The 246,387-nt window shown below is 41.2% G+C and overlaps 38 protein-coding genes, 2 long non-coding RNA genes and 1 pseudogene across 63 annotated transcripts; 20 read left to right on the top strand and 21 right to left on the bottom strand.

Annotated features, from left to right (window-relative positions):
- Positions 1-8,578: 8,578 nt before the first annotated feature.
- On the bottom strand, positions 8,579-13,193 carry LOC135587937 (uncharacterized). 3 transcript variants are annotated; one of them, XR_010476006.1, is made up of 5 exons: positions 13,091-13,172; positions 12,884-12,992; positions 11,209-12,113; positions 10,983-11,101; positions 8,579-8,841 (listed from the first exon to the last, which is right to left on the bottom strand). It is a non-coding gene; the product is annotated as an uncharacterized LOC135587937 (long non-coding RNA). The 3 variants fall into 3 exon arrangements; XR_010476007.1 differs by having other exon boundaries at positions 10,983-11,537; positions 12,002-12,113; XR_010476005.1 differs by having other exon boundaries at positions 10,983-12,113; positions 13,091-13,193.
- Positions 13,194-15,261: 2,068 nt separating this feature from the next.
- On the top strand, positions 15,262-18,889 carry LOC135587936 (non-specific phospholipase C1-like). The gene is made up of 3 exons (XM_065079802.1): positions 15,262-16,571; positions 17,638-17,814; positions 18,345-18,889. The coding sequence occupies exons 1-3, from the start codon at positions 15,419-15,421 to the stop codon at positions 18,662-18,664; spliced, it is 1,650 nt and encodes a 549-aa protein (XP_064935874.1). The 5' UTR covers positions 15,262-15,418; the 3' UTR covers positions 18,665-18,889.
- A 560-nt stretch (positions 18,890-19,449) lies between these two features.
- Positions 19,450-27,961, top strand: LOC108953519 (probable folate-biopterin transporter 4). 2 transcript variants are annotated; one of them, XM_065079800.1, is made up of 8 exons: positions 19,452-19,767; positions 19,881-20,008; positions 20,880-21,101; positions 21,182-21,634; positions 21,748-21,945; positions 23,822-23,959; positions 25,096-27,499; positions 27,597-27,961. In XM_065079800.1, exons 1-7 carry the CDS (start codon positions 19,684-19,686, stop codon positions 25,355-25,357), a joined length of 1,485 nt encoding a protein of 494 aa, XP_064935872.1. In that variant the 5' UTR covers positions 19,452-19,683; the 3' UTR covers positions 25,358-27,499; positions 27,597-27,961. The 2 variants fall into 2 exon arrangements, with proteins under 2 accessions (XP_064935873.1, XP_064935872.1); XM_065079801.1 differs by lacking the exon at positions 21,748-21,945 and having other exon boundaries at positions 19,450-19,767.
- A 555-nt stretch (positions 27,962-28,516) lies between these two features.
- LOC135587934 (vacuolar cation/proton exchanger 3-like) lies at positions 28,517-34,261 on the bottom strand. 3 transcript variants are annotated; one of them, XM_065079798.1, is made up of 11 exons: positions 33,927-34,260; positions 32,907-32,974; positions 32,784-32,812; positions 31,343-31,539; positions 31,030-31,248; positions 30,534-30,653; positions 30,331-30,447; positions 30,202-30,255; positions 29,988-30,104; positions 28,946-29,036; positions 28,517-28,864 (listed from the first exon to the last, which is right to left on the bottom strand). In XM_065079798.1, the coding sequence occupies exons 1-11, from the start codon at positions 34,119-34,121 to the stop codon at positions 28,821-28,823; spliced, it is 1,251 nt and encodes a 416-aa protein (XP_064935870.1). In that variant the 5' UTR covers positions 34,122-34,260; the 3' UTR covers positions 28,517-28,820. The 3 variants fall into 3 exon arrangements, 2 of the variants coding, with proteins under 2 accessions (XP_064935870.1, XP_064935871.1); XM_065079799.1 differs by lacking the exon at positions 32,907-32,974 and having other exon boundaries at positions 32,784-32,851; positions 33,927-34,225; XR_010476004.1 differs by lacking the exon at positions 28,517-28,864 and having other exon boundaries at positions 30,363-30,447; positions 33,927-34,261.
- A 1,250-nt stretch (positions 34,262-35,511) lies between these two features.
- LOC135584432 (uncharacterized) lies at positions 35,512-39,847 on the top strand. Of its 2 annotated transcripts, none has more exons than XM_065079796.1 (8): positions 35,512-35,731; positions 35,805-35,880; positions 37,243-37,309; positions 37,452-37,482; positions 37,596-37,736; positions 39,286-39,311; positions 39,392-39,447; positions 39,572-39,847. In XM_065079796.1, exons 1-8 carry the CDS (start codon positions 35,518-35,520, stop codon positions 39,609-39,611), a joined length of 651 nt encoding a protein of 216 aa, XP_064935868.1. In that variant the 5' UTR covers positions 35,512-35,517; the 3' UTR covers positions 39,612-39,847. The 2 variants fall into 2 exon arrangements, with proteins under 2 accessions (XP_064935868.1, XP_064935869.1); XM_065079797.1 differs by having other exon boundaries at positions 35,574-35,731; positions 35,805-35,896.
- A 1,445-nt stretch (positions 39,848-41,292) lies between these two features.
- LOC135589135 (ras-related protein RABA1f-like) lies at positions 41,293-43,165 on the top strand. Its single transcript, XM_065081439.1, has 2 exons — positions 41,293-41,756; positions 42,496-43,165. The coding sequence occupies exons 1-2, from the start codon at positions 41,539-41,541 to the stop codon at positions 42,932-42,934; spliced, it is 657 nt and encodes a 218-aa protein (XP_064937511.1). The 5' UTR covers positions 41,293-41,538; the 3' UTR covers positions 42,935-43,165.
- A 445-nt stretch (positions 43,166-43,610) lies between these two features.
- On the bottom strand, positions 43,611-45,754 carry LOC135587933 (dynamin-related protein 4C-like). The gene has a single exon (XM_065079795.1). It carries the CDS (start codon positions 45,715-45,717, stop codon positions 43,798-43,800), a length of 1,920 nt encoding a protein of 639 aa, XP_064935867.1. The 5' UTR covers positions 45,718-45,754; the 3' UTR covers positions 43,611-43,797.
- A 952-nt stretch (positions 45,755-46,706) lies between these two features.
- LOC135589134 (protein DMP4-like) lies at positions 46,707-47,786 on the top strand. Its single transcript, XM_065081438.1, has one exon. It carries the CDS (start codon positions 46,957-46,959, stop codon positions 47,704-47,706), a length of 750 nt encoding a protein of 249 aa, XP_064937510.1. The 5' UTR covers positions 46,707-46,956; the 3' UTR covers positions 47,707-47,786.
- A 596-nt stretch (positions 47,787-48,382) lies between these two features.
- On the top strand, positions 48,383-51,031 carry LOC135587932 (signal recognition particle 19 kDa protein-like). Its single transcript, XM_065079794.1, has 4 exons — positions 48,383-48,579; positions 49,122-49,320; positions 49,425-49,524; positions 50,709-51,031. Exons 2-4 carry the CDS (start codon positions 49,144-49,146, stop codon positions 50,840-50,842), a joined length of 411 nt encoding a protein of 136 aa, XP_064935866.1. The 5' UTR covers positions 48,383-48,579; positions 49,122-49,143; the 3' UTR covers positions 50,843-51,031.
- A 249-nt stretch (positions 51,032-51,280) lies between these two features.
- LOC103995043 (probable protein ABIL3) lies at positions 51,281-53,737 on the bottom strand. Of its 2 annotated transcripts, none has more exons than XM_018829615.2 (10): positions 53,295-53,737; positions 53,010-53,163; positions 52,672-52,754; positions 52,440-52,590; positions 52,253-52,352; positions 52,082-52,147; positions 51,966-52,002; positions 51,761-51,873; positions 51,584-51,678; positions 51,281-51,462 (listed from the first exon to the last, which is right to left on the bottom strand). In XM_018829615.2, exons 2-10 carry the CDS (start codon positions 53,118-53,120, stop codon positions 51,310-51,312), a joined length of 909 nt encoding a protein of 302 aa, XP_018685160.2. In that variant the 5' UTR covers positions 53,121-53,163; positions 53,295-53,737; the 3' UTR covers positions 51,281-51,309. The 2 variants fall into 2 exon arrangements, with proteins under 2 accessions (XP_018685160.2, XP_009413808.2); XM_009415533.3 differs by having other exon boundaries at positions 51,966-51,993.
- A 978-nt stretch (positions 53,738-54,715) lies between these two features.
- LOC135587930 (protein IQ-DOMAIN 21-like) lies at positions 54,716-57,359 on the bottom strand. Its single transcript, XM_065079793.1, has 4 exons — positions 57,199-57,359; positions 56,787-57,101; positions 55,587-56,009; positions 54,716-55,494 (listed from the first exon to the last, which is right to left on the bottom strand). The coding sequence occupies exons 1-4, from the start codon at positions 57,277-57,279 to the stop codon at positions 54,934-54,936; spliced, it is 1,380 nt and encodes a 459-aa protein (XP_064935865.1). The 5' UTR covers positions 57,280-57,359; the 3' UTR covers positions 54,716-54,933.
- A 7,134-nt stretch (positions 57,360-64,493) lies between these two features.
- LOC135587929 (phosphatidylinositol 4-kinase gamma 4-like) lies at positions 64,494-67,060 on the top strand. Its single transcript, XM_065079792.1, has 2 exons — positions 64,494-65,837; positions 66,683-67,060. Exons 1-2 carry the CDS (start codon positions 64,494-64,496, stop codon positions 67,058-67,060), a joined length of 1,722 nt encoding a protein of 573 aa, XP_064935864.1.
- Positions 66,614-78,625, bottom strand: LOC103995046 (casein kinase 1-like protein 4; annotated as a pseudogene).
- Positions 78,626-78,968: 343 nt separating this feature from the next.
- LOC135589133 (xyloglucan endotransglucosylase protein 7-like) lies at positions 78,969-80,305 on the bottom strand. Its single transcript, XM_065081437.1, has 4 exons — positions 80,125-80,305; positions 79,868-79,968; positions 79,581-79,774; positions 78,969-79,495 (listed from the first exon to the last, which is right to left on the bottom strand). The coding sequence occupies exons 1-4, from the start codon at positions 80,303-80,305 to the stop codon at positions 79,090-79,092; spliced, it is 882 nt and encodes a 293-aa protein (XP_064937509.1). The 3' UTR covers positions 78,969-79,089.
- A 1,555-nt stretch (positions 80,306-81,860) lies between these two features.
- On the top strand, positions 81,861-91,079 carry LOC135587928 (probable tocopherol cyclase, chloroplastic). Of its 2 annotated transcripts, XM_065079789.1 has the most exons (10): positions 81,861-82,345; positions 82,870-83,114; positions 84,430-84,509; positions 86,274-86,350; positions 86,843-87,012; positions 87,928-88,025; positions 88,927-89,034; positions 89,684-89,800; positions 90,293-90,445; positions 90,596-91,079. In XM_065079789.1, exons 1-10 carry the CDS (start codon positions 82,068-82,070, stop codon positions 90,767-90,769), a joined length of 1,500 nt encoding a protein of 499 aa, XP_064935861.1. In that variant the 5' UTR covers positions 81,861-82,067; the 3' UTR covers positions 90,770-91,079. The 2 variants fall into 2 exon arrangements, with proteins under 2 accessions (XP_064935861.1, XP_064935862.1); XM_065079790.1 differs by lacking the exon at positions 84,430-84,509 and having other exon boundaries at positions 82,110-82,345.
- Positions 91,080-91,939: 860 nt separating this feature from the next.
- Positions 91,940-106,674, bottom strand: LOC103995050 (peroxisomal fatty acid beta-oxidation multifunctional protein). 2 transcript variants are annotated; one of them, XM_009415540.3, is made up of 18 exons: positions 106,438-106,674; positions 106,172-106,243; positions 105,117-105,179; positions 104,962-105,018; positions 104,732-104,799; positions 104,557-104,638; positions 104,390-104,445; positions 103,566-103,868; positions 102,460-102,546; positions 100,214-100,388; positions 99,884-100,005; positions 97,295-97,458; positions 95,831-96,085; positions 95,117-95,238; positions 94,889-95,010; positions 93,565-93,713; positions 92,984-93,122; positions 91,940-92,286 (listed from the first exon to the last, which is right to left on the bottom strand). In XM_009415540.3, exons 2-18 carry the CDS (start codon positions 106,206-106,208, stop codon positions 92,239-92,241), a joined length of 2,049 nt encoding a protein of 682 aa, XP_009413815.2. In that variant the 5' UTR covers positions 106,209-106,243; positions 106,438-106,674; the 3' UTR covers positions 91,940-92,238. The 2 variants fall into 2 exon arrangements, with proteins under 2 accessions (XP_009413815.2, XP_064935860.1); XM_065079788.1 differs by having other exon boundaries at positions 106,416-106,665.
- Positions 106,675-107,503: 829 nt separating this feature from the next.
- Positions 107,504-113,134, top strand: LOC103995051 (uncharacterized). Its single transcript, XM_009415541.3, has 7 exons — positions 107,504-108,142; positions 108,978-109,312; positions 110,879-111,218; positions 111,609-111,757; positions 111,958-112,051; positions 112,379-112,450; positions 112,576-113,134. Exons 1-7 carry the CDS (start codon positions 107,585-107,587, stop codon positions 112,618-112,620), a joined length of 1,593 nt encoding a protein of 530 aa, XP_009413816.2. The 5' UTR covers positions 107,504-107,584; the 3' UTR covers positions 112,621-113,134.
- Positions 113,135-113,767: 633 nt separating this feature from the next.
- On the top strand, positions 113,768-118,147 carry LOC103995052 (uncharacterized). Its single transcript, XM_009415543.3, has 3 exons — positions 113,768-114,046; positions 115,723-115,814; positions 117,522-118,147. Exons 1-3 carry the CDS (start codon positions 113,894-113,896, stop codon positions 117,925-117,927), a joined length of 651 nt encoding a protein of 216 aa, XP_009413818.2. The 5' UTR covers positions 113,768-113,893; the 3' UTR covers positions 117,928-118,147.
- A 600-nt stretch (positions 118,148-118,747) lies between these two features.
- LOC103995053 (ras-related protein Rab7) lies at positions 118,748-121,245 on the bottom strand. Its single transcript, XM_009415544.3, has 7 exons — positions 121,052-121,245; positions 120,930-120,956; positions 120,687-120,786; positions 119,963-120,109; positions 119,794-119,874; positions 119,385-119,530; positions 118,748-119,044 (listed from the first exon to the last, which is right to left on the bottom strand). The coding sequence occupies exons 1-7, from the start codon at positions 121,102-121,104 to the stop codon at positions 118,975-118,977; spliced, it is 624 nt and encodes a 207-aa protein (XP_009413819.2). The 5' UTR covers positions 121,105-121,245; the 3' UTR covers positions 118,748-118,974.
- A 4,053-nt stretch (positions 121,246-125,298) lies between these two features.
- On the bottom strand, positions 125,299-129,112 carry LOC135587926 (proline-rich receptor-like protein kinase PERK1). Its single transcript, XM_065079787.1, has 8 exons — positions 128,687-129,112; positions 127,737-128,285; positions 127,297-127,383; positions 127,137-127,207; positions 126,633-126,709; positions 126,173-126,320; positions 125,935-126,096; positions 125,299-125,839 (listed from the first exon to the last, which is right to left on the bottom strand). Exons 1-8 carry the CDS (start codon positions 129,078-129,080, stop codon positions 125,543-125,545), a joined length of 1,785 nt encoding a protein of 594 aa, XP_064935859.1. The 5' UTR covers positions 129,081-129,112; the 3' UTR covers positions 125,299-125,542.
- A 3,807-nt stretch (positions 129,113-132,919) lies between these two features.
- Positions 132,920-134,643, top strand: LOC103995054 (WRKY transcription factor 22-like). Its single transcript, XM_009415545.3, has 3 exons — positions 132,920-133,512; positions 133,624-133,737; positions 133,840-134,643. Exons 1-3 carry the CDS (start codon positions 133,133-133,135, stop codon positions 134,345-134,347), a joined length of 1,002 nt encoding a protein of 333 aa, XP_009413820.2. The 5' UTR covers positions 132,920-133,132; the 3' UTR covers positions 134,348-134,643.
- A 2,032-nt stretch (positions 134,644-136,675) lies between these two features.
- Positions 136,676-138,984, bottom strand: LOC135587924 (large ribosomal subunit protein bL21c-like). The gene is made up of 5 exons (XM_065079786.1): positions 138,594-138,984; positions 138,347-138,427; positions 137,238-137,339; positions 137,086-137,160; positions 136,676-136,956 (listed from the first exon to the last, which is right to left on the bottom strand). The coding sequence occupies exons 1-5, from the start codon at positions 138,924-138,926 to the stop codon at positions 136,873-136,875; spliced, it is 675 nt and encodes a 224-aa protein (XP_064935858.1). The 5' UTR covers positions 138,927-138,984; the 3' UTR covers positions 136,676-136,872.
- Positions 138,985-139,319: 335 nt separating this feature from the next.
- LOC135587923 (uncharacterized) lies at positions 139,320-143,226 on the bottom strand. Of its 2 annotated transcripts, none has more exons than XM_065079784.1 (4): positions 143,000-143,226; positions 141,993-142,025; positions 140,117-141,733; positions 139,320-140,043 (listed from the first exon to the last, which is right to left on the bottom strand). In XM_065079784.1, coding segments are annotated over exons 2-4 (2,022 nt in total). In that variant the 5' UTR covers positions 141,994-142,025; positions 143,000-143,226; the 3' UTR covers positions 139,320-139,639. The 2 variants fall into 2 exon arrangements, with proteins under 2 accessions (XP_064935856.1, XP_064935857.1); XM_065079785.1 differs by lacking the exon at positions 143,000-143,226 and adding an exon at positions 142,503-142,988.
- Positions 143,227-145,117: 1,891 nt separating this feature from the next.
- Positions 145,118-147,987, top strand: LOC103995058 (probable inactive receptor kinase At4g23740). 2 transcript variants are annotated; one of them, XM_009415550.3, is made up of 3 exons: positions 145,118-145,196; positions 145,317-146,946; positions 147,071-147,987. In XM_009415550.3, the coding sequence occupies exons 2-3, from the start codon at positions 145,725-145,727 to the stop codon at positions 147,745-147,747; spliced, it is 1,899 nt and encodes a 632-aa protein (XP_009413825.2). In that variant the 5' UTR covers positions 145,118-145,196; positions 145,317-145,724; the 3' UTR covers positions 147,748-147,987. The 2 variants fall into 2 exon arrangements, with proteins under 2 accessions (XP_009413825.2, XP_018685640.2); XM_018830095.2 differs by having other exon boundaries at positions 145,153-146,946.
- Positions 147,988-153,182: 5,195 nt separating this feature from the next.
- LOC135589131 (ethylene-responsive transcription factor CRF2-like) lies at positions 153,183-155,047 on the top strand. Its single transcript, XM_065081435.1, has 2 exons — positions 153,183-153,433; positions 153,759-155,047. The coding sequence occupies exon 2, from the start codon at positions 153,801-153,803 to the stop codon at positions 154,806-154,808; it is 1,008 nt and encodes a 335-aa protein (XP_064937507.1). The 5' UTR covers positions 153,183-153,433; positions 153,759-153,800; the 3' UTR covers positions 154,809-155,047.
- A 2,162-nt stretch (positions 155,048-157,209) lies between these two features.
- Positions 157,210-159,820, bottom strand: LOC135589130 (plastid division protein PDV1-like). Its single transcript, XM_065081434.1, has 2 exons — positions 159,487-159,820; positions 157,210-157,932 (listed from the first exon to the last, which is right to left on the bottom strand). The coding sequence occupies exons 1-2, from the start codon at positions 159,775-159,777 to the stop codon at positions 157,405-157,407; spliced, it is 819 nt and encodes a 272-aa protein (XP_064937506.1). The 5' UTR covers positions 159,778-159,820; the 3' UTR covers positions 157,210-157,404.
- A 631-nt stretch (positions 159,821-160,451) lies between these two features.
- On the top strand, positions 160,452-164,704 carry LOC135587922 (transcription factor SPEECHLESS-like). 2 transcript variants are annotated; one of them, XM_065079783.1, is made up of 3 exons: positions 160,452-163,528; positions 163,641-164,156; positions 164,487-164,704. In XM_065079783.1, the coding sequence occupies exons 1-3, from the start codon at positions 163,097-163,099 to the stop codon at positions 164,550-164,552; spliced, it is 1,014 nt and encodes a 337-aa protein (XP_064935855.1). In that variant the 5' UTR covers positions 160,452-163,096; the 3' UTR covers positions 164,553-164,704. The 2 variants fall into 2 exon arrangements, with proteins under 2 accessions (XP_064935855.1, XP_064935854.1); XM_065079782.1 differs by lacking the exon at positions 164,487-164,704 and having other exon boundaries at positions 163,641-164,414.
- Positions 164,705-166,172: 1,468 nt separating this feature from the next.
- LOC135680351 (probable WRKY transcription factor 41) lies at positions 166,173-166,734 on the bottom strand. Its single transcript, XM_065194231.1, has 2 exons — positions 166,403-166,734; positions 166,173-166,314 (listed from the first exon to the last, which is right to left on the bottom strand). Exons 1-2 carry the CDS (start codon positions 166,732-166,734, stop codon positions 166,173-166,175), a joined length of 474 nt encoding a protein of 157 aa, XP_065050303.1.
- Positions 166,735-172,459: 5,725 nt separating this feature from the next.
- LOC135589129 (transcription factor TRY-like) lies at positions 172,460-173,734 on the top strand. The gene is made up of 3 exons (XM_065081433.1): positions 172,460-172,782; positions 172,870-172,957; positions 173,387-173,734. Exons 1-3 carry the CDS (start codon positions 172,728-172,730, stop codon positions 173,502-173,504), a joined length of 261 nt encoding a protein of 86 aa, XP_064937505.1. The 5' UTR covers positions 172,460-172,727; the 3' UTR covers positions 173,505-173,734.
- A 1,038-nt stretch (positions 173,735-174,772) lies between these two features.
- Positions 174,773-177,634, bottom strand: LOC135587921 (uncharacterized). The gene is made up of 6 exons (XM_065079781.1): positions 177,429-177,634; positions 177,066-177,127; positions 176,702-176,837; positions 176,539-176,611; positions 175,384-175,449; positions 174,773-175,270 (listed from the first exon to the last, which is right to left on the bottom strand). Exons 1-6 carry the CDS (start codon positions 177,575-177,577, stop codon positions 175,052-175,054), a joined length of 705 nt encoding a protein of 234 aa, XP_064935853.1. The 5' UTR covers positions 177,578-177,634; the 3' UTR covers positions 174,773-175,051.
- A 102-nt stretch (positions 177,635-177,736) lies between these two features.
- On the bottom strand, positions 177,737-180,923 carry LOC103995063 (probable polygalacturonase). Its single transcript, XM_009415557.3, has 5 exons — positions 179,986-180,923; positions 179,690-179,810; positions 178,761-178,935; positions 178,603-178,673; positions 177,737-178,521 (listed from the first exon to the last, which is right to left on the bottom strand). The coding sequence occupies exons 1-5, from the start codon at positions 180,316-180,318 to the stop codon at positions 177,884-177,886; spliced, it is 1,338 nt and encodes a 445-aa protein (XP_009413832.2). The 5' UTR covers positions 180,319-180,923; the 3' UTR covers positions 177,737-177,883.
- Positions 180,924-186,889: 5,966 nt separating this feature from the next.
- LOC135587918 (abscisic acid receptor PYL8-like) lies at positions 186,890-189,001 on the bottom strand. The gene is made up of 3 exons (XM_065079780.1): positions 188,664-189,001; positions 188,098-188,313; positions 186,890-187,481 (listed from the first exon to the last, which is right to left on the bottom strand). The coding sequence occupies exons 1-3, from the start codon at positions 188,859-188,861 to the stop codon at positions 187,266-187,268; spliced, it is 630 nt and encodes a 209-aa protein (XP_064935852.1). The 5' UTR covers positions 188,862-189,001; the 3' UTR covers positions 186,890-187,265.
- A 1,044-nt stretch (positions 189,002-190,045) lies between these two features.
- On the top strand, positions 190,046-194,804 carry LOC135587919 (uncharacterized). Its single transcript, XR_010475999.1, has 2 exons — positions 190,046-190,393; positions 193,003-194,804. It is a non-coding gene; the product is annotated as an uncharacterized LOC135587919 (long non-coding RNA).
- A 9,515-nt stretch (positions 194,805-204,319) lies between these two features.
- Positions 204,320-209,009, top strand: LOC135587916 (protein DJ-1 homolog B-like). Its single transcript, XM_065079774.1, has 8 exons — positions 204,320-204,530; positions 204,603-204,803; positions 204,884-205,033; positions 205,315-205,497; positions 207,184-207,264; positions 208,010-208,210; positions 208,291-208,431; positions 208,595-209,009. The coding sequence occupies exons 1-8, from the start codon at positions 204,366-204,368 to the stop codon at positions 208,793-208,795; spliced, it is 1,323 nt and encodes a 440-aa protein (XP_064935846.1). The 5' UTR covers positions 204,320-204,365; the 3' UTR covers positions 208,796-209,009.
- Positions 209,010-209,524: 515 nt separating this feature from the next.
- LOC103995066 (uncharacterized) lies at positions 209,525-213,576 on the top strand. 11 transcript variants are annotated; one of them, XM_065079777.1, is made up of 6 exons: positions 209,525-209,674; positions 210,596-210,691; positions 210,849-211,347; positions 211,429-211,548; positions 212,610-212,782; positions 213,227-213,576. In XM_065079777.1, exons 2-6 carry the CDS (start codon positions 210,614-210,616, stop codon positions 213,401-213,403), a joined length of 1,047 nt encoding a protein of 348 aa, XP_064935849.1. In that variant the 5' UTR covers positions 209,525-209,674; positions 210,596-210,613; the 3' UTR covers positions 213,404-213,576. The 11 variants fall into 11 exon arrangements, with proteins under 11 accessions (XP_064935849.1, XP_009413836.2, XP_064935850.1 ...); XM_009415561.3 differs by having other exon boundaries at positions 210,596-210,697; XM_065079778.1 differs by having other exon boundaries at positions 209,532-209,678.
- Positions 213,577-213,783: 207 nt separating this feature from the next.
- LOC135587915 (protein INCREASED PETAL GROWTH ANISOTROPY 1-like) lies at positions 213,784-217,509 on the bottom strand. Its single transcript, XM_065079773.1, has 6 exons — positions 216,058-217,509; positions 215,681-215,812; positions 215,408-215,589; positions 215,222-215,333; positions 214,175-214,309; positions 213,784-214,105 (listed from the first exon to the last, which is right to left on the bottom strand). The coding sequence occupies exons 1-6, from the start codon at positions 217,261-217,263 to the stop codon at positions 213,950-213,952; spliced, it is 1,923 nt and encodes a 640-aa protein (XP_064935845.1). The 5' UTR covers positions 217,264-217,509; the 3' UTR covers positions 213,784-213,949.
- Positions 217,510-218,799: 1,290 nt separating this feature from the next.
- Positions 218,800-221,187, bottom strand: LOC135587913 (GDSL esterase/lipase At5g45910-like). Of its 2 annotated transcripts, none has more exons than XM_065079771.1 (5): positions 220,747-221,180; positions 220,424-220,639; positions 220,190-220,338; positions 219,827-220,100; positions 218,800-219,193 (listed from the first exon to the last, which is right to left on the bottom strand). In XM_065079771.1, exons 1-5 carry the CDS (start codon positions 220,949-220,951, stop codon positions 218,973-218,975), a joined length of 1,065 nt encoding a protein of 354 aa, XP_064935843.1. In that variant the 5' UTR covers positions 220,952-221,180; the 3' UTR covers positions 218,800-218,972. The 2 variants fall into 2 exon arrangements, with proteins under 2 accessions (XP_064935843.1, XP_064935844.1); XM_065079772.1 differs by having other exon boundaries at positions 219,112-219,242; positions 220,747-221,187.
- Positions 221,188-221,286: 99 nt separating this feature from the next.
- LOC135587912 (GDSL esterase/lipase At5g45910-like) lies at positions 221,287-228,888 on the bottom strand. Its single transcript, XM_065079770.1, has 5 exons — positions 227,975-228,888; positions 227,630-227,845; positions 227,389-227,537; positions 227,036-227,309; positions 221,287-221,626 (listed from the first exon to the last, which is right to left on the bottom strand). Exons 1-5 carry the CDS (start codon positions 228,258-228,260, stop codon positions 221,409-221,411), a joined length of 1,143 nt encoding a protein of 380 aa, XP_064935842.1. The 5' UTR covers positions 228,261-228,888; the 3' UTR covers positions 221,287-221,408.
- A 291-nt stretch (positions 228,889-229,179) lies between these two features.
- Positions 229,180-231,974, bottom strand: LOC135587911 (GDSL esterase/lipase At5g45910-like). The gene is made up of 5 exons (XM_065079769.1): positions 231,627-231,974; positions 231,321-231,536; positions 231,095-231,243; positions 230,734-231,010; positions 229,180-229,611 (listed from the first exon to the last, which is right to left on the bottom strand). Exons 1-5 carry the CDS (start codon positions 231,829-231,831, stop codon positions 229,379-229,381), a joined length of 1,080 nt encoding a protein of 359 aa, XP_064935841.1. The 5' UTR covers positions 231,832-231,974; the 3' UTR covers positions 229,180-229,378.
- An 8,199-nt stretch (positions 231,975-240,173) lies between these two features.
- On the top strand, positions 240,174-242,837 carry LOC135587910 (transcription factor PCF5-like). Its single transcript, XM_065079768.1, has 2 exons — positions 240,174-242,420; positions 242,506-242,837. Exon 1 carries the CDS (start codon positions 241,127-241,129, stop codon positions 242,378-242,380), a length of 1,254 nt encoding a protein of 417 aa, XP_064935840.1. The 5' UTR covers positions 240,174-241,126; the 3' UTR covers positions 242,381-242,420; positions 242,506-242,837.
- Positions 242,838-244,653: 1,816 nt separating this feature from the next.
- LOC135680350 (RING-H2 finger protein ATL39-like) lies at positions 244,654-245,280 on the top strand. The gene has a single exon (XM_065194230.1). It carries the CDS (start codon positions 244,654-244,656, stop codon positions 245,278-245,280), a length of 627 nt encoding a protein of 208 aa, XP_065050302.1.
- Positions 245,281-246,387: the final 1,107 nt, after the last annotated feature.

Genomic DNA, 246,387 nt, shown 5'->3' with positions numbered 1-246,387 from the left:
CTTCCTGCGGCAACAGGAACGATTACAGTTTTTATAGTTTCCATCTGTAGCCGCTTCCCTCTGCCGTAGTAATTTCTCTATCGCAACAAGCTTCAGCAGCTGTAACAGCAGTAGATTTTTCCACTTAATCGCTGTCGATTTTTTTTTCCATCTAATCGCAGCAGATTTTTTTTTTCACCTAATCGCTGCAGATTTATCGCTCATCGCTGTAGCTTCCTCGCCCAACGCTGCAGCCTCCTCCACAACGTATCGATATGCTTTTCTCCTCCTCCCTCCTATATCTTTACATCTTCTGTAAAGATCACTAAAACCGCCACAAAATATCTTGGATGTCTTCAATTTCCTCTTCTGATATTTCTATCCCTGTCTCTGCAGGGACTCTGAGCACTTCTCAAAGTCTTATCACCATCAATGCTGTAACACTCATTCCCTTCAAATTATTCAAAGACAGCAACTATGCATCTTGACTGGCATAACTTTCTAATCTTCTATTTGGCTATGATCTCCTAGGTTACGTTGATGGCTCTCTCCAGTGTCCACATGAAATGGTCAACATTCCAAGCGAACCCAGTCCAGTGCCAAATCCAGCCCACAAACTATGGTTACGTCAAGATCGCCTCATCCTCCAAGCTTTTCAAAGTTTCGTTGCTGGATCCGTTGCCCCATTGATATCCTTATGTACGACTGCTGTAGAAGCATGGTGCAAGTTACAAACAACTTTGGCAAATCGCTTACGTACTCGTATGCTCGGACTTCTCTCTAATTTGATAAAAATGAAACAAGAGGGAAGTACTATTGATGATTATCTATAAAATATCAAAGTTATTATCGATGACTTAGCTTTGATAGGTCATTCTCTCAGTGATGAGAAGTCCTAATCCATACCCTCAATGACCTAGGAGGCGAGTACAAAGAACTGATAGCAGTACTCCGGGCACACGACTCACCAATATCATTCGAAGAACTTTATGATAAGTTGATCGATTATGAGACGTACTTGAACCGTGATGATAGGTTGCCCGGACCACCTATTACAGCTCAAGTCAATCAAAAATCCAAGAGGAAGAGTAACCAGTACAATAAGCACGTCAACAACGGTCTGGCTAAGCTGCCTCCTAGCCCTATGGAGCCCAAACCAAACCCCTTTTATCCATATCAAGGTGGTAACTTTCATAATCCTCAGCCGTCACGTCCTGATTTCACAAGCCACCAACGAGTCGTTTGCTAACTATGTGATAAAGTCGGAAACTCCGTAAAAGTCCGTCGGTCTCGCCCCAAACTCCCTGCTCCATCATAATGTCATAATCCTCAACCATCACGTCCTGATTTCATAAGCCACCAACGAGTCGTTTGCCAACTATGTGATAAAGTCGGAAACTCCACGAAAGTTTGTCGGTCTCGCCCTAGACTCCCTGCTCCATCACAATGGCCTTAGGCGAATTTCATGGATACTCTAACTCCTACCCAACCTAATTGGATTGTGGACTCGGGCGCCTCTCATCACATCACCTATGATCTTCAAAATTTGTCCATCCACAACAACTATGCCGGAAATGAAGATATCATCATCGGTGACGGTAAAAGAATTCCTATTACTCATTCTAGTTCTTCAAGACTTAGTTCACTTATCACAACTTTTACACTCGATGATGTTCTGTGTGCACCTAACATTAAAAGAAACCTTATTTTTGTTTTTCAATTCTGTAAACAAAATAATACCTCTATTGAATTCTTTCCTAACTTTTTTTTTGTCAAGGATTTGAGCATGGGGGCATCTTTAGTTCGTATGGCATCATCGTCTTGGTCATCCCTCCCCTTTTATCTAGCAAAAATTACTTTCTCGTTATTCTCTTCCTACCTTAAAATCAATAGCATTGTCAATCATTGCGATGCTTGTCTTTGTAATAAAAGTCATAAACTACCTTTTGGGACAACCTCTATTTCTTGCTTAAACCATTTTAAATCATTTATATCGATGTGTGGGGCCCTGCCCTAATTCCTTCTTTTGAAAAGTTTCACTTTTATGTCATTTTTGTATACTATTTTACTAAGTACACATGGTTATATCCTCTTCACCAGAAGTCTGATATTTCAGCAGTATTTACCAACTTTCAAAAGTTGGTCGAGAATTTTTTTTCAATCTTCCATTAAAACAGTTTACTATGATGATGGAGGCGAATATCAAGCCCTCACATCCCGTCTCTTCGCTTGTGGTATACAACACCTCAAGTCACCCTCACATACTCCCCAATTGGTTGGCTCTGCCGAACGCAAACATCGGCATATCGTTGAAACCTCGGCAACATTGTCATTGGCTTTACCTTCTCCTAGACCTAGTGACATTGTCGTGCCGACGGTTGGCTCGATCCATGACAGTGACTCGCCCTCGGCTATACCACCAACGAATATGATGCTCTCCTCCATAACTCTATATGGACCTTAGTACCCTTTCATTACATACAAAATATCATCGAGTGTAAATGGGTATTTCGAATTAAGCAGAACCCAGACGGATCCGTTGCCAGATATAAAGCACGATTAGTCGCCAAAGGGTTTCATCAATGATCTGGTGTCGACTTCGCAGAGACATTTAGTCTCGTTGTTAAACCCACAACAATCCATCTTATCCTGAATTTGGCTATCTCAAAGGGCTGACATATACGACAATTGGATGTTAACAATGCCTTTTTACAGGGGTCACTTACTGAAGATGTCTTTATGCAGCAACCTCCTGGTTTCGTTCATCCTTAGTATCCGAGGCATGTCTGCAAACTTCTAGTTACCGCCAGTGGCAATGTTGCTGAGGGTATTATTTCATTAATAGGGGAAACTTGTGAGGAAGGGAGTGGAGAAATAGAGGGAGTGAGAAGCTGTTGAACTGGAGTAATAGTAGTATACAGATCTTGAGGGTAAGGACTGGACGGTGTCATGGGAGGTTCGTGTGATGAGATCGGAGGGATATTCCAATGATGTATGTTTATTGGAGTAGCCTGCATAGTAGGATTGTTTTGAAAAGGAAAGATAGACTCCTCAAAAATAACATAACGTGATATAAAGTTTTTTTAGTTTAGGGTTCATAGCATCGAAAAGCATTATGTTCAAGAGAATATCTTATAAAAGTGCAAGGCTTAGATCATGGTGTTAGCTTATGTGAGGCATAGGGACGAAGCCATGGATAACATAAACAGCCAAAAACTTTGAGTTTATGAAGGTTTGGAAGCTTGTGGAATAATTTTTCAAATGATGATTGATATTGTAAGACTGGAGTGAGCATACGATTAATGAGATAAACTGCAGTTTGAAAAGCTATTGACCAAAAAGGTGGTGGCATGGATGCTTGATGTAAAAGGGAGAGATCAGTTTCAACAATATGCCGATGTTTGCGTTCGGTAGAGTCAACCAATTAGGGAGTATGTGGGGGTGACTTGAGGTATTGTATGCTAGAAGCAGAGAGACAGGATGTGAGGGCTTGATATTCGTCTCCGCCATCAGAGTAAACTGTTTTAATGGAAGATTGAAAAAATTTCTCGATAAACTTTCGAAAGTTGATAAATATTGTCGAAACATCATACTTATGGTGAAGAGGATATAACCATGTGTACTTAGTAAAATTGTCTATAAAAATGACATAAAAGCAAAACTTGTCAAAAGAAGGAATTGGGGCAGGGCCCCACATGTCGGTATAAATGAATTCAAATGATTTAAGCAAGAAATGGAGGTTGTCCCAAAAGATAGTTTATGACTTTTATTGCAAATACAAGCATCGCAATGATTGACATTGCTATTGATTTTCAAGGTAGGAAGAGAATAACGAGAAAGTAATTTTTTCTGGATAAAAGGGGAGGGATGACCAAGATGACGATGCCATACATCAATCGGAGTTGCGACTGAAGAGTGAGCAGTAGGAAGGGTAATTTGCGAAGCGGATGGCCACTCATAAATGGTATCTTTGTTCTGGCCTTGGACTAAAGATGCCCCCATGCTCAAATCCTTGACAAGAAAAAAGTTAGGAAAGAATTCAATGGAGGTATTATTTTGTTTACAGAATTGAGAAACGGAAATGAGGTTTCTTTTAATGTTAGGTGCATACAGAACATCATCGAGTGTAAAAGTTGTGGTAAGTGAACTAAGCATTGAGGAACCAGAATGAGTAATAGGAATTATTTTACCATCACCGATGATGATATCTTCATTTCCGCCATAGTTGTTGTGGATGGACAAGTTTTGAAGATCATAGGTGATATGATGAGAGTCGCTCGAGTCCACAATCCAATTAGGTTGGGTAGGAGTTGGAGTAGCCATGAAATTCGTTTGAAGCCACTATGATGGAGCAGGGAGCCTAGGGCAAGACCGATAGACTTTCCCAGGAGTATCCGACTTTATCACATAGTTGGCAAACGACTCGTTGGTGGCTTGTGAAGTCAGGATGCAATGGTTGAGGATTATGAAAGTTACCACCTTGATATGGATAAGGACCTTGATATGGATAAGGGGGGTTTGGTCTGGGCCCCATAGGGCTAGGAGGTAGCTTAGCCAAATCGTTGTTGACGTGCTTATTGTACTGGTTGCTCTTCCTCTTGGATTTTTGATTGACCTGAGCTGTAATAGGTGGTCCGGGTAACCTATCATCATGCATCAAGCACGTCTCATAGTCGATCAACTTATCATAAAGTTCTTCGAATGATATTGGTGAGTTGCGTGCCCGAAGTGCTGCTATCAGTTCTTTGTACTCGCCTGCTAGGCCATTGAGGGTATGGATTATGACTTCTTCATCACTGAGAGAATGACCTATCAAAGCCAAGTTATCGATGATAACTTTGATATTTTGTAGATAATCAGCAATATTACTTCCCTCTTGTTTCGTTTTCATCAGATTGGAGAGAAGTCCGAGCATGCGAGTACGCGTGCGATTTGTCAAAGTTGTTTGTAACTTGCATCATGCTTCTGCAGCAATCGTACATGAGGATATCAACGGGGCAACGGATCCAGCAACGGAAGCTTGAATAGCTTGGAGGATGAGGCGATCTTGACGTAACCATAGTTTATGGGCTGAATTTGGCACTGGACTGGGTTCGCTTGGGATATTGACCATTTCAGGTGGACACTAGAGAGAGCCATCAACGTAACCTAGGAGATCATAGCCAAATAGAAGATTAGAAAGTTGTGCCCGCCAAGATGCGTAGTTGCCGCCTTTGGATACCGAGCTTGGCTCGTTTTTTACTTCAATTGACTTCATAAAGTCTAAGTCTGATACCTTGTTATTCATTTGCCAGCACAATGGAAGCACAATATATCTTTTAGTATATGTGGAAGATATTATTGTCATAGGAAATGATCCTTTAAAGACTCGGGCATTTCTAAAGCACTTGGCCGATCGATTCTCTCTCGAAGATATAGGAACTTTAAGTTACTTTTTGGGAGTGGAAGCAACATTTACATCTTCAGGTTTCTTCCTATCACAAAGAAAGTATGTTCAAGATTTATTATCAAAGACAAACATGCAGGATGCGAAAGAGGTTACAACTCATCTCTCTACCAGTGAATCACTTAAATTATGTGATGGAAGCCCTGCTACAGATTCGACTCAATATTGACAAGTCCTTGGCTCCTTACAGTAGTACTTGGCTCTCACCTGTCTAGATATCTCATTTGCCATCAATAAATTATCGCAATTCATGCATCGACCATCTACTATGCATTGGTCTGCGGTCAAACGAATTTTGCGGTATCTTAAAGGGACTCTTAATCATGGCATTTTTCTTCGCAAAAATGCTTCACTCCGTCTCCATGCCTTTGCTGATGCTGATTGGGCAGGGAACTTTGATGATAGAATATCTACGTCAGGGTACATTGTCTTCCTTAGAGCTACTCCAATCAGTTAGAGTTATAAAAAAATAAAAGACGGTTGCACGATCTACAATTGAAGCTGAATACCATGCCATCGCCACTACCGTTGCTGAATTCAATTGGGTCACAAATTTGCTCAAGGAACTCAACGTCACCTCCACGGTTATTCCTATAATATATTGTGATAATATTGAAGCTACCTACTTATGTGTCAATCTAGTGTTCCATTCCCGCATGAAACACATTGCCATTGACTTCCACTTCGTGCGAGATCAAGTTGTCAGATATCAACTCCATGTTTCTCACGTACATACGACTGAACAACTAGCAGATTCACTCACAAAACTTTTCGCCGCAAACTATTTTCATCTCATCGGTCTAAGATCGGTATCCTTGATGGAAGCTCAATCTTGCGGGGGCATGATAAGCAGATAAGATTTCCTCAAGGTAGTTGAGGAAATCTCTAAGCAATTGAGGAAATCTCTAAGCAGTTGAGAAAAATCCTCCCTGCTGAATGTGTATAAATAGCTATCAAGAGCTCACTATCTAAATGAACTAAGCAATTACATTTCATACATTTCATAGTTTCTACAATTTCTATTTTTCTATCTTCTTCGTTTATGCCTTTTGTTTTATTGGTTCTCGTTTCTTGATCCTATAACAATGCTCAGAGTTAGATCTAAGAGAGATTGTTTCTAATGATGAACTAATGTGCCCTAAAGCTCGTTCTTGTTCATGCACATCTAAAAGGAATTTTAAAACATAATTCAAGTTTGCAGTATGTTTTGCTGTATGGAATCGGAATCGGAATTGTTGTTCAAGGCTTTTGAATTGGTTTTCAGTTATCATTGCTCCAATTTTATTCGTAACTAACTCTACTAAGTTCTCCAACCGTATTATATACGGAATATTTATTCATTCATTATTTGTGTTTGATGAATCAATTTGTTTGTTTATATATTTATAGAGAAATGGGAATAAAACCAATAGTTAAATAAATGTGTGGGACAGGGGACATGCCCCTTTGTAGTAACAACATGGCCTACTACCCAGGTTGTTGTTGTTGAGTTGGACCAAGTTCGACTAAGAACTAGGAAGTAGGACCAGAAAGCATTGCTTTCTGTCACGTCATGACATTGAGAATTATTGTGATGATAACCGTTTTCAATCTCATCGGATGGCCGTGTGTACTTTGTTTCGTGTCAGATGGGCAACATGCTTTGTTATACCTCGGTGAATTTACAGTTATATAGTCAATATCTTTTCAATCATCAAAAGTGCTAGTGAAATATCAACAAATGGGATCGTGAATCATGTCTTGTCATATAAGTTTATGCCTGTGATTTGATCTTGAAACCACATAGTGCTTAGTTGGTTGTGCCATTTCGTATTCATGGTTCTTGTTTCTTTATCTTGGATCTTGTAATGATGCTTAGAATTAGATCCAAATGATTTGATAATAATGTTTAGAATTCGAATTTTAGCTCCTTCCTGTTCCTGCAGCTGAAAGGAAGTTTAGAATATAACTCAAGTCTGCCATATTTTTTGTTTAAAGGATTTGGAGTTGTTGTGGAAAGGCTTTGAATTAAATCTTTGTCCCAATCTGTTCTCATCTAACAGCACTAAGTTCTCCAACCAGACCATATGCAAAATTCATTCATTACTTTGTTTAATTAATTATTTTTTTAGTTTGTGTATCTATATAGAAATGGAAATAAAACAAAAAGTTAAATGTGGAAAGGGGCCATGGCTCGCTCATTCAGGAACAATATGGTCTACCACACAGGTTATTGACTAAGGATTCTAGGAAATACTCTCTTCAATGTCATGCATTCTGATCATGACCTCTGTGCAAAATAAGACTACTATTCATATTGGGACAAAGATGTTGGATATATCTTTGAAAACAGTAATACGTCACTATCATTCATGATTATACACACACACAAATATATATATATATATATATATATATGCATTTTATAATAGTATTATATATATATGTATGTATATATATATACACACACACATATATATATATATATATATATATATATATATATATATATATATATATATAATACTATTATAAAAGTGCACTCCTTAGTATTATACTCTTTTAAGTATTATACTTGTAGCCAGGTGTTTGTTATTTTCCAACTTTGGGTGATCAAAGATTTACGTTCCTCAAATATGGATTTCCAAGCGACAAATGTTTTCTTAGCAATTTTACGGATGACGGAATGAAGCACCCAAAGCTAATTTTGCAATAACAAAAATTTTTTCTCTGCAAGAAAAGAATAAATATTTACTTTCCTTTACTGAAAATTTGTTTCAGTTGTTTTTTATAATGCACTTTTAATTTTAATCAAATATTTTTTTGAAATCTAAAATTTAATTTGATGGAAAATTCGAGGTTATTTAATTTGATATGCGTTTAATAGCGTGAAAATTGATTCTGTTTCGTAATGTTTTGATGATTATTAAAAAAGATAGTGTTTCGTAATGTTTTGAGTAGTCGTTGCAGATGTCCGCCGTTTGCTTTGCAGCAGAGTCGTTTCCAAAGAACAAAAAAAAAAAAACAAAGACAAAACCCAAAGACAAAAAAGAAACATTAACGTAACGAATACAACAAACTCTATTTAGTAATATCATCGCCGTTATTATTGCAGACAAATGATTTGTTATTTGATGCAAAATATTTTAAACAAATATTTGGATCAAGCAAATATTCGGATCGAGAACAAAGGCCTCCCTTAGTGTTCATGTACTCCAAGTAGAACTCCAAGCAAATATTTCATGACTTATACTTCTATTTATCAAGTTGAACTGAATTGCATTCACACAACCACAGACTTCTACATCTATATATGCATGACCCAACTATGATATTCAAATGGGACATGCATCGAATTCCATTAAATATGCATGACTCGACTACATTCCTAACAGGACGGAGGGAACAGAGAAGTATAGTGTGGCTCCCCAAAACCCCTGTCCAAAAACCAAGCAAGTTAAACAAGTTAAACGAACAGAATTTACAAAAAGGATTTCAGCTATTACATCGAACTTAAACAAGCAAGTTATTACGACAGTAGCGCACATCAATTTTTTTATAATAGGTTCCTAATATAAATGCTAGACTAGGAGCTAATATAATAGGTTCCTAATGTCATTTGCATGTTCATCAACAAGAAATCCAACAGATACATAAAAACCGGAGAAGAACCCAAAGAAGAAAAAAAAGAAATTCAACAGTACTGCAGAAAGTGTCTAAACTAAGCATTTTGGATTGTTTGATAATCACAACTGAATCAACAACATTATCCAACTTTAACAGCAGGACATAATCATTGCATACGTTGCTTTTCATGTGACCTCTCTACCAATTTATCAGTAACTTTCCTATCTCATATGAATGAAACCAAATGGAAGTAGGACATACTGTGATGACATTTATGTCAAAGAACAGCTTAATAACAGTAAAGAAAAAAAGCAATAATTTCATAGGTCACGCGTTCTGGAATGGGCTGTTGTTATATAGTGAAGTAAAAGACCTGAAATTTTTATTAAAAATAAATTTACATCAATAGTTGCATCTGAGTAACAAGGAACAACAGATATAACTGACAGATAAAACAACTGAGTCAGGACACATCAACTTTCTATCACACCCAAATGTTAGATCCAATAACCACTAACAGATGTAGGAGGAGGTAGCATATGTTGGATACTTGTGTCTACCAATAGCAAAGATTACATTTTTAAAATATATCATCCTTTTATTCTTGTGTTATGCTATGATGCAAATCTGGCCTGACTGACAGATCATTATGAATTCCTAAGTCCTAGTCCTACTTGAATTAAGAAAAACGCGTTTTCCACCTCGTTATTTTCATGGACCACTTTATAGTAACTTCAAAAATCCTAACTTCAATTCCAGTCCCTAAACTTGTGTGCTCCATGATTATTAGTCCAATGTTGTCTAAGAACGAAGAGGTTAAGATCTTTAAACAACAAATTTTGTAAATACCATGGAGATTCTCACATCTCTTCTTCTCTACTCTCCATGTGTTCCTTTAAGCTGTCTTGGTATACCTACCTTCTACCCTCAAAGAATAAGATCTTTTGTAGGAGAAGCAAATCTTGTTATATTAATATGCATTTTCTTCACCAATTCTCTCCCTAAAGGCCTACATAAACATGTACCCCGCCCGCCTACACCTTTGGCTATATGCCTCTAATACGTGGCCGTGAATATGCATTAAATCACAAAACAAAAAAGAAACGTGTATATAATGATGAATGATCTTGTTATTATATTAACAAAAAGAAACATCGATCAGGAACTGGATTTCTATGATCTCGTTATATGCTTCCAATCAGAATGCAAAAGAACAGGAAAAAGATCTGAAGAAACATGCATATAATAATGAATAACAATAAAAAACTATAAGCATCGGATCAGAAAAAAAAGAGAAAGAAATCCGAATAAACATGTATATAATAATGAATGACAGAATACAACACATCTGCCATCTAACCTTTTCTTTTGCCTAATTACGTGTTCTGCAGACTTTGAACTCGTGAACTAATAACGTAGGAAAGAACACGAAGAAGCTAGTCAAAGAATGTTCATTAGGAAACAACAGTTCAAGAACACGGAAGAGAAAAACAACCAAAATTAAAAAAAAAAGAAAAAAAAAAAAGAAAAGATGGCCGGAAACAAAAAGGAAGAGAAGAAAACCAGAGAACAAAGAGTGGGGAATTTACCCCAAAAAAGAAATATAAATAACACAAACAATAGTCCTATCACTATAATTTTGTTTTACTTTCCTTCTTGCCTCCCCACATTCCGAAAGATATACAGATACAGAAAAGTCGATTCGATCAGCACAGTTCGTGAAGAAAATGTAAGAACAAATCGAAGATCAAGTGACTGAAAAAGAAACAGAGGATGAGAGCGTTCCATCAAGCGAGTCTCCTCCGGAGATGAAGACAAGAGCAAAGAAAGAAAAGGACGGGGCGAGAAGGACGTGAATTGAGAGAAAATGGAGAGGGTGAAGATGACGAGATCAAAGAAAGAAAAGAGCGAGAAAGGCGTGAATCGAGAGAAAAGGGAAGGAGGAACCCACCTCCGGGAGAAGGCGAAGAAGAGAAGAGACCGGACGCGTCCCTTGTCACCCATCGGAATGCCTTGTCGCCTTCCTATCCCCGTTCTTGGCTGCCGCCTCCACCATTGCCTTCTCCTCGTCTGATCCGTCCTCGCCAATGAGAGCGGCAACAAGTAGTCGTATATGAATGGGAAACGACGGAAAAGGAGAGTTCGTTATACAGTCTAATAAGCTTCTTGATTCATACCATGCACTAGGGCTCATCGCATCATCATCATCGGAGCTACCCTTATGATTCGTTCACTTTCCGATCCGACGGTACTATTCGTGGGCAACGTTTTAGTTAGGATACGCCTCGAGCATAACCACACGACCACTACGGACGGTTTAGATTCACCGATTTGTGGTGTGTACGTGGTAGTCTGTGACTTCGTTTGGGGCAAGCATAGCTACCATGTCTCGACCGATTCAGCAAACAGCTTCATATCTCCTGAGCACCACAACCCGTACGCCAACCCCGCTGGCCCGTTGTGCTGATATCATTACCGCATTCCTGAACATCACGAGGAAGGGACGCTGTTTTGTGGATCGACCGATACAGCGAAATCTGTTAGTCCTCATCAAGAAAGCTTGGAAGGTATCCCCATGCATTAAAGGTTGGCATTCAAATAAATCACGAAGCTGTTTGTGTTCTGTTTTTAGCTTTTAGTCTTTCCACTGGAAGATGGACTTGGCATGAGAATGGGTTCAATAGTGTAAAAAAATAAAAAAAAAGCGGCCGGAGAAAAGATTTGGACCGGAATTAATGAGAGATAAACTGATGGTGAAGAATGAATGGGCAGTGACGTATAAAATGTCACTCATCAAGGGAAGCTTAAATGATTATTTCGAAATGGGGTGCAACTACTGTAACTTTCATGGTTTTAATCTCTCCCAGAGATGGTCCTTCTAACGTTGCTGGCTTCATACATTCTAATCCCAAGAAAAACTATGGCCACCTGTAGCACATGAAAGAAATAATACAGAAGCACAGAATTTACCTGCAACCTCAATCTCAAAATTACAGCATACAAATGTTTTCTTCTGTAGAAACTAGTCCGCACCAGATCTCATCAAGCCATGCACCAGCTCATATATGTTTTTCCATGCAACCTATACGTGATTTACAGAGGTTATATATCACACATTAAAAAAAAAACTTGTGCGAAAACACCACGTCACTACAGCATCGGCTCACAGAAGCAAAAACCCAAACATGTAGCGTGCATCGAAAAACATCCAAGGCATCCACGTCACTCCAACTTTTCTCCCTCGTCCAGATATCTTCTATAATGGCATACTAATTGTTGTTTGTAAATGATTCTTCTCAGTGAAACTAAGATGTTACAGATACTTTCTGAATACTGTAACAGAATATATATATATATATATATATATATATACTGCTGAATCTCTCTATTATGCGCTGGCTGCTTGTCAATAGAGACCAATGTATGAAGTGCATTGCTTGTCTATCTCTTCTAACTGCATTGTGAACTAGCATCGTTAAGGATAATATGCCTTGTGGTATTGCTCAGATTTTTCTTAATCTTTTTGGCATTCTTTAGTGTTTAATCTAAGGTGATTGCAAGTACTTTAGATGAATATTTTATGCTTGTTCAGAAAGAATGAGAATTAGGACCCAATCTTAAAACACAACATTCGTCGTGAAACAATAAACAACCAAGAAAGGGGCATGAATAGAGAGTAAAGGAAATATTAGAGCTCAGGCAATCCCTTACGAAGACGACATTCTATGAAAACCTAACAAGAAACAATCAACGAAAGCGACAAGTAATCAGGAAGAAATGACTAGAACCCAATCGATCGCACTTACGAAACCCCAAGAAAAAACAACAAGAGACAGGAAAAAAGGGGATTACATGCCCGTGAACAGTCCAACGGAGAGCATCAAAAACGCAGTGAAGACTACATACAACGAGATCGGACGAGGAGCTCGTCACAGGCTTGGGGGCCAGCGATGATCTGATCCTGGAAAAGAAGCGAACGAAAAAAGGACAGACCTCTAAACCCTAAAGAACCTTAGAATAAAGAGAAAACAACAGTGATAGAGGGAGAATAACCATTACCGCAGAATCGAGCAAGAAAAAGTAGAGTATTCCCGATCAGTCTCTTGCCTCCTCCGGAGTGACGATCGGAAACGGAACATCGTTTATACAAGCCGCGTTATATAGAGAGCACACCAGAAGCACGTGGTCTTCACGTGAGCATCTCGAAACCGCCATACACCGTCGCACGTGGGCATCGGGTGAGCGTCTTCGTGTCAGCTGGACGTGTATATCTCACGTGAGTATCTTCGTGTCCTCAGTTGTTTAACGTTAAAAGGCACGACTTAAGTAGCGTTCTTTGACCACTGAATTGTTAACTGATGCATCAATCACGAGGCCTTCGTCTCCACGTGGAACCGTCCGATGGGCTTTGACTCGGAAACGTGTTGTCGAAATAAATGTTGGCCGCTTGTGATGGAACATCGATTTCCAGAACGCAATCGCGACAATCGACGTCTCCCAAAACATGTGGTCGACAAAGTGGGCCACGCTGTTGCATTTGCCAACATAAGCTTCTGCTCGGTCCAATCTCCGCCACCAGAGGCCTTTTACTCGTCGGCTCTCTCTGTCTCTTCAGCATTGGATGGGTCCGAAGAAGCTTCGATCAATCCACCCGATTGCGGCAACGTCATTTTCCATGTGGGCCTCTCCACATTTACTCCATGATGTATATGGTTTTGCCTTTTCTGTTTTTCCGGTTATTATGTATCTATTATCCGATAGAAGAATGATTTATAGTATATTATTTAAAAATGTTAATTGTAAAGATATAGACATCGTTTTTTGTCTTTGAGAAAAATTTCTCTTTGGTCAATTGTGACAACTCTCAAATAATATCCCCTTAACATTAATTTATTTTCATCTTTTAGATATGACAATACTAAAAAAAAACGAAGATAAATTGATTATTACAATTGAAGGAATGCATGAACCATTCCTTTTGCTCACGCTACGTTAACCTAAGATAAAAAAAGCATTTAAGATACTTGATGAAATCAAAACATTCATTTTGTGTGACGCATCCGTCCCTAAAAGAAATGTCTCTAAAATGCTAAGCAACAAATGCATCCTTTCAGCATGCAATAAATCTGTTCTTATGATGAAAAAAATTAATGCATTTGATGTAATTTAAAATAGAATTTTTGTGTGCTATACATTTGCCTAAAATATAAAAAATATATATATCTAAAGTATTACAACCCAAAGTGTGAGTATTCAAAGAATTCGATGCAACCAAAATGTATATCATCACTGAAATATTTGTAATATATTTTTCTTAAAATTTAAAATTTTAATTAGAGTCTTACTCTAAATAGGTTAATTAATTTGCTAGTAGGTATAGCCTAATAAGGAAAATTAATTCCTAGTTGAAATATAATTCATAATTTATGTTGGTAATTCAAGAAAAAATAACTAATTAATAATTAATTCCATAAATTAATAATTTATTTTCTTAAAAGAAAACCCTCCATTCTCTCATATTTAAGGATGATCAAACCCTCCTTTATCTACTGACGAGGAGAAGGAGGATCTCCATTTCAAGAGACAAAGAGGTGGGTTTCTCTACTCTCCTTTTTTTTTATTATTTTTAAAATTTTAATTGATTATGTTATATTATCACGATTGATTATAAGCATGTTATTAGTTCATAATTATAATATTAAATTTTAATCATGCATCTTTATTGTTGTTCTTGCACGATTTGCTAAATCGATTTCATGCCACTCATATTTTAGGCACAAATTCTAAGATACTATTAGTTTTGTGATGAGACTAAAATCATTTTTTTTTCAAATATATATTTAAAATATTTAAATAAAATTACTTTGGATTGGTGTGTGTGAAAAAGGTTGTCATATTCGGCATTGTGGAAAAACAAAAAAAAAAGGTAGGTTGTGAAAGGATCAAAATTGACCGCATTAATAATATACTCGAATATTCTCTTGAAGTTTCAACGTGAAGTGATAGCAGTCATTAGCACATATTAATTCAATTTTAGAAATAAAATACAAAAAGAATTTGTATATGTATATGTATATATTTTAATGTTTAAAAGAATTGAAATCGACGAAGCACTCATCAATACCAATCCAAGAGTAGAAGATAAGAGAGGAGGGTAGCTTGTGGCGTACCTTTGGTTCTAATTTATTCGTTGGTGCCTTTTTATATTTGACCCGGCCTTCGTACCAGACGCCCTTCTTTGTTTGACTCGCCAACCGCAGTCGGACAAACCCCTTCGTCTTTCATCCGTGGAAGGGAAGGAGTCCTCCCCATTCGGAGATCACAATATCATCATCAACTGTATCATTACGTTTCTTGCTCCGGGCTCCTCCGTTCGGCGACAGGGAGATGGATTCGGGGGTCCAGTGGCGGGGGCGGGGGCGGAGGAGGCTCCTCGCGGTGGCCGTCTTCGTGCTCTACCTGGTGGCCTCCGCCCACTGCCTGGACGCTGAGAGGGCGGTGGGGAGGAGGAAGAAGAAGGCGAAGCACGAAATCAAAGGGCCGATCAAGACCCTGGTGGTGCTGGTGATGGAGAACCGGTCGTTTGACCACATGCTGGGGTGGCTCCGGAGCAAGGGCGGCCGCCCGGACATCGACGGCCTCACCGGTCGCGAGTCCAACCACGTCAAGGCGTCTGACCCCTCCTCCCCTGAGGTCTTTGTCTCCGACGGCGCCGCCTACGTCGACTACGACCCCGGCCACTCCTTCCAGGCTATCCGCGAGCAGATATTCGGCTCCGACGACACCTCTGCGGTTCCCGCCCCCATGAGCGGCTTTGCCCAGCAGGCCGAGAGCATGGGTGAGGGCGTGGCCGGCACCGTCATGCGGGGTTTCGCCCCCGAGGCTGTCCCCGTCTACTCCGCTCTCGCGGAGGAGTTCGCGGTGTTCGATAGGTGGTTCGCCTCCGTCCCGGCCTCCACCCAGCCCAATCGCTTCTACGTCCACTCCGCCACCTCCCACGGGGCCACCAGCAACGTGCGCAGGGACCTCATCCACGGCTTCCCCCAGAAGACCATATTCGATTCCCTCGATGAGGATGGTCTCAGTTTCGGCGTCTACTACCAGAACATCCCCGCCGTGCTCTTCTTCAAGAGCCTGCGGAAGCTGAAGCACCTCGTCAAGTTCCACAGCTACAAGCTCGCCTTCAAGCTGCACGCCAAGCAGGGCCGGCTGCCTAACTACGTGGTCATCGAACAACACTACTTCGACGTGAAGCTCTCCCCGGCCAACGACGATCACCCATCCCACGACGTCGCCAGGGGTCAGAGGCTCGTGAAGGAGATCTACGAGACGCTCCGGGCGAGCCCGCAGTGGAACGAGACGGCCTTGCTTATCACCTATGACGAGCATGGCGGGTTCTACGACCATGTGCCCACACCTGTCACTGGGGTGCCCAACCCGGACGGCATCATCGGCCCCGACCCTTTCTATTTCAAGTTCGATAGGTTGGGTGTTCGGGTTCCCACCATCCTTATCTCCCCTTGGATTGAGAAGCGCACCGGTGAGTGATTGTTTCACTTTCAAAGTTCTCCATTCTTCTTGACTCTTTAAATCAATTATGATAGACTCTGCTACTGAGGCTTTGAAACGCACGCTGCCCATGTGGATTTGTGTTCCTTTCATCTTAAATACAATTCATGTAGCTAATCGGTAAATGGATTGGTTGATTATCTTTTGATTTCATTTTTCTGTATGACCACTAGTTGTTATACATGCCAACCTAGTTGCAGTTGGGAATCATTTCAGTTTATGTATGCCATCGAGCAAGATCCACTATGGTATGAAGTATGAACTTATATTTCCTGAAGTCTTGTAGTAGCCTAACCAATGTTTGCAGAAAACTTTGTGCAAGTTTGAACTTTCCAATTAAGGATTTCTTGATGTGTCAAACTCTAGTATTTTCTTAATGCATTCATCAACTATCTGCGTGCACTAAAACAAGAAAAAACCATCTCAATTGGGTTTCCATGAACTGCATTTTCTGGCATGATTTTTTATCATTCTAGAAAGTCGATGTGCACATTTTTTTCATTATAATTTCTCTACACTTCATCAATCCAACATGTATATGAAATATCTGTCTTTAGGCTTTGTTTTGCAACAGAGAATCATTAGGAGATCAAAAATAAGAAGGCAAGTTAAACTTTTTGAAAATTTCTGGTTTGGTTTAGATGAAGCGATTTATAGTCGTGCCAATATTTGTGGGCTTGGCCATGCTTACACTGCCATGGAGCCTTGCTGACATTTTGCTGGCTTGGCACACCACATACTGTCACAGATCCACGCTGATCAACATATTGTTTCAGCTAACGTTTGCGCTCATGTCAATAGATTCAAAGATTTTTGTTGATACATTTTTGTTTATTATGTATGGCGCAATGAAGTGATCCATTAGACTTATGGTCCTGACACACAGCTATTCGCCCATTTTATTTGTCATATTGAGTGCAATGTAGTTGTGTTAGACACTTTTTCCTTTTCATCCCGCAAATATATGGCTGTTCTAAAATTATTAATCTGTCATGTCGAGCGTGATTATTTATGCATTACTTCCTTTTACCATGCAGTGATCCATGAGCCTAAAGGGCCAACTCCAAGTTCACAATTTGAGCACTCTTCCGTTCCAGCAACTGTAAAGAGATTGTTCAACCTGAATTCTAATTATCTCACAAAGAGAGATGCTTGGGCTGGGACATTTGAGAGCTACTTTTACCTCAGGAAGACGCCAAGAACTGATTGTCCAGGTAATGCAATTCTATATGTGATACATTTATAAGCACCTATACCCATGTAGCACATGCAGTGGTGTGCTAGCATTTAAGCTGTGAGATCCTTTGATTAGATCTATTGTCTATTTGTCGAGATTATTCGAAAGACTAATAGTTGGAACAATAGATGGAAATCTGAGTTACTAGTTCAAGTATGGAGATATTTTGCCAATGGAAATCTGACCAGCGTATTAGCAGTAAAAGATATCTGCTTCAACATGAAAAAAAAAAAAAACATTTTTCATTCAGGCACTGTGACTGAATTTAGGTGGTCGGACATGCCATGAAGTAGGTTCAGTTTCAGTTTCTGATATCGAAGCTATATATAGGAAAAATGTCACCAACGTTGAGCTCCCAACACCCGAGTCAGGCTGGGCCTTGCTTGAACTGAAACCTTTTCATCTCATCCACGAAAATTGATTCCATATAAAGATGAAATCTCACACTCATATTTCACCGCTTCATTTATTCTGTTTCTGACAGCTAATGTTTGTCTGTATGATCAGAGAAACTCCCAGAAGTGAAGCCGCTGAGGCCATTTGGACCGAGGGAAGATAAAGTGCTCTCCGAGTTTCAGGTGGAACTGATCCAACTTGCTTCTCAGCTCAATGGAGACCATGTGCTGAATACCTACCCGGACATTGGCAAGGGCATGACCGTCGGCCAAGCCAACAAGTATGCTGAGGATGCAGTCGCAAGGCTTCTGGAAGCTGGCAGGGCCGCGCTGAGGGCTGGAGCGAATGAATCAGCCATTATCACGATGAGACCTGCTTTAACTAGCCGGACTAGTGGACGGTCTTCTGGTGCTTCCGTCCAAAGCATTTGATTTTAGATAAATTACTTGACTACAACAAGGCTTTGTATATGGTCATACTTCCTCATCTGATGACTTATTTGGTATTCATATGATACAGTGTATGCTTAAACTGATGGGATGAAACACTCGTGCTCAAATTCTAGTATGCTCCACTCGAAATTGTAGTATGATTACCCATGTAACTATTTGATGGCCATGTAGCTGGTGGCAGATATATATGTATATTTTATACAATGAACCATGGTTGATTGGTGAACACAATCGAACAAACACTTGAATTGCTGCTGTTCAAGTGCCCGGAGGAGGAGCGGCCGTGGGCTTTATCCTTTTGTTTGTGATTGATGGTTTGTTATTAGCTGGTTTGTGTTCAAAAATTACATATTAAGTGATTCTGTGAACTCTTCCATAGTGAGTATGGATGCATTATTGTCGTCTTAGATGTAGAATTCATCAATTAATAATAGCTACTGCACTCTTTAAACATCCCTCTCTCCACAATGTTCTTTTCCGGCGAGTGCTGCTTCGTTTTCAGCATGATGATGACAAATATAGGAATCATCTGTGTGCATAAGACTCTAAAAACATGCCATAAATCAGTTCTTTTAGTAATGTCGGAAAATTAAGGACAGACAGTTCAGCATAAAGACATGAACGACAAATGTCATGCGTTATCCATCTGCTCGTTTGCCCGTCGAGATGGCTGACGAGCTACGAGGGCCTATGCGTAAGATCGAGGTTGCAAGGGACTTATTGACTAAAATTTGTAGGAGTAGATACCGAAAGAAAAGTTTGAGAGGGATGTATCTGCAATGTGGCTTCTGAGGTCATAGGTAACGCGTACAAGAAACGTTCAACGGTTCCGACTCGAAACTCTTGAGGAGGAGAAGAAGGGGAATCAAATCTCCGGAGCGAATCTTCTCGTCCCTCGCGCCCGCGCCCTTTCGTTGCTATTTCATTCGATTCACCGCCGGCGACAGGGCCGCGTTGGTCGAAGTGCGCGCGGACGGTGGTTGAGGTGGGCGGCCGAGATGCGGATCGGTTGGGCGACGCGGATGCGAGCCTCCTTCGGGGCTCCCTTCCTCTGGCTCGTTACGCTGGTCTACTTCACCCAGGTTCCCTTCTCTCTCTCTCTCTCTCCCGTTTTCTTGGTCTTAGGGTTCTGAGGTCTGTGATCTTTAAGTGCTTTCGTCTAACTCTAACGTCTAATTTGATGATCGTATTACAGGGTTTCAGATCGTTCGTATGGACAGCAGTTTCGTACCAGATGAAAGATATACTGAAGCTATCACCATCGGCATCACAGTTCGTGGTCTCTGTTGCACACTCTCCGTGGAGCATCAAACCAATTTACGGGTATTAAATCATTTAGCGATCGTCAATCTTCAAATTGAGAATCTGTTACATAAAAGACGAGCATGGTGCCATGTTAATTTTAAAGGGCAGTAAGACATCAAATTAAAGTATCATTTGATCCAATAACTTGTCCAACACGGGCCTCGTTATGTAAATGTGTTGTATTGGCAACTCTTATGATGTTGATCCATATTTCATCTGGCATGAGGATGCTAGCATTTATTCCTTTTGTTTTTTTTTTTTAATCTCAGATTTAAGTCTATCAGAAACATTGAGATATTTTTAATGTTTCAATAACTTCTCATAGCTGCACATGCAAAAACTTTAAGGTTTCCTGTGGCAGACTACACTTGTTTCAAATGTTGACATTTAAAAAACATGAAACTGTTGATGAAATGCATGGCAGATGTATTAGTTTAACTTTTTACCAATCGTATATTAAATAGATTTGTTGTGAATTTATTTAAATGCATGTCTGTTACCCAAAGAAAAAGTTATAAATGGTAACATTTCTAAGGAGACAATTTGGATGAAATGATAAATATGCCCAGCATGTTTAGTTCTGTGAACTATATGATACAATAAATTGTGTATATTACATGGCGATGAAATGCTACGCAAGTATGATTTTCGAAGAACAAAATGCTGGTTTCTTGGACAGAACTGTATCGCCATCCTATGGAGGCCTCATTGTGGTATGTTCTTAACATTCACAATGGACTCTGTGCGAGAAACGACAGAAAAAAATGTTGATTACTTGGGATCATCTTTCTTTTTATTCGAGATATTCTAAATTTGATGTGAAATTGCTATCGATCACCCTGTTCTATGTTTACCTGTTTTTTACATGGTTGACTTCTTGTTCGTGCAGAATTCTGTCAGATTGCATCCCTATTAGCGGGAGGAGGAGACTCCCATACTTGGTTATATCCACTATTCTTTCTCTTTTTCCGTGGCTCATCCTTGGTCTAGCAAATTCTCTAAGGAGTTCACGTGATTCCCTTACTGCTTTCTTGACTTTACAAAATTTGGGATCTGCCATGGCGGATGTTGTTGTTGATGCAATGATTGCAGAGGCAGTTCGGTCTGAACTGTATGTAGAATTTACATGGCTTTGTTGTTTCTGATCTTAGACTTTCATTAAAAGCTGATACTGGACTCCATTTTTCACAGTGCAGAATTTGCTGGTGATCTCCAATCTTTGTCATGGTCTGCTATGGCCTTGGGAGGAATATTTGGGAGCATGTTAGGAGGGTACACATTGTCCCATCTCACAATAGACACAATATTTTTACTTTTCTCTGTTCTTCCAGCAATTCAGCTTCTGTCGTGTGCTTTAGTCAAGGAGACTCCTTTACAACTCGAAAGCTTGCAACATTATAAGAATGAGGAAAATTTGGAATTCAAAGAAGACGCTAGAGATTATAAAAGAAAAGATACCCCCACCAGGACATCTGATACTTCCAGAAGGAGGAAGAATAATCATAAATATCACAAAAGGAAACTGAATTTGAAATCTGAGATTTCTGAAAAGCAGCCCGGTCCACTAGTTGCAAGATACGACATATCTCTGAGGTCAACTATCGTTAGTTTGGCCAAGGCCTTCAAGCAGCCTATCATCCTAAGGTAACCAAAGAATTTTATGTTCTTTAAAGTTCTTTATTTGTTCCCTTTATATATCAAACTTCCTAAATAGATGCAATTATTGATATTGTATTTTTGACTATTGGGAATGCCAGACCGATGGCATGGTTTTTCCTCTCAAATGTTGCAGTTCCAAACCTCTCAACGGTGATGTTCTATTACCAGACTGAGGTTTTGAACTTGGAAGCATCTTTTCTTGGGACTGCACGTGTGATTGGGTGGTCTGGACTTATGCTTGGTACATATTTATATACTCGATATTTAAAGCGTAAGAAGCTAAGACACGTCCTCATGTAAGTCAAAGAAAAATTACTCATGGCTTCCTACTTTCTAAATCTCGTGTTTATAATTACTATCATGTAGCTTTTTATGTTGGACAATTTTTCAAGATTGTTTGCATGCTTCCATTTTTAAAAAAGATATTCAAAGAAATAATGTAACAGATTAATGTGATGGGAGAACATTCAAATCCATGTTAAATCACTTTTTAGTGCTTAGAAACAACATGTTGATCTTCGAATCAGAGTAAGGATGGCCTATAACTGTCTTCGAGCCTGCTTCTTTTCTAGTTCTGTTGGCATATTAGTCCTCTTGATTATTTTTTGTGGAATATAAAGATCTATGTGTTATACTTTCATTTGTTGGTCAATATATCAATAAAGACAGTGAAAGTTCACTTAGATGGAGAAGATATGCAATTATTATTTAGTACAACATCAACAAAATGTTGTTCTGTTCTAAGTATTTGGGGTCGGGTATTAGTAACTGTCAAAAAAATATATCTTATGGAGAATTGTGACATATAGTATAATTCAAATTTTATACAATTTAATATTGAGTCCCTATGTTGGTGGAAAACTTGTCTATTGGACTATCCCTTATAGTATAATTTTCATTTTTAAAGATTGATTTAAACCAAGGTTTTAACTTTATCTTCCTATTGGCATGGGGTATATTAATATGCACCAATATACCAAGCTATGCCTATGCTTGGCACGGCCTAGCTTGCTCATGGTACTGTATGAGGGAAAGGGAGAAATTGAGAATAGAGAGAAATATAAAGGGAAAAAATAGTAAGAAAATGGCATTACCTCCTTTCTTGTTTTTTGGTGGACCAGCTATGCATCTTAGTGAGGTGAATGTGGTGGACCGTGATATTTGATGAGATCTGGCCATGTTTGTCTAAATCCTTGGCTCTCAAGGATGGTTTTAAATGGCAGCATATGTTAGAATATGATAAGATTGCTGTTGCCATCATTAGTTTTCAGTACTCCTTTCTCTTTGGAAAGCAACTATTTTCTTTTGAAAAAGTAAGTATAAAAGGAGTGTAATGTCTATATATGAGAGTAACATGTTTCTGTTCCAGCAATATAGGGCAAAATGCCTGATCCTCAACTTTTAGATGAAACTGAAATCATTGATATGAAGACTAATATCAAAACGATGCCATGATTTTTCTTATGGCATTGTAGTTATCGCAGACCATTATGATTTTAAGCACCAAGGAATAGAGCTCACCTAGGTCATGTGGCATCGGAGTTGCATGGTTATTTTATACTAACTAATTTCTGAGTTCCGAGCCGTGAACCTAGCAGTGGAATTGACCATTAAGAAGCCTTTTCTTATTTTAGTTCCATATAGTCCCTGCTCTAGCATTTCAAGCAGTTGCAGTAGCTGGTTGAGAATTTTTTTAGTTTTAGTTCAAAAAGACAATCTTTGGTAAGGGCAAATGAATTAATTAAAAATAACTAAGCATATAGGAGACAAGTATATTTGCCATTTTTAATGCAGAATCTTTTAACTTATCATTCATTATTTTTTTTATAAGCGTGAAGACAAACGAAAGTTTTTCATGTGCTTTTAAAAATTACAATTGCTTAATTTGGTACCTTGCAAACATTAACTCATTTATTCCTTCATGTCATTCTCTCTCTCTCCCCTCCAAATGATGTTTTTGAAAAATAACAAATTTAGTCCTGTCCTCTTGTAAAAGGTGTGCTCTTCGAGAAGTCACAGTGTCATACAACATTTGTTTACTACATCTATATAACTTTGCAGTTGTTAACCAATGGCAGTTTCCCAAGTAATACTATGCAGTGATACCTTTTAACTTAATGTTTCTAAGATTCTTATTCCTGCACCTAACTGTACTTGTGAATAACATGACAGGTATGCTCATATTGGCCTTGCAATTGTAAGCCTCTTGGACATCATGTTAGTATCTAAGTTGCATAATCAGTTGGCTATACCAGATAAATATATAGTACTATGGGGATCAGCTTTCGGTGATGCAATTAAGCAATTCAAGTACTTTCTAATCTTTGTTCTACCTTCTCTACCTATATCTATGCTTTCTTTGTCTATGATAATCCCAAGTTTGTGCAAGTGGTTGGCAATTCTTTTCTCCATGTAGTTTGAGATTGTTATCCGCGAGTAATAGTTCTGGATTATAAATTGTTTCTCATAGCATACATGATAAAGAACCCGGATAAGAAAAATGTTCACATTAATCATCCAAATTATAGAGAGATTAAACTTTTGAAGTATTTTCCCTGATGATTTTAGTGTGGAACTCTAATGTAAATTTACATCTATACCATTAAGTACAAATTGACTTATTACATCATATAGATCCTCGTGATATGCTGACATGTTGGAAATTAAATTGAACCAGTGGTGATTTAATGGACTTTCCAATTGTGTACATGTTGGTTTAATCTTTGCATTTATTACAACATTGAAGAAATCTTGAACTTGTAGGTTTTGGGATTCTTGTGCATATATGTAAAGAATCGGAGTTCATTCTCGCTTATTTGATTTCTCAGATATCGTATCAATGATCATGTCTCTGAACTACTGTATGCTGATGTATATTCCTTTCAGCTTCAAAAATTATGATTCTTATGTCTCAAAATGTTGCTGCTCCTTGACACCCCCTTTATCATCATTACTCGCTCGAAGAGTCTATCCATTCACCACTCTTGCAATTTGGCAACTCACATAATAGATACTTATCTTAAGAATTAAAAATTGTAAATCATAATCAAGTTATACTTTGCATGAATTATAAATAAACATGAGAGTTTCAGTGCTTTACATTATTGTACCTAACAGTTCACCAGAAGAAGTCATGTTAAATTTGAACAAGGTAAGAGAGCTTTATTTGCAGGAAGAAATCCCTTTAAGTTGAAATGTTTCAATCCGTTCTTGACCATCAAATACATTTAATTGTACGATATTACTGCTATGTTAAGATAAAACCGAGTTTCAATCCTGCAAGTACACTTAGAAAAGAATCAAATTTAGTGTTTGCAACATTTGGGGAATGAGACAGAGAAGTCCGGATTGTATGCTGCTGAATGAGATATTGGATTGACGTTTTTTTTTTTTGTAATATTTTAGCTGTGACTATAGTTTCTAATGATGTTTTATATCTGATGCAGGTTGATGCCATTCCTGATAATATCTGGGCAGCTATGCCCCCCGGGAATTGAAGGAACACTTTTTGCCCTGTTTATGTCCATAAATAACTTGGGAGCCACTTTGGGCTCATTCTTAGGAGCTGGTTTGGCATCATTGCTGAACATTTCTTCGGAGTCTTTCGATAACCTTATTTTTGGTGTGGCTGTGCAACTATTAGCCACTCTGCTTCCCATAACCTTTCTGTTTCTGATTCCAAAGGAAGCGACCGGATTAACATCATAATCACGTTGATGGAGCAGCAGAGAAATCTCCTTTTTGTTTCACTTTCTGAGTTCAAAAAACTGCAGTAAAAAAAAAGAAATAGAAAGGCCAGTCGTTGATCGTCTGAAAGAGCAAAGATTTAAAACATACTTTTAACTTTGGCAACACAAATGCTGATTTCTGGTAAGACTAGTTGGAGCAATCATGAGAGAAATATTGTACCTTGTTCGATACTGTCGTTCGTGTATCCATCCGAAAGCTTAGCCGCAGTCCAATGGATGGTAGCGGTGTGTTGCTGTTTTTGTTGTCATTCAGGGAGTACAACCAAGTCGAGGAGGAGGGCGAGGAGAACTACTGGGCTTTTGGGCCTTCAACAGGCCTCATCGTTAAGTCGGCCCAATCAGCATGATTGCAAATTCTAAAGTTATGGATGGCTCCTCCTTGTCATCACAACCGTCCATCTGATGCAGTTAAAGCAGGAGACTGTCGAGCTTGCAGCCTTCAGATTGCAATCACGCAACTGATCTCACCTATGAAATTGGAATCAGTTATGGGTTTGTAATCATGCAGGGGGGATGGGTTAGGCATCCATATTTATTATTAATATTATTAATATTATTATTATTTTCCGGATAGGTAGCAGTTCCATCCTACAGATCCATATAAGCAGGAGATCTATAGGCAGGGATTGAAACTGCAATGTCCTTTAGCACTGAAGTAGGAGCTTATTTTGGGCCCATCCATGGTTTTGGCGTTGACAAAAAGGGGAGATTGCTTGAAGGGGTGACTGAGAGCTAGCTTTTTCCTTTTATCGTGTGTATCACATAAAAATGCATCACAACAAGCTCTGCCATCCCCATTAAGAAGGCTCTTTTAATCTCTGCAGGGAACCCTGTATCCCCCTCTGACAGTCCGCCACCGCACCCCCATTCATAGTACCTCTCTTTTGACCCATCCCGCCCACTTCCTTCTTCTCCTCACAGAGAGAGAGAGAGAGAGAGAGGAGCATACTGTCCTTGACAGCGATGCGCATACGGGCACGGGCTTATGAATGGAGGAGGAACATGTGCTGTTTGCCGGAGCAGAATTCTGGCGATGTTTCCATGTTTACTAACGACCGAGATGCCTTCCATTTATAAGCATCACTTACTGGCTCTATTTATTTAGATAAAACAAGTTTTATTTTCTGCCTCTGCACGCTTTGCGGAATAATCTTAATCATGCAGTATTTTTTTTTGGACTCAACGAAGAGTACTCCGCAGCAGCACCCGTTCGCCCATCTTTCTCATCTGTATGTAGTCTTTGGGTTCTATAAATACCACACACAAGGCCCTCTCGGTGACCCACTCCAGCTCACGAGAAACACCCATTTTGTCGCACATGGTTCCTTTGCCCATCTGCACATCGTTTCAGACAAGCCTCCGTCGTCTTCGTTTCTGGTACTTTTGCGTTGCAGGGCTGGCGAGGCTTCCGGTGCCGACGGACAGTACTGAGGTGTGGCACGGCATGACATGGCATTGGTAAGATGGTTTTGCTCAAGACCGCGCAACACTTCCATATGACGGCGCATCGCTGTGCTCGCCTATCCATCATGGCGGAGGGAGGAGGCGATAGGGCTGGACGTCGATGCGCTGCTCTATGGCCAGGCTGCGCGGTTCTTGCGCAACATCTCGCACCACCTGTTCCCTCTCTTCTTCCTCTCGTCTCGCTCGCTCTTTTGAATCTTGGAAGGCACTGACATGGTTTTAGATGATGAGAAGTTTTCGGAGAATGTATTGTCACAGGCTCTTTGATCGTCTCCCTCCTTTGGAGCTTTCGTGCAAGCATCGAGCTTCGTAAGAGAGGTTTGTCTCACATCAAATTCATCTACTCTCCTCTGAGCCAAAAAGAACCCAAGGAAGGAAACGAGCAAGGCTGCAGCGCACTTCTCTCTTCTACAAAGCATCCAGCTTCGCAAGGGGAGTAGTAGGGTTTCTGTCACCACCAGGTTTGGCCGGCTGACTCCAACTTTTGTTCCCCATCTTTTCAGTAGAGACGTAGCAGAACGTGAGCTGGAAGCGGATGTGATTGAGGAGACGGCGAGCAGAACGGCTGTCCTCCCAACACACAGCAGCCAATTCCGCTCTTTCTTTCAAGTTGGGCATGAACCGGCCCTGATCTCAGGTTCGGCGGTCATGATGCATGCAGAATGATACATACATACACACACACACGACTGAGATCTGTGTCCGTGCATGGATTTGGCCGGCTTCATGTGCAGGTTCGGCAAAGATTCGAGCGAATGGCCGTGTGCTGCACGTTGGAATGTCCCATTCTTTTGTCCACTCATCTGCTTCCTGCTTAGTCCATTACATGAAGGTCAATTTCACTGCAGCAATATTGGCTGGTTATATGCGATGTGCTGAGGACATGAACTCACCTCACCCAACCTTATCATCTTCTTTGAAAGGTGTAACTTAAACATTGTAATTAGAATTCCACCCTTTTCTGGAGGTGTGCATATATAAGACTATGTATAGTGAGTGATATAAGGAAGAGTTCAATGTGATTGCTGTGTGAACTTATACTGAATCAAGCTCTTGTATTGAATTAGATCACTTGCAGTGATGCAGTTCTGTTCGCTTAGTGGATGAGTCGTCATTTGCAGCATTATTTTCTTAGCTGATGTGAGGCTGACGACTTACAGAGTCTCAAACCAACAAAACAATATTATCTCATCCCTCAGAAACAAAAAGCAAAAGAATCATGTACACAAAAATATTATGATGAGGCATGCAAGTTTGGGGATCCTTCTCGGTTTCTACCCAAGCGAAGAAAAGAGAAGAGATGTCTATTGGTGGTCGGTGGCCATCAGCATCAAGACAGTGGCCATCTGACACTGATATGATTCCTGCCACTGGGATTAATCTACATGTCGTTAATGCCAAACAAATTCCATGTCATGTCCCTCTGTATTAAACATACCTCTGCTTCATCTCATCTACATAAGGATTCAGATCAGAAAATATTTTTTTGCAGGTGATTTAAGCCGAAATTTAAGACTTTATTGTAATCACACGGAAAGAGAAAGGTTAAGCAGTAAGTAGAGGTTCCAGATTACACACAGCACACCATCAATGAGTCAGTCGATTACTGATCACACAAGAAGAGGAGGATATAAGTTTCAGTGTTGCTGAGGAATGGGAGCAATTAGTCTCAGGTTTCAATATGATTTCATGGTTGACAGTGATAAAGCAACCATAAACTCAAGATGAATGAAGACACTGTTTTTGCAGCAAGAGAATGGTGACATGTCAGCCATTTATACTTTTGTATGCTAAGTTACACTTTGATTGTGGCAGAACCAAACCAATATAAATAGTCATTTTTCAATAAATTTGAATGTGCAACTTATGCCCGCCCTTCATGGAAAACCATATATTTACTGAAGTTGCAGTCGCTAACGGTACAAACTCAGAGAACCGCAGCCAATGATTCACGGATCTCATCGGTATCCATTGACCTCCACGGGAGCAACATAAACATGATCTGATCAAAGCCAATGTTAACTAATTAGGAACATAAAATGATTCTATAAACTTACTGCAGAAGCTTCTAATTGGAACTCACCCAAAGGGGTTTGATAGAAAAAGAATACTGCTGCGATGACTACGTAGCAAAGTAAGAGGACCAGTCCTTTCAGATAGTGCCAACTTCCATCCTGCACCGAGAACACTTTCAGGCAAGTTGCATCTGAACATTACATTTTCCACACACACCAAGCACAGAGATACAGGTGGCGTTATACATAAAGCAATTCTATTCGATAAAAGTCAATCTCATAAACATAAGATGAACCTGATGTTGACAAACATTTCGACAATTGCAGTTTGGTCAAACAAATAAACATGTGCATAGCATCTAACAAGCTAATCATGATTCACAAATAGAGGATTACCAAGTGAAAATATGACCACATCACTGTCCGTTGGTAGTCATAAACATGATTGTACCCGATAGGTTCTCTATAAGAATGGAAGTTCCTCTTCTCTAACTAAATAACTTTTCTTTGAACAAAGCATCAGTAGGCATTGTTGTCATGAATGATCGATCACCTAGGCTCCTGGGCTGCTAGGTCATAAACAAGGTCCAGGATGCACAGGACATGCTTAAATCACCATATGCAGAGATACAATCATAAGAATATAAGTACATATCTTCATGTCTGTGATATCTACTATGTTGCTTTATTGATAATAATGACATGGATCATATTGTTGTGAATCCATTAATATTGACGTACCTCTATTAGCATTAGTAAGAAACCCAGGGATGTACATATTACAGATCATGGGCAATCTTGAAAGTTTACTTCGTCATACTCATATGTCATAGATCATGTACTCATAATTTGTGATTGGATTGAAGATTCTTAGTAAACCCATTATTAAGGATATCATTTCATATGTTACTGGCCAATCACAATCTAATAGAACATATATTCAAAATGACCTCCTAGGATCACTTGATTTATCTGATTTATTCTTTTCCATTGATTTGTAAAGACCACTTAGCGAATATGTAGTTCCTCTTTCATATTACATGTATGATACTGGTATCATCTAATAACTGATCCCAAGTTACAACCACCGGATGATGACCATAGAATCACCTGAAGTGTGAAGGTGGTTATAAGTATTGCCAAAACCAAAGTTCCAGTCTCGAGGAGCTTAAAATTGAGATCCATATGGATGTCCTTTATCCAGGCCACAACAGTAGTCAATGGAACCTATGCATGTAAAGGAAGACAATTAGTCAGTTCCTCCTTGAAATAAGCAAGCTAATACGGGTTATATACAATTTCAATAACAGCTGACTAGTCTTACCAAAAACAAGGAGATTTGAGCTGAAGAGCCCAACGAGATGCCCAAGGTGATATCCTGTTCCACAGACAAATTTGGAACATTGTAATACTTAGTGCTTGTTTTCTTTCATGAAATATGAGCAGAACTTACAATTTTGTTCTTGAAAGCAAAGATGACTGCACCCGCATGTTCAGTCGCATTTCCAACAATAGGTAGCAAGATAACACTAATGAAACTAATTGGCATTCCCCACGACTCTGAAGCTGCCTAAGTGCAGAGAAGGAAGTTATTGCTTTCTTTGTTTATGAAAGAAATAGACCATTAGTAAAGGTGATATGTTTCAATTTTGTTACCTCGATTGTACTAATGACATAATTTGATAGAATAGTGACAAGCATTGTCATTCCTACTAACCAAGCAAATGAGCTAGCAAATCCAATCACCGGTGTATCAGAAACAATATCATCATCCTCCTGTTAATCACCGCAAAATTTAGCATTCCTAGCATTTAATCATAATTCTATCAGAAAATGTGTTGTACTCTATGCTACATAATTCCAGAAGCATTCAAATAGAGCAAAATGGCATAAAACCTGCTCAGACTTTTTTAAACATGCAAAATGCATCGGGCCGCATAATCCCTATATTGATGATCTAGACCTGTGTGTCATTCTTATTAGTTGTTAAGTCTTAGAATATTTTTTAGTCAAGCAAATTTCTATTGTTTTTGTTCTCTCTCTCTCTCTCTCTCTCTCTCTCTCTCTCTCTCTTTCTCTCTCTCTTATATATATATACATATATCCAAATTTGCACCTAAAAGAAAAAAACTAGCTTTGTGTATATCCTAACCTCTTGTGATTCAAAATGTTGGCGGTGGGTCATCAGCTGGAAGAACATGCACCCAATGTAGGCAACTAGCATTGCAATGCTGCATGTCCTCGACAGTTCGAGTGTTGAGATTGCATCCACCATGTAAATATCATTTTTCACAACATAGCAGTAGGTCAAAACCAAAATGTGGCAAAGAGAAGCCAGCAGGAGCAGCATTAAATTTGCATCAGCTTGCTTCTGAAGTAACATGGCAAAGTCAAACTGTTAAGGAACACTTGGATCAAATGAGCTAACTTTGGGAACTGCACTATAAAAGCATATGTTACTTCACCCTGTCAAATTGGCGTTCTTTGTTAAGATTGGCGAGACCACCACAGAAGAGGGAGGATCCAAGGACGAGGAGTAGGTTGGAGATGGTGGAGCCAAGAAGGGACCATTTGAGGACTCCTATCTTGTCTTTGTGCAGGGCTAGCAGTGCAATTATCAGCTCAGGTGCATTGCCGCATGTGGCATTTAGGAGACCACCAACTGCACATGATGCAATTCAACTATACTTTCATATCAAAAGAAATCTTCAGACCAGTAGAAATCCAGACTTTGTTAGGATGCTGTGACAATACATGGATATATAACAGCCTTGATCATTATAAGTCAACCAGTCTACATTCAGAATATGGTTTCAGTTTGACTCAACTGAAAACTCTTCTAACATAGCTAGTTTTCATGGCCCATCATTTTCCAACTCTAATATTATAAAACTTATGCAATTTGGGCTTCATTTGGAAGAAGATCTAATATTGAGATAAAACGATCTGGAAGTCATCCCATCTGGGGTGCTATTAGATCATATTCAACTAGGATCCTAACAAAATCCATATAAGGAGCCATGCATTCCAAAGGCGTATCCAAATACAATAACTACTGGATTTAGTCAAATATCAAAATTGTAAGCTTACTATTAGATGCAGAACAGGAATCAGCACCTAATGGACTAGTTTTAAGGATCCAAACCATTTAACCAGGCTCAATCGAATGGCTGTCTATTTCCATCAATATAAACAAGGACGAATTTAGTGCATAAGGCTCCCGCCAATGCGGGGCCTGGGAGAGTCTGGCAATTTCCATCCTGATCTCTTATCTTTGAACCAAGACCCATTGTGTACATCAATATATAGCTCTTGTATGCAAATGGGTGATCAAAGCAAATTTCTGTTTTCGAAACAGTGAAACAAAATCCAATAATTTGGTTCACCAACCAAAATACGTCATTAATTGAGCTAAATTTCTCTACCTGAATCTTTAACAAACATATTTCAGTATGAATATTGTTCAAAAATAGAATGTAGACCAATGTTTAAAATGCTTTTTAGAGACCACTTGCTGATAACATTTGAAGTAAAATTAACCATTCCATTAGATGAGTTTACCTATGCGCCATATATATTTTACAAAGCTAAATGGTCTACAAGTTGGATATAGAACATCCTACAAGAACTATCAAGTTCAAGATGAAAGTGATAATAAATCAAACAAATGACCATTAATTTTAAAACCTAGTATATCAAATGTTTAACACTTTGCAAGAACACAATGCATTATTTAATTATCTTTACCTGTAGTTCAGGATCATATGTTAGTAACTTTGCTTTTCGTTGATATTTCATGATTAACTTATGACCAAAATATATTAAGAAGATAATAATGGATCCTATCAAGAGCTCAAGAACATGAATGTAGTTACAAATGAATAATTAACCAAAGGATGCATTTACCTGTTGGACCAGCATAAGATGCAATTTGCCTGTTGGGAATTGCATTAAAGGCAAACATGTCAGTTGACCTGAAATTTGAACCAAAAGAGAATATGAAGGATCTTAAGATTAAACAAATCTTACTCGCTGAGGAAGCTCATGCGTTCAGCAAGAGGGATGAGGCCTATTAAACTCAAGCTAAACACCCAAGCCTGTTTTGACCAATGAACCAAAAAGATAACAATCAGGTACTAAAAATAAATGATATTGGAATGGCAGAGCCACAGAGGAAGATTCTTGAAAGCAAGCAACAACCTTGATCCAGGTGATAGGGAAAAGAAAGTTCAAATTAAAGTGTTACACTTTTGCCAATGGTGGTATTGTTTGTTCTCTTTAGTAGCAAAGTGATTTGTGATGTTTGTAATTATTTCCTGGTTCAGAGAAGAACATGGCATCAGATTAAGGGAGGCGATAAAACCCAACCAAAAAAAATTCATGAAGTGATATGAGAGAGAACCAGCAAAAGGTAAGATGAAGGATGACAGAGTAAGACAGAAGAAAATTATCCCCTTCCCCGATCATTGCGAACACCAACCAGATATTAGGATTCTCACCCATTATTTGGTCATTTAAAATTTTAGATCAACGAGGACTACTTTGTCGGTACAAGGTAGACTAGTTTCAGTAACTACAAGAGAACCAGTGCTGGACTCGGTGTTCCATGCTGCTAGAACAGCTGCAAGGAGAATTTTGGTAAGGCAGCGACTTAACTCTGCGATGAAGTAAAAGAAACTGATTTGCTGCATGAACTTTTGCCAAATGATTATATTGACTGAAAAGTCCAGAGTTTACCATGTCTCTCGTACTCGGGTGAAAGCTGCGGTAGATGTATAGTAAAACTGAGTGCAGGAGGATGCCAAAGACACATGAAAGTAACAAAAGACCAAAAAGAAAACTTTCGGCGGGTGGTGTTCCTTCAGATCGAACCAAACACCGAGGAAAAGCGACCAAATCAAAACTATCCTCTTCACTCCTATTATGTTCATAACATAAACTTATCGCATTACGTTTGCCGTCGTCATAACCTAAAAAGGAAATCTTTAACAATGCATAATCCACTTCAACGAGACATCGGACCGGGGATTGGGGAGACAGGGGGATTACCTGGCCGAAGCGGAAGCAGCGAGCGGCGATGGCGAGGGGCACGACGGGGAAGAGGGGGAAGAGCTTGGTGCCGAGCAAGACCTCGTGGAGGTTGGCGAGAAAGTTACGGAGGGTATCCGACCGCGCATTGACCAACATCTCTAGGTCGGACCGCTTCCGCGGCGGCAAAGGGGACCTGCTGCGAGCGCCGGCCATCCGCCACCAGGGAAGCCCGGCCGCTGAAGATCCCGGCCTACCACTCCGACGCCATCGTCACGTCCCTTCCTCAGCTGCAGAGATCGCGAGGAGAGGAGAGTCATACAAGAGGGAGAGATCGGACAAGAGGGAGCGAGGCTTGTGATGTGGATGGGTTTCGCTGACGTGGCAACGTGCGCACGCGAAGGTGAAGACACCGCGCTACTCTTACCGATGAACAAAAATATTCTTTTCCCATATTGATCCTTTCCAATTCCCAAAATAACGTATTTGCCATTTTCTTTTCTTTTTTTTTAAATATTTATATACCTAAAATAATCTCTCTTTTTCTATAACATCATAATTATTCAAAGAATAGTAATATATCATTTAAGAGTTTCAACTCACAGCCAGTTTTTCATTTTTGCATGGATAAATAAATTCCTTTAAAAATTTCTTTTAGAATGTCTTCGCTTGTCAGATAAATCTAATGGTCAAAGTCTCATGTAATATTTAGATGGAAAGAGTTTTATATTCCTGAAATCATATAAATTAGAATTCCACCCATTCGCACATGAGATGCTGAACAGATAATAATAATAATAATAATAATAATAATAATAATAATAATAATAAACGAAGAGATATAATAATTATATAACATGGTGAGACCAACATAAGGAGACGTGAGAATGTGATGGACGAACATGTGCTAAAAAAATATTTTTAATGAGTGTGTGTGATGAAGAGAAACACTTAAATGATTGAAATAGTTAAATTCGATCTAAATATTAGGTTTGACTCATAGTTTCGAATTTTAAGTTTTCAAATTGAATTAGTGTATGATCTGATATAAATATTAATCTTGATTAATTTGACTCGGATTCGTTATTATAATATTTTCAATATGATATAAAAATTAGGCGAACAAAATTTTGATTCAGATAAATAAAAAAATTTAAGATTTTGAGTCAAAAAATTTTATTTTTGGTATCATTTTAATATTTCTTCGACCATAAACAGCTGTTAATTTTTGCTGCGTTAGATTGTTGTGAATAATTGTTTGATTCCGAAGGGAATCAACTATTCGATTCATGTGCCTACTGACCCAAACCAAGTGAGGACAAATTAGGTACGGGTTGGCGTGGCCTGCCGTCTTGATAATTAACGTTGTTAGATCCCAAGCAATCCATCTTTAGATCTGCCTTCTCGTCCTTGCATCTTTAGGCCACCACTTTGTGTTTTGTCTGCTGGTCTATCGTCATAAAGATTCCATCAATCTAATCATGTCATTTTTAGTATGTGATCTGCGTTGCATGTTCTTGCTTGAATTGTACTTAAATGACATGTTCATGATAATGAAAGAAGAAGAAGAAGATTGACTTTTCGTTTTCCGATGCACTATCAGATTTCGAACATGCGCAAGATGTTTGGATCGACGAAGCCAATCGGCGCTCGTTTGCGACACGAGGCAGGCCACGGGGGCCCGTTTGCTTCACCAAAACCGGGCAGCCCACGGCTTGCACCGTCGCATAGCCCAGGGCTACACCATAGAGCAGGCAGCCACGGGTGGCGGCGGAGGCCGAGCGATGAGGGCCGTCGTGCAGCGAGTCCTCTCTGCCAGCGTCGAGGTTCGCATGGGCAATGGATCCCTTGAGACCTTTTCAGCGCTGTCTCACTCCCCCAGTCTCATCTGTAACGCAGGTGGAGGGCCGCGTGGTGTCGGAGATCGGCCCCGGTCTGCTCGTCCTCGTCGGCGTCCACGAATCCGACACCGACGGTGATGCCGATTACATGTGTGTCCGTTTCTGTCGTCGTTTCTTTCATTCTTTTGATTGTTGCCGCAGATTGTGTCTGCCTCTTCGCGACTATCGTCGTAGATTAACCATCGTCGTTCTTCCGATAATTTGCTTACCTAATAGATTGACATAGAATTAGGACGGCGTACCGCTGCTGAAGAATTCCTAATTAGAGGAGAAATTGGCCTTTCCAGCCATGTCTTGGTTGACGGAGAAGAAGTTTGCTCATGCACCTTCAATTAGACATGGTGTATCACATGGAAAAAGAGTTCATAGGGTTTGATTGAAGTTATTGGCATTGTGGAAGCCATTTTCTGGAGGATCAACGATGGTGTCAGTAGAGAAGTCTTTTATGACCAAATAAGAGAGGAATGTTGTGGTCATCCTAGAGTACAAGTAGGATATCAGATAAATTCAAACCAACTTAAGTTCACAAGCACACGAAGGGGAATCATCCACTGAAAGAGCGCGGAAATGTCAGCCTACACGATTGTCCATTTGAGAGACATCACTACTGATTGTGAGAGAAGATTTCCATGTGATTCACTTGGCACTTGAGACTTCACTTTTTTCCTTTATCTGTCATTAATAATTGCGCTGGTTAAATTGTCCGTCGAGGAACTCATGTATTGGTTATCTGCATTATTGTTGACAAGAATAAAAAGTTGAAGGCTAATTGAAAATCTTGTTTAGGAGAAAGCTAGGAATTGCAATTTAGCGGAACAGTGGTGCATGGTTAAACTCAAATTGCTCATGAGGTTACTTGGGATTTATAAACTTATCGATATATCATGCTGGTTAGATTATTCACAATAATGAGACACTTAAGGTAAGGTCCTCTAGCAGGAAAACAAGGGAAAAGCGATATTTTTTTTGTATCAGTGTCATCTTTAGTTATAAAAAAATTATCAATACATAGTGGAACACTTAATAAGATACAAAAGATCCCAAAATAGTGTGTTATAGTTTAAAATGTTGCCAATCCTCTTTCCCTTGGTTTCCATTTTTTCTTACTTGCACTTGAATTTTGCGGGAGCTGCCACAAATATGCAGATCAACGAAAACAAAGACCAGGCGAAGTTGAAGTGTCAAACACTTTTCTGGTTTTGCCTTGGGTTTTGGCAATTTTTGTTCAAACAAATTAAAACAAACAAATGAAAACCTCAAAAGATTGGAATAATACTGAAAACGTATGCAATATAGCTCATAGAAAATATTAATTGATGTGTCTCTGTGATGTTGTTTATGATTTGTTGTATTTCTACAAATGTAGTACGGTGAAAATGAGTTGTTCAACATGAAAGGTGTACATTACATGTAAGTGTTATCTTGTGCAATTGCAGATGTAGGAAGGTCTTGAATATGAGGTTATTTTCAAATTCAAAGACTGGAAAAGCATGGGATCTGAGTGTAAGCATTTAAACAAAATGCATATATCCTACATGGATTTTGATTTCAATAAACTGTGATCTACCAAACTTTAGTTCTGCAAAGTAGAAATTCTCTAGAGTTAAATCTAAATATTATTTAATGAATTCTTCTTCTCTGGCAGGTTAAACAGAGCAATTTTGGAGTATTACTGGGTATGTATTAGCACTCCACAGTTCCTTAAGCTAATTGATAGCTACTTTCCATAGACATCTATTTGATGCTTGATAAATGATCCTCTCCTTTGTTGCCTTTCTGCTTTTTTCAGTGAGCCAGTTTACCCTATATGGTATTTTAAAGGGTAACAAACCAGATTTTCATGTTGCTATGCCACCTCAAAAAGCAAAGACTTTTTACGAGTCGCTTGTTGAAAAATTTCGCAAGTCGTACACTTCAGACGCAGTTAAAGGTAGTAATTATATTTGAGTTAGTAAAATGCTTATTATTTTATCTTGCACACCTGATAATGACCAAACTAATTATCACTGACTGTAGAATTTTGGTTTCCTACAATTAAACACTTAATTATCATGATGCATCAACAGTGCGATCTGCAATTGTATCCATATTAATATTGTAGTGGTTAGACAATAGAGCTTCACATTTTCATGTTCCAATATATATTTGTTATTCAAGAAATGTAACTATAAGTTAGAAAATTATATTCTGCTTCCTATTCTTTTTGTCAATTTTTCATTGACCAATTAAGACAAATCATGTATATGATGCATCCATAAGTTCCTGATCACAAAGAAGCTGAGTCCTAATGCCTATATTTTAAACCTCCCTTGAATGCTCAGTTGTTGGCCTATGCTTCTTCCAATAGGATTTCCTGAACATGGGAACCTTCCCAGCATTCTTAGACATCATTAGTAGGTAAAGGATGAGACTAAGGATCTGATGGGCATACTAGAGGTACATCTCTTGTTAGTTACCACCTTATCAAATGGAGAGATTGCCACATGAGTTTTACATGGATGAACAAGGTCAAGATTTGGCAATGTAGAGAGAACTCACTGTGATTATCTAGAGCTTTCTTGGAGGTGCTAATTACTTCCTGCCGAGGGGTTTTTCTGATACAGCTTAGATTTTTTCCCCTCTTTTCTTCTAAAAATAATATATTTAGTAGAACATTTTCTCATGATCATGCTGCTTTTTGTCACCCATTTATGGCTATGTTTGTTACTATTAATTGGCCAATCAATTGCTAATATTACAAAACCTAAAGTTGGACAAAATTGAAATTTAATAAGTTGACTAGAGGCTTATCCTTGTGATTAGTTGCAACTTAAATAACTAGAAGTCAAGTCACATGCATGTCATTGGTAAATTAATGATACAGTAGTATGCCATTCATTGTGACTAAGTAGAATGGCACCACCTAGTAGGCGTACCTATTTAGAAGAGGGGTGGAAGAAAAGTTGGTTAAATTATGTGAGGGGACACTCATAAAAGATTGTCCTCTTTGTTTTTCTTATTAGTCATCTGTCTTCTTTCTTCCCCTGATTTCTATTCCTATTTGGGTACGATGTTATTACTCGAAAATAATGGGCACTATTTACCTGTTTGTGGCACAAAAATTCCAATTTATTGGATTAAAGACATGACACATTAACAACCAAATCCATGTAAGGTTAAGTTCAACTCTTATTGGGTTATTCTGAGAATTGCAACTCTTCAGCATGATGCAATCACATCCAACTTTGTTGCCACAATACTTTGGAAGCAAGCAAACAAACTGTATTTAAATGCTTGGGTTCCAGGTCTTTCTCGAGGAGTACGGCTGACATTGTCTTGATATTTTTTTATTAAAATTTCAAGTAGATATGTCTGTTATATCCATTTTCTGTTGAAAAGAGTTACTAATAATGCAAACTGTTTGACTGCATTTATACTCTTTAAGTACCTTAATGTACTTTACCTGATGCAATTCTGATCATATCCCCTCAATCCATCAGATGGTGTTTTTGGAGCGATGATGAAGGTTGGTTGACACAAAAGATCTCTTATGCTTCTTTTATGCTAATCTTCTGTTTGCTGTTGCTCATAATTGAAGTTGTGCAGGTTAATTTGGTGAATGATGGTCCTGTCACGATGCAACTTGATTCATCAGTGTTATGGTGAGCTCACTCTGCCATTGAACTACAAAAAATATGGAATATATCCAAATTTTGTATTGACATGCCTGAGTTGACTTTTTTTGTTCTATTATTTGAACGGGACATTGTGATGGATCTCTCTCAGCTCTGGTTCCTCTGAGGTGGTGGAAGATGGTGAACAATGAGTTCAACCGGTATGAAATCCGCTAGGTGTTACCATTAACTAAGTGTGCTCTTTATTAATGTGACTGCATGAGGATAAAAGTGTACTGAGAAACTTTCATCATAATCCAGTTGTGAATTTTCTTTATGATTTGGTAGTGACAGAAAAAAAAAGGATCTGATTTTCTATCAGTTACATAATTGGAACAATTGTATTCTCAGATTTCAATGATTTGCACTCATCTAATTGTTCTTTTTATATATTTGCTGACATATTTGAAGTTTTATGAGCACATTAGGATTAAATTGCTATATTTTGATAAAGTTAAGGATCTAATACAAGTGAATAGCTCGCGTGTGATTCCATTCCTCAAGTTGACCTTATATATAAGATCGAAGTACTCTGGAATTTTGTAAGTAGGATGAGCAGAAACCAAACAGGTATTTGGGTCTTGAAAAACCATAGCAATTAGTACAACTTAAACTCAAAAAAGTTTATAGTGAAGGCTGCAGACCTTCTGTAGCAGTTCATCAGCCAAAAATTATCCTACCTTCTGGTCATGCTTGTTTGCAACTTCGGATACTTTATGTTGGTCAGGATGAGCATCTAATGGGATCTGGTAGACTAGTCATGCCAAATCTATTTAGGTGAACCAAGATGATGGAAATGAAGATGACAGAGACTGTAGAGATATCTGCCAATTGGGTTGGAAGATTTCAACCAGAAAAGCTTGCAGATTTACATGGTTGGTGTTTCCTTTTACTTCTTGTTTTCCATGATCATGTGAAGGGATATCAGTCTCTGCTACAACAATTGCTTCTTGACTTGGAACCAAATTGTTGTACATAGTAAATTGTAGTAAATTTCAATGCAAAGATGCAATAGTTTCTTGATATTTATGATGTGTGGACAAATTGTTTGAAAGTTTGAACACCAAGCGGCATGACTTGTATGAAGGTTTCTTTGGCTTTGTCACTGTCATCAACCTGTTTAATTGTCTGTATCATTATAATGCTTTGAACAGGCCAGCGTGACTTGTGATGAGGCTTCTTAGCCTGTCTTGTCATTGTGGTTTACCTGTTTGATCATCTCTACCAAGTCTGATATCGTCCAGTAGGTTGACCAAATTAATCAATACGATAAATGGGATTTTGTTTATAAAGTAGATAAGTATCATTTATTTTAATTTTTAATGCCTTTTTATAATTAAATGGTTTTCATTTTTAATTTGTAACTCTAAATTTTATTTTGCTTGTATATCTGACAGTTAATTATTATTTTTATTAATTTGAAATCTAAATAATGTTTATTATGACTATAAGAACATTTCAGAAGTCCTTTGTAGGTTTTGCATGGTATTATAAAGTTGATAACGTTCATTATCAAGTGGATGAATGGGTCATCAAAGGTGTCATGTGGACATGAAAGGAGGCGTTGGGTCAACGATGAGGAACAGTTTCGGAGTTGACTGACCCATTCAACAGAAAAGAAACCTCACGTACCCAAATTTCCTACCTTTCACATCAACCCACCCAGCGGTTCGAGAGACCGTTCCTTATGGTAGGTAGCCATTTGGGTGAGCGGCGTTGGGTAGCGTTCGGTATCGCTCCTCAGAAATAATTAATAGAACTAGCCTTTCGTGTCCATATGGAATACATGCGGGTCCCACAGGAGCTCCCAAATCATATAGTAGGTACTTGGAGATGGTTGAGCCAGGAACGGATTCCCACGTGAGCTGCCAATCGTGAAGAGACTTCGTCCGCCTCGTTCCATATTCCACCGAGACATCGCCTCCGTCGTCGAGCTTGGCAATTCGTCGGTCCATCTTCCTCCTCATTCTTCCTCTCTTTCCTTCTCTCCTTTGGATATAAACACAACTCCCAAAAAGAGCCCGAAAGAGAGAGAAGAGAGGAGAGGAGAGGAGAGGAGAGGCGCGTTGGAGGAGAAGAATGGCGTACATGGCGGACGAGGACTACGACTACTTGTTCAAGGTGGTGTTGATAGGGGATTCCGGGGTGGGGAAGACCAACCTGCTATCCCGCTTCGCCCGCAACGAGTTCAGCTTGGAGTCCAAGTCCACCGTCGGCGTCGAGTTCGCCACCCGCACCATCCATGTCGACAACAAGCTCATCAAGGCCCAGATCTGGGACACCGCCGGCCAAGAAAGGTCAGAACAAGGCCACCTCCCTTGCCTTCCCGTTTGCCTCCATTGGCCTGGTCATTCACCTCGCCCTGCATGATATCCACCTCGTTCGCTCCTGATTGCACATGTTCCAAGTCTATGTAGGTTGAACATCACAAGTTGAGTACTGGTTAGCCTCGACAGGAATTATAAGTTACGGATGCCCGATTCTACTTGTGAGGTCAAACCAACAAAACAATACTTGAGATTTTTTATTCCCCTTGTTGGTTTCTCTTGGATCGAATGTTATCATGTCTGTCCAAGTTCCATAGCCAGATAAATTTCCTTGTAGGCATGCATTGGATTTGGAACATGCATCGGCGATAAGCTTCTTTCTCTTCCTTTCAGTAGTAGGTCAAAGATCAAGTCTCAGTAGGTGAATCCTCGAAAGATATCATATTAGGCATTATGGTAGCAAACCAATCACGAGGCTATGATCTTTTCGCATCAGAAGAACGAAGAGCGTGTGAGATGTGCTTGTGGAAATGCAGGAAATACTTACTGCTACTAATAGTTGCTAGTATATCTTGCACTAGAACAAACATACACCTTTACATGTCCTCTGTTCCACTGTCCACCACTTCATGTCATTGTTTTCGGATCTTCTCTTTAGGTATCATCTTGCAGCTTTCTTTTAATTTGCGTACGTACTGCTGCTACCGTAGCTTGACTAGAATGCGAGTATGAATGTTTCTCTCTGTCCTGTTGATGCTTGTTTCTACAGATATCGAGCAATCACTAATGCATATTATAGAGGATCTGCTGCTGCGCTCGTCGTCTACGATGTGACTCGCCATGTCACCTTCGAGAACGCGGAGAGGTGGCTGCGGGAACTGCGGAATCACACGGATGCAAACCTCGTCGTCATGCTTGTGGGCAACAAGGCAGACTTGGGTCACATCAGGGCGGTCTCAGTGGAGGAGGCACAGGCCTTCGTTCAAAGGGAGAGGCTCTTCTTCATGGAGACATCTGCCCTCGACTCGACCAACGTGGAGAATGCCTTCACCCGAGTGTTGACGCAGATCCACCACGTAGTCAGCAACAAGAAGGTGCTTGGTGTGGGTGCTGATCCTGCAGCTTTGCCTGGAGGACAGACCATAAAACTCAACACCGAGGATGATGATGATGATGTGAGAGCTGTCAAGAAAACCAGTTGTTGCTAAGATTAGCCACCCGTTCATCTATATGATCTTTAATTTTCGTGTGGCATTTCTTCTGTAAAGCTTGAGGAAGGCCCTTCATGGAGATAAGACTCAAGAACACTGGTTACCATGGAGGTTTTGTAGGTTGTAGGAAAGCACGGTCTTTTTTTCTTATTCTTTATTGAAAGCATAGTTCTCTTGCATCTGTTTGTTTCCATGGATTGTGTATCATCAGCTGATATAACTGTTTCATATGCCAAGCGAACATGTTTTCTCTTCGATTATCGATCTACATATGCTTATTTGTTCTGCGACTGCTGTAATATAATTCTAGGGAAATCTGAACTTGAGAGTCTTGCATAAGATAAGTAGACACCGCTCCAGCTGGAAGTCATACATCAACTGGAATAGGCATCATCTTCTGTTTAAGGCTTCAATTTATTTTCGATGAATCTGTTTAAATCGGCTTATAATTTCCACTAATCAGGTTTAATTAGACGAGGATTATATATATATATATATCTGAGTTTGATTCAAGTATTATGATAGGTTTAAGTTGGGGAAGGAGGTGTTATGATAGATCTTGCATTAACTAAGAACCTGAATCGTTTGATTGGCTACCAAACCAACACATGATTTAGTGAGACTGGATATACGGAAGAGCCTATGATATATTACGACTGAATACATAACCTTGCTGCAGAAGTGCAGCGCTAAATGCAAAGTGAAGATTGTGCGCTGAGACAGAGCACAAGGATGGCCAAGCCATGGAAGACAAACGAAGCTATAAGATTATATGATACTTATGCCCCCTAAACATATTGGAGACTAACGAGGACGACGATACACCATCATAACAAAATACGGAGCACCACCAACAGCAGCTACCCGCTGTATATGCGATCATTTATCTGTGCCAGTACATCCTTGGACTCCTTTAGCAGAGTGATGCTCTTGCGGAGCCTCTCCCGCTTAGCTGCAATGGTGGCGGTCTCCTCCATCATTCGCTGCAGGCCGGTCATGCCTTCCCCAACCAGGTTGTTCATGATCTCCACCTCTATCTCGTTCTCCACCAAGCACTTGATGGTGTAGAGTATGTGCAGGGCCATTCCATCCACCAGCCTCAGCAGGACACTCTTCCAGTATGCCATCAACCTGGTTCTCAAGTCGAAGGCCTGGACTGCCATCCCCCCGTAAGGCCTCAGATGGCAGACGTCCACTGTCCCGAAACCACTGAGCTCCAACATGGTCGATCGACTGTGATCATCGATGACCACCTTGAAATCTCGCTGGCCATCCATCAATTCCGTCCATGTCTTGATGTATTCGGTATTCCAAGTGTAGTTGGCGGTCATCTCCATTTCTATGATCTCCTGGACAAACGCCAGAGATTTCCGCCTCATCTTGTTGACGACGTCTTGTGCTGTTACCCTGATTGAAGATTGAAGCTGCGGGAAGTTTTGGGATTGCAGCAGCAGCACCCGAACCACCACATCCTCGACGTAACCCCATACCTCGAGGACGAATTGGTGAGGGGCGTCCGCGACCATCTTGATCTTCCTCTTCAGAATGGTGTGGAAGGCGGTGGGAGGTAGAAAGTTGGGAAGCCCGATGCCCATCACCTCCTCCAAGACGTCGATCTCCTCCATCAGGAACTTGTCATCGGTAGTAGGACACTGAGAAGGAAGTTGGTTGGCGTAGTGGATGTGCATGTCGGCAACGCGTGCTGTGGCGTGCATGTCCACGTCGTCAGAGAACTCTTCGAAGTCTCCTCGTATGAGTAGCTTCCTCAGCGACTCCTTCGAGGCACCCAGGATGCGCATGAAAACCCGCACAGCGTCGGCGATGGTGGAGAGGTGTTGTGGCATTTGTTCGAGCTCCGCGATGTTACGGTTAAGCTTGTCGTTGATCTTCTTGGCGATGTCGGGCAGGCACTTGGCGATGCTCGCCGTCTGGATCTGCGTCAGCTTTTGAGCGAGCATCTGGACTCCGACGATGGACTTGTCAATGCAGGAAAGCAGATGATGTTCCTTGAAGAGCTTCATCTCCTCATCTCGAGCTTCTTCGTACGTCTCGTTGCCGACGCGGTTGCGGACGCAGACATAGCCGAGGCCGATGTTCACGTCGTCGGACGTCACCTTCTCGAGCAGTCCCTCTGGCGCCTTGTCAGCTTTGGTGACGACGGCGAGGGTGCGCTCCCCGGACTTGTCCACCCGCTGGGACATCCTGATGGACTCGCAGGTGGGGAAGTCGACGGTGGCGGAGAGGACATTGAGGATGATGCTCTCCTTGGGTGTGATGTACTTCATTATGATCTGCGATATCTGCTCGTAGATGTTCTCCGGCTGGCCGTGGACGGGGACGCGGGTGATGCCGGGCAGGTCCACCATGGTGAGGTCAGGGACGCCCTTCCTCTTCACGATGAGGGTGATGGGAACGTCGGAGATGCCCTTGCTGGTGCCGGCGATCTCGTTGGTGGCCTCGTTGATGGCGTCTGGAACAGCGGATTCGGAGGTGGTGACGACCTTGCCCTGGTACTCGAGCTGCAGATGGGGCTCCTGGGCGGAGGGGTCGTTCTGGAGGCGCATGATGAGGGGAACGCGGGTGCAGATGCCCTGCCCACGCGGCAGGCTGATGCCGGCGATGGACTCGAGGACGCTCGACTTGCCGCTGGACTGATCGCCCACGACCACGATGGTGGGCAGCTCGATGCCCTCCTGCATCACGTTGAGGTGGCGCAGGCGGTCGACGGCATCGAGGAGGGGGCGGATGCGTTGGTTGTAGGAAGAAGCAAGCGCGGCCATATTGGAGCACCTTACTCTGCACTCTCTCCTCCTGTTGTTGCAGGTGCCGGGCTTCTCGCGTAGCACATATATATAGACAGTCTTCAACTTACTTAACACGCAAGTCTTCATCTTTCCTTGGATGTTGGAAACAGATGTTTCTATTCATAAGTAATGTCTCCCACATAAATTTTTTTGGACCAGAAAATGATGTGTTTTATTATAATCGATATGTTTCATCTCTGAATCTTCATGTCATATATGAATTCTTTCCATCACTTTTGTCACTGTTATTTTCTTACTTCATCAGCAAAGCACCTGCTGTCCCATTCGAGCACTTTATTTTCTTTTCTGCTCTCTTTCACCTTTCTCTTTCTTTCGGCTTTGAACTGTTTCTTTTCGTTTCCGTACAAAAAAAGAAGAAAGAGAGAGAGAGAGAGAAGACAAAACAAGATACTGAACTGATGAGCAATTGCAATTGCCTCTCGCCATGGCTGGAATCCGATTCCTATACGAAGGGACGACTCGGGTGGTCCATCGACTTTGGCGGTCGGCGGTTTTCGCCAGTCGCCCACCAACGTAAAGCGGTCGGAATCGGAGGCCAGCCTTCGTCGGCAAGCAAGCGAGCGAGCGCGCGAGCACAAAGGAAGTGGCCATCTGCTTGTCCTCTGCAAAATGGGGGAGGAATTTAATCTCACTTATCAACATTGTGCTACGTCAAGTTTTTGTCTCGTTGTTACTCGAGAATGAAACATGTAATGCCAATATTTAGTTTGGGGAAGAATTGAATGCTCCTATTTAGTCACACAATTATGTTAGATTTTATGATCTTTTATAATTTGATAAGATATATATAATATAATTAATTAATTTTTAATAAAATATATTTTAGTTAATAAAAAAAAAGATAATAAAAAAAATATCCTAATAACTTATTCTAGATAGTCTACTCTTGCTTATATATAAACAGGATTTTTAGGAAGAGGAATAGAGAGTTATCTCAGTTATGAAAATTTTTGTTAGATATATTTTCAGATGACATTAAAAGTACGTATGACAGATCTAATTATTTGATTTGAATCATATAAAAGATTATTTTTATATTTAATATAATATATTACAGATTTTATGCTTTTACTTGTCTTGCGTCCAAACAGCAGTATTTCATAAAAAGGAAAAAAAATACTTTACTTGCGACGCGTTCTAAGTTCAACACAAAAAAAAAAAAAATTCTAGTGCAAAACACAAGCCGAATCAATCATGGTGATAAATCCTGCCTGCAAGCGATTCCTCCTATCCCTGCTTTATGTACGACTGGCTGGAGTGACATGCTGCATATGTCGTTGTTGGAATCGAGTTCCAGGGGAGGAGGAGGCCGAAAGGAAAGAGAAGAAAATGGCAACTCATGCGGCAGAAGATGACCAGGAGAAGCAGCCTCTCATAAAATACGAGGAATCATCGGTCGACGATCCACCGAACTTGATTCAGAAGGCCTACCGCAGCACCGCCGACCTCGCCAACCACCTCCCGACGGGGACGGCGCTCGCCTTCCAAGTCCTCTCCCCCGTCTTGACCAACCAGGGCCGCTGCACCGACGCGAACCGGGTCATGGCGAGTTGCCTCCTGGCTCTCTGCGCCCTCTCGTGCTGCCTCCTCAGCTTCACCGACAGCTTCCGCGACGAAGCCACAGGGCGGGTCCGCTACGGCCTCGCCACGCTCAAGGGCTTATGGGTCATCGACGGCCTGAAACCGCTGCCACCGGAGCTGGCCGCGGGCTACCGACTCCGCTTGGTGGACTTGCTGCATGCCTTCACCTCGCTGCTGGTGTTCGCAGCGGTGGCGTTGCTCGACAAGAACGTGGCGTCGTGCTTCTACCCGACGCCGTCCGAGGACACGCGGCAGGTCCTGTCGGCTCTACCCGTCGGGATCGGAGTTATCGGAAGCACATTGCTTGTTGCTTTCCCCACCAGCCGCCATGGAATTGGATTTCCGCTCTCTCCCGATACATGATATCTTGCTCGACTGCGTCTTTCGCTTGTTTGTCGGAGAATACCTGAGCATGCGTTCCATGTCTGTAACGATTGCATACTCGAGGAAAAGAATAATCTCAATTACAATGTTGCTTTCAAATAAGACGTCGAACTTAAGCTTACACATCCTTCGATTGCGGACAGGCAGATTCAGATTGCTGCAAACACGCACTCTGTTTGACTGCTGCAAACACATGAATGGAGGATCACTGATTACTCTTTGCTTCGATGCAGCCATGCCAATTAAGCATCTACATCTTGTTTACAAGATACACTAAGGTTTAATAAATATAGGGTATTTGGTCATGAACAATACATTGTTCACAGAAATTTAATGTTATCGAAGATAGGATAAAAAAAACTTATATATGAACAAATACTAACAATGCATTGTTCAAAGAACTTATATTTGATCATGAGCTGTGGGTTATTAATGTCGATCATAAATAAATAGGCCTAAGTGCTTGCGAAACCACGAGAGATTTTGAATCTACCTCAAATTAAATAGCGTCCCAACTAATCAACACAAGCAGTAATCTCATTCCACGAAACACCGTTAATTATTCCATCTCCTTCGTATCTAACGCCGTCAATTCTAACGTGCCGTTAAGTATTGGTCTGACGTTATCAAACCCACCGCTAGGTTGTCCTCCTCTCCGTCTCTCTTCGATTCCTTTCTTCCCGCAGTCCTTTTTTTTTTTGTCTCCTGTTTTCTTCTGTCTAGAAAGAAGAGGAGTAGAAATCGGAGCGAGGAAGGGAACTCGAAGGAAAAATCGTGGCATCTGGATCGAAGAAAGGAGACCGATCCAAGTCCCAGTTTTTGCATCGACGGAAACCCTCGCCAATTGATTACGTATGGGTTCTTGTTCTTATAGGGACCAATATTCTTGCATTTTTCTTCTCTTTTTTGATTGAATCTGTGATGTGCTCTCCAAACCCTAACATGGACGTTTCTCTCTGAAAGACCGCGTTCTTTCGATACAAAAGGGCCTCGATTTGATCTGTCCTGCGCCTTCTCTGAAAATTATTGCTTCTTGTGTGACAAGACTGAATTTTGAAGCGATCTACCGTTGTATTAGTTCTACTTCTTTTTTCCGTTTGGAATTAGGATGTTTCGGTCAGATGAATTAGTTGTTCCCTGTCCATGTGCATTGATGATACAAAATTGTTCTTTATTAACATGGCATAGCAATTAAGAGATCCATCTCATCTACTTTTGGTTTACTTTGTCCTAATTTCTACAGTTCGATGTGAGATGCGTGATATGCTCATGACAATTCATTTGCCTTTCTTTATTGACTAAATTTGTTATATTTAGGGGACTTTTTGCATGGTCATAGAGATAACACAGATTGGGTTAAGCACAATTTGAATTTGTTCTCTATGTGCTCTCAGATCGCTCCTTGTTGAGTGAAAAATGCAGATTGACCCAGCCAATATAAAGAAATGGAATGTCATTTACCCGGTCTACATTAACTCAAAGAAGACAGTTGCTGAAGGCCGCAGGATTAGTGCCACAAAAGCATGCGAGAATCCCACTTGCATTGAGATTGGTGATTGCTGCAGCTATCTCAAGATTCCATTTGCTATCGAGGTGTGCCAACTTACAATTCCCGCTTCTGCCTTGGTCGCACTGAGGTTGCAAACTATTGTTACATCTTGCTTTGTTGATCTGTAGATGCCTTCAAATGTTTGCAGTTAGACAAGGCGTATCCTCGGGACTTCATGCAAAGGGGGAGGGTCAGAGTCCAGCTTAAAAGAGAAGATGGATCTCTCTGGAATTCTGAAATCGATTCAAGTAAGGATCTTTATTTCCAGAGTCTTCTGCATAGTGTATTATCCTATTCCCTATTCATGTAGTATAAAAATGTCATTGTCCTAGCCAGGTATGCCAACTGTGTTATAGATGTTACTTAAGAATGTTGAATTAAATGTTTTAGACATTGGATGATCTTCAGATTAGTCTTTTTTATGTCGTTGGAAAGGACAATTTAACTCTTCTAAGATAGAAGAAAAGGTTTTATCTGGAAGACCATATACCTAAGGTATCCCTAAATCAATGTGAAACATATAACAATAGAATGAAAGCTCAGTATGTACCGTGTTAGGAATATGGGTTGTAGTAAAAATAGAAGCTAGTGATGGGAAGAGAAAATTTTCAACATTCATTTTATAGACGACAAAGAAAACTGAAAATTTACATGCTAATGTGCTAGAGTATTTGACTATTGAGGAAGATTTTAATTTTTAGAAAAAAAATAGACTGTTAAGTCAGTGATTCAGATGATGTTTACAACACTGGCGTTCTTCTTTCTTTGAGATAGACAGGAAAATTTAAAGAATATTTCATTATGAGATATGAAACAAGTATTCACAGCAGGAGGTGTGATTGCCATGTTGGGCAGGAATGAAGAAGATTTGAGAGAGAAAAAGGCTAATGTGATTGTTGATTTTTCTGTATGCTGTGGTCTTTTAATTGCCAATAGTAGGTTCAAGGATCTTATAGGAGTGAACTCATCTATCTAAGAATTGTCTGTGATAGCAATCACCATCTTGGCCACAATGGTGTTTTGGGCTTACAACTACTGCATTGCGACAAGTGTTTCTGTGGTTTCAAAGTTTGTGGCGGTTGGCATGGTTGCCACTATAACAAGATCCGCTTGTACTTACAACAAGAAGTGAGAATATCCCAACTATATATAATTATTTATATATAGTACTGAGTAGAAAAGATAAAAGATTTAATAATAAGCACACACAACATGCCTTTGATAATGAGATGCAATCTTGAGGCCAGTACATGAACAGAATGAGATGATTCAATCCTTACCCTTGTTGGCGATCGACAAAGTCTATTTCATGCTAGAGAACTTCCGTCTGGATGTTGTTAATTTTTGGATTATCATCGCCAAATGTTCAACCTATTGGTTTTCTTCTCATTTTGTCTTGTCAATGGACTTATTGGGTGTCAACATACTACAGAAAAGCAACTGATGCTGAGGATCGCAGAGTTGATCCCGAAGCACCATGGAAGGACCAAGAAGCAGGAGCCCGTCAACACTTCAACTGCTGCAGGACCTTCAAAATCCGGAAAGGGAGGAAGAAAGAAAAAGTGATGATGCAAGCCACCCGGAGATGCATCGTCTCTCAAAGACTGTCATGACCTGTGAGGGTGTTGCGTTTTCACTACATTCGAACCTTACTTTGTCATGACAAACAAATCCCTCTAGCTCTGGCTTCTCTACATTTTTATCTTGTCGCACTGTTACTTTCATATTGGAGTATTTAGCTTCATTATTCGACAATGTTCAGTGTCACCATTTTGCAGCAAAATCTCACTGGCTTTGTTTGAAACATGGATTGGTAAACTGGAACTTCTCCCCCCTCCATTTCTTCTCCTGCAGCTGACAACTTGAGAGTACAAAGATTTGGCTCAAATAACTCGAGACAGTGTCGCTGCCTTCCACAAAGATGCATGTCTCTAACATACAATCCATAAAAACCAATGCTTTCCATCTAACCAGCAAAAATGAAGGACATGCTTGCATAAAACATTTTCTATTTTGTACATGTGTGAACTTGCTTAATATTCATCCAAGTAGCTGTACAGAGAGTCGTCCATCCATGACCTATTCCGCTTGAGCAGGGACTTGAGAAAGCCTCTCTTCTTGTTCGGAGTCTCTTTGCGTTCAGCACGCAAGCTTTTTGGAAGTGAATTTTGGGACTCCAGATGAGACTGCAATTTCACCAATAGAAGAGAATAGTCGTCAATCGTGGAAGAACTCTTTCTTTTTCTTTTCTCATATGTGATCATTTGCGACGAAAAGACCACAGAAGAAGGAACCAAATCATCCCACCTGCTTCGATGACTTGGGAACGGTTGGTCTATTTGCTGCCGATCTTGTTCGTGCAAGTGGATTAGAAGCTCCAAGCGGTGAGGTTGATCTTTTCTCTAGATTAAAAAGATGAAACTACGAATCATATGCATCTCAACTTAATGAAAACAGTATTAGCCAATTCCAGTTAGAGAGTACCCTCGGAAGAGATCTTCTCTGCTTGTGGTGAAGGTGAAGTCGAACGTCTGCTGCGAGAAGGTGATGAGCATTGTTCTCTTGTCGAAGGAGAAGTGGATCGTGAAGGAACATTCCTACATGTAGCACCAAATACTCATCATTAAACTTCACCAATCTGGATCGGATTCAACACTTCCAGCATCCTTAAATGGGGAATGACATTTACCTGATCGGAGATGTGCTACGCCCGATTGCTGAACAAGCTTGCGAAATGATCAAAATGTTCTTGTGTTTTCTCAGCCATATATATTCATTCATATGATACGAAAATTAGAACTATACCAGTCTGATGCTGCTGTAATTTGTAATTGTCCTCGGGTGGATGAAATCCTTCATCCATAAATTCACCTAATCACAGCAGAAAGAGAAGAAAATGCAGTATTACTAGTCATCCAATCCAAGCAATATCCAGAATGATGACTGCATTATTGCAGATGGATGCAGTAAGTTTGCCTGGCAGAATGTAGCGCTCGTGATACTTGGGAGGTCTAAGCGAGAGAGATTGCTGAGAAAGGCCTTCGTGGTCGATCGATGCTTGCCATGTACGAAGTCTCTGTAGCAGGAACGGTAGAACAATGGTGAGACGAGGCGTTCCTACGCTTAAAGCATGATTGGTAAAAGGTAATCGACCAAATGGTACCTGCTCGATGCAAGACACTTCAGATTCTGCTACTGAGACCTCATCAACCTCTTCGCTGACAACACTGTTTACCTTACACGACACTGAACCTAAATGATCCACAGCATTGAGAATGGCCTTGACAGCATAATCCTTCAGACTCGTCACCAATCTGCAGAGTAGCTTCGAATTAGGAGGAAAGCTTCTACCATTTCAAATCTCATCCATTGGAGAAAAGCTGATCCAAACATACATTTCTTTCTGGTCATCGTTGATGTAAGATAGTTCAAAATATGCTGCTGCAGAGTATAACTGTGACCTCATATTCCTCAATCCCTGAAACCCAGAAAGCAAGAAGGAAGAAATCAAGGTCTAATTTCATGTCCATGTACTAATAATGTACATGCGCTCGAGGACAACAAACATGGTAGAACTCTCATTTGACTAAAAAAATGGCATATTTAATGCAGAATACAATCAAGATCTGCAGAATAAACATCTAATGGGGATTCCAAAGATCTATATCTAGTCTCCCTCTAAGCTCATATAAGACACAGTGCAGTGGCTATAAACCAATGGGAATGTGAGTACCTTGAGACTCTCTGACAAGAGCAGGCTCTGTTGGATAGGGAGGCCATCCGAGCTTGATATCTCCTGATGGATGGGAGACAGAGAAGAGGAAGGTGAAGATGTGGTCTCCATGGATACAAAGACCTCGATTTGCCCTCTTCCTTCCTCTACAAACCTTGTGATGCAGGAAGAAGGAAAAGCAGATGAGGAACTTCAAAAGTCAGCAACGCCCCCTTCATTCTTGCATAATTCCCATGCCAATCCAAGAGGAAAACTAAAAGGGCCCAGAGATGGGAAAGCATATACCTTGTTTTGCTATACCCTCGACCAAAGCCAAGGTCCAGTTTTTGATGTCAGGAGTAGGATAGGATCGAAGCAGTGCAAGGCAGGAAGGTGAGAGACCTTGCGGATGTGATCTTTTTCCCTGCCGCACTACACTGGTGAGCTGATGCAGCAAGCACACTGACTCCAGAGCAAGAACAGTATGAGAAAAAGGGCAAGAGGGGTGTATTATTGTTCTCTTTAGTTGCCTCTGTCACCCTCAAAATCTGGCCTTTTAAGCTTCAAAAGCATCAGCTATACGGCATGTTGATCATCTTTAAAGCCTTTCAGCCTTTTGGTGGAGCAGGCTGAGCAGGGAGCTCATCATCAGCTTCCCACTTGAAAAGGAGCTACTTGAGGGCTCCTTTGCTTGCGTTCCAACTCTCCCCTCTTAAAAAGTAGATGAACTTTGATTTGTTTCTCATCGAATCAATTGACATGACTTCCTAATTAACATTTGAGAATATGTGATATATATATAGGATTCTTTTAGTTTGCAGAAATTAATATGGAATTCAATCTCAACACTGTTTTACTGCACATGATGGACTCACCTTTTCAGAGAGAGAGAGATAGAGAGAGAGAGAGAAGGAGGGGGAGGGAGGGTCATTGGCTTTCAATCTTAATAGAGGAAGTTGAGCCATTTTGAACTTTGTATATGAACATAAAACGCATATCATATTGGAAAATTGCAGGCTTCTTTCTTTGCCAGAGAAGAGCTTGTCTTCAAATGAAGAAATGGGGCCATGAAGTTTGACAGAAGATAAAATCTTTGGTTTCTGTAATACTTTAACAAGCATTCTTTACTTTTTGCTTCCATCTTGTGTTTGATTCTAATCTATCCCTGTTTTGATTTTTTGACTGCATCTTTACTCAAAGTACTCCTTTGAGCTGGCAAAACATGGCTTGCCAATGCCAGGTGCACCTGATGGTCCTCCATTGAAGACTACCAAGTGCTCGCCATTCCCACACACACAATCAACAACAACACATGCCCTTCTTCTATTAAAGCTGGTCTTCAGGACAGATCAACTCACATGCCAATTGAGCTTTCCACTGTTCCCACCCACCCAGGTTTTCATAGGACTTGTTGCCATTGAATGAAGCAACCATCCAATTTTTTGTTGGTCAATCATGATGCTACATCCTTCTCCATTGAATTGGTAAGATGGGATTCTGGCTCTCACCATTTCTTGGACCTCATGATTGTATTACTACTCATTGTTTGTCTGATGCCAAGTATATTGATGCAGCAGTAGCACAAGCAAGAAATCAGAAATCATGAACTTGTAATGAAGAGCAGATTGATCTGACTGTGAAACCATCAACTAATCAATTTTCAGGCAGTGGAACCATCTTCAAATGCATATTAATAATCAACCAAGAAAAAGATGCAGAGTCACTGCAAACCAAAAGAGAGCCCCCAAATGTCTTAATTGCTGAGGTAAACGACACACTCGATTTCGATCATCAGTCACTGCATTTATTCGTCATCGTTAAGCTACGACACACCCTCTTATTCGAAATATACAAAGCACGGTTTCAAGATACACACAATCCAGCCGTAGTGATATGCAAAGAGTTGCTGCGGTGTTCTTCCTCTGCTCCTGTACGCATTTGGCCCTCAGTCGTTTACAGCAGTCAGCCTTCCCCGACCACCGGACGAAGGCGTGCGGTCGTGCCCGCCGCAGCTCGAATCAGGGCTGTACGCCCTGTGCCGCCTTGTCTGCATGCCAAGCGCCACGCCCATGTGGCTGGGGCTTCGGGCGGCCGGATTAATTGTCGTAGAAGTCCCTCCGCCGGAGCTCGACGAGTCGGCAGCGTTATCCGACCTCGCTCGAGATCTCCTGGTGGCGGCATTCCGCTTCGGCTCGTGAGGTTTGGCCACCGGAACCTGGGCTCGAACCTTGGCCCTGGCCGACTGCGTGGCCGCCATGTAGCTCGGAACCGCCGCCGGCTGAGGCGGTTCATCTCTGAGATGGTAGGAATAGTGCGTGGGGTTGACTGGGCTTCTTCTTCCGGTATCCATCTCGACCGTCTTCTCCGATAAGCCGTCCATGGCGGTGGCCGTGACGTAGGAGCTCACTGGCTGCGGCGGGGGTGCGCCATGCTGGGCCCCCCACTGCTGGGCGCCCATCCACCTCTCCAGCCAGTTCCAGCCCCACTGTCCCTTCTCATGCTCCGGCTGCGAGGTTTGACAAAAGAAGTACGAGCATCGGCGAAGTTTGGGTGGCGCAAAAAAACCAAGGGAGAAGGGGAGGCACAGAAGACCGATACCAGCTGATAAGCGTAATCGTAAGCGGCACCGAGCTTGCGCTGGGAGTTGACCGTGATGGATTCCGAGCTCTGCTGTCGCCCGTCCCACTCACTGAGACGATGACCTCCCCCGTCCACTTCGTCGCCGACGTCTCCTCCTTTCATGAAGTACAAGTCTTGGAGGCGATCCCGCGGTGCTGCTCCTCGCTCCAGGTGGCGGAGGTGGCAGGGGTCATGGTAGGCGGGGGCGGTGGTGGGGGAGGGGGAGAAGAGCAGGTTGCGGTGGCTGGCGAGCTGGAGGCGGTGGGCGCGGGCGAGGGCCTGCACGCGGACGAGGGACTGCATGCAGCGGAGGGTGACGTGGGCCCGCTTCCGGACGTGGTGGCCTCTCACCAGCGCCTGCAGCTTCACGAGCGCCCTCAGCGCCCGCAACGCCCTGCGAGCCTGCAAACGCAGCCGCCGCTGTCATTTCTTCATCAATCTACCATGGCCTCAACAAGTAATATCGAGTCGATCGCAATCAATACAATCTTGCGTTCCCATCCACGGAGTCTTTGGGCATCACTGCGCAAGAACATGAAATAAATGGAGGTGTTGGGTTGAGAGAGTAACCCCACAGTGCAACTTTAGGTTGAAGTTTATTGCGACATGGACGGTGACTCAGTTGGTAGGGCATCGGCCACCCTTTCCCTTTCCCTTTCCCTTTCCCTTTCCATGCCGTGTCATGCAGGGTTTGCAACCTCATCACAATCTAGTGCAAATTCCAAAGATAAATATTATAGGTGAGACTCATCATCTATCCTTTCCCTTGTTCGACCAAGTTAACCTGTCCACTTCGTGGGAGGTTTGGTGTCTTCCGTAACGCAGCTGCGTTGTCAACTTGATTAGCATCACAAGTTACATGCCACCCTTTCTGATATCTAATTGGAAACCGAGCAGTGTGTAATCAAAGGTTTTATTGGTGTTTGATGGTTAAAACTATTGAATTTTTCTATAATAGCTTATAGAAAAAGGAAGATAAAATCCCTTTATAATTAACTCATCGTTAGCATTTTATTAAGCAGGAATTATCTAATAAAAACAATGTTTTTGCTTCGAGATTATTATTATTACTATGACTATTAACTTGATGTTATCTCACGCTACGACGTGGGAGAGCGTGGTGGGGAACGTAGGTGCCAAGGGGGGGGGAGGGGATCGAGGAGTGGTGGTGGCGCTCACCAAGTAGCCGCGGTAGAATGCCTGGATGACGACCGCCGCCCGCGCCTCCCTCGATGGCCGGTCGTAACCCCCCAGCCGCACCACCCTGGCCGCCGCCTCGGCTGCAGCCGCCGCGGCCTTCTTCGCCTCCGCGATCGCCCGCTCCCGTTCCCGCTCCCGCTCCGCCGCATCGTCCTCGTCCTCATCCGCTCCCCAGTACCCGCCGCCGCCGTCGTGGTTGGTCGCCTCCGACGACGCCTCCGCCGGGAAGTGCTCTACCGACACTATGTCCGCGGCCGCCGTCTCCTTTTCCTCCGCCTCCGCTTCCCTATCCCTCTGCTCACACACGACGAAGAGAACAGCAAAGCCAACATCTCAGCTGGCGTCAACAACGGTACTCATGGAGCAGGAGGAGGAGGGAGGGAGGCATTACCCGGCGATTCGATGAAGAGGATGAGTCCTTGGGCTTGAAGACCTTCTTCACAGTCGAGAGCCAGCTCGTCTTCTTCCCCATTGTCCTCCTCAGAGTTCTTAGGAACGCCAGAGAGAGACAGAGAGAGAGAGAGAGGAGTAGCAGTACAAGTGGAGGGCCGCGAAGGCGCCGATGTTATTTAAGGATGGTCACGGGGACGCTGCCGCACTAAAAGCAAAAGGAGAAGACAAGAAAAAGAGGATAAATCTAGCGGTTAAACATTTTCTGAAAAGGGTGGGTAAAATTCCGAAATTCGTAGAGAAAATACACAATAAATAGATTATTATTATATTATTATTATTTTTTTCATTTATCATGTATACATGTTTAATGCAATAGTAGACACATTGATATTTAGATTAATTATGAGGGCTAATTACATGTTTTTCTCTCTGCTTGACCCTTTGTAGCATTGAGATTATTGGATTTTTAAAAAATTATATTAGGATCCTCACAGTTTTAAAATCATTATATTTTATTTTAATTTTAATAATATCATCTTTTATTTTTTTAATGAAATTATTTATTCATGATATCAGTATGGGCACCAAAGTGAAAAGCTATCTATCATCCAGTTTTGCTATTTAGCCAATTAATTATTTATAATTTTAAGTAATTTAAAAAATATATTTTTAAAATAAACTGATTTAGGAATTCAATCAGATAATACAATATATATATATATATAATTAAACCATTGTGATTTATATAATTGGACCATTGAGCCAATTTAAATTAAATTAAATTAAATTATTTAATTTAACTAAAAAAAGAGTCCCTCGAACCCGAATCGATCTATCACATTCGAAACTAAACTATTGATGAACTAGTTTGCACCACTCCTAAGGGTGAGACTCTACGTATCGTTACCTTTGCTCTAACCATAGCCTACGATGCAATCTTGATCTTCCTGTTGGCTCTTCTCCCTTCATGCCAATTAGCCTCACCAAGTTCACTGTCTCCACCCTCCTCAAAAACCACCTTTGCCGAGTTGCTCGCCTCCGTTTAATGCTGCCTGTTTGTACCAATACACTAAAACCCAATCCCCTATTGTACCAAAGGCTTAACGTGTGAAATGATAATTTTTTACCTTTGGCCAATTCGATTCAACACGTGGTGGTATCACGTGCATAGGATTCCATCAAAGAGACAAATAGCATTCTTAAAAATAAAATAAATTATAGTAATTTTAAAAATATGAAGACTCAATATAATTTTTTTAAAAGTTTAAAACGCTGATCCAAACTAAGTAGAGAGTAAAATATATAATTAGCCCCTAATTATGGTCATGCTTAAACTACTATTATTGGCTTTCAGTAAAGCATGGTTATGAGAGTAAAATCGAATCGGCTTATCGCTCGTTTAACTTATTTATTACATCTTCTTTAATCAAATTTAATCGATTGATCAATTTAAGTTTTTAATCAACAAAAATAATTGTAAGACGTCGATGATATCATTTATATTTTTATATAATAATAATAATGATGATGATGATAACAGTTATTAGTTTGAGTTTAAATTGGACATGGAGCTAGGATCTGGACTTTGAGAATAATGAGAGCTATTTGTTTATGATACTTGACTCTGATTTATATTCCAATTGAAAATTTTTTGATGTGCTTAGTATCTTAGATTTGAGTTCTTCACATCTACCCAAATTTGGATTCTCAGTAAATTTAACATTTGGGAAGTTGTAATGGTAAAAATTGATTTAGAACTTTATTACAACCTATGAACACATTTCTATAATATAATGATAACAAGTAATGTACAGTTATTTGATGAAAAATGTAGTCATGGAACTCAATGTATTATTACATCTCTATGAATTTTAGATCAAAACAACAAAGGTGATGATATTAGATCAAGGCATACTCTTTCCATTTCTATAATATAATGATTACAAATAACTTCATAGCAAGACCACTTAATATCAACATAAGCCATCATATCATAATTATAACATCCTATCATTCAATTAACTACTAACTTCAATCTTAATGGTTACCCAACTTACTTAGAAAGATATTCCCAAGTGCATCCTCTAACGCACGAGAGAAATCATATCATCTCTATTTTCAAATCCTTTGAATCCCTATTGACTCAAGTATTAAAAGAGCCTTTCTTTGTTGGGTGTAGTTCTTATAAGTCCATCTATCAAATCTCTTACAAAACTTGTGGCAAGTTTCAAAGCTGGGCTTAGGTACACAACCAATATATGATATCTCATAAACATAAAATATAAATTTGATATCCTACAAAATTAGAATATTGACTCAACTTCATGAACACAACAATCTTATAAACAAGTTGTACCTAATGCACTTTAAATAAGGAAACAAAACTCCAAACATAAAAAACAGAAGGAAAAAAATAAAACTATGTGATGAGAGAGAATAGATGACATCAGTCACTAAAATATAAGGAAGAAAAATAGAAAAAAGAAGAAAAATCTATTTTGGGCCTGTGCGAAAGGGGTTGGAAGTTTGGTAAACATTCTAAAGCTTAGAAAAATCTAAGTTTCGGGTTTATAAGAAAGTACAAAGGAAAAGGAAGATCAAATATCCACCGTGAAAACTCTTCATTTAGTCGACAATTCAACAAAAAAAAAAAAAAAGTGACATATGGGTCATAAATATCATGGATGATGTATTAGAATTAGATTTCGAATATCATCAATGATGACATGGTCAAATTCGATCATGAAATATCTTTTAACACGGATATGGTCAAACCCAAAGCATATGATAATGTTATTATCAAATCCAACCATGAAACATTCCTAACTAGGTTATAATCAAACTTGATCATAAAGTAATATACGATAATGACACGATCGAACGTAGCTATGTTATATTTTTTGATAATGATGTGACTAAATTTAAATTTGATCATGAAGCATCATGCAATGATGATGCAACTGAATTTGATCATGAAATATCCCATAAGAAGATGCAATCGAATTTGACCATAGCATCATATAATAATGACGTGATTAAATTTAACAATGAAGTATTTGATGCGATTAAATCTAGCCATGAAATATTATATAATAATGATATGATTGATTTCAACTATGAAACATCGTAACAAAGATGCGATCGAATATGATCATAAAGTATCATATGACAATAACAATATCAAATTTGACATAAAGCATCCACCAATAAGGATATTGTTGAAATGAATCATAAATTATTATACAATGATGACATGATTGAATATGACTATGAAGTATCCTTTGGTAATCATACTATCGAATCCGGTCATGAAACATCATATGCTAATATTATAGTCAAATTTGGTTATGAAGAGTCATTACATAAGAATGCAATTGAATCCAACCATGAAACATCAGGTGACAATGATATAAATTTAACCATGAAGTGTCCCTCGATAAGGATGTAGTGGAAATCGATCATTGAAGCAAGTATTATACAATGTGAAGCATCCCCCTATAAGGATGTAAATGAATCTAACCATGATGCAATATACATCAATGATGTAATTGAATATGATATAAAGAATTCCTCGATAAAAATATAATCGAATCAGACCATGAACTATTATATAATAATGACATGATAGAATTTGACCATGAAACCTTCCTAACAAAGTTACAATAAAATCCGATCGTAAAGCTTTATATGCTAATGTTGTAATTGAATTTAATAAAGAGTCTCTTGATAAAAATATTATCAAACTTAATTATAAAATATCATACAATAAGAATATGATTGAATCTAGCCCTAAAGTATCCCTAACAAGGATGTGGTCGAACCTAATAACGAAACATCATATAATGATCCAACCATGAAGCACCCCCCAATATATAAGCAATCAAATTTGCTTATAAAGAATCATATAATAATCACATAGTCAAATTCAACCATAAAGCATCTCCTAAAATGAATGCAACCTAATGAAGCATCATATGATAATTATACAATCAATCGAATCATGGTGCCTCGTAATAAGGTGTAACCAAACCTAGCCATAAACCATCATAAGATAATGATGCAATGCCATGAAGTTTCATATAATAAGGATAAGATCTAATATGATCGTAAAATATTATATAATGATACTGTGCTTGAATTTAACTATGAAGCATCCTTGGACAAAGATACAACTGAATTTGACCATGAAGTATTATATAATAATCACAAGATCGAATTTATCCATAAAATGTCACTCGATGATACGTTAAGATCTAGCCACGAAGCATTATACGACGATGACATAATCAAATTTGTTCATTAAGTGTCACTCAATAATGATTGAATTCAACCACGAAGATCATTCAACGACAAACGATAATAAATCTAAGCTAAACACTATGTATATTCACAATAGATAATGTGATCATATTGCTACATTTTGTCTGACTCATACCGTTAACACACAACAGTGGATACATGAGAAAGTAAATGTGTAAGCAACCCAATAACACATCACCCTATAAGAAGCCAAGTGTTTACTAACAAGAATGTCTATTCATCAGGACACGTGGATCAAAACATTAATATTAGTAAGCAAAAGTTTCTATCATCAAATCAGAATTCCTTTTCAGTCAAAATATAGGTGGTTGTTTACTCAATAGATTCATCATTTGGAAAAGGAAAATCATCATTTTGATTCTCTTATTTTAATTTTAAAAATAAATTTAGTAGCCATAAGTCATAATTTTGACATTAAAAATTTTTGAGGCAACATTCATCAAATATAGTCACGGAAACAATGAAATCACCATAGTTGCCTACTTTAAAGAGTAAAAAATAAAAAATTACTTAATAGAATAATAAATAAAAATAATATTTTTGACATTCTTTTGAATAGGCGTTGGGAATTATATTTTTAGAAACGAAACAACATATAATAAGGATATGATACCATTGAATATCACATGACAATGATGCAACTAACCTAAAGCATCCCTCATGGTTGAACCCAACCATCAATCATTGTACGATGACAATATGATCTAATTCAACCATGAACTCTCCCTTAACAAGAATATTATTGATCCGACCATAAATCATTATACAATAAAGATAGTTGAATTTGATCATGAAGAATTACCCAATAAGTAAGTCATTGAACTTGACCATTAAGTATCATATAATGATGACATGGGAAAATCTAGTCATGAATTATTACCCAATAAAAATGTGATTCAACCTAAAGCATCATATGACAAAATGATCAAATCTAACTATAAAGCATTCTCTAATAAGAATATGATCGAGTCCGACTATAAAGCATCATATGAAAAATGACATGATCGAATCCAAGATAAAGTATCTCCCAACTCATATAAGGTTGAACCTAACTATAAACTACTATACAATGATGACGTGGTCAAATTGTAATCGAATTTTGTGATAAAATATATGGTGAAAGCCAATCATAAAGTATCTCTCAACGATTAAATATCATATAATAATGATGCGATTAAATCAGATCATAAAGTATTCCCGAAGAAGGGTATAGTCGAACCTAATTATAAAATATCATATACTCATGATATGATAGAATCTGACTATAAAGCATCATATACGACGATAATATATTTGAATTTATCTGTAATACATATCTCGATAATATGATCAAATTTAACTGCAAAACACCTACAATAATGACCCAATCGAATAACATACCAAATTACTAAATTAGACGATGAAACATAATAAAATATAATAAGTCTAATCGAATGCAAAACAATAACATACCAAATTAGACAATGAAACATAATAAAATATAATAAATCTAATCGAATACTAAATATATTAAAAATAGATGATATGACCAAATTACTCACCAAGCATAACGTTATGCCCTGATAAGAGGAAGTAACATGTGGGTAATATAAAGAAACATCACTCAAAGCCCAATTGATAACTAATCAAGACATTTATTCATCAAGACAGAATATCAATAGTTGCTATGAATTCTTGATGTCTAATTATCTTATTTATCAATCATCCTTTAATAATATGAAGTTATTTTCAGCCAAAAATAAATAATTCTTTATTCAATCAATATATATTATTATTTTATTTTTAAAATAAATTTGAAAATTTGAGGATGGAACATTGGTAAGTATAACCACATAACCATGGCTCGAGGTCACAAAATTAAAGAAAAGGTAAATAATAAATAAAAATAAATTATGGGAATTGTGTTCTTAGGTAAGAAAGCAAAACTAATGAAATAGGACATAAGTGGCAATGAACTATGGTGAGGGAGGGATGATATGGAATTGGGAAGTGGCAATAGGTGGTTTTGGTAGGCGAATTATGTTAAATATTTATCAACAACTACTAATCATTGCTCTAAGAAATATAAAACAAGTACTTTGCGTTTGAAATTATTTCCGGCAAACGACTTATAAAGACCGACTACAAGCAATTTTGGTTCTGAAAAGAAGTGAATTTTATGTGTATTCCTATACAAGTTTATAGAAAATTAAATGAATGCTTGAAGTAATTCGAGAGAACAAAACATCACCCCACAACTTAGCTTATTACATCTCGATCCAAAATTATTATTACCATTAATAACGATTTCAAATATGTTTGACATTGTTGATGCAATTATGGAACAAAGAGAGAGAGAGACTTTTAACCGACTCGATATTCGACGGCTTTGCTCCTTTCCACGTAACGCCGTCGATCCGATCCCTGCCGTTCAATCGTCCACCTCATTACCACGTAGCGCCGTCATGACACGTCGCTAAATCTTGCTCTCCCTAATATAAACCCACCATTACGCTGTTGTCTTCTCCACCCCTCTCCTTTCGGCGTCCTCCAATCCGTTCGCCTCCTGTCTGCTGCTGCTGCTGCTACTGCTCATTGGGAATGGACAAAAGAAGAAGAACTCGACGCAACGAAGCGAACCCGAAGGTAACATCTTGCATCCGGATCGAAGGAAGGAGACCGATCGAAGTCCCCCCAGTTTGCGTCGACGAAAGCACTTTCCGTTCGACTGCAACTGGGTGGTTCCTGTTCGGGTCAATCTCCTTCGGTCTTTCTTCCCCTTTTGTGTAGAAAACATCACATTGATCGAATCATCGGAATCCTTGGTTGTTCTGAGAATCCTGAATTGGTTCTCCGAAGCTTCCCGTGATTCCGTGATTGGTTCGTAGGATAGATTTGAATTTCTTGTTAAGATGGCCGTAGTTGGAGATGAATTGTAGCTTCTGAGGAACCAGGCGGTTGTTTTGCTCCTTCCTTGTCTGTTAGGGCACGACGATGTCGTCGTCCGCGCTCGTAGCTAACCCCACCCTGGAGGATTCAGCGCTCTCCCCAGTCAGTTTCGAAGGCAGCCGACGCCCGCATTGCTCGCCGGAGGCAATCCTGATCTACCTCACCGTCCCGGGGTCGCCGGTGATCCCTATGAAGGTGTTGGAGTCGGATTCGATCGCCTCCGTGAAGCTTCGAATCCAGAGCTTCAAGGGTTTTGTTGCCGGGAAACAGACTCTGATGTCTAATGGCAGGGAGTTGGCACGGAATGATAGCCTGGTGAGGGACTACGGCTTGAGCGATGGGAATGTCCTGCAACTTGAAACTAGACTCTCCGATCTCCGATCTATCACTATAAAGACCACCTGCGGCAAGAAGTATGAGTTCCAAGTGGAATCGCGCCGCAACATTGGGTATGTTAAACGGCAGGTTGCCGAGGGTGGTTGGGCCTTGGGCAATCTCGAGGATCATAAGCTGGTGTGTGATGGTGAGGAGATCGGTGACGATCAGATTATCGATGACATCTGCAAGAACAATGACGCTGTGTTCCATTTGGTGATCCCCCAATCAGCAAAGGTTAGATCCAAACCTGTTGAGAGGGACAACGAGCTGGTGGTGGTTGCTTCTGATTGGAAGAAAAAGAAGGGGATCGATGATCTTCAAACGGTTGCTGGGAAGCCACGGCATAGACATTGTTGGATTCAGCAGAACATTATCGATCTCAAAGTTGAACACTCTCCGGCGATCATGGAACTGGTCCGATCGACCTCTGCAGGGCTGGAGAAGGGGAACCCACCGATTCTGTCTACGGAAGGCTGTGGGGGAGTTTACTTCATGCAGGACGCCCTGGGTCACAGGTGCATTGGTGTGTTCAAGCCAATCGACGAGGAACCCATGGCTGAGAACAATCCTCGAGGGCTTCAGTTGTCGACGAATGGTGAGGGAATGAAGAGGGGGACGCGTGTTGGAGAGGGAGCAATGAGAGAGGTCGCAGCATATGTACTCGACCACCCCTTGGGCGGACGACGCATATCCGAGGAAGCTGGGTTTGCTGGTGTTCCACCGACGGTCATGGTGGGGTGCTTGAACCGTGGTTTCCATCGTTCCGAGGAGGATAACGGTGCGGGAAAGACGGTTAAGGTTGGATCCTTGCAGATGTTTGTGGAGAACTGTGGAAGCTGCGAGGATATGGGACCTCAAGCATTCCCGGTTGGGGAGGTTCAGAAGATAGCCGTGTTGGATATACGGTTGGCGAATGCTGATCGCCATGCTGGGAATATATTGGTCTGCAAGGATAACAAAGGCCGGATAAAGCTGGCTCCCATTGATCATGCATACTGCTTACCTGACAGGGTAAGTCTTTGCCCTTTCTTTTTTTTTTTTTTTCCTTTTTTCTTTTTATTTGTTGTGCTTAATTTGTTAAAGAACGTTAAATTGATACCAAGTCATACACGATTGCTTTGGTCTTCCATCTGTATTCAATGAATGATCATGATTTAGATTGTTTCCTCGAGAATGATAGATACTTCATTCATGTGCATCCGAGGATACCTTGTCTTTATCCGGATTCTTCAATAGCTGTATGTTTTTTTTACTTTGTTCTTGCTAATCTTGATCAATGTTATCTGACAAGACCTCCTCCGATAACAATATGTATGTACCTCATTACAAAAAATTCCTCAATATGAGAAAGATAGCCCCCAGTAATTCCTAAGAACCTCTAGGCTTTCAGAACCAAAACTAAATTTCCTGATATTTCAGAGAACCTGATCCAAAACAGTTTCCTTTATACATGATGTGTTTCTCATGCTCCATGACCTGACAACATTTTCTTTATGTGCATGGCATGTTTGTTGGGCTCTATGTATAAATTTCAATATAATCCTAAAGAATATATCCATCCTTGATCATAGCAATATGTTGGGCGGATTTGCTCGCTACAATCATTACACCATTAGCATGCATGCATATATATATATATATATATATATATATAATGTCTCTAATGACTGCACATTCTGAATATTCAAGAGTTACCTTGTTTTAGTTGCGTGCCAGACAAGCTAACCGGTGTCGCTTCCAAATGACCACATGTCGGTGCAATGCCTTAATAAGAGTTGGTGTGTCAGTTGATGCTTATAACATGTATCATTTTCTTAAATAACTGATGATAAGCTTTTGCACCTCTGGTGCCACAGTTTGAAGATTGTACCTTTGATTGGCTCTATTGGCGCCAAGCTCGGCAGCATTTCAGTGGTGAAACCATTGCTTACATCAAATCACTAGATGCTGAAGAAGATATTGCACTTCTCAAAAGCTATGGGTGGGAACTGTCACCTGAAAGCTCTCGCACTCTTCGTATCTCAACCATGCTTTTGAAGAAGGGCGTACAAAGAGGGCTGACTCCCTACGACATCGGAAGCATCATGTGCAGGGTAACCACCGAGAAGGAATCAAAAATTGAGGAGATCATCCGTGAGGCGGGGAATGCCACCCTGCCACGCTCTCGTGAAACTGCATTTCTGGAGTCTGTCTCTGAGATCATGGATCGTCACCTCAACAAACTTTTATCATAGGATAACTGATTACTGTTCCATATCTATTGTAATCAGATGTAAGACTATTAACAGCCTATTTAGACTATCATAGGATAACGGAATGGTGGTTGTAAGTAAGCAAATCACCCATCCGATATATTAGGACACAGATGTTCCCTGCTTGGATGCACAAGTCAAATTTCTTGTGCTATCCAGATCTTATATATATTGTTGATAAGACAGAATTACAATTTCTCCACAACAAATGTGTTGTAGCAGTAGTTTTCTTTTATATATCTGTTATTAAATATCTAATTGGAAGGATAGATCAATCATTTATAGCATGTTTTTATCTTTGATTGAGATGTCAAGTACCTAATGAATACCAGTGTGGAGAAATCTTTGCTTCCTTTGCCTTGGTTATCGGTGGAGGGGAAGGTCAAAAGTTCACATAGTTGAGACTTGGTAGCACTAAGTCTCAACTATGTGACCCCTGGTAAACCAATTGAACCAAGCCAAAATGGAATTGGTGGAACCCAACCCGAGTGTAGTCAGACAATTGAATCAAGCCAAAATGGAATTAGTGGAACCCAACCCGAGTGTAGTCAGACAATTGAATCAAGCCAAAATTGAATTGGTGGAACCCAATCCGAGTGTATTCAGACAATTGAATCAAGCCAAAATTGAATTGGTGAAACCCAACCCGAGTGTAGTCAGACTTGTTGGCTCAACTATGTGGCTCAACCAACGCTGTGGCCCAGCCTTGGCACCCTGGTCACTTATCCAAAGACTCCATTCACACAATATTATAGTCTTCATGTTTGGTCAAATATCTTGCAGACTAAGAGTACAACAATCTCTACGCCTTCCAGGATCAGAATGACATTTCAAGTCAAAAGCAGCATGGTGGTTCCTTGCTGTTTTTGGAGCACTAGAGAGCCTAGCGCTTGTGTCAAAATCGACCATTTGCACGATGAGCAACGATGCCTTCTTAATTCATTCGTACTAATTGTTCACATGAACTAAAATTTTCCCTATCATTTATCTATAAGTTTATCCAACAGCTGCTAATTATTTTCTTGATATTGACATAAAACATGTTAAAAGAACTAAAATATAGCTTGAAGGAAATTGTCATAATACCTTTCGATTCATCAAAGTAGTCTATCATACGCTGGTAAATACTGGTGGAAAAACCTGCTCACCATTTTTTCCATCCTGAAAACAGATTTCTACATGAACTTGATCGGGAATCCTCACAGCAAATGGGTAGTGCTCTGTACCATCACATAATCATGCTCTGGAGGCAAAAAATACACAATATAGATAAGCCAATAGATGTGACGTTGACACATGAAATATGCACATTGACTATGCTAGTAACAGTGATCAACTTACAGTGATAACTGTTCGTCTGGTCAAGGCTGTTGATAAAAAGAAAGGAGGCTAGAATCTGAAAAACTAGACCAGTGTCCTCTGTTCAAATCCTCGAGTGATTTGAGTATCTAATGCTAAAATTATTTCAGATTGCTGCCCACAGGTCAGAACGTGCCAAAGAATAAATAAAAATATATCCACAAAGTATATTTCATTACACTATACTCTTTCTCAGAAGAATGATCTGATCTTTTAACATACATTTGAACATGCCAATTTTATGGGATCATCCAAGTTGAACATATCGACAAATTTCTAGACCAGAAAAAGGTTATTTTGCAACACACCATCAATCATTTCCCTTAAAGGACCATTTTAGAAACAATTGCATTTGGAGTCGCCCTAATAGAAATACCCTAGGCCGCTTGATATCCCAAAGCAAATTAAGCAACGACGACTTTGTAGCCACCTTCGGTAGCATATTCTATTTGGTTGTTGGACTCAACCCATATGAAACAACACCCAAAGAGCCAATAAAGAACATAACCAGAGAAGTCTGCTACCCTGAGGATTGGACACTTAACACAAGCAAATTCAGTTGAAAGCATTACCAGTCACTTGGCTGAAGCATTATGCTGTAGCACAGGAATCCAACTACTAGATGAACTGAGCCTCAAAGCATCAGTTGGCCCTGATTGTCTGGAACTTGTGACATTTTTATTTGGGGTTCCAGGAAAGGCAAATGATGTAGATGGTACTTTGGGTTTTCAGAGCTCATTCCAACCCTCTGAAACAATTGAGAAACCAATTACTTCAAAATCAAGAAATTCACAACAATCCATATAAACTAGGTAACGGAAAATTTCATATTGGAATGGTTTACTGCTTCGCATAGTGTGATTAAAAGGAATGCTTCATCACCAGTGGAAAACTGAATTTTAGTGACTTACCAACTTATCAAGTCCCTGATTGTCAGAACCCAGATTCTTATCAGCTGCAAGTTTGAACTGCATTTGAACTGTAGGACGTGCATCATTTCTTCGTCCTACCTGGTTTGTAACTTCAAAGGCAAGAAACATAATTTGCACTGGTAACTGGAATATAATTTGGCCATAACAAGAATGTAAGATAAGCATAAAAATGCATGTTAGTGCAGCACTTATGAATATGGTAAATATACGGAGTACATGATTCCAAGATACTTTATTATTTACTATGAGCATTAGCTTGACTAGGTATGGTTTTGCACCAGGATCTTCATTAAGTAGAATCAGATAATTACATATTAGGATACAGTGGTTCCCAGTTTGCCTACCACAAGGTAATACAATCCAAAATCAAAGTGGAACTACCTATAAAACATAAAGAATCATCAATCTACCAATGAGGATAATGATGGTACCATTGAGAGACTTTGATTGCAAATCAAATTATACGGGTGCCTATAAAAATACATTAACCATAATAACAACAAAAATATTCTTTCACCAATATACATTTTTCTGTTGATACAAATGATTCAAATTTCAAATCATATGGGAAGAATGCCTCGTATAAATGGTAATTCATGGAGAATTCTAAAACACCTAACCCAATGGGCACCATCACAATTTGAGAAGAATGCCAACTTTGTATATTTCATTAAAATTCACCAGAAACCAAAAGATATGCATCTCCATGATGGGAATGATTGCAAATAATGTAATTTATCTTATCTCCAATCTTTTCGGATCTGGATCTATTATTCATTTTGAAACCAGATAAAAGTGAGAATACGGTTTTACAAGAACTACTTTTCTATTAGGTAAACTATATTTGTGGTATTCCACTTCTTGCTTGCTTTTGGTCCAAAGATGAAATTCTTAATGATAGTTAGTTGTATTCCATTCACTATTTTAAAATTGAAAATTCACCACAAGTAAACTAAATATATGTCTAGTTAGGGGTACCTTGATGTTTGTCAACATCCATTGGAATAATCCGGCTAGTCATTCCACCATAGGCAGGCTACCAATTCAGACAAAAATTCTCAATTAATAAAGATCCAGCATACTGAATTTCTGCAAGAACATGCAATTTCTGCATACACATGTCGGAAAAAATGAACTAATAAACTTAATGCACATAAATTACATTTATGTGGAGCATGACCCCTGCCAATAAAGCAAACGAAATATTTGGATCAGTTTGTAAGACATTGATTGCTGGTAGTTGTCCAGTGTCATCAGTTCCTTGTTTCACAATAGAACATAAGTTGGGCATGTTGAACACATACCCCAAAACTGTTGCAAAATCAAGTTTTGATTTGTGTATCATCTTGTCTCCCAATAAGACAATCAATATACATGTATGTATGTATGTATGTATGTATGTATATACATATATATGTATGTACATATATACATATATACATAAATATATATACATATATACATAAATATATATATATATATACATAAATACATATATATACATATATACACATATATATACATATATACACATATATATACATATACACACACACACACACACACACATATATATATATATATATATATATATATATAATTACATATATACATGTTGAACACATACCCCAAAACTGTTGCAAAATCAAGTTTTGATTTGTGTACCATCTTGTCTCCCAATAAGACAATATGTATAGATATACATATTTATATAAACATATATATACACATATATATATACATACATATACACTATATATATATATATACACATATATATACACATATATATACATATATATATATACACACACACACACACACATATATATATATATATATATATATATATATATATATATATATATATTAAATGCCTCGCGATCTTGTGAATTGTCAAACTAGAATAAAAACATATTAACTGCAACCAAAGGAACTTTGCAGTAATTTAAATAATGAGAAGAGCACTAACACAGATTCGAGGTTGAGATTTTGTCCTCTGGGTTTGCTGATATTTCAAAATAGTCCAGTCAAAAATATAATCAAACTCATAACCTGCCATAGTTGATAGAAAGAACAAATTCAGACAATCGCAAACAAAAAAATCTTGACAATTATTAACAAATAATGAGTAAAAAAATTCATGAGAAAAAAGCACTAACTCAAATTTAGAATTCATAAAAGTTTCTTTTATGCCAATTATAATTAATGAATTCACTTCCATATTCCCCATATCTTCTCCCCTTTTTCCCTTCTTATTGGCTATGAAGTCATGAAAATTGTATGAACAAGATTCGGAAGAATAAGGACCGGAAGAAACCAAATGAAATGCATGCCTCTAAGCCAATTCAAGATGGAAATTGGCAATCAATTATATTTTCCCACATATTACCTTCACGATTAAACAAGTCATGGAAGAGGCGCTTCAGAAATCCATAATCAGGTCATTGCTCAAATGCCAAAGAATGGCAGTAATGGAAGTAAGATCCAAATTCCACCGGATGCGATTTACATAAAACCTAAGGTATGATGTTAAGTCAAAAATATTAATGAGATGTTCAGAGATATGAGAACATCACAAAATACAAGTAATTATAAAACATACTTCAATGGGAGTTGAAAGCTTCTTCTCGCATATCTTATCATACTTCTGTTTCTTTGTGGCAGCTTTCAGACCTTGCCATGGAAGACTACAAACAGTCACAAGGTCAAAAGTTAATTATACTAATTATCTACCCATAAAAGTAAGATGCTATTAGTAATAAGTTGGCTCATGAAAGACAAGTTCAGAGGTATTGGTGTCAGTAAAAATAAACAAAAATAACAGAAAAATACTTAAAGCAGATTTTCATTGTACACAAAATACATATAATTATTGCTTTTATGCAACGAAACTAGCTAATGAAAGCATTTCAAGCTCCATGAATACCAATCAAGAATATGCATCCACAATCTATCTAAAATCATAATCTACATTATGCCTATATTTTCAGAACATTAGTGATCTCTTGGTGCCACCCGTACCATACAAAATGAATTTTGAACAAGATGCAAAAAATTCTTAAGTATGGTTGCTCCAATAGTTACAAGATAGTTTCAGGAATAAAAAAGGAAGAGCAAGTTAAATTTGGAAATAAATATGACTTAATTAAAGAATACATTCCTCTGAGAAAATACAGAAGAACATAACCAAGAGATTCCAAATCATCCCGACAACTTTGCTCTGATAAATACACAAATTCAATAAGTTGTCATGGTGACTAACTAATGTTTAAGAACAGTTAGATTGGTCTCTACTCACCAATTCCTAGACGAGTATTGCAACTTGCATAGCGAGCAGTTCCAGTCAAGTTTTTGTTTTCTCTGAGTCACAATGTGTAAATAGTTTATAATCACCTAAGCATTCAGAAGGATAAGACAAAATAAATGCAGAGAACAACTCCCTCAAAGATTAAAAAAAAAAACCACTGAATTTTCTATATCTGGTAATCATAAGCTTTCATGAAATTTATCTCTGTAGTGTTCCTTCACTTATTTATTAATCTAGATGAATCTAACCCTGGTAATAAATATGAAAATTCATCCATACTCCACAAGTTGGTAGCTTAGGAGGCCTAAACTAACCTTTATCCTAATCATGCAATATGCAGTAACAAAGAGTGACATGAAAACTGTATAGGTCTTGCTTGAGAAGTGGATTACACACCTGTATGGGATATGACGATTTGTGGTAGAATCCCTATGCCTTTTTGCAAGCCCAAAATCGATGATGTATACCTGGACAACCATATTCAAACAGATGTAGTTGGCAAAATACCATCAAATTGCATATACAACCATGAAACTGATTTAGATTAGAGGCACTTAAAGTTGCAACCTGATTGGCCTTCCTTCCAAGACCCATCAGAAAGTTATCAGGTTTAATGTCTCTGTGCAAAAAACCTTTCGAGTGCACATACTCTATTCTTGTAATCTGTAGTATATTGAAGTATATCGAGCAGTAAAATCTTGAGTTATAAAGTTGTAAGCAAGAAAATAAACATATAACATGAAACAAAGTCCATTTGCATCTTTTACATGAGGTTTAGTTGACAATCCTAGAGGGCACGTAGAAATTAGAATAACAGGTAAATGCAGCATTCCTTAAAAACAAGATGGGAGTCAAGTGTCCAATGTTCTAAATGAATCTGACATGGGGCTTCAAGAGAATGCAAGATGAAGACATTGCTTTGAAACAGATTATGTATATATATTCATGTAGATGCACAAGATGTACATACCAACATAGAAATGCATATGCATAGATGCATGAACAGGCCAAAGCATGCACTCACATACACAAACAGGCCAAAGTATGTACTCATATATAGGAACCTGCACATAACCAGCATATTGATGCAATACATGGCACATTCCTTGATGATTCATAGAAACAGAAACATGTCTTGGTGGACTTCAGCATAAACCGAGAAAGAGATATCTACTTTAACAACGATACTTAGAAAAATATGAAATCTACTTTAACAACGATACTTAGAAAAATATCGATGAACCCAAAACATTGATCAAGAATCAAACATGAAAGACACTAACTCTTACTCCAATGGCCTTATACAATACCAAACATATTTTTACGTTAGGACGAATAAGTTCACCACATTAAGAACTATGGATCATCCACTCATTTAGTATGAAGAACACGGTCATAGGTTAAAACAATTCTTTCAGATTAAAGGATATCAGTGATTTCAAAAGCGCTAAGCGCTTGCTCGAGCGAAACGAGATGCTCTAAAATATTAAAATATAAAAAAATATATAATATTATTAATATAATAAATAAAGATTATTTTGTACAATAATTGATAATCTACTGTTAACAGTATATTTACTGTTAACAAATAGTTAGAAGGGAAATGACAGTGAGAAGTCGCGGTGAGAAGTCAGCGGAAAACAGTCATGGCAATAGATAGCAACAGCGACAGCAAAGTCGCGGACAGCAGGAGGTAGCAAACAACAGCGACAGCAGAGTCGCGGACAGCAGGAGGCAGCGGAGTCGCGTCATGGACAACAACAGGCAATGGACAGCAGTAACGACAGTAGTAGACAGCGGACAGTAGCGGAAGCTGAGGAGACTCGGAGACAACAGGAGAAATTGTTGGTGGCGGAGGCAGAGGGAGAAATCGTGGGTGGTGAACACAGAGGAAGAAATCGTCGGCAACGGACACAAAGGGAGAAAGCATAGGGTTGGTAGTCGGTCGAACCAACTAACACAAATTTAATCGAACCAGACTTAAAAAGTTTGGTTCGATCGCTTATATCAATCGGGCGCTCGCTCAAAGTGCTCGACGCTTGGGCTCGGGCGAGCGCCGCATTGAAGCGCGCTATCTGGCCCTTAAATAAGGTGCTCGGGCCTCACCTCACCTCGCCCGAGCGCCTTTTTAAATCACCAAAGGATATTATAGCTATTTCCAGTGAACTTGTCATGACCCAAGCCTGATGGGTTAACTAGTCTAATAATTTCGTTTAACCCAAACCACTGACCAAAATGCTTAAGTTGAAGTTAATAGTAGTACACTCATCAAATCCTTATTAGTCAATATTAATCTTGTCCACTTCCGATATGGAACTAATCGGGGTGTTACAATTTCCATCACTCAATGGCTTGGCGTACTTGTCAAGGCCAAGCATAGCCCAGATCAAACCCTAACATAGTGCATGTGAGGCGTAGCCAAGTGGTGGCTCCACGCCATAACGAGTCATTTGACTCCATCCACAAGTAGCCATTTCCTACTTGTGCCCCTTCACCATGCCCAAATACTCGGCTCTGATACCAAATGTCATGACCCAGGCTTGATGAGCTAATTGGCCTATCAACTTCGTCTAACCCAATTCACTCGCTAAAATGTCTAAGCTAAAATTGATAGTAGTACACTCATCAGACCCTTATAAGCCAATCTTAGTCTCACTCACTTTCGATATGGAACTAATCGAGATGTTATAGAACCTCATTAGGCATCCAAGACAATCACCTCATGAATGTTATCTTATAAAAGAAAAGAAAGAACTAGATTTTTGAAAAAATATATGAAATATTTGATAGAGCTAGATGTATTTGCACTAGAAATTTGTACCTTTGTGCTGCTTTTAGGATAATTATAATCAGTATCTATTAAGGAGCCTTGGAACTAAAGGTTTATTATGTGATTCATATAATAATCAATGATTTAAAAAGTGCTAAACACCAAGGTCCAAAAATGCCCAAGGCACTAGGCACTCGCCTAGGCGTTCGCCCGAGCGAAGCGATGCGCTAAAATATAAAAATATATAATATAATTAATAAATATAATTATTTAAATAAAAAAAACTATTAAATTAAGAAAATCAGGTACAAAATCACAATAAATAAATAAATCATAATAGTATTTTTTATTTTTAAAATTAAAAATATACTATTAAATAAATAAAAATTAATAGTATTAAAATCAAAATAATATATTATTAACCTAATAAATAAAAATACTATTATTAGTATACAGCTAGCAGTATACTATTAATATACTGTTAACAGTATAGTGAGAAGAGTGTGAGAAGACCGAGGCTACTTAGGCAACGGCAGCGGTAGCAGGCGACGGTCGTAGTTGGAGCGGGAGCGACGACGACAGTGGGAGCGGCAAGCAACAATGGGAGTGGAAGTGGGAGCTGCGAGCGGCAGCGGGAGCAGCGACAACAGTGGCGAGCGACGACAACAGCGGTGAGCAGCGATTGTGGTAGCGGCAGTAGAGAGCAGCGGCAACGGAGAAGAAATCATGATCACAAGTGTTAGGGTTGGGGAAGTTGGGGAAATCACGAGAGGGAGCCTGATATCGATGATTTAGTTGGTTCGATTGAACCAACTAAAGCACCGAAGACCAACAAAACCTAAAAATCTGGTTCGATCGCCTGTTTTAACCCAGGTGCTCGCCCGAAGTGCCCGGCGCCCAGGCGGTGCCTCTTTGAAGCGAGGCGCTCGGGCCTCGCGTCACCTCGTCTGAGCACCTAGGCGAGCACCCGAGCGCCTACTGAAATCATTGATAACAATAACAAGAATAAGACGTCCTGAAGTCCCAACTATTTAAAGTTGGCTTTATAAATCTTTTTATGTCATTGAGCTCTATAGAAAACAATTTTCTTAGTTAATCAAAAGCATTTAAAATTTTCTTTATAGTTTCTAGAGAAATCTTTTTGGTCCTCTTTTACCTCTTGCACCACTGATATTAATATCCTTAGTTTTTCTTAGTATTATTAAAGTTACATTTTATATATTTAGTCTTGTTTTACTTAATTTCACGTTATGAGATTTGTCTTCCTAACTCAAACTTAAAGTTAATCAAACTCTCATCAATTATGATAATATCATCAGCATACAACAGTGCCTATAGAAATAAAAAAAAAGATAATATCATGTCAGTAATCAAGACTAGTTGTGATAGTTAAAGAATGATTAACATCTTTTATCTACATTGTTTCTATCAAATCTTCAAACAATTATATTACAACCGTCCATAGTCTCATATGCTAGAATGGGGTCACAGCAGATAGTCTGTCATTGTTGAACGTGTTTTCTTACCTTTTATTTATTAGATATGATAGTTTAAGGTTTTTTTTTCTATTTATGCAATTTGCAAGTCATTGTTTATTGGTTCACAAGTTTCCACTATAATTATGTAACTGAGAAATTATTGAGTTCATGATTCAATCCTATCTAATCCCATCTAAGGGTTAGCTATGATTTAATAATTAGGAAATCATACCCAGACTCATACACCTTCAAATAAATGCTTATATGAGAGAGCATCTACGTTTCTTTTATTGGCTGAAGTATGTGAAACATACTTCAGCTTTCTATCCAACCATTTAAGTGCTATTCTTAATGCCATTGTACACTTTTGAATATCTTTAATTTCTTTAAAACTCTCTACATGTAGCTCCAAATTGTGCAAAGCTGTAAAAAGCAGATACTAGAACTATTCCATGAAAATACTTATTCCACAAAATGTTACTTTCCCGTTACCATTTGATCTGCAAGCATAAGAACAGTCTTCAATGAGAACTTGCAACTGCAATAGACAAACAAACCCTCCAGACTTGGACCAAGCAAATCGAGAACAAGAGCATTATCCTCTCCATCAATGCTGCACCATTTTATGCTCGGGATGCCACCTGAATGCATGAGTCCATAATGAAATTATCTCATAAATTCAAGAATAGGTATGGTGCTTTGCCACAACAACAATGGACCTACTTCCTCCCTGAAGAATGTTATACAGCTTGGCCTCATAAAACAACTGTGGGTGCTTGGCCCTTCTGTTTTCCTGCATCCATGTTTAGCCAATATAAGCCAGCACACAAACCAGTAACACTAGACAAATCAAGCCATGATGATATGAATCACATCTAAGCAAATTCTCTAAAAAAACTGAAAGATTTGTAACACTGAGACTTCCACAGGACCAGTGCTCTGAGCATCCAAATATTATTATAAAATAAAAGAAAACATCAAAATCGAAAAGAACTACTGACTTATAACCATGAAATCCAGTTGCGCAAATTAATCAGCACTTCAATTCATGTCGCCCAGCTTACACCATTCTAGCCGGACCATATAATACCGCATCGCACGTCAACTTAGTCTTCCTCTAGAAGTTAAAAATACAACAATTAGTATAAAAATTAACCAAACGCCTCCAATCGCCCTAAAGAAACCAAATCTTTACCATTAATTGGAGAAAAAAGTGAAGAACAAAAAAAAAAACGAAATCTTCCTCTAAAATCGGCAGGCACAGATCGGAAAGATATCAAACAAAAAAAGATCAGACAACTTACGATCTTCACCGTGACGATCTCAAACGTGTCAAAGTGGGTCGCTGAAACAGACAAAATCAACACAAGCAGATTAGAACCGACAAGAACAAATAAAAACGAGCCGCGAGACGAATTGATGGATAGAAGGAGAAATAGGGTGCCGATTCATTCACCGAGATAGATCTCGCCGAAGGATCCACTGCCGATCTTGCGCCCTAGCTTGTACTTGCCCCCGATGATCCGATCCATTCCCTACTCGTCCTCCGTTCCTCCGTCAGATGAGCATAAAAAAATAGGGCTTCGATCGGAGGCAAAGAATTCACGAGAGAGAGGGGCCAAGAGAGAGAACTCTGGATACGGTGTAGTCGTCATCTTCGACGACGGGGCATTTCCGGTAATTTCTCGGGCGACACTCGCGAGCAACCCGCTCGTTTGTTATCAGTGTCGACGAGAGACGGTCCGCTTGAACCGATCCGAACCGGAAACGGTTTTTTTTTAACCGTCAGGTATTGTTATAACAAATTTCATTAACAAATTCCTCCTTTTCTAATTATATTAACATATCTTAATTATAGTTATTATATGAATATATGATTAACTAACGTGTATAAGAACTCCTCAGTCCATGGATTTTTTCCCCCTTTGGTTGCATTGCGGGAGGAGAACCGTTCGATCTACTTTGAGAAACGTGTCACTCCTCGAACAGATGGCGTGGATTTCCAATGGGAACGTTGTATCCGAGCATACTTTCTTAATGATGATTAAACTCATGTTAAGTGATGCTTTTTATTCATGTGTGGCAATAATAATGACAATGATAACAAAGCAAACTGACTCATCTCCATCAACACCAACCAATGGGAAGCAGCAACAGCTCTGCTAATACAGAGGCAGAGAACACTCGGGGGCCGTCTTCCCGTTGAACCTCTTCTTGTCCTGGCAGTAGTCATAGATCATGTAATTGCTCCTTGCCCACATCAGCTGACCCTGCTGTGCGTAGCTCAGCTTACTGTAAGCCGGCGAAGTCCACCAATTCGCCGGGGTACTCGCAGAACACTGCGCAGTGCTGCCTTGCCAGTACGGACAAGCTCTCAGGTTCACTTGCTGGTATCTCGCCGTGAATGGAGCGTTCTTCCAGTCTATCTTCACGAGCCCACCTCTGGTCGCCCAGCCGTCGCCGTTCCAAATGCTGGAGTAGGCCCTCATCGCTTGCTGGTTGGGGAACGCAATTCCATTCTGCTGATAGTTTCTGAAGACTCGAATGGGAATGCCGTCAATGAACCACCTGCAACAGTAGAACAAAGTCGATGACCATTATATGTTCAGAAACTACAGGGGATATGTGCTTCAGCTTATCACAGAGAGCTTACACGACTTGGCTTGGATTCCAGTGTATGGTGTAGTTGTGGAAAGCAGCAGTCGGGTCGAACCAAGGATAGAACTGCACTTCTCTGTTTCCCAGCCCTTGCGTGTAGATGTTGGTGTGGATGATGTAGGGTTGGCCGGACACGTTGCCGAGGAATTCGAAGTCGATCTCGTCATGCTTGTCCCCTGTCGAAGACATCTGGACCAAACGCAGAGGAAGAAACTACTCAATCCAACATCATACATACTCTGTTTAGGTGTTTCACGATAAGCATTTCGGAGCGGGACTTACGTAATATGTAGTCACAGTACCAGCAGAGTTCCCGGGGACCAGCTTGATCTGCATTTCTATGCTTCCAAAGAGAAACTGATTCCCAGATTGGATTCCACAACCTAAAAGCATTCACCGAAACATATTAGATGGTAAAGACGATCCTCCAAATTCTATTTTGATTGCGCATGTATCTATTATGCCTCATTTCACCTTCTTAAATAGAAAAAGGATGATTTCTTATGAATCTACTTTAAAATGGAGCAACTATTGCATACCTGAGATGTTATTGAGGCTGAGTGCGAAGTTTTGGCCATTGTTCCAGACAGCCAAGTTCTTGGGACCCCAGTAGCAGGACATGTCTCTGTAGAAGTTGAAATCTGCTGCCATAGTTCGTTCCTTGGCAACGAGAAGAACAAGACCGGCGACGACGAGGAGGAGTGCACGAAAATTCGCCATTGCCGGTTGAGATGACAGAAGCCATGAATGCATCAGTATATATAGGCTTCTTCGAGGTGTGCAATGCATCGAAAGAACAGAGCATGATCATGAAGACATGTTCACCTCAGCATGTCTGGGCATTATTCTTCCCCAGCTATGTTTGACGCAACACAGGCGTTGGTTTCAGAGAGTTGTGCCCCCCACTAATGCCTCTGGACTTTATTATGCATCTTGCTGATATATAAACATATATTTTGTTGACCAACTGCTCTTCTTCTCATGTAATGTTCAGCCTAGCAAACTCATAATTATTTACATTTAATTCCATGGGAACATAACCTGTGGGTCTCAAACAACGAATATGGACTTAATATGGTATCGGATTTAATATGTTTCCTTCCTATGCGAAGACCAATGTCAGTAAAAGTTTTTGACATGATCCTTTTTAACATTCAACTTAGTTTTCCGAAATGGAAAAGAAAAAAGAAGATTAAGAGAATGATAAGTAACGAGGGGGGTTGGTTTTAAGTGGTATTTACGTGACTGTAGATAGATTAAGGAATGATTGATTCTGTATTGTAAAGCTGAATCAAAGAATAATCCCACCTTAAGTTATTTTGAATATAAATAAAGATATAATTGTTTTACTTTGAAATTTTAAAAAATTTAAGATTATTCATGTAGAGTAATATAGATGCAAGCAGCGTCTTTAGTTTTCGGTATTCTATCCAATAATTTTTTATCGACTTTTATTAGATCTCATATATAGGATTCAATAATTTAGAAGTTTATTAGATATCCAATAAAATAAGAACTCTTAATTCATATCCGAACATCTACTCGTCGCAATACATATTATCGTCATATACTCCATACTTTCCAATTCACAAGCAATTCTACCTTACCTAACTTCATGTCACTAAATTGATATTTCAATCTTTCAAGTTGAGGGAAGAAGTTGTTCACATCTTAATCAGTCCGATATGATTCGGATCTGTATACACAGAATTATTTGATTTGTCTTCAAGGTATTCTAGCTGATCTAAGATCACTAAATTAATATTCCAATCTTTCTAATGCTAAAAATATTGAGAGAAGAAGTTATTAATGTCTTAATCAGTCTGATGTGGTTCGGATCCGTATGTATAGAATTATTTGATTTATCTCTGACGTAAAAATTTCGAACTCTCCTGACATAATTTTTTTTTTTTGAGAAAAAGATAATTTTGGACATCGGCTTAGAATATCCAACGTTATATGCTATGGAGCGGTATGGAATTTCGGATTTGGTGCGAGAATTATTGGACATGCTGCGTCGATATGCACGCGTTTTAAAGCACCAGTCACTGATGCACTACATAGTACATCGACCCGAGTCCGTTTTTATTTGAGGTGGGCTTATGGATCAAGGCCAATGGCAAGGGTGCGGATTCATGTCATTCGAACCCGACACGATCTCTTAACGGATCGTTCAAAGACGGGTCGGATCCGAATTTGACCCGCCGGGCTCAGGTCCTCTCAATTCTCGAGCATCGTCGACCTCGTCGAAGAAGAAACAAGTGGACTCCCCCGCTCACGTACGTCTCCACCCTCAGCCACCTGTTGCTCTTCCCACACTCCCCACGCCACTTCGCTCCTCTCCTCACCTCACCTCTCTCTTTCTCTCCGTACCTTAACGGGGAGAAAGAAGAAGAGAGACGACATCGCGGCCTTCCCATTTCTTCTTATTTGGAGTTTCTTTTGGGCTATCGCCCTTCATATCATATACCAAAAGATCTCCATGGAGGTCGCCTCATCTGCCGCTCTGACCCGCCTGAGTGCCTTCCCCACCGCTTCCGCTGCCCCGAATCGGAGGCATGTTAATCCGTTGACGGCTGGGCTGGTGCCCTTTTCCACCCATCTGCCCTCGCTGGCCCGAGGGCTTGGGTGCCGGGCCGTGTCCCGAGACCTGGCGCCGGTTCCGGCAGCGTCGGATGGAGAAGAGAAGACGCCGGTCTCGGCTGCGCCTGTTTACACGCCCACTCCACCTAACAGGGAACTTAGGACTCCCCATAGCGGGTAATCGTATATGACTAAAGAAGTTTGGAAATTTAGTTCGGTGATTTGTGTTGGCTTGAATTCCTATTTGGCATTTTTTACTATTCAAATTTTCTTTAGTTATGGCTGTGATTGTTAAGATGGGTTTGGTGATTCTTATTGGCCCATCCCTGTTTCTTGAAGAAACAGTAGATGTTTATGCAGGAATCCAAGTCATAAATTCAGGTTTTACTACGGTCCTCCTATTCAGCATCTTATTCTTTGCTCAGAAAATGATTATTTTCTAGTTTCATGCAGCTTGTTTCTTCTCTGGCTTCTCTAGATTTATTCAGCTCGATTAATATGTATTCACCAAGTTCTAAATATTATGTACTCTTTTCTTCTTTAAGTTATAATTCAACATTCTTTTAATAGTGGTTAAGTGGTTGACAACATCATCATTTTTTATTGTTAAAAGAAAAGGGAAATGTATAATATGTTGTTATGTGTTCTTTCGGTCCGCGCAACTTGCTTAATTCCAATCAAGTCAATGTGAAAATTTTCAGGTATCATTTTGACGGGACTACACGGTTGTTTTTCGAAGGATGGTATTTCAAGGTATCGATCCCTGAGTGTAGGCAAAGCTTCTGCTACATGTACTCGGTGGAGAATCCTGCATTCCCAAATGGAATGGGATTGTTGGATAATGCAGTGCATGGGCCTCGCTTTACTGGGGTTGGAGCTCAGATTCTTGGTCCCGATGATAAGTATATATGTCAATTTACAAAAGATTCAAAGAATTTTTGGGGAAGTAAGCCTCTTTTTTTTTTGCTTAAATAATGCCCTTTTCTTGTAGTATTGTTTGCTTATAATGCAAGATTTCTTATAATAAGTTATGGCCTTGTTCCTCATTGATTTCTCTAACATAATCGAAGTCCCCATTTTGATTGATTAATGTGACAAAACTATCAATAAGTAAAAAAGACCACATTGGAGTAGCTTAAAATTGTCCTATGAATGTTTAAATAGCTTCTATGATGTTGGAAGACAATTTATCTAGATGAAGCAGAGGGATCTAGTCTCTTGAAGAATGTCAGCTTGTGTTGAGCTACCACGACAATCAATTTTAGTGTCTGTAAAATTAATATTTACATAAAGAATATTGTCAAGATTAAACCAAGAATCCTAGGATTCATATGGATGCCACTCCAATGATTAGAGTGGTTAAACTTTACCAAGGGGACCTGGTTGTTCATGTGTCAAGAGTTTTGTCACTGACTATGCATATCCAAGTTTGTAAACCAAATTGATGCTGATGACAGCATTCGACAAAAAGTCTATTTGGTTGACAACTGGGAATCAAAACTAGATTCTGGATAGTTTAGTTTTGACCATGTCTAATGGTTAATCTAGTAAATCGATCTTATGCTGCATATTGGGCTGGCAAGATCCAAGCCTGATTAAAAGTCCCTTTTATCAAAAATAATTAATTTTTGCAGTCTACTAAGTACTGATTTGTTGACTTTGGATTGTCGGGATTGACTTAGATATCTGATCTAGCTGATTTTTGTTGATCTCAAACAATGTGAGGCAACTAGTAATAGTTCTTAGCTGTATCTGGCCCAATTCATCGTTGATCTAACCCATGAAACTTGATTTTAACTGTCACCACATTAAGAAAAGAGAAGGCAAAAATGCTGACATATGAATAAACCCCTCTTTGACCTTTTTTCCATATTTGGAAAGAAAAAAAAGATAAAGAATACAACATACAAACAATATTTTATTTGGCATATGCATATTGTTTGATACTTATTGGGTTATGAAGAAAATTTTGAAGTTTTTTGTTTTCTGGGTGGTTGTAGCTTTAATTTTATGCCTGTGCTTTTGATGACTGTGTCACAGTATGATGGCTATTGCCACAGAATACATTATAGTAATATATTCTACTGCTGTTATATTTTTACTTTTAACATTTATATGAATCCTGTGGCAGATAATTATGTTATTTTTCTTGTTCTTTTATATTCTGCTTCTATTTTTTTGCGTCAGCATTTAGCACTTTGTATTGAATGATGTTATGTTCATTTGAACATAATTCCTATCTACTAAATGTTATTTCATAGGTAGGCATGAACTTATGCTGGGAAACACCTTTGTAGTTGGGAAAGGTTCAACTCCTCCATTTGAGGAGATTCAACCTCAGGTTCAACTCTTTTTATTCTTATTATTCACAGACAGCTATTTTGTATGTTTCTTTTATTTTTATGGTTTAGCTGTCTCGTTTAGTAATTAGCATAATTTCGTGCATAAATATAATTAACTATTTTTACATGAAAAAAAATCATGAACTAGCAACTGAAAATAAACAAGTACAGGATACTGTCATATATAACTCAACTCAGGTTACTTCTTTGCAACCTAGTTATGGGTGACCAAGATTTGAGTTGTGGACCGGGAGTTACAGAGATAATCTACTTGCTTATAGGGTAAGGCTGCATATATTGACCATCGTCATATCTTAATATGGTGGGAGCAACATCACTCAAAAGTTCATGTCTCAACAACTCACGTACGATCATACATCGTAGTAACTCAAGTACTCAATCTGAAACCACATGCAGTGTTTTGTGAAATTCTGTCCTACAATGTTGATGTTGTATACTTACTACAGATTCTCTATACTGGTCCAGAATCATGAGGGCTGTTGATATCTAGTCACTGTTAAATAATTTTGGTGTACACGAGGACCAATCATCCATGTGGAGACGACTCGCCAATCTCCGCTATGTTAGGGTAGGGATTGATATGGGAACAAGATTTGGGCTGGAAGGAGTATTCAAAATGTAGATAAGCATGTCCATTGGAAAATTTCACCTATGTGGATTATGAATTGGAACGTTGGTTGTCAAGAGCTGGCTCATGAATGGAAGTTATTTGGGTGCTGATTGGTGATAATCAGATCTGGCAGACTGGGATCATAACTTGTTGTAGTCATCTGACTGGAAATCCGTTCAAGGTTGCTGGCTTTAGTATAGATTGGAGATGATTGATGCTAGATATAACAATGGTAAATCTATTGAATAGATTGGTTAACAAAAACAAAAAACAAAACTGAAAATGTTACTTTCAGTGTGAATTACTAGGATTATATAGCCAAAAAAGAAAAGGATTGGTCTTGGATGGCTGGCCAGGGTATGAGTGTGTGTGGCAGGTGATGTCCATTTGGAGTAAGGCAACTGTGTTTGGCCTTTTGGGTTTGGGGGAGGGTGTCAAATCTTACTTGTATTCACACCAACACTTGGATCCATGCCTCAATGGTTTGGGGTGGTCAGTGGTTTGCAGGATCAAGTTGCTGATTAGGCGGTGAGATTGAGAAAGAAGGGAGGCTGGATGGTACCCTAGCCAAGGGTAAGAATTTGAGGGCAGAAGCATTAAAATAAGATAAAATAAACTCAGATAACCAATGATAAAATAAACTCAGATAACCAATGAAGTTTTGATCAATTTAGAGAAGTGTGCATTCAAACGCGATATACTAGACTAGTACTCCGGTGGTATATGCAGGTCTATGCTGGATTTCAGACTTGCATGTACTTCCTGGTCCTGCATCTACACCGTAGGGCTTGATTCTGTGGATATTTGTATTCTTATGCACAATATGTAAAATAGACTTTGTGATATTTATGAAAGGACATTGCAACATAATGTTTTACAGTAAACCGTGATAATGGGAACTATGGATTTTCACTTGTTTAGTTTATAATATATCTTGCTGAAATTTTTTGGAAACTGAAACTTGCATAACACATTAGAAGGATTCTACCTGACATACATGCATATGAGATCATATCTAAAATTATAGCATATGCATGATAAGCATGTGCTTATATAAGTAATGAATAAACATCTGTAATTATTCTCTATTAAATGCTATCTTAGTAATTCTAATTTTGGCTTGTTTATGCAGGACTTCCGTAAATGTGTTTCAGAAGGTTTCCAAGTCACTCCCCTTTGGCATCAGGGTTTCATACGTGATGATGGAAGGCATGTCTTATCATCATAAGAGAACTTATTTGTTATATTGTTTGTAATAATGCATTATGTTTATTTGTGTTGCATATTCTACTTGCAAATTTTCCTTATTACCTTTTTTCATCACTCTCTATATCTCTTAAAGAAATTTCTAGATTTTTTTTATGCACTCTATTAAGCATATTCAAGTGAAAGAAACATGCAATTGTAAGAATCAGACTAAAACAATCAAAATTTGTTTTTTGGAACCTGGGACTTCCTTTTGTGGAAAAAATAATCCTTTTCTATTATCTTTGTGATATCATCAGCACCTCACAACAAAATTTGTAACTGGAACAATTATCTATTTGATTGGTGTTGTTTTAGGTGCCTAGATATCTATGATTTTCGGACTTTCCAACCACTAGATGTTTTGTGTAGTCAATTTCACCATGTTGCATCAAATAATGTCATTTAAGTCTTATAATCAACTGTATTAATCTCATCATTATCCTCAACTGGTAGGTCGAATTATGTGCAAACTGTGAAAACAGCACGCTGGGAGTACAGCACCCGTCCAGTTTATGGCTGGGGTGATGTCAAATCAAAGCAGAAATCAACAGCAGGCTGGCTTGCAGCATTTCCTGTGTTTGAACCTCATTGGCAAATATGCATGGCAGGTGGTCTGTCAACAGGTATTAATTGCATTGTGACCGATGCAAGAAAGAAACCTGAGGTCCTAAGCATTCCTGTTAGAGTGTCATTTGTGAAAATGAATATAGTCTCTTGTCATTTGCCTACCTTATGTAGTAAACAGTTAAATAAATTATTTGCATGCAAGATTCGATATAGATGTATACATATTCATCTAGACATGTCTTTTTCATGTGTACCTGTGCATGTTCATCGTTTGTTCGGGTAAGGGGCTTGGGGATGTTGGGCAGGGAAAAGTTCCTTCAATTCTTGATTCCACAGCAGAAGAGAGCATTTTCTTTAGAGCTTAGTTTGTCCATGTTGATTACTGGTGATAACCTAACTTTTCTGTAATTTATTCCTCTCTTTGTGATTGCTTTTCACGTTGTATCAAGCCTTTTGACTTTGGTGTAGTATCTCTTTGTTACAGAGACAAATTTAAGAATGCAGCATTAGTTGCTTTGTTGGACAGTTTGCTACATTCCCCCTGGAGAAATAACATGCATTACCCCTAATGGTTTAAATAAATGAGCTAATGGTCCAACCAATATACAAGGAAATATTTAAATAATTTCTGTCACACAACCAAAGTACCAGAGGTCCTATTTTTTTTTTAGGTCTAGATCTCTGATTATCTTGTGCCTATTATAATCAATAGCTGAATTGTAGTATATAAGGAGACCCAGTATAACATCTCCAATCCATAATTATTATTGGTCTAAATGGAGTTTACTCCATGAGTGGAGTTTTGCAGGTCAGACTTTTTTAAAGACATATATTTACTCTATTTAAAAATCCTCACAATTCTAATATGCTTATCATGGGCCCAATGGTAGATCCAGTATTTAGGACCTAGAAATATTAAAATTTAAAATAAATTTATCTTAGCCTGTTTGGCTTCTATGTGCAATTTTCAGGTTGGATAGAGTGGGATGGAGAACGTTTTGAATTCGAAAATGCCCCATCCTATTCAGAGAAAAACTGGGGTGCTGGATTTCCAAGAAAATGGTTTTGGGTATGTCTCCGTTTTGGTATGATTACAGTTTATGATCTTGTAATATTTTGCATGGGATGATCTTTAATGCCCTTCACCAATCTGTCTGTTATATGTCTTGAGTATTGGAAGTGTCAAGAAGTCCTGTGAGGTAAAATCAACTCAATTCGTGCTACCTTTTCATGCAAAATACAACAGAAGTGGCTCCGTTGGAGTTGTATGCTTATTGTTGTTACGTGTTTTCTGCAACCTAATTTTGTATAAGTGAACGTGATTGATTACAGAAGGAAATTTGACTATGGTTACACTCTCTTTGAGATTACTAGCAAGTGTGGTGTCTATTGAATCTAATTACTCTAGCTTCTTTATGGAACAGCATAAGTAGCAATGCTGTTTGTGAAACAGCAACCATTTGCTTCTAAATTAATCTTCTTTTCTTGATTGAAACATGTGTAGCTCATCTGAAGACAAGGCTTTGTCCAAGATAATTCAAGTGAATGATCATGTATTTCTAATAGTCTTAATACAATCCCCAAACACAGGGAGCCTGAACTAACTCTTTCAAAGTCGATCAAATATGGGTTTCTGATGTGAACAAGAGACCCCCATCTCTAAATAACAGGGTGAAGTAATAAACAAAAGGTCATGCATGGTTTTTCTCAAGTAGACTTTTTGCCAATCATAATAATCATTTTATTATATGTGGCTAACAACACTGCTGAAATATGACTCTAAAGTATATAAAATATGTTTTTGTTTTCGTTGTGTTTTCTCTAAGAGATCTTATATGAAATCATTGTCAGTAAATGATCCATGTAGCTTCTTAAAAATAATTGGGATCTTACAGCTCATTGGTTTTGCTGTTATACTTTTACTTAGATATTCACATCTGTGAGGATGATTGGCCCTACATCTATTGCAGGTGCAATGTAATGTCTTCGAAGGTGCATCAGGAGAGGTTGCTTTAACTGCAGCTGGAGGCTTGAGGAAGTTGCCTGGTTTGATTGATAACTATGAAAATGCTGCCCTGGTATGATGCTGAAGAACCTGGCATCGTCATGCACAAGCTTATACATACACATGTTACATGTTGCGTATCCTATATGAGTATACATACACATGTTACATGTTGCATATCCTGTACGAGTATACATGCACATGTTTGTGTGAAAGAGTTGTAGACTCCTTTTGCTGTTTTGTGTCATTTGCACTAGTTTTCCATATAAATCATTGTTTTTCTTTTTTGGATTGTTCTGCCTCGTCTGAATGCCCTATTTAACAGAAGGAAGCTAAAAACTATTTGGTAAAAGTGTCAATGGTAGTGTCTGAAGGAAATCCTTGACATGGATGATGGAAGACTGTTGGTCGTAATTTTTTTCCCATCTGAGTTATAGCAATTTTTTCACCTATTCTCCCACCACTAATTCATCCTAAGAACTTATCTCCATATAGAGTGCAAGGATTATGCGTGGATTATTATCCAAAAGAATCTTGGTGTAAGAGACTCCACTTGGCACATTGAAATTGACTATTTTAAAGGATATCATTTTATAGTGTGATCTCTTTTATTACTGTACCAATATTAGTTTTCTGTCATTTATTCTTTTACTGTTTTCTATTATGGTGAGACAAACTAACAGGCTTTACTAGAATACACTGATATCATTTTGCAACTTCAGATTGGAGTCCACTATGGAGGATCTTTCTATGAATTTGTGCCCTGGACTGGAACTATAAGCTGGGATATAGCTCAGTGGGGCTTTTGGCATATGTCTGCAGAAAATGACACACATGTGGTAACTTACCTATATCCTGTTCTCAAGAATTGAATTGGATTCTACATTATGTAATCCTTGAATGTTTCTCTTTACTACTTTCGTGCTGTCATGATGGTGTAGTCTTATTAATGCTTAGAAGTCAAAACTAATGCCTGCCTTAGCTAAATTAGTTTCTATGGAATAGCCCAACAGTCATTCTTCAGGCCTAATCCATGGTTTCACCCAAGCAATAACCCAGAGCTTAAAAGGTGACATACTCTTTTCCGGCCATGTCCAGAAAAGATGAGACTTTTGGGGATCACACCGCATTGATGTGTTTTTGCCCAACCAGATGCCTCAGAAGACCGTGAAGCTGGATTGATTTAGAAACCTTGTTTTCCAAAACCAGCTTTGGGGTCTTTATTTACTAGCAAAGTGGCTAATTTACATGATATGTTTTTTATCGATTGTTGTTTTGCAAATAAATGTTTCTCTTTTAGCATGTTCTTCATCTGTTCCCTTGAAAATTAGATTGAGCTAGAGGCTACAGCTGGAGAGCACGGAACTCCTTTGCGAGCCCCAACAACAGAAGCTGGATTTGTGACGGCCTGTAAAGATACGTGTTTCGGTGATCTTAGACTACAACTATGGGAACGCAGAAATGGCGACGGTGGCAAGGGCAAGGTCGGTTTCTTTCTCAGAACACAAATCTGTTCATCATGTTTCCATTTAGTAGAATTATCCTATAAATGATGTGTTAAACTGCTAGTCTTGCACACATCAACCAAAGATATAAAAAAGATGTGTTTAACCGCTCATCCATATGTTTCACAGATGATCCTCGACGTTAGCAGCAACATGGCAGCCCTGGAGGTCGGTGGGGGGCCATGGTTTTCGGGTTGGAAAGGGTCGACATCCTCGCTGGAGGTCGTGAGGCGTGTGCTTCGAGTCCCCATCGATGTGGAGAGCTTCTTCCCTCTTCCAATCTTCAAGCCGGCTGGCCTGTAGTTTATCACTCATGGTGGGATTATGGAAGTACACATAGAAACATATTCAAATGAGCCTGGTGTCATATCCATGCATTAGCAAAGAATACGAGTCGTACCCATCCCTTACGGCGAATTCACTGTAACAAGTGCAACAGATGCTGATATGGAAGCAGGGCAGGATAATGATCCACGCCATGCTTTGTACTTGACCATCACTGGTTTGATTTAGGGGCCATGTCAGCATAATGGTTTTAGAGGGCTTGGCATGCCCCGATACGGATGCTTCGTGTCTCCAAAAATAATATTAGACAAGAAAAGTGCTGATCTAACATCATGCAGCAAGGTGGGTGGAATGATATTTTCCTGTGGCACCTAAGGTGAAATTATTTATTTGGAGACACTCATACTTATAGTTGAGTGTTTTTTTAAATAAAAAATCATCACATCAAATAGTATATAAGATGTTTACATGTGGACTCAAATCTGAAACCAATGGGTTATCAGTTGTGCAATAGATTAGATGTCTTTACTTGTACTAGTTGCATTGCTTAGATGTCTCTACTTCTACTAGTTGAATTGCAAGTGGAGGAGATAATATACGTATCTGAAATCTAATCTATTTGTAGATTAGATATCTCTACTTGTACTCAAGTTGAGGACATTGATAAACAAGACATTTATACGTGGACTCGGCTCTGAAATCTATCAGTTATCAGTAGGCAATTAGATTAGATACCTCAATTTCTACTAGATGAATTGCTCGTGGAGGAGATTACTGGGAATGGTTTCTGGTTGCTTTGGTCAAACCTTTATTTGTGTCAGACTCAAGACTGGCAATTTTCCCATGAAGTACTTAACTTGGGGGTGATGACCGCTCCAATGGTCTCATTTTAGTTTAATCCAACCTTTCCATGTACTGGCTTTGGATATTTGGAAGGGGGCAAACGGGGATCTTAGAACTGTTAGTCCGGTGGCGGTTGCATGTCTGGCGCCCCATCGAAGTCATTCCTTAAAGACTTGCAAGCAATTGTGACTAACATTAAACCCCTACTTGACTTTTTTGTCTGCCAGTCTTATGGCTCATGGAGTTACTAATTTTTTGTGGAGCTTAGTGCTCTTACTGTCCAGTTTTTTATTTTTATTTTTTACATTAAATGACGTATACGACGCTCACTTGTGGACTCAAGCATAAGATCTATCACTTTATACAACAATATATTAACCAACTTGAATGTCTCAAAATAGATCTTCCTGCCCAGTTTTTGAATACACAGAAGTTGCATGTTTCTTTCGAAAGGAAAAAAAAAAACATCACAAAGGTTGTGAAAAGGGGATGATGATATAAATATGGCTAAGTCCTACTGCATCATTCTTGGTAGTTTGGCTAACCAAAATCCCTAAACTATCATCAGGTACTTGTTCTGTTTATTAGAGCTGCAGCTAATGAAATTGCAGTGGCACTCACCAACCTCGATGGTCTTCGCGGAGTTACATCCGAGCCTTCATTTGCGGTGATTCCGCGACATGCAGCATGCTCTGTACAAAAAAGGATAATGATTTCAGAGTGATTAAAGGTGCAGAGCAAATTACATTTGGTAAACAAGCAGTCCACTCTGTTTGACCTAAGCAGAGTGATGAAAAGATGAATGGTTTGTTCAACATCAGCAAGTGCTGTCTAAGCAACTGTTTTAATAAACCATGCAGTGGATTCCCTTTCTTCCAACAATGTCAATTCAAAAGATCAACAGGTACTCTATACATTTGCTGCCCATTGGAGGGAGATATTTCTTGAGATGACTCATGAACTCGATTTAGTTTCACGACAAACTCAAACGCAAAGGGAAAAATGGAAAATCAATTCTTAATGGACAAAAACATGTAAGATATTCGTTTAGTTTGTTGTGTTTTATTGAGCAAAGCTATGTATAGCCGGAAGCCATTATGCATAATATGACATTGTTCTACAAAAATGGTTTTAGGATCATGCAACTTAAGATGGCTTCGCAAAAAGCTTTTGCAGAAGAAAATTTTGACTGATGACAATGGGGAAAATAAGAAACATGTGCAATGCCAAGGCTGGTGCTTGAAGCAATGCCAAGTTCGTGCTCCATTGTCTTTTCCTACTTCAAATAAACTACATGTGAATGCAAATTGTACAAGGACACTAAGTAATCATGGCTACTTCAGGAAGCAGGAACATATGTAAGTTAGAGGGTAGTGAGAAGTTTCTTACCAATGGCAGGCCTTTCATGGCTCTTTCTTCCAAGTATGGTGACGGTTTGAAGAAGTTTCCATACAACTCTGTCCATTTGTTGAGCTTTTCATATATGCTACTAGACCCGACACTGTCAGCCCAGTATACGATACCACCCCTTCAGATAAAACCAAATTGTTAGGGCGCACAATCACAGATTAAACACACAAGTCTTCAGCCAGTGTGTGCAAAGGAAAATCTTCAGGCACCATCAAACATTAAGTTAATAGGAACATTAAGTTAACCCTAAAAAATAACAGCTAACAAAGGAATAGTGGGACATGTAAGCTCCGGTAACATCTAGCATTGTTTTTGGTTCTGGTCCTCTGTTTTTCTTTGTGAGGAAACATGAAAACGGTCACAAAAGTGGTTGCCATATGTGCCACCATTGGTAATTAGTAGATGAGAGCATATTTTTCAGCCCTACCAACATAGGATAAAATTGCAATAGCTCCAGTGGAGCAACACAATCCTACCATGGGATACTGGTTCCTGATCATACGGATGGATATATATAGAAGCATGCTTGGAGAATGTAATCTTTATTCAAAGGTACAAACCTGTAGTTGGGAAAACTCATTCCAAGAACAGATGCAACATCAAGATCTGATGCTTGAATCACAACCCCTTCAGCCAGGACCCTGCATGCCTCATTCACTACTGGAAAGAATATCATCTCCAGAACTTCTTGGTCACTGAGAGTAACAGGCTACAGAAAAAAAAAAAAGATATTTATCTTGTATCATCAATTAAAATATTTAAGTTACACAGTCACATGAAGGAAATGATACACAGGAATATACAGCCACATAAATACCAATACACCAATCTACCATAAAGAGAAAAGTGAGTCTGTCACTTGGATCTGTTACATTTTCTTCTGAAAATGCCCTTTCTTCCATTGCCACCAATTCCACATCCATCAAATTAAAAAAATCATATATGGACTGCAGATTTTATCCAATTCTGCCCCCTGCCTCCATCTCAACTTTATTTAATACCATATATTCTTAGGCACACATGAAACACATGACAACATCTTGGACTCTCACCAATTATTTATATTTCCACTTTTTCAGTTAGTTTAATCTTCTTTTCCATCACACACCTCTCTGTGGTGTGCTTTGTTTCTTGTCCATTCTGATCAATTCCTAATAACTGTACTTGGATGTATCAGATTGGACCTGCCATACCATCCGATGCATCTCTTAGTGCAACTAACTGTAGAGAGCTCGCGGCAGTAAAGAACATTAGTAATCAAGGATATCATCTGACTTGGATCCCATTGGAAAACAAATCTGATCTCATAGCCTTCTAACATAACCATGGTTATGCATTCAATACCGTTAATTTTATTTTAAAATTATTGGTCAGAGAATCAAGCATCTGTGGACCATGTACCAGACCTTTGCATGCGAATGGCTGTTCACAGAGTTCTGCCAGATACCAGTGAGGCCTAGCAACCTAGCCAATTGATCGTACAAGGCCAAAAGATGTCCCGTACATGAGGCTTTCTGTCATCAATTTCTGAAACAGTAGGTGAAAGACCTAATAGCATAAACAAAACAAAAGAATATACTAAAACTGCAAAATAACTATTTTATAAAAACACCAAAATATATGCTCTTTTAATTATCTTCCTACTTAAGTCTATTTAAAACACCATGAATTTTATGTAAATATGGTATACGAGTACATAAAAAAGATTTGCACTAAATGTTGAAATCTGAATCCGATGTGACAAAAACTTAAAATTACATGATTTCCCCCCTAAAATTTTAAAGAGCTGTACGTCAATGTGTGCACTCTCATGGTATACACATATAAAAAGTATTAATACACATACACGCTTTACTATATAGATGAGGCTGGGCAAGTGACTACCTTTCCGCCATGCATAACATTGGCACGCCTTCTACATTCCTCTATGATAGGTTGCACACTGGAATCAGGCTTTGGGTTCTGTCCCCTTTCATATATATAATACCCCTTGCCATTATTTTTCCCTGTCAATAAAGAGCCCATTGACATACCACAACAAGGAGAATACGAAGAACAATTGGGAGAATACAGGAAAGAAAAACATTAAAAAACAATAAGATAGACTCGTACCATTTCGTCCATGTTTTACCATCAATCCTACTAGTTCAGACTCCAATGTCCGACCCCTAAAGGTAGAAGCGAAAAAGTCTTTCACTGCCAAAGCCACCTCATATCCACTCACGTCTTGAAGTCTGTTCATTTGACAAATTGAACAGTTCAAGACGGCAAAAAGATGTAACACTGGAATAATAACTGATTATATTATTTTACAAAGGCAAATTGCTATCCTGTATAGGTCTAATTTATGAACATTATGTAACTCTCCAAAATATTTAAGCATGATAGAAACCAGAAGGATTAATATATATTCAATATATATAACATAGATAAGTTATACATAATTATATGCAACATCTTTATATAATACATGTAGGCCTGCTTGCATGCATAAATAGTTAAATACAAACATGCATCTTATACATACATACATACATACACACACACACACACATATATAGTTAAATTTCACTATGCTATTTTGAAAAGGATAATACTTGTGTCTTGGCATGAACTAAATGTATAATAAAGGAATAGTCTCGTAGAAAAGAAAGTATAGTTCCCTTGCGAGTTGCAACTACTGTTTAAAAATATGGTTTTTTTAACACGAACAGTTTTATTGTTTCTAAAATAGGGGAAAACAGTAAAATTAATGTATTCTTGTTAGTCATTGTTTATGCTCAAGCTAAAGATGAAATAAAAGAATTAGATGCATTAATAACTTACTGAAAAGGGCCCATTGGCATGCCAAAACTGCTGACTACTCTGTCAATTCTAAACAAATCCACACCTAGATTAACCAAGAATTGTGCTGCTTGGGTATAAGGGAAGAATGTACGGTTTACTGCAAAGCCTGTGCAGTTACCCACCACAACAGGAACTTTTTTAATGGTCTTCCCCACGGTCATGAGATCAAGGATCACTTGTGGAGATGTCTTGTCTGTCCGAACGATTTCCAACAGAGGCATCACATGTGCAGGACTGTGCAATACCACAATAAAAACACAATCAGATTTTCCAATGAAAAATAAAATCCAAGAATCACTATGTGTGTTTTATGGAAACGACAGAACATGATCATGAATTTGTGTTTGATGCAGTCTGGCACTCATGAGGAATAAATATAACCATATATATATGTAAGTACAAATAATACAGCACTTTGTGCAATTTATTTTGCATATGATATCTTTTGACAATAATTTTTGCACTCCAAATGGGGCACTATAATATGCAAATAGCTTGTACATGTGCAATCATCCAACCAGCCTTTCATCTTATTGATGTTTTATAACATGCAACTAACCAGTAGACAGATGTAATGATCCAATTCAGGCTGAACACAGACTCCCCAAAGCTTGAAATACAATACGAGCTTTGTCAGTGACACAACTTGAAGCTCAGGCATGAGGATGTGAGGTGGTCCAGATTAATCCTAGACCAACTTCATTAGAATTGGGCAAGGTTGTGACAAACAGGTCAGTTTGCAATCTCCAAAACTGAAAATCGGTTCATGATGAAGTATAAAGGATCTTGCATATCTATGTGGGAACCGATAAGAAAAATTGATGCACAATTTGGGTCTTGGCGTTGCATTATGAACTTCAGTCCACAGCTGTTTTCGACTAAAGGCATCCAGAACCTGTTCCCATTCTTTATCCAGGCCAAAAGATTACGTGGTAATTTCCCAACTTGGCCTAACAGAGCTAGTGAAAATCTCGTAAACCAGCACAACTTGGCATTTAAATAATAGCCACGGACATATATTAAAAATTAATCTACTAAACAATTCCAACATTAAAGTTATATTTCAACACATACAAGGAAATGTAGAATAGTTAATGCAAGATTACACCTTTGAAAGTTCAATTTTTATCAAAGCCAAAAGAAGATGAGACCCTTTCCCAACTTGGCATAGTGAGCTAGTGCAGATCTAGCAAATAGAAACTTGAAAACCTAGTAAAAGACATAGATCTGTATAGCACACTTCGATAATACAGGGTAGAATTATTATCCAACACAACGAAAAAATGTAAAATATTTGATGTAAATTACTAAATTATTCTTCAAAAATATGTTTCTTTTCCACCTTCATGCTTTTACTCAAGGTTTTTGCTTTTCTTTTAATAATGTTGTTTTCAACCTTCCTCTCTTTCATCTACATGCTAAAGCAGGAAAATTGTCACAGACCTGAAAAAATGTGCCCCAATAATTCGATCTTGAGAATGAGTCTTCTCACCAACAATATGGAGATCAATGGTGGATGTGTTGGTTGCAAAAATGCAATGTGGAGGACAAGCTTTTTCAATTTCAGCAAATATTGACTGTTTAAGTGAAACCTTTTCAACAACGGCCTACAAAAAGAGGAAATTTGTTAGAGTAGTCTTAAGAAAAGAAAAAATGATAAAGGCCTTCAAGATGCAGTTAGCAAATTGCAACAATGAAAGAATCCATAATTGCTCACTAGTACTAGATTATATAACGTTAGAAGATACTAGCAACAACAATAACCATATCCAAAAGAGTTTGTTTGGCCATGATGGCTGAAAAGCATTGTCTTGAAAGAGAATACAAAAATCTTCAAACTTAGGTGGTATCAAGGTAGCATGGTTTAAAAAATTGGCTGATCTAGGCCCATAATGGCTCATCCCAGATCAGAATTATGCAATCCCTTGCAATCATAGCGATATAGGGTGAAGTCAGACAGAATCAACCAATTCATCCACTTCTGGAATAAATTAACCATCCGAAGGTCTTGGAAAAGGAGGAAAGCAGGAATTTTTGAAGCCTGTCCACCTGCTCTCGTCACTGAGTAGCAGACCAGGACATGACCTGCAAAGATGAAAGAAAACCAGAGTAAAGAGGTCCAATTCTATCTTTACAGACCACCCTGCAATCATCAAAAGCAAGACTGCAACACCACCAACGAACTTTGCAGCAACGCAAGGACCAATCACCACCCAAACTTCTATCTTCCAGTCTTATGTCATTTTAACCGCTAGATCTTAAAGTTTTTGGGGATTAATTTGACTAATCCATACATAATGTACTTGGATCTAGCATGACATAATCCATATGATTCTGATATAGTAAATTTACACTTTCGACCCTAACTTTTTATACTTGAAACATAATTGAAATTTGATGAATTAAATTATGATCCATGTCAATCTATGTCTGACTGCAATTCAAGCAACTTTCCTACACGTTTTGACAAGGACTAAAATGGTTATCAAACATAAAAATATTATTTTTTCCAATGATTGAAATTTCATACCATACCGAAGTTTTGAGCTTCGCTCGGTATGGTACGGTACTGTGTACTAAGCAGTATATCTAATTTAGACGTAAAATCTTCCGAAAATATCTAAAAATAAAAAAAAGTTAGGATAGAGTTTTTAAGTTAGAAATAAATATAATAATAGTATAAGTTTAGCAAAACCAATATAAATTAGATAAAAATAGTATCATATATCTTTTTCGGATTTTGAGAAATAGTCTTGTGCAAGGTTCGTATTTTGGTCCGTTATGGATTGCTCTTCTGTAAATATTGAAATATCTACAAAAAAATTATTTGAATTGTCAATTCACAAATCGTTGTTTTGTAAAATTTATGAGAGTGCAAATATGAGAAAAAAATAAGTTTGAGGTAGTTTAAGAGAGTGTGAGAGTGAAATAGGGGAGAAGATGAGTTTAAAAACCCATGAGAAAGGGCTCCAATGGTCATTTTGATCGTTGGAGCACTGTTACAGATCGGTAACGGTCAAAATCGATTGTTATCGAGCTGTGTCGGACGGTAACGATCAAAATTTCGATCATTACCGTCCGATATACCCTTGTATCGTCCGATATAGGGTAATATTGAGCATTCCGCTCGGTAGCGGGCAGTCCGCATACTGGTATACTGTTGGACAGGTACATACCGCCCGTACCGGGCGGTATTATTCGAAATTAAAAACCCTGATTTTTTCAGTGTGATTTTTTTTCAAACGTAGTGAATAAACCTCTAGATGGATGATCCAAATGAGTAATGATTGGTTAAGCAGTAGTAATTTCTTCTTTGATGTAGCTATCAAAAGAGAATGATGTCATTTAATTGTTAGGAAATACAAAAGACGCAATCATGAGGAAGAAAGCAGTGCAGGAAAACATTATGGAAATGAGATAACAAAGTGAGGAGAAATTTGAAAGGATGCCGGGGAAATATTGAGGATTTAAGTGACCATTTTTTTATATTGCTAGTGGGGATAAGGATTAGCAAGCACTAGATACTTATTGAGGACACCAAGCACTAGACAGAAGAGTCACCTTCAAGTTTCAACAGATGCTTAGCATTATTGCATGTAAATGAGTAGGTGGAAAGAATCTATAGGTTGAAACTTGAGCAGAAGAACTCTGGTGTGTACTTATATTTGTTAAATTTTGCATTTCTATCTATTGGGCAAAAGCTGACACCATGATCTAAACCGGTGATGACAGATCTTGAATAGAAGTTCCAAAAACATCCCACAAACTGAGCTTGACTTTCTTTTCCAAATTTTGTTATGTAGTTGCACTAAATCTAGCCAAAAACAGGCAAACTTTATTAAATCTATGGCCAAATTCCATCTAATTATATGATACCTTCCAGGTAATCATTTACTGATTTCAAATGGTAAAGCCGTAAAGGACATATTCTTCTCACCATAGTATATCATAAGCTTCAAATTTTCAAAATAAAATTTCAACTTGATTACAATATTCTAGCCCAAAAACAAATTTTGGAGTTGGAAGAGTAACCTCGATAACCATATCGACATTCTTGAACTCTGAGTAATCCAAAACACCTGTTAGAAGTGGCAGTGCCTTGTTCATCTTTTCAATAGTAAACGACCCTTTCTTCACAAGGCTTTGAAGGTTAGCTGCCACAATTAACGTAAGCACAATTTCCTTAGAATCATGAAATTAACGTATACATCATATAATAAAATATGATGAATAAATGATCCTCAAGTAAAATTATATCTGCAGCAATTATACGATATTAATGGTTTTCCCAGCATCTGAAGGGAAAAAGAAACAAGAAAAAGAAATCTGGACTTGAAGTGAGGTTAATCACTATGAACTTACCTTCTATCATTTTCAGTCCTTTCTGCAGTAAATTTGAATCAATTTCCTTGAGGATAACAGGTGTATTGTTTAAGATCAAGGCAGTAGCTATTCCAGAACCCATTAAGCCTCCACCAATTATGGCGACTCTTTTTATTTTCCTTGGTCTGATCCCAACATCAGTAACATTAGGTACCTGCCAAAGACAGTTAAATGATAGAAAATTAATCATATCTAGAAAATTAAGGTTTAAGTTTGAAACACATCCAGATTCTTTGCTTATGGAAAATCCGAGTCATGAAAGAAAATGAAACAAAATTATCTGCATTCTGAAGTTTCTTAACCTAATCATATTAGTATAATATAATATCACTTCTGGTACACCACAGATTTACGTCCATATTGTAAACTAAAAGAAAGGATCCAAGGCTTGGATGCGAACACCTGAAACATATCCCTAACCCTTGCAGCCAAAGATTTGGCTTATTAACATTCATAGACTTCATTTAAGTTGCTGAACTGCGCATGTATAGGAAAAAGCTGATATTTCACCAGAAAGTCAAAGAATCTGACACTTGGAGACACCGTGAAATTGAGGATCGGGCTTAATAACAATAATAGAATTCATTTTAAGTTGCTGCAGTTTGGTACCTATACAAAGTGGATGTTTTCACAAGAAAATTAATGAACTAGAGTCTAGACCCTTGGAGGCACACAGGAATATCCAATATCTGTCCCTGGTCCATGCAAATAAAGATTACGCATAAAAGAAATTCATAGAACTCAAATGAGTTACTAACTCAAGTAAAGTCTACTTGCAGTAAGTAAAAATTCAGTATCAAAAAGTAGAGGGAAACTAAGAATTTTTCTTTAAAAATAATATCTTACGTGGTTTCATGAATATGTCTTCTCATTTAGAGTAGACTATCCAAATCACAGAAAAATAAGATGCAAAATGACATCAATGATTCTTGCTGCACATTGCTCACACTATGTCAAAAATTCAGAATTGCTTATCCATTGAGTAACTATTCTGCAACACCCCGCTCCTCTCTCTTTCTCATTTTATTCGAGTGTGTCAAAAAGACATCCTATGTGACACTACTGAATTTTCTAACAAGAAGATAAATCCGATTAGATATTGATTCATCTAGACACTAAAATTTGGACTTCAAAAGGCAGCAGAGAGTGCAAGGAAGCATAAGGACAAAAGAGATATATCTAAAAACTTCAAAAGTATCACAAAGGCTAGCTGGAAGACAAGTAAAAAAATATTGTAGGCAAAGCAATAAAAACCAGGCCAATTTCCAGGAATCAGAAGGTCTGTTTGTTAGTACAAACTTTGGAGTACAACAAGAAACTGGCTCTTGGAGGATTTAAAGATGATAGTGCTAAGATTCCAGTCAAGTGGATATGCATTTTGGTGAAACCTGATGACTCCACAAAATCTTCTGTATGTTAAGATAACTACATAAATATCAGATAAATGGTATACAAATTACAAACACGAATTTGGTCATCAAAGCTATGGTTTGAGGCTCCAAGTATGCCCACCCTACTTTTGATGAAATATATTTTTTTCAATAAGAAAGCTTTAGCCATGTCACAGTTCATCTTTCTTCTCAAAACACCATGCTCCATTCTAAGTCCTAAGAAGTCCTCAGGGTCTTTAAGGGACTTGCTCAAGCCAAAGTCCTGCAGTTCAAATTCTAAGAAGGCATTCAGAAACATTCTCGAGAAAGATATATATTCAATAGTACAAAACAAACATTGTTTATCTGATCTGACAAAAGATGGTGGCTCTATAACTAGCTAAATACCATGGTGTTAAACTTCTACTCGGTTCTATCTGCATCTTCGATGAAAAATTAATGACCTCAGAATGAAGGCTAAGGCTTTTTCAGAAAGCATGATAGAAGGCGGCTTCAACCTTCTTAGGAAGAGCCACAAAAGGCATGCTAGGTATGGAAAAGCAATAGTGAGACGACACAAAATCAGTTGTTTTGGAAGTAAAACCCCATCAAAAGGCAGGTATATGCCTTTGCTTTGGCTCATGCCACCTCATTCCGTGTGCAAATTTTGTTTAACAGCAACAAAAGCATCAGCAGTTCCATATTCAGTTCACATTTGTCTTTGGAATATCAAATCTTTAATGAAAAAGGAAGGTGAGAAACATATTTCATCTACAAATAGACGATATACCAACAATTCAGAAGAAGTAATATTAAACAAGGGACAATAAAATTCAAAACGTGAAGTATAATTACCTTTGATGTTGCACGTTGAGCAAAAAAGACATGAATAAGCCCCTTTGTAGTACTCGAGCAAATTAATTCCTTAGAAACCTTTGCTTCCTGAAATTAGGACATCAACTTTAGAGCACAATGCTACAAGCAGAAATTGAGCACCTAAAACAAATTGGCAAAGAATGATATCAATGGTTGACAATCCTATGGAAGTTTGTAAAAGCATTTTTCCTTTTAAAATAAGGAAAATTGAGTTTTAGTGACATCATAACTTTCTGGAGTTTTTCATGTTAGTACAAAGTCTCTTTAACTAAATTAACTGATAGTCAATATAAAACCTTGGCCTGAATATTAACTTACTCTGAGAATGCCAGAATTTCATCAACTATGAAAATATAACATGCCTCTGACTTGAGATCATTATTACTACGGAATAAGCAGGACAAAATCTATGCCCATCAACTGCATAATATGGTTACAATTTCTTCTTCCACGTTAAATTGCACGTTGGAAGTCAAAAATTTCGAGAGAATTTACCTTTTACTTGTTTCTTTATACAAACATAATATTTTTCAAATAATATGATACTGTTGTAAAATATTCCACAAGTAAACCATGGACAACTTGTTCATAACATGTGGAAGTGAGCATTCCCTAGCAAGTAAAGGACCAACTAGGGCATTTTGGCTTTTATGCCAAAATTTTAGTGTATAAAAAACATAAAGGATGGGAACCCTATCCATGGTCCACCCAGGGATGAAGGGAAGGACTCTTGGAGGATCATGTATCCAATATGATCATATCACTGAAAATAATTCTGAATTTTTGGGAGTACCTTTTGGACCAAACAATTTATATGCCCTATAAGTTAAGAAGCAAGGCAAATGTACTTTTGAAGAAAACAATAACAAAATTATAAAAAATGATTCTGCACCATTCTTAAGTTTCTGTACTTAAATCCATGGGATAAGTATTACAAACAGGCCCTTAATCAACTTAGTGAGATTTAGTGATGGCATAATATAGCAGAAAAGCAAGTGCTGGTACAGGCTTCTTGCATGGGACTCTATGTAATTCTTGACAACTTCAATACGTTCTTTCATCAAAAACTAGAAAGAAATACATACCTTCAGAAGACCAGAATATCCTCCAAAATTTATACCTTCCTCAATTGCATCAAGGCATGCCTGGTGCTGTGGCACATTAGGTGCTATCCTCTTAGCCTGTTGCCTACCAGCCGTCAGTGTTTCAAAAGCTTCAGAAAGAGAACCAAGTCTATCAGTCCGATGAAGTGAAATGATCCATGGTTTACGCTGCTCTGCAATTTCCAGAGCCCACAATCGTGATGTTTTCAGCAAATCCTCAGGTGAAGCAATAGCATCAACAAGACCGTATTCTTTCCCTTCCTTGGCAATAATTGATTTTGATAGCTGCATTGAAGTGTCAGAAAAGTAAAAAAAACTGTCAATTATGAATGCTAGCTTAATATTTAGTAATTGTCACTTAATTAACTATAATCTAGACCAACATAAAAGGTATTACATTCAAAAGATCAAATATAATGTCATAATGAACAAAATAATGTTTGTTACAACAAAGCAACAAACACGTACAAATACAGACCAAATATAGTTAACCCACATGGGTTTGTTTGTGAAGGGGGTTCAAGAGAACATAAAAGTGGCTGACATGATGACAAAGTGGACTCTAAACTCTAAATCAAGGATTGCAATACCACTCAGCACAGTTTAGGACATACCATATTAAAACTTGTCAGCATGCTTTAAAAGACATGATTTTAATGTATAAAAACCAATATTAACACTGTAAGTATTCCTAGTGGCATTCTTTTGGACATATAAGGAAGGGATATTATAAACAAAACAAAATCAAGATTAACTTGCAACATAGATTAGTCAGGCTGCACTGATAATGGAAAGAATAAACTAACCAGCAACATTTCTATAGCTTTTGGCAATCCCACGAGCCTTGGAAGACGTTGTGTGCCTTTCAGATAATAAGGTCCCAGTGAGACAAGACAATTAGAATATACAAAGAAACCTCTAGAAAATATGAATAGTTTAGAATATTCTTAGAATCACATGAGTTGGTCATCACCTCCCATTCCAGGAACCACACCAAGAGCCAATTCTGGCAATGCAAGCCGAGTTTCGGGAGTAGAAACTCGTGCATGGCAACCCTGAATAATTTTAAAAGTGCTTGATGGAGGTTCTGTGAAGATGTAATTATAAAGAAAGACAGCTGAAGTGCAACAGGTATAAAGAGCACGAACCATCGCTAGCTCCAGACCACCACCTAGTGCAAGCCCTTGGATGGCTGCAACAGAAGGCTTTGGAGCATCTGCATAACCAATAAAGTTTGCAAATTTAAGCCCTTGAAAGAAAGAATACATATCAGATGCAGGAAAATGTCCAATCGGACTGCCAAGTACTCTTTTTTCCAGCAAGAGTATACATAATATTTAAAACAGATAAGTTGTTGTAACTCATAGTGGCGACAAACCTTCAATAACATTGACCACAAGTTCAACAGATGTATCTGGTAGCAGTGACAGATCTCCTGCAAGTAACAGTTGCACTAATTAAAAAATTGCAAATCTTATATGATAGACTATCAAACAAGCAAATTAACAATTTTGCATCCTTTGAGGACCATGCCTGTTTTCTGAACAGCAGCAAAAATATTGATGTCCAAACCACCACAAAACTTGCCACCCTCCCCTGTCAGAAAAGAAATTGGGGATGGCATCAGATCCACATATAAGAGAAATATAATTTAAATGCACCAATATATGGCATCTTTTATGAACTAAATAATGCATGTAAATGCACCAATTTGGCGCCATGGAATGTCAAACGTCATACACATCAGATAATTCCAACTTAAACCTTGCTGCTTGGCAATCAATAAAATTTACCGCTACAATGATAATAGCATTTCTTACGTCTGAAACCCATCAAGTTCTTATTTCTCTTCCTTTCAAAACCTATGAAACAACCACTCGACCATTCAAATAACAAACCATTCCTTCCACTTGTGATGACCACTCATGAATTTTCTTTACTAATTTTGCAGTTGACTAACAAAAACAATTCCTGATGTGAAAACATACAATAAGCATTATGCAGTGTTCCAATTTCAGAGTTCTTAAAACACATCCCAGCTTGCATTTTCTAGCAACCACTTAGAAATTAATCGGAAATCCTATGTGAGATCCAGAACAATGTAAATTTTCCAAAAGCTAAAGATGCTCATTAGCCATTAAAATCAGCATCACCATGCAAATCAGTCCCCGTGACCGAGCACAGATGAGTAAAACCACCACTGAATACTGAGATCAGAAGCCATTACAAGGTGAAGCCTAGAACAGAAAGCATATTAGTCCATTCATGAAACATCCGGTCTCAGAAATTTGCCAACAGTTACCCAGACCTTCTCAAGATCTGGATACCAATAATCTAGAATAAGGAGTATAATACGTTTATCGAGGGGCAATTCACCTCGCCAATCTCGAAGTTGGTAGGTCATCCAGATAATAAGTTTCAGAAGCCAACAAGATAGTCAATTTATGTAATTCTCTTGGTAACTGGTAAAAAACAATCATAATCCTTTCAAAAAACATATATGATGAATTATCAAATATATTAAGTCTGCATTTGCCACGTAAAATAACATCAGAAAACAAGGCACAAACGTAGCATCAGAAGCTCACCGGTTAAGACAATTGCTTTGACGTCACTCCTACTCATTGCCTCCGCATACTTCTCCTTCAATCCAGCAACGACTACAAGAATGTAACCAATATTATTGGCAATCCTCTAATCACCAAACGTAACTAATAAGCCCTCAAATGGAGATCAAAATGGACCATAAGATCCCAAATATTTGGAAAAACAACTAAATCAACAATGAAGGTCCACGAAACGACGAGAAACATGAAAATGATGGGGATTTACTCGGAAGAGCCAAAGCATTAACCGGAGGGTTGCGGATGGTGATGACCGCCACCGCGTCGCTCCCAACGTCCATCGTCACTCGAACGGCCGCCATCAGATCGAGCCCGAGGGATCGAGAACGTGCGTCTCTTCGACTTCACCCGTGGGATTTCCGCCGATCGAAATCGATCTCGAGAGGAGGAAGGAAGAAGGCGATCGACGAGACGACTCGAACGCCAAAGAGCGCGCGCTTGTGGACGCCCACCGCCGACACCGTATGCTGGAGCATCGGGTTGAAGTAATTATTACCCCGACGAAATTAACTAAAATAATTACACACTACGTGGCAATCATTCATGGGACAAATATATGACACGTAGTTTGCACGAGTTAGTACACCGAGAGGGAGTGAACGGGAGTGTGGTTCCACCGTAACGCAGTAATAAGTGGCGGGCCACAGCCAGAATGGGGAGCGTGAATCGGATCTCGATCGATCATGGCCGTAGGATGTGATTTTACGTAGGATTCGACGGCATGGATGGCTACAAAGCCGTGGGCCCGTCTTCGGGATCGGCTCGGCGTTCAGGATCGGAAACTAACTTAATTCTACGAGTGTCGTGTCTTCGAATCAAAAATAGGCAGATGATGCACATTCGTAAACAAAGATGGAATGAACGAATCACGAAGGCACTTTTGGAAAGGTGGCCTCTGATGCATGAATCCTCTCTCGTAGGAAAGTTGGTCTGTCCAAAATTATTCATTTCACTTTTTTTCTTTCTTCTCCATCATTTCACTTATTGTTTCTGACATTAAGTATCGGAAGTGTTTTTATCGAATACGTCCGTCGATGTAAGTTTTGCAGCAGTCCGAGCCAAATCTAACCATTTCCCTTCGTTGAGGCTTGCGAAGATATGGAAAGGTGAAGGGATACGTACACTGTGACTCTTAACGGGTTCGGATCGGATTTGCAACACGCTCGATTTCTGGCCTTCCGATGCGAGATCTCACGGTTCTCTTACCCATCTCAGTGCATCACCGTCGATGCTATATCAATCATAAAACATCCAAAATCAACGGTCTTGATAAGCCTGCTCGATCCTATTCGAAACGATAACACGAGCGTCTGTTCTCCACCGGCCCTGCGAAACTGAAACAAAGCGCAACCCTAATCGATCGATCGGATCGGGGGAATGGCGAGCTCGTACGACTACGACGACGGCTCCCTCGAGTCCCGGTACGGGCGCCCGCCGTCGGCCGGCCATGGAGGCGCCTCCACGGATCTGAGCTACGACCCCAACTTCGTGCCGGACTCGGTGAAGACCTTCGTCGTCCACCTCTACCGCCACATCCGGGAGAAGAACGTGTACGAGATTCACCAGATGTACGAGGGCAGCTTCCAGCGCCTCAGCGACCGTATGTTCCGAGACAACCCCTGGCCCTCCGTCGAGGCCATCGCCCCCTACGTCGACAACGACCATGTCTTCTGTCTCCTATACCGCGAGATGTGGTTCCGCCACGTCTACGCTCGGCTCTCTCCCACGGGTCGGCAGCGGGTGGAGTCGTGGGATAACTACTGTAGCCTCTTCGGAGTCGTGCTCCACGGGGTCGTCAACATGCAGCTTCCCAACCAGTGGCTGTGGGATATGGTGGATGAGTTCGTCTACCAGTTCCAGTCATACTGCCAGTATCGGGCCAAGCTCAAGAGCAAGACAGAGGAGGAGCTGCAGCTGCTTCAGCAGTACGATCAGGTAATTTTGCGGGGAAACTTTTTTTTCTTTTTTATTTGTTGATGCGTTGTTTACATTCTACCGTTTGTTATCACACGACACAGTTTCGATCTTGATGTTGTGCAATAGTAAGTTCCGTGTGTTTCTTATGGTGATGCGGAGCGTAATTGATACTGGGAAAGCAGATTTCTTTCTTTCGGTAATGGTATATCTTCAATTAAAAACCCATTCAATCGAGTTTATGATTAGATAAGACTTGTAGGAAAAAAACAATTGCATTGGATATGGGTCTGGTATTAGTATTAAGAAACTACAAGCAACAATGATGTAACAAATATATGGACCCAGCACAAGTATAAAGAAATTAGGATATTAGTTATTGATTCATCTCCTTGCTTATTTATTTGTTCTGATGTCATTTAGGTTCTCCTTTTTACGGAGTTAATGTTCTGTAGTTCCCAGTGATCTTAGTCATAACTAGCTGTAGACCTGTAGTGCTCCCTGTAACAAACATTTGCAATCTGCATGGTCTTGTGCCTGTTAAGAATATTGTACATGAATGGTGTGTCTGTGCTTTTCTCCGATATGCACTTCTGTGGTTCTATTTGACACATTTGTTGGTGCATTATCCACTTCTTTTGGTTTTGATTCTTTTCAGTGTCTAATGCCTTAGTCATCACTTGCTGTAGTGCTCCCCATGACAGACGTTTGCAACCTGCCAGGTCTTGTGCATGTTGCATCTTTGCTTGTTTGATATGCATTGCCATGGTTCTGTTTTGTATAGTTTTTTGTACAATCTTCTTTTCTGATGCCTCACTTCTAAACTCTAGTCCGTTGTAATACTTGTTGTTGATAGGCATGGAATGTGTATGGGGTGCTTAATTACTTGCAAGCTCTGGTGGAGAAATCAGCTATCATTGAAACCTTGGAAAGGGAGAAAGAAGGCCTAGAACAATTCACTGCTACTGATGGTTATGATTATGAAGGTGGAACCAGCAATGTGCTAAAAATGTTAGGTTATTACAGCTTGATTGGGCTGTTGAGGGTCCATTGCCTTTTGGGAGATTATCATACCGGGTTAAAGTGTTTGGCTCCGATCGACATTAGTCAACAAGGTGTTTACAATGTTGTGATTGGGAGTCACATATCCACCATATATCACTACGGGTTTGCAAACTTAATGCTACGGAGGTGAGGAGCTCTTTAACCTTTCATTGTTGCATCATTCTGATAAAACAAACTTTAGTCTTGTTGATATTCATTTTCTCTTTCTTTTTGGCTTTTTTCCTATGCCTTTTCCACACACCAGATTATAGTATTGTTTTGGTTGTTTTAGCCAATTATTTAATTTTCTTAAGCCATTAGTGTGGTCAGCAGCTATGAAGCTGTTTTTAATATTCATATATGTATATGTTATATGTGACATGAACATTACCTTGTTGGTATCGTAATCCGGAATATTTTTTGAAAAATGAGAAATTTTTTACAAAATCAAGGATTAGTACATTCTTCTATATTTTAAGAGTTATTTCACTTTCTTGGTTGATGGATTCTCAGATTGATAAAATATATCAGTATGAACCCCAAGTACCTCGATCAAAGGCCCATTAGCTGCTCATCTCAGATCAAAGGCCCTACTGTTTGGTCACATTTAAGTATGAATGCACCATCTCGATCCTCTTTCCTTTACTGTTGGACCTCAACAAATACCATGGATTATAAAAAACTAATGATGTTTTAATTTTCTTGCAAGGACCATATTATGGTTAGAATTCTACAAGGATTTATATTTCACATGCCTGATTCAGTTTCAAGAAAATTAATTTCAGAGTATGTAGGATCACTTTAACTGTCTTATCTAAATGTTAAGCGCATTGAGTACAGGTGTTTCACTGGTTTGTTTGAGGTTAAAGCTGCTTTGGTCTTTTGAGCCATGAAACATAGTTCCATATAATTGTTAAAGTTAGGGACTTACTGTGCAGATAGACTCTCATTTTTTGTTCTGTGAGGTCAGTTTGTCAAATACCATATTTTTTTCCTAGTGTTTGCAAATATTAGAAAAAATTCCTACATCATCATTGCATCATCAACACTCTGAAATATAATTGCTGTAAGGAAGTGGCTAGTTCATCGATATAAATAATGCCTGCTGGTATTTTTGAAGGAAGAAGGATCATTGTGCATTTCATTTAAATGATTCTTGTGCTGAAGAACACTACTCGATATAAGCTTGTTCTGAGCATAGCAGCTCTGGCTTAATGTGTTGCTCGATGAATTCCAGTCATGTTTTTGGTTTGAACTAATAGGACTGGGGACACCAAACTGCATGTTTGGCTTGTTTGTAAAATATATGCTTATTTGTTGTTTGTTATGTCCTTCTCATATTTTTAAGAATTTTAGTGCCAACTGTCTAAGTGTTAATGTTCCCACATTGCAAAGCATTATTCTCTTTGATCGGTTTCTGGATGAATGTTGTTGATTTTCTTTACTTTCTTGTTGACCTTGTTATGTTATCTAGAGGCTAGAATGCTCTTATTTTAACTAGAGATATTGTATCATAGAGCTTAATGAAGGGAAAAGATCCATGTAGCTGATCTCAAAATAGTTGGACATTATGGCTTATTGATGTTATTGTTGTTGTTGTTGTTGTTGTTGTCTTACCTTGTGTCTTCCATACCTGCTTGTTTTTTAGTATCAGCATGATGGTCTACCAATACAACCCAGTAGATTGCTCACCTTTTACCGTCTTGTTGATAGGTATGCTGAAGCAATTCGTGAGTTCAATAAGATCCTACTGTATATTCTTAAATTCAAGCAGTATCATCAGAAATCGCCACAATATGATCAGATACTGAAGAAAAATGAACAGATGTATGCCTTATTGGCTATTTGCCTTTCTTTGTGCCCGCAAATCAATCTTGTTGAAGAGAATGTGAATTCACAGTTGAGGGATAAGTACAATGAGAAGATGACAAAGATGCTGAGGTATGATGATGAAGCATATGCTGTGTATGATGAACTTTTCACATATGCCTGCCCCAAATTCATTACTCCATCAGCTCCAGTTTTGGAGGAACCTCTTACGAATTACAACCAGGTAAATTCTTTCATTTCGCTTCCTATGTTGGTTGGCGGTTTTGTTTTGTCGTTTCATTTGTAGAAATGCTGCAACTATTGATATGTCAGGTGGACATCACCTTTACTATTCATAGTAAGTCTTACTTTTGGTTGTCAAGTAATCCATCCAAGTTGGCCTTCTGATTTTAAAAATATAGTAAGTCTATTTTAACCTTTTTTTTCATATAAATGCAACTTTAAATTCCAAAATTGTGCTATATTTTTTGATTTTTGATTCCATCCTTGTTTCTGTGGTATACTGCATCAGTTACCAGCATGTGTATGCTTATCTAGTATTAGCTCAACATAACAATCTATTATTGAGTATTCTATTGAACATCATAATTAATTTTCTGAACCCTGAAATCAGGATGCTTACAGACTTCAGTTGAAGTTGTTTCTTTATGAAGTGAAGCAACAGCAGTTGCTGTCTGGTGTCCGCAGTTTCTTGAAGTTGTACTCCACCATATCGATTGGGAAACTTGCTGCATATATGGAGGTGGATGAACCCACTTTGAGGTCCGTACATTGATGTTTGTGTTGCAAACTGGTAAATTTTATTCAAAGAAAAGCTATTATACCTATAGACTCAGTTATGCATATGCTTATCATTGCTGCAAGCTCTGGAATGGTTCTGATTCAAGCATTTTATAGCCAATCTGAGTTAATTGACTTTCATCCGTACTAATTTCGTGACTTGGCAATAATTTTTTTGACAGAACCATCTTGATGACATACAAACACAAGATGCATGCAGTTGATAGTGATGGGAAGATCATTCCTAATGCAGATTTGGACTACTATATTAGTGAGGTAAGTTGTGGATCGGTGGGCAACCTAACCTTTCCTGTAAATAGTTGGTATCGTCTTCATGTTTTGCTTGAATGAAGATTGGAAGCTTTTTATTAGAACTGTGGTTCTGGAGTTTCAATGCCGCAGAGAGCAGGATATGTGGATTCTTAAATTGAAAGAGAAAATGCAGGATATATACTATTAAAGCAAAGATAAAACTTGAGGTCTTGTAGTTGTGTGGACCATTCTCGTCTTCTTCTCTTATTGAATACCAAGAATACTTGCTTGAGTGTAGTTTGACAAGCCATTTTTCTCAAACATTTCTCAGAATTAGTAAATTGAATACAGGACATCGTTCATGTCGTGGAGTCCAAACCAATAAAGCGCTATAGTGATTACTTTTTGCGCCAAGTCTTAAAGGTTTGTTATCCACTGGTGCTGTTGTTGCTGCCTACCTTGTTTATTTTTTTGCTGCAGCAACATTTTTAATTTTAATAGGACTTACACTCTAATTATGTCTGGTTTTCTTTGATAATATCTTGCAGTTTGAGGAGACGATCAGTGAACTGGACAGAATAAAACTGGACTAGTTCTACGATGCATACGGTGCTTTTTCCCATCCCTCGACAAGTTCACTATATGTCCTCTTTTTCGCTGCAATGTGATGTTTTGGTTTAAAAATTTCAGTGCCATTTTTATTGCCTTTTGCATTCTTAAAGCTGCTGAGTCCCATACTCCTTCAATTGGTTGATTCATGTGGCTTAGTGATTTCATGTGAACTTAATTATTTCTAGATGTTTTGTTGAAAGTAGAATCACATCAAGCAAAATGCTGATTACGCCTCATGAATCAGTGTATGCTATGGGTGAGTTTTAGGTCACAAAACTGTTCATTTGTCAGAGATAAATCCATTGTATTGTGGTGTTAATCAAGCAATGAAGTACGCCATATGCCACCGATGCCCATGGAATTGCTCAAATAAATGTCCATTGAAACAGTTCGGGGGCAACTTCATCCTTCCAACTTGTAGTTCATTCATGTGTAGAATTTGATCTTGTGACTATTTGTTGGTGCAAGATGATATAGTTGTTTGCTTGGTGTTAACTATTGATGTATCTATTGTTTACTCATTGTTTATGCTTGGTTGGTTGCAATGACCATCACAGTTCAATTTCACTAATGCTGGATTTACTATTTCACATTATCACATGATGTATTGAGTGCATATGTGATTAGTACTCGTGGACTTGAGGAATTCATTGTCTGAGGAGATGGCGTTTGCATTTGATGAATACTAGCAGTCCACTTGGTTATAGGACTCCAACAACTCTCTTGGCTTTGTATTATCATATAATTTTGGATGTTAACAACTAACAGACAATTTTCTTTATGTTCTTATAATCCATCGATCGATACATATGATCTCTGTACATGAAAATATATCACATTTATAAATTTTGAATTTTCAGTAAAAAAAAATACTGCCTATCGGTGATTTTAATTGGGCTTAATTGAGATTAAAAGCAAATTTTATAGTGTTTTAAGTTTGACGAGGATGTTTATGCAAAACCATATTTCAAGAAATGAAAACAGAAAAATGGTTTCTGATGGACTTATATGCAATTTTCCTGAAATGATAAGGAATATGCATTAGACTTATTAAGTTTAAAGGCCGAAAACAAGAATAAGTGAACTTTGAAGTACTTAAATGCAAATGTTTTCATAAAGACTTCTGCGAGGCCCATTCGCGTAACCTTTTATCGTTTTTGGCTCTTCCCTTCCTCTTTCCGTCGATTCAATAAGAGAAACCCCGGGCCTCCCCATTTCCATTCCCCGCCGTCGTCTTCGTTCCGTGCCTTCTCGATGTTGAAGCTATGGAGGTGGTACCAGAAGTGCCTCGCCGTTCACCCGGTGAAGACGCAGATTGTCAGCTCTGGCTTCCTGTGGGGTTTGGGAGACATTGGAGCCCAGGCGGTCACCCAGAGAACCCTGAGGCACCAATCGCAGGACAAGAAGGTTATTAGATTTCCCCAATCTTTTTTCTGTTCACCCTTTTCTGTCGATCGTTTCGTGGAAGTCGTATTTTCTTTTGGATTTGTTATATGTGGATTTGTTATATTGATTAGAATGCTTCGATAATGTAACGTCTGTAGTTTTTGAGGGAAATCGAGTGATTTTTATGCGAATAGATAAGGTTCTGATTCACCATCACTTTTCGATTTGATCAAATTTGTTTATTGCTGAAAGGCCACCGACCGGGCGGTCGAGTCGGTGAACCCCTGATGCTAGCTGACTGTGATTGGAAGATGAACTGACGATCATTGAAGATGGATTGATTGAATAATTTGGTTTCTGAAAGCTCCACACTTCTTCTGCTCCATCATAGATCGGCTTGTTTGAGTTGGATGGGAATACTAAATTTCATTTACATTGTTGTTTTAGTGACTTCTTTACCTTTTGGATGTTGTTCAAAATTTCGACGTGATTTAGAATCATTTTTGTGTTGGATGAGCTGGTTTTTATGTCTTCTTAAAAGAGATAAAAGAGAAACAATTCATTCGTCCTTATAGAGTGATTATACAACACCTGAAACATCCTCTTCCCAGGATGGCGTACTCCAGACTCTCTAGTTCTTAACGCTAAGCTCAACAGGTGTATATGTGTGTCCAAAATTACATTTTACAGATTATTTTTTTATTTTTGCAAGTAAACAGTGAGCAAAAGTAGATTCAAATGGTGTGGCCAATGGCTATTTCCATAAAGTACAGACAGATAGAAGGCCATGGAGTCCAACCCAGCTAATGAGTGAGTGATCTCCTTTTCAGAAGCCTGCATCAAGCCATCCCAAAGTAGAAAACGATGTTTGGATTACATATTCCCTTATGGTGTTCTGGGTTGCGCTTGATAAAAGATAAATCTATTGATGATATTTATCAGGGCTTCAAGATTTCCCAAGGGTTAAGAAACATGTAAGGTGAAAATTTTGTAGTAGGGTCCTTCATCTGAAGAGGTTCTAAGTATGAATATGTGTGGAGGTTGGTATCTGGCTTGGCTAATTTTTGTGTTCAGCTACACTAGGTGTGGTTGTTGTCCTGATAAGAAAAGGATTATCTGTTTTGCTTAACAAACAATAGAATACAGACATTACACAGCTTGGATCTCTCTCTCTCCCTTTTTTTTGTGCATGAAAATGATCACAGTAGAACAAAAATGCATGCAAGAATGGGTTAACATGGTCTCCCTCCTCCCTCTACTGTAACAGTAGCTTATTCTATTCCCTATTACATATGAGCCATCTTGTTTCCTGAACTTTCTCATCCAAATGCTTCTGTAGTTATTGCTTTTGTCTTGTGATTCTAAGAATTGTAATCCAGATGGTTCCACTTGATCTAATTCTTCAAGACGTTTCTATAGTTTTATATATATATATATATATATATATATATATATATATATATATATATATATATATAATTTCCATCATATGCTTCCGTGTTTCTAGGCTGTATAAAAGGTTATGTCCTTTAACATTTTCTGCTTCCCAGAGTTGATGGCTGATATTGGTTGTTAAGTCATATGTCGAATGTTGGGCACCGTAGTCACATCATGTGGACGTAGTTTGGGGAGGAAGTGTGGTTAGTTAATTATCAAAATTTGCTTGATGGTTTGAGCACATCTGGTATATCTTGCAGGAAGAAAATAAGGAGATCAATATAGACTGGAGAAGGGTGGCTACCACAAGCTTGTTTGGATTTGCATTTGTTGGACCTGTTGGCCATTACTGGTAAGGTCTTTTCACAATTATGAAATCACGAGGTTTGCTTTTGCATGCTAAATGCTTCAGTTTATTCATTTCCGATCTATCTGGCACAGTCCTAATACATTTTTGTTGGAATTCCAAGAGAAATATATCCTATTTGCAGTTAAATGACACAAAGTTTTGCTGCCCAGGTGAGGTGTTTCTCTAAGCTGAAATTATATTCCCAAGCTTACTCATTGCTTTTCCCTCCCTTTTAGTGCATTTAAGTAGTCATTTGGCTGAGCACATATTTTTTATTCAAAGGGACAAAATGTTGGTGGGTTGGTGGGTAATAAGTAGACAAAATGTGGAGGGTGCATTTCAAGATGCCCAAGATGGATTCTAGATGTGCAGGAAATTTCAACATAAGGATTTAATTGTAGATCCTAGATACTGTTTGTTAAAAGATAATATTTTCTCAACTTTAGTACATAAATAGTAACTATTCCCCTTAGTAAGTAAAACATTTAGGTCACACATAATTTTCCTGTATCTTGGTCCCTATCTTGTGTAGAAAAGTTGGTTAAGCTTCAAGAAAAAGTAATGTCTTTGAGAAATTTAGTGATTATGAGATGGAAGATAATTATGTCACAGACAAAAATGTTTATACACCTTTGTAGTTTAAACATAGTTTTCAACTGATGGTATTACCCCCTCAAATACACTTCTTCCTTTAGTTTTCCAAATTCTGCACTTTCTACATTTTCTGGGGAAAATTATTTGAGTCGTTGTTGGATCTTCTGAACTTTGCCACCACCACAAAGGTTGGGGTTCTGTTAAGTGAGAGAATTGCACAAGTTGTCATGGGAATCATGTATGTTCTTTGAAAATAGCCGCTTCCACATAGATTCCATCAATTTGGTTCCACGCGTATAATTTGGCTTTGTCTTTAGAAGGTACATTTCAACTTTTGGAAGTAGCAGCATAAGCAAGATAAAGGGCATATTGTATTCACTGGGATCATCTGATGCAATTTTACTTGTGGCCCAGAATATTTTGAATAAAAGAGATGTATAGAAATTCAAAATTTGTTTTGAATTCCGACCCAGCTCCTTCAGCAAAGCTGTAATGGAGAATGTAATTGATGGTTTTTTATTTGAACTTTTGGGGTAATAGATCTTGACCAGCCTAGATCTGTTTCCATGAGAGTTTCCTTCATTTGAATATTCCCAGTCGCATGAAGAACTCGGTTTTAAGAGGGCATATACATGGAGCTTCTGCAAGGGGAGACAAATCCTCCAAGGCTATAACAACTTGTCGAAAGAAGCCAATATATAAGCCTTTCATCATGAAGCAATTCTATCTTGGCTTGTGGCAAGATAGTAAACCATCCGATAAGATTAGGATATAGTAATTAAACAATTCTAATATGTCCAATAGAATGGTAATGCCTGTTGATTTTTCTAGTAAAACATTATTTCTGGAAGTTGCTTTTAGATATTTTGAGTTGTGACAAGACCCATGGTTATTGGGATGAGGACATTAAGGTGTGGGAAAAAGGTCAGTGTTATGTTTACATACTGCAGGAGCCGACCATCGGTTCTTATATAGGTATATGTTCCTATAAATTTGTGCAGAAGTAGTTTAACTAATGCCAAAACTTGGAATTTCTTGACAGAAGTGTACTTGGACTATGTAGGTATGTGTAATCTTTTTTCTGACTAGTGCAATTTCTTTTCTTGGTTTATGTAGGTATGAGTACTTGGACCGCATCATTCGAGTTCGACTTCAACTGCAACCAAAATCGATGAAGTTTGTCACGACAAAGGTTGCGGCAGATGGGCTTATATTCGGGCCTTTGGATCTATTAATTTTTTTCTCATACATGGGGCTAGCCTCTGGAAGGAGCATAAGCCAAGTGAAGGAAGACGTGAAAAGGGATTTCCTCCCGGCTCTTATCGTGGGTGGGACAGTTTGGCCTATCGTCCAAGTTGCAAACTTCCGATTCGTTCCAGTGAGATACCAACTCCTTTATGTTAATCTGTTTTGCCTGTTAGATAGCTCCTTCTTGTCTTGGATCGAGCAACAAGGGGATGCTCCTTGGAAGCAGTGGTTTACGTCCTTTCGATCCTTGGAAAATAAGAAGAGTCAGAGCTGATGACGATGATGGTGTCCCCTTTTGAGAGCCATCACACCACCCGTTTTACAGAATAAAAAGAAAGAAGAAGAAAGAGCAATATGCCTCTTGAAATCATCGAATGCTATGTAAATTCTGTATCGGCAAGACGAGGGTATGAACCCCTGCTTCATTCGGGCACTCGGATGGATACCCTTGATTGTTTTCATCATTTGGTTACGGACAGTTATTACGTGGCCAAGCTGACTGATTGTTTTTCGAATGATAATACTTTTTTTCTTTTTCCCATAGAGAGAAGGATATTTGAAATGGTTCGGCAGTGCAAATTCCTGTACTAGCATCTTCATACAGCTTCTAATTTTCTTGTGGCAAAGTGCAGTTGAGGATCTGTCTTCGTCTCACATCACCATTGCGAGTCTCTCGCGACCATTTAAATATCTCAAGTCTCGTGGAACTCCAGGGAAAGCCACCAGCCACCTGTGGTGTAAGAACGTTTGTGTGTGTATATATATATATATACATATATATACATATAGCTGAGAGTATATATTTATATATACATGTATATACATATAGCTGAGAGGTAAAAAGGAACTCAAATTGCTAACACATGGGGTACAATCTTATTCATGGGGTACAATCAAGTTGATGATCCTTGTATGTATATATATATATATATATATATATATATATATATATATATATATATATCTCAAGTCTCGCGGAACTCCAGGGAAAGCCACCAGCCACCTGGGGTGTAAGAACGTTTGTGTGTGTGTGTGTATATATATATATATATATAGCTGAGAGGTAAAAAGGAACTCAAATGACATTGGACGCGTGCAAAAGATTGCACAGAGGCTGATAAAATTCGGCAACCATAATCATGGGGTACAATCAAGTTGATGATCCTTGAAGCTAAGACATAAATAAACAGGGGAAGAACATCCCAGAAAGAACAAGAACCAATCACCATAGAATATGGCACAAATTACAAGTGATGTTGCAACGATAGGATTAAATTGGTGAGGTGACAAATTTTGAAAGAGCAACACGAACGAATTCCATCTAGCATTCGCAACCAGATGATTGCTGCTGTCTTGCACCACCCGAGACATCAATGGTATCAGGAAGATATCTTCATCATCATCAAAAAAGAGATGACAATTAGCTCCATAACCAGAGTAAAACAATAAACAAACCTAAGTCTCAAAATTGCGAGTTAGATAAACAAGCCATACTATTAAATCGGAACGTTAAATATACAAACAACCTGTATGACGTACAAGTTTTCTACGAAACTTGAAACAGTTCAATGTCATGGGGTTTGGATAATAAACAGATCAACATCTAACAGCAACTTTTAGGTTTGAGAGGAAAATTTGAAGGCCGGTGATGTGTACTGATGTGTGTGTAGCGTAAATGGTTATTCTACTAGGAATTCAGAGGTGTTGACAGATGATAAGAAAGCTACTCACATATCTTCCTCTGGTTCATTCTTGAGAGCATTCTGCGCAATACACTGGAAAGCAGCTTCGACGTTGAATCCTTCTTTAGCTGACGTCTCAAAGTAGGGGATGTTCCCCTTTGATGCACACCATGCCTTGGCCTTTTTCTGGGAGACCTGAAAATTCCCGAGACAGGTTAACGCACGATAAAACACACAGTACCAGATCACAGGGTGCCACATCAAGACTCAGTCCAGCCATATATTAGCATCTACTAGTCCACTGCATTGATCTAGACATGGTTCCATGACAACCATCTATCTCTTCGACGTATTCTGTTTGTTTGGGCCCATCGCATAACTCGAGTAGAAGACAACTGAGACTATTATATCAAACATTTTGTTTCTTACGTAAGAAAATAAAGGAAAAGTCATCTTACCACTCGGCTGTTGCCACCATCAATATCGATCTTGTTACCCAACACTATGAAAGGGAAGTTCTCAGGGTCAGAAGGGCTAGCCTGAAAATTCAATATTGGATGAGCATGTGCATATAAATTTTTCATGTGTTGTTTTCTAGATCAATCAAGAGAGTCAAACATCAGTTACCTGAATCAGAAATTCCTCACGCCAATTATTCAAATTATCAAATGATTTCATGACATTAACATCATACACAAGGACACAACAATCAGCTCCGCGATAGAAAGCCACACCGAGACTCTGGAACCTCTCCTGTCCTGCTGTGTCCCATATCTGAAAAGGAAAATATCAGAAAGTGAACCTATAGAAATTTACTTTGACGATAAACAGTAAAAGACTCGGAACGGGAGAAAAAAAAATCAACTTAAAAGTAGATTTATTATCAGTGTCATTGCATCAAAAAGCTAAAAGCTATAAAGTGAGATAGATTGGGTCAAATCCAACATGTGGAGAAGTAGGACTTTTCTCTTTGATACCTTAAATTTTAAAGATCGGTGTCGTTGCATCTAAAGTTTACTTTATTAGATGAGACATGATCAATGGTTTTAAATTCTTACCAAAGCACAACAGGATAATTAAATAAAAAACATTGATGATGATTTCTCTGAACATTAGTTTTATTTGCAAATGTATGAGCCAACATCCCCATCCCACCCGAGCACTATGGAATGTATCATTTATCTTCATCAAAGAATCACAAAATACAACCTTGAATGAAAACAAGGATTCATGTCAGACAAAGGGAGCATAGTGCCTATGGAAATCCAGCCAGAAACCAACTTGGATCCTATGACCATGAGCCACTATTGTGCTTAGGAAACAAGCAAGGAAGAGGATCAACAGAAGCAACCTGCAATGTGAACAATCTGTCATCGATCTGAACTTCTTTAGTCAAGAAATCAGCTCCGATGGTCGCCTTATACTGGTTACTGAACTTCTTGTTCACGTACCTGTTATATGAATATATATATAAATATAGCATTCAACCCCAAATCATCCACCATTGGAAGAACAAACCTTTTTATTGGAAACTAAAATCTAAAGAAGAAGAAAAGAAGGAACGCAAAAGCAAGAAGCGGTCGGAGAGTCTTACTGATTCATCAGAGATGTCTTCCCGACCCTGTCAAAGAACACAATCACGATTGAGTAACGGCTCGAGAACACAGGAAAAGGCACTTTTTTCTTCCTGAAGAACGAAGAGGATGGAGATCTCACCCGCTGTCCCCGAGGATGATAACTTTGAGGAGCATTCGCCTTCGGGGCGCCATGGATTCGGATCCCGCGGAGGCAAGGAGGATCGAAGCCTAGCGATCTAGGGTTTCCTTCGTCGCCACGCGATGGAGGCCCAGAAACCGTTGCCCGAATCGGGGGAGAAGAGAAGTCGAGAACCCAATTTTAGGACCCGCAAATCACAACTGATGACGATGACGTCAGCCTCTTCCTTGTATCATAATTATAATGACGCGACGCATTCCCCACCCCGCCGTTCCGTACCCGCTTGCCGCGTGCGACAGTTTTTGTGGGACCCCCCGACAAGACCCCGAGCAGAGTAGCCGACGATTTACCCACAATTCATGAACACCTTTCGCGTCCCTTTATTAGATCGTACACACGAAGCGAGCTGACGCGGCGGAGATCTGTGTCTGTTCTTGTGGACGAGCAACGTTATGAATACTCGATAGATACTTATTTGGCGGACAGATTGAGGGAATAATGACCGCATTAACGTAAATTTTTGTTTTGAGCATAAATTATTAGTTTGGCAAGTCCGATGGTCCCACGTCCGAAAAATCAGATTTATTATCTCATATTAAAATTATAAATAAGGGTATGGGCTTTGAAGTCAGATGTACCACAAGAGGTACCACAAGTGGCACCACAAGAAAAACCTAAGTGTTTGCTTTGGTTTAAGTCCATACTCAGTTAAATAGTTTGAACTTATAGTTTGGTTTTTCTTGTTTAGTATTTTCGGATGTTTTATGGCCTAGGAACATCTTCTTAAGGCATTTGTAATTGTCCCTCTTTTGTAGTGGTAATTTGCTCATCTTTCGTCCGTGGATGTAGGTCAAAGTCAATTGACCGAACCACGTATATCTGGAGTTCTGGTGTTCTGATGTTCTTGTCTCGCTTTTATTCTTTCCGTTTTATTGTCTTATTGGGTTGCCAAAATTACCTTGTGATAAATTTTCTGGGGCTAGCTCTAACAAACTGGTATCAGAGCCTGGTTCTGAGATCTTTTGGCAACGATGACAATAACAAAGATTGTTGTCGAGAAATTCGACAAAAATGTCAACTTCGGCTTGTGACAACTCAAGATGGAGCCCATTTTAGTTCAAGACGGAGTTGATTTGGTACTACAGGGAGCTGAGAGCATTCCAGATGATATGTCAAAAGAAGAGCTTGCGGGTATGGATAAGAAGGCCTGATCAAGCATCATTATAAATCTCTTTGATGAGGTTTTACGGGAGATAGTTACGGAGACTATGGCTAAGAGCATGTGGGACAAGCTTAAAGCCTTGTACATGAAGAGGTCAGTGGAGAATCGTCTCTACTTGAAGCAGAGTCTATCTATGCTTCGGATGACTGAAGGTACATCTATACTCTCACATCTTGATAAGTTTGATTCTTTGGTTATGGATTTGGAGAATATAGATGCAAAAATTGATGATGAGGATAAGGCTTTGTTACTCTTGTGTTCTCTTCCCCAATCTTTTAAGTATTTCCGTGATACTTTGATTTATGGAAAAGAAACAGTTTCGTATCAAGAAATTAAATCTGCACTGAAATCTAAGGAGCAGATAGACAGAAATATCTGGGGAAAGTAGAGAGAATCAGGCTGAGGGTCTGGTTGTTAGGGGGAGAATGGATAAAAGAGAATTTGACAGTAGTAGATCTAAATCTAGATCTAAATCCATACATAGAAATTTAGAATATAGATATTGTCATAAAATGGGGCACATTAAGATTGATTGCTTTAAATTGAAAAATAAATTAAAGCAAAAGGGAAAACTTGTTGAGAAAACTACTGAATCCGTTGAAGTTAGTGTGGCAACTGATGAGAATGTTGGAAATATTTTCTCTGCTATTGATGACAGGACAATGTCTAAAAATGAATGGATTTTAGATTCGGGTTGTTCTTATCACATGTGTCCCAATAGGGATTTGTTTTCCACATATGAATCTTGTAATGGTGGAATTATTTTGATGGGCAATAATGTCGCATGTGATGTTGTTGGTAGAGGCACAATCCGAATTAAAATGCATGATGGTATTGTGAGGACGCTCATTAATGTTATACATGTTCCTGATTTAAAAAAGAATCTCATCTCTTTAGGCACCCTAGAGGCCCTTGGGTGTACATACACAACTGAAGGTGAATTTATGAAAGTTTCTAGAAGTGCTCTTGTTGTTATGAAAGCTTGTAGGTCTGGTAGCTTGTATATTCTGCAGGGAACTACTGTCACAGGTTCGGTTGTAGTTTCGTCATCATCATTGTCTGATTCTGACATCACCAAATTATGGCATATGCGTTTGGGTCATATGAGCGAAAAAGGTTTGAGCATATTAAGCAAAAGAGATCTACTTTGCGGACAGAGTACTGGGCCACTGGACTTTTGTGAACACTGCATTTTTGGAAAGCAGAAAAGAGTCAGCTTCACTTCTCCGGCAGTTCACAAAACGAAAGGTACTCTTGACTATATTCATTCAGACCTTTAGGGTCCAGCTCATGTTCAGTCTAAGGGTGGTGATAGGTATATGTTGACTTTCATTGACGATTATTCCAGGAAAGTTTGGGTTTATTTTTTGAAGCATAAAAATGATGTTTTTCTAACCTTTAAACAATGGAAGGCTTTAATTGAGAAGCAAACAGGTAAACAGATTAAGCGGCTTCGAACAGATAATGGCATGGAATTTTGTGAAGGTGACTTTGAAGAATTCTACAAAAATGAAGGAATCATTCGGCATCGCACTGTTAGGATGACGCCTCAGCAAAATGGTGTGGCCGAACGTATGAACAGAACACTCTTGGAGAGAGCAAGGTGTATGATCTCAAATGTAGGGTTGACAAAGGACTTTTAGGCAGAGGCGATTAATATGACATGTTACGTTGTCAACCGCGCTCCTTCTGCAGCACTTAACTTTAAAACTCCGGAGGAAGTTTGGTCAGGTACTCCTGTTGATTACTCTGATTTAAAAATTTTTGGGTGTCTAGCATACATGCATGTAAATGAAGGAAAATTAAAGCCTCGGGCTAAAAAGTGCATTTTCCTTGGGTATGCTTCTGGGGTGAAAGGATACAGATTATGGTGTTCTGATCCCAAATCCCTAAAATTTATAATCAGTAGAGATGTTACTTTTGATGAATTGTTTATGTTATCTTCCAAAGAGGATTCTACTAGTTGTACAAATGATAGTGCGCAGAAGCAGGTGGAGCTTGAGATTGGTAGTACAAATGATAGTCGAACTCTTCTACTCAAAGATGCCAGTAGGTGGTCTCGAGTCTACTGACGCAGATGATCTAGAGGAAGAGCAATATTCCATAGCCAAGGATAGACCACGGAGAGATATTCGACCACCACAGAGATATGCAAATTTGATTGCATATGCTTTGTCTGTTGCAAAAGAGATAAGTGAAGTTGGTGAGCCTACTTCCTACTCAGATGCAGTTTCTTGTGATAATTCCGCTAAGTGGTTGATTGCGATGAATGAAGAAATAAAATCTCTCCATCGGAATAGAACTTGGGATCTTGTGAAACCGCCTTCGAGTAAGAAAATTGTTGGATGCAAATGAGTTACCATTGCTAAGGGAAAAGTCCTTGTTCAGAAAATTCATACGAATGACAATCTAGCTGATATGCTTACGAAGCCTCTTCCGATTTACAAGTTCAAGCAGTGCTTGGACTTGGTTGGTGTTCATTATTGGTGATTGCCCGTTGGGGCTTTTGTGAAGAAAGTGGAGCAAGTTTTGTTGGGACATGCCAAGGTGGAGATTTGTTAGTTTGGCAAGTCTCATAGTCCCACATCAGAAAAATCAAACTTGTTGTCTCGTATTGGAACTATAAATAAGGGCATGGGCTTTGAAGTCAGATGCACCATAAGAGGTACCACAAGTGACACCACAAGAAAAACCTAAGTGTTTGCTTTGGTTTAAGTCCATACTCAGTTAAATAGTTTGGACTAATAGTTTGATTTTTCTTGTTTAATATTTTCGGGTATTTTATGGCCTAGGAACATCGCATTTATAATTGTCCCTCTTTTGAAGTAGTAATTTGCTCCTCTTTCGTCCGTGGATGTAGGTCAAAGTCAATTGATCGAACCACGTATATCTGATGTTCTGGTGTTCTTGTCTCGCTTTTATTCTTTCCGTTTTATTGTTTTATTGGGTTGCCAAAATTACCTTGTGGTAAATTTTCTGGGAGTAACTCTAACATAAATTTATAGGACTAATCAGAATCAGAGCATTATCAAGTAAAACCTACTTAATTAGATGAGAAATTACTGATTCTTATGGCTACAGAAGAAATTAATGATTCGTTCATCTTCTATCATGGCAAATCCAAGCGGCCATCCTCTCTCACATGCTTCACTCTCTCCGTCTTGTTCATGAGCATAAACCTTGTGGGTGCTCGTCGATACTCCGATGTAAAAGGTCACAAACATGCATGAAATGAAAGACCCGTAAAAGTAGTCCCAAAACCGTGTGCCTCAGCCACCTTTCTCGCTCACGTCTTTCTTCTTCCCCATCTCTATTTCCTGCGTGTGTCGACCTTCGCTGCTCGACGTCGATGGATTCTGAGCATACTCGGCGGTGGGCATGATGGATTCGCCGGTGGCGTACTCTTCAGTCCCCATTACCATTTTCCTAAACTCTCTGATGTCTTCCCCGTACTGGCCAGAATCGTAGTCGGAGCTGCCATAGGAAGTGTGGTACATGCTGTGACCTGGTCTGATGCCTTCGTTCAAATCCTCAAGGCACGTATCTCCTTCTAGAGCTCGGGCGATCTGATCGGTTGCACTCTCCGGGATTAGGAAAAGCCGCATTCTGAGTCGAGAAACAAGTGCAGATTCTGTGCAGAGAAGAGATCAAGAAACAGCACCTGGCTCATCCTTGGCCGGCGCCGTGCCGAATGGCGCACACAAGCAGCAGCACAGGAAACCATGCGGGCCATCTCACTAAGGTTATACTTCTTTCCCAACCTCGGATCGACAAGGGCGTCGTAGTTGCCATCATCTAGCGCTCGAGCAAGCAGCGGTCTCGCCTGCAGGACTGACAAGCAAATCTAACAATTGGTTGCGGAAGGTAATTAAGCAGAGGAACATGAATGATACACCGACCCAGTCGACCAAGCTTTCATCCGTGAAAGTTTGGGATGAATCAATGGGGCGCCGCCCGGTGATTAGCTCCAGAAGCATGACACCGAATGAGAAGACATCTGATTTGTCGGTGAGTTTGCCTGAAGATGCATATTCAGGTGCCAGATAACTGCAAGAATTTTTGAGCTTGCAGGTTAATTTGCAGCGGCAAAGATAGCAGGAGCTAATCTAATCCAATCTTCATTCAAAAGCTTCATTCTTGCTACAGTATAGGAGCTAATCCAATCACTACATCATTTTCAATTTTGCTGAAATATCACCAAAGAAACAATTTTCGATCGTGTGCTGTTATAATCCACATTTCAACACAGGCAGGAAATAAGTGAAAGAGCAAAGACGAACACATGATCTGAAGTCCCTAATCTTCGAAAGTGAGTCCGAGATTATAAAGCAAATTGAGACGAGTCAAGATGAAGCATACCCAAAGGTTCCCATGACTCGCGTCGAAATGTGGGTGTCGGTATCAGAAGCAAATTTTGCAAGCCCAAAATCTGCAACCTGCAAATCAGAAAATCAAATTTCAATGAAATTAACGTTCCGTTTTCATGGACAGACTAGTGGATGAAATAAATGTTGCTGCTTGATTGTGAAGGTTTCAGGCGAAAAAAGGGGCATTGTTTGCATGTTAAGCATGAACATATAGCACAACCAGAGTTTTATTTATGTTTCTTGCCTTGAGGTATAACAAGACAGGAGCACAATCAGAATGCCTTCAACTAAGTTGTTTGTCCACTCGAACAGAGTCATCGGCACGAAAAGAAAAAATGATAAATATTCGAGAACTGAGACAAATGAAACCCAGAGTTTCGCAGATTACATTACTGCTCTCAGGAGATCAATTGCAGTAGTATGTTCCTGAGCCTAATTATTTACAGGAGATAAATTGCCTGGTGCTTAAAGCAGAATGTGAGAGGTGATTGTTTACCTTTGCCTCATATTTGTAGTCAAGAAGAATGTTGGATGCTTTAATATCGCGGTGAATAATTTTAGGGTGGCCTGCGAATGTAAATAACAATAAGGAACAAAGTAAGCAAATCAAAACCTAAAAGAGTTTAATGAGGCATGCAAAAAGAGATCAAACTCACAGTCCTCGTGAAGATATGCCAATCCCTTTGCAGATCCCAGTGCAATTCTCAATCGTATAGACCATTCCATTGTTGGCTGACCTTTCCCTAGAAAACGAAGTGCTTTTAGATGATAGAATAGAATCCAGCCGTCAATAGTAATTCAAATTAGGAAATCTTACTCTTGTTTACTACATTTTCCAGGAAGAAATCTTACAGAATTGCAGGGTCCTAATCCAAATACATTGTACAGATCAAACATCTATTAAATGTTTTACAGGGTTCATCACAATCAACAGAGAACTTAATGGATAGGACTAATCATGTTTCATGCACAAATCCGAAAAAAATGCCTGCTTATCGGCCACTGTCATCTGAATACATGTAGGAAGATCTAGAAGAACTATATAGCTCAAGCTATGTCTAATGGCAGCAGCTGACAAAATGGTACGATGGCTTACCATGCAGATGGAACCCCAAGGTGTTGTTAGGAACAAATTCATAAACAAGCAGCCTCTTGCCTCCAGAAATGCAGTATCCAACCAATGAGACCAGATGCTTGTGATGCACACGACTAATGATCTCAACCTCTGCCTGGAATTCACGCTCACCCTGTCCGCTACCTGGTTTCAATTGTTTGATTGCGACTTCCTTGCCGTCGGCAAGCGCCCCTCTGTGAACATAGCCAAATCCACCTTGTCCGAGGAGATTAGCGTCGGAGAAATCATCTGTTGCCATAGCCAGTTCTTCATAAGTGAAGGTGCTTTTCGAGAAGCCGAGTGCACCGCCGGCGGATGGAGTCGGTGGATCCTCAGCGCCAGAATTATTGGACCCCAGACCTCCACTGCTGCTTATCATAGGTGGAGGTGGCAAATGGCTTGGTGGGCGTGGAGGACGCAAAGCCAACGGCGGCGGCGGCGGTGGTGGTGGTGGAGGTCCCGGTGGACCTTTGACAAAATGATATGCTCGAGGTGGACCATATTGTTGCCGATGCTGGCCATACCATTCATCTGAAAGCACCCAAATATCTTTTGTCATTTAGAAATCATAGAACACTGAGAAAAGACAGCAACAATATGCTATAACCAGTGAGGAAAAATAGTAAGGGACGCAGCCATAACAATCCTCTTTAGGGTCTCAACCGGAAGTGAGGAGGATGTCATGACATCGATTCATCTTTCCAAGATTACTACTACTTGTTGGGGATTACATTAAATCGAATGCCATTTTGTAATGCATCCAGAATTGCATATATCATATCAAGCGGAACTCACAAACATATAAACTTACACAAATGTGAATTATGGAGTATCAGAGAGATCTAATCTAAAGATTTGGGCTATCTGAAGACTTTATCTAAAGAAAGGTTTCGTTATAGATTTTGGGCTATTTCTGGAGTAGTAGATGGAACCTTTTCGTGCCGGTGGAGGCGGCGGGAGAGGTCCGTAGTAGTGAGGCGGTGGGGGCGGCGGGGGAGCTCCGTAGTAATGGGGCGGCGGCGGGCGCTTCTTTATCCAACAGCAGACGCAGATAAAGCTTAGCAGCAAGAGGATCACCAGCCCACCCACCGTGACTCCGACCACAAGTGAGGTCGAGACCGAGCTCGTCGACGATGGCGACGGAGGAAACGGGGCAGACAGAGGATCGGGTGGTAAAGGTGGACGGGGGAAGGGTGGAGCTCGGCCGGAGGGCAGCGGTGGAGACGAGGAGGAAGGGGTTGGCGGGGGCTGTGACGTGTTGGCGGGGGAGGGAGTGGACTGGGCGGCGGGGGTGGCCGTGGGAGGGGAGCCGGAGAGGGTGGACATGGCCAGCAAGTATCGGTATCGTGGCCGGCTACTTCTTCTTGTTCTTCTTGCTTTGTTCGAGGTTTAAGGGAGAGGAACCGACTGCGGAGGTGGTAATGGGAATGGGAGAGATGTTCGGTCGGCATCGCCGCGGGGGCCGCTCGCACTCAGTGGGGCACTCCGGTGGCGAGAGTGGAAGGACGATAAGGATTTGATGTTCCGGTCCCTGCAGGGTACAGGCTTTTCCTCGTGCGTCAATCTACGGGACCCAAACCATCTGAAGGCTTCTTTTCACCGTTTCTGAGAACGTCATGTTTTCAGCCCCAAGGAAAAGTTGAACCGTGGCCGTGTGCACCCTTCATATCCTCATCGGAGAAGAAAGTGGAAGGCAGAGAGAATAGCGGAGTCCATGCGGTCCCGTCCACTCCTCGTGGATTGCATTCCTCCGATACTGTACATGTGTCACTTGCATCCCGTTCTATCAAGTCCGTCCTTGTACGACAGCGGAGCTCGTGAAGCAGACAGGCAAGTTGTTGCTGATCTTTCCGAGCTCGTTCTCCTTCAATTTTTTTTTTCTTTCCTCCTTCCAAGACAAGATTCCATGAACTCCTCGTTGTTTTCATATGAAGTCGCATCACTTCTTCTAGAATGAAAGATCAATCTTCTGGGAATTTAGCGTTCTGCTGCTTCTTTATATATTTCAGCTTTTCTTTCTTGGCTACACGAATTCTTTCCGCCTATCCTTCAAAATTCTTATGATATCCATTAATTTTGATTAAGTTCGAATAACAAGGAATCGGACGGTGCTCTTTCTTTCATTCAATCAAAAGTCCAATATCTGATACAAACTATTGCCAATATGGTTTTTGTCACCTGTGATGGATTGCGCACTCCATAGAGGGAAACAGAACGTTCATGCTGTGATGTGCCGTGATCTGTTACGCCATTGATGGTGGCAGCAAGACAGAGAGCTTTGAGTACAAGCAGAGTTCCAATGATCGCCAACTCTCTGTAACAATGAGACATGCGTGTGAGTGCTATGGATCACGATTCCATATTTGAAGTGGTTCGCAGGAGTGTTGGTCGTTTGACAATAACGTAACAACTAATCCTCGTCTTTGCCGCATCAACTGCGCAATCCGAGGACCGATTGATGTCAGAGACAAGCACTTGCTTCCTTTCGTTGTATCGAAACGACTCGAAGCTCTCCGTGGAGAGCTGAATACTGTTGACGGTTCTGCACGTCAGGGGAAGAGAACATAATTCATTTCGACCGGGTTTCTTTCTTCCAGCTGCTACTGCATATCCTCCTTTTGCCGCGTTTCCTCTGCAAAGCGGTCTTCTCTTTCGACGGACCAGTGGATCGCAGGGTGATTGCTCGGTTGTCCATCCCTTCAAATCGAGAGGAAAAGGCCGGTGATTGGTTGCGCACACCGCTCGTCATATCGAGAGAAGCAGAAGCAATGGTGTTTCTCGTTGGGGTTCCAGTCTATCGATCGCTCTAGTTGCGATACCCAACCTGGTTGACTCAATTATTATTCGTGAGGCCAATCATCATGAATAATGAAGTAGGAGCTGATGGATTAGCCTGGGGATCACTGCGAGACCCTAATTGAAGGCAGGGATGGAGACCCCCAACTGGCTGGGGTAGGGTCGCCGTCGTGCGGTACTGCATGGGTATTAAAAGCAACGTGATCTTAGCATCGCGCCAACACGTAAAGCAGTACAGACTACGGAATCTAGCCATCAACCACCGGTTGTTTCAAGCGGTGCGCAGGCCGGCCACGTTCATCCGATGCCCCCAAATGGAGCTTCCTCCTCCTGCTGCTCTGCCATGGATGCGAAGGAAGAACCGGAGAATTAGCCGGAATGAGGTTCTGAGACTGGAAGATCACTAATCATGCAACAGTCGGTGCTCCTGTTGAACACGTGAGATATTTGGTCAACGGTTGTACGCATGGAATATGACTTCACATGATAACAGTAAATTAGGTGACTTTGAATTTGACTTTGTCAGATGAACATGACGTTGAATCGTTGCCGTTTGTAAGATACCGCCATTCGATTGCTTCAGTGGTGTGTGTGCAAGAAAAGGAAGAAGAAGAAGAAGAAGAAGAAGAAGACGACGAAGAGGAGGAGGAGAGAGAAAGATCCAACCAAAATTCTCATTTTGTGATCGAGATGCAAACGCTGTTGACTTGTCATTGTTTGGCAAATTAGATGTATACGAATGGGGAATGGAAGCTTTAGGTGAGAGAATACATGATTGTGTTGCTGCATACGTACGTTTCCTCTTCAAACACCGATCATCGCGAGGACGGGACTTAATGAAGTGGTACTGCGTGCGTGCAGCAGATCCCCAGTCTACGTAGTTACTGGTGGGGATTGCGTGTGTGTTCGTGTGATGAGTACCCATTGGAGACTTTTCTTTTTTATTCCTTTATTTATTTAAGGGTCATTTATACATCGATTTCTGTAATTTTTTTTAACTATTTATTGAATATGACAATAACTCTAGTTTTTTATATTATTTTTTGGCATGAAATTATTGTTCATTTTTATCAAAAATAAAAATATATAACAAGAAGCATACAATATGATCATCAAAAAATAATAATAACAATAATAATACAGTGAAGTCATGATGAAAAGCTATGTTAAGATAGGGATCGATCGATGAGTAAAACATGCTAATAAGAAAAGGTCAGTCTCGATTAGTTTTATAAGATAATCTTCTAATATATAAATAGTATTTCATAGGTTCACTCAAGAACATAAAAAATCTTTCATTCAGTCCTTTTAAGAACATCGTGGCACCTAACATAATTAATCTTTCATTCAATCTTTTTATGAATATGATGATCACCTTATAAAACTATTTACGGGGATGATTGGATCGAAGTTATGAAATTAATTTTAATAATAATAATTATTATAATACGATGATGCCGTGATGAGTAAAATATGCTAATAGGAAGAGGTCAGTCTCGATTAGTTTTATAAGATGATCTTCTAATATATAAATAATATTTCATAGGTTCACTTAAGAACATAAAAATTCTTTCAGTCAATCCTTTTAAGAACATCCTGTCACCTAACATAATTAATCTTTCGTTCAATCTTTTCAAGAACATGATGGTCACCTTATAAAACATCAACAAATGAATCGAACAAAGATTCGATATCAATAAAATTATTTTATTTTCATTTAGATAATCGGATCAAAGTTATGAAATCGATATTACTATTTACGGGGATGATAATAACTAACAAATTATAATATTATAGGAAGTGATATTGAAAATTAGGATCAATTAGACTTAGGTTCAAATTGATGTGCATAAGGAGTCTTGAGTATATATCCTAACATTGATAAGAAAATTAACACGATTTATGTCGGTATGATTTTTATAAAAATATAAAATATATATATGAGTAAAACAATATGCAGTGGGCATAAGATATCAATAATCGGTATTTATCTTATTGGAATGAGTTGCCAATAATGAATTATCTTTCTCTTTTTTAATATTTTTAGGAATAATGAGTTTAACTTGTTTTAGTGAGTTGGCAAGTGATTTCTTATTTACCGTAACACCCCATTCACTCGTAACAATTGGACTGTCAGTCTCTGTCTCCATCTCCCCACCCCGTCTCTCTCTCTACCTCTTTCCTCACGTTCTCACCCCTTTGACAACGATAGCAAAGTCAAGTGGTTTTCCATTAAAAACCCATCATCAAACATACACTTTTCTTTCTCTCTCTCTCTCTCTCTGTCTCTCTCTTTTTCTTTTGATTTGTTTTGTTTTTGGCTAAATCTCAATCTGTTGAAGTATGGAAAGGTAGTTTCCACGCTTTTGCTTTCCATTCCTTTTCCAAGAAAAAGTCAGCGCATCTCACCTCTCTCTCTCTCTCCCTCTCTCTGAGAACCTTTTCCCACCTCCTCTTCCCGTTTGTCAACGCCTCCGTCTCGCTTTGCACGCGGTGGAACATAGGCGGAGCTGGAGCTCGGATTCCCGTCGGAGTGAAGGTTCTGTGGCGATCCGTGGGCTTTGTGGTTGGTCTCGCCGGAGATGGCCGACGATGACTGGGATCTGGGCGCGGTGGTGCGGAGCTGCCGGTCGTCGGAGACGACGGAGACGGTGGCACCGGCGAGGGGTAACTTCTTTTTGCAACCTCCGTCGGCGGTGCCGCTCGACGTGGAACAGCAGGAAGCAGCGGCGGAGGGAGGGGAAGGTGGCGCTTTTGTGGGCTGGCCAGATCTGTTCCGGAGCCGTGACGGCCTTCAGGAGCTGGAGGAGCTCTACAAGCCCTTCTTCCCCAAAGTCCAGCAGCAGCAGCCGCGGGGGAGTCCGTCGTGCCCTTCCCCTGCCTCTGTGGCGGGGCCGCATCAACCGCCGCCGTCCCGTCAGAGTCAGCGGCCTCCCTCCCAGATCCCCCGCTCCAAACGAAGGTAAGTGGATTCAGCGTTGCACCCATCGGTCATCATCCATTTCTTGTTTATCCTTCAGACTTGAAGAGGAACCTTTGATCCAAAAATCGGATATTGGTTCGGTGATTCCAGGAAGAATCAGCAGAAGAAGGTGGTGTGCCACGTCCCCACCGACGGGCTCTCCTCCGATGTATGGGCGTGGCGTAAGTACGGCCAGAAACCCATCAAAGGCTCTCCATATCCTCGGTAACCCAACTCTCTCTCTCTCTCTCTCTACCTGTGGTTTCAGAGGAGCACGAGAGGAGCTAACGATGGCTTCGTTGGTTCTCTCTTGGCCATGAGACACAGGGGATACTACAGGTGTAGCAGTTCGAAGGGTTGCCTTGCTCGCAAACAGGTGGAGCGCAGCCCGGCGGACCCGGCCATGTTCATCATCACCTATACCGCCGAGCACAACCACCCGGTGCCCACCCACCGCAACACCCTCGCTGGCAGCACCCGCCACAAGTTCTCCTCTCCTGCCTCTGCCTCTGCCTCTGCCTCAGCCCGAGAAGACGGTGGCAACCCGACCTCAAGCCCCCCGTCGTCGTCCACCGCGGCGGGTCTCTCCCCCACCACCCCCCTCACGGCCTCCATGGAGGACCGCAACGACGGGGAGGACGAGGAGTTGGACGAAGACGAAGGAATGCTACTGGTGGAGGACATGGAGGTCATGAGCGAGCAGGACCTGCTCTTCATGGGCGGCGCGGAGGAAGCAGGCCCCGCCGCCCCCGCTTCGTCTGCGGAGGTCGCGGAGTTCTTCGGCGGCGACAGCGGGCCAGGGGACCGCTCCTTTTCCCCCGCCGTGTCTGCCTAACAGTGACAACGCGGCCACGGCAACCGGTGGCAACCGATTCTTCTTCCTCCCTCCATTCTTGTGCTGGCAGAGAGCCGAGAGCAGAGCGAAGAGGAGAAAAAGAGAGAAATAGTATGGAAGCCAACATCTTATCCGTCCATTTTCACCGTTCAAAAATCTCGACCATTGGTTTTACTCTTTCATTGTTTAAATTGTAGAAAAATAAAAGGAAAAAAGTTAGTCCCATGCGATCCCCTCTCCGTCCCTTTTCCCTTTCACGATTGGTTTGCTGTATAAAAACGAGTTCTTTCTCCAAGATTTATCTTCTATTTCCATGGCGATCTTTCTGCACCGCCTCTTCGCTTCTCCGTCTCATCACCCACCTCTACCGGGTGAACACCTTCTCTTTGATTTCTCGGGAAATCTTTCAAAAGCGGAGGGAGGTGTGCCGGTCAACGCGGGTTGGGACGCACATGAAGAAGCTGGAACCGTGTGAAGACAGCCCTCCAAGTGTTGCGTCGTGAGCTTCTGCTCTCTTCTGTGTCTTCAGCTAAGCAAGGATATATAGGTGAAGCTAATTAAGCAATCCACTGACTGCCATTCTCTAGATGAAACAGGCAATAATAAACTCGCTTTAATCGAGGTGTAATTAATGATTAGAACATGGGATGGGATTGAGTTGCGGGCGAACAGCAGCACATGATAGTTGCACACCTATGGAGAAGTACATCATCGTCAGTGTTAAGTGGGATTCCTTGGAGTTATATATTAGCTTAATCAGCACGAAGCGAAGCCATGGGGTGGAGGGGAAGAGGTCGATGTAAATCCATCACATCCGGACAACGCGCGTGTTGAAGTGTCCTTGTAGGGGGCGAGCCACCAGGCCATGCCGACGTCAATCTGCATGTGCATGTGCATGTACTTGCCACTGTTCTTCTCACATGTATGCGTCAACAGCTGCCGGGAGCATACATAGATTACGCATACTGATGCATCTCAAAACTGCGAGTCTTCTTGTATCAGCAGATCCAACTTCCCAAGTTGTCATCCATCAGCTTCATCGGTAATTCGGTCTTCTTTTTGGGTTAAAGTTTCGCTATATATCTTCGGGTATTCGTCATCGGAAGTGTTTGATCCACGGATAAAGTAGTTTGGACGTCAGCTGGGAGCTGGACTTGGAGAAGCAGGCAAGCAGATGAGAACAAGGGCATCAACACGGGGGAACAAGAACGAGGGCATCTGACTTGGGGACAGTAGGACGTGTGAGATACGGAGCGTGAGTTGCAGATCGGATAGACGAGTGTTTAGCTTATGCATGGAGACTGACCACAATGTGTTATGAGCAAACAAGGCATTCATATATTCCATGAACGGAGCCTTCCAAAGAGAAGGTGACAATACTTGGATGAGGACACATCTGTGATTGTCTCACTGTTAAAGCTTGTCCACATATGCCAATTCCTCCTCTCCTTTGTTTGACTCGGAACATTTTACCTTGGCACTGCTGCTATTTGTAGTACTCCGTGTGTCCTCCTGTTGCATTTGTATTACAGAGCTCTTCTAAGATTTGGGTGCCTCTTTTGGATTATGTTCCTGTTTTATCTGTGTTGATGTCGGTCTAAGAATATTGTCCTTTAGAACACCTTACTGAAGCCACAGAACTCACTGCAGAGCTGCCATTTAAATTTCTACCTCAACAAAGGACACAGTGAAACACCAAATGCCAGATAATGTTGAGTCAAAAAATAAGGTGACCTACATCACCAAGTTAGATGACCTGCCACTGAACAAACTGGAGACAAAGGAGGAGGAAGTGGCTTCTCTAAAGAGTAGGAAACCCCAAAACAGAATCACTTCCTCTCAAACCTCCAAATCTTCCCCGTGCGAAGAAACACTCCATGCATGCATTCACACCAACCAATTGCCAACATGAACACACTGAAGTTTTGGCTTTACTGTTGGTTGGAAACTGAGACAAGATTTACTCATGGTGTTCATCTAGGCAATGAATAATGACATTCCAAAGTAGTTGAACAAGCAATTCTGTTGCTCGCTTGGTCAGCCTCTTTCAGTTCTATCGATTTTGTTAATCACTCTTTAAAAGTGAATATAAATACCCACCCATATCTGCTGTTAATTTTGTCAGATTACACTTGGATCTAAAGATTAAAACATACAAATAACTAGAGAATGGATAAGAAATAAAACAGCCAAGGTTGCTGTTAAAAGTCTTAGTTTTCCAACAAATTTTGGAGTTATTCAGCACCATTAAAAAGCTGATTTTGTAAACACCGGATTTTAGATCAACAGTTCACTATCAGCAAAAGGAGTGCCTGGACGCACGAGTCGTGAACTAGCTCTTCTGTAGCATATGGATTGGAAATTTTCGATCCTTTATAGCTACAAAAGTGCAAGCAGTTTGATCTGTAAAACATCTGCAACCGAGAGAACCTCACAAAAAGATTACAAGCAACGACAAATTCTAGCATCCAACTTCGAATGATGAGTCTTGTGTGATGCGCCTGGTGCCCTATATCCCTGCCACATTATGCAGGAAATGTCTCGGGCATAGTTTCAGCAGGGAAGTCTTGATATCCTGTAATGCCGGTTATTCTTATCCGTGTTCTTGGCTGCACACACGATTTTTAACATTTCATTGCCCTCAGCATACACAAACAGAGCTGATAAAAAACTTTCTAGGAAGAGTGCTGTGTTGGCCAAAGGAAAGACAAGAATGCTAATACGGGAGAACAAGGTACCTGTCGGTGACCAATGTTGCGGCGATAATTCTTTTTCTTCTTGTACTTGAAAACAATAACTTTACGATCTAACCCCTGCATGAAATCAGAGGAAAAGATGCAAACTAAGGCAGTTCATATTAAGTCCCGTTAGCAGCTGAGGAAGAAAGTACCTGTTCTTCAACAACAGCATGTACAGCAGCATTAGTCACAACTGGCTGTCCAATATATGCCTTCGTTCGAGTTCCAACCAACAATACTTTGTTTAGAATAATCTACATAGGAATTTTAATATCGGCACACTGACCAGTTAGAAAGATAGGAAAAAGAAATTGAACAGACAAAAATCTGATACGATGGATATGTATACTTACACTATTCCAATAACAAACACTATAATGTTGTACAAAGACCAATGCTTCTATGTTATTCGAGACTTTATGAACTTGATTTCCAAATTTAAGTATACACATCTTTTCGTTCTCTCTTTTTTTAATACTCTGCTCCTAGGCGTTCCTGTATCTTCATTTTTTTCCCGCACTCGAGATCAAACAGTTGGATATGCATCCATATCAGATTCTCATGCCCACATTCAAGCAACATAGCCTTTTTAGTGAGCTCAAAGAAAATGAGCATGTCGTATGCGACTAGCAATAAGATCTTGTTGACATGATCAGTGATGATTGGATTCAACCATTACCTGAACTATAAACTTGGAAGATGAATGAGGATGTGGAATACTAAAATCCACAGATTCGAAGCAATCACCCCACTCCCAGCTTACAGCTTAGCAATTCACAAATGATAACTTGGAGTACTAACATGTGGATTCAACCTTCAGTATTCTTTCTTGTCAGAAATTACCTATGAGGTCGTTTAAGAAGGTTTGTGTCACTGAGATACAAAATTTTGCACACTCAGTAACACTACATCTTAGCTAATTTAAGGCTTAATTTCATTCGAACACGTGAGAATCCCGCTCAAACGTCGATTGTCCTCACACTCGTGAAGCATTTCCTGTGCTGTTTACCCTGTTTCCTATATTGCTTGCTTGAGGCTCTTGAATATGACCCCAAATTGGTGATCGACTCCAAAAAAGCATTAATGTTAAGAGAGGAGCAACCACGGAATACCAATCAAACAGACTATTCTCCTTAAGAGGAGAAATCAACCAATTTCAAAGAAAGCAATTATAAAACGTCCATGATTGTGACACGAAACTCATATCAAATTAGAACACAATTTAGCTGAATGAATCTTAATGAAGACCTAAACCTCTGACCTTATCATCGACATTGGCATCTTTCAACCTCTGGGTATAGATGAACCGTCCAGGAAAAACAATGTATTGCCGCGAGCCGACCTGAAAATTTTACCCAGAAAGATCAAACTTTGAAACTCAAAATAAATATATGCTAATTAAGAAATTCGTCAATAAAAGAAACCAGAACAAACAAATTCGACGATCCAGAAAATAAGAAAATTCTCCCCAAAAAAACACCCCAACCTAGATGCAGTTTTCGGCTCACCATTACGACTGCGAAGACGTCTTCCCCCTTGGCAGCCTCGGTGGCGGTCGAAGCAGCTAACTGTTCCTCGACGGGCTCTGGCACCGCCGGCGGAGCCTCCTCGGGCTCCAAGGTCTCGTCGGCAGCCGCGCATAGTTTCCATTTTCGGGGTACACGAGTACAAGTAGACGGAGGACGAAGGGGGAGGAGAGGGGTCGGAGAGGAGGAGACCTCGGTGGAGGGAAGAGAGAGGGGCCGAAGCTTAGAGGAGAGAGCGGCAATTGGGGTTCGGCGGGGGAGAGAGAAGCGGGCGGCTACGGAGGACAGCGCGGTAGCGCCCAGGGTGGAAGCCATGGCCTTGCCTCGCGCTGTGGTTCGGGGATGGGTTGGGGATAACGAGATGGATAATGGGAATAGGTCGGAAGACAGGAGAGTGTCATAAAGGCTAATTCAGCCCTCCATCATTGCCGATAATTTCATAAATGCCCCCTCAAAGTCATGTTTGCGTTATACCCTCTAAAATTCCAAATCCTTAAATAGACACGTATTAACCTCAGAAATTTCGAGGATCAAATTAGGAATTCTCATCGATTATTTTCTTTTAAAAATAATTACACAAAAAATGGTAGATGCAGAAAGTAATAATTTCATCATGTTGCGATAATAGCCAACATGTACACACATATAAGCATTGACTTTACAAAGGGAGCAAAACACACTTGCTCAGATGAAGAAGATACGCTTCCGAGAGGCAATGATCCACAACTGTGTTGATCACAACAGGTTTGACATGCAAGGATTCAATGTCATGATAGGACTATCACCAACTTGGTCTTTTTCCACTGTGAGTACAACATCTAACTCATCCTGCATATTTATGCTGTCTCTAAGGTGATATAATGCATGATTACTTGGGCAATCTGCCCAGAAGATCCCTTACATATGAAAAGCAATTGGTACAGGAAAAAACTGATTTGATACGTTTGATACAGCTTCTTTTTTTTTTTTCTAGCAGTGAGTTTTACTTGGCGGTGATCTAACACTAAACATGACCTATGTCTTTACAGTCACAAACCAAATATGTGATCATTTGAATTAAAGATTGATGTAGTACTAAACTGTCTAGTATTCAAGTCTCCACCATCCAAGGCAGAACTAAATCGGTCGAGCCATTGCGTTGGATTTGGGTTTTCTGTCTCCTCCACCCAATCCGAGGTCATATCAATGTCATCAAGTATGATAGGATCCATATCTGCTACCTTTCCCTTGGATCCTAGTTTGAGATTGTAGTGAACAAAGAGAAGGTCACTCAAAGTCTCCTTATCCAGCCTATTACGTTTTTCCGAGTGAATCTGCTGAATCGCACTCCAGTTTCTCTCAAAGGTAGAAGTGCTGCAGACCTGACTGAGTATTCTTACTGCAACTCGTTGCAGTCCAGGAGCTGAATCACCATACTGATCCCACCACATTCCTATGGCATAAAATATAGTGAAGTTAAGTTGGTATTGCGTGAAAAACAAAAGGCTAAGCTTTTAATTACATACCAGGAGAGGTGGTATTGCGTGCTTCCCTAGCTAAGTTGGACCCAAACATCCCTTGCGCCTTTCTAAATATATAAATTTGCTCTGTGATATCGTGTCTCAATTCAGGCATCGGCAGTAGTTTGTCTAGGACGGTGAGGAATTGTTCCTTAATAATCCCAAGAAATTTAACTTCTGGATTATACTGTATGCTCGGGTTTAAATATGCTGCTGCTGCATGCAGAGGTGAGTGAAACTGGTTTTGCCACCTTCTATCGACTATGTCAAGAAAAGTCTTGCATTTCCCTTCGTCCATTATGTAGTAAGTCCTTATGGACTCCTTGGCCCTTGTCATAGATTCGTATATAGAACCAATTGCAGGTTTACCCCCAGAAACATCCCTCAATACTTTCAGAAGAGGTTCAGAAACAGCTGCAATTTCTTCGACTGCTCTCCAAAGTTCACTGTCATCGAGAATATCCATGCAAGATATACTGTGAGGTCTATTTGCATAAGGAGAAGATGAATATTCTGGACTATTGAACATATGTTTCAACCTTGATTTGTGCCTCAACATCGATTGCAAGGTGAGGAAATTTGATGTAGACCTTGTAATGCCTGAGCGAACAAGCTGCTGACCCCCAGTGAACTTTCTCATCAGATCAAGCACCCAGGTATGGTTATAGATAAATCTTGTGATAGACTGTGCTTGCAAGATACATCTATTTACCCAATCAATCTTGGAAAAGTCCTCCAGAATCAAATTCAGGCAGTGAGAAGCACAAGTGGACCAGAAGATGGTGTTGTAGTTTTGCATGATGTGATTCCCCACACTGACATAATTTAAAGAACTATCAGTTATCACTTGAACAACATTCTCTGGGCCAAAATCTTGAATGATAGAATCAAACAAATCATAGAGGCATTTAGAATTTTTGAAGTACGTAGATGCATCAACAGATTTGTGGAAGAAGGTTCCTAATGGAGATGAGACAAAAAAGTTGATTAAGGCTCTTGACTTGAGGTCTGTCCATGTATCAGCTATGATGGTACATCCACTTGTTGCCCAGTCTTTTTCGATCTCTTTTATCTGCAGCGTGACCTCTGACTTGAGCTTCTGCAACCATGTCGTCCTCAAGGCTTCTGGCGACGGCCCTCTAAATCCTGCACCACCAAGTGCCTCGAGCATAAGCTGATACGAGGGAGAGTGTGCAACACTGAAATCCAACTTGTTTTCAAAAAAGAACTCAGCAATGCATCTCTCTGCATCCAGAGAAGACTGAGGCCTGATTGCCGTGCATCCAGTAAGAAGCTTCACGACAGGAGGTGTACTCTCTGGTGAGGGTATATGCACTTTTGTATTTGAAACTATTCCCGGAGATTTTGTTTCAACCAATCTTTGTTTTTTAACAACAGAAACTTCCTTCCCCTCTTCTTTCATTGATATAATAGCTTTCACCCTATCAGTAACTTCATCTCTGACTTTTGTGCATGGATGGACACCTTTCCTTGGCAAGCGAGAAAGGTGAAACTTCAATCTGCTAATGCCCCCATTCAGTACTTTGAGGCAGAACTTGCATCTAACTTTGTTTCCATCCATCTTGTCACAATATTCCCAGCAAACATCTTTCTCTCGAACCACTGAGGCAGATAATTATCAGGGTCAAACTAATTTTACATCTTAGTAGCGAAGACAAAAAACAAAGCAATTCACGGATTGTTTGAACCGATAAATAGATGCAAGATCAAATGAATGACATGCAAAATATTAATCCCAAAAATGATTCAATTGCGTGTCAAATCCACAATACATAGTGGTCGCAAGTCTGCAGCAAATAATAACAATGCACCTCATCAAATTGAATGAGTACAAGCAGTAGAATTGACTAATTATACTTACTGATGAGAATGGATCGGTCATCCAACGCTCTATCTGCAGGAAAAGAAAAAGCAGAGGAAAAGATCATCGATCAAGGATTTCAAAAAGTAAATTACGCAAAACAAAGAACAGGGAATTCAGATAAAAAAAACTACATAAGTACTCATGACATAAAGAATGAAAAAAAGAACCCATAAAAGAATAAAAGTAACGACATTGAAAGACAACCTCAACACAAGAAGTAAAGATTTAAAAGAATTTTACTTAATATCCACCGATTCCTTAGCTTCACAAATTTCCCTATGAACATCAGTATTTCATATTTCTCACTCGGCTTTCAAATTAGATATCAGTCTCAGGTATGACAGAGGTACATGAAAATGATACCAGATCCAAGCAACCCAGCAGCTAAGTGACAAAAAGATACTACAGAGAAATCAACCGAATGCATGAATGCCTGAATCGATCGTGAGAACAGCATGCTTCGAAAGACGTGGACATTAAAAGCTACAATATCGAGCTTCCACCAACCATGTCGAGCAACGTTTCGATAGCCGGCTCTCCAGGTGAGAAAGATTAAGCAGCCATTTACGGATGCAGCTCCACTGCTCCAGTCTCTCTCTTCACTCACTCTCTGGCCTTTATACGATACATTCCACAAAACAAGCCAATTAGCCCGTGTCACGGACAAGTGTGACTGATATCCTCATGGGGCAGTGGATGAGGCGCATCAGAGCCGTGACCAGAAGACTATGCTCGAGCCGGGATGAACAACGAGGTGACATGAGAAGAAAGCCGTGTACACGTGTGTCAGAAAACCAAACCCAGCCGACATTCGAGCTGACTCGAGAACGGATCGAAAAGCCAACCGCAAACTTCTCAGTTTCTTGGACTGGGATCACTATGCCCCGAGCACATTTAGGTATATATCTCCAAGATCGGCCAGTTGGTGTGTGCGAAATATACGAAGAGGAAGGGAAATATAAGAGGAGGAAGGGAGATGCGAGAGAAGAACGAGAGAGAGAGACCTGAGGAGGAGAATATATCGCCTGGGGTTAATTTATCGCCACCCGCCGCCTTCGTCTCCGGGTTTCGCCTCCAATTCCCACCCAAAGGAAGCGGAAACCTATCCGATCCCACTCAATTATCGCGAGATGAGATCTCGCCGACGCGCTCTCTCCCCCCCCCTTCGCTCTCTCTCTCTCTCTTCTTTTAGGGTTTACTGACTCGCCTCTCTCCTCGGTGCGGCCGATCGCGTTCAGTGTCCGTCTTCTTTTGTGCGTATTACTATTTTTTACACGGCGAGAACTTGGCGAGATTTACTGCCACGTGGATGGATGATCCGTCCCTGATGTCTCCCCACGCCCTCCTCGTAATTGACACTGTACACCTGCCCGTCTTCTCTACCACGTCATAAGGGGCCCACTTTTGCCTTCATTTACGGACGAGGTGGTGATTGGTTTGAGATATAAATGGGTTGGAATTGGTGTTCAATTGCCGATGAGTGAGCGGCAGACGATTAATTGACGATCTGATCCTCACTTTAGCTTTTGGGCCTCCCTGTGGGCGGCCGATAGTGATAGGGCCCGGTTTATCTATTGATCCGCATCCGATTCCATGATCGGGTCGGATCAAGCTAGAGATTGATGAGGAAATGAACTCAGCAATCCCAATCAGATTAGAAACGACAATCTCTATTCAATTCTCCTGTACCTGATTAGCTCGGTAGTGCTTCCTGAAAACAATGCAGTGATCCAACAGTCCATCACACGGATGGCAGGCACATTGACACCTTCCGCATGCTCGGGGTTCATGTAGCATCGATGTATCAAAAGACGAGAGTCATTGTCGCTGTATCAATGCATCTGTCTGCATCTCACTCACATCACACCAAACAACTATCCACGCTCGTCTTTCGACAGAGGAACAGATTCTCGAAATCCTGAATGCTGTGCGCTGAAGGTTGTCTACGGCGTCGTCTCAGGAGCAGGTGTTGCTCGGAGAGAGAGAGAGAGTAAAGTAAAGTAACCCTTCTATTCCCAGTGGATGATGCAGTCTGTCTGGAATGAACTGGTCTTTCTTTCTTCTTCTGCTTCCATTCACGCAAGGCAACGAAGAACTGCAGGGGATGCAACTAAAATTTGGATCTTGAGCTTTTGGTCTCGATTATTGTGTCCTCGTTCGATGCAATCCGCCGAACGGATGTGTCCGAGCAATTATAGAGCCGAGTGAACCAGCGGCATCAATTATATGCTTCACAGTATAAGAAAAGCAGTGAGATCGCTGTCTAACAGTGACTGGTCCAGCGTCGATGCTGTGCGTGTCGTCGTCTGATAGGAAAATACTAGATTTCACGGTTCAATCATTCGCATAATGTGAAGAGGCGTAAAAGTACTCAGTATTTCTTATATTTATATTTAAATTTATGATTTTTAGTGTACTATTATAAGATATCTCTACTTAATTTTTAGACAAATATTATATGATAATTTAGATGAATTCAGCGGACGATGACGGTTCGATTTGAATCAGAATCAACGAGGTCATCATGCTCTCTCTCTCTCTCTCTCTCTCTCTCTCTCTCGAGTGGTGAGAAAAGCATGATGGGCGGCAGAAGAGACGGCAATCACTTCCACGGCCAAACAAAACAGTCCACCGGAGCCACAGCAAAGCCACCCCCAACCACCACTCTCGTAGACCCCTCTCCGCCAGCTCATCGTCATCAAGATTTCTCCTGCCTCTGCACGATTGGGCCCACGGGCACACCAATGAGTCCTTGGGTGACGGTGGGTCCCGCCGGGCTAGTTTATTCTCTCGGTGTCATTACTTGAAAATCTAATATAATTTTCATTTATGTTTTGTTCAATTAAAATTAAGTATTGATTTTTCGTCGATTTATAATAACATTATTATCATGTTTGTTCATTATTTAATGATTTATTACTCTTTTTCTTGTCAGATAGATATATAAGAAATATATCTCTACGTTAATCACGCAAGGGTAGATGAAGAGTACGGCTGCGATATACCCAAGTAGAGGTGCACCCGTGGTGGTCCCGACCTTCAAAATCGTGGTAAACTTTTGTGCGAAGAATCGACACTCCCCCCTCCCTGTTTACCGCCCTCAAACATATAGATAAAATGATCGAAGAGCTCGGTGGCTTCGATGCTCTGCAGGCGCTCCTCGAGCTCGGCAATGGCGGATCTCCAGACAAATTTCGCAAGGTTTCTTTCTATCTTCTTCCTCTCTCTTCTCCTTCTCCTTTGTCACTCTTCACTTCATGAATGAAGATGTTCGACGGTAACGCCTGCTCCCCGGCTCTCTGTCTTCCTCGGTGCTTGCAGTTCGGTGAGTAAATGATTGCGTTCAGTGGCGTCCGAGGTGGGAGGGGAGCGATTTGGATGCCCTTCGTTTAAGCAAAATCCGGAGATAGCACTTGTTGCTTTCATCTTCGAGGCGTCTTTTCTTTCTTTTGACGGCTACGTGCTTCCCCTTGTCTCCCGTCTTCTATTCTAAGATCTCCCATTTCGGTCCCCGGCTCGGTTTGTTTGCGTGCGGCGGTCTCAGAGGAAAAGAGGAAGCTTTGAAGTGATCGTCACTTGTTTGACTCAGAAGATGGTGTTGCAGAGTTAGAGATCGCTTCTCCTTTCGAACTGGTTCGTGAATTTTAATCCGAGTGTTGGAAGAGCAAAATGCCAAAAAGTTGAGATTTTTATTGTGCTTTTGTGGGATTTCGGAATCTACGGCAAGAAATGAGTCCCAGATTAGTGTTCATGGCTGCTTCTGCACTCTGGTTAGCGATGTCCTGTCTCGGAGTGGGCGCTGGCAGACTGGCGGAGGACAAGCAGGCATTGATAGATTTCCTCGCCGCCATCCCCCTCACACGCGGCCTCAATTGGAGTCCGTCCACTGCCGTCTGCGGCCGCTGGACCGGCGTCACCTGTAGCATCGACGGCTCCCGCGTCGTCGCCGTCTGCCTCCCGGAGATCGGATTCGGCGGCCCGATCCCGCCCAACACCCTCAGCCGCCTCTCGGCCCTCCAGATCCTGAACCTCAACTCTAACAACCTCACGGGTCCCTTTCCCGCAGGTTTCGCGAACCTCACCGCCCTCACCGGCCTCCATCTCCAGCTCAACAGCTTCTCCGGCCCCCTGCCGTCGGATTTCTCGCCGTGGAAGAGTCTCACGTCTCTCGATCTCTCCTTCAATGACTTCAACGGGGAAATCCCAGCTTCCATCTCCGGCTTAACTCAGCTCACCGCGCTGAACCTCTCTAGCAACTCGTTCTCCGGCCAAATTCCAGATCTTGAGCTCCCAAACCTCCGATTTCTTGATCTCTCCGATAACAATCTTAATGGCCCGATTCCCAAATCCCTCCGTGGTTTTCCAAATTCATCATTTTCTGGTAATGCTTTGTCATCAACTACATCTTCGCTGCCGCCTTCTCCTCCGCTGTTTCCAAGCTCTATAACCACGAGGAAGATGAGTGAATCCACCATCCTAGGAATCATAGTCGGCGGATGTGCTTTGTTATTCGCCATGCTTGCGCTATTTCTCTTCCTTTGCTGCTCCAGGAAAGACGAGATTTTTGTCTCTGGTAAGGGGAGGAGAAGGGACCGGTCACCAGAGAAAGCTGTCGCTGGAAGTCAGGATGCGAACAACCGGCTCGTCTTCTTCGAGGGCTGCACGTTTGCATTTGATTTAGAGGATCTGCTGAGGGCTTCTGCAGAGGTTTTAGGGAAGGGAACGTTTGGGACTGCATACAAAGCAGTGCTGGAGGACGCGACGACGGTGGTGGTGAAGCGGCTGAAGGAGGTCGGCGTGGGGAAGAGAGAGTTCGAGCAGCAGATGGAGATGGTGGGCATGGTAAAGCATGAGAACGTGGTGGAGCTGAGGGCGTATTACTACTCCAAAGACGAAAAGCTCGTGGTGTATGACCATTACAGCCGGGGGAGTGTCTCTTCCTTGCTGCATGGTACGGTATCTCTTCACTTTCAATTCTGTTCTCGTTGATGAGCTACTAATGATTCACCACACTGTCTTTTCAATCAACAGTTGATTACCCTAATATGTGGTAATATCTACCCCATAATTTGCAGGGAAGAGAGGGCAGGAGAGGACACCTCTGGACTGGGAAACCAGGCTCAAGATAGCGCTAGGAGCTGCAAGAGGGGTCGCACACATTCACGTGGAGAACAATGGAAAGCTCGTCCATGGCAACATCAAATCGTCCAATGTCTTCCTCAACGACCAGCACTACGGCTGCGTCTCCGACCTGGGCTTGCCATCCCTCATCAACCCGATGCTCCCATGCCTGTCCCGCACCGCAGGTTACCGTGCACCCGAGGTTGTCGACACAAGGAAAGCGTCACAACCTTCCGACGTCTACAGTTTTGGCGTTCTCATGCTCGAGCTGCTCACCGGGAAGTCCCCCATTCAGATAACGGGCGGCGGCGGCGGTGGTGATGAGGTGGTCCATTTGGTCCGCTGGGTTCACTCTGTTCTCCGCGAGGAATGGACTGCAGAGGTGTTCGACGTGGAGCTGCTGAGGTATCCCAACATCGAGGAGGAGATGGTGGAGATGCTTCAGATCGCCATGAATTGCGTGGCGAGGAAACCGGAGCGGAGGCCGAAGATACCAGAGGTGGTTGGAATGATCGAAGGGGTGAGAAGATTCGATAGCGGGAATCGGTCTTCCACAGAAGCCATATCAGAGAGCTCGACACCAACACCAGTACAGGATTCAGAAGCCCAAACAACTCCACAGCGAGGCTAAGCGTGTTGACGCTTTTGTGAATGCTTCTTATTAGTGTGATTCTCCATCGTAGGATATAACTTTCGTTCAGATTCTTTGGCTTCTGCAGAAGATGTATCTGTAGGTCTATCATTGAGGGGCAGAACACCACTACCCTGTGAATGTGTTGTTTCCTGAGCTATTCCGTCTAATTTGATTTAATGGCTTGTGCATTACTTGATATGCTTGGCTATATCCCTAATGCTCATATTTTATTTACTACGTGCATGGTTAATCCATGAGATTAAACTGGAAAAGATCCATGCAGCTGCACCCATGGCTTCTTTTGGTTAGATGCTAACGAGATGGTTCAAGTTAAGCACGAGAAGAACACCGACCGGTTTACCTCGTTGTGAGCTTGACAGTGGATCCTTGTGGCCACAATGGTTAGATGTGGACCGGTAAATTTGTCTCGATTTGACTTGCTACGAACCATACTGGCATCGATTTCATCAGGTTCATTTATTGGTATTTAAGACATGTTCCATCGGCAAGCAACAGCATGCGTCCTTCAGACATGTTTCTAAGCTTACCTGTGACCCGCAAGGACGCCTCCAGAGAAGAAGCAGCTTTGCCAGACTCCTGGCTCTTTATCACGTATCAGTGATTAATGGGGAGGCGACACAGTAATTGCTTACGAGCCTTCGGCCATGATTGGCGCTGGGCATTTTGGCTTCGCTTGACTTCTGCCCCATCCTGGTCGCCACGACAATGTTACTTCACTCAGATGCTGGTCTTTGGGCTTCGAGGCTCTTACTTCCTTCTCCAGAAACATTAAAATCGTAGGGCACCAGAATAATGTGGGGAGGTCTCCACTCCTGAGCATGCATGCCTTCTTTCGTTTGTCTCTTCTCACCGGATGTGATGTAGCTCAAACTGTTAGCATCGTTTCCCATACAGCAGCCTTCTTCCTCTTTTTGTGCTCTTAAAAGAACACCGGTGCTTTATGCTGTGTAGCCTTCTTCCCGAATGCATGGATCACCGAATGGTTACTGCTGGTCATCATGCATTGTGACTTAGAGCCATCGAAGGGCGCTGACCTTTGGAAACTACATTGTTCCATGCACCACTTGGAATTCTTTTCCTCGATCAACAGATTCAACACGAGAGAGAGAGAGAGAGAGAGAGAGAGAGAGAGAGAGAGAGATCCGACTTCTCATCGGCCGTGGAATTATTTAGAGCTGATAACATAACCGGCCACAGGAGAGCAACTCCGCTGAGCTCTCAACGAGTAGTCAAAGCTCGAGCACGTCTGTATACACCTAGAAATAAGTCTCCACATGTCGGCCACCATGGAAATAAGTCTTCCCCTCCGAGTTAAAGTGCAATCATTGCACTATTATAACTTACATGATGGCCGGAGAAGGAGCTGTGCGTTTTACCCATTCACCACCACCATCGCGCACGTTAATAGTAAAGCTACTAATTGCTAGTTTCTGTCTGCAGTCTATTTAGATTTGTCAGTTGACTTTAAACTACGACAAATGGGATGTACGTATAGGATCTAATCAAAGTCGTACCACTTTGCTGCTGCACAAGCCGAACAATATGCTCGCAAGACGAGTGGAGAAAATTAATGGTTAATAATTAGAATATGTTCAAATTGAAACAGCATATGCAGAAAACAGCAGTCATTATGTCGCTGTTTTCCTTTTTATTTTTTCTTTTGCGTTCTTGAGCCTATCCTACTTGCAGTTGGCATATGCCATTACAACTTCGTCAAGGAATCAATTCAATGCTTGGAAATGCTGACAAAAAGAGATTTTGTGTATCAGATGTAAACCTTATAGTTTATACAAAGACTCGCATGGCACCAAGTCACACAGTGTGTGCATTTATGTGCCATCCTGAGCGCATACTGCAAGATGTACAGGTGCAGAGGCCATGCAGTAATGTGGTCTGAGATTCTAAGACGAAGCCATGCTTAAAATAAGAGGACTCATGTCCTCCTCCATCGAACCCCTTAATGTATTGTAGCCAAGCCAGATTCTCCGAGAGGACTCGTTGAGCATCTGATTGCTTTTAATACGCATCGATAGTATTTGTAGCTCACATGCCTTCGATAATGTCATGCTTGAACTCGAGTCCACTTAATATTTTTAGGGTTCGTGCACACGAGTGGACGACCTAAACCCCCAAAACCAGGCCTCGCTTCCTATGTATGCTTGGAGCTTTAGCTTTTGTCTCGTGTCGAAGACAAGGAATAAAGCCGCAAAGCTGCGACGACTCTCCTCCTCCATTGGAGGATCTCAGAGGAAGATGGTTTGGCCGTGGATCGACTGTTTGCGTTCATGCTCTTGCTTCTGGGAACTGTCACCTGGAAAACTCTAATATGTTCAAACTCCCAAGTGGAGAGTTAGTGTGTGGCACGTCCGCTTGTTCTTCCATGGCTCATTTATGAGTGATCGGGCGTGGCAGGTGTGGAACAGCCTTCGATGGAGCTAAAACAATACATGAATGCATCTTTCTCAAAGGATTCCACATGTCTCAGATTTCTTTTCATTTATTTAAATTGATGGACCATGCGGGATCACTAAAATGTAGACATGGCATCTTAGAACTTGTATTGATTCGACTCATAATTTACTATTGGGCGAGATTTGGCGAACTGAACTCACTGCTGCTGACGCGATCAGATCTTGGATAGGATCACGACCGTCCATGAGCTCGCGGGAACGTCAGAGTCGTCTTAAAGCTCGCACGTGTCGCGTCAGTCAGCCGCACCGACCGACGCTCTCACCAGTGGGTGGTCCACTTTTTCGACCCGTTGAAGTAAGCCACGTCGGACGGGGATGGTTGCGCTCGAAAGCGGAATGGGGACAGAATCCTGCGGCTCTCTCGGGAAACAAGCCGCCACGTCGCGGCCGCTTGCGGGCGGGCGGGGATGGGGAACGCCGCCTAGAGTTCGACACGGATCACCTGCTGCCACTGCGATAGTGGGCAGTGGGTGCGGCCGCCGGGAACACCGGGTCGGCCCCCTCGGCTCCTGCGACAACCTCCCGTTTCCTTCCTGGCCTTCGCCTGGCTCTATAAACCTCTCCTCTTTTTTGGTCGCCGAAAAGGGAAGGAAAGAAAATAATAATAATACTAAGCTGCTTATTTTGTCTCACTGATCTGCTCAAGTTGATATCTTCGGTTCATTGACGATGGAGAGACGACATCAAATCATGTTCTTTTCTGGAGACGGTTTTATTTCTCACCAGCATTGCTTTTCTCAACGAAGTAAGCCAATAAAGCGGTTTGATTCGTGTATTGTTATTGCTCATACGATGGGCATTAGATCAAATAGATAAATACAGAGATCTTTTTCTTGCTCGAGATCATTAATCACCGTCTGCTATTCAGCAAAGAATATATAACAGCATTAATTGCACTTGTCATTATTTAACTGCGAAAAGAGATTCGTTCTCAAATTCTAAAGCTAAGATCAGACCTACAGTAGCAGCAGCAGCAGTACGTAGTGCTACCATTACATGAAACCCTGATGGAGAATGATGATGCTTCCATTAGACCTAGACCGCATTAAAATTATGCTATCATGCTTTCAGGGGAGACTCAGGTTGTTTGGAGCTGCTCGCGCATAACTCTACGCTTTACTTGGTGATATCATAGTGACTGGGTGATGCATACTTGATGTACATATCATCCACTTAGTTTCAGTAGGTGAAGCCTTACTCATAAGAATTCATGCAGCTCGAGTAAACAAATGCCTTGTAAATCCATGGCTATGACTACTAACTACTACATGTGTTGCTGGTGTCTTGTGCTCTATTAAGTTGTAGAATAACCTTATGATAGGTGTCATACCGATATCTTTTCCTTGGAAAGGATTAATTTCATCCTTTTTCTTTGGTATAAATATCACAAGGGTTGGGCCATTGTCACACTAAAAAAAGTGGGATACAAGATCCTGGAAAGACAAAGCATGCATGATGTCTTTTGACAGTAATTATAATAATCACCATTAAAAGGCAATATAATTAAGAGAAGAAAGCTAGATAGGGATTCGGATTGGTACGACGGGTGAGGAAGAACATTTAGGAGTTGGATGCTGCATTGACTTATCCTTAATGGGACATGTTGGGAGCTGCGAGGAAAAGGATTAATTAAAATAAAAATAGCAGGAGCAATAAAAGATCGGAGGAGCCATCCACAAAACACGGCCACTGTGAATCGTGTTGGACCAATTAATACCCACCCTTTCTTGTCCAACTCGGTGATCTCTTTCCTAACATGTCGATTGTGCGCGGTGTTGTCCTCCCACCATTTCCTTTTGTTCATTGCTCATCGGCACATATGCACCCCCCTTCGTCTCTTTCTTTGCTGCTTCCACCCTGGGATTGATTCATGCAGTTACGGCCACATAACCTTCCCGTGGACACACCTCTCCATGAGTTGGAATCTCGAGTAAGAGCATTTTCTTATGTATGTTTCGTGGATGGATTGCACCTCCGAAATGCAAAGGTTGTATCACGTCACATCTTTAGTGAATGCTTTTTAGATGGACACTTCACATTTTCTTTCTCGCCCAAAGCGTTTTGGAAACCTCTCGTATGATTGCGACTGGGTTTTAGGTAATTAGGGTGCATCGATGCCTTTTCCACCGGCCTTCTTGCGAAGGCATAACGAAGTGAAAGTGCTTCTCCCTCGTATAGAGTTGGATATTCCGATCTATGAACAAGCATGAGAAGCGATAAGAATGGACTCTTAATAGGTTAGCAACGACATTGTTTTTGTGGTGAATATGTCAAACAAAAAAGAAAGTGTATTGATGAAAGAAAGGGATTCGGGTGTTTTGCACACGTCGATGAGATGATCATGAGGGGGAGTAACGAGGAAGAACACACAAAGCTTACCGTGGTAATGATAATACGTGACTCGACGCAGCTGTAAAAGATAAAAAACAATGTCTCGGGTTAAGAGCGTGGCAGTAGTGACAGGCGTTGTATGCTTTGTCCTACAGTGATTTCTTGCCCCTAACTATTTTGGCTTCCTCTTCCTTCACATGGATGATGATGATCCTTGAGATTCCAACTCGTCTGATGTGAGTTGGCCGCTTGTTCCATAAGGATAATTACGATTAAATGGTATCTAATTGCGTCGGCTAATTATTTTCTTCGGAGCCAAGTAAATCTTGAAAAAGGAAGCGAAGAAGGACTTAAGACTCGTGATTGGGTCAAAGGTTGACCGCGAGAATTCGATTCGATGTCGTGGTGGGGTCCGTCCGAGTCAGCATTTTGGGCGGGTACCCCTGCTGCTGGTTTGAAACCTGGCAGCTGTCATCTCGAAGGATGCGGCGGTCCGCGGATGGGGACCGGCTCACCGGGAACAGCCGGTGAGCGATCAAAAATCTTGGAATATGATGTTATTTTGGGGTGAGAGATTTTCCATCGGCTTCCTATAAGAGAGTGCTGCGACTTCCGCTGCTCACTCTCCCATCATCGCAGCCCAATATGCTTTGAAGCCGAAGTTTCTCCGCTTCTACTGTTCCTTCTGCCGCTTCTTGCTCTCTTGTCCGTTATCTTCCTTCTTGCACCATCCTCTGGGGTTGTTGGTGGTAGTGCTCTGCAGTCGAGGGCAGAGGTGCCAAAACTAGAAGGCTGCCTGTCCTTGCTCTTGCGCGTCTGGGATTCAACGACTCCGTGCTCGCTTGGTGGTGTTTCGCTTTGTGAGTTACACTCTCTCCTTTCATCGAGGTCTCTCTTTCTCTTTTCGATCCCTATTTTCCTCTTGTCCTCGGATTAGTAGAATCCATGAAGATTTGAGGGTGTGTTGGTGCTGTCACGGTTTTAGTGGATATTCCATTCATATGTCGGTAAAAGCATCAGCTTTTACTCTCTCTAAGTTGATCGTGGGTGTGGGATAGGGAGGGATGTCTTGCTTTTGGGGTGTGACAATTATGTCTTTGCCTGCAGTTCTTCTTGCAGCGTTTGGAATGGCAAAGATTAGATTTTTATGGTTGGCTTGGGTCGTTGTCGTTGTGTTGGATGCAGGGGAATGCAAATCCTGTAGAGGAGAGTCGTGGAGTGAACTTGATGGATGCTGCGTTTCTGGTGCCGGTGAAGCGGACAGAGCAGGTCGTCGTGACGCCCAAGCCGCCCCTTGCGTCGCGACCGAAGCGCCGCCCCGGCGACGTGCCCGCCGCGGCGCCACGGCCGCGTACAGTACGTATCTTCTGCGACGACTACGACGCCACCGACTCCTCCGGAGACGAGAGCGAGTGCTGCCACTCCCGCCTCCGCGTCCGTCGGTACGTCCAGGAGATCCGGTTCGATACTCGCCCTGCCCGTGTCGGGGCCACGCCCGCCGCGGAGGCCGGGAAGAAGCGGAAGGCTGGTGCCGCTGCGGCTGCCTGCGGCGATGGGAGCGTACAGAGATTCCGCGGCGTCCGCCGGCGGCCGTGGGGGAAGTATGCCGCCGAGATCCGGGACCCTTGGCGGCGCGTACGGGTGTGGCTAGGCACGTACGACACCGCTGAGGAGGCCGCTAAGGTCTACGACTCCGCCGCCATCCAACTCCGCGGCCCCGACGCCACCACCAACTTCGCCCGCCCCCCGGCCGGCGCCGCCACCACCACGACCCATCCCTCTCCTCCTCCGCCGCCCAAGAAGAACCTATCGGAGAACTACCTCACCTCCGTCTCGGGCGGGTACGAATCCGCCGAGGAGTCGCACAACCTCTACTCCCCGACCTCTGTCCTCCGCGGCTTCTCCTCGTCCTCCTCCTGTTCCACCTCCGCGTCCAAGGCCAACGACACAGAGGAGAAGCCGAAACCGCCGGCGACGGGCATTGCGTCCAGCTCACCGGTGGAGCCGGGCGGGTTCCTGCAGTTCGAGGAGGAGACGCTCTTCGATGGATTGCTCAGCTTCTTCGACGACGAGTCGGCACCGGTAGGCGTCCTTGCCGAGGACTTGAGCGCCGCCTTCATCCACGACTCGGGACTCGACCTCCTCGAGCCGTCGTCGACGTGGCCAGCGGGAGACGATTTTTTCGCAGACATCGGCGACTTGTTCCCGATCGAGCCCCTTCCCGCCGCAAACTAAGCCATCTTCGAGCTCGCGAATCGCGCCGAGATTAGTCGGTCGATTTTTCTCTTCGGGAGCCCCAAAAAAATGGGGGGCTTCAGTTTCCTTTTTCTTTTTATTTTCCTTCTATTTATTCCTCTTTATTTTCCCTATTCGTAGTGGCTTTCTTAAAATCACTCCGTCTCTTAAGTGGATGATGTAACGCAGTCACTAGAAAATTGCTAATAACAACAATTAATATGAGGCTTATGGTATTATCCAATACCTGCTTTTTGCGTGTTATATATATATATATAGAGTGTGTGCGTGGAGACTTGTTATTGGCCGAACTTGAACGCGTCATGCGTGATAGTGTATTGCTGTATACTTTGGGATGGCAACATCGAACACGTGGCCGTGTCGCCTGCGATGTGTCGCAGGAGTCGGTCCCACGTGGGGCCCTTTGTTGGGATAAAAGGATTTTGGCAGCTATCAGAAATTATATTGCGTAATTGTCTCTACTTGTTAATCAATTAGAGAGGACACCAAAGTCGAATTTGAAATGGAGTTGGAGAGTTGGGAGAGAGAGATGTGTATGAATCGAGTTTGGGTGGATTACGAGTAGAAAATAGATATCTAACATAGATGATTATAGAAGCAAATCTTTCTGTCACCGAGTTTTTTGGGGATTTACTCTCTAGGCTGTGTATTTTTGGGGCAATGAACATGATCATACGTTTCTATCAGTCAAGTGAGAAGACAACCGGAACTCGCTATCAAATCCATATTTGGAGTCTTGTGATAATTGTGGCGTCCTAACTTTTGACTACTACTTGGAATGATTGAGAGGTCCAGAAATGTGGCACTTTCTATACGTTCATGGTGCTGAAAGACGACCTTGACGTCGAACAACCATTGAAGGTGAAGGTGAAGCCTCTGTTCTTACCGGAGCATCAACAGAAACCGGAGGATGTCGGCCTTCTCCGAATAGCTGTGTTTAGTTCGACAGATATGTCAGAGACCGTGTTTTGATGTGTAAACCGTGAGAGTATACCGCTGCATCATGCGACTGTCATCCTTCTTCCGTCGATAAAATGGTCAGGGATGAGAAGACCATTGTTCTTCGTGGTTTGGACTCCGAATCTGAATCATTGGAGTAAGTTGAGTGGCACGAGAGATGTCGGTGTGTAGGACGAATGATTGTGAATGCTGCAGCTGCTAAATGATGTGATCATATGCACCTCTCGAGAACTCCTCCAGCAGAGTCATTACGGTACTCGCCAGCTCGGTGGTTGTGTTCCCAACAGTCCAAGGCTGTCTCGTCTCGTCTCTTTAACCATGCAAATGCTTGAAGATTGAAAAGTTACAACAATGTTGGCATGTTCTTGAAACCTCATGAAGCAATGTAATGCTGATGCTCAAAACTATGGGAATCAGAGACGATTAATGGTGGAAACATTTGCATTTGTGTGGGGGTAAGCTGTGAGCTCCGAGTAAAAGAATCAAGCGAGACACCAAGAAAAGATGCTATCAGAGATGGAAGTGAGTTCTATATACACCCCAAAGGTGATGGTTGTCTTATTGCACCAACTGCTGATTCTTTTCTAGTTTGCAGCTGCCAATTGTAAAACAAAACAAGATGTATAATAGTTGTTTAGCCAATATATTTACTGTCTGCAGATGTTGATTATGGTAGTGAAGTAGGGACAAAAGACATTCCTTTTCGGTTCCAGGAAGTCTGATGCTTCGCCTAAGAGTCCAAAAGATGTATAGGAACGTAACCAAACTTGTAGCGATATGAGGACAAGAACAGATTAGGGATTAAAGAAAAGGAGCATATTCTGATCCATGGAAAAGTTCATGTTGGTCTTGTTTTCCTGTTTGGACTGTTGTTGGTCATCGAGCTAAAGGAATCTGATGGAACTAATTTGGCCTTACCCAAGTCGTTGGAACTCAATAATGTGGAGTTCAACATCACTTGATTTAATGGCTTAAAGCCTAAAACTTGGGTGAAAGAGAAGGATGAAGGAGTGGCGTTGTAAGGTTAATTACAACTGCTCTATATGTATGTATATATATGTAGCAGCCTCTCTCTCTCTCTCTCTCTTTGTGTATGTATGTATGTATGTATAATTTACGAGCCACTATAAATGCATCGTATATAACTTTTCCTTCGGCTGCATGCGGAAGAAAGGTTGAGCTTATCAAAGAGTGCACAGAGAGTATCAATATGACATCTTTGTTCCTTATGATCATATCGAGAAGTAGGGTCCCATTAAAGTGATTTAGATGACTCTCCATGGCTGGCTTGCAATCTATACATCCACAAGAACAAATCACTTAAACCTTTGAAAGAAAACTGATGAGCTGAAAGATCTAAATTAGAGTCGTAGTTTAGCGCCAAGTAATCAGAAATGTATCAGTCCACAACTCCCTTAGCTCATACTAATAAGAAAGCTTGTTGATAAGCAGTCAGAACAGTGTTCGAGTACAACCTAACTAGATTTACAACCATGTACATGACCATCTTACAAGATTAAAGTAACAAGAAAGAATAAGAAAAACTTGACAAAGAAGTAAAAACACACAATATTTCCTACTAATTTCAGTATTTATAGGGATCAACCTGCAAACCCTAACCTCTAGCTGACACAACCTCAAGACGCTCCAATTGGCTGCTATGAGAAGAAGCACTGGCCGACCAAGAAAATCTTCCTCCATTTCTCTTCTTGTAGAATGTCTGATGTTGTGATCGAGCAGTTCCACCACTAGAAGCAACTTGATTGAGTTGCATGAGAGCAAGCATGCTTATGGCAAAAACAGCAGCATTCCTTAAAACACCATGGATCCTCACCAATCTGAATGAGTTTTTCGCTGCAGCAAAGCCTGATATGAACATCTGTATTAACATGCTAGAGCTCCTTCCATCGTGGCCTTCCAAATTCTTACCAGACTGACTCCTTGTTATCTTGTTCTCAGAGAGGGTCTCTGGGGTGACAGAACGGCCCATGTCATGCACATTACCAACAAACGATAAAGCTTTGTCAATTACCCTGTACTTCTTTCCCGGATAATCAGCCAATCTCACGGCAAGAATGATATGACTTTGCTCCAACCGTGCTATAGCAGCATCTCGTTCGGCTTGCTGTTGTGATTGTACAGTCTGTAGAGTCAATTTGCATGTTAAGTAAATCGTAGCACATATCTATCGAGCAAAGTCAAGCAAAAATGCTAGCCTAGAAAACAATCATTCAATATATATATATATATATATATATATATATATATATATATATATATATATATATATATATATATATATATATATATATATATATATATATATCCGTTTGATTTTTCTGCAAAGTAGACCAAGAGGCTTCATGAATGATCAGTAGAATTTTAAAAATCACCATCAACCTAAACTTAATCATCTAACCCAACACAGAACTGAAAACAAACATTAACAAAAGAAATGTTATCTTAAAAGCACAAGGCAATTTCACAAGTAGAAAACTCTGTTAGTTTGCTGCTGGTTAAGATCATGCAACCAACAAGAAACAGAACTTTTTCTAGTATGTAATGAGTCTAGCGCAGGAAGCATTCTACAACACAAAGAGTGGTTGTCACAAAAAAAAAAAAAAAACAACAATCACAAACACAATTATGATTCATTATTGGTATTAAGATCAAATTACGTATGGACGAAGCTAAGCAAACACAACTCTTAAAAAGTGCTGCACATTCTAAAGCCAACAACTATATCAAGAAAAGTATGAGTAAACCCGAGCCAGGGCTTAATTTCATTTGTCATCTTCTGCCAAAACTGCAATGCCTGATTAACAACTAGCCAGCCCACCAAAATGTCATATAACAGCATCATGCCACAATTGCCTTAATCTGGGAACTTTAATTGATATTTTCCTACATGTTACCTATAATTTTCATACTATCGACTTATGTTGAAGATTTGCCCAAGTATTAAGCAATCTGAGTTCCTCTACAGAGGATAATCAATGGATAAAAACACATAATCCATACAGGGAGGCAATTGCAATGCCTTGAGACCAGCCTAGCAAAAGCCTCCTTGAACTCTCCTTTCCAGGAAAAAGGATACTATATAATTTACATAATTTACGTAAAAGGAACTCATCAAATAGATCGATGAACATCAGATGTTGAAATAGAAGAAGAGACCACTGAAGTTGTAAATACAAATTCTAGCAACGCTAGAAACCTGATGAAAGGAATGAATTCAAAGCCAAGAGTAAATTTTTTATGAGTATAAATTATTACATTCTACACTCCATTATATATATATATATATATATATATATATATATATATATATATATATATATATATATATATATATATATATATATATATATATATATATATATATATATATATATCTCGTTTTCATGATCAATCTCTGATGGCAAATCATTTGCGAAAGAACAATCTTCTTAAATCTATCATAAATGCAACAAATTCTCAAGCCTAATCCAGTGTGAATGACTGAAAAAAGAAATACAAACTCACGTAAATCAATTGATCGAAGTCTCACCATGATGTAATCAAATTATTAAAAAAACTATGGTATTTTGGTTCAATCGTATGTATGAATTAAAACGCCATGACGAGGGGGGGGGGGTGGGGGGGAGGGGGGGGAGGAAGGAGGGAGAAAATAGAAGGAAAAAGAAGTGGAACTCACACGGAAGAACTCGAGCTGCTCCTCGAGGTTCTCCAGCGCGGACCGGATGGCGGCGAGGCTCCTGGCCTCCGCCACCGCCGCGCCGTCCTCCGCGGCCCCAAACTCCTTGACGAAGACAAACCCTCCATTTCCATCACCGGCGTCCCCTCTGCGGCCCGCTGCAGGCTCCCGCTCGCCACGGCGGACGTTGATGGAGCGCAGGAAATGGGCGCGGGAGGTGGCGTGGATGGCGTCGTTGATCATGTCGTGGAGGTCACAGACCCTCTCCAGCACGGCATCCACATCCTCCATCTCCTAATGCACCGACTACAAGAAGGAAGTTTAGGGTTTGGTGGACCCTCGCTTCGGGGACGAAAAAGGAGGGAAAGAAGCCCAAATGAAACCAAAAGAAAAGAACCAGGCCGGGCCTAATTCCAGTATCTGTTCGGCCCAAAATCATCCCAAGCAAATTAAATCGTCGATGACATTGCGATCGAATAACAACCAATACTCGATCATCGTCGGTAGGTTCTCTTTTTATGTTTCGGCCACAAAGACTCATTCATTTATCTCGTACAATTAGTTATTATTGTTATTGTCACGTGGATCCGAGCCGGTTAACCGGCCGTATAACACGTTCGATGTCAAACCCGGTTCACAATTTTTTTCAGGTCGGACCCACCGATCCGATCTGATCCGTGACCGCATGTGGCCCCATTTTTTATATCAAAAATGTCACGTCTACCTAATTACATCGGATGGTGACTACGCATTAATTGAAGCATGGGGACGATCCTCTCTAACCGACCCCGAGTTCCCGGAGGAGGAGACGGGTCCGGTCGGTCATGTTAACCTAATTCGTGCAAGCTTGCTTGGCCAATTTTTTTGCTCCGTGGACCCTCTTCCGGCCGTCACGCACATCCCTGATATGCTTCTTATGCTGCATCAACCAAACCACAGGCAGTAGGCTGGATCTCCGCCGAGGATGTTGATCCCATCTGCCGACCATCTCCGGCCGTATCGCGTCTCCGATGCACGCGTATGCGTCTCGCCCGCGTTGCACGCCACGGCCATAAAGTCGTGCCGGTCTAGGAGATCCCCGCAAAGATTTATTCTCGCCCCTTCCATATTACCCGTCCTCCCTTCATTTAACGCGGAATCAGAGGCAAGCTTTCGACTGCATCTCCCCCTCCCCCTCTCCGTCTTCGTTGGAATACTTCGATCCGGAAATACATGATGATGCCTTTGGTTTAATTGCATGTTTATCACCTACTCATCTTGAGTTGTATCATAATCATTAGGCAGAGGATAGAGATGGAAGCGGGCTAAGTGAATCCGTAGAAGACAGCCGGAGAGCTTCATTTTTGTATTCATTTGCTTAAATCATTTCCTCGTCCATAAATACCCAATTAAACCAATCGGTAGTGCTGCTTGGAACTATCTGAAATCATTGACCTTGTTTTCCGTTCTTGCATGTCGTACGTGCATGGCCGCTCGTCCTTGAAGTTCTTCAGTCTTCTTCCTCCTCCCCTCCTACCATTCATGTTGAAATAAGATGAATGATGCTTATGACGCAGGCCTCTTCTTCGGAGACAACAAATGGTATCGTAGATCATCAAAGCCGAAGTCCCAACAGCTACACATCTGATGGCGACCGGTCGAGGCCCTCGTAATCTTTGTAGCCGCATTCAAGGCCATGGGGGCCGCCATGGTTGGGACATTCATACATGCACCATTCCCCGTGTTCATCAATGCAACCCGCCCTCTTTAAGCTGGGTATCAGATGGGCGTCTGAATCTGAATCGCCTCTGTCACTGCTTGCAGGCCAAGATTCTCTCCCTCCTCTCTCTTTCATACATCTTTCGTGGTGCCATTGAATGAGTCTCACTGGAGCTTTCGCTGAAGCCCTCGAAAGGGAGGTATCATCAGTACTGAAGCTGCCATATACGGGCACCATTATTTTATGTCGACACACACACACATACAATGATGCTTTAAGTCTCTTGTGAGTTATATGCATATCTGCGGCCTTCCTTGTGTGATCTGTGGAGGGCCGCCAAATCAGATTGAGACAGCCAGGCATTTATCGCTTGCCTGATGATTTCTTTTCGAAACATATCTACCATAGTATTCTTCTGTTGCAATTATTGTGATGTCTAGATTTCTGCCTTTCCCTTCTACAGTGTAGGCTTAAGTTTGGTTGCTAAAACAAAGTAGGAATCATATCATTGGAATTTGTTGGAAGTTTCCTGCATTAAAATGACCACACAAGGGCTCGTGATGCAGCTGTCAGAATACCATTTAGCAGCATTTATCACCCAAGCATGGCAAGCCGATTCGATGCCACCTCCATGGAGCTTGATAAGATCAAATGGATGTCTCCACAGCCAATCCCTCGTTTTCCTCTACAGAGATATCGATGCGAAAGCATGACTTTGTTTTGTGTTCACCGGCCGTTGGATGCGGTAAATGTGACAGTAAATGTGGAGCGGCTGACAGCTTGAGGAACATAACGAGGCAGAAGACGGCTGGTCACTAAATGAGGGGGCGATTGCGTCTCCTCCTCCTATTTATTACATTTAGCATGGCACTGTGTCTTTGTGGTGATCCCATTCAAGCCTTCTGACAACGACTGTCATCGTTATCTTGCGCTGCTCTCACAAGCAGTGGAAATCCTTTTAGTCGATGTCATTCCGTGCCAAAGGGAAATTAAATGGTAAGGTAACACTTGATTGCACAACTTTTGTGATTTATGCTTTGTTGATTGCTTTTGGATTTACTTACTGGCAGTACTGCTCATTATTAATCTTAATAAATACTGTGCACCCCTCGGGGAAGGCTAAAAGACTGATGATGTGTGTCGTAATTCTAACATTTACATGCACAATGCACAGTTGCAATTTGCAGCTTGGCATTTCATAGATTGCACCTTAGCAGTACTACTCGGTGAACCACCTGAACGATGTGACGTCGGTGTGCTATCTACAAAACATGGATTAACAGTGAGCATATACGATGCATGATATATATACAATGGAAACATGAGAAAGAAGAGAAGGACAATGTTCTCACCCATCGATGAAGAACACGACCACTATTGTCCATCAGAAGTTGATGAACTAGAATGTAGATGCCATGCCTGGTGGCGCAGTTAAAGCGTGGCCCCATCCCCTCCTCGATGTTTGCCCGTCTCCAATCTCCTCAGAGCTCAGAAACTAAAGCATGTGTACGGGTGTCTGAAGCATCTCAATTTAATGTGCATGCAGAGCATCTACAAAGCCCATGCAGATGCAATGGTCTTATAGCCGGTGGTGTGTCCATTTGTTCTCGATCGGCTTCTTCTCCGTTTGCCATCTCTCCCCTCGCATCTCATTCCTTCACCATTCCACGATACCTTTCGAGTTCTTAGAGCTCTCCTTGTATATAGGTAAATATGGCCTGCAGCAGCTGCATGTTCGTCGTGTTCGTAGAGCTGCTCTTCTTGTAGTTCGATGTAAACCCTACCGGAGCCGCGGAACATAAGGTTACCGTGCTATATGTTCACTGACACTGAGAGCTGAAATATCGAGTCCATAGAACTCATCCTAAAAGTGGTGACTTGCTGCATTATCCAATACTTCTTCTAGATACCATGGGAGAAGGCCTGTCCGAGCTTTTTGAGCACCCAGAGTTCACGCGAACAGATTTGGCCGTAGACACCTCGCCGGAGGATCTTTTTAGCATCTTGGAAACTTTCGAGGATGCCATCACGAAGGAAGTACCCCTGTTTGACCCATTCCAAGGGAGTAACTTTAGCCCCAGGGTTGGCGAGCAGCCGAATACCGGCTTGGTATCTCAAGGGTGGTCTGCCGGGCCTTCGGAGACCGACGACGCTTTGGAGGAAGCCGGCCAAGCTCTGAAGAAGAGGAAGCTGTCGGATTCCCCTGTTTCTCCTACCGAAGCAGGAATCCACGATGGGCAGCAGAAGACGTCGCACATCGCCGTGGAGCGCAACCGGAGGAAGCAAATGAATGAGCACCTGTCGGTGCTGCGCTCCTTGATGCCTTGCTTCTACGCAAAGAGAGTAAGATGAATTCGAGCAGCCACCTTCGTTGTTCTTTTATCATGCTTCGTTCCTTAAATGCTCGTGTCTTTCCTATCTATCTATCTATCTATCTATCAACTTTCGATCAAAGGGAGATCAAGCATCCATCATAGGAGGGGTCGTCGATTACATCAAGGAGCTGCAACAAGTCCTGCAGTCCCTGGAGGCCAAGAAGCAAAGGAAAGTTTACAGCGAAGTGCTGAGTCCAAGGCCGCTGTCCAGCCCCAGGCCTTCACCCTTGAGCCCCCGGCCTCCACCTCTAAGCCCTCGAATGACCCTTCCCATCAGTCCGAGGACGCCGCAGCCAGGAAGCCCTTACATGCCAAAGATGCAGCAGAACTACGTCTCCCCCACGCTGGCTTCGTCCCATGAATCCTCTTCTCCTTTTTTCAGCAGCATCTCCGAGCTTGCAGCCAACTCCAAATCCCCTGTCGCCGATGTGGAGGTGAAGTTCTCGGGTCCTAATGTCATCCTTAAGACGGCTTCTCACCGCATCCCTGGGCAAGTTCTGAAGATAATTGCAGCTCTCGAGGGCCTCGCGCTCGAGATACTCCATGTTAGCATTAGCACCACCGATGACACCATGATCAACTCATTCACCATCAAGGTAATGCTAACTGATTCGGATTTCCTCTTACCCAGAAAATGCTTACCAAATGTTCTTCTGCTACTACTTTCACAACCATCACCTTCTCTAGAACACCATGGATCACAGAAACAAAACCAAAAAACTGCAAGCTACAAGATTTAATAGTCACTCCATGACAAAGTTGCTAGTAAAGGCTCTCACCTGCCGTTTAGCATAGATTTCAGCGAGTACACATACGGGGAACCAGCTAGCTTTATAAGCGATGGGAAAACCACATCGCATGCATGTTATTCCTTCTAACCATTTAATTAGTTCGACTTTTCCATGCAATATTGTTTCTTTCTGCAGATCGGAATTGAATGCGTGCTCAGTGCCGAAGAACTCGCACAAGCGATTCAGCAAACATTCTCGTGAAGCTTCTCTCACTGGATCCTCCATATCTAGACTCTCTTTATCTATCCTCTCCCAAGGCCAAAGCTTCTGTAGCAAAGAGAACGGGGAAGCCTTGTTTGAATATGACCAACATACTTATTACTCCATGTAATCTCTGGGTTTCTTCATTTCAATCTGAACCTTAAAAGTATGACTCCATCCATTTTCTTAGTTCCATGCTAGCTAACGTAGCCATGAATGTTTGCCAGTGATACTTACTGCCGGCGCACGCAGAGGCAGTTGCTCATAAAGAGACAATATACATGTGGGAACTGTGTACAACTGATGATAATAGTAACAACAACGACAACCAACAAGCTATGATATCCAACTATTTGAGTTCAGCTACATTGACACTTTTGCGCAGAAGCTTGAACTAAAAATAACTCAACTCCATTTGTCTATTTTGGCCTTATCATAGCACCTATTTTTCGTACGCAGTGACTCAATTATGTTTATAGGATATATCAGAAAAAGTTGGAATCATCAAACTCCATGTGTTCGAACATGTTCGACATATCCAACTTAGGGGAATTGGTGGTAGAGGTCGCAGCGGGGATGATCTCAGTGAAGTCAGATTCCGAAGTATTCAGAGCTACTCCCCGTCGATAGGTGCCCATTCAGAATGGAGACACCGTGAAGTGGTTCGACTCCGAGGTAGTTGGTCTCTAATCGCTGAGTGGCGTGGAAGGAAAGGAGAAGGAAGAAGTGAAGCTTTGATCTTGCATGTCCGAGCCGTGCAGGTGGTGATCCTGGTGAGGGTGTTGTGCCGCCTCGTTCACGGGAGGCCTACGCTGGTCTCGCTGCAAGTATCGTTCCACGGGTGCCGAAGCTGCAGCTGGTTGTGGCCTCTACAGGCAAGTGATGTCGATGACCCAGGGGTCCTCATCACATCCTTGCGCTTGCTTTGTTGCAAGACTTCCGAGGCCGTTGCGGGTAGGTGCATCTGTAGTAGCACCTGCACAAGTGTCCAAGGATGCCGTCGGAGAATTACGGGAATCTTGAAGTGCCTAAAGAACTGCATGCATCAAGCCACTACTTCTTTCGGGTAATAGTATTTCTTCTTGGTTTACGACTTCCAAGTCGACATGCAATTGGTGAGGAAAGTGATGCATGAAGTCATGGCAAAATCGACTAGTCCGGGAAGCTCACAAGGATTTGTGACGTATTAGGCAAAAAGTCTTCGCGCGTACGTATTTAGCAACTGTACCAACTATCTCGTACACTAACTGAGAGATTTCCGCTTGACATGATTGGTCGACCCATGGTCGCTACAAATAGCTGATATGTTCGAATGTGGAGCGGTAGCAGCATTGCTCACATCATCCATGCTAACATAACATAGCCTGACCGCAATCTTGCGGTTGACTTATCTGTGATAGCAAAACTGGTGAGAGAAGAGTAGTTCAGGTATGTGGAGGCCGACAGAGTAATCGATAGATACATGATCTGATCGGTAGATGTTTGATAACGTTCCATCTTATTTATTGCGCTGATGTGAGGATGCAGACACCAATGTTGAGGGCAGCGTTCATGGTTCGAGCAAACGTTGGCTGTCAGTCTCAAGCTTGGAAGAGACGATTGAGGAACAGAAGAGGATTCTCATTCGTATGCAAACCTCGGATGCCTGGATCCAAGGATCTCCTTCTGCCCGTACTTCCTCCAGATGTAGCCATCTTCTAGTGCTTCGATCGCTCCACTGCTGGAAACACTAACGTGGCTCGTCCATTTGGGTAGAATTTTGCTGCAACCCAAAGATCAGAATGCCCACGAACAAACCATTCTTCCACGATGGTTAGCTGCAGGTACTACCGTACGCTATTCGTTTGTACCTGTTCTCGCACGTCTTCCGGCGTTCATGTTCCTTGACGACCCTTTCCGAATTCCGGCGCCTGGGGTTCCTGTTGTTCGATCGAGGCGGGTGTGATGCAGCTGCGTCGTGGTTGGTGCACGCGTGCTGCCGTGAGTACCCTTCGGAATCCACTGGTTTGGCCATGGATATGGCTTCCTTCAAAGTTGACCTTATCTGTCCTGCCAATGGTTTGCAATGCTGAACCAGGAAAGCAACCTCCAGATTAGTTTCCAGTTGCCTCGTATGCTCCTCACCTTGAGCTAGCAAACGCAGCAGCAGCTTGAGATCTAATGCAGTACCGCCGCTTTCCATCGCTGGATGAAAAAGAGGCAACTGAAAAGAGTTCAAGAAGTTGACAGGGGTAGAACAAATGATTCATGTTTGTTAAGTAGTTAGTTATCATATTCTAAGTAGTTTTATGTATCTTTCAAGAAACGGCACATCTAGAAATTATAGGATAATTCCTATAACTAACTCAATCATGGATGGATGATATGATGGAGTAAGATAATTAACACTAGGTCTTATAAATATGATCATAGTTCATGAAGCAAGATAAAATGAGAATATACTAGAGAATATCTTGTAAGTGTTTTATGTCAATCCTCTTGTTTTAAATACTACATCGATTTTCTTGATCAAAATGATTCTTTTTAATTACATCATAGTATTCTATTTTTTGTATTTCCTTGCTCCTCCATCTCCAACATTTGTTGTATCATAACTTAGTTTCAATTTGAATTGGGCATTATGACTTTTAATAGTAATTCTATGTCGCAACTTCTTATTCTCATCTTTTCGGGCAAATGCTATGAATTTTGGAATATCAAGATAAAGACTCTGTTCAAGTCTTAAGATCTTTGAGACTTAATAATAGAGAATGGATATGCAGATCCAGATGAAGAAATCAGGTTGAGAAAGAATAGAAAGAATGACTCAAAAGCATTATTCTTCATTCAACAAGTTGTACATGAGATAATCTTCTCGAGAATTACAACAGCGACAATCTCAAAGCAAGCTTGGTTGATACTTAAAAATAAATTTCAAGGTTGATCAAGGGTGATTACAGTAAAACTTCAAACCTTTCGTCGTGAGTTTGAAATTTTGCTCATGAAAAGCAATGAATCGGTGCAAGTTTTTCTTTCCTGTGATTGAAATTATTAGTCAAATAAAATCTTATGGTGAATATCTTCATGATCATATAATTCTTACAAAAGTTTTGAGAAGTTTATTCCAAAATTTGATCATGTTGTTACCGCAATTGAGGAGTCAAAAGATTTATCTATATTTTCATTTGATGAACTAATAGGTTCCTTATAAGCATATGAAGCAAGATTGAATATGTTACTTGAAAAAAGTGAAGAAAAATTATTTTAGGTTAAGGGATTCTACTTCAAAAGAAGATAAAAAATCAGCAAAAGGATTTCATGGCAGAGGAAACGGAAGAAGAAGAGGAAGATGACACTTTGATAGGCATGAACAAAGGTAATCAAATTATGATAAAAAAAATTACAAGAGTGGAATTCAGTGTTACTATTGTAAAAAGTTTAGTCAGATGAAGACAAATTGCTGGAAAAGAGAAAAGCAAGTTATTTATGACTCATTCACAAGTTAATGATATCTCAAATGATATTTAGTTTCTGGACAGTGGATGTTCTAATCATATGTCAAGCATAAGATCAATGTTTAGAGATATTGATGAAACTCATAAGTTGAAAGTTAGACTTGGAGATAACAAGCAAATCCAAGTGTAAGGGAAAAGAATAATTGAGGTGAAGATAAATCAAGAAAATGTAAAATACCTTGATAATATTTTTTTTGTTTATACTTTATCATATAACTTGTTGAGTGTTGGCCAAGTGATAGATAGTGGATATTCAATTATATTTGATGATGATTCATGCACTATTAAAGATAAAAAATCTGGTTTGATTACGGTAAATGTTTACATGATGTAAAATAAGATGTTTCCACTTAATGTTTCAAATATTGAAAATCATGCTCTTATTACAACTCAAAAGAATGAGTCTAATTTATGACATTTAAGATATGAACATCTTAACATTAAGGATTTAAGGTTATTAAATAAAAAAATAATTTTTAAATTACCTAAAATTAATATACTTAACATATGAGAATGATGTATTTATAACAAATAAAGTAAAAAATCATTTCCTACTGGAAAAGCATAAAGCATAAAGAGCATATAATGATCTTGAATTAATTCATGCTGACTTATGTGAACATATGAATATAAAGTTATTTAGTGAAAGTTAATATTTTTTATTGTTTATTGATGATTATAGTCACATGAGATGGAAATATTTTTTGAAATTAAAATCTGAAAACGTTTATTAATTTTTAAAATTTCAAGACACTTGTAGAAAGGTAAAGTGGTAAATACATAAAGACATTTCAGATAGATAGAGATAGTAAATTTTTATCTAATGAGTTTAGTTCATTTTGTGAAAAAAATGATATTCATATAGAATTGACAATACCATATATACCGTAGCAAAATGGTATAACTGAATGTAAAAATCAAACTGTCATTGAAATGACAAGAAGTTTGCTTAAAGGAAAACACCTTCCAAATCAGTGGGCAGAAGTAGTTGCAATAGTAATTTATTTATTAAATATTTCACCAACAAAGGTTGTTATAAATTAAACTCCTTTTGAGGGTATGTTATGAAATCAAGTGTAAGCTATCTAAGAATTTTTAGTTGTATTGCTTATGCTTTAGTGTATTCACAAAATCATCATAAGCTTGATGAAAAATTTAAAAAATATATTTTAATTGGTTATTTCTTATGATTCAAAACATATCAATTATATAATCATGTTAGTAGCAAAGTTATTATCAATAGAAATATTATGTTTGATCAAAGGATAAGTTGGAATTAGGAGACCAATAAAAATAAAAAATAAATTCAGATTCCAATAGAATTAGACACTCTACGACAAATCCTACTCCAACAAGTTCATCATCAATCTCACCCAATAACAGTTCAAATTCTGATTTCTCAGATGAAATCCCTTCAAGAAATTTCAGATCGTTAACAGAAATTTATGACTCAACATTCCTATAACTTTTGAGGAAGCAATTGAAAAAAAAGAATAACGAAGAAATCAAGTCAAGAATGATCAAGAGAGCTAATCCTAGAATCAAGAGTTACTGTTTTTAATCCACGTTCTAGATTGAGAGAAGATGAACTCCAAACGTCCGAATTTAAACTCGATAATTGAGAAGGATGATTGGGCCTTCGGGACTCAGAAGTCAGTTCAGAACTGGTCTTGAGCGAAATGGCACACCAAGTTTAACTTGGAATGTCAAGATCTTGTTGTATCTTCTTCTACTTTTTGATGATTCTGCTCGTTCAGCACTCTGGTCTTTGGTCATACTTCCCGCTGACCGATTCAAACCCGGAAACAGAGATTTGTTCGACAAAAGAAATCATGGGAGAAGAAATTTATTGGTGTATCGTCGCCGACACTCAAAACAGAAAAGTATCGTATTTCCATTAGTCGATGATAGGAGCTAATCTAACCACCTCACTATCACTCATGGGGACCACCATATCTAGTCAATGAGAATTGCTCCTTTAATCCGGGGGATTATTATTATTATTATTATTATTATTATTATTAAGTTATGAATGATAAATCTTGGTTTGATTTAGAGTAATAACAAATTAAGTTGATAATATCAACGCGAGCGTTTTGAAGACTTTATTTGCCCTTTTTATCTAATAAGGTGCATAGTATATTATTCACGTGAAATTTCAGGTAAATAAGTAACATTCTGAATATATATATATATATATATATATATATATATATATATATATATATATATATATATATATATATATATATATATATATATATATATATATATATATATATATATATATATATATATATATATGCACTAATTCAAAATAAAGAGGTTTGTGATGACATGCAATAAAACTAGACTGAATCATAGGCTCAAATATTTCAGGTGTGTCGGTCCCCATGCCTTGGGTCATGGAGACATCACAACGATAATATTTCACTGAAAGCCACAGAAAAAATATATATTGGTTTCACGCAGAGCTATACATGGATGACGATGATAGCTTGCCATACGAAAAGGGTAGGTTTCTTTGACATCGTTTTGAGTATATGAACAATCACGACGAGATGGAATCTCTGCACGTATGTCATCACCATACGTGGATGCGCACTTGTTGTCGAGTTGATTAGACTGTTGTAATTTTCAAATCATTATCTACAAATTAATAAAAGACTAAATAATTTAATAGCCAAAACGCATGCCTCGGGGTGGGTGTTGCCTTCTTCTAGCTCCCTAGCTAGCCAGTAATTAAATACAGTCCAGTATTCTATTAGTCTGTCCGTTCGTCCATCTCCCGAGCCATGTCGGGGAATATAAACATGTCTTGTACGTCAAATTAAAATGGGTGCAGCAGTAGCACATGAACCTAATTTCGAGACCTGTGCTAATTCAATATTCGGCTTCCTACATCAACATGTTGGATGCGAGGAATGGAAGAATAAGCACCACCGGCAAACGTGTTTTGAGTTCAATTATTGCAACTCTACGACCGATTCAGTACGATGTCTTGGTAGGATGGAGGGGGAGATCTTTGTGTGCTGTGCCGTTTTGACATGAAGAAAGGGAAACTATTTGGTGGCAATTTAAGGCTTTAGAGCAAGCTATCGTTTAATGCAGTTTATATGATAGTAATAAGTTCATTTGTGGATAGGGAACATAACCGGAGAGTGAGCTTTTGGATGGACCAAATCTGACCTGATCGATGCTTAACGCAAGCTTTATTTCGGTCTCATATTCTCATTAGTTCGTTCTCATCGATTCCTGCATGCATGGCCACCTTAACCCGATGCCTGGAAACCGCCATGGCCATACGATATCCTAAAAGGAACTGTCACGACGTTGCATACCGGTTAGAGCCAGCCGGACAAGAGCAGAAGGACCGACTGTATTCCGGTCTGCCATTCTTCTGATGGTGAACAGTAAGAGTAAGGACCGACTTGGGTTCCTGGACAGAATCAAACCAACCAGTCAACTCTCTCTCTCTCTCTCTCTCTCTCTCTCTCCTCCTTCGAGTAGTTTGCTCGTAACTCACCGCCACGGTTAGGTCTCTTCAATGTGGACTGCAGCAGCCTTTTACCTGCGAATTGATTAGCCTCAAGAGACAATGGTCATTAATTATACGAGAAGGCAGACGTATCCAAACTCCGAAGGGGTTTGCTTCGGATGTGCTGGTAAAGAAAAGCATCTGCGAGCTTATCGATTGGCCCGAGCACTTGGATTCCGAGATGAGTCGCCCATTGCAGCTCGGCTGTCTAAATCCCGACAAGGTTTAAGATGTCTTTATGCAGTGCCACCTGTTTGTACGAGTCACTGGTACGAACCCCTTGTATTATATGATATGGTGTTATAGTTTGATGGTAGACTTGTGGTTGTGCCGCCCATCACCGAAGGATGGCTTTCTTCTTGGTTGGTATCAAAGCCCTGACAGGATAATGCCGCCCCCACTCCCTCGCCTCAAGTTAGGTGACGCCACTGTAACTCGAGGCCCGTCCGTGATTGCGTTAATTTCTTGGTTTGTGGCAATACAGAATCCAACTCATTTTGTTGCCACGGAGGAAAGAAAAGGAGGTGTACTTCCTGGTCGCGAGATCAAAACTTCGTCGCAGAAGAGACACGGGGGGAGATGGACATGAGCGAGCGGTACTAGATTTCCCCTTTTCCCCATCAAGCACCACCTAAATATGCTGTTTTAGGTGGGCGGCCATGGCCCGGTGGGATCCTTCTTTCTTTCTCTTTTTGACCTTCCAGGGCTGACGAGGCGGGGGGCCCGCGCGGCAGGCATGCCAGAGGGGAGGGTGGGGCCATCCCCTCGTGGAGTTTCGAGGGTGACTCGGTCGCGCCTCGCTACGCGGTGGCGGGGAGGAGATCGACAACTACTCGTCAGCTCGGGGTTTTGGCGTTGTCGGGATGTAAGCCGCTCTCACCTGCCGTTCTTTACTTCACTCGACCGCAAGCTGCTCGAGCGCTTTATGGCATCCACACCTTTCCTTCTTTGTTGAAAGGCTAAGAGATCGTTGTTCTTAGCCTTTCTCCTTCTGCCTCTCCAACTACCTCTTCTTCCTCCCCACCTTGCCCAAAGTGTCGCCGCTATATAACCACGCAGTTGCCGCCTCTGTTCTCTCGTACCTTGGTCGGTCGGGGCTGTTCCATCTTTTGCCATCTGACACAGGCGGACGAACGGGAGGCCATGGACAACCGCCGTAAGAAGCAGCGCAGGGCGTCCAGCAGACGGGAGTCGCAAGGTGAGGAGCTTGTGTGACCACCCCCCTGATGGCCTCGGCAGGTTGGTTTTGTTAGAGGGTAACGCTGATGTTGTTGGTGGATGGCAGAGGTCAGCAGCGTGGAGTGGCAGTTCATCAACATGACGGAGCAAGAGGAAGATCTCATCTATAGAATGTACAGGCTCGTCGGCGACAGGTGAGCCCATGCTCCTGATTCAGAATGTCGGACATGATTAGCTTCATTCTGCCGGTTGCATGCCATATATGAAGTGCACATAACGAAAGATTTAGCGAAGATGAGGGCATGAACGACAATCAGCGATGATGGAAAATGTTCATGTCTGCCGGAGATCATGCCGGATAAACCGACCGGTGGATTCTAGTATGGTGTGACCAGTCCAGCCTCGTCAAATACTATTGCTCTGCAATCTCTGTCGTGTCAATAAAAGTATGTTTAGTTGTCAAACCGATAAGGTAAGGGTGCAGCACTCTGCACATGAAATCCAACACAAAGAAAGTCGGTGAAAGTCGTACCAACTTTATTCTACGAATTGGTACTTGGTAATGTATCGGCTGCGCTGCCAATGTCTACTACTTTTAATCTGATGTGGGGGGCTTTTTGCAGATGGGATCTAATAGCTGGCCGGATTCCGGGGAGGAAGCCGGAGGAAATAGAGAGGTTCTGGATAATGAGGCACGGTGAAGGCTTTGCTGCTGCCAGGCGATATGGCAAATACCGCTGAGGGGATGTGGGCTTTTGTTCCGGATTAGGATGATGAGGCTGCTCTCTACATTCTATTCTTTTGCGTTCCTTCTCTTCTTGGTCCTTGGTCCTCGGTTTGGAGAGTTTCCTGAGTCGATGCATGTTGTGCGCTTGAGTTTGGTTGAAGCGTGAATGGAGATGTCCGATCCAATCCATCCATATGTAGACATATTTTGTATCCACAATATTCAATGAACTTGAATTCACATCTCTCGAGCGCTCCCCCCTGCTGCATAAGATGCATGTGATGCCCTTTTGGTTCATATATATGGGAAAGCCAGAAGCTGGTCCCTCCCTCCAATAGAAGGGACAAGGAAAGGAGACAAAAGTGGTCTCAGAATCCATGAAAGAGGCAGGCGCTGCGTCTCCAGAGAATGATAATAATAGTCATGCCTGAGGCTCTTAAACGGCTGGTCCGAACGAAGCTGTTATTGTCTCATCCTCTTCTGTGCGCGTGTGTGTGTGTGTGTGTGTGAGAGAGAGAGAGAGAGAGAGAGAGAGAGAGATTTAAGGCTGTGGGAAGTCTCAAAGAGGCTTATCTGTTTGTTGGTCCTACCAGGGACCGGATATTGGAACAAATTACATGTGAAGCCAAGAAAAATGAAAGAAGAAGAAGAAGAAGAGGATGCTTTGTCCTTTTGCCGTGCTGTAATCAAGCACCGGGTGAAGGTGAAGAAGAGTTGCAGGACTCTTTCGAGGAGACCGAGCGACCCCTGTGACCTTTCCGGGGTGATGCTGTCTCTCGATCGCTGAGTTGATTTGGCGGGGCCCCCGCGATGGGGCCTCGTATCCGCGAGACTTGCTTGGCCATCAAAATGCTCGGATTGACTGAATCACCCCGCGAGTGTTTCTGGGTGATATGGAGGGAGGATCGCACATAATTATTGGGTGGTGGATATGATTCCTGACGTTTAATTTAATTTTAATTTGTAAATCATAATTATATTATTTAATCCATGGAAGGACTAATATATGTTACACTGAATGGATTATCTTGAAATTGGAAAGGATAAGTATAATGTCATGTCACCTCATGGACATACGTGTCATGTCCATATCATCAGCCAACGGAATATGTTTCGCCCTCGAGAAAGGCTGTTACTTTTTGCACCAACCAAATCAAATCTAGAACTTTGACTTTCACTGGATAATAAGGGAACGATCAACAAGTCAAAACCTGTAATTACGATTTGATCGACAATCTGCATCACTTCAGACATCCTTTCTTCTTAATTTTCAAGCCAAAAGTCAATTCAAGATTTATGGTATTTCCACAATAAGATAAAAGGGCAAAGCAAATACATGCGTTAAGAGTGGAAAGTCAGCACAATAGGATGCAAGTGTTGGTGTATTTCAAGCACACAGCATTGATTTACAAAATCTTACACCTTAAAACTATCAAACATCACAGGTCCCGAAACACCCGTGCGACAGTCAGATTATAAATTAGGATCCTAGCGTGCCAAAGGAAGAGACTCGACAGTGTTGGAATTAGCAACCTTCAAGTTGGCTTGTGCTTTTCGAACATCAACACTGTTCTAGGATAGATCTGTTGACAAAGTCGGCTATTGCCTTCAGAGATCTTCCTTCGGCTTCGTCCTGATCTATCCCGGTGGACTGTTGGTGCTTCTTTCCAATTTTGAATGAGTGGTCACCGCCATCGATCACATGCAGCTCATTGACACATTTCATTTTCTTGCGGGTGCTTTCCAGCTTATCCAGAGGACACAAGCTATCTTTGCTTCCCTATACCAAAGTTCACTTATGAGTCAGCAATCATAACATAAGAAGAAAGTCCATGTTGGAATAACAAGGCTACAAAGCTCAGATAACACAATGATTAGTACATGAATCCTAACCTGCACAAACATAGTCGGAGCCTTTAGCTGCAATAATGTCTCATCGCGTACTACTCCGTTCATGCCCTATATCAATGTGAAACGGTGACCAATTAATCTCCATGCATTCAGTGCATTCCTCATCAACTTTTATGACCATCAAATACAACTTCCACATGGATTTTGCAAGTTCTTGAACAAGTAAGATTAGCATAGAATTATAACTTCTCAATTTCTTCCATCAGATTATTTCAAGTCAAAATAAAATGTAGGATGAGGTAAAATTTTCAGCTGATGAGTGTGGCAGAAAGATGTCACAAACAATGATGGGTTCGGTACCTCGTATTGACTTTGCAAGAGAAACAAAACTACGCAGATAAAAACTTTTATGTTGCACGTTACTCACACATGTTAAGTTAGTTGATCTGATGCTTTACAAAAGAAGGTTTTCTGAAGCAGACAGGTCATAGTTCTTACGAGCTTTAATAATACACTTATGAGTAAAGAAAATTTGGGACCTGGATGTCGATCAACCAGGACTGTGGGTTAATATTTTCTCTAAAAGTGGATCATAAATTGGAATAAAAAATAAAAAACAAAATATAGTAGGAAACCAGGAAACATGTTCCCTGGCAAAACCAAAATAACCTATGGTAATCGCTTATGAGAGAGGCCATACATTATGCCAAACCACCCAGTCTAAACCTATGACAAACAATGACACATAAATTATGATAAAAAAGGAGATTCATAATCCAACAGGTCTGGACCATTGTATCGGCTGATCCAAGTCCATTCCACCATGCATCCACTGGTTCATTGATCTATCAGGATTGATCCCATGTGTTTGATTGGTGGAGCACCTATTGTATCACAACGGTGCTGCTTCAGTTTCAGCCTTCACAACTGACAAGATGGCCATATCTTGTACCTCATTTGTTTTTCTTAGAAGAAAAAGACAAACGATGAAGCTACCTCCCAACTCATCCCAAATCAGTTTCGTTCTAACCTTCTTTACGAGTCACTCCTCAAAATAGCTTTTCGGCCTTCCTGCAATCTACTCCAGTTTTTCTCATATTCCGTTATCAGGTTGCAATACATTAGCCATACACAAATTTACAAAATCTAATAAATGTAAGCAGATCTAAACGAAGAACACAATCAACAGATTAGTACCTTTAGTGGATAACCCAAGCATACGATTGCTGAAACATTGATATCTTCCTTACCAGCTACCATGCAACTGACTCTGTTGAAATCGGAAATTATGCGTTATCGAAGATGACAATTAACCAAACATACATGAATTAGCAGATTAGTCGAATAAACCGACTATTACCTTGATCCCATGGACTTCCCGACCAGAATAAGAGGATGCCCAGGATATTCTTTAATAGCACGTTTCACAACATCCAGGTGATGATCAACTAGCTTTTCTGCTTTGGGAGGAGCTTTGCGTTTTCCGCCAGATATATCTGCACGGCAATTAAGCCAGTTAAGTGTCATGTACAATCACCTAACAACGCCACCCATTTCCCCTGCCGGTGAACATATCCTCATCAACAAAGCACTATTCTGTAAGTAGAACATAAGATTCCTTGCTTTGCAGATCAGACCGGTATTCTGAAAGCGACCGCTTTGTTTTCCATTGTTTAATCAGACCAATCAATCATCACCTCATGCATCATCCCGAAGATACTCACAGGGATAGTCGAAAGTGACTACTTCGACAGCATCCAGTTCTTCCCCTAACTTTTCCTTCCATCTGAAAACGGCACCATTCATTCTTTAGTTGATAAGCACCAAAGATTTTTTTTATTATTTTACCTTGTGAAAGAGTAACTGGAACATGCATTCATATTAATGAAAAAGAAAAAAAGTACCCCTTTTTTTTCGCAAGGGTGATTTGGGATGTTTAGATAGAATGAAAGAGGAAGAGGAAGCGGAGTTGGGGGAGGAGGTTTGTAGGTTTATAATTTCAATCCAAACACACCAAGGAGCATCCGATCCACCCTGAGGCGGGGGGTTTCATTCGGAAAAGAGCAGCTAGAAACGAAGCCGCTCACCTGAGCATCCACTCGGAGGTGGATGGGGCCCCGGCGCCATGGGCCAAGACCACGAGGGGGGCGCCCTCCTTTCCAGGAGACCCCTCGGCGGCACCCCCCTCGCTCCGATTCGTCCGGCGGCGCTTCGACGGAGGACGCGCAGCAGCCATGGAGGCAGAGCCGCTCAAACCCTAAACCCTATATGCTGATTCTGGAAACACCCGACAAAGTGGGGCACAAAACAGAAACAGAGAGCGTAGGAAATGTTTTCATCCCACCGAGCGCGGGAAATCACTCCTCACATACGTCAAACGTGCCGCTCTAATCAATTAAGTTCCCCTAAAGTTCAAATCGATTAAGATTTAGTTGCATCAAATCAACTAATTTAATGTGGCCCTTACATTGTAGATCTGAACTCGAGTTTGATGCTTTACGAAAACCAATCCATGGGCAAAGGAAGAACGAAACTAACGGTCCTAGAACGCGGTGGAGCAGTATCCTGAGCTGATGGTGCGAGCGAGGGCCGAGCATGGCCATGGCTGGACTCCGAGAGCAGCTCCACTGACGTCCACGCACTTCCACGGCGCCGAGCGCTTGGCGACGCCCCACAGCTTGACGTTGGAGAGGCATATCCGAGTGAAGGGTGAGTTCTTAATGCCTTGGATCGATCCAGGCTGCTGCACGTCCACGCCCCACACGTTCTTGATGGTGATGCCGTCCACGGTGGGGATGGCGCGTCGGTCGAAGTATTCGTCGGGGTGGTCGCCGACGTCGCCTGCGATCCGGATCCCCTTCCGCACCTTGTTCATGCTCACGTTGACCACCGTGATGTTCCTTACGAACCCTCCCCTCCCCACGTTGGTCTTGATGTGGATGCCGATGCCGGTGTCGTAGAGGTTGACGTTCTCCACCAGGACGTTCTCCACCCCGCCCGAGGTTTCGCTTCCGATGGCGACGCCGGAGAAGGGCGAGGAGCCTGTGAGCCTTCGGATCGTGATGCCAGAGCTGGGACGCCCATAAGCGATTCCATACTCGTCCCACCCGCTCTTTACGGCCACCAGATCATCCCCAGTTGAGATGTGGGCATCCTCGATGCAGACGTTCGAGCTGGAATCTGAATCAAACGAGTTTCTTCTTCGATCACCACACATGACGCGGTTGCATGCTCAAAGAGCATTCGAAGGAACCAGTATACCTGGATCTATTCCATCCGTGTTAGGGGAGTCATGCGGAGCCAACACGGTCACGTACTTTATCACCACGTTGCTGCAACAGAGATGCAGATCGTCGTCTTCCTTCAACGCTAGATCAACAGATGGTCGAAAAGAAGAAAAAGGAAGAGAATGCAGCTACCTGCAGTAAACAGGGTGAATGTTCCAAAAAGGAGAGTTCTGAAAGACCACATTAGAAATGATAATATCTCTAGAATTCTTGAACTCCACAAGATTCGGTCTTGTGAAATGGAGAGATCTCCGCCTCCACATGTTCCACCACACCTCGCCTTGACCATCGATTGTTCCATTCTCACCTGCGGAAGCAAAATGTGAATCATCCAAACAAACATAGACCATCCTTGATCATCTGAGTATTTGAACCAGGTAATCCATTTGTGCGAGGAAGAAAGCAAAAACAAGCTGCTTGAAATATGTACACATCGTAGGTTCACCAAAGATGGACCTCTGCAAACCAGAGTGGACTGCAAGGATAAAGAAATCTGCCTGAGCTGAGACCTAACTTCGAATCCTTTGCACCGTGAATAGCATCCTGTGTTCGCCATTCACTCTAATATCATTTAAAATACGAAAATTTGTGATTACAAAAGCGTATAAGAACACAAATTAGATTTTTGATGTATGAAGAGCTTCTCTCTGTTTTACTGTTGCTGCCCAGGCGAGGCATGCCCTTCTCGACAGATGAACATCGTCCGCTTGGGGAAAAAATCATTAAATTCGAATGTTTTCATTATCACATCCTTTTTCTACAAATAATCATGCATGTATGCCCTTTTGTTTGTTCTTATTATTTATCGTTTCAGCTGCAGGGCATAGAGATTCGTCTCCGTCGGGTGAAAGACCTTTCAGTGCTTCCGCTAATGTTGCCCAGGAAACAGCGCCCATGTTGGCATTGGACATGGAAACCACTGTGTGTCGCCAATGGTTCATGTTTTGTTAATAGATCTCCACAAAAGAATGTAGAATTCAAAAGAGTGCAGCAGACGACAAACATGCTGCCTCTGCAGAATGCAATAGCAAGACCTAAAGAGCGATGTGATAGCGAGTCACCTGTTATGATCACATCACTGATGCCGTCTCCCTGAATGAAGCTCATGTATCTGCGGCCCGGCAGCTCCCGCCCTCTTCCATACGACGGTAAAGGATCCACCAAAGGCCACCTCCGTGTATCCTGCACAGCTCAACTTTGCCAGTGTCAGCGGAACCCACAGCAGTATCCTCTGGCATCCGTGTACAAAAATGAAGGTACAGCCATTGAAGGATATGTAACCCCAAGTTTAGTCCACTTCATAACTTGGTCTACTAGGTGGTTAGAAGCGAAGGTTAAAGGTGACGAGAAGACACGCCTGGGTGGCCTTGATGACGGCTCCTCGGGCCAGGTAAAGAGTCATGTGGCTGGTTAGGCTGACGCTCCCTGTGAGCCAAACGCCGGGGGGGACGTAGAGAAGAGTACCACCTCTGCGTCGAAGGTGCTGAATCCGATAGATGGCCTTCTTGAAAGGCCAAGTGTTGAGCGTCTTCCCGTCTCCCACAGCTCCGAAGTCCGTGATCGAAATCACCTCCCTTCGCCGCTTCATCGGCACGACGTCGGAGCACGACGCCTCCGTCACCGCCACGCTGCATTGCAGCAGGAGAGGCAGCAGGGCCGCCATCAACACCGAGGCTCGAGAAGGAACCATCTTTTTCAGCTAAGAAGGTCGAGTTTAATGAATCTTCCACGATACGCTAAAGAATTGGTGCTAGACGAGCGAATTCGTACAGAGAAAACCAAGGATTTGGAGCCAGAAGATTTCTGGGAAGCCAAAGTCAAGGTCTTCAGGAAGGAAACAAGTAGGAAGTGAAGATAGGAAGCAGAGGAGTCCGAGAAGAGGGCTCCAAGCACAGCTTTTACAGACCAGGATTTGAATCTGGATCCCCAGAGCTTCAATGTGGGATGCAAAGAGACTCCAAGAGAAAGAATCCAGAGCAGGGAAACCTGGAGCTGAGGCTCAGGGAGAAAGGCTACATCGATCCAAGCAGAAAGCTCCAGCGCAAGAGATAACGGTCTCTCGGGTGCCTCCCGTCTGTGGCCTCTCACAGAAGCAGACAGCAATTCCACCACCGTAGTGAATGTGTAATTAATAGAAGACGCCATTTGTTTAGATATTATCTTTCGTTTCATGGCTTCGTATGAGTTCGCAAGAGAGATAAGAGGGGAGCGAAGTGGGGGGACGGTGGTGGGGAGTTGGGAATCTCTTTTCCCATTCCGGCTTTAAGTCATCTCTTAGATCGAGGAATGGAGTGCGAATTGTATGCACGCAAGGGCCATGCATTGCATTGCATTGCACGCGCCCACATCGGAGCATGCAATTTAATCCTGCAGGAAAGGTGAGGCCTTTGCAGCGGATGGTGCTTCCTCGATGATTGGCTTTGCCACAGCCATTGAATGTGCTGGGAATCTTTCGCCGTTGAACTTTCATCGTCAGCAAGCGGTGGCGGACACTAACGGGCAAAAGTTTACGAGGAACAGAAGCCTTCCACGATCCAGCCAGCGTGAATTGTTGTGGTTCGGAGCGAGGGATGCTGAAATGGATAATGCTGTCCTTGTGGCATCTGTCAATCGATAGTCATATGATTACTGTGACACACAGGTCGTACTGAGTAGCTAATGTTATTTTAATGTGATGGCGAAGAAGGTTGTATCACATCACAGATACCTCGTGAACTCAGTGCCTCTAAAGCAGTGCCGCACTGGCACCAACACATCACATGCTCGATGGTGCAAAGCGTGCAGCCAACACATCACTGGCTACCAAAGTCGCTTTAACCTCGAAGCCAAAAGAACATGGATCCGAGTTCACTTTGACGCCAAACTGAATCATCATCTCAACAATCTTCACTGCGTGTTCCCCAAGGGGACGAGACCTCGTTGCTGCTTTTGCTCTTCCGTCCTTTCCTCTGTCTCAGTCCTCATATTCATCTTCATCCCCTGCTGCATCAGAAAGCCTGCAAAAATGGCTGTAGGTTATCATCCTGCAAGTCTAGAGAATTCTAGCATTAGACAAGCGAGTTGTCCGCGGTTCATTTTGAGGTTGGAGTTGACGCGAAGAATAAGCTGACAATACTTGCGTGTTCGCTTCTCCACTTTCCCAAGCTGCGTGTTTTGTTCCATACTAGACCCGTGAACCCGTGAACGCTCCCGGACAATTCAACCGATGAAAGCCCCAAGTGGCGTGTACGTTTGAGTTGCATCCCTTATCGCGATCATCTTCCTCACTGCAGTGTTGCTCCTGCAGCCATAGCCGTCGATTAACTCTTCCTACCGATTACTTGCGATACGAAAAGCATGTGCGAAGACGTAAGAGAGAAATCTTCCTCGTATCCTGTTGTTAGCGAACAAATATATCATGACTGATGATTCAGCATGGCTAGATCCGTAGATCAATGTCGGGAGCTTTTTTATAGAGTGAGCTGGATGCTGAGGTAGCTGCGCCCTTAAGGAGTGTTGGTTGGCGTTGGTTAGGATCTGGGCAAATTGATGGCTCGCCTTAGGGACATCGGTCGGCGACTTCCAAGGTTGGGATGTTCGCGAGCCGTATGTGGTTGCTTCCCTGCAAAAATGGTCTTCGTCGGGTGATTCCCGACTTTGGCCCCTCCGACGAGCAAGTCAGTAGTGGGTAGAATTATTTTTCCCTCCCCCTAGCCGGAGCCCCCTACGAGGGTTTATATTATACTATTTCACAGGGCTTTATATTATTTTTCCGTCGACGTGCCCACCGTCGATACGGGAGCTGTGCCGTGTCTACTCCCGAGCCGATGGTGAGGAGTACCATGCCTTGAACATGTTCAACCTTTCGGTTGGGGAGCCGGGAGCCCCCTACGCCACCCGGTGGGCGACCCTTAAGGCCGATAGTCACATCTGGGATGACGGGCTAACTGCCCAGGAGTTCAGATGTAGTTCGCAGAACCTCCCCGAGCTGACCCCGAAGATGCACTTCGCGGGATTCAGATGTATGTTGAACCGCCTGAGGGTTTGGAATATTTTTGCCAGGTCGGTCAAGTGTATGCTTACGACGTTGCTCTTTACGATCATGTCATCTACGTATACTTCCATATTCCTCCCGAGCTGGTGCTTGAAAAGTTTATCGACCATCCTTTGGTAAGTCGCCCCAATGTTTCTCAGATCGAAGGGCATCACCTTGTAACAATACGCCCCTCTATTGGTGACGAAGGCAGTTTTCTCTTGATCCTAAGTAGTCATCTAGATTAGATTGTAACCCGAGAATGTGTTCATGAACGTGAGAAGTTCATGGCCCGTGGTGGCGTCGACCAATTGGTCTATCCTGGGGAGTAGATAGTAGTCCTTGGGGCATGCCCGGTTGAGATCGGTGTAATCAACACACATCCTCCAGCTTCCATTAGATTTCTTAACGAGGACTACATTCGACAGCCACCGAGGGTATTGAACCCCAATAATAAATCCGGCCTTTTTAAGGTGATCGACCTCGTCACCGATTGCCTTCTGTCGGTTGAGGGCGAACTTCCTTGGTCTTTGTCTTACCGGTCGAGCCTCGGGATCGATGTTGAGCTGGTGCTGAGCCACTTCCGGGTCGATCCCGGGCATCTCTTTGGGAGACCATGTGAACATATCGGCGTTTCTACTCAAGAAGTCAATGAGGTGGAGCCAGTCTGCTTCGGGGAGTGTGGTTTCGACCTTGACGGTCAGATCGTGTCAGCTCCTTTTCAAGGGTACCTCGGTGAGCCGCTCGGGAGGCTCCAGCGGCATCGGTGCCATGGGTTCTTTACGGGGGTTGGGGACTTGAGTTGAGCGTGATTTCCCTAGGAGAGTAATCGCCGTGAGATAGCATTGCCTTGACTCCCCTGTGTCTCTTCGGGCCCCCCTAATCTCCGCCGAGGTCGGAAACTTGGTGGCCTTGTGATAGGTGGAAACCATCGCCTTTAACTTGTTCAGCGTCGGTCAGTCGAGGATGACGTTGTAAGCCGAGGGCAGATCGACTACCATGAAGGCGGTCATTATTGTCTTCACTCTCGGCTCCTCCCCAATGGTGATAGGGAGAACCGTGGTCTCGAGCGGGGAGATGGAATCCCTCATGAATCCTATGAGCGCTAACACCATGGGGGCGAGGTCTGCCTCAGTCAAGCCGAGCTTCTTGAAGGCGTCGAAGTAAAGGACGTCGGTGGAACTCCCAGTGTTGACCATCACCCTTTTGACTCGGGTGTTGGTGACCTGGATGGAGATCACCAGAGCGTCGTCGTGATGGGAGCGCTCGACTTCTCTGGCCGCGAAGGTGATTTCAGGCTCGAGTTCGGACCTGGGACATTTCTCGACCATGCTGCAGGCATAGGCCTTCCTCGACGCAGAGCTGTTGCCACCGGCTGTTGGCCCCCCAGAAATGACATCGATTTGTCTTTCAACGGGTCCCCTGGTGCGTGGAGTCGCTTCCCGGGGTTCCCTAAGATAGCGTCCGAGGTGGCCTCTCCGGATCAGTCCCTCAATTTGATTCTGGAGGTTGTGGCAATCCTCCGTGTCATGGCCATGGCCTCAGTGGAACCTGTAAAATTTAGACCGATCTTTGTGAGTGGGCTTCATGGGACGAGACTATCGCTAGAGACCCTTTTCCCTAATTTGGAGAAAGATCTCAGTGTGGGACATATTCAGGGGGAGAGGTGGGAGCCTCAGGAGCAGCAGCTCTTATCAGTCGGACCCTTGGCGGGGTGGCACTAGGGCTGCTGAGGTTGTTCCCCAAGATTGTTTCGCCCTTGGCCTCTTACCTTTCGTATGCTTCCCCGCCACCAACGCTTCGGCGACAACATACTGGTTGGCGTGTTGGAGCATTTCAGCGATAGTTACTGGAGGCTTCTTAATCAGTGACTATAAGAACCTTTAAGGCTTCAAACCCATCAGGAACACCTGCATGATTAAAGAGGGGTGAGCATCTGGGAATCCTCGGATCTCAGTGGTGGAACGTGCCACGAACTGGGTGAGTGGCTCATCTTTGCGCTGAGATAACGCGAGCAAGGTGGCTATGGAAGGCCTAGGTCATACGCTGGCGAGGAAGTTCTGCTCAAACTCCCTGGCGAGCTGGTCAAAGGATGAGACCGAGGATTGGCATAGCCGGTTGAACCATGCTCGTGCTGGTCCCCTCAGGGTGGTCAGAAACGCCCAACACATCAATGCATCGGAGGTGCCATAGAGGGCCATATGAGCCTGAAATGCAGAGATGCGCTCCGCGGGATTGGAGCCGCCGTCGTATGTCTCCAATGCCAGCAGCCTGAACTTGAGGGGTATTGGCTTATCCTGTACTTCCTGAGTGAAAGGGGATCTGCCTGAGCCGCCTTCGCTGGACTCGCTCCTCGATTTTTGGAACTCATGCTGGAACTCGTCCAGACATTGGTTGACCCGGGATAGTTCGGCCCTGAGCAAGTCGTCCGCCGAGTTAGACGATACGGTGTCAGGCTCAAAGTGGGGTAGTGTGACTCGACAAGGTGCGGGTATGCTCTGCGTGGGTGGACCTCTTGGGTTCGTCGCGTGCTCTCGGACTTCTCCTGTCCCGACCTGCTCCCTGCTCGGCCTTTGTTGGGTCGGGTTAGTCAGGGGAGCCGCTAGCCGCATGATTTGGGGGATGAGTGGAGGGAGCATCTGCATCATACCCGCCATGGTTTGCACTTGCTTGGTTAGGTTGAGGAACGCCTCGAGTGTCAAAGGCGAGAGTCCTGTGGTGAATCCAAGGGGTGACAACCTCGGGTCATTGAACAAGTGCCAGTAGCGATCTGGCGTCGAGGCTGGGATCCCCGCATCTCCAGGGGTGGGGAGGGCCTGATCTCTGGGTTCGACGGAGGGGAGACCGGTCGGTGGTTCTCCCTCGGGGAGAGCTCCTACGAGATGCTCCTGCGACATGCCCCTCCTAGCGCCAAAATATTAGCGAACAAATATATCATGGCTGATGAGTCAGCACGGCTAGGTCCACGGGTCGATGTCGGGAGGTTTCTATAGAGTGAGCTAGATGCTGAGATGGTCGCGCCCTCGGAAAGGCGTGCTAGTTGGTGTTGGCCGATATCTGGGCCGATTGATGGCTCGCCTTAGGGACGTCGGTCGACGACTTCCAAGGTTGGGACGTTCGCGAGCCATAGGTGGTTGTTTCCCTGCAAAAATGGCCTTCGTCGAGTGATTCCCGACTTTAGCCCCTCCGACGAACAAGTCAGTAGTGGGTAGAATTATTTTTCCCTCCCCTGGCCGGAGACCGGCCCGGGACTTTATACTATTGCATGAGGGTTGGTAGCACGTCGATTCGACATGACCGTCGACCCTCGAGGGATGGGGCGGCACCTCTGATCGGTCGTCGTCTCGAGGCGTGCGAAGCCACGTCAGACTGCACCGCCCCGAGCTCTCGGAATGAAACAGAATAATTTTTTGATACGATTCTGATTTGACATATAGCATCAATGAATTCAGGTCCCAAAATATACCGTATCACTTGCGAGTAACAACAGAGAGAATTGACAAGAAAACCCAAGCAAGCCATCTGAACCACGATGCAAACATAAGATAACATAAAAATATAAACGAATCTATCCTTGAGATTATCTGTCTTTTTTACGTCCGTATCTCGTCACTGATTCGTAGTCACCTCATCTTTCTGACTGCTGCATCGCATTAATTGCATTGTGTTTACGGTATCACATCTCACATCTCGTCGTCAAGCTGCCTGGAGAAGGAACATCCGAAGAAGAATTTGCCCCTGTTGGATCGGATCACCATGATTCACCCATTCATACGGTCTCGTGGCTTACGAAAGGCCACTAGCCTGAGAACTGCCAAGAACCGAAATGATCTGCTCGCATCCACTAACAATACACTAAGAGTTATTTCCCTCAGTCCCATGCATGCAGGAAGAAACAGGAGGCAGTCACCGGCTCCTTTTGGCACATGGAGAGTGTGGCTCACCACACACAAGAAAACATTGGTCCTAAATAAAATTATCATAACATAAAAAAAAATCCCATCACCAAAAGTTAAAAAGTTAATCATACTAATCAATTCATCGATCCTATTTTTTTCACTAACCAACATAATAATCAAAACTAATTTCATAAACCAATAGTCGAATCTTTCTTTTTTTAGATGAAAATAATTTTTCTCTCTAGATGAAAAAGTCTTTTCACCTTCTAGATTTTTCTATCTAACTCAGACTATTTAACTCGTATAAGATTAAGGTCAGAGTTTTTTAGTTAATCCTAAAGTCATGAGCGGAATCACCCAACACATAGCTATCCCATTAGGTTCACAACAAAATTCATGACATCTCGAAGCTCTTTGCAGAACTCTCTCTCTCTCTCTCTCTCTCTAAAAAACGAGAAGATAGTTAAAAATATTTACAGAAAGTACATTCAAAATACACCTTCATTCGACCTTTTGGTGCATTTGCTGCCGTACGCATCGCTGTGACCACGAAACAACACTGCCATTCATTCACAGGCGAGTAAACCTCATTAGAGACGTGCAATGTTCAAGCTAACCATAGCTGCAGGGCGAGGCGAGGGATGGTAGAAGAAGACATGGGAAAGAAAGGCAAGGCTGACTACATCAAAAGCTCGGACGTTCCGAAGATCCAAAAGTATTGGTGGATCAGAGGGCCATCGACTCTGCTAGATCCTGATCTGCCAAACGCTCTGATATCACAGCCAGTGATTTGAGGTTGCACTTGATCAGGGCCTCCACGAAAAAGCAAGTATCATCTTTGGTGTTCCCATCGGGCACATCCACCACGAATGACTCTATCACCAATGTCCCTTCTTCACCATCGATCATCTCAGGATGAGCAGTAATAACCGATGAGTAGTTCTGTGGAGAAACAAGGATGAAGATCGATGAGCACCGATACCGAAAATTTAGGCTCAAAATAGATTCGGATGCATAGCACTTGATAACATTACCATGTTATCATGAAGCAGATTAAACACAGAAGAAAGGAAAGACAAAATGGTGGAAACCGGTCTAGTTATGATGCAGCCTTGTCAAGCTAGCTTCTCTGAATTCACATAAACAAAGGTGAGAGGTGATGGGATCAAACGAGGAGGATCATATGATAAATCAAAGATGGACGCTGAAACACCAAAAGCTGTTTGCTGGATATTAGTTTTCGTCTCTTTTAACTGTTTCTCAGGGTAAAGGTTAAATACCATTTTTTTTTCTATACGTATCCGATCGATAACAAAGGAGGAGAATTTACTATGATTATTAAGCCAGGAAGTTACATCCATTGAAAAGCGAAGCCATCAGATCTTATGCAATACAACTTCCCAATCTGAGGAGTTGCAGTCATGATCAGCTGATGCAGGGGTTACCATAAACCCAGTGTTTCGAGAGGAATGTTTGGGTCTACAATCGAAGGCCAACATCTCCGCAACAACTAAGCAAAAACCAGGAACAGAAGACGGAGATGACAAGAACACAAGACCTGAAGCCTGTGGTCTCCTCCGACAATCTTGATGCTGAGGATGTGCTCATTGTCATCGAGCTGTTCCAGCCTTTCGGTGCTGGTGGTCGCGGGCAGCCCCGATTTGATGTTCACCTCTCGCAAACACCCCACCGCGAAATCTCCTTGCACGATGCACCTGCTCACGAAAGGCTTGTACCTCTGCGGCTGATCGAATCGCCTCACCAGAGACCACACCTGACACAGAGGCCACCTCAAATCACTACCAACCACACAGCTTTTAATCATGAGCAGCATGCATGCAAGATGATCATCTCTTCCATCAAAAAATATCTAAAAAGGAGGAGAAAAAAAAAAAACCCAGTTTTTAGACCATAATACATTTGGACCAACTCATTTCCTGCATTTGGTGAATACAATGGTACGCAAAATCCAGTGTTTTACACTTCAAAGCTCTTGGCATCTGTTCAAGAACAGCTGAGTGGAACCACCAGGCTCCCAAAAGAAAAGCCCACAGTGAAAGACCCATCCAAATTCAACCGAAACCGCATCGGTATCCGATCCAAGCATAGGAAAGAGACCCTTACGAGTTGGACGGGGGCTTTGATGTGCTTGAGGACGCAGGAGCTACACTGGTTCTCCATGGGCTCATGTCGATGGAACCGCCGGATGCACTCCGCCTCCATGGCCCTGCAACCGACCTCCGGTGGATTCAACTCGTCGGCGAGCCGCCACAGCCCACCGCTGCCGTTGCCGCTCCTTCCTACTGCTCGCGCTCGAACCATCTCCCGATCCAACTGAGACGATGAATGCTTTGGTCCCTCCGCCTCTCCGCGCACCTTCGTGATGATGCTATTATGCCCGGCTGCGCTATGCACCGGCTAATCCGTTTAATAATGGAACTCCTATCAAACTAGCCTCGGTCCTCGGATCGTATAACGGTATTGCCACTGTGCCATCAGTTTGCCGGCGTTCATACTCGGCCGCGACTCATCTGTACATGACGCGGACGTCGGAACGCGCCATGCTGGCGGTGGCAGATGCGTAAATTTCTGCCAAGATCGACTCGTTCGGCCACTACTGCCAGTGGCCGCAGAAGAGCTGTGCTGATACTTCGACACACCCACCTGCCTTCTCGAGCGGGTCCGATCGTGGGTCCCGCAGCCTGCTCCAGTCAAAATCCAGCTCATCACAACCATCGCTCTCCTCGTTAATATTCCGGTGGTTCTGTGCGACGAGTAATTGACGGTTGAAGCGTTCACACGTGTCCATCGATATCACGACAAGAGGACCGTCCTTTTTTTGTTTATTGTTTCGGGTTGATCGAGATAAGAGCAGAATTTTCTTATTGTATGTATATATTTGCCTCGCTTTCGGTGCTCTCTAGAACAGAGGGCGTGCCTTCGCACGTGCGTCAAAAACCCCAAGTCTCTTCTCTAAATAATAAAAAATAAAATAAAATCAGATTAGTCTATAGTGATGAATGCTGCTGGTATAAGATTCTCATTCGGCCACGCATGGAACTTGCGATAAGGATTCCACGAAAATTTTGGGAGCGACCGATCCGCGCGTGACGTTCTCCGATGAGAAGAGAGTCATTTAATGAACCAGTAAAGTGTGCAGGACGGGATGAAAAGATACCTACCCGCATTTGCCTGCGAAACCCGGCCTAACATGTGACGACACGTCGGGAGCAGCAGCAGGAAAAGGACCTGTCATGATCAAAGCAAGATTCCAAGTCACCACGGGTGCCAGAAGCACTTGAGATTGGCGAGGACGAGAAAGAATGTTGCGTTACTTTCGTGTGATCGGTGGAGCTCGCAAACAAGTGGTCAGTCAGCTTAAACTCTTGATCGCATGTAACTGCAGTGCTCAACCATAGTAGAACTAACAACATTAAAAGCAGCGTGCGTAGCAAGGGACACATCTTATTGGTTCCCGGCCACCGTTACCGCCATACACGGTGGCCAATGCTTGATGAGATCGTAGCTAGTTCTTGTGGGTCCCAGGTAGCGCAGCCGATGAGAGCAGGGCCTCCCTTGTTTGGTCGCTCGGCTGAGACATAGGAGCCGCACCGACTTTGTTGCATCATCATTTAATTAATGCCTTTATCAAAATAATTTGATTCCTTTGTTTTGTAACAGTCGAAGACATTAACTTGATTGGGATATTACTTGGCATCCGACCTCCGTTGGCACCGCATATGCTAAGAACCAGATGGGAGAGAATACCCAATGCGAGAGAACGATCGCAAGGAGATCGATGAAGAGGACACCATGGAGCAGATTCCCTCGGCGGCATCCACCCAAGATCACAGGTCTCTCGCTTCCTGCCCCTCACTCCCCTCTTTCTCTTCCTCCTCTCCTCCTTTCTTGATTCCTACTTGTGAGATCTTCGAAATCTGCTGCTGGTATCACGTTTCTTGAATCTAGGACGTTCTGTTTTCCTGCTTCCTACAGTTTGATGCCTTTCGATCAAAGAATCGATGAGTGTGAAGTAGTTTTTGTTACCAAGTTAATTTGACCTGAAATTAGTTCTTTTTATCATATATATGTCTGAATTTGATACATAGAGAATCTTGAAATCAGCAATGGTTGTCTCACTTGGAGTGTTATATGAGAGAATTAGGAGCTTGTCTGAATAAAACAATAGGAATTTTCTTAGGCCCCAGTCTGCTTTGTTGATAATAATTGCTTCGGTTTTGTTCATGAGGTAGTAAAACGAAGGCCTCGTTTGTGATTTACGATAAAGGCCTAATATAATTATTAAAGCGGAATAATACGGTTGAAGGCCTAAAAAATAAGTTCCATATCAAAATACTAATTTTATTCATCAAAATATCAACTTTATATCAAAATATAAATATTAATCAGAACAACATAAATAATAAAATAATAAATCAATCACACGTAGAGACCAAATTTTTAATATGGAAAACCCAATGCGAAAAAAAATCATGGGACAAACTTCCACTATTGAAAATCATATGAAAGTACCTCAGAGAGGATAAACTACAGATCAACACCGTTAGAATTGTAGAGCTTGCTGTAAGGATTCTCCACATAAAATTTAGGCCAAAACTGATAATGTTTAACCCTCAAGCAGAAATATCATAATCCTATTTTTCTTCTTTCTCTCTCTCTTCTCTGCACAACACGCACACTGCCCTCTCTCGTTCATTGCACAAAACCCTTTTAATTATTGATTTGTTGTCCAAACCCACATATGGGCTGGACCCAACACATAAGGGGAAGAGTGCGTCATATCTTTTATCCAAAGCAAAGGTAGTATGATATATAGAATCAAAACATAGTAAATTATGTTTGTGGTTAATTGGTGTTGACAAGGAATATGCCTAGTAAATTATGTTTGTTCATCAAAATACCAACTTTATATCAAAATACCAATATAGTAAATCAACTTTATTCATCAAAATACCAACTTTATATCAAAATGTAAATATTAATCAGAACTAACATAAACAATAGAATAATAAATCAATCACACATAGAGACCAAATTTTTAACGTGAAAAACCCAATGCTTAACGTGGAAAACCCAATACGAAAAAAATCATGGAACCGTAGTCCACCTCAAACTTTAGTATCTCAGAGAGGGTAAACTGTAGATCAACACCGTTAAAATTATAGAGCTTGTTACAAAGATTATCTATATAAAATTTGGATCAAAACTGACAAAGTTTAACCCCTGATTGTCAAGCAGAAACATCATAATCCTATTTTTCTTCCCCCTCTCTCTCTCTCTCTCTCTCTTTCCTCTTGCAGTGCCATTCTCTGCACAACATAAGGGGAAGAGTTCGTCATATCTTTTATCCAAAGCAAAGGTCGTATGATATATAGAATCGAAACATAGTAAATTATGTTTGTGGTTAATTGGTGTTGACAAGGAATATGCCTAGTAAATTATGTTTGTTGGGGGTTAAATGTGGCATAGATGATAGAGATGAACGTGCTCTTTAATGACTATTACTCGATAATCTTAAGTTAGAAGGACCTGACGGAAGGAGGATACGTATCGGTATAAACAAAGCATCACTCGTCTAGTTTTAGGGACAATGTGAGATGGTTAATAAAGGCTAATGCAAGGACGTGATTGTACACCTCGTTTGAGAAAGATGGTTAATACTATCATTCTATAAATATCAGATTAATGAAGGCAATGTCTATTTTCTTTTCTCTATAGTTGTTTGCACTTTGTAGACAGTGCCTTTGCTATCTAAACTTTGTTGTTTATGTGCGATAAGATTACTATCTAAACTAGCACGTAAGAAACTCTTCCATTTTAAGTGTTCAACCTTCATGCGTGACAGACTTACATCGATCATTCTTTGGATAAACATGTCTGTTGCTCTATGAAAGAACATGCCTTATGTTGGCAGTTTTGAACTGTATATCATTGCTTTACAGTTAATCAGTAAGGATTCATAGGATTAACAATGCAAACCTTAACTGATAACACAAAAGACATGCTCTTTTGATTCTTATACTTGCGTTATCTTTGGACATAATATTTCCTGATGATTGAAATTTCATCTCTGGACATATTCCAAATGCATGATCGGATGCAATCAAATCTCTCATTTCCGTAATGTCTTTGTTGCTTGCAAGTTGTTATGGTCTAGATTGCAACATGCGACGCCCAGAATCGGTATGGGTTGACAAAGAGTGGGTTTAGGGTCATGCACACAATCTGTGTGGATCTGCAAGTGTAAACAAAATGACTTCTTAATTGTACAAATACCAGCAAGGGTGGCATTTTGTGATCACCAAGCCGACGTAAACATAACGAGGTGGCCAGATTGATTCACATTATACTGAGTTCAACTCGATTAATATATCAATCGAGGTCGGCTCTAGAAAATTCTTATTATATATTTCTGATGAAGCTCTATTTTTTACACTCGCAGGAATTTTCAGTCTACGTTGCAGGACTTACCTTCTCGTAATTCGTGCATGCCTGTGTGATAAACGACCACCGACCAGCATTAGTCGTGATTGGTGCCACCGTATAAATATCGAGCGATGATGACAGTTCCGACTTCTTCGCGTGAATGCCCTCTTGTTTCGTTCTCGAGTCGGAGAACTTTTCTCTTGCATCTTCTTCTTCCCGTGATTACGCCCTCTGTTTCGTCCTCCCGTCCCTCCCTCCCTCCCTCTGCCTTCTCCTCCGTCTTCCCTTCTTCTGCCTCTCCCATCTCCTCCCCTCCACCCGTTCCTCCGTCTTCTCCGTATTCCCTTCTTCTGCCTCTGCCCTCTTCCGATGACAAGCACGTTTCGAACTTCCCATCCGAGTCCATCGCCGCCGCCGCTGCAAGCTTCCAGGAGGTTCCCGTTGTGAAGCGTAAACCGTTGGGCTTCGTTGGGTCCGGATCGACCTTACTATCCGTCGTAAGATCGGTAATCTGTGATGTTCTTGATCCCTTTCTTTCCTGAGTATTCTATTACGATCTTGGATCTTGAAGTTATTTTCTAAATTTTTGTTCCTGATGTCGAATCTTCAATTGATCGCGTTATCAATTTGTTATCTATTTTCTCGATCAATTTTCGTTGTAAAATCGGTAATCTGTGATGTTCTTGATCCCTTTCTTTCCTGATTATTCTATTACGATCTTGGATCTTGAAGTTCTTATCTGAATTTTTGTTCCTGATGTCGAATCTTCAATTGACCGAGTTATCAATTTGTTGTCTATTTTCTTGATCAATTTCCGTCGTAAGATTGGTAACCTGTGGTGTTCTTGGTCCCTTACTTTTCTGAGTTTTCTATTACGATCTTGGATCTTGAAGTTCTTTTCTGAATTTTTATTCGTGATGTTCAATCTTGAATTGATCAAGTTGTCTATTTTTTCTTTGTTATTATTTGTGACCTTGGATCCCCTCTTCTTGTATTAGTACTAGATCTTTAACTAATAATTCGTGATATGTTGTGTAGCTTCCTTTTTAAGTTTTGTTTGTTATCCTGGATCTTGCATTGATAGAAAATGCGGTTTGGATTTGGATCTGCGTGAAGAGATGTTATCTGAAGGAAATTGGTATTAACAATAAATTAATGCGACCTGTGAAAATTTCTTGTATGGAGGAAATGAATTTTGCATTGCTATATGCTAAAAATTGAAATGGGAGATAAAATAAGAAAGAGCTCGAAGGAGTTGTTGCGCAAGGGCTTCAAATTATTTTCGGAGTTATTCCAATTTATACTCCTCTAACACTTATGTTTTCCACACGAATAATATATGCAGTACATTGTGGGACTAGGAGCTAGGAAGTAAGAGCAAATGATATATGCGTGACTGGTTACAACATGGCCCAGTTTGTTGGCCATTGATGTTGAGAATTCCAGTGAGGATAACTATTTTCAGGTAGTTCTGGTGCAACGCGTGTAGTTCTGTTCTATATGGGCAACAAAAGTGTGTTTCCAATTTATTATCACCTAACTCTGTTTCCTACCAGGTCGTGTATGGCCAGAAGATAAATGTGTGACTGGCCACAACATGGCTTATTGTACAAGTTATTAATGTTGAGGTTAGCTTTCAGGCTAATTCTAGTGCACTGTGCTTAGGTTATGTGTTGTAGGATCAGTGGGTTTTGGTATAGCCTTAATGCATCTTGCTGTTATGTAGTCAAATATCCTGTTATTCTTGAGAAATGCTATTTTGTTGTACTGCTGCCTTACTAACTCTGAGTGTTATGAATATATTTGATAATTCATATATCCGTGGATTATTACATGCGGTTGGAAATGAAATTTAGCATTAGTTCTTAATGTTGGATGCACGAGGAGCATGATCGAGATGAAAAATGGATATTCTGGAAGATTATTGGAGACTGGAGTACATTAAAATCATTAGGAAAGATGCTGCAGACTAAGTAAATTAATAGTTCATTCGCGTAAGAGAGGATGTGCCCTCGAAAATCTTTGGCAACTATTTAGTCTGCAATTATTTAAATTAATTTCAGATGATATCTTATAATATTATCCAAGCATGTTTTTTTTGTCGTACATTTTTCACCATTCATCAAGTCAGCATCTTGTAAGCAATGGCAAAACTCCCCAGTAAGTAGGGCACTCAGTAACTGTAATAGTCTGCTTTCTATGGTAAAGTTGCATACGCTGACCCTTTTTGGATCCCATACTTGCCTTACACTTCACTTTAATTGTCCTATCAAGCAAACTTTAGGAAAAAAAAATTTCTAGCGTTTTGTTTTGTTTTTCTTTTTTTTTTCTGTACACTCGGAATTTGGGGCAGAATATTCTGCTTTAAATAAATGGATCAAGGAACGCTAGCTGTAAATAAATTGTCAATAAATTCTGCTGTAAAAAGTTGAGATTCTTTCTCTCTCTCGATACTGAAATAATAAGTAAAAGGTAGGTTGGAAATGCAAAATAGCAATTAACTTATTGGCATTTATAGACGAACAAATAATTTACTTTTACTTGTGGGTTCATTTTGAATGGATTTGATAGTATTCTTATGAACATTTAGGTTAACGATCATTTAAAGTGAACATTTAATATTTTTAAAGGTAGCGCGCCCCATACTTGTGAATGGGCGCGATCTTATTTCCGATGAGCTTCTACCGAGCATCTTGTGAATGGAGCCCTTCCCCTACGGGTTCAGAACGTGTCCGAAGATCTCGGCCCGCGCCTCCACCATCCCCTGTCAACCGGCTCATCGGCCATCGCTTGCCCTCCTTCCGTATGTGCTTCCGGCCACCGAAATCGGCACCCAAACCCACATGCCCCTTACCCCGTTGCGGTCGCTGGCCACCATAAAATTGTGCCGCCCCAACATTCCTTGCCCATCAATGGAAGGTTTACGTGGTGAATCGGACCCAAATAATTTCGTGCGGATCCAATATTTCCATTAGGATTCCGGATGTCGGACTATTTAACGTGCTCCATCAAACGATCCGAGATGGAGTCGCGTTGGCACATTAACGCACCTCTCCGAGGGATTTCAATTTCTCCTCCCAAAACCCTTTCTACCCAAAATTCCTCCTTGCAGGCAATCTTAGATTAAAGACGGTATGGATCAAACGAGATCTGTGAAGAGATGACATCAAAAGGTACGCATCGTAATAATTAGATCTATACACTTGATTTAAATTCTGGCATATAAGTTATTTCCGCATTTCAGATATAACATAATTATAGATTTTATGCTTACAATTGATACTCGATTTTTGAAATCAAATGCATTAGATCTATAAACTTATTTATGATACATAAAATTACCTTCATCTTCCAAGAATTGCTAAGCAGCAATGGTCATCGTCGACCTCGCTGCGAATCTACGACCACGCTAGGTAGCGTGCGTATCACAGAACTCGTCCCGTATGCGGGCATCACAGAACCCGTCCCATATGCGGGCCTCACAGAACCCGTCCATACGACGGTCGGCCGCACACGGCCAGAACCCGTCCATGCGACGGTCGGCCACACGCAGGCAGACAACCCAGGTGGCGGCCGTGCGTGAGTAGGTCGTGCACAGGCGACGGCCGCGCACGGGCAGGAACCGCTGTAGCGACAGCGGCCGCGCGGGAGCAGTTGCAGCCCTACGGCGACAGCGTCGTGGCGGCAATGGCCGCGCGCAGGCTAGAACTGCCGCTGCCAGCCGCGCACAGGTGGCAGCCCGTAGTCGCGCACAAGCGGCAGCCCGCAGCCGCGCACAGGGGGCCACGCCGCAAGCAACAATGGCAGCGCCGCTCGCGCAGGCGACGATGACGACGAAGGTAGATTAGGGTTTTTTTGGCATAATTACGATTTTGCTCTCGAGGCTAAGGGTTTTATGACAATTATAGTTTTACCCTTGTAAATTTCGTAATTTCAGGTTATGTTCTGCCAACATATTTATGGTTTTACCCTCGGGTTTAATTTATGTCAAAATTACAGTTCTGTCATTCGCATATTTCTGATTTATAACATTTCAAATATTTATGGTTTTATCAAAAATTGAGAAATTTAATTCATATTCTCAATTATAAATTGATAAATATGATTTATTATATTTTTGATTAATTTTAATCATAATTATATTTTTGATTATTTGATTGGATTTATTTTTATTAAAAAAAATTATAAATTATAGTTTACTTTATAGTTTTCTCATATGAATTATTGATTATACATGTGGTAAATAAAATTAAAATCTAATTATTATTTTTGGAATTTTATTTACTTATTCACATATGTATATATGAAATTGTGAAATAATGTATACCTTTCTCATGCATGATTTATATAAATTATTGATTTTACATGTGGTAAATAAAATTAAAATCCAATTATTATTTTTTAAATTTTATTTATTTATTCACATGTATATATATGAAATTATGAAATAATATTTACTTTTCACATGAAGGTATGATTTATATGTTATCATGATTATCATAGGAGTTTTTGTACTGATTAATATTCAATAATTATTATTGTTATTTATTATTGAATTACTTATTATTAATGTTCAATAATAATTATTATTTATTATTATTAAATTACTTAGCATTAATATTTAATAATAATAATAATTATTATTTATTATTGAACTACTTTACATTAATATTTAATAATTATTATGATTATTTTATTATTGAATTGTTTAGCATTAATATTCAATAATTATTATTGTTATTTATTATTAAACTGCTTAGCATCAATATTCAATAATTATTATGGTCATTTTATTATTGAATTGCTTAGCAAAAATTAAAGAAATTGATGAATATTATTTATAATTTATTTTCATAAGTTTTATCTGATAGTTGCCAAATGGTCTAGGATGATAGACTTTTGTGATATGAATTATAATAAAAGTTTTATCATTTATAAGATAATTTTATTTTATATTATTGCATTAGTCTTGTAGCCACCAAAGTGACCTAGACTAATGACTTATAAAATAATATTAAAGAATTAGTCCTAAATTACATTAAGAAAATAATATTCATAATGACACATATAATTAGGAGATTTAGATAATCTCAAAGGAGAATCTAATTTAAATAATTATATGATGGGGTAGGATGATACTATTTTTGGATATCCTTGTAGTTTAGGATTGTATACCCAAAGATAACAATACTATTCCACAAGGATGATATCAGTCCTCCATAAATATTCTTGAGTGAACACTAGATATGTCAATATTTCACCCAAAGGTCTAATATAGATAATATCAATAATTCATCAATTTTTGACAAACTCAAAGCATTAATGTTATTCTATATTTTTGCAGTGGTACTTCCGCATATATATTCATATGCTTCAAGTGTCCCTGTACTATCTGGATCATATTATTCAGAATGGTTAGAGCACGTGCAATTCACATTGGGTGTATTAGATCTTGATTTAGCATTACTTATTGAAAAGCTTACAAACTTGACTGATAAAAGTACTGTAGAACAAGTAAATGAAATGAAGGCTTGGGAAAGATCTGATAGACTTAGTTTAATGTTCATAAGAATGATAATTGCAAATAACATAAAGACTTCATTACCGACTGCAACTAGCGCAAAGGAATATTAAGTCCAACTATTAATGCGAGTCATAGCGGTTGTATTTCATCAATGTCATACTTTCTTCTATGTACCACAACATTGTTAGTCTTTCCTAATATAGTCCATAATGACCCTTGTAATTTGTCTTGTTAAGACAATCCTGTTATTACATTCAACCATAATATGCATAAACATAAATGTAAACAGGATAGCAGAAATAGATAACTTTAATTAAGCAAGAAGAATATCAATAATAGCATCCACATAAACATGCATCACTATATCCTTTATGCCTTGCTCACAAGCTCCATTTTAAGAACATGTTCTTTGAATATTTTACACTGTAAGACTTTTGTCAATGGATCAGCAATCATCATAGTGCTGCTCAAGTTCTCAATTGACATTTGTTGTTTCTGGACTCTTTTTCTAACCACAAAGTACTTTATCTCAATGTGCTTGGAACCACTAGAGTACTTGCCATTCTTAGAGAAGAAAACTACTACAGTGTTATCACAAAATATCTTCAACGCCCTAGCAATTGAGTCGACCACACCAAGTCCCAAGATAAAATTTTGCAGCCAAAAAGCTTGATTTGTGGCCTCAAAGCATGTCACAAATTCAACTTCTATTGTTGATGATGCAATAAGCGATTGCTTTGCACTTTTTCAAAAAATTGCCCCACCAGCTAACATAAATACAAATCCTGAAGTGGACTTCCTACTATCGAGGCAATTTGTAAAATTGGCATCTGAATATCCTATCACTTCAAGCTGATCTGATCTCCTGTATGTGAGCATATAATCTTTCGTCTCTTGTAGATATCTCATTACTTTCTTTGCAGATTTTCAATGTTTTATTTCTAGGTTGCTTTGGTATCTTCCCAACATTGCAACTACAAAACTGATATATGGTCTTGTACAGGTTTAAGCATATAATAGACTTCCAACTGCACACCCATAAGGAATATTCTTCATTTGATTTTTTTCTAAGTCATTTCTTGGGCACTAGTTTTGACTGAATTTTTCACCTCTAGTAATTGGTACATCATTGGCTGAGCAAAGCTGCATATTAAATCTTTCCAAGATACGATCAATATATCTTTTCTAAGACTATCCTAATATTCCTTGAGATAATATCTCAATGCCAATAACATAAGCTGCCTCATTCATATTAACCATCTTAAAGTTCTTGTTGAGAAATATCTTGGTTTCGTGCAATAAACCAAGATCTCCCACTTACCTTCAAATATATACACTGATCAACAGTGTTTTTCTAAAATCCGAATGAAGTAATGGTATTATGAAATTTTATATACCATTGTCTGGAAGCTTGTTTAAGGCCATAAATGGATTTCTTAAGTTTACAAGCCCAATTTTCTTTTCCCTTTTCAATAAATCCTTCGGGTTGTTCCATATAGATTTCCTCATCCAGATCCCCATTCAGAAATGCTGTTTTCACGTCCATCTGATGCAACTCAAGATCATAATGAGTTACCAGATCTTTGCGCTAGTTGTAGTCGGTAATAAAGTCTTTATGTTATTTGTAATTATCATTCTTATGAATATTAAACCAAGTCTATCAGATCTTTCCCAAGCCTTCATTTCATTTACTTGTTCTACAGTACTTTCATCAGTCAAGTTTATAGGTTTTTTAACAAGTAATGCTAAATCAAGATCTAATACACCCAGTGTGAATTGCACATGCTCTAACCATTCTGAATAATATGATCCAGATAGTACAGGGACACTTGAAGCATATGAATGTATATGCGGAAGTACCACTGCAAAAATATAGAATAACATTAATGCTTTGAGTTTGTCAAAAATTGATGAACTATTGATATCATCTATATTACACCTTTGGATGAAATATTGACATATCTAGTGTTCACTCAAGAATATTTATGGAGGACTAATACCTTTAGGTATATAACCCTAAACTGTAAGGATATCTAAAAATAGTATCATCCTACCATATCATATAATTATTTGAATTAGATTTTCCTTTGGGATTATCTAAATCTCCTAATTATATGTGTCATTATGAATATTATTTCTTTAATATCATTTAGGACTAATTCCTTAATATTATTTTATAAGTCATTAGTCCATGTCACTTTGGTGGCTACAAGACTAATGCAATAATATAAAATAAAAATATCCTATAAATGATAAAACTTTTATTATAATTCATATCACAAAAGCTTATCATCCTAGACCACTTTGGCAACTACTAGTCAGATAAAACTTAGGAAAATGAATTACAAATAATATTCATCAATTTCTTTAATTTTTGCTAAACAATTCAATAATAAAATGACCATAATAATTATTGAATATTGATGCTAAGCAGTTCAATAATAAATAACAATAATAATTATTGAATATTGATGCTAAGCAATTCAATAATAAATAACAATAATAATTATTGAACATTAATGCTAAGCAATTTAATAATAAAATAACCATAATAATTATTGAATATTAATGCAAAGCAGTTCAATAATAAATAACAATAATAATTATTGAACATTAATGCTAAACAATTCAATAATAAATAACAATAATAATTATTGAACATTAATGCTAAGCAATTCAATAATAAATAACAATAATAATTATTAAACATTAATGTTAAGTAATTCAATAATAAATAATAATAATAATTATTGAATATTAATCAGTATGAAAACTCATATGATAATCATGATAACATATAAATCATGCCTTCATGTGAAAGGTAAATATTATTTCATAATTATATATATATATATATATATGTGAATAAATAAATAAAAGTCCAAAAATAATAATTAGATTTTAATTTTATTTATCACATATAAAATCAATAATTCATATGAGAAAACTATAAAGTAAACCATAATTTATATTTTTTTAAATCAAAAATTAAATCCAATCAAATAATAAAAAAAATATAATTATGATTAAAATTAATCATAATTATAATAAATCATATTTATCAATTTATAATTGAGAATATGAATTAAATTTCTCAATTTTGATAAAACCATAAATATTTGAAATGTTATAAATCAGAAATATGCGAATGGCAGAACTGTAATTTTGGCATAAATTAAACCCGAGGGTAAAACCGTAAATATATTGATAGACATAACATGAAATTATGAAATTTACAAGGGTAAAACTGTAATTTTAACAAAACCTATCCTCGAGGGTAAAACCGTAATTATACCAAAAACCCTAATCTGCCTTCGTCGTCGTCGCCTGCGCGAACGGTGCTGCCGCTGCTGCTTGCGGCTGTCGCCTGTACGCAACTGCGGGCTGTCGCCTGTACGCGATTGCCAGCAGCAGTTCTAGCCTGCGCGCGGCCGCTACCGCTGCGACGGTTCCTGCCCGCGCGTGGCTGTTGCCAACGCGCGACAGCAGCCTGTGGACGGTCGCCACCTGGGCTGTCTGCCTGCGTGTGGCCGACCGTCGTATGGACGGGTTTTGGCCGTGTGCGGCCGGCCGTCGCATGGACGAGTTCCGCGTATGGGACAGGTTCTGTGATGCCCGCATATGGGATGTGTTCTGTGATGCCCGCATACGGGACGAGTTCTGTGATGCGCACGCTACCTAGCGTGGTCGCAGATTCACAGCGAGGTCGACGGTGAACATTGCTACTTAGCAATTATTGGAAATTTTATGCATCGTAAATAAATTTACAGATCTAATGCATTTGATTTCAAAAACCGGGCTCTGATACCAATTATAAGCATAAAGTTTATAATTATGCTATATCTGAAATGTGGAAATAACTTATATGCCAGGATTGAAATCAAAGTGTATAGATCTAAATTATTACGAAGCGTACCTTTTGATGTCATCTCTTCAGAGATCTCGTTTGATCTGCTAAGCACCGTCTTTAATCCAAGATTGCTACAGACATCGTCTTTAATCCAAATCCACTGTAGAATCTACAAGGAGTGCAAGGAATAGATCCTTTCTCCTCTCTTCCTATCCGACCCAACTGAGATTGATGAAATTTTGGGAAGAAAGGGTTTTGGGAGAGAAATTGAAATCCCTCGAGAGGACGTAATGTGCCAACGCTCTCTCAACCCTATGGGTCATGTTCTTTTTATACATGAGAGAGAATAGAGGGTCTACGATAAAATCTTAGGAATCTAATTAGTTATTATATTATATATCTTATTCAATTATTTGACATGTTGGGACATTGCAGCTGCAGATCCCTTCCAAAAGCTCCCGAGATTGCAGCTTTTGCGGATGAACGAGTTGTAAGCGAAGCAGTCGGCGGGTGCAGACGGGGGAAGAGAGTAGGAAGAAGGAAAGGCGAGATTTTCTTTCCTTGGGAAGAGTAAAATGGGAAGCTCGTGATAAGAAAAAGGAGAAAACGAAGAATGAATGAATGGCTGCAACGTGGAGCTTCTAAAAGAATGGCAGATGTGTCACAGGTGATTGCACCAAATTGTTAATGGCGCACGGTTGCTATAAGAACCGGTGATCCTTGAAGAAGATTAAGCCATTGTTTCCGGTACCTATGTATATTTTCATTTTCTCGAGGTTCAGCAATGAGGACGTCGCCAGCGGGAGAGGCATGAAGGCTCGGAATGAATGGCAATCACGAGAATCACCATCACTGTTCATCAACCTAGTATTCTTGATGTTCCATGAGATCGAGAAAAGTCATGCGTACAGAACCTGAGCGGCGTCGATGCATATGGTTTGTGTGTGTGTTCTTCCCATTACGCAGGAACCAGCATGGAGGATCTCTTCCCTCCCATTGGTCCTCCGGTGGATGGTTAAGGAATATTGTTCTCCGAGATTTGCAATAATTTCATCTTGATCTGTTTTAGAATGTAATTTTATCCATGAGAATGGCTCGAGATTAAACTATGGGTGGTGGTCTTGTGAAGTTAATTCAGGACGGGCTTCCAGATCCATCTAAAAGTCCGGTCCTCATAAGTGGAATAGTAAGAAAGTTATGCCTAGAAACTTATATTATGTGTACTTTCTTTATACCGAACTTAGACATAGTAACCTATGGATAGATAGATATATACCTTTTAAACATCGTAAACGATACAAGGAAAAAAGCGATCCTTTTTATTTTTATTTTGATAAAAAAAATATTCTTTTTGTTTTATTTTCATAAAATACCTTTTTTAAATGATGAGATTACTTTTGACACATATCTATCTCGCTAAGAGGCCTATCGTCCTCGTTTGGATTCAACTCTTTTATTAATAGAATCAAGCTAGCTATTGAATCTCGATATCATCGACTCTCGACGAGTTAGTAGTTATACCTTCATCATCTTGATAGATATTGTCTTATCATCATAGACGAGCCTCATTGTGTACTCTTAAACCATTACGACAACTTGCAAGAGACAGATATACCATCCGACGAAACATGCGGATAAAATTAAAAAAATAAAATAACATGAGCTTCTAGATCAAAATAAAAAAAGAGACAAACTTATATTGAAATTTTATTTTTTAAATAATAAGAAGCGATATGCATGACTAAATAAAAAAAATCTTATACTGAAAAAAATATTTTTTAAAAAAATTAGTTTGCAAATTATAAAAATAGGATTGATATTTAAAAAAAAAGAACGGAGATAAAGCTATCCCGAAGCAAGTCCAAATAGGTTGTTGACACGTGCAACGCCAAATCCACGCCAAGTAAACGTCCCCATATCGTGCAGCTTCTCTTGCACGCGGACTCGACCGCCGCTCTCCCCATCCCAAAGCCACACGCAAACACGCCCTACCGAAACCAAAAAAATGGCCACGCGTCACCTTCTCCCTCTTCCTCTTCTTCCCATTCCCCTCGTCTACAAAACCCTTCTCCGTTTCCCCAGCAAACCACTCGCCCCTCAACCCCGCACGCTCTGCTCCTCAGCCGCTTCCTCCTCCTCTTACTCATCCATGGCGTCGACTCCGAAGAAGGTACAAAAATGTCCTTTTCCTCTCCTCTGGTGCGTTTGATTCTTCTTTTCTTAATCTCTCGAATCGGATCAGGTCCTCGTTCCCATCGCCAATGGCACGGAGCCGATGGAGGCGGTGATCACGATCGACGTCCTACGCCGCGCCGGTGCCGACGTCACCGTCGCCTCCGCCGAGAAAGACCTCCGCGTGGACGCCTGCTGGGGGGTCAAGCTGGTCGCTGACGCCCTCGTGGCCGACGTCGCGACCGCCTCCTTCGACCTCATCTCCCTTCCCGTGGGGTTTTGCTTCGAGCTTTTAGCATCTCAGTTTTTTAGGGTTCCTTTCTTATCTGATTTGAACTGTGACTTGAGTAGGGAGGGATCCCGGGCTCGGATACTCTCAGGGATTGTGGAGTGTTGGAGAGTATAGTGAAGAAGCAGGCTGAAAAAGGTGGGCTTTATGCGGCGATCTGTGCTGCGCCTGCTGTTGCCCTTGGATCATGGGGCTTGCTTAAAGGTCTAAAGGTGAGATTATTTTTGGGTAATTTGCTTTCCTTATATTAGATGTCCCATATCTCGGTCATTAGTTAGACGTGTTGTTGCTCTATGTATACTTTCAGATTCATGATCAAATCATTTTTTAGTTATAAACAATGACGTGATTATTAGCTTATTATTCGGCCTTCATATTCCTTTCATGTCAGTGAATGGACTCTTAATGTATGCTACTTATTGTAAGAGCTCTTTGTCAGTGCTGGATTTCTAAGAAGTGTTTATTTTTTTTTTCTCTCTCTTGCCGTCAACAGGCGACTTGTTATCCTTCATTCATGGACAAACTGCCCTCAGATGCAACCGCAGTGGAGTCGAGGGTCCAAGTTGAAGGTCAAGTTGTCACAAGCCGCGGACCAGGAACAGCTATGGAGTATTCTTTGGCTTTGGTCGAAAAACTTTATGGGAAAGATAAAGCGGATGAAGTCGCAGGACCCATGGTAAACACTATTTATTTGTTTTACTTCTGATACTTTCTTGTTGTTGTTATGCTTCTGTTAAAATTGAGTTGAAATTGTTTAAACTTATAATTACTCTTAGGCTTTTGATCCATAACCTGAATCGGGAACCAAATTAAATGGCTAATCCATTCTGATTTGAAAATTGTATTTTAGGTCTGCATAATGATAACATGAACCTTTGGATGTAAAGGGAAATTCTATCATGTTCTTTGAACAATTGGCCATTTCGTTGTTCTAATTTTGTGGTGACGTGATGTCACCACTAAGAGTTACGGCATTGGAGTGATTGTTTTCCAAATTTGTAACTTCTAACTGTGATGAAGCAAAATATGATCAATATAAAGCTACCTTGAGATTTTTACCACTACTGACCAATCGGGAACTGACCAATCGGGAATAATGTATGACCTGATTATGTGTACATGTAGATGAATACAATGGACTGGTATGAGGTTAAATATGTTTTACATGATTTCTATATATCGCTCAAAGAATGATGCAAGTTCTTGGTTAGTGTTCACTGCCTACAAGTATATTGCCCCTAAACCGTCCCACATTTAGTGGTAAGGCTTCTATACAACATTAGATCATACCATTCCTTAGAAGTTTAGTCAAATTATGCATTCTCAACTTACCATGCTTGATAGATGACCCTACAATTTGTTCAAGGCCCCTCATGCACCCTTTCTCTTTGCTTTTATATGGTATGATTGGCCATGATAATCTTTCCACCACTGCCTACTCGTTCTGAATTTATTATGTAATTGTAAGCCTTCAATTGTCTTTGATTGGAATCTGACTGTCTGGTGGGTAATGTCCACAAACATTTCTAATCGGAACCTTTATTTCATTGTTGAATTCATAAAGAATAAGGTCTAACAATCCGTGTGGTCCTCCTCTTTGGGTATACTGCACCCAATCCCTTTTTTTAACTGAGGAGATATACTTCTCCCTCTCTAATTAGCCGAGAGGATGAAACACCTATGCGAAGAAGAGGATACGGCATGGGCATGGTTGAATGGTATGGTAACTGGTGAGAGGAAAAAGAGGAATCAACTGAAAAACATGATGACTTGAGATTATGTGACGTTGGGGATGAATTTGGTCATTAGAGTAGTGTGGGTTGTTGATGATGGTGATACGAAGAGGAAGAGGGAAAATTTTGAGCTAGTGACAATGAATTGCAAAGACTATGGGATGTCAGAATTCAGAAATGGATGTGCCGGGCCTGAGAAATAAATCATTGGTGATGGTGATAAATTATGGTTGATTGAGGAAAAGAAGGATTCTTAAATGGGTAATTTAGGTCACTTTTTCCGTAAACTGGCTACATTCCATGGTTCCCTCAATTCCAAGTAATGTAGATTGTGTATCTAGCTTCCAGTATGTGGACCTTTTGATGTTTTAAAGGAATATATAGAAGTATTGTCTGAAATGTTCTAGCAAGCCTTAACAAAAATGCCATATGCATGGTAATGACTTTTATCTGGCTGAAGCCAACAGCTTATATGATGTGTTTAACGAGTTATATGATATATATGATCCTTTACATTAATCATCATTGGGCAATGTACTCAGTGCATTAGTAAAATCAGTTGGTTTTTTCAAATCCATGTGTATCTTTGGTACTTCTTTTATATGCAAATAAATAAATTGTTTGTTTAGGTCATGCGTCCACATCATGGAGTTGAGTTTGCCATGACTGAGATAAACTCTACAGCATGGAAGTTTGATTCTACACCTCAGGTAAGATGATATTTCCATAGAGCGCTATTAGTTTTACATAGTATGCTTCAGAGTTTTGCAGTCTTTCTTGTTTGTTGTTCTATTGTGTAGCCAGGTCTTTGTTAGCTTCATTTTGTAGTCTCATGAACTACCTACCTGACAAGCTATCACGGATTACTTTGTTGTTGTTTATACTACAATTTCCAACCTCGAGGCATGCCTTTGTTATGCATGCTGACCAAGCATGAGTCAAATGTGTGGCTGGAAGAGAATGGATCATCTGCTAGTCTTGAACTGCTGCTGCAGATTCCAGATGTCGAGTAATTTGCTGGAATATTAGTTATCATTTTCATATTATAGTTGGAAATTGATGTTATTCTGTGCTTATGCATGTTCTTTGAAGCTTCAGCTATGTTTGTGGTTTCAAAATCATTTTTGTGTCGAGCTCTGATTTTATGGATGTTTTTCCTGACATTTTTCGCTGGACTATTAAAAAAAAAAAAGCATTAGGATGTCTTTGGTGCAGTTGTTTAAAGAAACTAGTAGTCGATCATAGCACTATAACAGAAAATTGCGATTAGGACACATTTAATTTGTCAACAGCATTTTTGCTGGAAGAAGAAATTGAAGTATGCTGGCTTCCATATTCATCTCATTCTCGAGTACCTTATGGTCATGGCCATCTTAGAACCAGTGATTGGTATTTTATGCCTTTTTATTTCTAGCTAGAGCAAACTTATTAACATTTGTCCCTTGTGTGGTCAAGATTCTTGTTCTGATTGCAAATGGCTCAGAGGAAATGGAGGCCGTGATGATAATTGACGCTTTGCGCAGAGCAAAGGCCAATGTTGTGGTAGCATCAGTTGAAGATAAGCTAGAAATCGTGGCATCTAGGAAGGTGAAGCTGATAGCTGACATGCTTCTGGATGAGGCCATTAAGTTGCAATACGATCTCATTGTTCTGCCGGTAAGCAGTGCCTTTTGGCTGTTTGATCTTGCAAATGACTTTTGTCTCTACTCTCAGTCGCTTTAATTTTAATTTTATAGGGTGGCCTTCCTGGTGCTCAAGCATTTTCAAATTCAGAGAAGCTGGTCAATTTACTCAGAAAGCAGGCAGAATCTAGTAAACTTTACGGAGCAATATGTGCGTCACCAGCGATAGTCTTGGAGACCCATGGTCTGCTTAAAGTAAAGACCAACGAAATCTTTGTCTACACACAGCACCACAGAGAAACTATGAAAAAGATTAAAACATACACAGGGTCATGTAGTTTAGACATCATATGTTCATCCAAGGTTGTCAAAATTTGGAAAGATTCTCTTTAACCCTTTCATGTTCTTCCTGCTCTAGGGTAAGAAGGCAACAGCATATCCAGCAATGTGCGACAAGCTTTTGGACCAAAGCTACTGCGAGAACAGAGTGGTGGTCGACGGGAACCTGATCACAAGCAGAGGCCCAGGGACGTCGTTAGAGTTTGCATTGGCCATTGTCGAAAAGCTCTTTGGTCGCCAAAAGTCTCTCGACCTTGCAAAAAGTATGGTTTTCGTATGATCACTAGGCCTATTACGTTTAAGTGAATGTTTTGCGAGGGTTAGACAATTTCCTGTGTATAACCGACGGTTTGAGCTGCTTGTAAGTAGCCCTCGAGAATAATCCCGTTTTTAAGTACGTGCGTGTGCTACGGTTACGGTTGTTTGCCGACCTTTGAACTCAGTCGGGCGATGTAATTGGACCGAAAGCTTGCAGTTTTCTGGACCTGCTTCTAGTCCTTGGTTTCCTTTCCTCCTTGTAGGGTTAGAGGTTCCGAATAAAGAAGAGTGTTGTCTGTTGCGGATGAAGAGTGGCATGCCAATATCGGGGCCTTTTATGGCAAAGTATCATCTTGGATGACGGATCGATCTCCTGCGGTTTTGGCTTGATCTGAAATAGTAGGCATCCATTGGTGTCGATCTGTTGGGGTTAAACCAGCTGTTATTTCTCGATTAGATGGCGGCTACATGAATCAAATATTATTTTCCTTCCGCCTACGAACTCGCGTGCTTGTCGCCACGTGTCTATACAATTGTAAAATGACTAATATGGTTTTTAGAAAACTCTTTTCTTTACTCCATATAATTCTGTGACAGATAGATAAATCTCTTTTTATCGTGTTTTAACCCCGAAGCCTAAACCGGAAGCGCTCACTGACTCGAAAGGACGACGTTGGTCTCATCGCGTACGCAAGCTGTCGATGGCGTACCGTTGCCACATGTACAGCACTATTCTTTTTGCCCACACATTTTTTTTTGAGGCGGGTCCCACCTTTCGCCACTTTTCGGAGTCCCCCTAATCGCACCCGCACCGGTCATCCATCTTTCTCGCCGTCTCGCGATCAAAATCTTCTCCCCCCTTGCGGCTTTCGTCCGTCTCTCGTGAGGTCGCCCGATTCTCGTAGGTACCCGTGTGCCTTGAGCTTCGTCGGGCATGTGGTTTCTTCTTCCGGTTATCTCTTAGGCCTATTTGTTTGTAGTAGTCCTCTCTTGATCTTCTGTTCCTTTTCGTTTCCTTGCCTTTTCTTCTTTCGATTTTCGGAAGTAGGTTTTGTTGCTCTATGCACTGTTGGTGGAATCTGTTGCGAAGTAATCAGTTTTCTACTTTTATCTTTCTGCCGTCAAACTCGATATTCGACTAATCTATGTATAAAATTAGTCCTATGATTTCTTGATTATGTGTTTTCATTCTCGAAAGAGAGATTTGGGCAGTTCGTTCTTATCATTTCTTAATAGTGTTGTTATCTGGTATTTATTTCCTCTGCAATCCAAAATTCTGCTGGAACCATTCATTATGCATACCATGTGGAAATGGAATCTCCGCAGATAACACTAGTGACGAGGCATGTAAGGTCCTGATATGAGCCGTATATCTGTATTCATCGTCTTTTTACCTTCTATGGTCTTACCAGTGTAGTGTTGATATGCTATTGGAATCTGATTCTGAAGATAAATACAAGATATGACATGTGTGTTGAAAATTAATTTGCAAACACCATGGTACTCGTGTCCAACTATTATTACTTGACGCATGAGTGATTCTTCGATGTTGATTTTATGTTGCAATTTTCTGTTTATAGTTTATTGTAGTAGAACTGCATCGAGTGTTTCCGCAAACAGCAAAAAGAAAAAAGAAAAAAAAAAAAAACCCTGATTTCACTTAGCGTCTATGTTTCTTGTCTTTGTCGATATGTTCGATGTTGTTAGCTAATCACAAATTTTATGTGAAAAATGGAGTAGATATTAAGTCAAACAATATCTTACTTAGTGTACACGTAAAAGGATGTGGATTCATAGTTTGTTGATCCTATTTATCTCTCAGGTTGCTAATGATTTAGGCATGGATTTTACATTTGAAGGACTATCCTGGGACAACGTATGCCAAACATTTGAGAAAGCATACAAGAGTAATGATTTGGTACAGGTTTGTGTTATTGAAGTTTTCAATAAAAATACATGCTTTTGATTTCTGTGAAGTCATAGTTAACATTGTGTGCATTTAATCTGTGCAATTGAAGTTCTCTTATGCACCATTTATTTGCTTTTCATAACAAATAAAAAACTGTTTTGGACAGATCCCACGCAAGTATGTTGATGTGGTTGGTAAACAATTTAGAGATATAATTGATGAGGTTGTGGGTGATTGGCTCGATCCTGCTGGTGATTGTGCCGAAGGACTTGATACAAAAAATTCATTAGATGGTGATATAGCCAGTAAGATAGATGGAGTTTTAAAGGAAGAACTCGATGAATCCTTTTCGGATGACAATTTATCTATTTGTGTTAAATGGGAGCCAAATTCTTCATCTGTGGGAAATTCAAGTCTGATTGCACCCTCTGATCTGAACCAAGACTCAAGTTACAACAATGAGTTTGATGAATGCCAGGAGGAAACTCTTCCGACCAAAGCAGCTAATTGCTCAGACGTGATAGATGGAAATCCTGAATACTTCTTACGTTCTGTTGCATCTGTTTCTGGCCTTCCAAAAATATGTCCTTTAGTAGATGAAAGCCTTAAATTGGAACCTTGTGAAAGTAGATCTGTTGAAGATAGACCGCCTACTGAAACATGTGGTATGTGCTGCTATATTGTGTGACTTTTCTATGATTGCTGGTTCAGCGCAGCAACAATTCATCTATGTTATTTTCTGGCAGATGCTGCGAGAGGTATCCATACATCACAAGAATTCATCTGTCCTAGAGGGTGCCTTGTAAATGAACATGAGCTGCAAATTAAACAAGACAATTCACGGGCTTCTCTGCGAGAAACTGAAGGTATACGTTCAAATTTCTTACAAAGATTGAGAACATCAACATGTTTTCCTTTTGTCTGTATGATGACTATGATTCTTGTCCTAAGAAAACTATTCACAACAGCAAGCTAAAGTTAGCAGTTTTTTATATCTGACATGCGAGATCAGCACTTCACAAATCAGTTATTTGTGGATCATAACATATATGAAAAATTGCCGCTAGCCTCCTTGTTCGTTAAGAATAAAGGTCAAATTTTGTTGCGGTGCTGGTCATACTTTCAAGGACACTTAGGACCATCTCTTCTGAACTTTGTTGCATCTGAAGGATATTAACACATAAAAAAAAAGGTGGTCGAGCTTAACACACCATTCTGTATGATCAATTGCAACAAACTATTGCAATCACGGCTTTCAAGCCTCCGTCATGATGTGGCACATCTCTTCAAGACACATGGCCTGTACATTTTCCTCAGCTGAAGATATTTATGATTTTTGTGATACATCACTTATCACAGTATTTTTGTAAATTTTAGATACATGTATTCTTCTGACATGCCAGTCTTAAATGACCGCCCACTGGGACCAATGATATTCATTTGAAGTCATGGTAGTTATGTACCTTTCTAATCATTGCTCCGCGATACATCTACCTTGAGTAGCATATGAATCTTATTGCTTGATAGAATCTTGAAATTATTCTGGATGGACTGGTACAAATCAGTGACCTAATCCAGAACAAGTAATTTGTTTTCTTATTGTTCAAAATCTAGTCGTTCTACCTTTTCTGGATCACTTTCTTTGTTAAAATGTCCATCTTTCTCTGGCAATATTTTGTCATATATTTTTTAAACAAATTGTTATCGTATCAGAAAGTCTTTCTAGTTGTTATTCATTTATTTTCCAATTTTGACCTCATCTGATTGTACCTGTCTAACCAATTGTTCACAGTCATTTGCTACTTAGGTAGATAGATCATCAATTGACTTTACATAGAACTCAGTTCAAAGAAGACATGCAGGATAAAAAACTTAATATCTCATCCTAATCTAAAATCTTATGTTTTTTTTTATGTTGCTTCTTGAGATTTATCAGTTTGCCTTAGTGGGGATGACAAATTCAACGGTGATGATGTTATTGACGCGAAAGCAGAACCAATGGAAGTATCTCAGGATCTGGATATTAATGATAACTGGGAGGACAATGAAGATTATGAACTTGCCATGATCTCATATCAGAAATCAAGGGCATCATACAAGGTATATATACATATGTATATAGCATACTCCTTCAAATCCCTATTGTCGTATAGGGAAATGCTGGAGTTACCTATTTCTCCCACAAATTCTCCTTTTCTTATCCTGTACTGTTCTTACAGTTGTCGAGAAATATCTGAAATGTGAAAATTGCTCTGAAGAATTAAAATAACCAAATAGGATTGTCTCGGAACCATAATTTCTGAGACAGAATTTTACGTTTTCAACCATGTTTCATTTTTTGAAAAAATTAAATAGCGAAAATTATTTGTCTCCTATCAGTCTATTCCTGCACACAAGTTGGGTTTTGTGGACAATAATTTAGTACGCCAAGGCATGTTACTTGCACCCTATTTCTTCAGAGTATTATTTTGTGTTCTAATCTGCACTGAACTGTTTTTTTTGTTATAAGCATCGTACTATCATATGTTGCTTGTTATCTCGCAGAAAAAACTTGGTGCCTCGCTTATCACAAAATTACGGCAGTTCAAGGGCCATAAGGTGAAAAATTCATGCTGCGATATCGTCGGCAGAGAGCGAGACAGACAGGAAAATGAGCTATTAAAGAATCCAAATTTGTCTTCTGTTCACGATTCATTGGAGTCTGATTGGGAACTGCTGTAGAATTAGCATCTCCGTGAAGGTCACTGCACCGGTCAGCTTGATCTTTGTTCTCTTGTTATGGTCGGTACGGATGAAGTAATAACGCGGTTCATCATGCCGGTATATCAATAAAATCCTGATGACTGTAAAATTTGTCGAAACGCATGCTTTGATCCAGGAATTTTTGTTGGAAAGGAAGCTTCTTGTTCGTTCTAAAGACCACCACAAAGTCGTGATCTTTCATCACGTAGAGGTGGTTGCATAAGCTGTGTTCTATTTACAATGTCTGGTATAACAACTATTTACATCGATGCAAATAGGAGATTGGATTCGATCTTTTTTTCTTAATGAAATGTAAAATATTTAATTATCAGCCAAATGAGAAGGACGTAGATAAACAATTAAAGACAAAAAATTAGATACAGCAAACCAATACAGATCTTAACGTTCAAGACAAGCTATGACCAACCCATGCTACAAGTCGAATCGATTAGTCTTCTTCGCCTTTCGTGTGCTGCGTCCGGTGGTCATTAAATAAAATGGTCGACTCATATCAATCGAACGGGTTTACGCTACCTTTACGGAAGTAGGCGGCTGGCAAGACGGCGACCTGCAATAGAGCTTCTGCTGGCTGTGACTGTTGCTCCGGAGGCGGTGGCACCGTGCTTTGTCCCTCAGCTCCAGGAAGGCTCGCATTGTTTCGACGTCAAAACCTCCGGCAAACTGGTGATGACAACGAGTTAAAGGTGTCGTACATGCTAATCTAATGTAACGTACGACAGCAGCAAGTACCTGGTGGACTCTGAAGGCAAATCTGACACCCTGAAGCATCATCTCTTCTTCTTCGGGGCTTCCTGCCATCATCTCCAGTTCAGAACAAACCCTTTTCATGTACTTCATCCCCAACTTCACCGATGCCAGCTTGATCTGCACAAGTATTTCTCGTGTCTAATCAATCACCTCTTCGCATCGAGTACAAACGAATGGGAACAAAATGCTTTAGTTGACACACGACTTAGTTCAATTCTTTCCTGTAAAGATGATACATGACACGAGTGTTATGTACTTCATTAACAGAAAAGATGAGGTACCAAAACTCTAAGCCGACTCTCTCCTGCGACACGAGCTTCCATAGGAAAATGAACAACATACTCGCTCAAGGAGAGAACAAAATAGATTCGCTGTCGACACCAAACATCAGCTCCCACTCAGCTACTATCGACCTTAAGCGTGATGACAGGGTGCACAAGTACAAGACAATGAAATGCTAATGAAGGTCGTCACATGGGTCAAATACATCAAACTAAGAACGGCGCCAAGGCATGGCTTTACGACAAAAGAACGACGATGGCCTGAGAAGACCGAGTACAAGCGCCTTACTGTCAACCATCTTAGCGTTTGCAAGCACCGATAGGAATAAAAACACGGTATTCTACAGTGCAATCAGTGTGTGTCCTCTCCCGATGGGCGATGGCCCCCATCCATGATGGTTGCCGCGGTAACGTGAGCGTACGAACCAGGTTGTTCATCATTATTGTTCTATGATTTCCTTCCAGTTAAATAGCTCCAAGGTTAACGATTGACTCTCCTATTCCCATTCCCGTGACCATTGTTCTATGATTTCCGGTTAAATAGCTAGCTCCAAGGTGATAATGGACTCTACCATCTCGATTCACGTGAGCCCGCGCTCACGTGGATCGAGAGCTGCCGCTGCTGCTGCTTTTGCTTGGCCAATTGGCCCACCGCTGATCTAAGTTTGTCCTTTGTCACCAGGAGGCGATGACATCCCACGCCGGACCACAAGGATGAAAGAAAAGAACAAGAAGGCCGGTGAGGTACCTGGCTGACGTCTCCGCTCTCCATCATCCATTCGCAGGGAATACCAAACGCCTTGTACCGCTTAGTCGCACACTCTCGCACGCGCGACAGCTCGTATACCCTATGCTCCAATCTGTATCATCAGCCCACAGTGACACCGTCAGATACCACCCAACTTACAAACGGGGGAGAAAAGATGATGAATACTTGTCCAGCAGCGACTGCATCTTCTTGAGAGCGGGAGCGCAGGGTTGGCGAGGGTCGTCGCGGAACGACGACGCCTCCGATTCCGACTTCTTGAGATCGCAGTAGCCGAAGGCCGCCTCGCGCATGGCGTCCGCCTTGTGCTCCGGCCATTCGAAGTGCTTCAGCACCGCTCTCTCGTCCACCTGCGACGCCCATCACCCGACATCCCAATAAACGTACAGCCCCAAGGATTGGCTACGAAAGAAAGAGAGATTGAGATCTAAAGAAGAGTACCAGGATGGAGAGTTCCTCGTCGAGCCACTTGACGAAGGCGACCACGTCTTGGATGCCGACGAAGGCCGCCTGCTCCACCTCCTTTATTAAGAATCTAATGAAGTCGCCCTGCGTCTCCACGTCTGTCTTTATCTGCCATTAATGAAGCGATTAAGAACAAAGGAATGCTTATGATTCGGATCCGGTGTTTCTTTAAGTGACAACAAAAGAGTTAATTAAGAGGCGTCGATCGGTTCCTGCCACGTCAGAACACGATACGTATCGACGGCAGGCTGAGAGGGGGCAAATGCGTCGATCGAAGGAGGTCATAGGACCTTGGCAATTTGGAGTACGCAGAGGCGGCGGCGGCGAAATTGGAGGGAGAGAAGAAGACTTACGGCGAGGAGGTGGGCGGAGCGGTTTTCGATCTCCCCGATCATGTCGCGGGGGTTCGCAGCGGAGGCTGGGGCCGCGTCCTGCACTCCACCGCAGGACTCCCTCTTGGTCTCCCGCCGCATCAGGGAGTGGTAAAACTCCACCACCTCCGGCACTCGCCGCACGCTTCCCGCCGCCGACCTGGACCCCATCGGCGGGGGCGGCGGTGGAGGCGGAGGAGGCCGCGCTCCGCTTGATGGAGCGGGCACCGCCAATGGAGCCGGCGGCGGAATCGGCGGAAGGCACGATAATTTTGGGCTTTTTCTCGTCGCAACGGCGGACGCGGTCTCCGATGACGAGGACGAGGACGACGACGAAGACCAGGCCGACGGCATGGGAGGTGGCTTCGGAACTCTAGGAGCTCGGGGTTCCAAGAACTCTTCTCTTTCTCCGTTGCGTGGCTGTTGATGCTCCCCTTCGGCCTTCCCTACTTCCGCCTTTGGAAATCTGCACTCCGGCTTTTGGAATTCTAGATCAGGACCAATGTCGGCGGATTTGGGGTGTTTTAGCAAGCTTTTGAGGAGATTCGATCTCGCGGAGGCGTCGATGAGCCCTTGGAACCTCTGGGCTGACAAGCACTCGTCGACCTTCACCGGCCCGGCGCAAAACTGCGTCGAGTCGCCATTGCCCTGCTCGGACAACGCCTTCCTCAGCTCGTCCAACTCTGTCTCGAGCTCCCTTATCCTCCTCTCGCTGCGCTGGCCTTCCTCTTCGCCGACCCGTTTCTTAGAGCTCAAGCCCTCGACTTCGTCCCGCAGCGCTCGGTTCTCCGCCTCCAGGCGCTCTATCCGGTCGCCGGCCCGCGCGAGCTCGTCGCTCTTGGTCGCGATCTCCTTCTCGAGGAAGGGGACGATGGCGACGGTCTCCTTGAGAAGCTTCTGCTCCAGGAGCTGGACGCGGAGCAGGGACTCCTTCTCCTGGAGCTCCTCTACCAGGCGGAGCAGCTCGGCGACGTTGGGCGAGCGGGGCCGTACCTGGGCGGACGCGCGGGGGAAGTAGACGCCGAAGGACCGGGCGAAGGCGGCTGCGGCCGTGTCTTTAGAGGATGAATGCGGCGGAGTCTGGTGGTGTGAGGCCTGGGAGGAGGATGAACGGCGAGGCGCGTCCGCCTTGGGCGCGGCCGGGCTGCGTTGGAACCCCATGGCGGCCTTCACCTTGCCCGCGACCATCCTTCGTGATGAGCTCTCGCCTCTCTCTCTCTCTCGATCTCTGAGCTTTCTCTTGCACTCTAAACTAAGCCTTGCATTGCTCAAAGCAGTGCTGGGTGGGAAGTGTGTAATGGTGGCGAGCAAGTGCGCACTTTCTCTCTTCTGCTCTTGCCGTGTTTGGTTTAATTGAGCATACAATGAATGGGGTAGGATTAAAGAAAGAGGAAGGTGGGAAGAGTTTGGCGTTCGGTTGTCTCTTCTCCTCGCTATGGGTTAACGAGATCCACAGGTTTACGCTGACACCAGGATGTGGTCACTTGGCAATCTTTCGGTGTCTTTAATGACTTGGAAACGTTTCTTCATCGTGTATTGTGTGTTGCATATGTATGCGTCTCGTATGTGCCTTCGCTGGGGGGGACGGGAGGGGTCGGAACGGTGGGTGTGTTGGGGGCGCTCTGAGTCTGCACTAACAGCAGAGCGGCACAGATCTTAAAAGCAGTGAAAGGGGGGCGGTGGCCGCGGCAATGGCAGGAGGCTCCGTGTAAGCAGAAACAGGGGAGGGGAATCCGACTCAGGTGTCTGCGAGCTTCCTTCAACCACGATAAATATGGTTCATATTAACCTGCTGCCATTGCCATTGATTACCCTTTCCCTTTCAGAAAGGTGCGTGGATGGGATAGAGCGCTAAGCCAGCAGACACCGCCTTCCCAGCTTGACGACCATTTAGGGACTGGTGAGTCGACGATCCTCACGTGCGGTGGCAGTGGAGAGGGTGGCCATGTTCCAGCTTTTCGATTTGATTGATCCAGAAGTGAAATCGTACAAAGGTGGTGGTCTCGAGCGAATGATTGCAATCATTCTTTCGATTCACGCTCATCCTTCCAAAATGTTGGTCTTTCGATTTTTATTTTTATTTTATTTCAAAAAAAAGAGAAAAGAAATTATTCCAGAGGAAATGATCGCTCCCAACATTTTACTGAATCGACGAATTTATTATGTAATGGGTTTATATATTTTCTTTCTTGAAATTTACAAGCAATTTATATATTTTCATCTTTGTTTCTTCTTTTTTCTAATGTGTTTTAAGACGAACAGGGTGCACGTTCTTTGGGCTGGGCCTCCGTGTCACAGGCAGGACGTAACGTAAGCTCAAAGGCCACGGCATGGGTGCAGTGCAGATTTTAATGGCGATCACAGTGGGCACCGGACGTGGCCACACCGTTCCATGTATGGTGTCTCTTTATCCGCCCTTTCCTTGCTTCTTTGGTTTCCTGCCGCAGAAACGGAGTAGGTAAAGCGGGGGCGTTAATAGTTAATGATGAAGAAGGCACCAGTGATGAGGTCCCGTGATGAGGAGCGGTGCACTTTCCTTGGAGCTCAAGGATGATGAAGCGCATGAAGAAGATGCCGTACGTTCGAGGAAGAGGGACATGGAGAGCCCATCTTTGCTTTACACAATCACTCGGGGTCTGTGAGCTTAGAGATGGGGGGAGCGGTGCGAGGAAGGGAGTATGGTATGCGTGAGATAGAACTTCCAGCGCAGGCGAGTATCGATCGTAGCATTAACAGTTGACTAATTAATCGTCCGCACAGCAGCACTCTCTTCTCCACAGGAAGAGTGATTATTGATTACCACATCATGCAACGCCAGTATTCGGCTGACCACCACAGAGTAGAATGTAACGGAAGCTGGTTGCAGTAGCGGGGATGCAGGAGGGCCATGCGCCGTCCTAGCTCACGATGGGAGGGTTTGCATAAGGGCCATTCAACCAGCCATCGGCTACGAGTCGATAGGCAGCTTCGGTGAGGTGAATGCCATCCCAACTCACGTAGGAATCAGGATCACTGCAGACGCTGGAGCCTGCTTTAGCGCACATGGCTTTGAGGTTGACGTTGTATTTCCCACTGCCTGCTGCTCCACAGCACGCCTTCAGACCTCCACCGCTGAATCCTGCCGAGCAAGACGCGTGCAGCAAAAAGACATCTTTAGTCTCTGAAATCTGAAAGGGAAACCACCGTACGTGAGATTAGAAGAATTAAGGCGGGCGATCGATGTGATGGGCATCAGCATCATCGTGGGTGCAGGAAAGCAGTGGGTGCGATTCTGGATGTGCATTGCATCACCTCGGTTACAGTGACATTTTTGAGCCATGTATTTAGTTGGGTATGAGAGAGACATGAAAACTCATTCCATTAGCAGCATCGACGGCCACAGTCTAAGTGATCCTCACATCATCGGGAGTAGTGATTTGGTTGTCAGTTTCAACCAAGACTCCTCTGGAAGTGGCCATCGAATTTGGTTTGTGATGTCACTGCATAACTTCTATCCGTGTTCATCGAACCTTGTCATACATATCAAAGTGGCAAACACGCATCTGTGTCTGATCCATCTTTGATGATTCTGTATAGGTATCTGTCGTGTAAAGCTATTATTGCTAAAGATCATAGCTAGCCACGAAGTTTCTTTTTGTTGGGAAATATGGTTCATCTTCATCAAACATGTAATAGAAAAAAACAGAGCTGAACTATAAGAAAGTGTAACATCTCAGGACAAAATTATGGATGAAGATGGAGGAAAGCTGACCATATTTGCTTGGATAGGCAACATATTGAATGGCAGGAGTATAATAGTTGCCGTATCTGATCCTGGTGGAGGGATACTTGATCTGCAGTTGGTATAATGCTGCCTGAAGCAATGAATTGTGGTAGGATGTCAAGTAGTTGAACTTCCTCAAGCATCCAATGCTGCTGTAGTCGCTCGGATTTGAGGTTGCATACAGTGTCAGGTACACTGGAAAGCACCCAATCGGTAGCATCCCCGGCACAACAAGATCCACCGCCCCATGCCCGATTAATCTCTGAGACAGACAAGAACACAAACACATGTTTGATTCCGACGACCAAAGGATGCAGCGGTCAAGCTACAGAGCTACGTTCACCTACAGACCTCGACGCCGTGCGCTATGGCCTGCACGACTCGGGGAACGAAGGTGTACACCTCCCACATGCTCCTACCGGCGAATATGGGGGTGGTGTAGTCGTTCCCTCCGAACTCGCCGACGACGAAGAGCGACGTACCCAAGTAGTCGTTGCATTCTGCATCCAATTTCGCATGGTCAGACAAATTTCTGATGGAGAGAGATCGACGATGAATCGGGCAACAAAATGCGTCAGTTGCCACCTCGTGTTTGGCCACACAGAGAAGGCAGCATTTGCTCGAACCACCCGATCTGCTGGCTCAAAGAAGCATTGACCCATAAACCGCCGCTGAGGTTCCTATGGTAGAAGAAGTCGAAGTCGAGTGTGGTGGCCGCGGTGCAAGCGAAATTGGCGCCTTGAGCGAAGCTTTGGCCCTTCGCTGTGGAGGGTGGAAGCAACGGCAGTCCGGTGCCCTCGGCTGCATGATGCAACAACAACACACTCGCTGTTGTTATTAGTCTATCGTGACATTTAGCATTTCTCATGACGGTGATGGACGACCGGGGTGGGTGGGGAGGGATGTACCGATGAAATCAATGACCAAGCGTCCATTGGAGCAGCGACCGGTGGCACGGCCGAAGAATGTCATGCCATAAGGGAGGCCGGCAATGAGGACGTTGCCGGTGTCGGAGAGGGAGTCCCCGAAGCTAAAGATGGCGTTGTACCGTTGAGAGCGGGAAAGGAGGAAGAGGGGAGGGAGAAGGAAGACGAGAAGTGGGAGCTGCTTCATGGTTAGAGCCAGAGGAGGCAGAGGAAGAGGGGCAGCACTCGAGCTTCTGTGCTCGAGGAGGGAGTTCCTTTTATAAGGACTGGGTCGTCTTTTTGGTTTGGGCTCTCTTTTGTGCTCTGTATTGTATTGTGGGACAAATCAAACAGCTGCCTCCTATCATGCTCTAGCTACTATTTCCCTTGACGGGGAGAGGATGGTGTAATGTGATCCCAGTTCAGATTGTTCTAATAACATGCATGTGTGGTAGTCACACACTATCATCTGGTCACCACAGCACAAGAAAACTAAAAGCACATTCGCATGTCAGCTGACACAAAAAGAGACGAACACTGTCCTAAAACCAACTCGACCTTATTGGCATGAGGGATGTAACAGTAGCAGCACTTATTGTGGCGGTGTAGGTTCATAAGGTTCTTTAGTTGGCTCATACAACATCTAACCTCAGCTCATGGTGGTGTCACAGGATGGAAGGTTTGGCGTCGGGACCTCCGAGCCAACCACGGGCGATGAGGCGATACGCAGCTTCAGTCAGATGACTGCCATCCCAGCTCACATGAGTCGTGGGATCCCCGCACACGCTCGAGCCTGGCTGAGCACACACCTTGTCCGGATTGATGTTGTATTCCCCACTTCCGGTTGCCCCACAGCACGCCTTCAGAGCTCCACCAGTGAATCCTGTAAAAGGAAGAAGACAGATGGAGAATGGAATTAGCACATGAAGAATGGTTTAGATCACAAAGACCGTAGAAACAATGTCCGCTTAAAATTGATTTTTGTTTTCCCCTCTGAACACACTTTTAGTCAAGAAGTGAAAAAGAAACTTAAAAAATAATAATAATTCTTGGTAATTGGATCTCTGTCTCCTACCGCACACGTAAGAAACCAGGCACTTGCATATTTGACCCACCACATCATCTTTATAGTTTTGGTGGTCACAGAGACCGATGATTAACTTGCTGTTGGTGATAAAAGGAGCAAGGAAATAATAAAAATAGAATAATATGATCCAATTAAAAAAATTTATTTCGATAAAAAAAAATTGATATAGTATTTAAATAAAAAAATTGACATAGAACATTTATAAGATATTTCCAAGTATATTATTCTTTTATCTTGTTTTATGAACTATGGTTTCATTTATAGGACCTAGTGGTAACTACCTCACTCCACCATGTCACCTATGAGATAGTTGTAGGAACTACCTTATAACTTCTAGATCATGGGTCACTTCTTGAAATATACTTAAAACTACCTAAAACATGATAACTACCTAGATAACTACCATGAATCAATTCTCAATACTCCCCCTTGATTTATAGTTACATACATTGATTTGCGACATGAAATAAATATGCTTTTGAATTGGAAGTAACTTGATGAGAATGTTCATAACTTGTTCATCCGTTCCATAATACTTTATTGCTATGGCTCCACTTGCTACAAGATCCCAAATGAAATGATAGCGTATCTTTATATACTTCGTTCTTCCATGAAATGTTTGATTCTTAGTCATTGTAATTGTGGCTTTGTTGTCATAAAATATTTTTATTACATTTTTTTGTTCTTGATGAAGATCTTCAAGAAGTCTTCTAAGCCATATTGCTTGATAAGCTGCTGATGTTACGGCTACATATTCAGCTTCTAATGTTGATAACGCAACTGTTGCTTGCTTTTTTGAACTCCAAGATATAGCTCTTGATCCGAGGCTAAAAATATTGTCTGAAGTACTCTTTCTATCATCTAAAGCTCTTGCCCAATCACTATCAGTGAAACCAAATAATTTATATTTAAAATTATGAGAATACCAAATACCATAATATGTAGTTCCAACAATATAACATATAATTCTTTTAACAGCTTCGAGATGATGTTTGCTTGGGTTGTGCATAAATCTGGATACTACACCAACAGAGAATGTAATATCTGGTCGCGTATGAGTTAGATAAATTAAACCTCCAACCAAACTTATGTAGTATCTTACATTTGTCAGACAAATACCATCTTTAAGTTTCAATTTCTCATTCATTGGGTGTTGATTGTAGCTTTGCAATTAATCATGTTAGATTTTTTGAATAGATCTATTGCATACTTTCTTTATGAAATAAAATTTTAATCTGATCCTTGCTTCACTTCCAACCTATGAAAATAGTGCAGTTGGCCTAGATCTAATATTTCAAACTTATTCATCATGCATTTTTTAAATTCTATTTCAAAAAGTTAGATGAACCATATATATAATATCATCAACATAAAGGCAAGCCATTAGAATATTATGTTCACATTCCTTCTTTAGATAAAGAGTAGGTTCATTATTACTCTTCTTAAATTCATTTTGATGAAAATAATAATCAATTTTACTATACCATATCCTTGGAGCTTATTTAAGCCGAGAGCTTTTCTTAGCTTATACACTTTTTCTACATATCCTTTAATTAAAAAATCTTGAGGTTGAGTAACAAAAACCTCTTCGTGTAAATCTCCATTTAAAAACGTAGATTTCACATCAAATTGATAAACATGCCAACTTAAGTGAGTAGCTAAAGCCAATAAAGCTCTCATGATTTCGAATCTAGCAACTAGAGAAAATATATCATCAAAATCAATACCTTGTTGTTGTGAATATCCTTTTGCTACAAGCCGAGCCTTATGCTTTTTGATACTTCCATCTGTATTAAACTTTGTTATGAACACCTATTTTAATCCAATAGCTTTCTTTTCTTTTGGTAGATTCATTAGCTTGATTTCCATTTCTTCTCAATTGACTTAATTTCCTCCTTCATTACTTTTCATCATTCCTTTTTTTCAACTGCGTCCTCAAAAGTTATATGATCTGAAATAAATAAAGCAAATGTTGAGTCATAAATTTCTATTAGTGATCTGAAATTTCCTAGAGGGGTTTGATCTGAGGAATCATAATTTGAACTACTACTGGGTGAGGTTGACGATGAACTTGTTTGAATAAGATCTGTCATTTGATTCTATGAAGTGTTTAGTTCCGCTGGAATCTGAATTTGTGTTCCATCTTTAGTGGTCTCCCAATTCCAACTTATCCTTTCATCAAACATAACATTTCTGTTAATAATAACTTTACCACTAATAGGATCATATAATCGATATGCTTTGAATTGTAAAGAATAACCAATTAAGATACATTTTTTAGATTTTTCATCAAACTTGTGATGATTTATGAATTCAGCAAAGCATAAGCAATACAACCAAAAATTCTTAGATGGCTGACACTTGGTTTCATACCATACCAAGCCTCAAAAGGAGTTTGATTCATAACAGCCTTTGTTGGTGAAATATTCAATAAATAAACTATTGTTGCAACTGCTTCTGCCTGAAACTGATTTGGAAGTTGTTTTCCTTTAAGCAAATTTTTTATCATTTCAACGACAGTTCGATTCTTATGTTCAATTACACCATTTTGCTCCGGTGTATATGGTGTTGTCAATTATCTACGAACACCATTTTCTTCACAAAAAGAATTAAACTCATTAGATAAAAATTCATCACCTCTATTTGTCCGAAATATCTTTATGTATCTACCATTTTACCTTTCTACAAGTGCCTTGAATTTTTAAAAATTATCAAATATTTCAGATTTCAGTTTCAAAAAATATACCCAACTCATATGACTATAATCATCAATAAATAATAGAAAATATTGACTTTTACTAAATAATTTTATATTCATAAGTCTACATAAATCAACATGAATTAATTCAATATAATTAGACGCTCTCCATGCTTTTCATATAAGAAATAGTTTTTTTACTTTATTTGCTATAAATGCAATTTTCACAAACATCAAGTGTATTAATCTTGGGCAATCTGAAAATCACTCCATTTTTATTTAACAACCTTAAACTCTTAATGTTAAGATTATCATATCTTAAATATCATAAATTAGACTCATTATTTTGAGTTGCGATAAGAGTATGCTTTTTAATATTTGAAACATCAAGTGAAAACATTTTGTTTTGCGTTATGCAAACATTTACCGTAATCAAACCAGATTTTTTATCTTTAATAGTACATGAACCATCATCAAATATAATTGAATATCCATCATCTATCAATTGACCAACACTTAAGTGATAAATTAGGAACAAAGAAAATATTATCAAGGTATTTTACCTTCCCTTGATTTGTCTTCACCTCAATTGTTCGTTTCCCTTCTACTTGGATTTGCTTGTTATCTCCAAGTCTAACTTTCAACTTATGAGTTTCATCAATATCTCTAAACATTAATCTTATGCCTGACATATGATTAGAACATCCACTATCTTGAGACCAAATATCATTTGAGATATCATTAACTTATGAATGAGTCATAAATAACTTATCATTTTCTTCATTTTCCTCCACATAACTTGCTTGCTTTTTTCTTTTCTAATAATATGTACCAAATTTTTTACAATAGTGATATTGAATTCCACTCTTATAATTTTTTTATCATAATTTGATTGTTTTTATTCATCATGCCAATCAAAGTGTCTTCTTCCTCTTCCTCTTCCATTTCCTCTACCACGAAATCCTCCTTTGCCACATCTTTTTCCTGTTAATTTTTTTTCTTCTTTTGAAGTAGAAGACTCTCCCTTAACGTGAAATGCTTTCTCTTCACCTTTTTCAAGTGACCTGTTCAACTTTGCTTCATGTGCTAGCAAGGAACCTATTAGTTTATCAAATAAAAATGTAAATAAATCTTTTGACTCCTCGATTGTGGTAACAGCATGATCAAATTTCAAAGTTAAACTTCTCTAAACTTTTATAATAATTATATGATAAGGAATATGTTCATCATAAGATTTTATTTGATTAACAATTTCAGTCACTCGAGAAAAAAAAAAATGTATCGATTTATTGCTTTTCATGAACAAAATTTCAAACTCACGATGAGCCTTGAAATTCATTTTGAAGTATCAACCAAGCTTGCTTTAAGGTTCTCACTGCTGCAATTCTTGAGAAGATTGTGTCATGTACAGCTTGTTGAATGAAGAACAATACCTTTGAGTCATTCTTTCTATTCTCCCTCAGCTTGATTTCTTCATCTAGATCTGCATATACATTCTTAAGTCCCAAAGATCTTGAGACTTGAATAGAGTCTTAATCTCGATACTCCAAAATTCATAGTATTTACCCGAGAAGATGGGAATAAGGGGTTGAGACATGGAATTACCATTGAATGTCATAATGCATAGTCCATATTGAAACTTAACTCTGATACTATAAATGTTGGGATGAAGGAGCAAGAAAATGATAAAAATAGAATAGTACTATGCAATTAAAAAAAATCATTTTGATCAAGAAAACCGATGTAGTATTTAAACAAAAGGATTGATATAGAACACTACAAGATATTCCCAAGTGTATTCTCCTTCTATCTTGCTTCATGAACTATGATCCTATTTATAGGACCTAGTGGTAACTACCTTACGTCATCATGTCACCCATGTAAGAACTATCCTATAATACGCTACTTCTTGAAATATATCTAAAACTGCCTATAACACGATAACTATATAAGATAAGTACTCTGAATCAATTCTCAACGTTTAGCTCCTTCCTCTTTTTCGCGTTGACTTCTGGTTCTAAAACTATTCATACTGTCCTCTTCCAGCAACAAACTTTCCACCAGAAGGCATCGATCATGACAGTCTCCTTTTTTGATTAGGCAGCTAATCATTGCTGAGCAACGAGATACATGATGATGATGATAAGTCTTTTTCCTCAACAACGGAAATATGATCATGTAACCATTGACTTCCCTAAAATCAGTGCTTTAGATTAGAAGGAAATAGAATCAGAGAACTTAGGCAGAAGAAAAGAAGTGATGCCTTTCCAACCTAGAAAAGAAGTGTAGTTAGTTTCTCAGAGGTCTGCCTAATTGAATATACGAAACATGCATAGAACAGGCAGCCAAGAAGAAGCTATATATATTATGTCTGCTACCGTTCCGATGACAGGAACTCCGAATCACCACTGTGCAGCATAAGAAAAAATAATCTGAAGCCTAATGTTGAGCGATACGATCATCAAACAGGATGAATCGCAGCACTGAGCAGTCGAAGGAAAACTCACCATATTTTGCTGGATCAGCTGCAAACCCAAGGGCCGGGTTATAGTAATCAGCATATCTGATCCTCGTCCCAGAATGCTTTCTCTGAAGCCCATAGATCGCTCGTCGGAGAAGCGCATTGTGGTGCATCGCCAAATCGTTGTACTTCCTCAGGCATCCAATGCCAGTGTAGTCATTTTTGTTAGAGCTACCATACAATGTTAAGTAAACGGGAAAGCATCCAATTGGTAGCATCCCTGGTACCAGTATATCCACCGCACCATGGCCAACCAATCTCTGCACGTAGTGACATGATCAACAACACAGACAGCTACTTGATTGCTAAGGTGTGAAATGATCTACATCGTATATGTACCTCGACACCCAATCTAATGGCACGGATGACTATGGGCACGTAGGAATTCACTTCTGCCATGCTTCTGCCGGCGAAGATTGCTGTGTTGTAGTCATTGCCTCCAAACTCCCCCACCACGAAAAGGGACCTGCCGAAGTAGTTCTTGCAAGCTGCAAGCGGTTTCATAGAGTTCAACATCGGAGACGTACGGAGCTGCACGAAGATGGAAGCGGTGAGAAAACCTGTGGATGGATATTACCACCTGAGGTTGAACTGCAGAGTGAAGGCATCGTCTTCTCGAACCACCCGATCTGGCTGCTCAAGGAGGCATTGACCCAGAGTTTGCCTCCTAGTCCTCGGCGGTTGAAGAAGTCGAAATCGAGGGCCGTGGCGGCCGTGTAGGCGAAATTGGCACCTTGCCGGAAGCTGTTGCCCTTCGTCGTCGACGCCGGAAGCAATGGCAGCCCCACTGCCTCAGCTGTATAATTACAATAACACAAACGCAAGTCATCGTGAAGTTGGCAAGCTAATTTACAAGAGGGTAGAGAGAGAGAGAGAGAGAGAGAGAGAGAGAGAGAGAGTGTGTGTGTGTGTGTCTCCTCCGTACCAATGAAGTCGATGACCAGGCGGCCATTGGAGCAGCGGCCGGTGGGGCGGCCGAAGAAGGTCATGCCGTAGGGCAGGCCGGCGACCTGGACGTTGCCGGTGTCGGAGAGAGAGTCGCCGAAGCTGAAGATTGCGTCGTAGTGCAGAGACTGGGAAGAAGGGAAGAGCCAGAAGAGGACGAGGAACATTGTGGAAAAGCTCATTGTTGGAGGTGTGGAAGGCAAAGCCATGTGTTCTCCCACCGTCCGCCGTGCTGCACTGCCTTTTAAACCACCACCTTGTCGCATTGTTCTTCACTGTCTCCTTGCTCTGCAGCTGTTGCATGCATGTGAAGGTGGCTTCTTCGTAGTTGTAGCTGGTTTTTCAGTAAACACGAGTATTAGTTAATGGCTGGAAAGACATGGAGGACTAATGCTGGTGAATGAGGTTGCATAAGTACTGCCAATGCAGAATTGTTATGCAGACTATGCACCTCAAATAAAATAATGTTTTACCATAATCAATTTATTTTCTCCTCTGGCCTTAAGATTATCAATCAATGACTAGGAAATTTTGATCATTGTTATAACCAACATCATCCTAATGCTGCGTAGATATATCAGTATTAAGAACCAGGCAAACATCTTAATAGCCCAAACAAAAGCACTAAGCATTTGTAGTTCTTTTCTTCATTTTAGAAGAGTCTAATTCAGAACTGCTTAAATGTAGAAATGCTGGATGGAGTAAGCGGGACAGGCACATGAAGATTTAACTTCGGGAGAACGAACTTACACATGGAAGCTGATGATCCATATGCACGGAAAAGAAAGCCAACTATTCATGCATTGATGGCCTGCATTAAGATACGTATTTGACCAGCAAATGCCAAGTCCACGTAACATGTCTGTACGTGCATGTGTGACATCTGTACCCAGGCACTTGCAAAGTTTGTTTGCGTCTAACGATCAATCTTATCATGATTTATGATCGTTGTATCGATCGCTGCAGTGATTTCAAAATCACTGTCGTGACTATTCAGTAATTACCAAAGGTTAAAAGAGTATTCATGTAACGCACGTGTTGCGTCTCCGGTGCTGCCGTCCACATATGCGATGTCAATTGACCTACTCACGTGCCGCTGTCCAGGTTTCATCAACAAATGAGAGATGCCATTTAGAACACAATGAGTACCAGAGTAGCACAAACCCATTTTACCAAGCAACTCTCTTCTGAACAAAAATAATCTATACCACTAATAAACGAAGAACCGAGTGTCAGATGAAAGCTCGACTACAAGAAATAAATTCGGAGCATGGGATGAACCACAGGCAGTACCTCTTCTCCCCGCAGCACAACGGGGGCAGGAAATTAATGACAACAATGCACTCTACTCGTAAAACTCTTTTGGTCATGCCGTGACAAGGTCTTAATTGTTGCTGGAGCTCACAATGGGTGGATCGACGTAGGGGCCGTGAAGCCAACCTTGGGCGATGATGCGGTGAGCGGCTTCTGTCATATGGATTCCGTCCCAGCTCACGTGAGTTGTCGGATCCGGGCACACGCTCGAGCCGTTCTGATCGCACTTGGCGTGCAGATTGAAGTTGTAATTGCGCAACCCGGGAGCCCCACAACAGGTTCTTAGGGCTCCATCTTTAAATCCTGTAAGTTCCAGAGTTAAAGATCCATCCATTTGCATTTGGTAAACCAAACAATCTTGAGACATGCTGTTCCAGGTTGGATCGGTCATTCTATCGAGACAGATCATGCCAGAATCTAACAATAGCCCTATGGTAACTCCATATAATAATTTTCTGTTTCATAATGAAAGCCTACATCATATATTTGGTTGTCGCAACAACAAAGCACACATCATCATCATCATCTATCAATCTAATACTAAATTGATTGCATACATGTTAACCTACACCTCTGATCGTCATTCAATCAGCCTGCTCTACAGCCTCATGCCATGTAAATCTATCAGGCCATTATTGGATTAGCAATCCAATGCATCAACAGAAGAGGCTCGCAACAAGTAATACTGTAGAGCAGAGTCACCACCAGTCACTTCCACATGTAATACTGTGGGGTGTATGCGTGAATGGGATGAGAAAGACATGATTTGTTACTGAACTCAACCAATCATGAATGTAGCACCTCGTAGAAAATAAAAAGGGGTTCCATGATGAAACAATAACAGGCCACTGGGACCTTCAGCCAACCGACGGTGGCAAGAGGAGGGCGGGCCAGAGAAGCATGTGGACGCTGCCGCGAGGAGTGCTGCTGCGTGCCACCTGGTTACCGGGCCTTTGTAAAGCAGGGTCCGATCTGACACAATTGTGCCATCGATTTGAACCTTCCCATTGCCCGTATATTGATATGGACCAGTGGGATCCAACCATAATTCCTTTCGAATGTGTACATTTACATTATTAATGGATCCATAGATCCTTTAATTAGGTGGACCATATTATAACAGGGCTAAGTCATGTACCACTACCGATAACAATCCGAACCCACGTATTGCTTATTTAACCTCCCTGTTTGAGAAGTACATAATTTTCCTTTTTTTGAATAGACATTTGATCGAACGACTTAAGAGCGATCGGTTAAGGCCGTTTGGACTATCTTAATCAGTGGTTTCTTCGACGTCTGAATAGATTACTATGCATCATTATGATCATACGATTGCAAAGGAGAGTGATCATAGGGTCTGTGATATGTGTAATGATGAGAAGAATGATGATCTTGTAAGGGCGAGAGGAAGCAGAGCAGACTAACCGTATTTGAGAGGATTGATGGTGAAATCGAAGACCTGGGCATAGAAGTCGGCGAACCGGATCGACACCGCCGGGTACTTCGGCCGGAGACGGTCGAGCTGACGGCGGAGCAGCGTGTTGTGGTACCAGGACAAGGCGTTGTGCCGCCTCATGCACCCGGTCCTGGGGCCGTAGTCCTCCGGATCGGAGGTGTTGTAGAGCGTCAGGTACAGCGGGAAGCAACCCACCGGCAGTAGCGCTGGCACGATGATATCCACCGCGCCGAGGCCGATCAATCTCTGCGCCGAAAGGGAACCCCATCAACAACCCTCATCGTATTATGGCCAGCGATTCTTTTCTTACTAGATCCGCAGTTCAATTACCTCGAGTCCCTCCGCAATGGTTTGGGTGACAGGGGGCACGAAGGTTCTCACTTCCGATACGTTCCTGCTGGCGAAGAGCCCGGTGCTGTAGTCGTTTCCTCCGAACTCGCCGACTACTAGCAGAGATTTGCCCAAGAAGTCCCTGCATTCTGCACCCACAGATGTCAAGATCGGACAGCGTAGCGTAGATGGAACTGGGGGAGAAGGACATGGCCTCCGTTGCGACCTTGAGGCGTGCCGCAGATGGAGGGCAGCAGCTTCTCGAACCGATCCACCTGTTCGTGGATGGAAGCGTTCACCCAGAGGCCCTTGCTGAGGCCACGCTGGTGGAAGAAGTCGAACGGGAGGGTCGTGGCGGCGATGAAGGCGAAGTTAGCGCCCTGGTGGAAGTCCGCGTCCTTGGCGGTGTTGGGATGTAGGTGCGGCAGCCCGATGCCCTCAGCTGCGACAAGCAGATGGTAGACTGAGAAGCTGCAGCTCTCGGGAGCAGATCGGTACACACAAAATGCGGAAAGGGTGGAGGGAGTTGTACCGATGAAATCGATGACGAGTCGGCCGTCGGAGCAGCGGCCGGTGGGGCGGCCGAAGTAGGTCATGCCATAAGGGAGGCCGGCGAGGACGACATTGCCGGTGTCAGACATGGAGTCGCCGAAGTTGAACAGGGCATTGTAGCGTTGGGAGGAAGATAGATGGAAGGAGGAGACGAGGAGGAAGGAGAAGAAGATCGAGAGCTTCATTTTCAGGGGAGGAGAGGAAGAAGAGGCAGGGGAGAGCCGGTGATGAGAATTAATCTGCTCTCTCTCTCATCCCCACACACAGACAACTCCTTGTCTTATAATTCATGGGATTTTTCTTCAAGGCCACTACACAGTCTCCATGGCGTGTGCGAAGTGATGGCTTACCATAATAATTTTGGTTGCTGCACCTAACCCTTCTTCACACACGGTTACCTCTCTTAACGTACTTGTTTCGCTACATACGAACTTTTGTTGTGTCGTTATATATTCCAATGTATACTTCCAACTTTAAAAGAAGGAACAAATCGAAACACTTGAGGTGGGAATCCTAAGATAAAAATAAAATAAGTTTCGTAATTCAAATCTTAATCGCTCAGACGAGAAAGAAAAATAAGAATGTTTGGAAGGTTGCATTAGCTACACATCAGTAGTTGCTAGTGTGTAGTTGCAGGAAACTTTGCGTTCGATCCAGCTGTAATGGAAAAGACCAGGCGAACCAACTCCACCACCCAAAAGTAGCGGAGGCTCAGGCTTGAACAGTCGCAGGTGAAACATGGTGCACGCCAGGTTAAAGCCACGGATGGACGCTTCGTAACAGCAGCGGTGGTTAGCTAGGTGGACAATGACACCGGTGAAACAAGGTAGGTAACGGAAGGCGATGAAAGCACTGGTTGAGCAGAAGACGATTTCGAAGACCGGAGAGAGAGAGGGCGTAGAGATTAGCCGGCCTTCTTTTTCCAGCCATGATGGCAACCCAACGTTAACGCCTACGCACCTGCAAACGAGGTTCGTCTGCGCAAAAACTATGCCGTGCCTTCTCTGCAAGCTCGCTCTTCAACGTGAATCCCTGCTTCATCACCGGCTGAATAATCGAACAAGCATTTCTCTACAACCTTGCATTGAATGGCATGGCAGGATCCCACCGACCGTCTGCAGATGTCCTAAGGATGCTAACCCCGAACAAGCTATAAACTTGAACCAAATAGGTCTCAACATAAGTGATAGAAATCAAATAGAAAGAAAATATTGTATTGATTGAAATAATACACGATACTTCATATTTATGATTGAGAATAATTAAGAATTTTCCTCGAGGATTTTTCTTAACAGCTTTATGATATCTTATCATGTCGTTGGAGAGATCTTAGCTGTTATTTAGGTGAGAAACACGTAGTTGATGTCTGACAATTTGTTCTCACACAAAATGAAAGTCGATGGTGATGTGTTTCATGTTGGAGTGGAATACCAGATTGGCGCATAGATAAGTGGCTCCGACATTGTCACAATATATTGTAGGAGTAGAGTTGATGTTGATGCCAAGTTCCTTGAGGAGATTCATGACCCAATTGAGTTCTACAACAGCGGTGACAATGGCACGATATTCAGCTTCGGTTGTAGAACATGCAATTGTCTTTTGCTTCTTGGAACTTCAACTGATTGATTTAGGTCCAAGGAAGAGAATATACCCCGATGTGGATATTCTATCATCAAAATTTTCTGCCCAATCAGCATCAACAAAGACATGGAGATGAAGGGGGGAGTGTTTGCGAAAAAAGAGGCCATGATTGATAGTCCCGTGAAGATATCACAATATTTGTTTGACTACAGACCAATGCATAGTAGATGGTCGATGTATAAATTAGGATAATTTATTGACCGCAAATGAGATATCTGGATGGGTGAGAGATAAGTACTGTAAGGAGCCAAGGACTTGACGGTATTGAGTTGGGTCTGTAGCAGGGCTTCCATCACATAGTTTGAGCGACTCGCCAGTAGACAGAGGTGTTGTAACTGCCTTTGTATCTTGTATGTTCGTTTTAGATAATAGATCTTGAATATACTTTCGTTGTGATAGGAAGAGCCCGAAAGATGTGTATGTTGCTTCCACTCCCAAAAAATAGCTCAAGGTTCCTATATCTTTAAGGGAGAATCGATCTGCTAAATGCTTGAAGAATGCCTTGATTTCCATATGATTGTTGCCTGTGACAATAATATCATCCACATATACCAGAAGATATAATATATTGTCACTTTGGTGGCGAAGAAATAAGGAGGTATCAGACTTAGAGTTGATGAAGCCAATTAATGCCAAAAACGAACCAAGTTCGGTGTACCAAGCTCTTGGAGCCTGACGAAGTCCATAAATAGCTTTTTGTAGTTTATCAACATGCTTTAGATATTGAGAGTGGATGAAGCCAAGAGGCTGCTGCATGAAGACATCATCAGTTAGGGTCCCTTGTAGAAAGACATTGTTAATGTCGAGTTAACGTAAATGCCAGCCTTTTGAGATGGCCAAACTCAGAATAAGTCGGATTGTTATGGGTTTAACAACAGGGCTGAATATCTATGTGAAGTCAACACCAAGTCGTTGATGAAACCCTTTGGCCATTAGACGCGCTTTATATCTAGTTACGGATCTATTTGGATTTCGCTTAATTCGAAAGACCCACTTACACCCGATGATGTTTTGTGTGCAATGAGAGGGTACAAGGGTCCATGTAGAATTATAGAGGAATGCATCATATTCTTCACACATGGTTTTACGCCAATATTGAGATTTTTGGGCTTGAGTAATTGTGGTAGGTTCAGTGGTCTCTAATGAGGATGTTGTGATGGTATGTAGGTCAAGGATTTGTCGTGGTTTAAAGATACCACTTTTGGAGCGTTTTGTCATTGGATATCCAAGGGCTGTAGAGGGTGTTGTAGGTATGGGTGGTGGAGGGGCATAGATTAGGATAGGCTGAGAGACTTCAGTGTCATTGGTCCTAAAAGAGGATAAAGGTAGTGAATAATTTTGAGGGAATACCTTTAGTCATAGAGGAACCTTGTGAAGAAGGGAGAGGCACAATGGAGAGGGTGAGGAGCTGTTGCACCAGGAGATGTTGCACCGGGAGAAGAAGAGAGTGTGAATCCTGAGGAGAATGACTGGATGATATTATGGGAGTTTCGATTTATGAGATTGATGGCGTACTCCAATGATGTATATGTGATGGAGTAGGTTATACAGTAGGAGACTCAGGGTTGTGAAACGAAAAGGTAGTCTCTATAAAAATAACATGACAAGACGTAAAAACTTTTCGAGATTGGGTTCATAATATCGAAAAGCATTATGGTCAAGAGAGTATCTAATGAAAACACAAGATTTAGATTTTGATATTAACTTATGTGAGGCATAGGGACAGAGCCATAGATAACATAAACATCTAAACACTTTGAGTTTTTAAAAGTTTAGGGATTTGTGAAATAATTTTTCAAATGGTAACTCGTACTCAAGGACAAGAGTAAGCATACGATTAATGAGATAGACGATAGCTTGAAATGCTGTAGTCCAAAAAGTTGGCGGCATAGAGGCTTGGTGTAGAAGTGTGAGACCAGTTTCAACTATATGTCGATGTTTGCGTTCAGCAGAATCGACGAGTTAAGGAGTGTATGGAGGCGACTTGAGGTGTTGTATACCACAAGCAGATAGGCAGGATGTGAGGGATTGATATTCACCGCCACCATCGGAGTAAATAATTTTAATTTTAGACTGAAAGAAGTTCTCGACCAATCTTCGAAAGTTGGTAAAGACTATGAAAACTTCATATTTATGGTGAAGAGGGTATAACCATGTGTATTTGGTAAAGTAGTCTACGAAAATGACATAAAATCTGAATTTGTCAAAGGAAGTGATTAGAGCGGAGCCCCAAACATCAGTGTAAATAACCTCAAGGGGTTTAGAGCAAGATATGAAGGATTTTCCAAAGGGAAGTCTATGACTTTTATTACTTAAATAAGCATCACAATGAGTTATGATATTATTGGTTGTAAGCGTAAGAAGAGAATAACGGGAAAGTAATTTTTGCTGAATAAAAGTTGAGGGATGACCAAGACGACGATGCCACACATCAGTTGGAGCTGCGACCGAAGAGTAGGCAGTGGATTGGGTGATTTGTGGAACTGACGGCCACTCATAAATATTGTCTTTACTCTGGCCTCGGACCAAGGGTGCCCTCGTGCTCAAATCCTTAACAAGAAAGGAGTTAGGAAAGAATTCAATTGAGGTATGATTCTATTTGTAGAATTGAGAAACAGAAATGAGGTTTCGTTTGATGTGGGGTGCACACAAAACATCATCTAGCGTAAATAAAATGCTATATGAATTAAGTATTGTAGAACTAGTACGAGTAATGGGGAGTCCATTACCGTCACTGATGATGATGTCTTCGTTTCCGCCATAGTCATTGTGGACAGACAAGTTTTGTAAATCAGAGGTGATGTGATGATGACCAGTAGTCGGAATAGCTATAAGATTTGCGTGAGGCCAATGCGATAGAGGATGAAGTCTGAGTCGAGTTCTATAGACTTTTGCAGAGTGGCCAACTTTGTCACATAGTTAACAAATAACTCTTTGTTGATTTATGTGATCAGGATACCAGGGTTGAGGATAATTGAAGTAGTCACCTTGATGGTTATAATTGAAATGCCGAGGAGGAGAGGTTTGTTTGGAGCCCACAAGTGCAGGCATGGCTAAACCTTTGTTGATAGATTTGTTATACCGGGTGCTCTTCTTTTTAGATTTTTAACTGACTTGAGCTGTGATAGATGGTCCTGACAACTTATCCTCACGCTTAAGATCTATCTCATAATCAATCAACTTATCATAGAGTTTTTCAGCAACTTAAAAGATGAGACGATCTTGACGTAACCATAATTTATGGTTCGGATTTGGTACTGGACTGAGTGCACCTGGGATGTTAAGTATTGCTGGTGGACAACGAAGAGAGCCATCGACATAGCCTAAAGGATCATATCCAAATAGTAGATTAGAGAATTGAGCACGTCAGGATGTGTAGTTATCATCTTTGAATAATTTGAAGGAAATAAGGGTTACTACATTTATGGAGATAAGGCCTGTATGTGGAAAAATACTGTGGTTCCCTGTAGGAACAATAATGGGAGCATCAGAGATAGATGATGAGGACATATGTAAGATATGTACCAATATGTGGGAGCAACTAGAAGTCTGCAGAGACAATAATCAAGGAGAAAGAGGTGTTGGTGGCAAATGGTGACAAATGGGTTGTGGGTTATTGATCAATATTGACAATGATCAATATTGTGTAAAGCCGCAGATCTCTGTGCAGTAGTTCTGCAGTTACGAGGCTGCATCGGCTCTGCTTCTACAGGAAGAGGAAGAGGGCGTGGCGTGGAGTCCACTTCGAGATGTTTAGACGTGGCCTTCATGGTGAGAGCTTTGATACCATGATAGAAATGAAATAAAAAGAAGAAGATTGTATTGATTGAAACAATACACAATACTTCATATTTATATATATTTATGTTTATAAGGAAGAATTTTTCTCAACATAAGAGGATTTTCCTTAACAATTTTATGATATCTTAGCTGTTATTGAGGTTGTTATCGGAGATCTTGACTGTTGTTGAGGTTGTTATCACAAGAGATATCGACTCTTATCCACGAGAACCTAGTGATATGCTGGCAAACCATGAACAGGATGCGCTGGTGATATGTTGTTCTTCAGCCGCTCGATCTGCTGCAGAAATCTCACTTCCACTGTTGCGGGCGGTGACGATTCAAAATTTTCGGTTTTGTGTCTTGACTAACAAGACATGAGATATGGCAATAGCATCGACTTTGGGTGGCCCCTATCACGATAACAAGCCCTGAGGCAATTTTTGGAACATGAAACTTCGGACAATCTTCTCGACTTCCATCCCACAGTTTCACAGTCCCAACAGTTCGGCCCACGGCTACAATGTCAGAAAAGCAGTCCCGCGGCCCAATTCAGCAAACACCACATACGATTATTTGCATATTTGTTTCTTGATTGCAAGTTAGAGCTGCTTATATATTAAGTGAGTACTTTATCACATTGGATATGAAGATTAAGATCATAAGATTTTGTATTTTATATATATATATATATATATATATATATATATGCTCATTTTATGATGTAATAATTAAAAGGATATATTAAAATCGGACTAACGATAATAGATATATCGAGTTCCATAGATATATAAATTATACATCTCAACTGCATAGAAATATCATATGACTTGCCGGAATAATTCAACAGGGAGGCACAAGGAGATGGCGTAGATAATGATAGCAGCTATCAGATAATGAGCACCGGAGTATGAACGCCACGCCTCTAGGCATTAGATGTGACACAAGCTCTAGTTTTTTATCATGCTCACTCGATACCATGGTGACCATTAAATTGGACACTTCTAGCCGGAAGAATTCAACGGGAAGGCACACGGAGATGGCGTGGATAATGAGCAGTGGACTATGAACGCCATGCCTCTAGGCATTAGGGGCGACACAAGCTCTAGTTTGTGATAATGCTCACTCGATACCATGATGACCATTAAATTGTACAGTTCGGAGTAGGTGTCGAAATTTATAGCGGAGAACATGGTTAGGCTATCCAAGTAGGAGCAATGGCATCTCGAGAACTGGTTCTTCCTTCTCTTTCGTAGCACTCTCCTTTCATCCACGCAACTTGACGACAGGACCATAAGATCACTTGTCAGTGGAAGAAAAGGTGAGAACGTGGGGAGTGGAAACCAGGCTTGTGGTACAATGAGCAAGGAATCAAGTTGAACTACGTTGTTGCGCTGCTTCTGGCCGAGGAATATGTTCGCTACCGGCCAAGGTTCCTCTGAGCTCTACTTTTTAATAGAAAGAACATGCATTCAAATCGTTCGTGTTGATTCAGACTAAATCTAGTCCCAGATAGGATACCTTAAAGGGTTCTACAGTATATGTCTCCCTCCTAATATTATAATCCTCCGGTGATTGACTCCTTGAGTTCAAAATAGGCAACAAAGATGGAAAAAGAAGCAAAATCGAGCTTGGGGACACGATGGGGGGTGGGATGAAATGGCTTTGGTTTGGAGGCGGGAACCGGGAACTGAGGTGTGGATGAAGGAATAAGGAATGCGCATAGGCCTGTGATAGACCAGACCCAACGTAGTGTAAAGAGGAGTAGCCTCGGCATCTGATTCCATTTCTGCTGGATTTCGCAGCTGATATTTTGTGCCTGTGAGGGGCGACAAGAAAAAGAATGGGACGGCATGCAGCTCATTCACAAATCACTCCTTTTTACTTTTTCTTCCGAGTCAGAAATCCACTGATTCCTCCACCTAGTTTTGTGCTCCTTTTCTTCACCCATATAGATCGAGAAAAGAAGCAGGATGCTCGATACAATAATTCAATTCGGTACTGCCCATGATAATATATATTTTGAATGCTTTTCTTTCGGAAGCTTGTTGTTACTGAACGTAGGATTCGAGGGCAGTCAACGCAAGTAGATTGTTTATGCAATTTAAACGTGCTGCCGTCGGTCGAAGACCGTTCTCGATGAGGTCATGTGATCCGAGTTTAACTCACAACAACAATCTGTTCGATTAGAGTTAAGATTGTGTACGCTTAATTATTTCGATCAGCTCACTTTAATCTTGTATGATCATGCAGTGTTGATGGCATGATCACATGTCCAAACGTCAACATCAAACTTAATCTGGGCCCTTGAGAGGAACGTGAATGCGCTGTGCTGGGGTTAAAGCCTTGACTGTGTTGTCCATTTACTACGGCTCGGGGAATGTCGTCACGGATTGCGGAAGAGAGTCGACAAAAAGGAAGATGTGCGTGTGTGCATGTCAGGGAGTGGGTGTCAACATTGGGGAGATCAAAACCCGGCTCAGAATGACAGACTTGGGATAATGGCTCATGATCGAAAGGTTATAGCCCGTTAACGATTGCTGCGGTGAAAGGAGGAGGAGAAGTGGATTCCAGAGCCGGAGGAAGGAAGGAAGGAAGGATAATAAGGTAATCGTGAAGAGAAGCCATCGTCGTCATCATCGGGTCGAATGGTGTGGTGTCGTTGTCTTGGCATTTAGTGACTAGACCATGCTACTTGCGCACGGTTTCTTCGGCCACAAATTTGCCCGCACTTGTGTTCTGGACACACCGGACAAGGTAATGTTATCGTTGGCATGTGAAGGAGATGGCGTGGTTCTATGGACGTCGCTGTCGAGATGGATGAGAAGGCAGCAAAAGGGTAAAACGCCGGTTTACAGTTGGTCGCAGTGAGTTGGAGGGAGAAGAGAAGGGAGGAGAGGCGGAGGGGAAAAGGTGGCGTCTCTTTTGCCATAGCGTTTAAAGAAATCAGTGAGCAAACCAAAAGGTGCAAGCGTCACTGTCGTCCGAGCTCAAAAGAGAGGAGAAAGTGATGGGAAGAGAGAGAAGGAGAGAGGAAAGAGTTGGAGGGGTTGTAATGAGGAAGATTTTGCTTTTTCTCATCACAACAAGGCTGCAGCGTGCACGGAGCAGGGTGCAGGCTGCTGGGGTTTTGGCCTGGCGATATGAGATGGTGGGTAGAGATCAGCGGCATGATTAATCTCCGCCGCTTGTCTGTCTCTTCCGTCTCTCTCTTCTCTACCCTCTGCCCAAGACTGGGATCGACAGGGTGGGGGCCCAAGGCCACATGAAGCATCCTTTCTCTCTCTCTCTCTCTCGCTCTCTGCGTTCCCTCCAACTAAAACCCAAACCCTCTTTTCCGATGTCTGCCTGCCTCGTCCTTGCAGCTGTTCCTCAACTAGCTTGTGCTCCTCTGCCTCTGTGCTGAAACAATGTGATGGCTGGGGATCGCAAGCCTGCGTCTGGTCTCCTGGCTCCGAGATAAAGGAAGAGCCCATTTTCTTCGCCTGTGTTGTTGTTGATCCGCTTGGGATCCAAGCATCACGAGCACTTGCCTCCCCTTCCCTTGCTTCTTGTGTTGGTTTTTATTCCGAGGTCTGCGGTGGTTGTTCAAGAGCTGAGGTGGTGGTGTTTGGTGATGGAATTCTGCAACTTGGATGGCCAAACCTTTTCGAAGCGGCAGCGGATGCTACCAGTTCAGCAGCAGGAGGGAAACAAGTGGCAAGAGGAAGCAGAGAGAAACAAGATCTAGTAGCAGTAGCCAAAAGCTCGTAAGATCCAAAACTGGAACAGGGAAGCAAGGAGAGGGAGAAGGATCTGGATCCGCGAAGGGCTCTCTATCTTCCAAATTCAGCAGACCCAAAAGAAAGCGAAAGAGGAGGAGGAAGAGGAATAGGAGGAGTAGAGCCACGAGAACTCGAACAAGGTGAAGAAGAAGAAGAAGACGAAGAAGAAGAAGCACGGTCCCTTCAAGGATTCCAGCTTCATCAAATCCACCACCATAACAGGAGCTCTTATTTCTTTTCTTCTTCTTCAGCTGCCACGGCTTCCTCCTCCGAGTATGCACACCTTCCCGAGGGGATGGGGGAGGGACACAACCATCGCAGCCTCGGCTACAACCAGCTTTCTCTCCACCACCACCACCATCAGCAGCAGCAGCGGCCGCAGCCGCGTCCAAGGCATGGTGGCGGGATGAGGGGCGGCGTAATCGGGGAGATCGTGGAGGTTCAGGGAGGCCACATTGTGCGGTCCACCGGCCGCAAGGACCGCCACAGCAAGGTGTGCACCGCCAAGGGCCCCCGCGACCGTCGCGTCCGCCTCGCCGCCCACACCGCCATCCAGTTCTACGACGTCCAGGACCGCCTCGGCTACGACCGCCCCAGCAAGGCCGTCGACTGGCTCATCAAGAACGCCAAGGCCGCCATCGACCAGCTCGCGGAGCTCCCTCCCTGGAGCCCCTCCGCTACCATCGTCGCCGCCCACGCTGCGTCTTCCTCCCATCCTCCTCCTCCGCCTTCCAGTCAGTCCCTCTCGACCGAGCAGGGCGCTGGGGAGCCAGGCAAGGGACCAATTGCAGCAGCTGAATCAGTTGTCTCTGCTCGTTTTGGCTTCGGCGGCGGCAACGAAAGTCCGAGTTTTCTGCCACCATCTTTGGACACCGACTCCATCGCTGATACTATCAAGTTGTTCTTCCCAGTGGCGGCGGCGGCTGCTGCTGCGACTTCACCATCTTCCAGCCCTTCCGTTGGATTCCAGACCTACTCGCCGGACGTGCCGTCGCGAACCAGTAGCCAAGTTAAGGACCTCCGTCTATCCCTCCAATCCTTCCAAGACCCGATCTTTCCCAATCCTGAATCCGGCCACCATCACCACCACCACCTCCAATATCATCAGAGCCCAGCTCCTCCCACCCACAATGCTCACTTCCCGAGCTCCGGGCAGATCGCCTTCGATGCTGGCCCAGCCGGCTGGGCCGAACAGGGCCAGCGGATTGTTCCATGGAATGTGGTGGATTCGAGCGGCGGCGGCGGAGGCTACGTGTTCAGCTTTCCACCACCGCAGGCGGTGCCGCTGCACTCTGTGCTCGGCCAAAGCCAGTTTTTCTGTCAGAGGGGACCCCTTCAGTCCAGTAACTCGCCCGCGATCCGTGCTTGGGCCGACCCTGTCGACGCCACAACCGATCACCGGATGCAACCTGCGCTCCATCCATCAATATCGACGATTGGATTCACATCCGGCGCCGGTTTCTCAGGGTTCCGCATCCCGGCACGTTTCCAGGGTGAAGAGGAGCACGACGGCATCACCAGCAAGCCGCCCTCTGCTTCTCGCAATTGATCAGAGGAGAAGTGATCACCACCAATCTTTGACCACCCTGGTAATTCTCATGCCAACCGTTCCGTGTTCCTCTCGTCTTCTTTCATCCCAAAAAGTCTATCGTAACATCCTATGTTTCCTTTTAGGATTGCCTGGTTTCTGCGGATGAGGGTGATGCTAGGAGCAACGCTGCCCGTTCCTATCTACAAGCCATCTGCTTTGATTCCCCGAGGTTGGTTGGTGCTTCTCTTCTCTCCGTCACTCGGTTTCTGCTTCGACGGGCTTCGAAGCCTGCTCTGTTGTTCTATCACGAGTACTTGCAGTTGTTGTTGTCGTTGTAGTAGTCGTCACCGTTGAGTTTGCTTATCGCATGTTCTTCTTTCTTTCCTTACGGAATGCAAGTGTCTGGAAACGCCTGTGGGAATGTGTTTCTGCTTCAACTTTCAGGAATAAACTCTGTAGTTTTCCGATTGGATTATGCAATGATCGCTTCTCATGCGGACCGGCAAGATGTGTGCTTGCTACTCTGGGGAATGAGTGGTCTATTTCCCACTTTTTTTGGTAATACTGTGTTTTGAATCGTGCAAAAGAAGCAGCAACTGGGGCTTCGACTTCCTCGAACAACCCGAAGAGAGGAAGTAACCCAAAGAGATGGATTTGGAATGCACTTCAAATGATTGCGCATCCCCATCTCGGTCGAAGATTCCCAGCGTCGGTCTCTTTCTGCAGAGACAGTAGCAGCTTCCTCTTCCACCCACTGCTATTCTTATCGTTCACCTCGTTCCTCTATTATGTCACCCGGCAAGTTCTTATTTTAGATGCAAAAGAACATTACTGGAACTCACAAAGATTGGCAGGGCTGTGCTATGTACAACATCTCCTCGGTGATCTTTGTAACGTTAAAGCCGATCAGATATGCCCTCCGTTGCGGTGTGGATCTGACGCCTGTGCTATGTACGCTAATATGCTTTCCAAACTGCATCGGAATCACAGAACCAATTCTCGGCGAAGCTCTTCGGTTGTCACGCGACAAAACATGAAGAGCACTGACCAGGGCAGGGCATGTTCTTAAAACTCGATTACCGTCAAGTTCTACCGATGTCTCCCGGACGGTGTTGTTTCTACCACAGTCAACTCCAGTTCATCGTGCCCATGGCATGAGCCTCCGGAGCGACAGGGGAGCAGAAACCAGCGGAGATTTCTGCCGCAGATGATTACCAGTTACTGCCAACTAATTAGCAACATCATCTCCCCCTTCCAAGTGAAAAAGCACGACAAGGACAAGCAAAGACCCGCAGCGCTGCACTTCACGGAAGCAGATGCACCTACACATCCTCGTACTGTGTCCTCCCTCCTCCTTCTGAAAGCTTCTTGTTATATTGCTTCATGCAATTATTTCCCTCCGTCCTTCTCTCGAATTATTATCGTTCCATTTTCGTCGACGCTTATGCACGGGGCCTCTCGAAGGGTTACATCCTGTGACCATTCGATTCGTATCTTAAGGACCACAGTGCGTAGGTGGCAATCATAATCTACGGGACTCCGCCAAAAAGAAGCAGCCTTCGTCACCGACTAAGCATTACACATACGACGCGAATTATTGCACCGACGAGAAATCGACACGAGCATATATTTCTCCGGAAAGAAGTCCGCTTGATGTCGTGCTCCTTCTGTTGACCTATCTCTTCCTTGACCGTGGGAGATCGGAGCTCAAGACGAGATTGTTTGTGTCCGGAGTCGAGCCTAATCCACTTCCCGGTTGAGTTGGATCCGAGGTCAAACAAAGTGAGTCGATGTTCGAGCTTGATCGAGACCAGCATAAATTTGAGCCTTCCATGTACGTGGACTTAGAAACCAAGGGGCGAAAGATACTATGAACATGGTCGGCATGATCGCCTCCTAAAGTGTATCTTATTCGCTAGATTTTATGCTTCGTGGATCTGGCTTTCCACAAGCCCGAAAGGCGAAAGAAAGAGGCCATATGTCATGAAAGTAAATATGTCACTAGAATTCTATAGTCAAACCGCCGGGTAAATCTATCTCCTTAGCCCATCGTTTTTGGCGTGCCAGATTGTGTCGTTTCGCTGCCATAAGATTAAAATATATATATCTACACTTAATGGATCGGACTTTCTCACCGAACATATGCATCCATCCCTATCATTCTACGAGAGTCTTAAGGAGGAGGAGGAGGAGTTAGTGTCATCTCAGTGCAGCAAAAAGTCACGAGTTCAGCTTTCTGATTGCATCAATATGCACGCCGAGAGCAAGGTTGGCTTATAATCTCCTTTAACATGGCAGACCAAACTATCTGTTGCGCTTTGAACAACCTGGAGATCGTCGGCCTCTCCTTCACCGTCTTCCTCGTCTTCCTTGGAGTCTTTCTCTACGTTCGCTACCTACTCCTACGGCATCGACCACCTGCAGACCCTCCCCACGAGCGACCCAAGGCCGGGCTCGATCCCTCGGCCATCGCTGCTCTCCGGTCCTTCTCCTACCGGCGTGCTTCCACCGCCGAAGGCCGTCGTGGCGAGCACACGTGCACGGTGGAGTGCGCGGTGTGCCTGAGCATGGTGGAGGAAGGGGAGACGGTGAGGCTGCTGTCGGCTTGTCAGCACTTGTTTCATGCCGAGTGCATCGACGTGTGGTTACTCTCCAACTCCACTTGCCCGGTCTGCAGGGCCGATGCCAGGCCAGAAAGGATGGCGGAGAAGGCGAACTCGGAGGAGAGGAGGGAAGCGATGACGCTCGAGGTGCATGGAAGTGCTGCCTCATCAGGGAAGACGACAGCAGAGACGTCGGGTGCGAAGGAGGAGGCGTTGGGATCATCGTCGTCGTTGTTGCAAGGGGTGCGGTCCGGGAGAAGGCCGCAAGTGCAACTGCAGGGAAATGGAATGCCAGACTTGGAGAGTAATTTGTGAATATGTTGTGTTCTGTCTTTATTATTTGTTGTTATTTTAGTGAAAAAAAGTAAAGCCATTAATTGAGGAAGTAAAAATGGTTTGTCTTTGTTATTATGATTCTTATTCTTAATATTTTATAAACTAATTACTGTTTCATAAGTAAGGATTGTTTTGAAGTCTCAACTCACTTAGCCTGTAAAAGATTTTAATAGTTTATCGCTAGGTTTTGATTTGAATTTCGTACTTAGTAATTTATCTTTTTTTTAATAATTATAATAAATTTAATGGATTAAAATAAAAATTAAAATGGAAACATAAAGTAAAAATTATTCTATGTGCCAAATCTTCATAATCATTGAAAGATCCTTAAAACTATATATTTTCTTTCACGTTTAATTTCTCTTTTTGAGCATTATTTTTAAGCATATATGTATAGAACTTCTTTTCAATTATAAAATGGTAATTTATTTTCCAACACCAAACTTAAAGAAATGGAATATCATAAACTTTCATAAATATTTTTAAAGATATTTTATATATAACAAGAGAACATTTCAATTAATAATAAGATCATGATAAAGATAAATATGAAATAATAAATTTATATTTCTTATATGCTTTGATCCTCAATCAATCTATGATTTGATAATCAATTATTAGAATATATATGTATGATTGAGAAAAATCTCATCCTTAAATGTATATAAATATATATTACCTCAACCAATGAAATCATCAAACCTTTACGACAAATTCTTCATGATATCAAAGCTCCTTTGTGCAAGATTTTTTCCTTCCTCGTTGTTCAACAATAGCAATATCTCTTTCTCTACTAATCTGGATTTTAATTTTGTTATATCATTGATCCTACACGGGTGTTTCCACTTCTTCCTCGGCATGCCTCTCCATCAATAGTCTTCTCCCACCATAGCGTATTTATCAATACAATGCTACCTCAACAATATACGATGTTGATCTAAGCCGATGATTTGCTCATATCTCTTCTCCTTCATCGTGTATTAGATCATATCATAGCATCATCTATTCCTCCCTTTCTATTGACGACATCACAACTTCCTCCTTTTTGCTCATTAGCATCTCTCTACATGATTTAGTGATGTTATT

The sequence above is a fragment of the Musa acuminata genome, chromosome BXJ1-8 (genome assembly GCF_036884655.1).
Source record: "Musa acuminata AAA Group cultivar baxijiao chromosome BXJ1-8, Cavendish_Baxijiao_AAA, whole genome shotgun sequence".
In the NCBI taxonomy this organism is placed as follows: domain Eukaryota; kingdom Viridiplantae; phylum Streptophyta; class Magnoliopsida; order Zingiberales; family Musaceae; genus Musa; species Musa acuminata.
Note: the sequence above shows the minus strand (reverse complement) of the source record. Positions and strands in the feature narration are given on the sequence as shown.

Coding starts and splice junctions, on each gene's coding strand:
- LOC135587936 (XM_065079802.1), top strand. CDS start 15,419: ATGGATTCGGGGGTCCAGTGGCGGGGGCGGGGGCGGAGGAGGCTCCTC. Junction 16,572..17,637: donor TTGGATTGAGAAGCGCACCG/GTGAGTGATTGT, acceptor TTTACCATGCAG/TGATCCATGAGCCTAAAGGG. Junction 17,815..18,344: donor GCCAAGAACTGATTGTCCAG/GTAATGCAATTC, acceptor CTGTATGATCAG/AGAAACTCCCAGAAGTGAAG.
- LOC108953519 (XM_065079800.1), top strand. CDS start 19,684: ATGCGGATCGGTTGGGCGACGCGGATGCGAGCCTCCTTCGGGGCTCCC. Junction 21,635..21,747: donor AAGCAGCCTATCATCCTAAG/GTAACCAAAGAA, acceptor TGGGAATGCCAG/ACCGATGGCATGGTTTTTCC. Junction 23,960..25,095: donor GATGCAATTAAGCAATTCAA/GTACTTTCTAAT, acceptor TATCTGATGCAG/GTTGATGCCATTCCTGATAA.
- LOC135587934 (XM_065079798.1), bottom strand. CDS start 34,121: ATGGCCGGCGCTCGCAGCAGGTCCCCTTTGCCGCCGCGGAAGCGGTCC. Junction 30,105..30,201: donor CTCAAATCTCCTTGTTTTTG/GTAAGACTAGTC, acceptor TTACATGCATAG/GTTCCATTGACTACTGTTGT. Junction 29,037..29,987: donor TAACCACCTTCACACTTCAG/GTGATTCTATGG, acceptor TTCTCGGTGCAG/GATGGAAGTTGGCACTATCT.
- LOC135584432 (XM_065079796.1), top strand. CDS start 35,518: ATGCGCAAGATGTTTGGATCGACGAAGCCAATCGGCGCTCGTTTGCGA. Junction 35,732..35,804: donor TCCTCTCTGCCAGCGTCGAG/GTTCGCATGGGC, acceptor TCTGTAACGCAG/GTGGAGGGCCGCGTGGTGTC. Junction 37,737..39,285: donor CACTTCAGACGCAGTTAAAG/GTAGTAATTATA, acceptor TCAATCCATCAG/ATGGTGTTTTTGGAGCGATG.
- LOC135589135 (XM_065081439.1), top strand. CDS start 41,539: ATGGCGTACATGGCGGACGAGGACTACGACTACTTGTTCAAGGTGGTG. Junction 41,757..42,495: donor GACACCGCCGGCCAAGAAAG/GTCAGAACAAGG, acceptor TTGTTTCTACAG/ATATCGAGCAATCACTAATG.
- LOC135587933 (XM_065079795.1), bottom strand. CDS start 45,717: ATGGCCGCGCTTGCTTCTTCCTACAACCAACGCATCCGCCCCCTCCTC.
- LOC135589134 (XM_065081438.1), top strand. CDS start 46,957: ATGGTGATAAATCCTGCCTGCAAGCGATTCCTCCTATCCCTGCTTTAT.
- LOC135587932 (XM_065079794.1), top strand. CDS start 49,144: ATGCAGATTGACCCAGCCAATATAAAGAAATGGAATGTCATTTACCCG. Junction 49,321..49,424: donor AGATTCCATTTGCTATCGAG/GTGTGCCAACTT, acceptor AAATGTTTGCAG/TTAGACAAGGCGTATCCTCG. Junction 49,525..50,708: donor GAATTCTGAAATCGATTCAA/GTAAGGATCTTT, acceptor AACATACTACAG/AAAAGCAACTGATGCTGAGG.
- LOC103995043 (XM_018829615.2), bottom strand. CDS start 53,120: ATGGAGACCACATCTTCACCTTCCTCTTCTCTGTCTCCCATCCATCAG. Junction 52,755..53,009: donor TCTTGTCAGAGAGTCTCAAG/GTACTCACATTC, acceptor TCTGGGTTTCAG/GGATTGAGGAATATGAGGTC. Junction 52,148..52,252: donor CGAGCGCTACATTCTGCCAG/GCAAACTTACTG, acceptor TGCTGTGATTAG/GTGAATTTATGGATGAAGGA.
- LOC135587930 (XM_065079793.1), bottom strand. CDS start 57,279: ATGGGGAAGAAGACGAGCTGGCTCTCGACTGTGAAGAAGGTCTTCAAG. Junction 57,102..57,198: donor CCTCTTCATCGAATCGCCGG/GTAATGCCTCCC, acceptor GTGTGTGAGCAG/AGGGATAGGGAAGCGGAGGC. Junction 55,495..55,586: donor ACGATTACGCTTATCAGCTG/GTATCGGTCTTC, acceptor CAAACCTCGCAG/CCGGAGCATGAGAAGGGACA.
- LOC135587929 (XM_065079792.1), top strand. CDS start 64,494: ATGTCGTCGTCCGCGCTCGTAGCTAACCCCACCCTGGAGGATTCAGCG. Junction 65,838..66,682: donor CATACTGCTTACCTGACAGG/GTAAGTCTTTGC, acceptor CTGGTGCCACAG/TTTGAAGATTGTACCTTTGA.
- LOC135589133 (XM_065081437.1), bottom strand. CDS start 80,305: ATGGCGAATTTTCGTGCACTCCTCCTCGTCGTCGCCGGTCTTGTTCTT. Junction 79,969..80,124: donor CAGCCTCAATAACATCTCAG/GTATGCAATAGT, acceptor GAATGCTTTTAG/GTTGTGGAATCCAATCTGGG. Junction 79,775..79,867: donor GTACTGTGACTACATATTAC/GTAAGTCCCGCT, acceptor CGTTTGGTCCAG/ATGTCTTCGACAGGGGACAA.
- LOC135587928 (XM_065079789.1), top strand. CDS start 82,068: ATGGAGGTCGCCTCATCTGCCGCTCTGACCCGCCTGAGTGCCTTCCCC. Junction 86,351..86,842: donor TTCATACGTGATGATGGAAG/GCATGTCTTATC, acceptor CTCAACTGGTAG/GTCGAATTATGTGCAAACTG. Junction 88,026..88,926: donor TTCCAAGAAAATGGTTTTGG/GTATGTCTCCGT, acceptor CATCTATTGCAG/GTGCAATGTAATGTCTTCGA.
- LOC103995050 (XM_065079788.1), bottom strand. CDS start 106,509: ATGGCGGCCGTTCGAGTGACGATGGACGTTGGGAGCGACGCGGTGGCG. Junction 104,800..104,961: donor TGTGGTCAATGTTATTGAAG/GTTTGTCGCCAC, acceptor TTGGTTATGCAG/ATGCTCCAAAGCCTTCTGTT. Junction 97,459..99,883: donor ATGTCGATATGGTTATCGAG/GTTACTCTTCCA, acceptor CTCTTTTTGTAG/GCCGTTGTTGAAAAGGTTTC.
- LOC103995051 (XM_009415541.3), top strand. CDS start 107,585: ATGGCGAGCTCGTACGACTACGACGACGGCTCCCTCGAGTCCCGGTAC. Junction 111,219..111,608: donor CTCTTACGAATTACAACCAG/GTAAATTCTTTC, acceptor CCCTGAAATCAG/GATGCTTACAGACTTCAGTT. Junction 112,052..112,378: donor TGGACTACTATATTAGTGAG/GTAAGTTGTGGA, acceptor AATTGAATACAG/GACATCGTTCATGTCGTGGA.
- LOC103995052 (XM_009415543.3), top strand. CDS start 113,894: ATGTTGAAGCTATGGAGGTGGTACCAGAAGTGCCTCGCCGTTCACCCG. Junction 114,047..115,722: donor ACCAATCGCAGGACAAGAAG/GTTATTAGATTT, acceptor TATATCTTGCAG/GAAGAAAATAAGGAGATCAA. Junction 115,815..117,521: donor GGACCTGTTGGCCATTACTG/GTAAGGTCTTTT, acceptor TGGTTTATGTAG/GTATGAGTACTTGGACCGCA.
- LOC103995053 (XM_009415544.3), bottom strand. CDS start 121,104: ATGGCGCCCCGAAGGCGAATGCTCCTCAAAGTTATCATCCTCGGGGAC. Junction 120,787..120,929: donor AAGACATCTCTGATGAATCA/GTAAGACTCTCC, acceptor TTCATATAACAG/GTACGTGAACAAGAAGTTCA. Junction 119,045..119,384: donor AATGAACCAGAGGAAGATAT/GTGAGTAGCTTT, acceptor ATGATGATGAAG/ATATCTTCCTGATACCATTG.
- LOC135587926 (XM_065079787.1), bottom strand. CDS start 129,080: ATGTCCACCCTCTCCGGCTCCCCTCCCACGGCCACCCCCGCCGCCCAG. Junction 126,710..127,136: donor ACTACAAATATGAGGCAAAG/GTAAACAATCAC, acceptor TCTGATTTGCAG/GTTGCAGATTTTGGGCTTGC. Junction 125,840..125,934: donor GCCGGCCAAGGATGAGCCAG/GTGCTGTTTCTT, acceptor GCAACCGATCAG/ATCGCCCGAGCTCTAGAAGG.
- LOC103995054 (XM_009415545.3), top strand. CDS start 133,133: ATGGCCGACGATGACTGGGATCTGGGCGCGGTGGTGCGGAGCTGCCGG. Junction 133,513..133,623: donor ATCCCCCGCTCCAAACGAAG/GTAAGTGGATTC, acceptor CGGTGATTCCAG/GAAGAATCAGCAGAAGAAGG. Junction 133,738..133,839: donor AAAGGCTCTCCATATCCTCG/GTAACCCAACTC, acceptor CATGAGACACAG/GGGATACTACAGGTGTAGCA.
- LOC135587924 (XM_065079786.1), bottom strand. CDS start 138,926: ATGGCTTCCACCCTGGGCGCTACCGCGCTGTCCTCCGTAGCCGCCCGC. Junction 138,428..138,593: donor ACGTCTTCGCAGTCGTAATG/GTGAGCCGAAAA, acceptor TAAAATTTTCAG/GTCGGCTCGCGGCAATACAT. Junction 137,340..138,346: donor ATGCCAATGTCGATGATAAG/GTCAGAGGTTTA, acceptor ATTCCTATGTAG/ATTATTCTAAACAAAGTATT.
- LOC135587923 (XM_065079784.1), bottom strand. Junction 140,044..140,116: donor ACGCAATACCACCTCTCCTG/GTATGTAATTAA, acceptor TTTATGCCATAG/GAATGTGGTGGGATCAGTAT.
- LOC103995058 (XM_009415550.3), top strand. CDS start 145,725: ATGAGTCCCAGATTAGTGTTCATGGCTGCTTCTGCACTCTGGTTAGCG. Junction 146,947..147,070: donor TGTCTCTTCCTTGCTGCATG/GTACGGTATCTC, acceptor CATAATTTGCAG/GGAAGAGAGGGCAGGAGAGG.
- LOC135589131 (XM_065081435.1), top strand. CDS start 153,801: ATGGATGCTGCGTTTCTGGTGCCGGTGAAGCGGACAGAGCAGGTCGTC.
- LOC135589130 (XM_065081434.1), bottom strand. CDS start 159,777: ATGGAGGATGTGGATGCCGTGCTGGAGAGGGTCTGTGACCTCCACGAC. Junction 157,933..159,486: donor AGCAGCTCGAGTTCTTCCGT/GTGAGTTCCACT, acceptor TTGACTCTACAG/ACTGTACAATCACAACAGCA.
- LOC135587922 (XM_065079782.1), top strand. CDS start 163,097: ATGGGAGAAGGCCTGTCCGAGCTTTTTGAGCACCCAGAGTTCACGCGA. Junction 163,529..163,640: donor CTTGCTTCTACGCAAAGAGA/GTAAGATGAATT, acceptor TTTCGATCAAAG/GGAGATCAAGCATCCATCAT.
- LOC135680351 (XM_065194231.1), bottom strand. CDS start 166,734: ATGGAAAGCGGCGGTACTGCATTAGATCTCAAGCTGCTGCTGCGTTTG. Junction 166,315..166,402: donor CGGAAGACGTGCGAGAACAG/GTACAAACGAAT, acceptor TTTGGGTTGCAG/CAAAATTCTACCCAAATGGA.
- LOC135589129 (XM_065081433.1), top strand. CDS start 172,728: ATGGACAACCGCCGTAAGAAGCAGCGCAGGGCGTCCAGCAGACGGGAG. Junction 172,783..172,869: donor CAGCAGACGGGAGTCGCAAG/GTGAGGAGCTTG, acceptor GGTGGATGGCAG/AGGTCAGCAGCGTGGAGTGG. Junction 172,958..173,386: donor TACAGGCTCGTCGGCGACAG/GTGAGCCCATGC, acceptor GGCTTTTTGCAG/ATGGGATCTAATAGCTGGCC.
- LOC135587921 (XM_065079781.1), bottom strand. CDS start 177,577: ATGGCTGCTGCGCGTCCTCCGTCGAAGCGCCGCCGGACGAATCGGAGC. Junction 177,128..177,428: donor ACCTCCGAGTGGATGCTCAG/GTGAGCGGCTTC, acceptor TGCCGTTTTCAG/ATGGAAGGAAAAGTTAGGGG. Junction 176,612..176,701: donor GGGAAGTCCATGGGATCAAG/GTAATAGTCGGT, acceptor CGATTTCAACAG/AGTCAGTTGCATGGTAGCTG.
- LOC103995063 (XM_009415557.3), bottom strand. CDS start 180,318: ATGGTTCCTTCTCGAGCCTCGGTGTTGATGGCGGCCCTGCTGCCTCTC. Junction 179,811..179,985: donor CCGTCATCAAGGCCACCCAG/GCGTGTCTTCTC, acceptor TGAGCTGTGCAG/GATACACGGAGGTGGCCTTT. Junction 178,674..178,760: donor ATTCACCCTGTTTACTGCAG/GTAGCTGCATTC, acceptor TCTCTGTTGCAG/CAACGTGGTGATAAAGTACG.
- LOC135587918 (XM_065079780.1), bottom strand. CDS start 188,861: ATGGTTCGAGCGCGAGCAGTAGGAAGGAGCGGCAACGGCAGCGGTGGG. Junction 188,314..188,663: donor TCAAAGCCCCCGTCCAACTC/GTAAGGGTCTCT, acceptor CCTCTGTGTCAG/GTGTGGTCTCTGGTGAGGCG. Junction 187,482..188,097: donor GAGGAGACCACAGGCTTCAG/GTCTTGTGTTCT, acceptor GTTTCTCCACAG/AACTACTCATCGGTTATTAC.
- LOC135587916 (XM_065079774.1), top strand. CDS start 204,366: ATGGCCACGCGTCACCTTCTCCCTCTTCCTCTTCTTCCCATTCCCCTC. Junction 204,804..204,883: donor TCGACCTCATCTCCCTTCCC/GTGGGGTTTTGC, acceptor TGACTTGAGTAG/GGAGGGATCCCGGGCTCGGA. Junction 208,432..208,594: donor AGACCCATGGTCTGCTTAAA/GTAAAGACCAAC, acceptor TTCCTGCTCTAG/GGTAAGAAGGCAACAGCATA.
- LOC103995066 (XM_009415563.3), top strand. CDS start 210,085: ATGGAATCTCCGCAGATAACACTAGTGACGAGGCAT. Junction 210,698..210,848: donor AGAGTAATGATTTGGTACAG/GTTTGTGTTATT, acceptor TGTTTTGGACAG/ATCCCACGCAAGTATGTTGA. Junction 212,783..213,226: donor AATCAAGGGCATCATACAAG/GTATATATACAT, acceptor GTTATCTCGCAG/AAAAAACTTGGTGCCTCGCT.
- LOC135587915 (XM_065079773.1), bottom strand. CDS start 217,263: ATGGTCGCGGGCAAGGTGAAGGCCGCCATGGGGTTCCAACGCAGCCCG. Junction 215,813..216,057: donor GCTCCGCCCACCTCCTCGCC/GTAAGTCTTCTT, acceptor CATTAATGGCAG/ATAAAGACAGACGTGGAGAC. Junction 215,590..215,680: donor ACGAGGAACTCTCCATCCTG/GTACTCTTCTTT, acceptor TGGGCGTCGCAG/GTGGACGAGAGAGCGGTGCT.
- LOC135587913 (XM_065079771.1), bottom strand. CDS start 220,951: ATGAAGCAGCTCCCACTTCTCGTCTTCCTTCTCCCTCCCCTCTTCCTC. Junction 220,640..220,746: donor CTTGGTCATTGATTTCATCG/GTACATCCCTCC, acceptor TGCATCATGCAG/CCGAGGGCACCGGACTGCCG. Junction 220,101..220,189: donor CCATAGCGCACGGCGTCGAG/GTCTGTAGGTGA, acceptor TGTCTGTCTCAG/AGATTAATCGGGCATGGGGC.
- LOC135587912 (XM_065079770.1), bottom strand. CDS start 228,260: ATGCGACAAGGTGGTGGTTTAAAAGGCAGTGCAGCACGGCGGACGGTG. Junction 227,846..227,974: donor CCTGGTCATCGACTTCATTG/GTACGGAGGAGA, acceptor GTAATTATACAG/CTGAGGCAGTGGGGCTGCCA. Junction 227,310..227,388: donor CCATTAGATTGGGTGTCGAG/GTACATATACGA, acceptor CACTACGTGCAG/AGATTGGTTGGCCATGGTGC.
- LOC135587911 (XM_065079769.1), bottom strand. CDS start 231,831: ATGAAGCTCTCGATCTTCTTCTCCTTCCTCCTCGTCTCCTCCTTCCAT. Junction 231,537..231,626: donor ACTCGTCATCGATTTCATCG/GTACAACTCCCT, acceptor TGCTTGTCGCAG/CTGAGGGCATCGGGCTGCCG. Junction 231,011..231,094: donor CCATTGCGGAGGGACTCGAG/GTAATTGAACTG, acceptor CTTTCGGCGCAG/AGATTGATCGGCCTCGGCGC.
- LOC135587910 (XM_065079768.1), top strand. CDS start 241,127: ATGGGGGAGGGACACAACCATCGCAGCCTCGGCTACAACCAGCTTTCT.
- LOC135680350 (XM_065194230.1), top strand. CDS start 244,654: ATGGCAGACCAAACTATCTGTTGCGCTTTGAACAACCTGGAGATCGTC.